We start from the raw sequence: 227937 nt of genomic DNA, 5'->3' as shown, positions 1-227937 counted from the left end.
CATTCTGAAGAGGAAGATAATGGTTGCAGTATTCATATCTGTGCCTCAGTTTTACCTGACACACATTGTTCCTTGAATAATGTGCATTTTGCACATGGATGTATATTGTTCTGCACATCACTGAACACTCAAGTTTAGCATCTGGCTCTGCTGTGACATCACTGATGACTTTATTCCTGCTCAATGTGTTTTTGAAGTCATCAAACAAATCGAACCGGCGACAGAGCAAATGTTCATCTTTGAAGCTGTATGGTTTATGTGGCTTGATGATGACTTAATATGAGATCACAGAACAGTGCCCGTCTGGATGCTAGACTCAATGAAGATGTCTACTCGGAAAGCTAGAAATGTATTTCATTTAAGTGCTTCAAGGGTGAAAACAATGTCTAATAGGCCATTATGCTAGTTACAGCTTCAACAAAAAGTGAATGCTCATGTTTGTTTCATATTATACAATGAAAAAAAACGTTTTGACTGCTGGGTAAACATATTAAAGAGTAAATATAGGCTACCAGAACACTAGTGTTGAACCGGCCTCTACAGGTTGAAACTTAAACTAGTTTGTGCTGCTGACCATGCCCTAATAATAGTGTCATAGTACCCGTTTATCCTCAGGTGTCAAAAGTTACACAGTTTCTATTACACCACCATTGGCATGTGGCCAGTTTTGGCCAGTATAGGGAACCTAATTGAAAGTTTCAACGTGTAGAGGCCAGTGCAGCAGCACTAAGTTAACTGCAGGGTGTAGTTACTCTTACTAAACAATTATGTTTGGGATCAGATAACTTGTGATGAACATTTACCGTCATTTTGCACTTTATTTTTACCATCATTTTGAATTAATCACTTAGATGAATTGATCAATCAAAAGATATTATGAAAATAATAGTTGCAGCCCAACTGCTTTCCACTTTGGGAAATACACACACACACACACACACACACACACACACACACACACACACACACACACGGTTATAAAACAGAGTGTAATAACAGTAGGTATTTCACTCTGAATCAGACTAAACTCTCTCAGTACCTACGTACTGCCAAGTTTTCTATTCTAGCAGTCCTAAGGACTCAGGACCACTGTTAGTTGCGTATTCAACCACAGCTTCTTCTCAACAGATTACAGCTAGTATTTCGTCACTTGCCAAAATAGGACAAAGCATAAATTGGACTTAAAAGAGCTCTTCACCCATTTTCACTTCAACCTTTCATTCATATAATTGGTCCTCACTAATGCTCATTATTAGAGCATTCACTCAGCATCTCATTGGTGGACTATGGATAGTTCAGAAATAGCATGCTGATATAACATTCTTGTTGTTCTTGCATTAATAATAATAAAAAAGAATGAAATCTTGTTTGACATTACCAAACCTGCCTACCGATGATTTAATCGGTAGGCAGGCCTCTGAACTCTCCACAGCCCTCCTCTGAAACACAGAGTGACAAGACAGAATTGGTACCATCTTATAATGAGCATCAGTGAGGAGGACCAATTAGATTAAGATACGTTTAAAAATGGACAAAGTGCTCCTTTAACTACAACTACTGTTCTATCACACCAGGTAGGTGATTGCACCCACCCGCTGTCCCAACTCTAAAAGTATTCTGTGTTTAGACAGCTACAGTAGGATGAGAACCAGCCATACCCCAGGTCCCCATGCAGGAGTGAGGCTGAGAACCACTGCTGTAAAAAAAACTGCTGCCTGCCTTCGTCTAATACGGAATCCTGTGAGGGAGAGAGTGGGTAAGAGCGTGAGTGAGTGGGTGACCACAGTGACTGGGTGGCCGTGGGTGATGTGCCAGGGTGTTTATGGACACCAGAGTGAAGGTTAGACTGACGCCAGATAGCAGAGGTCAGCGTCAGACCCCAAAAGACTCAGATGGATGTGTGTTTGGTCTGGAAGAGAGACAGGCCTTCATGCAACAGCCCCACCACCACCCTCTCTCTCTCGCTCCGACAGAGAGGCCCTCAGTGCAGCTCATACTCTCTCACACGCACAAACCCTCAATGGGCAAAATACAGAGAAACCACTTTCTCTCAATATCCTGGTCTGAATAGTTCTACGTAGTCTTAAAAATATGATATGTATGACTTGGACCACCCGTTCCCATAAATCTGAGTTGTAATTCACATGATATCTCTATGAGATACAGAAGTAGCTAAAAACCCTACCTACACCCATCTTGCTTATTACATTTATACAATTATCCATCATTAATGATCTTGGCACTGATTTTTGCCGAGGTGCATGACTATAGTCACTTTGTAAATAATTTTCCTGGCTTGTTTTTCTTAAGTGTCAGTTGGTTGGGGTTTACCAAACGAGACAAGTTACTGAATGCTACAGTAGAAAGTTTAGACCTTCACAGTGGTGATGACATTTAGTACATAATGTATACTTCTGTGATGAAATTATCTGGCAATGTGAATATGCTGATGTTCACCCTCCTAGTACTCAAATAAAACACAAAACTAGTTACCAGTGCCATTTCATGCAGGTTCTGCTCATAAGTGACACAAAAGAAGAAGTAGGCTAGGTAAATGCACTTATTAGTTTACTTTTTATGTTCCACCACTGTAGATCGCAGAACCAACCAAAACAGCTTTTAGCCTACAAACACTGACCTGGGTAGGACGGACTGCTGGTGATGAATGGACCAGAAGAATGGTCATCTTTGTTGAACAGCAGCAGCACACACATTGTGCAACGATTCTTCCATTATACATGCTGCTTGGATGCTTTAGGCCTCATATTGGTCTGTGCGTTGAAGATGTTGCAGTCTGAACATAAGGCTAAAGGGATGTGATTCAAATATGATTAGTAAAAAAAACAGTGTTCCATGCGGGGTTTTTTTGCTGTTCAGACAGCATAAAAACAATGTGAAACTGAGGCTCCTTGAAAAGAAAACGGTTGAGATTCATTGACCTTTCTCATGGCATGAGCAGTGTGAACACATGTGTTACCAATGATACTGATTAAGAATGTGTTCCAAATACCGTCAAACTGAGTCAGGGTGCTGTTATTGTGAATGTTTGCTCACTGGAAACACTCAGTCACTGTTTGACAGGAGGAAGCATTAGGCTGCATCATTGTAAGCCTGTGTCATACTGCCACCTAGTGGTAAAGTAGGCGATACTATTGAACAACTTACATGAATAAATAGGGCAACAGCAGCACACCTCTTCCTCTCAACTCCCTTCCAGTTGCACTTGAGCAAGGCACTTAACCTCCAGAGATCACAAGTACAATACACTACTGCTCAGTTGCCAACAGTATAGATTTTGGTTTAACTGGGCTGCGCCTAAGAAGAGCTACTGGATGAGTGTGAAGTAGAGCAAGGCAGTGCTGAAAACCAGGATTGATGCAGTCATCCTGCCCTGTGAAAAGGATGCTAAATCCACTTTATTATTTTATGGTCAGAAATAGATAGATTCAATAATAATGAAAATGCCTTTTGTCATGTTCTTTTCACAAACAGAAGAATAAGCTTTCCTTATACCAGCATTAACTCTAGTGTCCCCATTGTGGGCATGTCATAATAGGCAAACATTGATCTATGTAGATCTACTATTTTATTTTTTGGCAAAGAGATTTTGTGAGAGGGGAAAAAAGGAGGGGACCAATTATAGTATAAACACCTGGGGGACTCACTCTGGCATATGTATATATGGAATATATATAGGGTTTAAGTGGTTAAAAGACATTCAATAGTAGGGAGTACAAGCCGGTACCACAGCGCCTGACAACTGTACAAAGATCATGACATAAATTCTCCATTATCCATATAAAAGATAAGACATGTCAACAGATAAAGCACAACATGTACCGTAGCACAAAGGAGCAATCCAAGCAAAACTCAAAAATAGAAAGAAGCAAGAGAAAATGATAGGAGATATATTTATTGCACTTTTTGCAGGCGTTGCGAGCAACAGCATGGTCACGGCAATTCCATGACAATCTCTGTCTATGATGTCTTCCACTAGGAAGCTGAGAGCAGTTTACAGTACAAGAGACAAGTAAGCACAGAAACAGCATCATGTTCAAGGTAAGGAATTATTGTAGCACCAGCCATCAGCCAAAATGAAGAGCTGGCCAGTTTGAAGTGGAACTGCGATATTGGACATGTGATTGTGATATGTACAGTTTATGTCTATAATACTGTCCCACTCGTTATTTCTACTCCATTATGTTTTAAACCACTTAAACCCTACACTTTGTTGCATTTGGTCAAATAGCAGATCTACAAGCTTACAAAGCATCGCAACGCAGCACGTTGTGATGTGTTGTGAGTTTGTAGAGCTGCAATCATCACCGAATGTTTGCACATTTCCACTGAATAATCCAGAATAGGGACACTATGGTTCATGTGGTTAATGGTTGCTTTACTTGGAGAGTAAAACCATTCCAACTGTGATGTTTAGACATTCTAGCATTAAACTTCAGCCTGGGAACCACCGGTGTTTAGTAGCTGACTGAGAATATTGCAAAATGCAATAACTGCTTCTCGTGGTTCAGAGGCCAAAGGTTATGACTCGGTCATAGTTTTCAGCATAAAGTCCATGCATTTCGGTACCAACAATACTTTGGCTGGCGAGTTCAAATAAATGATAATTGCCCACTCTGTTTGTGTGATATTGTGTGATTATACAGCTAGGGATCAAGTGGATGCAGTTACTATGCAGACTTATGAGATGAGATGAGGTAGGCTAATAAATGTAAATTATTCTTCATAATTATCACCATACTGTATATGAAAGGATGATTGGCCTTCAATGGTTAATAATTTTACAGTACAGTTTTCCAGCCTTTTCATGACCATAAAAAGATATAATTAATTTATTTCCAAGCAGTTTATAAATATACAACAGTGCAGGAACCCTGTTTAATGAGAATAAACATTCATCCATCATTGGTGAAATAAAAAAAGAACAATGGTTAAAAGGCATAGCTGCAGGTATGATCCCTAAAGCCTTGCATTATCATGGATGGCTAGACAGACAGACAGACAGACAGACAGACGAGACGAGACGAGACGAGACGAGACGAGACGAGACGAGACGAGACGAGACGAGACGAGACAAGACAAGACACATACTACAAGAATTCTTGAGGCAATTTAACTATTTTACTACTACTTAAACTACTTAAACAAGGATGTCACCCATTTTCAACCTATCTTCATATAATTGATCCTCACTAATTCTCATGATTATAGGTACCATTTTTGTCTACTCCGTCTGTGTCTCAGAGGAGGGCTGTGGACACTTCAGAAACCTGACTAATTGGGAATCCAAGTTAGCATGCTATAATGGAAGCCATTATTCTCGCGTAAAAAATGTAATCTTGTTAGGTAGGCGGGTTTCTGAAGTGTCCACAGCCCTCCTATGTGACCAGACCGAGTAGAAAGAAATAGTACCATTTTATCATGAGCATTAGTGAGGACCAATTATATAAAGATTGAAAATGGGTGAAGAGTTCACTGAAGACGTCCTTTAAACATCTTTAAACAATAATCCAGATCTAAAGATTGTAGTGTCTCCATCTTAACAGCTTCATCTCTTACATGAGTATTATATGTTGTGAGATGGGTATACCAGTATTGTAGGTAAGCCTTTTAGCCACTCTACATGGGTACAGTACAACTTAAAATAATGAAACATTTCAGAACAATGGAAATCATGCTAAAACCTTGTATTACAGTCTGGAAATAGCTGAAGGTGAGTTGAAAGAGAAATCTAAATTCATAATCATGGAAACAAAACAAAAATCCTAAATGATACTTGTCTCATGAATGAACAGAACTATAGGAACTATAAACGCAACTATTTATCTGCAGAGGAACAGATTCTTTCCAGTTAAGGCCACGTTTCCTGGGGGAATCTTAGGGTGGGGTGTACACAACAAGACCTCCACAGGAGTTACTCATTCCACACAAACGTAACATTGGTGTGGTCCGACTCCAACTGCAGGACAATTCCAGCTTAATTAGTAAAGTTCAAACCCTCTACATAATACGCTTCTACAAGAGAAAGGAATCCTATATTGTGCATCTACCCTCAGTGAATACAAACCAGTGTTTGACTGATTTCAGTGATTCATCTGTATTCATTCAGCCATGATGCATGACCACACCAACCACCCGTTTTACATAAAATATTACCATAAAATAACAGCATCATTTATCTTAATGTCTATGTATTCTTACCCCTCACAATAAATGTAACCATCGTATTTTAGAAAGAATGTGTTTACTGCACATACCAGGAACAGAAGAATGTTTTTAGCACTGCACCAAAAAAAAAGTCAGACAGATGTAGTGCCAAAACTAAAATGATCCTCAAAGCAGCCCTGTGACATAAAATCACAGAGGGAACACTGGATTTACAACAGGAAAAACAATTCTTGAGGGATTGTGGGAAACCAAACCGCCGCCGAGCTCTATGCACGCAGTTAAAGCATACGGTACATCAGCATGGAAGCACCTGCTACACAATAACTTTCAGCTGCAACCATCAACAGCACACAATGTACCACGATGTACCTACAATCAGTTGTGATGTGACAATGTTAGTGCAACCAAAAGGTCCAACACTTGTCTTGTTTTGATAGTTTGTGCACGTGATGCACATGCCCTTGCTTTGCTTTTCTCAACTGCCTTTGAGGTGAGTTTCTCCAGTTGGCTCACATACAATATCTGATGTATTGATTGACTATCAGACTACAGATACACAGACACAGAAGCAGTCAAGAGTCTTGAATAAACAATATCAGTAGTGTTATGCACTTTGTTCTATCACGTCAACAATATTATGACAGCAAGTTCAGCAGACTTAGGTTACTGTAGTCAAAAGTACATTAATACTGTAGATCATGTTGGTTAATAAATTTGCATGCAATCCCCTCTCAACGAATAACAATTCAAAAGCTTACAGGAGTGATCTTTAGACCATCCACTTTTAGCCCAAACTAAAAATGGAAAAAAGATCAACCTCAAAATAGAATTAAAAAAAGAAAAACAGAAGACATTCAGTAACATTTACAGTTAATAAAACGATGGCTGGGGCCCAAAATAAATTGCGTAAAGTGCAACACTCTTCCCACTTTCCACTTTTCCACTTTTTGAAATTGCCATCATATGTACAAAATACAAACTTGTTATTCATTGATTATCAGTGGTCAATTTTACACTGCATTATAACTTTTTTCATTCACATTTGAATGCACATAATTAACAATTGTCAGTCATGGTTAAAGGGCATTAATTCTCCCTCCGTCCCCCTCCCTCTCTCATATTAATTAAGTGATTAATTGATGTTAATGGCTTTGGGTTAATACCAATAACTGCCTAATGGTATGCATAAAACAAAACTACACATTTAAAAAGGCATTTCTTTCTGTCTTTAATCAACTTCTCGTCGATCATAATACTGCATCTCAAAAAATAAAACTACCCTGAAGCAAATAGCTTCATACTTCCTGAGATTAAATGTGCTTCAATGTTAAATTCAAGGCTTTTTAAAAGGCTTACACACACTGTTGCTGAGTGCCGGGTTAGGAGAAATGACGCATCATTTTGAAACATTTTATGTTTGAATTTCCGACTTCCCGTAACAACTCTCAGATCTGAATTGAATCACATTTTGTAGGGCCTCTATCAACGTAGTGCCAAAAGCAATTTCACATAGACCCATAGGGGGTGCCACAAATGTCACTGTTTGTTACAAATATTCTTGGGAGTAATGTTGCATCAGCGTCAACAGGGTTTTGATATTCCATAGTGGCTTCCCAAATTAGCGGGAGGGGCCCATTTCTAACAAAGAAACAACTATAGAGCACACCTCCAAAAGCACTTCCACTTCCGCCCAACGGGAGCGCCACAAATGCGCTTAGTTGCTCCTTATGTCTAATGCTAATTCCCACTGCAACTTCCTCGGGTCCTGACAGCTGCAACCCAGCATGGCAAAGATGTGCACTCTGTGGAGTGCCCCTTTCTAGTTTTCCCTCTGTGCTTCAGAATCAGATTTGTGCCACAAAGACTTGACGAGACAGCCATGAGAACAATCAGTTCAGTACAAAGTATACTTTGCACATCCAAAGGGCTCTCAGTCAGGTGTTGGATGGAAGCCAACTTGAATTTATGTCTGCAATTTAACACTGTGCATTTCAACCAACAAGAACTTCATTAAGGTTAAGTACTGCCGTTACCATTGCAATAAAGTGTTGAAAGTTCGAACCCAGCACCACAAGCAGTTGAAAAGCATACCTCTTGTGCTCGTGTGAAGCCTCATCCTGTGCATGTAACGGCTTACACACAGAGTTAAAATTGTTGCTGGAAAAATAGTTGTATGGTCGCATTCCCGTGGTGAAGTTCAGAGGTTTTGTGGGGAGTTGCAACGAGTGTGGTATGCCTGGTAAGGCCAGAGGAATGATGGTCTAGGGATGACAAATAATGGTTGTTGGTGTGTGTATAAAAAAAGAAGAGCTTTTGGATGACAGATGATAGAAGATGGTGGTTGTATTAAAGTTTGGTATGGCGAGTAAATAAATTAACTAAACTAAGTAAATAGTTGTGGGGGAAAGAAGCATTGAGTGATGGGGTGGGACATTCATGGCAGAAAAATAGAAATGACAACACAAAAAATTAAAAACAAAGTACAGCACACTCAATTACTCAAGGATCCATTTATTCAACGTTTAATGTGCCACTTCTGTAAATATCCAGAATGTATTTTTTCATCATGAATACACAATAATTTAAAAAAAGTATCTTTTCTTTACATGTTTCCGGATTCAGATATCATTTTAAACTAAAACCAAATCAACTACCTGATCATTTACCGTTCCAGTTTAAAAAATATCAACATGATTAAATAAATAAATAACATGACTTTCATTATGTTTGCAAAAAAACAACAACTTCAGTAGTCTCAAGCTTGCATTGATCAGTGGCTGTATATAACCAGTATTTAAGGAATATTATATCATAAATAGACAATTTAGTCAAGTTATGAAGAGAATATACTGCAACGTCTTTCAAAATCTGGTCTGGTTTCAAACTTTCAGTCCCACCGGTATTTGGTGTCTTCAGATATACACAATAGATATACAGTATATATACTGTACTAGTACAGTGCATGATAATTCTGAGCTATGTTTAGGTCTCTACGAGACAGACTATACAAGTCCTGCACCATGATCTCCCTGATGAGCTGAGCTCCATTGCTGCTCAAAATGGACCAATCTTACACTCATCTCCTGTACCTTGTTGCTCTTCCCACACACACACAGCTGCACTTCCATGTACGCCCTCAATATGAATAATCTACAAAAAAGTTTAATCTCTAAGGCTATGACTGTACACATATTGTTCTGTCTTAAAAGGTTTTGAAGTATTTTTTCTTCAAGGTATATAATGAATTACACATTATTGCTTTACATATTAATTCCTCTGCAACGTACACAACTCTTCTCAACATCAGAGGACGGCTTGCATGGTAGCGCATAATGCACCTTTTTCAGTTCCTTGCCAACAAACAACTCCAAACAATAGGTACCCTGATTCCACACATTAAAGAAGCAACTCATCACAAATTATACTACAAAATATATAGTGCATTTTCGCTGTGATCACTGGTCATCCTTTGTGAAAACATTGAGGCGGTGAGATTTTTCAGGCTTTATTGTGTTGTGTTCCTTGCTGAGCTAGTTTTAAAAGCAATACCAGCAAAGAATTGCCTAACATAAGACCACTGTCAGAATGCCTGTCTACAAAACTACCCTTCTCCTTTTCCATCTTCCTCCTCAACATCAACAGAAGCAGATTAGCAGCAAGAAGAAAGTAACCCTGTTGCGAGCCGTCAGCTGTGACCTGTGTGTAACACTCTACAGTGTGACCAATGAAGCGGCTCTGATGCAACGCTTTCGAGGCCTGTTGTTTTGGGGTTTTGTAATGTTTTGTTAAATATATGATTATGTGTGCTGGAGCAGTGACTGTAGTCTCTTTCTTTTTGGAGCACATGCTTATGTGCATCATGCTGCCAATAAACACATACTAGGGTGTGTTTTACAGGACTAGGGCTTAGTATCAGAAAGCAATACTTGGGGCCAATTTATATATGGTCAGACGACTCTTCGACGTGTCACAACTCCAACACAAAAATTACCTATATCCAACTTAAAAGTGTTGTGACACTTTCTTGAAAATACATACATTTAGCCGTTATTGTTACCAAATGAGTATTATAATGGTATGAAATTGGCCTTTACCAGTGCCCAACTCCTTTCTGTAATCAATATTGAGAAACAAAAAAGTGTATCAAAACATCTCATCTCAAGTTGTGAGTATGGAATTACAATTGCCAAACATTTACTGGGAGTACTGATATATATTGCCAACAACACCCTGCCTTATCCTACCCTTGACCTTTGACCCTGTCATGTCCACAAGCATGTCCACTCTGCTGCCAATCTATTGCCCCCACCCACACCCCTCCTCCTCCCAGAACAAACCTGTCAGGTATCTGAAACGCACACACCACTTTCTCTCACTCACTACCATGGTGGAAACATTGTGTTTGTGTGTGAGAGAAAGACAGCGAGTGAAAGTTTGTGTGTGTGTGTGTGTGTGTGTGTGTGTGTGTGTGTGTGTGTGTGTGTGTGTGTGTACACGTGTGCGGGTGTGTGTGTGCCAAGGGGGAGAGAGGGGTTGTCGCGACGTTCATCTCCACACATAACGACATGTTTACACGGGGGCGATGATTAATGCGGCTGAGAACGGTGCCACGTACTGACAGAGAACTCCTAACCTAAACAGAGGCCTCCAGTGTGGCTGGCTGTGGCCCATGTATGGGCTGACTGTTTACCCTGCCGCCTATCACTATGACTGGGGCCAGGCCAAGCAGAGCCCCTTGGTCCTGTCAAAGGGAGAGAGAGCCGTGTCTGTCTGACCTGGGTACTGTTGCTGGTAGAGGACAGACAAGACTCCTTAATCATTTTAATAAATGACAGTGCATTCCAGAGCAACGAGTGAATAGAGGGTGTCCACTCCATGTTATCTGGAGTGCCACTTTGTCGTTGTGCATTTGCAGACATGCATATCCCCGGTTGACATGTGCATTTGACAGAGTCTGATAATCATTGCCGTCTAGCGCATTTCAATGGGGACAGTTCCTGAAAATCATTTTAACGAGTTACTGTGCATTCCAGGTAGACAGAGAACGGCAAGTGTCCACTCAACGTTATCTCAAGTACCACTTTATACAGGACAGAAATAAAAGGAAGATTCTGCAAAAAAAAAAAGGAAATGTCTAGGGTTTAACGAACTGCCACCCAGAGTCATACATTGACAATGTGTGTTTGAGCTCGTAATCCTTGTTTACACCAATTAACAACCCATCAACTTCCCCAATCAAAGTGCAAGGAGTCTCATAATACAAAACACATAATATAGCTACACTACATTTCTGCTAGTTTATTTTATGGATTGTATAATCCATGGTCAACACAAGGCCACTTTGCATAATACAGTCAGGGTTAGCAAGGTTACTGTACTCCTCATGTGCTCAACATATACAAACACAAATGGTCCAAAATCATTAGGGCAATAAGCTAGCTGTTTTGTCTATAGGCCACAGTCTCAAACAAATTCATCTGCAATTTTCACTATCCAACCAACCAAGAAGACTTATGGAATAGCAGTAGAAAAAACACTGGCAGTGGACCAACATACCACTCAAACCAATACATTCCCCATTGTTTGTCTTATGGTTGGTATTTCTCACCCTGCTAATGATCTTAATTACCGAAGAAAATCCTGTCAGTCATCATTGTTTTTTAACTGTAAATATTTTAAGTCCAAGTCTCCACATAACCAGATGTGCCACCATTAAACTTGTTTCAAGAGAGAACTGTGCTGATGGTATAAGGAATACATGGAGTATTGTTTCACAATGACAAATTTACCAATGAAAGTAACTTTCGGACTATACCTTGTATGTCTTAGAAACTTAAAGTAGTGATTCTTTCCTATATGAATATATAGGACTTTGGAAATAAATGGTTATGGGATTTTAATATTCAGTCTATGCCTAAATACGTCTTTGGTTAGAATGGTTACAACCAACACCTTACGCCTCCAGCAGCACACTTGCTAAGACCCTGTCTTACATTCAGATGTGAACAATAAATAGCACTTTCATTACATATGAATATGAGGAGCTCGTATAAAAACATGCAATATAAACCAAATCAAATCAAAAGCAGAAATGAATATTCATAAGGATAACAAACTGAGTGGAATGACGCTGGTAAAAGTGGATTATTTTGCGTGCAAAGTCATGGAACATTTCTTTCATGTGATGGCTGCATGAGTGAAATTAAAGGAGAGATGGGTCACCTCAAAAACTAAAATATCTGAGTTTTAAAAAAACTCAATTTTGAATAATTCCTTTTCGTTCTCTGGGAGCTCTAAACTTTCATATCATTGTGTCCCTCTATGTATTTATGTATTAATAAATAACTGAGCAAAATTATTTTACACACCAAATGGTATATATAATTCGTCCAAAAGAGTTAAATAAAGTGGCAATTGAAATTCCCTCCTTAAATTTGTGCGTATACATTTACTTCTAAACCTTGGAAAGGGATACCTTTGATAATCCAATTATCCTTTTTTTTCTTTGTCAAAATAAAATTGTTGGAGCCCAAATTATAATATAACAATATCTCAAGAAGGTAGCCGTTACCTCATGACATTACCTCGACTCCACGGTTTTGTTCAGTGTGGTCGGGTGTCCAGAGCTTTCGAGGATTCGGGTTACATCTCAAGAGTCTCACTTAAACGAGGGCCCACCTTTTATATTTGTGGAACTGAAATAGAAGTTAGATGTTAAATTTAGCTGCCTGCTCCTTCTCAGCCTTCTCTTTGGCTTTCTCCTTCTCCATCAGCTTCTCTTCCTTCTGCAGCATTGCCATGATATCAGCCACCTGGTTGGTAGAGATGTCTATATCTTCCTTGTCGATCAGTTCCACTACCTGGATAGGATGGAGGGAATATCAAATTAGCGATCAGTTATAGTCTAATGTCATCTCTTAGTGATCCATGCCACGGACCTAAAGCAGGAGCTTGGCAAAAAAGCCATTTCACCTGAAGCATTATCTAAATTTAAGTCCTAGTGCCACAGGCCAATGTCCTTATTGATAATGATCCTTAAGTATTAGTGTTGTACATCTCAAAGTCAATGTCTTTGTCACTGCCAGTTGGAAGGACTGCAGGGCTTAATTGAATGTGGAACTGGAGTGTGCGACTTTTCCTTCTTATTGTCATCTTGTTTTTCCTGAGTCTGCAACCTAGCAAAGATTTGTTGGTGTGCATTGCTTTTTTCTTTTCCTTAATTATCAGTCTGGCCGAGATGCTAGGGATTGCTTGAGGGTGGAACTGCATTACCATTTTCATTTTATGTTTATAATTTATTGATTGTAATGTCAATCAATGTAAAGTGATAAGAAACTAGAAAAATGTGCTCCGTGGAGCACAGGTCTCCGCCAAGGCAGGTAGCTTATTGTGGGCCAGCAATGTTTCACGGTGATCACCGACACTGTGTTCATGATTTGAGGCTTTTTGTTCCAAACGGTTTCACACCGATTGGTCCAACGGTGCTGGAGATTAACTGCTCACAGAAATCTGCCTGTTACAGATTTGATTTTTTCAATGGCCTAGTGGGAATTTACATGCAATGTTTCACGGCAATCGGACAGTGCGTTCATGATTTGAGGCATTTCGTTCAAAATGGGCCACTCCTGCAAACTTTGGAAGCCAATCAGGATGGATCTTAGCCAATCAGGATGGAATATGAAAAATCAAACAGATCCGTATTGATCATATGACTATAGAGATAATGTGTACCGATTTGCGCAATGTTTTGGACAAAATCGGTGGCGCTATAACAGGCCAATGTGATTCGGGCAGAGGTTCTGCTCTGGCCTTCAGGGAGTGTGTGTGCACAACGGTCCAACGGTGGGTGACAGGGGTGAAAACATAAGTCTCGGCCACACCTTCGGCCTGGCGGAGACAATGAACCCAAAAAACCCATTCGCAACATACTTTGATGACATCATCAATGTCGATCTTGCCATCTTTGTTGTCGTCCAATGCGTCGGCAAGGCTCTGCAGCTTATGTTCTGGAATGTTCTGAATCTGCCTCATGATGTTGATGAGCTCGTCAATGCTGACCAGGTTTTCCCTGAAGGTGTAGAAGAGACTGTATACAGGAAACGATTACTTTTAAACTGACATAAAATGGTGGCTGAGATCAGGGAGAGGGAGGCCAGAGGTCAGGAGGGTCTACCATTCATGTGGACACGGCAAGGGGCTTTCAACTGTGTGTTGGATTCAAGGTTCCCTGACTACACAATTAGCCATTTGCTCTATTTAGAGCAAAGGTGCTGAAATGTGATGTCCTACATCTAAAGGTTTGAATTGGATAGCCTTTTGCTTTTCGTACATTACCAATTCAATTAACAATTGCACCAGGGGAATTACATGCTCTAAAAAAAAAGTTGAAATGCAATTAAGTGTACCAATCTACTGTACAATTACTCATTTTAGATTATTACTAGTTTGAGATTAATATTTGTTAACAGGAGTTATTCTGACCAACTCTTGTTAACAAACCAATTTTTATCTGTTAGCTTTCAATCTTTGAAATCTTTCAAATTAAGATGTTTCAATCAAAATCATTTCATTGAACAGTAACTGTTACTTCATCCATGATGAAGGTTAAAAGACGGATGATGTAGTAAGTAACGTGAGTGTACAACAACCCAATGGAAAGCACCTCGATATAGGGAACAGAAATTAAAGCCAGCTAAAACCTTATTTCGCAATGGATGTATGACCGGTACAGTCCTACAATTAACATTGTAAAATAAAGTGGTACTGGGGGCTAAGCTACAGCAAAAGCAAAATGAATAGCTGTTCCTTTTTTCTGTGTAATTTTGGCGCATTGGTGGTTGATCCATGATGCAATGTTAGCATTTACCAAGCAAGGAAACTGGAGGCATGTTTTCCACATTTCAGCTTACCTTTTGGTGCCACTATATTTCTCAAAGAATAATCTGTGAAATTTTAAATGGGACATTTTTAAAATTTCTGGGAAACCTTTTGTCCCCCCTCTTTAATAATCTCTCCACCACCATTTTACTTAGTAATGATGCTGAGGATAGTCATGATGATGAATAGAGTTGTTCCGATACCAATATCAGAAAAGCTGCCGATACCACATAAAATGCTGGTATCGGTATGTATACCAGTCTATGCCAATCCGATACCACATCATTTATCACATAATGATCATATATCATTTACAGTAAATAATTATTTTGTATTTTGAATGATGTTGCACTATTGTTTTATGTACTATTACTGTACTATTTACATTGTTATTTTACTAACTTGTGGCTGCACTTTAACAATGATTAATGCAATTATTTAGCAATCAATTAGATTGCTAAATTAGATTTTTTTTATGTATTCGTATTGGATCGGTACTCAGTATCGACCGATGGTTGCGGGTATCGGAATCGGATCGGGAAGGAAAAAAATGGGAAATGAGAATCGGAACATCTCTAATGATGAAGATGAGGATGATATTAGGTACAGCATAAACTACTATACATAGACATGATCACAGAGGCATTGGACAACACACATTTACAATATGTAAATGTGTGAATTTCACAGCAAAGACAAAAACAACTGTTCTAGGGCAAAGTGGTCTAAATCTCAACATTCAACAGCAGCAGCTCACACAATTTCATTCAATTTTTAATCAGACAAAGGGGTATTCATGAAATGCTAATTTAATGAATTTGCAAATCTCAGGGTCCCCACACATTTTTAGCAATGAATTTCCAAAACTTTTCCAAAACTTTTCCAGAATATTTAGCCCAATTTCCAGGCCTATATAACAATCATTCAGCGCAATAATGTGTCTCTTACTCCTATGTACAATGCCCAAAGATAGGCAGTGTAGCAAAATAAATAAATAAAAAACAATAAAAAGTGTTTGGGGGTGGGGCACAGCCGCGAAACCTCGCTCAAATAGAGCCTGCGAGCGAAAATAGGAGGGGTGGACGACGTCGTTGCACGGTTCGTTGTCGCTCGCGGTAGGTCAGGACGGTCTCATTCAAAAACATGTATTTTAATGAGATTTCATCGCCCGCTCGCGTCGCCTCACGTCGCATCGCTGGCAGTGCGGATGGGGTGTTACACAGCCTGTTCGGCGAAAAACTACTTATGTTACATATTTCGTGTAATGTTATACATGTTTATGAAAAGGTTTTGTATTAAAAATAATCAATAGCCAAAAACAATGCATAGCCAAATATTTTTCCAGGACCCTTGATAAATTCCAGGACCTTTGATGAAGTTTGATCAATTCCAAACCTTTTCCAGTACTGGATTTTTTTATTTATTTTTTCAAAATATTTCCAGGAATTTCATGACCGTGGGGACCCTGAAATCTTCAATCTTCATCCATCTTCAAAAGTTGTCTTTACCCCACAGCAATTTAAAAGTTCCATGTCCCAAAGAGACCACACACACACACAAGTCTGTAAAATAGTGCAAAGCCAGTGCAGAGCTACGGTATAGTGATATAAGGGAGGACTACTTTACTTTGAACAATGATCAGACCTGAGGCAATGGTATTTCATGAACTCATTATCAAGTTATACTGTATACGGTATTGTGTCAAAAAATGGTTTAGCCTGCTTAAAAGTTCAATGAAATTTGAAATATTTAGATATACATTTCAGCTAATTCAACCGAAGTTTTACAGTACCACCGAAAAGGGTGACGTCCCCAACGTTCCTAAGACTTACCCGACAGGTGGACTGCTTCCACTGTCCATCTGTCCGTCCAGTACCACCTTGTCCTTCTCCAGCTCCCCGATGATCTTGCCGATGCGTCCAATCATGCGGTTGACCCTCTTGGACAGCAGCTGGCTTGCCTTAGACTCCTCTAGCGCCTTCTCCTGGCCTGTCTTAGACAGCTCCTTCTTTATCTCCTCCAGATCCTATGAACAGAGATGAAATATATTGTAGTATCTGCATCAATTATTGTCCACCTACAATAAGCACACACACACACACACACACACACACACACACACACACACACACACACACACACACACGCTGATCTAAAATCCTTCATGCTTACAGATAGTCAGACATACAACCAAACATGAACACAAAGACATACGAACACATGTGAACAACACACGTCCCAAACTACTTGTCCATCAAACCCTAACCAAACAAAAAATAAACATATTCTTGGCCTTGTTCTTGTCAGCCTCTACCTCAAATAAGTTACCTTGCAGTGTCACTCACACACCAAATAATGCACACAAACACTTTGGCTCATCATGGCTACATCCATTTTGAGACAAACAGGATAAGTGTTCAGTGTGAGTCAGGTCACCTCGCTATATTCTTGCACATCATCCTTCAAATCCTCCAGTTCCTCCTTCTCCAGAGTCAACAGCTTCCTCTGCTCCTTCAGTTTAGAACAGGCATCACCCAACGTATCAATCTCCTCCTTGGTAATCTCCTCTCCCTGGAAATGAAATACACAATCAATACAAAAGATTCCTTCCAAAAAGAGACATAATATGTTGTTTGGTACCCTCTTCTAAAATAGCCAATACACAGTATAATCCTCAGTGTTAAAGTAAAATTGCCGATTTTCCACCTGAATCCCATTGTTCTGATTTGAAGAGATCAGAGGTCAAAACATACAGTCTTCTGTGTATTTTCCCACTAAATGTTGACAAAAACCATGATGTCAAACGTGTCATTTAATATGAGGGGTATTAGCACACTATTGATCTCCTCACATCAGAAAATGGGATTCATGTTGAAAATCTGCATATTTTCCATTTCATTTATCAGAAGTTTTTTAAGAGTTCATAAATTGTGACACGAATGACACAAAATCACATACTGGGCAGTGGGTGTGTTACAAATGTGGAATCATGAGTTTTCATGAGCATTTTGAAAATGTATCCATCAATTACTTTGCAATACAATACGTTTAACCAGAGGATCACATACAGTATATACATCCTAAAAATACATAAATATAAATATATAAAAATGTCAAGTAACATACACAGATAAAATATGAACCCACAACCCCACGAAAAGGGTAGAAAAAGGAGTTTGAATAACCTAGCGGGTGTATACATAGCATATCAACAAACTTACTTATAGAACTAAAAGGTTGTTATTTAGGGAAGGAAAGGGTTTAATACAGTGTCTGACCCCAGGAGTGGCAAGGATAAAGGAGAGGTAGAAGGTCCATAAAAACCTGGTTCAAATAGCATTTTCAAATACCGTAATACAGCATATAGTATTTATTTTATCCAACTTGGAGCAACCGATGTGTGACATTTAGTAAATTAATACACTCAATCATTTGATGGCCCTAAATAGCTGGCTGTAAAACAGGGACATTGGCAGATGCTGTACATTTTGACAAAGTAGGAAAACTTGGATTCCCCATTTGTAACACTGTGTTAAATAATAAATATGTGGCAAACTCCACCCATCTAGCAGTCCAAGAAGTATAAAACAAACACTGTACAGCCTTTGAAAATACTCTCTGATCTAGGTGAGGGTCCCCGGGTATCTAGGGAGAAACCAGACACATGCAGGGCTAAACTGGATTGGATGAGAGGGACAGCTGTCAATCTAACCTGGAAACGCAGGAACTTCTGCCACTGTTCAAACTGTATGGCAGAGAGTGGCAGGGTGATTGGTAAAAACATTACATCAAACAAGTGACGGACAACAGGTACAACATGACAGATCAAGATGTAAGCACTTTTGGAGTTGACAAGAGAGTCCTCCGATATACCAGATCAATGTTCTGTACGGTCTCATAAATCATACATTTCATTACATTGTACCATGTACAGTATTAATGTGGAAGGTGTTCATTACAGTAGAAAGGAAAAAATACAACAATCCACCACAGTCAACAAAATCTATGAGGGGGGAATCCTGCCATCACATCTACATGTAATAAAGATCTTACAGTATGGGCCCAAAGTCCAGCTTCAACAAACTGGTGTACTGAGTGAGTGTTGACAGACATTACCTTCATTGTGTCCAAGACAGGTGCAGTGTCTCTGAGTATCTCAGAGTGTTTGGCCACATCAGCACTAGACAAGACTGGTTCTGTATCCACCAGGGCCCGCTTGGCTCTTTCTGCTTCCAGATCCTCCTCACCCTCCCATGGACGACACAGATGAAGAACAGTCAATAACAATTATCTACAAAAAACTAATAGTGGGCCTTCACAGTAGTAATACTGTAATATAGAAATTAGTAAAAAGTTAAAAAAAAGTGCTTAGGAAGCGAGATACAGCCTTTTTCAGTTAAGTTAAACAAGGAGTGGATGGAGCTGCAAATCTTCAGATAATGATATCTTGGGTTCTTTTTGAGTTTTTTTCAAAAACACGTGAAACACGTTAATGGCACGTTGCACCATAGCGGTAACACACGTGAAACACGTTAATGGCACTCAATGAGTTAATAGACAGACATCTACTAAGACTGTAATGTGTAACGTTCAGTCTATATAATATGAATCATAATGACCTAGGAGACAAAACTATTTTATCATCATTTATGTTTATTTCTTGCATGTCCTTATAAACTTCAATAAGAAAGATTACAGTATAAAAAGGTACTAATAGATAAGACAGCAGGTCGGCCTCTTACTTTGGCAGCTTTCTCTGCAGCGTCGGCCAACCTCTCCATCTCTCTGTCCTTATTGTCCTGGCGTATGGCTTTTTCCTCTTGCAGTGTGGCCTCCAACTTGGCCTTATTGTCCACCTTAGACAGCTCCATCTCAGCTACAATCACCTGGGCTTCCTTCGTCTGGGCAATGAGGGGTAAGGTAAGGTAAGGTAAGGTAAGGTAAACTTTATTGCCCCGAAGGAAATTTGGTATGGGCTTTAACCCCAGCTGCAGCCACACATAAAACAATGACAAGACAAATACAAATACAAAATACAAAATACATAACAGGGGGGGGGGGGGGGACAACATTACACAAGTGCACAGATAGTGATCGTCTACTCTTAACGGTCAATGCAGAGCCTCGTTTAGCATTTTAGTTGCCACAGGAACAAACGATTTTTTGAATCATACATATCATCATCGTACATAATTCCATTTAGGTTCGCTATACCTTCTCCCAGAGGGCAACATTACAAACTGTCCATGTAGAACATGGGTAGCATCACTGACTATTTTCTGAGCCTGTCTTAGCGTGGGGAGGAAAGGAGGGGAGGGGAGGATTGAGAAAATTATGATGATTGATCATATTGATAAAAAAAAGACCATTTAGTTTGGAAGAATACACTTTTCAATTATACCCACTCCTTATCAACCTAGGCAAGGCCCTACATACTTTGCTGATTGGGGTCCCCCAGTTGGCTGTACTTTTTTCCCCTCGACACCAAATCTCTTTGCCATAAATAGCAAATCTACAAACTCATGTGTCGCATTGCGAGCTTGTCGATCTTTTTTTTTTATGTAACCAAATGCAAAGCCTAAAAATGTTAGCATTCATGAACAAAAAAGGCTACTGTATGTTTTCTTCCTTAAACACACTTGAATAACTGGCCATCCCACCACCTCCCCGTAACAGATTCCTAATAACACTACATATAAAATAGAGACACAGCCACGCTAGCGTACCACAATCTCAGGCAGGGTCTGCAGAGTGCTCTTCAGCTGGTCAGCAGGGGACAGGGTGTCAGGGAGATACATGGCTCTGGACAGTAGCAGCAGGGACGTGGGGATGTGCTGGTTTAGATGGAGCTCCAACCACTACAGATGGAGAAACAAACAGAGGCCATGTTATGTCTGATGTCACAATTCTGTATATTAAATACATTTACCCCATCTATTAGAAAAGGAAGTTAGTAAAGCAGAAGGTCCTTTTTTTTTTTTTTTTTTTAAATTGGTCAAGTTTACCTCACTATTTACCCCACACATCCACCCACCCACACTTCTTTTTACCTGGCTGAGCTGCTCTCTCAGTCGGTCTTCTGTGACTCCCATAGACCTCATCCCTCTGACTCTGCACGCAGCCTGGACCTCATTCACATTCAGACTCTCCACTCCCTCCTCTGCTATCAGCTGGAAGAATGGACAGGAAATCGTTTAGATTAGAAGACAGCCCTCAGCTCATACTGAACTGGGATCGGAACGGGTCAATTTAGAAGATAGAAATCAGCTTGTACTAAACTGAGGTCAGAATCAGTCACTTTAGTGTGACAAAAATAGCAAAAGGGCAGATCTACAAGCTCATAACATGTCGCAACGTTTGTAGATCTATTTTTGCTATTTGTCGTACAACAAAGTATATAGAGCATAATTAACAAATGTTTTCCCCAGCATGGACTCTAGAGTTCATGATGTGGTTAAAGTGACATTCATTCTACAATGATGGTGGTTATCAATGTGGGGTCCAGGGATCCATTTGTACGCTTTCAGAGTTATGGGGGTCCTTGAAATTAAACAGTTTGAGGACCACTGCTCGGTGATATTGTCACCTTGTCGTCTGCGCGGATGGCTCTGAGCTTCATGATGAGCTGGAAGCGCAGGAAGTTGTTGGTGCCGATGGACTGCAGCTCCAGCAGGCGACACAGCGCCACCAGCTGGGGTCTGGTCAGGTTGTCCAGGGTCAACTCATCCTCAAACAGCTTGGCGAAGCGGATGATCTGCTCGTTGCTGGGACGCTCCCCAGAGTTTCGGATCTAGGAGGAAGAGGAATGCAGTAGGGCTGGGCAATTAACAAATAAATGTATATCGAAACCAACATTTAGAACCAGTAGCAGACTTAATCCTGCTCATAAGTTAATCAATTAATTAAGAAGCAATGCAATATATTTTTTTAATGTGCTATATATCAACAAAATCGACATGAATAGATTTTTTATAAATCGTCAAAATCAATTAGTCCGATTAACCACTTAAGCCATGTATTATATAGTACTTTGTTGTGCAATTGTGGCATGCAAACAATTGTGAAAACAGCCCATCCACAAGCTCACAATGCGTTCCGAGCTTGTAGATCTGCTATTTTTTAGATTACTACTAAAAAGGTAATCGTTTATTAATTGTAATCGAGGCAAAGGTTTGAAATAATCGTGATACTAATGTGAGGTCATATCGTCTAACCCTATAATGCAGTATTAATTGATGTGGCCGGCAGTGAAACGCTTGTGAGGAGAGCGGATGACAGTGATATGATGGACCCTCTCACAGGGTCCATTTCGTTACATTTGTACACTCCATCCTTTTCGTTACATTTGTAACACTCTCAACAAATTTTAAATTAATAAAACATGATTTTAACCAACCTATGTGTTGGTATATTAAATACAATATAATTGGCACATCTGCAGTGGTTAAAGGTGGCCTCCCTACTCCTCCAGTGTATTGGAGGAGTAGGAAAAACAGTCAGATTAAAAAAGGTGCGCTCGTTTTCACCAATGGAGGCGTGCTGTCTGAAGGTGACTTGAGCCACGAGAGGCACCTCCGAGCGAGCTTAGGCGAGCGAGTCGTCATGCTGAGCGTTGCAAAGTCACCTTCAGCCATCCGAGTTATGTCTCGATAGAGACAGAATCGTAAATTATCGATCCCCCTAGTCTCTACCTCTGGAGGTGAAATCGAAGAAAATGAGCACTCCTTTTTCAAACTGACTGTTTTTCAATCATACTGTAACATATATATACCCTGGTGTCAGGTAGGACACCTACTGGTTAACAAGCAATATCTCCCCTGGGAAAGTAGGCATGCCGACTTGACCAAGCGGGCCGGGGATCACCAAGACTCATGTCTTTCATGACCAATAGGATGTATACATTGTATTGGAGAACGTTTGGAGCAGATGTAGAGACCAACCTTCTGGAAGAAGGTGGAGAACTCCTCAGTGACATTGTCCTTGACAACCTTGTTCCTCAGAGCGATCTCCTCCACTGTGTCCTGAAGGAACTTAGCCATCTCCAGTTTGACCCGCAGCTCCTTCTTCAACCTCTCCTCCTGAAACGAGGACGCCCGTTAAACACTCACTGACAATGCTGACACACACACACACACACACATTAGAACAGCGATAAACATATTCATGTCAAGGACCCCTAAATTGACACGCATTAGGCCATGGACCCCCATAAGAGAAGATTCCTGTTGGATTACATTCCATTTAGTACATAATTCTACAATAGTCTACATTGTTTGTGGGGAGATAACAGTGGAGAGAGTGAAACCTATGATCTGGATAGTGAATCTTAAACATTCTCTCATTGAGCTGTTGAATAATAGTGAAATTACAATGTTTTTCATTTTGCTGAGGGCCCCCCTGGAATCCTCTCAAGGACCCCCTTGAGGTCTGCAGAGAATATAAAAGGGACAACAAAAGATCATAAACAACAGAATAGCCATGCAGCACTGCAGGACATTTTTGGAAGAACATAACTTTTACATAACTGTAAAAGTTGACCTGGGCTCAAGGTTGCAGGTTGAGGCCAAAAGGGTTAGGGATGGTAGGCAAGCTAGTGTATGGTTAAGGATTACAATTCAAATGGGATTAAGGCTAGACCACTTTACAGGTAAATTTAACCCTCATTAAGACCAGCTCATTAGAACTCTGTGGGAAAGTTAAAACTCTAGGTGAAAGGTCATAAGAGATGTGCTATACTGCCCAGTAAAATCCTCAGGTGCTGTAAGTGATATTTTTACAAAACGTTTTTCGTTAAAAAGTTGTCTATATTCAGATAATAATCATTGCTATATCGTATTTGTTCAGTAACAGGGTTCTCCTCATCTAAGTAAAGTAAATACATTTTCAGGTAGGTTACAAATGTCATCCCATCAGGAGAGAGAATGCCACAAAGATGATTTATGAGCTTGTCTGCTCATTTATTTGTGTCATCACTTCAAATTTAACTTGTTTATCCTGTATGAGTTTATCTCTCCTATTTCTCCTAATTGGTGGAAATTGGTATCCCAACCTTAAAATGGATTTTCTGTTTATTAAAGAGCTGGAGAGACTAGGACACCCCTGTTATTGAACAAAAGCTCTACAGTTATGATTGCTATGGGAATATACCGTAGAGCTATTTAACACTTTACAAAAAATAAAATAAAATAATTCCCAGAACCTTTAATTCAAGATATTTGTACAGTCTCTGAGTTATAAAGAGATAGATTAACTGCGCACTGGACACCAGATGTCAGTATTGAGTATATGAATACTACCTTCTTGGACTGAGTCTCGAAGGTGGACGGCAACATGTTGGGGAAGAGTTTCAATGCGACAGGAAGTAAGAACTCCATGAAGGGCACAATGATGAACACCAGGAAGGGGAGGAGCCTAAACACGTCGGCACACGTTCTCAGGAACTGAGGAGAAAAGGCTTGTTTAAAGTATTGGTCGACAGAGCGCATATATTATACACAGAATAATTTCAATTAGTCATTTCAAATTGTTTTTGATGACAAGCAGGAAAGAGAGAAGCCTTTAGACGTCTTCACGTTCTCATAACTGTGTAGGAAAACTTCAAAGGCTGGTATTTACAATTAGCTAAATGTCCCTTTGACAATAAACATATTCATAACAGAAAAAAGAGGGGGAGGAGACATTAAGACTTGACGGTGCACTTAACATGCTTTTTACCGTTAGGAATTTGTTAAGAATGGGGAAAGGGGAAGTGTCTAAATTATCAACTCATGTTCGTGAAATGAATAATAATACTAATCACTATTATGGAGCATTTCATACATATTATTTTTAATTATTTCTGGAAAGGTATTTCAAAGCCTCCCTCATGTAGTTGCATCCCTCAAGTCTTTGGAAGCTAAGGATGACATTGCGCACAATAGACCAGAGCCTAGCTATCTCAATAACATCCACATTGAAGTTCTACTGTATTCCACCAGGCTGTAGATTGCCCATGTGTCCAGCAGGGGACAGCGTTGAGCAGAGAGCAGCTACCAGAGAGAGCTGTGAATAATGTTCAGCTCATTTCCCTTTGTCTTCTCCTACAATCACCCCACTCAACCCTCTTAATAGCAGCTTTGACAGTCAGCACTTTTGACCCCATGACCTTACATCACTGTGGCAACAGAATCCTCCTAATTCAGTAGTTTGCCATTTGTACTGGAGCTGAAGACTAGTGAACATTCTGCCTTGTGAGGCTTCAAAAACTACAACTACAACTGTGCCAAAAACATAGGAGGAAATTGGTGAACATTAAAATTCTTGGCCTTTTTTAAATCGAGGGCAATGAGAGACTTGGCATATTAAGCATACACCACAGCAATCCTCAAAGAATGTCAGTCTATTGATTGTCCACTAACCGGTCCTGCGTTATTGATGAGACACTTATCCATGGACCATAATATGATTACAGCTGAATTGACAGACCCGATTCTTTTTGATACATATTGTTATCATGATTTTCATATTTATCAGCCTGAATGATACAGGAAATATAATTGAATACTGCACTATTTGCATCTCATGCTAACATATTAACTATTTTAAATTATAGCGTACTGTAAATTCTACATGAAATCAAATGTTTCTGTATGGTCAACACACCAGTATTGAATGACTGCTGACTGCCAAAAATATATTCCATGATAAGAAATCATTACACATTATCAACTTTCCAACTAATATACATAAAATCAAATCTATCAAGTCAAATGCAGGCATCCTGATGCCTGATTTATACGTGGATGTGTCGTGTCTCGCATCGAAAATAGTCGACACTACTTGTTGTGCTGTGACGTTTTGGGAGCTTGTAGATTGGCTATTTTCAGTTAAGGGGTGCCCAGAGGGGGGTATGGTCTCTAGGGAGTCCACTCTCTGTCCACCTGCATGTCAGAGAAGCAGGGAGAGTGAGGGATTTAGGCAGAGAGTGAAAAGGCCTTTGTCCTCAGCACCATTGACATGTATACCACCTCACGGAGCTTCACTTAAAAAAAGAGGGATGTGGGTGGATGGAGAAGGAGAGAAAGAGAAAAGGAGAAAGGAATACTTCTGTTCTACAGCTCAAATGTAATATGGATGAAAGGGGAGATGGAGTGACTGGATGGATGGGTGAATAGAGAAAAGGAAGTGAGAAATCCATAAGTTTGCAGTATTGTACATATGCCTAAGGAGGAGGGGGAGGTGGAAGAGAGAATGAGATGGAAGGAGGACATGTTTGAGGAAGGAAGAGAGGGCTGAGCTATACTGCTACAGAATAAAATAAAATAAAGACCCAGAGAGAGTGTTAGGAATGTGTTCTAATGAGCTGCAGCATCAGATAGACTTGGCAGGGTGGGATGGAGGGTCACAGGGAGGGAAGGAGAGCGGGGGCTACATGCATAGACAGCCATGGCAGGCTGGATGAATGAAGGGAAAGAAGGATTTCCATCCATCCATAGATTGCTTCTATGTATTTTCTATTGTACTACCCCCTCTACATCACATCTTTCCTCACCGCTGACCCAATTTCCAACAAAGTTCCATAATCTTATACATCACATATAAATTATATCTCTCATAAAGGCAGGGAAGGAGAGAACTGTGTGTGTGTGTGTGTGTGTGTGTGTGTGTGTGTGTGTGTGTGTGTGTGTGTGTGTGTGTGTGTGTGTGTGTGTGTGTGTGTGTGTGTGTGTGTGTGTGTGTGTGTGTGTGTGTGTGTGTGTGTGTGTGTGTGTGTGTGTGTGTGTGTGTGTGTGTGACAGATTAACACTGAAAGACCCTGCAGGCTGAGGCCTGTGTGAGTGAGTGAATATGAAAAGAGAAGAGAAGAGATTAACAAGCCAGAGTTGAATAGAAGTCTAAGGGTCAGGGAGTGCACCTCCCACGGAGTGAGCTGCATTTGAAAAGGTGTAGATGGGGTGTGATGAGGGCCCGATTGGGGGCAGGGGCACAAGACCCACGATTACCACAGTTTTTTTGTGGAGATCACCCACTACAGTAAACTGGGGAGTTTGTTTGGCATAGGTACTGCAATGGTAAGAGCATGATTCTAATACTAGCAGTTAGAGTAGACTCTCAATGTCCTCACTAGTTATACATTACCATACTACAGGACAATTTCATTGTTGAATGTTGAAAACTGGGACATTTTAGTATTTTAGAGATATTTGTCGGGACACCCAGCTTGAAATCGGGAAAGTCTCAGACAATTCGAGACGTCTGGCCACCGTAGTGTAGCAGGCTATGTATTGTGAAAATAAGTACATTTTATCATGTATAATGTGGGCATTTAGCAGCCATTACGCCTCTTGACTAGGTGACTTGACTAGGCCGGAACAAAGTGCAAGGTCGAATTAAGTGCCATAAACAAAATTTCACAATGATTCAAACAGTTAACACCAACTGCATAAGAAATGGATCAGCTATTTTTGTCAAATGTTCGCCCCAGAAGAGGGATGCCAGGGTTGATTTGGTTAAAGACAACATATTCGAATGTTAGAATTTTCAAGGATTTCCAGCACATCCCGTACCAACCCAGAGTACAAGGGCACGTTCTCCAACAAGGGTGTGAGTCCAGGGTGTAACCACAGGAGCACGCACTGTACTTCTCAATTTACCAACAATATTCACGCCTTGCCAGTGATGTCGGCTATGTCTGCATGACCAGTGAACTGCATGACCTGGGGTCAGCCTGCTCACCTTCCCTGTAAGGAAATAGAGACAGGGGTAACCCTTCCCAACACTGGCTTATTGCCTTGGGCCATAATCCAATCCTGACCTTCTATGAATATAATATGGCCTGTTGCCCCAGAGACAGTCATAATGTTATGACACAGGAAATGCAAGTGAGTGGACAGTGACATCACAGTGTGGTAACAGGACAATTACGCTCAATTATGTCACTCAAAGTCACATCAAAAATAAGGGCTGGACTGACTGGGAAATTATGGACCAATAATGCTAATGTTTAAAATATTAATTTGGTTCAATTTTGTTGTTATTCAAGAACAGATGAGCATTAGCCACTAGTCTGGCATCAGTGAATGTCAACTTATTTTCCTATCACCCGTGGCAGAGAACAAGGCGAGTATCGGCCGATACCAATGTTTGGGCGAGTATTCGCTGCATCCCTAGCTGAAATCTCCTCCTTGAGAGTTCTAATCCAGTATCACGGTCTACAACCATTTTCCTATAACTGATCCAATTAGATTTGGGATTAGCCATAAACGATGTGTAGACTTAAAGGGGAAATCCACCCATTTTCAATATTTAACTATGTCATTAATATAGCATAAAGGAGTTGTGTGGAAATAAGAAAAAAGTTCCCCCCTTTCTGTGTTGCCTTGAACTGGAGGATTGATTGTGGGTTTAACATTGCAAATTACAACATGATGAGTCATCACGTTGTAATTTGCAATGTTAAACCCACAATCAATCCTCCAGTTCAAGGCAACACAGAAAGGGGGGAACTTTTTTCTTATTTCCACACAACTCCTTTATGCTATATTAATGACATAGTTAAATATTGAAAATGGGTGGATTTCCCCTTTAACTGTCTAACCTGAATCACCACTCTGTCACCCACAATCTTTACAAGTACTGCTCTGCACTTGTCAGATGCCCTGCTAACACCAATTTAGGACAGGAAATGTAACTGTGATCAGCCACAGTCACTTGTTAAAGAAAGGCCGCTGAACAATAGATTAAGATAGTTGTACACCAAAATCTATTGTATATAAATGAACCATGTACAGTCCAAGTTTACCAGCAACTGGCTGGTGGTTTGTGTTAACTTCCCACATTGCCCAATTATGAATTTATTTGATAGTGTAAGTCATTGCTCACTATGTAATATATTTGTGATGTACATATGTGATGTGTAGAATTATCCCAAAAACCTTATATGCACCATTAAATGCTGGTTATATATTGAAAGTGAATAAGTGAAACTGCCACCAATTTACTTGCAGAATTAGCTTATTTTATAAACCAGGGCTACTGTAATTCCAAATATCTCAAGTACCTGCAGCTGTATGAGCTGACCCGCTTTAAAAAAAAAGGCCTTTCCGGAATTAAACATTTTTAAATTGTATGATTACTGTCTAGATTGGAGAAGTAAGTTTGTTACTGCAAGCTAGTTTGAATCCCTGGCTAAACAATTCAGGAAAGGAGAATGAATAACTAACACTCCCTCTCTCAACCAATACCATGAGAGTGCCTTTGAGTTAGTCATTTCACCCACAGTTGTTCCAGTGGAACAGTTGTGTGTCAACTAGCAGAACAGTGCAGTTGTTCTGGGGATCTGCCAGGTATGAATGCAACTGTATAAAAGTTAAAGGAAGGAGCTGGAAAAGGAGCATATACCATCAAAAACCTTCCCTAATCTAAAGGAAGAAGTTAAAAGACTGGAACCATCAATAAAAGTGATTTTGAAACTAGCAAACTTCTGATATTGTGGTACAGTAGGTTAAGACTTCATGTATGTACAGATGATTCTTTCATGTGCTGTGTATCAGTGGTTCTCACACTTTTTCATGTCAAGGACCCCCAAAATGATATGTATTTGGCCGCGGACCCCCATCTAAAAATATTTTGTTCCAGGGACCCCCAGAAGCAAAGATTTTAGTAACAAATGTTCGCTTTAAAAACATATATTCAAAGATTTAAGCAAATTTTCAAGATTTTTCAAAAATAGCAGATCTACAAGCTCATAGCGCGGCACTCGGTGCCGCGCTATGAGCTTGTATATCTACTATTTTTGAATAGCCAAAGTATAAAAGGTTAAAATTATTCTGATGCTATATTTACACATTTTGCTGGGTACCCCCTGGAACCCCCTCAAGTACCCCTGGGGGTCCCCGGACCCCACTTTGAGAACCAAGGCTGTATATCACTGAACTTGATGAATTTGATGAATTTATTATTATTATTTGATTATGAATTTTATTTGATTATTTAACCAAATAAAAAGAAAATTACAAAAAAAGGTAAGAGACTGCTCAATTTTAATTCTCCGTTTGTCCACCTGTGTCAACTCCCTCTTTGTAACTGGTCACCGGTTTCTGTAAATATAATTATTTCTTCCTCCCCTGTGGCTCCTGTTGACCTCTTACCTGTCTTCTCTCTCGTCGGGACAGCATGTGTCCATTCAGGACCTGCCAGAGCATGCGTCCTGCAATGGTAGTGTCTATCCAGAGCAGCCTGAAGCCATGGTAATAGTGTTTGATCTCGTCCACCACCCTTTGTCGTATCGTCCGCCTAACAGGCTCAGCATCCAGTGTGGGGCTATAGACGGGGCCCCCCTCCTCCAGCTTCTTGTTCCTGTCCTTCAGCGAGCGCAGTGACTTCTCCACCTTCGAGTCGTCCCACCTCCTCTGTGTCGTGTGTATCCACCGCATGCTCCCTCCGACGTCCTGGTGCCGCTGGCGTCGCCGGGTTATCGTCCCCTGGCTCACCCCCGTAAGGGGCGGGTATGAGGACGAGAAGGCCCCAACCGTGATACCACAGTAGAGGCTCTGGGAGTCCATGGTGTGTGGACCATACGGCAACATGTAGCCGTCTGGTAAGGGGAGAGAAGGGCCGAATGTGTAGGGCTGGGCCAGGCTGCCAAGATGAAGGCCATCCATTCTATGACAAGATATGCAGATTAAAGACTAATACAATAATTGTTTTACAGTAGGAGTTTAACATGCCAAGTAGTATTCAAGCATATTGGTCTGTTGGTCTACTTATCTGGACTCACAGACAGGTAGAGATATGAAGAGTTTATACTAAAAGTAGATATCCACTCAACACAATTTTATCAATTTAATGATGGTACGATGTTTGGAAAAATCTGAATTTAAGTTTATTGTGATCTATCTATTCCACAATTAATTTCTGGGTCAAATAGTCTCATTTTTCTTGTCATGAAATGAGTTCATAATTCAGTGTAATTGGCTTACTTCTGACTGGAGAGTCGGAGTGCTGTGCAGTTGAAACAGGCACCATCTTGTAGTTTCCCTAGAAAGAAGGCAAAAAACATGAACAGCTGGGTACTGATAACAAGCCATTAGGCATGTGAAGTACACCTGTTAGTTAGCAGATAAACAAAAGCAGCACACATGAACTAAATAGATAACCTACAGTAATGTTGGGGCAGCTTCATTTCTCAATCAAATTAGGCTGCAGGGCCATTAGCAGGGAAATCTGTTTTGTTAGGCCCCCCACCTGTTTACTAAACAATTACAGCAACTTTGATACATTTTTCACGCGCAAGGTACGGCACAGTACAGAGTGCGCACGCTAGAATGCAAAGCTGACACGGTTCCAGTAAACTCTGTGTCCTACTGGCTATAAGCCCTGGTCTGTCATGTTCCACCTTGGCTTTACTGGACGCAGCTTACTGGACTCTCCAGTAGGCCATGTGACAATGCAGGAAGAGGCGTGTCCACTCACCTTTAAGCTCTGCTCAGAGCAGGAAGAGGCGTGTCCACTCACCCCCCCCCCCCCCCCCCCTAGATTCACGAGCCAAGTACCCAAATGGCTACTTCGCATAACAGGTTTACAAGTGAGTGTGAAAATGTGTCCTCACTCCTCGAATTTATAGGCTACACGGTAAGCAACACAGCATCTTGGCTTCAGTAGCCGCTGCTGCCAGTATCCTATCTGCACGCTGCAATGCCTCAGCCACCGTCGAAGAAGAGAAAGATACTCGTTCAAAGCAAACTTTTAGTTTCAGCTCTATAATTCATGGCATTCCTTGAATTTTAATTAGTTAAAAAAAAACAAAGAGAAAAAAACTTTTCCTATACAAACATGTTAACTGCTTTAAAGTAAAATAAAATGCACGCACGTGCGTGACGTCATTAAAATACCGTTCGGCCGGGGAAAAAAATCACCAATACACCCCTGGTCAGCTGTGCTCTACAGATGCATTTTACATGGGACATCATTGTAAAGATAAATAGATAGGTTTTCTAATTATATCAGATACAATGCTACTAGTACCGTAACAACAGAGATATTGTTTACATTTACATTTATTTTTTGGAATTTATAAAGACTTAAATACTAGATTTTCAGGCTGCTACGAAGCCTGAAGATCTAGTCCTACAGCTACAGGTATATTATGCTGATCAAAGCAATGGTCTGTGTCACTGAGTTATGGCCATTTGAAGTGTGATTTGAAGAGCGCCATAAACCTGTGGTTTGGAACCGTTTAGATATGCGCTTACATTGTGTGTATATGTGTATATGTGTGTATATATATATATATATATATATATATATATATATATATATATATATATATATATATATATATATACACACACACACACATATTTGTATTCTTATCATTTTCACCCTCTGTGCATGGCTATATTATGGACCCAGGACATTCACATCCACGGGAGGCCCAGGGAGGGAGGCACCTGTCAGGGTAAACGTGGTACACACAGACTGAGGGAGGGGGCAGCCCTAAGATCTCTACAGACCAATCCAATCACCTCTGAGCAGAGCTCAGAGGTGAGTGGACACGCCTCTTCCTGCTCTGAGCAGAGCTGAGAGGTGAGTGGACACGCCTCTTCCTGCATTGTCACATGGCCTACTGGAGAGTCCAGTAAGCTGCGTCCAGTAAAGCCACGGTGGAACATGACAGGCCAGGGCTTATAGCCAGTAGGACACAGAGTTTACTGGAACCGTGTCAGCTTTGTGTAAATGTGTATTGAGCTACTGTAGCTAGCGGTTACACAATCTACAGAAAGAAAGGCCTGGAAGTACAGTATATTGCCTGCTCTGTGGAAAGTACCAAATAGCCTACAGTTTTTCCTACTATAATACTTTTGCTTGTAGGGTTCTGAGCTACTTAGTTTTGGTTCCATTCCATATTGCATACATTCCAAACATGCTTGCAAGATTGCAACAAAATGACTATGACACAATCCTAATGATGTTGCTTGATACTGTTCTTGTGACAGATTTGTTAAATTAGGCTCTTGAAAATTTGCATGCTACAGCTCTTTCTCCACTTCCTTTTTTTTCCCAAATGAAGCTACAGGAACAGAGAGGATCTTTGTGATGGTCAAACAGCTGCTTGTCTGGGCAAATGCCATGTTATTTTAACTGAATCAACAAGCAACATCAGTTATCTGGGGAGCACAAACAGTTTACAATATAATGTAGCACTTTCTCTTGTTTTTACAGTCAATCAACCACAATTCAACTTTCACACATTTCCCTTTCATTTAATCAGGCATTTCCCAGTTGTGCAAGTTGTTCATGCTACTTTCGTATAGTCAAAGGTGAGCTGTGTCTGTGGCATACATGCATACATAAATACAAACCCTTTTCTGGGGTGGTTTGACCACACCATAAAAATCACAGACCTGACATTTTAGTTTCCTACAAGTCAGAGACAGACAGCCTGAGGCGACATCCACAGCCTGCAGCATTCTGATCCTAAAACTGACACACCTAAATTGTCCGATAATGAATTTCAGTGTACAGTGGAAACAGTTTATCACCAAACACTGACCTGTGCGGCCATGTGGTATATCTGCCTCACAGAATAATTTTCAAAATGTCCACTATTTGAGAAGTGAAGCCTACCTCCTTTCTAAATGATTGAATGATCAGTTTAAGTAAAACTTAAAATCTGTCACAAATCTAAATGCATGTATACCATGTAGCTTACAGTATACAATCACAGCTAGCTAATTAAATCCTCGACCAATAGGATCTTAATCAATAATTAATATTATGAATGATGACATTCAGGAAATAATGTTTTTCCCCCCCATAATGTTATATTTTGTAAATCAACTACAATATCTTGTCTAACGCTGCTTTAAATATTTTCTGGACCTTTCCAATTACAACACTACTAATGGGAAATCTGTAACCATCCCCTATGTTATTCAGATTTGATTAGTGCCTATGTGCATGGCTCAGAGGTCATGGTGATAAGAGAGGAAAGTGGCAATGTAGGCTTTGAGGGTGGCCATAGCAGTGGGTAGAGGGGCTGTCACCGGTTCACATCCTGGCCCAATCAGTATACCTTAGGCTACGTGTCTAGGTGTCCTTTGAGCAAGACATTGAACCCCTAACAGCCGCCTCCCCAGCACCTCTGAGCAGCAATCAGCTGGGTGAAGCTTAAAATGAATTTCCCATGGGATTAATAAAAGGTCTACCTTATTCTTCTCCTTCTAATGAGGCAGCTGTGCTCTCACAGATGGTGTAGAAGTCACACACAGGCCCATATTTATGATGTTCTTTACAACAGCATGATCCCTTCTGCTAAGCTTTACGGCTTCAGACTAACGATACAGAATAGCTACAACATAGACTGTGCCAAGACATGACTGATGAAACACTGCACATTGGTCAATGGTCAGCAGTTGCACCAGTTGCTGTTGCTGGCTTTCTAACACAAGCCAAATGCCTTTAATCCAGTTATAGATTAACTTTATTTCCAAATCCCTGATGGGCCTGTGGTCATGTACTGCAATTTCTTACATTACATTACAGTCATTTAGCAGACTCTTTTATCCAAAGCGATTTACAATAAGTGCATTCAACATAGGTAGGGAACGAAACTACTAATCACAAGAAGTCTTAAGTGCATTCTCTTCTAAAACAAGTAACTAAGAGTATACCTAGCGCTAAGGTAAAAGTGCAATATATCAAGCTCACAATGCATTGCAGCACATTCTGAGCTTGTAGATCTGCTATTTTAACTAATTTAGTTGAAAAAGGTGATTTTATTATTTTTCTTCCGCCTATAATGACATGTCCGAAAGTGGTTATGTAGGCTATTACTTTTACAGGTTTGGAAATATAAATACTGTTAAGTGTGTAGTCTGTGTACTGACCTGAACTACCTAGGAAGCATTGTTGGGAATGGGAAGGATAGAAGCAGTGACAAAGACATGCAAACAAGAATAGGGAAGGCAAGATCCTTTTTAATACTAAAATAAATATGGAATTCAAAACTCCACTCCACAAAAAACATTTTGGAATCTTCAACTTAAGGAATCTTCAACTTAAATGTCAAATCAATCTTATTGCATGTTGGTTGGTGCCTTGATGCTTATGCACATCCTGGTAATCTACTGGCCAAACACAATAACCAACAAAGAGCTTTGGCAAACCACACAAGAACAAATTGAAACACAAATCAAATGAATGAAATGGGGCTGGATTGGGCACACCCTGAGGAAATCACCCTCCAACATGACTAGACAGGCCTTAACATGGAACCCACAGGGGGAAAGAAAGCCAGGAAGACCCAGGAAGAGTTGGAGAAGGTCTCTCGAGGCAGAACTCAAGCAAACAAGAACATCCTGGAAGGAAGCAGAGAAGATGGCCCGAAACACGAAACCAGCTGTGAATGAACGTCACTCACACAACAGCGCAACACGATGTGTTGTGAGCTTGTAGATCAGCCATTTTTGGTTAAGAGAATTGGTGTAGAGGGAAAAAAGTAGCAGGCTTTGGTCAATGAAGTGGTTAAGCCAGAACAGTTAAGAATGGTGCGAATAAGTACCTATGGCATTAAGGAGAAATGTAAATATGATCTTTATCAGCCTAGATACAAGACATGAACAACTCACGATTTACAGAGATGAGTTTCTGATGTATGTGATATTTTCTTTTTTTAGATTAAACAGTGTCACAGAGAAAACTGTGAACTGAATTAGATGGTATAAACCGATTATCTCAAGTAACACATTTATTTTATTTAACCTTTATTTACACATAACTGGATAAACTGAGGTGATGTACTATTTATCAATCTGATAAAGATATATTTCATGTGTATGTACGTTTTCATATTTGGTAGCTGGTTAAAAGTGCTTTTGCCTCTCAGGCGGTGCCTGTGTCTGATTATTATGTCTAGCTGGCCTCCTATATGTCAACAATATTAGATAGTAGGTTAACCTCGGAATTGTTTACAGTATTGAGTTTACAATGACTTGGGTTGCCAAGGAAACGAAGCAAGATGATGACCGTGATGTGATGACGAGGCAAAACTTTGTATCGCTGATAAAACTTCAGAAGAATATATCTGGAACCTAGCATTTCCGCCACTTGTAAGATCTCTTCTCTAATATTAAGGCATAAACCTTAATATGAATTATTAATAAGAAGTTTCATCTGTTTATTGATTTAATGAATGAATGTCTGACAGACAGACAATGGACCCGTAGTTAGGCTACTACAGAAAAGACCCCCCAACTACAATGCTTCTCACCAGTCAACAGTAAGTCTCTCTGGACTATCAGTTGAATGTCTGGAATATAGATGAAATCCAGAGCTGAATTCTGACCGATGAGTGATGCTGTACAGCAGCATCACTCATCGGAAAGCAGTGCACAGCATACAGCTAAGTGGCTGCTAGGACAATCTGGCAGAGATGTGGGTCATTTAAGGCTAAAATAGCCACTAACCTTCTTTGCGGAAGCCCCTGCTTTCTCTGAATGGGCCTTAAGCCAAGAGGCATGATCTCAGACTTCTAACACAGGCACACAAATCACCCCCCTATACCCCCTCCCATCTATTTATATCCCAGTCTCAATGCATAGAGCAGCATATTACTACGAGACCTATAAATCATTTCTTCTGCTGCATTCCTTGCATCACTAACTAGCTCACTGACAGTCATCATAGTAAAGTGTTTGACAACAGATGCCACGAGGCCAGCTATACAACTCTGCTGTGTAGAAACACATGCCGGTCATCAGTCTGAAGTAGACAGAACATTCTGCATTAGTCTGTGTTAAAGGCCAGTCCACACCAATGCAACTCCTTGCAACATGGATCCTGCACCTATAATCCTGTATGCTATGCACCTCCAAATGGATATAGTTTAAAAAAAGAAATTCAATAGCCTCTCAAACGCCATTTATTTTAGAACCCTGACAGTTGAAAAGAGCAAATCTTGTTCATTAAAAAAAAAGAAAAGAGCCTGACCCTGGGTAAGTAAGTTCAAAGTTTAGTTTAGCTGCTGCATCATCAAGAGGCATGACAGCTAGATAATGAAATCATGACCACCATGGTTAGCTTAGCAACCAGTCATGCTAGGTTGTTTAGAATCTAACATTATACTGGTGGAAATTTCCACCCAGGTCTTTGTGTTGCCATGGTAGCCAAAACAACCTACAAATGTGAGTTTACAATGTGAACATTCCTCTTAAGTCAGTCAGGAAGGAACAGATGGTCTAAATGGTGATTAGAGTCTATGTAAAACATGCAATTAGCTTGCGAACACCACCACTCCAAAAGGGAGGGGTAATGATGCAAAGAAATAAAGAATTAGGTTCCTGTCGTTAGTGTTTCCACACACTGTATGCAGGGAACTGGACCAGGGAGGATTACACATCAACATAACTATAACCACCATAATTTCGGTCACGATCAAATCAATCCGTTTCAGTTAACAAAATGTGCATCTAACTTTTACTGTACAATAGGCCATGGTTTGGGAGAAAACAAAAAATATTGCGTTCCTGTCCTATCTGCCTTGGCCAGAGAGCTCTGAGTCCAACAGTGCCATCCGCAGACTGCAGGAGGATGCTGCTGCTGGCACTGGGAATGAATCGAAAGCAACCGTGTCCTCACATAACCTGAATCACATTCACCCCTCCTTTTCTGTGAAGGTGCAGACGGAGACGGTACCTTAAACGACCCCCTTTCAGCACGTGATACATACATACACACACACAGGCCATACAAAACATAAGTATAAACACATCGGACACGCAAAGGGGACTCATGTTCCTAATGAAAATATTAAATAAATAAATAAATACTAGGTAATGGACAGTGTATTTCCAAATAGTTACAAAAGATGCGCATTTATGCCATCATCACAACAGCAGCATCATTCGTCATCCATCTTTCTGCACCATATCTGCCTTTAAAAATGACAGCTTTTTTTAAAAACACACGTTAACCACCTAATGATGGATGTTAGCCTTAATTAATGCATGCTTTAAGTTTGGGAAATATGAAAATAAAAGTATACCATCGGTCACTTACCTTTTCCTTTTCTGAATTCGTTCTTTAACGACCTGGATGTTTTGATCAGAGGTAGTCGGGACCTGCTGGTAAACAGGATTAACGCCATGTGTGTCACTTATAGCTAACGTTAACGTTACAGCGAAGACTAAACCCAGCTAACCAGTTAGCTCTGGTTAAACGTACAACGAAACGCCAGGGGGCCGTTTAACGGACGACTAAACAAGTTAACATGAGGTCCACCGACGTCCCTATTGAGTTTTAACAAGCTAAACACACACACATAGAGAACTAATAGAAGTATATATGTGAAGTTCCTCCGTCCCATGTCCTGCTGTGCTGCCCTTGTGGTCAGTGACGACGATGACAGCTGCTGTCCACCGGGTCGTAACCGTGGGTCGAACTCCTACAGCTAATGTGTCTGACGTCGAAAACTAGTGACTGGTCACTTTGTGCCAAGCTAGCAAAGATTGGCAACCCACATCCGGTGCTGATGTTTTGAAAATAAAAGCTTGTTGTTTCAGGTCGATTCACTTTTGAAAGTCAGCAATCTGAAAATAGGTTGCTAAAAATGTAAGGCAAGTTTTAGATTCATCACGCACAAACCTTACATTTCCCCACCAACATAGAAAGAATGCTATCAGTAATTTATCTACATAATGTATAAACATTTGGCTGGGGACTCCCCAGCAAAATGTTTATACATGGGGGACCCCCTGGATCTCTCATGACCGTCATGGATGAACTTCAACCTGGTGTTTCCACTTTCTCCATTTTTGACCCGTTCATTCATCTACATAAACGTTCGGATTTCAAATACAAAGCTTTTGACCCTGGCGAGGGTGAGAGTTGAAAGAATTATTTCTGCTTGTTCTATAGCTACTCTATTCATAGCTCAGTCGGTAGAGCTCTTGACTTCAGACCATAAGATCACAGGTTCTATTCCAACCTAATCTCTCAAGAACAGATTCTGCCCCACAGACAAAATCACAAACAGCAGAGGTCGCTGTTTTTCATTTTCTGTGGGGTCTGGCTACGCGAGACTAATTCCAACCATAGGAATCTTGGCATCTGAGCAATCGGGCTCCCATGGGTCTATTATCTTTTTTCGCCTTTATCATAAGGTTGCTGGACAATATATAGAGGATGAAATGCATAATTCATTAAATAATATAAAGGTAATATCAAATACATTGTAAAAAATGAGACATGACGCTTTATTAGCAAGACAGTCTTTTATTATATTATTTTTTTGCTGGTTTCCCCTGAAACCCCTTTACTGTTACAGAGTAGAAATCCCTTAAAATCTCTGTAGCTGATGATGTGGCCATAGCTGAATGGTTAGAGAGCCTGCCAGACAAGCCATTAAATCCAGGTTTGATCCCAGGCCTCAGCAATGAGTCAAAGTGTCCCTGAATAAGACACTTTAAAGAATAGTTCACACCAAAAATACTTCTTTTCTATCAATTACATGGACTTCCATAAGGGAGGCTGGCTGCTCCTTGCCTTACAAAGAACAAAAATAAAGATACTCCAGGACCAAGATTCAAACCCTAAATCTACAGATTGTGAAATCTCACCTAACTTTACTCCTGCGCCACCAGGCCTCACACACACTAATGTGTTTGAGGTCCTATTTCAGGTTGAAGGGTGAGGTGGCAGGTCAAAAGATGACAATCCACAGCGAACACCTCTCCTCCTTACAGTATGCCCGAGTCTACAGATAGACCCACTGATGATCATGGTTCATTATGACACAACTGATATTTAGGTTGTTTAAAACAATCTATTGGATTTTTTTTTTTTACCCAGATTTACACTTTCATTGACAGCAAACAGATGTTAAGTAATGTCATTACAATGTATATCCGTTAATGACATGCCATTCTTTGTGCAGGTGATGTTGAAGTAATCAGAGCTGCTTACTATATTATATTACCCTAGGCTAATAAAGATTCTTGCCACACCTGCATTCCCTACATCTACAATGCTCATCATCGTAAACAGCACGAGTTACATCAGATTCTGTTTAGTGATCAATGTAACCCATACATGATTGTAAAATCCTTATGGTGAAACAAAAATTAAGCAACAAGCTGCATGCAGCAGATGCATGTTTGAGCTCTTTATTGCATGATTTAACTCTGACAAGTAATCCTGCACAAAAGGGTATCAGCAATGGGTCAACAAAAACAAAAGAATCTTAGGAAAACTGTATATTTACAATAAAGGTATCACTATTCCCACTTATACATTATGTACACATTAGTCTCTGGTTTACTATGACAGTAGTTACAGAATGGAAAATTCTAAGCACACATGTATGCTTCAGCTCTACAGGGAATTACAGTGCTTACAAAATAACTGGCTGAACTACATTCACACTTCACAAATAATAATGTTAGGACGATACATGTGTACGAACTCTGATATAAAATAAAAGTAAAACCTGCACCAGCGGAATGGGGTGTGTGCATGTTATGCCCCATCCTAGTAAAACAAAACAAAGAAAAGGTGCCATTATAAAAATAAACCTGTCCTGTGCAGTCTACTCTTTAAACAAACTGAAATCGAGTTTAAAGTTTTTTAATTGAGATGTTTTTAGCAAATAACCCAAAATTGACCCAAGAGCTTAAGAAAAAAAGAAAGTCAAAATAAAACGGTCTTCTTGACCACAAGTCATGACAAGCTGAAAGTATTTGGACTCACGTTGTCAAAGGTATAATTCTTCTCATCATTCTATAATTTATTTTTCAGTGACAAGTTGTGGCTGTGGCTTGCAATGTTAAAACGTTTCTAGTGTCATTGTTGACTGCTTATCACTTACCTTCAGAGAAATAACTGGCTGTTTGGTATTACGTTTCTCAATACCAAACTCTTATGATGCCAAAGATTAAAATTATTGTTTAGATGACTGGGTAGAATATACAATAAAGTAGCATGTGCCAATTGGCATTGGAATGGTGGGTGATATTGGGACTATTACAGTATTGGAGTAAAATGTAAATATAACTAAACACATCACTCACTGGCAAGGTCCTCAAACTAACACAACCTAGTGTCTACAGAGCACTCACTCTGTGCTCAAGAAGAATTTTTCATCTTTTAGAGTCAACGATATTGTTTCCAATACAGACATACTAAGTATAAACCTTTGCTTTGAAAACTTACTGATTTCAGATACCAGATGACAACTTCAGCATAAAATTAAACCATTAACCATTAACCAATTTGAATATTTAAAAAAAAAAAGAAAGAAAAAGATACTTTATATATCTCCAAGATAACGTTTTATTCCTTCATAAACTTTTTATTTAGCACTGTGCAGACCACCAGCATGTTTCAGTCTGTCCCAGCTGAAATTACACTGCTGTTAAAGTACCTAAATAGTGTTATTACACTGGCTGGCCATATAAGAGCCTGCAAAGTGGAGAATAAGAAGGCCCTTTGAGTGTCCACTGGGAACCCCACATTACAAACTCGTTTTTGTACTGTCGTCAATGAATATGTCCGTTTTGAATTCTAAGCAGCATAGACCTTTCCCCATGGCATCTTTCAGCAAGCCACCGTGGGCATACAATGCCAAATTCAGTCATCGATGAACTGCAACGACGCATGTGCAAATGGCAGCACCATGGGCTTCGACATACGTATGTATGCTTATTAGGTACCAGAGGCTGGAACATCACAATATAAACATTTTGAACTTTCCTTTGTACGGATTATAAGGTTTCTAGTTAGTTTCCATGTTTAGAAACTGTAGCTTTATACCCAAACGGTAGCTTTATACATCAATATTGGGGGGAAAAGTGTCCTAGTGGACGCAGGGTCTTAAGGAATCTAGTAAGAGCCGACAGTATGGGTTCACTTTAATACTTTCATTAGTCCCTCATCCTCAGAACAGATGGTTAAGAATTACGTTGCACTGTCATTCAGCAAAATAAAAAAATAAAAAATATAGTTAGATGAAGAAATTTAACTCTGCTAAAAAAACAAAATAAAAATAAATAAAAGAAATAAGGTTGTAAAACAACAAAACATGTACTTGTCTACAATTAACGTAACCTAGGGCTACTTAACGGATAAAGTCAGGTTGTTTGAGGCCTACCCATAGTGTCTTGGCATTTGTTATCACATATATTTATATATATATAAAAAAAGATTCAATTTGGCTATCTGTTAAGTTATACAGACTTTTAAGTAATCATAATTTTGGTCTATGATATACATACATATATAGATATAGCACTAAAATCCTCTATTGTTCAAGATTATCCATGTTGTAGAAGTTTGAGGTTCAAGTTAGCAGACTATATAATGCCGTTTAGTCAGGGTGAGTTGTGCTTCTGCACTCTAAGAGGGCAAGAAATGAACACCACCCATCATGGGAGAATCTATTCTACCAACCACAGATTACCAGCTAGCACCATTTCGGATCTTCAAAGTAGTAGTTTTGTTGGTAAAATCAAATAGCAGGTGAGATTTGACCACTTGTTGACAACACATTTAGTCATAGTTACATTTTGTTTTTACCTGTTCTGTTTTCGGGTGCGTTGTGCTTTACCACAGGATGTTTGTCTCAGTGCAGACGAGTGTAAAGAGAGATGGGGGGGGGGGGGGGACAACCCCAAAGGAGTAAAATAAACAAAACAAAATGTGAGCTAGACCCGATTTCAGGGTCCCTTGGCACATGAGTTAAATGACTATCCCTGATGAGGAAGGAGAGAGATGCAGTGCGTTTTATATGATTTTTAAAGACAATTATGGGGGGGTGGGTGGATACACAATTGTTCCAGCTCTGTTTGGGTCCTCGAGGGCCCAAACGGCCCTAGAGGGCCGTTTGGGCTTTAATTTTCCCTTGTTTTCTCCTGGAGCCCTTGGCCAGACGCTTAGCTGGCTCAGAGGAAGCAGCTGCCTTGGCCCTAGAGTTCTTTTTGCCTTTAGAGGGACGTGGGATGGCTGCACTGGATACTGCAGCCTCAGAAGCCACCGCCTGTGTCTGAGGACCTGTGGGGTCCTCAGTCCCATTTGGCTCTTCGTGCTCCATGCAGCACAGCTGTCCAGTCAGTGGCCAGGGCCGCAGCGCCCCCTCCTGGTGGGCCTTGCAGAAGGAGTTGGGACAGAGCTGGCAGAAGGCCCCAGAGCTCTTCCCGCAGACGTCGCAGTGGTGCCAGGGACAGTCCCAACGTCCTACACACACACACACACACACACACACACACGTTTAAAGCAGATATATACATTTTTTATTCAACTGAAAGATATATAAAACAAAACATGAGTGAATAAAGACAAAGGGGTGAATATATATATACACATTTATTTTTGAACAGACTTTGTGCCTTTTTAGTGACAATAATTGCTGCTTATAGTGGTCTTACCGAAGGGTCTCTTGGTAAGGCCCAGACAGGACAGGTGGTAGGCCTTGGCGCAGGTCTTTTTACCACACAGAACCAGCTGCCCCCCATCACTACACCGGAAACACTCATCCTCCGACTTGATTCCCTCACTTTTCTTCTTTTTCAACTTCTTCTTTACCTTCTTCCCTTTTGGCTCAGCAGTGTGGCTGCTTGAGTTCTGTTGGATTAAAGACGTCAAAAAAGAAAATCAATATACACTATATAATAGCATTGCATCTGCAACAAGGACATCAGTCACAGGGGCGGCCATAGCTGAGTGGTTAGTGAGCCCGCCTAGGGAGCCAGAGGCCCTGGTTGCCCCAGGTTCGATTCCAGGCCACGCCAGCATATGTGTCGATGAAATGAAATTTGTCCCTGTGCAAGACTCTTAACCCCTAATTGCTCACAGTTTCTCATTGGAAACAAGACCGCAAGGACTTTCATAAACGACCTGTTAAAAGGAATTATCCTTATCCTTAGTGACACAATTTCCATCAGCTTGTTGCCCTCTGAGCAATAGAAAATAGGTCAAACATGCCAGGCTGTTAGTAATATATGACGCTGTGATACTGGTACTACTGTTAATAGCAGTGTGAAATAATTTGTATGATAAGCTTGGAATCCTGGAAGATGACAATCAAGCATGACTTGAACACCTCACTCAAATTCGTGAGAAAATGGACTGATCAGCCAGATGACTCAGGTACTTCACTTACTTTAGGCCGGTCACCAAGGAATCCGCTACAGTTGGGGGCGCCGCAGCGACAGACTGTTTTTTCGTTGCCGAGGCAGTCCAAGTTGTAGTTAAACGTCAGCTCTGTACCTGGAACAGAAAAAAACAAAATTTATTTAATAGTTATTAGTTATTAGTTAGAGTAGATTAGTAGATTTAGATTATTGTGTTTCAGGAATACAAACATAAAAATAAGTCACTGCACTTATGCACTGTATTATGGAAGTTTCCCAGACTTTAAACAGAGGGGCTGTACTGTATGTATGAACAGAACATTCCGGCTCAGTAGGATCGGACATGCAACAGACTTTATACTGGCAGGACCCTTGAGTCAAGTCCGGGTAATGTCTGATTGAGCCCAAAACGGCTCAATGTGTGAATGGATGCGGTGATTATCCGGTGAATTTACATTCAGCGAGTGGTCGTGTTGATGACGCTTCTATTGTCGACGAATGAAGCCTACCTTCCTCCCTAAGTGTTTGGAGAGAGAGCTACAGTAGTTTAATTCTGTTTTTTATTAGCGTTTGAGTTGGAAATATTCATTGATCGAACTTTGATGAAATGTCTTATAAGCGAAACAAAACATTAACAGTCTCTTTAGTAATTGTAGATAATGATCTACACCTGCGCACCCCGCAGTGTCTGTGCACTCATCTGTACAGAGACCAATATAATTTTTCCAGCTCGGACGGCGGCTCGTTTTGATGAAAAGTAGGTTGTAGCTTGTTGTCTCCTACTATGGTAGGACAGATGTTTCGTTTGTGTTTTGTATGGGTGCATCAATGGGAGACCGCATGTCAAGCAATTCAATGTATCTGTCATGTTCTGTGGAAGGCAGTAAGGAAGAAAATGCAAATATTAGTTCCATCTGTTGTTGGGCGTTGTGGCTTTGCTGTCAATTCTGACCTGCAGGGATGTCGCAGACAGCAAACAGGCCGACCCTGGTGTCCCCATTCACTGTCCATTTCTGAGTGTCACAGTTGGGTTGGCAGCTGTGGTTCATAAACCGAGAGTAGTTCCCCTTCGGACCAGCATCAATAATACGATCCTGGCAAGATAAAAAAATATATTGAGTTGAACTGGACCATGAAGTACATTCAAGTCCAAGAACCGGCTGGGCTCACACATTTCTGATGTACAGCATGCACAAGAAATATGATGCTTTTTGGCCTAGCAGTTTGCAAGATTAGCTGTGGAAAGACACACACACACTCTGGGGTGAATGCATTAAAAACATGTCAAATGACACAAGTTCTACATGTGGTATTGACTACTGTAATGTCACAGTTGACTAGAGTATAACATTCCCAATGCAATACCAGTTACTTGCTCTACCTCCAAGAGAGGATGACTCTGCTACTGAGGAACAGAGCAATAAGTCTCTGTGGAGCTTATCATTCATTAGCCACACTAACATTTCTCTGCTTTTAAAGCCTCCCCTCCAGTAAATTTTACTTCCCATTTTCCTCATCAACTCACTTACAGCTGTGATTTGGAAAAGTATGTCAACTAGACAATTGGCCAATCATATTTAACCAAACCAGTTTCAAGAGGAGCTTAAAAAGTTGAACTTGACACTGAAAATGCAATTCATTGTCAAAAGTAGTCTATAGTGGCTCTGGTTTCAGTGTATAGCACTACAGGTTGGCAAACTTGGCACTAGAATGTTGGCACAAACGTTACTGGAGGGGGCTTTAAATCTAATACTATTAAAACCGGGCATGATCCCTGGCTAAATAAAAAACGATTGGACAAATTTCTGCTGCTGCCAGTACTGACCTTGTCTATCGTGAGCATGTAGAAGTGTGTGATGTTATTCTCCTGAGCGTATTTGATTCTGGCATGGCACTCCTCCTCATCAATCAGCTCCCCGATGTATTCATTCACAAACTCCCCCTGAAAATAAATATTATACATCAGAACACTGTTCTGTTTTGCTCACAGGGTAGGACATGGATTTGTAACACTAAGAGAGGTTTGGGGTTTGATTTCCCACATTGAGCACCCTTCACTGATAAAGCATCCATATGTAAATGCCATAGGTTTGGTTCACCTCACCTTCTTGATGTCTCTGAGTGACACCAGCCCCCAGCCCTTGCCGGCTGCCTTGATGATCTTGGTCTCTGGGTAGAGGCGTTTGGTGAAGTCCTGGTTGCAACAACGCTCGCCATTGGGACACACCTCAGGGTGGCACTCATACAGCAGCATGCGGTTCAGACACTCTGATTCAAAGCCGCAGGGCCTCTCATCGGAGGGCTTGCAGTTACACTTTGGAATCTCAGAGATGTCGGCCGTGCAGACCTGCACTTTACCGCAAGGCTTGTTCACCTGCAGAATGTTATATGGGTAAAACATGAAATAAATAAAAATGAATGAATAAATAAAACAGAATCTATAGGAAAGACGTGGGTCCAATGTGGATCTCCGACTTTATGTGGCCAGTAATCAGTCATCTACAGTATGATGTCAGGTGTCTATGACATATATATCACGTATGACTACAAAGGTTTCAGCCTGACCACATCCCCATTGACTTCAATTATGAAATTAAAATATTTCAAAACAAATAAAACGTGGGGGAAACAAATTTGCAGATGTACTTCTATGGCCTACTGGCAGTGTACACAAGAGACAGACGCACAGACTGATCCTCTTACGGTATATACAGCTATACTCCTACAGAGCCACGCTGTAATGCAAACGGTCATCATTCAATACAACTTTACGTTCTATAACAAAAAGCAAAAAGTCATCATTAAATACCCAAGTTATCCAGTTTGTATACAGTAAGTACTAATTTATCAACCAAAAAGCCAACATTGTACAAAAAAAGCCACCAAGACTATTTTCATGAATAAAAGGTGCATCAGTGTGTGTATTACCAGAGTCAGACAAGGGTGGAGTACCCATTGTGCAGTTATGAGATGAGTTTAATTAGGCTGAATATAATATCAAGGTGATGATCAATTTGGTGATGGAAGCTTCTGAGCTGGTGATGGGTAGGTTAACTTCGGAGCATTACTTCCGTGTCCTACTTGAAATAAATCAGCTACTAATTTTTGTTCAGCATCGGATGCACTCTGAGAATCATTAAATGATACATAGCCAGCCAAACCATTAATTTTACACAATAAAATACCAACAATGTGGTAACTGATAAGTGTTGGTTGCCTTTCATTATGCAAACCTAATGATGTACAGTATTTAATTCAGGTCAGGCCAGTGCGTGCCTTATTCAAGGAATTTATGGTCATTTCCTAAGTGAAGGTTTACTCTAAGAGTTGCACTTAGAATTGAATGAGAGTCAAATTTAGAATCATGTTTAGTTTTTTCATGATATGCATTAGGCCTACTAATCTACTGCTCTACATACCATAATCATCAAGTTTCAAACATGTTAACAATAACAAACAGGGCAAAAATGGCTCCTCTACTTTCCCTGGCAGTAATGCAAACTATTGTGATTTATGATAATATAAACTTGTGCATACAATATCTTAGGAATAATAATAAATTCAGGTAAAACGTGAAATGTGCTAAGTAGTAGCAGCTTTGTATGATCATTTCATTTTGGCAATGTCCAAAATGTTTTTTGTCCTTTAAATATTGTTCTAGTACATAAGCATATCTTTCCCCTATGCTCAATGAGATGAGACATTAAGCACTGAAGCATCTTTCCTTGGCAGTTAGAGAGGTCAGTTAGAGAGGTAAACCAGCTGTTATCATGGCTGCTGCTTAAAACATAAGAGGCTCAAGTCATTTGGTTTCATACCTTGATAAATTTATACGGAGGTGGTTTTTTGTTGTTCTCCTGAGCCTCTTTGGCCTCTTGCTTCATCTTGATTTCTTTGAAACGAGTTTCAGCCTCCAGCAGAGCTGTGAAAACAAATGTAACAGTCAAAAGACAATGTTATTGATGTAAAAGCAACCATTTCATTCCTTCAGCTATACAAACTCAAAGCCTGTCTAAAATATAGCCAGCTGCCTTTGAGAAATGAAGTCAGGTCCAAGTCTGTGCTCCCTTGTGCTTTTAGTGTTGAGCGTAAACAAGCAAAATTAAATCAAATTACATGTGTTGGGGATAGTTATCTTTTATGTCCTGCAATCATAAGGTTTTACAGACCTCTTTCCTGTCCTGAATAGAGGGAGGACGTTTTTTCAGATTTTTAACATCTACTGTATAAACATGAGACCCAAATTGTTTATGTTGACTAGGTCTTCACCATTCTTGAAGACTTTCCCAATGCCAGTCCTCTGATACTTGCTGCCCCGGTCTCCCTCCATGTACGGGAACACGCGGCCCTGGTGGGTCCAGAAGTAGTCCTTGGAGCCAAAGAACTTGACGGGGAACTCTCCGATCTCGTGGCGCAGGTGCTGGATGTTGGTGGGGATGTTCCTTGGGTGCTGGATCTCTGCTGGCCACCATCTGAAGGAGGGCAGAGTAAAAGATCAGGATGACAAAAAGTTTCAAAATCAGTCACATTCTGCTGGAAACACGTTTAGGTAAGTGAACTCTCTGAAAGGATATTAACCTTCAACTCATGTATCTAAAGTGATAGAAGATGAAATTCCTCAATAGTAAGGACTTCAAGTATTCAAGCTGTCCTGCTCAGACCACATTCTTAGAGCCAAGAAGCAGCTGACCTGTATGTTCCCAGTTTAACCCAGATGATATCTTTGTATTTGGGTTTCTTCCCAGCCCGGCAGTCATTACAGAACCAGCTCCCATCAGGCATAGCGATGTTGAGACAGTCTGGGTGGAAGGCTGCGGGACACGACTCACAACACAACAACTGGCCTCCTGTAGAACACAACAGACAACTTAAGCCTAATGGAGTCAGGTGTGAGGTGAGGCCCAAACAAAAAATTAGTCTGATTTTCCAAAAGGATATCATGTGCATTTGATACACACCACCACTTACAAAACAAAGATTGAAAATCAATGACACTTCAGACCTCCATAATGTAAGCCTACAATTAAACAAATATGGCTATTTTAAAAGTCAACTAAAAAGGCTTTACTAATGCTTGGTTGACAAATACACATTTTAATACAATGGATCCTCTGCATTTCATATTGACAATTCTATAAATGAACAGGAATGATTACAGTATCTGTATGTCTGTATAATAAAGGCCAATTATGCCATAAGTCAAAATGACAAAAATGTGTCACGGAGGACGTTCACAGATGGTACCACTTTAAGAAAGAGTCAACACGTGTAAAGGAGTATGGCTGTGAGGCGTACCTTTGGAGCAGACGAAGCACCAGCTGACGTTGACGTGGCTGTGGTGACTGTAGCCCTTCTTGGCACTGAAGTGGTTGGTGCAGATGATGGCGTTGTTGGTGATCATCTCGCTGCCTGCAGCCATGCACTGATCGCCCATATGGTATGCCACAGGACAACGCATGCATCGCATCATTTTACCTGAAAACACAAAAAAAGAAACGATGAGTTGGACCACCCCCGCCAAATGCAATAGTTTTCTCTCCTGTCCCCCTCAGTAATTTGAAACGAAGTTGCAGATACAAGCGGCTGAAATGAGTTTTCTCAGACGGGTGGCTGACTTCTCCCTTAGGGATAGGGTGAGAAATTCAGTCACCCAGGCGAGACTGAGTAGAGCCGCTGTTCCTTCACTTGGAAAGGAGCCAGCTTAGGTGGTTTGGGCATCTAGTACAGCATCAGATCATCGCTTTAATCCTTGTTGGCCAGCCAGATGGGAATTTAGAATAGCAAAGGTAGTTTAATCTCTGTAAGAAAGATATACAGTACATGTTGGTGGAGACTGGACTCACCCTTGGAAGACTTGGGGTTGGACCTGCAGCTATAGTGGCAGCTGAGGCAGGTGTGGAGTGGGCAGCGGAAGCCCTTGTTGTCAAAGACAGTGAGGGGGCTGAGACGGACACATGCCTCGTGGTAGAACTTCCCACAGTGCTGGACATGACAGCGACGCACCTCACCCTCCGACTTCTTACAGGAGAAGCATGAGTGGACTCCTGGAAGGAAAAGGAGAGAAACCAAGAGTTACAGTTTGACTGGTTACAAATACATTTAATAATATCTGTAATTACAGTACTACCACCACCATCAACTAGAAGATGGACTTGTTCAATAAGGGACGGGGGGAGGTGTTTATTATCAGGGGTGCACATAACTTTTTAGGTCTGGTGCTAAGAAGAGCACCTGGAGATGTGACTTGGTGCGCATGGTCCCGTCCCGTTTTGTCAAGGGGGGGGGGGGATTGAGCACGGTGCCCACCGGACATTTTTATCGACGGGGGGGGTGCTGCGCGAGAAAAAAGGACGCTCTGCTTCTAAATTCCACCGATTTTCGCCGTTTTTTTTTTCTCACGCTGTTAGGTAAAGCCCCCAAGGTTGGTGCCCTGTGCTGCTGCGCTGATTTTATCCGCCAGATTGGGACGTTCACGGCATATTTTGCACCATTACGGTGCGTTCATCATCGTTGACGAGTGCCTCTAACAGCCGCTGCTGGCTGCGTGCACGCAGCGAGGCAATGCGAGGCGACGCGAGGCAACACTCATACAATCACGTGCAGCATGCGTCCTCTACCCCTGCGCCTAATGGCTGTACATGGGGCCGACGGGTGCTTTAGCGTGATTGTGTGAGTGTAGCTTCAGGAAGTAAATTCCTAGCCTCGATCTCCAGGCTTTTATTTTTTAGTTTTGCTAAAAAATAAAAGCTTGGAAATTCCTGTCCCAGCTGTTGGTGCGCAAAAGCGCCTCGCGTCGTCTGATGTGGTGCGCATTTTTTATTTTGGGTGCGCATAAGCACCTGCGCACCAGTTATGTGCACCCCTGTTTATTATGCCCGTTTTCTGCTGGGGCTACTAAGAGATGTTAACCCTAAAGCCCATTGCATACTTTAACCTTGTTGGTGGCGGTTAGTCCACATCCTCGCTGCATCATCAACGTTTTTAGCTTTTGTGTATCAACTAATCGACGTGATTGTTTTATCTTTATTGATTGAACAAAATAGCTTAGTATGATTAACCACTTAAGCCCCCTTTTATACTTTATCATACAACATTGTCACACAAAAATAGCCGATCTACAAGCGTACAATGCGTCACAAGGAGACGTGTTGTGAGCTTATATATTTGCTAATCCGCCGCCCAAAAAATACATATTTTTAAATTAAAATTGATGGTCAATTATTTTGTATAATTGATTAAATCAGTTTGATAAACTGTTGTACCCCTATTTCCATTTTAATGTAGGCATACTATGTACCCAAGTTATGGTTTTGTAAATGCAGACCACCTTCCATTCTTGACGGTCTGGAGTCGGTGACTTCCGCAAGGTCCAGCTATAATACACACACCTAAACCACAACCCCCAATGCACGGGATCACCCTCACAGTTGTCTTCTCACAGTTAGGCTAGGAGTGAATCTGGCCGTCAACATAAATTGCTACTACGTAAAATCTTAAGGCCCACCCCATCTCTCTCACCTGAGCTGCAATCCTTACAGAGAATCTTGTCTTCAGGTTTTATAATCATATCCAGGCCTAGGCAGTGCAGGTGGAACTTCCCAAAACACTGTCCCTCACAGGGCACCAGGTCTTCACCCACCTGCTCACACAGCTGGAGGACAACACACAGATTAAATGACCTAAAAGTCATGCATACTGTAGATCAGTAATTGGGACTGCAAAAAAAATCTTGAAAATGTGAGGACAAGTTCCTGTTGGTAACAACTACCACAATTCCTGTACCTTAGGAAAAAAAAGGAAAATAAGAACAATAGCACCCTTCCCAAGTTGTCTGTAGTTTGATCCAAATGTGAATGAAAACTGTCCCAAGTTATCACTGTGACAGACAGAAAAGATGCCGGTGATTACAAAAGGCCAACTGACCTGGCAGAAAAACTCTTTCTTTGCGACATTGTTTCGCTCTCCCTTCTTAATGCCATCTAAGCTGTCACTTGGAGAATCAGGACAACCTTCACTCCCCGACACCTGCGGAGATACACAGCGTTTGGATGAGCATCTTCTCTTAATAAAAAGCAAACATCTTTGAACAGTTTAGCTCTCTCAGGTTCACATAGTCACACCATTTGTCTTGTTTTTCTATGTCGTCTTTCTTACATTTGCAAATCATCTCATGTCGATATGTGATTTAAAAACATAAAATGCTGACATCAAGTGCTTAACTTAAGGACGACTGCACTGTTTTTCAATCTCATCTCCATGGCAGTAATACCAAGTCCATCAATGCTTTGTATTGAAGCAAGCAGAGGAAAATTGACAGTGGCAAATTAAAAAATGCTTGCTCTTGTTATTGCCGTAGTGTAAAATTAGGACAGCAGGTGAAATTATGTGAAATTCCCCTTGTAATCCTTCCTCTCCCACCTCAGGCTCAGGACAGGGAGAGGTCCGCCTCTTCTTGTTCTGGGTGGGCGTGGTCTGACCATCAATGGCCTGCTTCCTCTTCCGCTTTGGCTTCTCTGGTGCTTGGTCCTCTGCACCTGAGAGAAGTTTACATTTACGTCTTAACACATTTAGACCCGTTACACCTATACGTTGTTATACCTTTCAAGATGGGAACACCCGTGTCATTTTAGTTGTTGCTATATATCGCTGTTGATGTAGATATCTCTTATCTCCATATTCTGTGTTTCTATAAATGAACGCCCTATTTGATCATACATCGTCACAAAAAAGCATCAAAAGTAGCAGATCCACAGGCTTGAAACGTGGCGTGAAGAGACACGTTGAGCATGTAGATCTGCTACTTTTGCCATTTTAGAATTTGAATCCTGAAAAGTAACAGTTTTGGACCTATGAGCTTTCCATAGCAACATAATGGGTTAAAGGATGTAGCACTTATTCAAAGCATCTTAAATTTGGACTACATTTACCAAAACACTGCAGAGATGCTATGATTTTAAATGTATCTTGGGGATTCATACGCTATCCAACCATATGAATTAAACACGGTCTTGGTATTTTTGACTAGAGTTCATGCCATTTAATCTACTCTAACACTTGTAAGTCACTTTGGACAAGAGCATCTGCTAGACAACTAAATTGTCAATTTACCTGCGTAGGTTGCTTTTGACTTTTTCGTCAATTTCTTGACTTTTTCTACTTTCTTATTTTTTTTCTGCTTTTTCTCTGTGGTTCCTTCGGTTGATAGCACCTGGGAGGGGAAAACATTCTATAATTAACTGGTGAAGATTAATATTAAGAAATGAATGTACTCAACTAAGGACTCACAAGTCAGTTACAACCCAATATTCCCCTTTATAAGTAGTTCATGGTCCATAACCCTTTGAGATTCTCAAAACCAAACATATGGTTGCCCAGTTTTTGATAAACACTGTACTGGAGAATACAGCCAACTCACCTTTTGTTTCTCAGAGTCTTTGTTAATTTTACGTTTCTTTTTAGGTTGTTGGTCCTTCTCTGCCATACTTTCCGTTAATGGCCTTTTAGAAGACTTCTTAGGCACTTTCTTAGCTGATATGTTAAGATAGATATGTCAAGAAAATCAAATTTAGTTCATTGCACCAAAGTTATTGACATTAGCCTAAATTAAAAGCTCATCTTGAGATTTCTAATGTGGTTATTTTAATATTAGAATTTAAACTGTTCATGGGGACAAAACAATAATAAAAAAAATAACATAGTGATCATTTAAAAATCAGCCACACCATGTTGAAAATGGAACTCCATCTCACCTGTGGAATCAGTCTTCAGTTCCTCGTTACCTGGAGTCATCTTCTTTCTTCCTTTCTTTACTTTATCAACTACAAGAAAAAAACATTACAATGGAAATGTTCAAAGCAGTCCACCCCTTTTCTCCCAATTTAGTTGTTATGCCAATGCCCAGTTCCCCCCCTCATGTGTAGTCCCTGTCACTGCTAACCCCTACTGTTGGTTACGTGGGAGGGTGCAGACCATGCGTTTCCTCCGATACATATGAGGACCCCAAACGGTTCTTTTCATGCAATTGTGAGGACGTCATTTCAATGGGAGGGCATATCGCAGGTGGAGGAAATCCCCATCCCTACTAGTTCCGCACCACACTTAAAGGCGCTCTGACCAACCCGTAGGAGTTGGTCAGAGCACATGGATGCCCACTGCATTTTGATGGGTAAACACAGCTTAAGGGTATAACATAAATTGTGGATGCGTTTTATTTAGGTGTTACAGTCTGTTGTAGCGGCAGAGATCACTTGATGAACAAGCAGGGTTGCTCAGTTCAGTATTTGCATCAGGTACCACTCCAAGTAAATTGTACCTTAATGTCACAGAATACAGCTAAAATACTTTTCCATTAACTATCCCCACTGGTTTAGAAGCTAAAAAGAACAGGGGCTTCAGATGATGGCTGGCTACCTGCTAACTGATCCAGTATTTGGATGGAAGCCTGGACACAAACTGTCAACCAACCTGAAACAGCGGGTAGCATGGGTGCCAAAGAATCAGCCGAGGAAGAGACCGATTTTGATTTATTTTTCTTCCCCACCATCTTGCTTGCAGCTAGAGGCTGCTGTTTCAGTTTTCTGTTTTTATTCTGCTTATTCTGCTTAGGTGGCACTGTCTGTGTGTCTGTTGGAGGAGTGGTGGCATCCTACAAAACGAAAAAAAGAAAGGAATTTCCTTCATTAAACAGTAAAATTCCCCAAAACACCCCAAAAAACACAAGTATAAGTAACAATAAAGGTGAAACACAATCTTGATCTTGAAAAAAAGTCAGTATTCCCAATACCTGTGAGGCATGCTGTGGTTGAGGTGTATCTTTGGAAGAACTATGGGCTTTAGCCTTCTTTTTTGACAGCTTCACATTTGTCTCCCCTTTGCCCTTTTTTTGCCTTTCCCTCTTTTCAATTTTCCCCCTGGGTGCTCGTGTTTTTTTTCCTGTTGAAGTGCTGCTGTCTTTTGACTGAGGGAAAATGGGAGCAGGTTCAGCTGCAGGGCTAGTGCTGGTCACTGTGGGGAGTGTTGGGCTCAGTCTCAAGTCTGTTTCGTCTCCCAGGTCTTTGTCTTTACTCTGCTCTGGTCTCAGCTTCTCTATAACATGGGGGTTCAAGTGCGGGCCATCGTCGTCATAGACAAAGGCAAATTTGGCCATGCGGTCATCCAGAGACATGCTTGTGGCTTCTTTAGCCTGGACGATGCCCATGTTCCACTGGGTGCGCAGTTTACGGGGCACAGAGGCGACCGTCTAAAGGGATGTTTGAGAGAAAACACAAGATTAGCTTTTAGGCTTCAACAGAGAAAAGCAATAGCAGATTCACGTACAAAGAATAATAATGAATCAGACTGTGGAAACACTATAAACCCTATAAATGCGCTTTAGTAAGCCGAGCATATGCATACTTTGTGAATGAGGCCCAATGAAACTCCTAATTAACAGCTTCTTCAGATGACTGATCTTGACTGAAGTAAGGCATTTTTGTTTTTAATGTGGGCCGACCTACCTTCTTATGAAGAACACGGGAGGCAGATTGCTTAGTGCCCTGGGAACAGAGTTCCTGGTATTGATCCTCTCCACTGAATGTCACCATGCTCTTCTCAAAGATGTAGCCTCTCTCAGGAGCATCTCCAAAGTACTGCACATGGTACTGAAGACCTGAGCGATTGTTACCTACAGGGACAGATAAGAAGTTAAATAAATAGGTTCCTCTCTGTTCTGTTCTATGTGTTTTTACTTTAGTTCATCCAGTACTGGGAGTGATAATGGCAATGGTGGGATAGTGTACTTTATAACTGAATGTCTGGTTTTAATCGTGGTTTTCATGGTATTTATTATTTGCTTACATTTTTTAATTAAGCATACACAATTGCTTGAGCCACTGCAACCACAACTGAGACTAGAACGATATTATGGGGAACCAAATGTACAATTAGCCGCAAGCTATACTGTCTAGGAAACAGTCATTACGTGTGGAATGAATGATGCCAAATCATATGGACAGATGGTGATTACACTAGCATGAGGCAATATATCATACCACTTGAGAATTATAACTCAATTACTTGCAATAATGGCCGGTCTAATTTAGTTAAACATCTGTGATGCGAGGGGCCACTTGATAGCACCAACAATACTCTCATGCCCCTGGTTTCTTCAGCATCAAAATAGGTTTTTACACAAGCCCTGAGACTAGATTATAAATGCAAAGTATAGTAACATCAGATCCATGGTATAGGTAAAACCAGGTGGTTAGAGTCCCCATTTCTTGATACTGACTGATCTAGGAACTGAGGCTTGTTCCCAAGAATAATGACCCTGAAATTGAGCGTTACTTTCATGTTGAACAGTCAAACATTTCACCATTCATATTTTCAATCATGTGTTCAGCGAACCTTCTGAAAGGTGACCTCACGAAATTCAAAAAATGTCTCCAAATATTAAAACAAGTTCAGCTATCTTCCCCTTGGTTGTACAGCTGCAGTTGTTCCAAGACAAATGTCTGGATGATAGGACAAGCTACATGTCCTATCACATAGGATACACGTTCAATTCCTTGCTGTAGCCAAGTGTCCCGTCTAAATGCCCTACACCCTGAACTGCATCTGAATGGTCTGAATTGTATTCATGCGTTACATTGACAGTGGAGGCAGCCATGTGAGGAATCAACTTGCTTGTCAGTTGCAATTAGGGGCGCAATGTGTTCTTGCTCAAGGACACTTCAATGATGCCAGGAAGAGTGCAGATTGAACCGGAAACCTTCAAATTCTCAGTCAATCTCCTAAGCCATTGCCATCCTTATGGCGGTGGGTCGTTCTGGTCAGAATGTTAGCTAAATCACAAACAAATTTCAAAGCCTACCATGTAACATGTTAACCATACCTTTCTGTTTTGGTTTTATGTGCTGGTTGAGTTCAGGGTCAGTGGTGACCATGCAGGGCCACCAGGGGTAACCAGACACCTTGGTCCAAACCACATCTCCAACGAAGAAACGTACTGTTACTGAAGACTCCTCCTTCACCTCTGGTACAGGAAAAACCTGCTGAAGACGACATAGAGAGATTGAGGGATACATAACAAACATAAATGTGGAAAAAAAATAAGAATACATTTTTGATATTTACTGGTCCAGTGTAATGCAACTTTTTTTTGTTATCAATTGTTTTTATTCATCATATCAGCAATACAATTATGCCCAATGTAATGCAACTTTAATGCAACTCCCTAAGCCTAATGCATATATAACTTCACAATTAAGTGGTTAAGGTTTTTAAAAATGTGAAACATTATATAAAAGTTTAAATGACCAAAAACATGGTTAACCTCATCTGCTATTCCAGTATTCTCTTCGCTTTGAACTGGAACAGACGGCACAGCAGGGATTGTGTTGGTGGAGGAGCAGAAGTTTGGTTGAGGCTTGGGTTTGTGCGGCCTTCTCTTCCTCTTCTTTACTTCCTGCCTCTTCTCAGTGCTGTTCATAATACTCTCCTTGGCCGTGGCGGCCAACCCAGTCCCATCCGCACAGCAGGGCTCAAACTGTGGCTGCTTCACCATCTGTGTAATCTTCACATTGAACTCGGGGTCCGAATGCGGTGGACACTTCCGTTGGTGGTTGACAGTAGTTGCGGGGGCTTCGCCCCCCTTCAGAATGGGGGGTTCGGGTGCACAAAGCTTCGGGAGTTTGTCCTGGTCACCATTGAGCATACGAGAGGTGAGGTCTTTCAGCCTCTCATGGTTGTGGTTGTTGTGGCCGTGACCGGCCATCTTTTGCAGTACGCTGTCATGTAGTGTAGCGGCCAGCTGGGCGGCAGCTTTGTCCATGAGCATGGTAGCAGGGTCGCCGTTCATATCCCCTCGACCTTTCCGTACGCCGAGGACCTCTGGCAGCTGCTTCATGCTGATCGGGTTGGCTGGCTCAGGTATTGAAGGCAGGGAGCCACCTTTGCTGTCCATCCCATCAAACACCCCACAGGCTCACTGAGCTACAGGAGACAACATAGCTTTAGATTTTATTATGCTTTAGAATTTACTGTCCTCAGGCAAGTGAAAGGGTGTAAAGGCTTCTGGGAATGATAATGCACATCAATTGATATAAAACTATACTATAAAAAAATATGCATAATGCAATGGATTTTGCAATCAATAGAGTTGAATGGACCTTAATCTAAATAGCTGACAGACATAGGAGTTCCTTAAATTCGGACATGACAATAGTGGCCATTTGTTTTGCCTTAACAGGGAATATAGATAGTTACCAACATGTAAACAAGAAATTGAGATTGACACAAGTTACTGATTAAATAATCAGCTTAGTCTAAGAGTCATACAATAGTAAGTATGGCATTAATCAATCCATGGCATTAAGTTGACAAGAACAGTGCAACAAGGTGAACATAGAAATAAATAAGGAGTTGGGATAAAAAAAAATACACACTTATTTAAGTTACTCTAAAAAGCCATTTGAAAAAATAATAATGAATAATACATTTGCTGCAGGAATTTTCAAGACAATTCACTGGTGAATAGATTGCATACACTAGCCTACAGCTTTAACAAAATGGCACACTGGCTGAACCAGAGCATGAAAACCCAAGCTTGGAAGCAACAGACAAAATTGCACCTGTCATGGAATGTTCTAGCCACACAGAAGTCTATCTATTTTTCCCATAAAAATCCAGCTGACTCGATTATGTCAAACAAATATAAATGTTGCCTTGAAACAACAAACGCAGATCCAAAACGCCTCAGTGAGATCGCTAGCTTCATTGAGAGACCATAACTAACAGGTTGTGTCTTCAACAACCCGTTTCTAACGAGGTCAAGCATAAACCAATTCTCCATTACATCCATGCATGCTTCAGACAAATCCCTCCACCTTCCTCTTACCGCGGCAACTGTGAAGTTGGCTCTGTCTCCTATGGAAAATGCACTAAGCGAGCTACTAAACTGCAATCTATGGCATAAGTGGAAAAGGCAGGGAAGCTGTGATCATGCAGCGAATGTCCAATGAGAGGGTGAATGAGTGGGTGGCCGCCGGCTGTGCCGCGTAACCACAGCATCACCAGAGAGAAAAGCCGCGGAAATGGAAGCAGCTGACAACACACTGCACTGCTGCTGGCTGGGCTCCGAATAGTTGCTGGAATCAAATGGAGGCTGCTGCTCGTTCAACTGACATGAAGCACATCTGTATGCGTGGCTAAAGACATACACAGTGCAATCCCCAGTGTGCATGTGTGCATCTGTAACTGAGTGTGTACACATGTAGTAATCAATTGGGTCAATTTGGTTACACATCCCTGGGAGTTAAATTATGAACACTGGGGATTTTACACTGTAGCAAATCTGTAGGATATATGGACAGCTAAACTGATATAGTGTAAATATATAGTGGCCAAATCAGCTGAATCAAAAGCATAGTTCCTCTCAGTCATACCATTAATGGGGGGGGGGGGGGTATGGCTAATGTCCGGAGAGGAAGCCACGATGGTGGGATTGATTCAGCGTTACATTCATGGACCACAGTGGTGGAAAAACTTAAAGTACTCAATTGTTTTACTTAAGTAAAAGTACCAATACCGCAATAAAGAAATACTGTTACAAGTAAAAGTCTGGTATTCAAAATGTACTTGAGTAAAAGTACAAAGGTATTGGCATCAAAATGTACTTAAAGTACCAAAAGTACTCAGTGCCAGAATGTCACATTTCACAAGTTTAAAATTAATACAAATATTTTGAAAATTGCCAATCTACAAGCTCACAATGCGTGGCATCGCAACTCATTGTGAGCTTGTAGATCTGCCATTTTCAAATGGTCGAAATAGATATGTGGTTAATGTATGTTTTGTGATAATTAACTCTGGAAAGTAACTAAAGCTGTCAAATAATTGTAGTGGAGTTAAGAGTACAATATTTGCCTCTGAGATGTAGTGGAGTACAAATAAAAATACAAAACTGGAAATACTCCAGTAAAGTAAAATGTACTTCAGAATTGTACTTAAGTACAGGACTTAAATAAATGTACTTAGTACTTAGTTTCCACCACTGCATACAGACACAAGCTCCTTCTCCACAGCCCACCAGGTCACACTCTACCTCTGACTGTCACTGCTAAAGTTAGCCTTACCTTGCCGCGTTCCAGCAAATAGACAACACCACCTCCCATGAACTATGCGTCATTTACACAAAAACCAACGTACGGGAGTTGTGGCAAAACACACAAATAAACGCACTCTTCAATAAGCATTGTGCTTTGGTCATTTGGTTCAATTGTTTCTCGGATATTTCACTGATACGCTCAGATAACAGGCACCATGACAGCTCAAGCAAAAAAGAAAGCCAACTATAGCTAGCTAGCATCGAGCTTAGCCCTCAGTTGAAGCTACATGGGAGGTGTTAGCACTAGTTAGCATCAAGCTAACCCCTCAGTTGACGCTACATGGGAGGTGTTAGCATTAGGCTAACCCCTCAGTTGAAGCTATATGGGAGGTGTTAGCATTAAGCTAACCCCTCAGTTGAAGCTACATGGGAGGCGTTAGCACTAGTAGCTAGCGGCTTACTGGCATTTTTTCCCCTACTCGCTAAAATGGTTGACCGGCCCCAGACAAGTGTATTGACGCGTAATCATTCACTTATCTTGCGCTAGCTAAGATCATAATAAACGTCCGCTTGCCATAATTACCTGTTGAATTTTCTCCTCAGTGTGTTAAATGTAAAAAATAGTCCGTTTTCATTCTGTATAAAAGCGAACGGGTTTCATTCAACTCAAACTCTCCTCCCTACCAGCGCGAAAAATACTCACTTCCGATTGGTCGGGACTCCGCGATAAGTTCGAAATGGTCCTTTCAAAAGGACACCCCATCGGCTGAAGGGACAGGTCGTCGCGCTGTGATTGGTTAGTTGGTTGTCAGGGCAATCGCACATTTTTTTGTACAAATTCTAGTTTTTTATTTTTTTATTTTATTTATTTAAACAGCCTATTTTTTTCCTCATGTGTTTTTAAAAACTTGTTTTTTTTACCACGTATTATGACACAAATTGTGTTCATGCTATGCTGACTCAGTTATCTATACATTCTAAGAGTAGAATAGACGTTAATACGTTGTTAATGTTGGAATTGAGAGCTATCTCTTCAAACTTGTCACAGGGACTATTAGTAAATAAATTGCCTTAACAAACAGGCTTCTCTGCCATTGTAGTTCCTATCCTAGTTTCAACTTGATTTATTGGTAATCAATAACGTTCTGCTCATCAGGTAGTTACCCGTCCCGTATCTAAAATATCGCTGGTTACTTTTAAAGTAGCCTATTTCAAACAAACAACTGCATCAGACTTACATTAGAGCCTGAATCCTTACACCGGTTTACATTATTATAAAGGTACAGTTACAGTATATTATAATGTATTTATTGAGGCCATTATCAGCTGAGTGAGATCAGAGCACTGAGTGAGATTAGTTACAGAAACCTACCACGTTTCCGGTAAAAATGTACTTGTGGACTTCACAATAAAGGTTTATTATCAAAGAATAGTGTTATGAAAACATGTTGATCTTGAAATAGACATTTTCATCCACAGAAGTGTACCATCTCAACGAGACGACTAATAAAATAATATCTTGAAATAATAATAAAATTGTCTGGCTGGACATTCAATGTGTTGGCTGAAGTACAAACCATGGAATTGAAGTAGAATTTATTTACAATTAAATAGCATAAAGGACATTACTGACAAATTTGATCATTGGAAGTGTGACTGTGAGGGCAATTCAAAGGTAAATAGATATTTTCCAGCGTTCATTTTGTCGACTAAAACTATGACAAAACATATTCGTCGACTACCTTTTTTCACTGACGAAAACTAAATAAAAACTATGATGAATAAAACAAATACTAAAATGTTAGGGAGGGACTAGTGGAGAAGAGATCCAGTAGAACTACAAGACAAGTCATTTCATGTTTGGTTGCACTCGGGTGTTCCACTCTGAAAATAGCAGATCTAATAGCAGATTGTGAGCTTGTAGATCGGCTATTTTCAGCATGCAACCAAGCGTAAATTCAGCCATTACAACGCCATCAAGGCCTGCCAAAATGCATTAGTCGACTAAAATCTTTTTTATATTTAGTCGACTAAAACTAAAACTTTTCAGATGACTAAAATATGACTAAAACTACATGACATTTCCTTCAAAAGACTATAAATAAAGTAAATATGTCAATTGCTGTCAAAATTAACACGGAGGAAGGGGTGAAACAATAATTGGCAATTATGAATTCCACTTAATAAACTTACAATATCACTGGTGTTCACCGTTCACTTAGGCTACGGGGTACTGAGGTCTGACTTGGACGTAGTATGGACGGCGTATGCACGGCGTATGGGCGTTGTGGCCAGCGTTCGTTTCAACGTATTTTTTGCAAAACAGCTGCTGACTGAGGTCTCTGACTTGGACGTCGTATGGACGGCGTATGCACGGCGTATGGGCGTTGTATTGTGTGTGCCCAGTGGGTAAAGACATACCTGTTGTCTTTTACAACTAACGTGTTTTTTATACTTATTATATTATATTATATTATATTATTATAAATTACGACCTCATACAAACGTAAATGTATTATTAATTAACGGGAGCAGTTAGGGGTTGGGTGTCTTGCTCAGGGACACCTTTAGATTACAATAACCCTGTGTGTCTGCTTTAATTAGCTGATAAAGCTAATACTAATTAATTAGTAAAACCTTAGCTGGGAGGAGTTATTTCAGTTATAACCCCCCACCTTTAACAATCAGCAAACAGGGGAGGGACACAGTCCCCCCGATGGTCCTCCGTGTCCGTAGATGGCATGGGACTTGAACCTGCAAACTGTCTGTAGCAAAGGTAACAGGTCAAGCGCACCACACCACTGCGCCAACGCACCTTTGGGCCATCAGCAGGTGTCTTCTAGTGGGTTTGCTGTGCTTTTTTGTATTTTGGCCTTGAAAATTCCAAAGTGCTACAACATTGAAATATGGGACTACTGGGATTTGAACATGGAACCTCTGTGCGTCTGATCACTATCCCATTACACCATCTCTCACTGTCTTTCAGCAGATGTCTCTTAGTACTCTTGAAGTGTTTATATGTCAGCCTTCATTTAGTAAAGTTGAAAAGTAATGAACCAAAGAAGGACTGGGATTTGAACATGGAATCTCAATGCGGAGAGTCTGATCTTTAGACCACAACACCATCTCTCAGCCACTCACATTATGTCTCTCTTGAAGCGTTATTTTGTGTTAGCCTTCAGTTAGTTACGTTGAAATACTCCAGCATTTAAAGCTTCATTATGTAACTTTCCTGCTCGACCCTGCTTTTACCTTTGAATGCTCTTGAGTTGTTCTTTTGTAGTTTAGCTTCAAAACTTGACAATGGAAAGTATTAATACACCATTACTCAGTCAATGTAGTATTTTTGTTATGTTAACAAATTAACAGCAATTTCATAATCAACTACCGAAGGTCTGGGACTTGAACATGGAAAACTGGTGCTGAGAGTTTAAGCATTATTCCGCTACACCATCACACATGTTTAATGTATAGAAGTTGTCTTAGTGCTTTGAAGTGTTCTTTTGGACTGACCAGCAAAGCCCAGCTTATTTTTTTTACCATGTCTTTTAAAATACCTTTATTATATTCTTATTTAATAAATTATGCATTTCATCCTCTATACAGTATATTGTCCAGCAACCTTTATGATAAAGGCGAAAAAAGATAGTAGACCCATGGGATATATATCAGATATATACCAGACTAACAGCCAAGCTTACTTAATCCAGTGCCTTGTTCTTCAAGTTTTTCCACAGTTAATTCAACACATGCGTTTGTATGTGGATTCATTTTAATGACCCTGCATTCAAATAAAATGAAATAAATACAATAAGATATAATCAATTTAATTATATTACTGAAATAGTGCGACCAACCATGAATCATAATTGTTTCACAATGACTCATGTGATATGTCATTGTCACTCGGTTAACACTATAGTTCATATCATATCAGATGTTTGATAACATCTGATATGATGTCACTCTTTTCCAATGGGCCCGGGGCCAAACAGGAAACAGGTAGAGAACTCTCTGGCACAGTGACGTACAAACAAAAACCAACAGCCGTTGATGACATGGGACCATGACAAATCAATTCTCCAATCTAAACTCATCTCTCTTTGGCTTCTCTGCCTCCCTGGATAGGACATAATACTGTTATAAGAAACATAGGAAGGGAGATGAGAAAGAAGAATTAATTAAAAAAGATGTAGGAGAGAGTGAAAGAAAGGTTTAAAAATAAAGAGGAAAGAAAGAGGGAGAGTAGTTGGTGTTGATAGATTGAGTAAATGAAAGAAATTGACAGTTTAGTTCATTTGACGCTTCCATGCGTTCAATACTAAACCTAAAATGTTCTTTCCTATGATGATTTTTATTCATATGGTGTCCTAGAGCAACTTTAACTTGATTGCCCATGGCAACTTTGGGCAAATCTTGTAATTTGCATAAACTTTACTTTGACCGCTTGTCCTAGAATGTAGTGTAATACTTATTTTTTTAAGGCTTTTCATGTTGTTCTTCTTGTTGAGTAATACAAAGAAAGACATTGACAGATAGGGAGACAGAGTTGAGAGAGACATAGAGAAAAGATGGAAGAGAGAGAGAAAGGGAGCGTGAGAAAGAGGGGGGGGTGTTGAACCAGGTTTGATGAGGGCAATAGAGTGAGAAATGCGGGAGGAAAATATATTAAAAAAACAGGGAGCGGCAGAATGAAGGAAGAGTAAGAGACATGAGCCAAAACATTAATACATGAACCATATGGGCATGTCATTATAGCAAGAGAAAAATATCAAATGTGTGCCGCATGAGAAAGAATTTTATTCATCTTAAGACATGACAAAACAAAATTAATTTTGCATAACAGTAGTACAGCAGCGGCCCAAAAAGGTACAAAAAACGCTTTTTCAGTGTAAAAATAACTCTAGCTCAAACATCATACCTGTGCCTTCCTGTCTTAGTGCAAACTCTTGAAATAAAAGATAGGCACGTAATGGATACGATAATCGCATTTCAATTACACTTGAGTGCTTTTGACAGCAGACAAACGGTCATTCATTATTCCTTTTTGTAAAATCCCCCCATTTGTAATCCAGAGTAACAACGATAATCTAATGACCCTACATTTTTTTATGTAGACTGACAAAATAAAATTAATGAAAGCTGACATTCACAATTTAAGCTGTAGAGTTTATTCGTGTTATTCCTGTCTGAGATACCGTGATATTGGGTTCACAACGCAATGTTTCTTAACCTTTTTCTACTAAGTGCAACTGACTCACAGCAAGTGTAATAATACTATTTAAACAAAAGAAAAAAAAACAATGCAAGCTTATGGTCCCAAGCAATAATCACAACTGTCAATCACAAAATGAAGCTTTTAGCTAAGCAAGAATTAGGTGGCAACTTGACATCTTTCTATTCTACGAAAATAACCAATAAAAACTAGCCAAATAAAAACTAAAAGTAAAATATTTCCAAATTTGTATTTTACATTATGTTACAAATAAAAAATAAATATCAGCTCTGTTTAATCTAGGCATTTTAATGATTTTTCATCTTACGAGAAAAATAAAGAGTACAAAGGGAGAGACACACCATCTTTTTCCAATAAACAGTGCAGCTTATTTCAAGTGTTCTTAGAACTCTCAGAACATTACCTGCCGTTCTTATAAACCTCAGAACTTCTGCCAGAGTTACATCAGGACGCCAGCACGCCTGTCCGGATGATGTTGTTACCGTAGCGACGGGTGATTGACGGGTCCCCCCTCAGTTGGTGAGAGTGGCACCTCTTCAGGCAGTGCTCTACCTCCCCGTCACTCGGCTTGGCGTCGGAGGAAGGGGTGAAGGCTTCGTTCTCTGCCCCGGTGCGGAGCCTGGTTCTGGGGTACGAGGGCTCTGGTGTGTTTGTTAGTGGCCTGAGAAAGGGCTTGCGTTGCTGCTGTTGCAGAGATGCTGGCTCAATCGCCCCCTCTTCCTGCTTCTCCTTCGCCACACCAGGAGGTCTCTCGCTCCTCTTGGGGATCCTAAACTTCCCCCAGTTCTTGAGATGGCCGTTGGATGCCGAGTGGGATGAAGAGGTGTTTGCTTGAGTCTTCCTCAGCAACCCACTGGGTTTAGTACTGGACCCGCAGTGTTCCAGGATCACGTTAGCTTTGCCTGGTTTTGTGGTAATGATGGAGTCTGGGGCACTATGGTTTTTGTTGGCTTTTGTAGTGATGGTGGTAGAAGGGTCAGGGGTCATTAGGCTTTTGCTGGCTGTTCCTGTGTTTATAGAGTAGTCGTCAAAGTCAGAGGCTCTGATATCGACCAGTCGAATCGATACCGTTCGCTCCAGGGGCTTCAACCCCAGTCTTATTTTCGTTTGGATTGGAGTACTGTCTGTGGGTTCATTCTTCCTTTTCTTCCTTCTCCTTTTCTCCTCTTCATCCTCGTTGTCGCTCTCCTGCTTCTGTCTGGTCAGCGCCAGCTCCTCATCTCTACTCCTCATCTCTTGTTCCTCCTTGTGGTGTTCTGGCCCTGGGGCCTCCCTCCTTGGCTCTGCCCTGTTCTCAGATTTTTGTAGCTTGACATGGTTCGCATCGTCCCGAAATTCAGCCTTCTGACTTTTTGAGTAGTGAAACCCCTGATATCCCTGGCCGTCATCCATGTTCTGATCTCTGGTGTAGCCGGACACCTCAACAGTCACAGACTCCTTGAGTTTTGCTCCCTCGCTATCCTTTGTGTCCAGTGGTTTGGTGCTGCTGTCCTTCTGAGTGTGCGGGGAATAGGGAAGATGTTTTCTGTGGAGGCCTTTTCTCTTCTCGTGCTTTGAAGAGCCACTTTTTGTCTTCAGGCTGGAGTGGCCCCATGGAGAGCCAGACTGGGAGCCTTGGTTTGATAACCAGCCAAGGGAGAAGATTTTTTCCAAATCTTTGGCTGAGGCATCACCTACAACAACAGATTAGAATTGTGGACAGGAAACAGCAATCAGATAAGTTCAAGCTCTAGTATAAACTCAGAGAATGCTTCAAAGTGATTTTAGTTAATCAATTCTAGAAATAGCATACAGTAATGCATGTAAGCAACATCTAAGTGACATATTCTGTGTTAGAACAGCGAATAACAACAGTTATTTTTTGCTAATAACACCATGGCCTCAATGACCACTCTTTAGTTGTCAATAGTAATTTACAGTTTGTGAGCGAGCGTGAGTGAAACTGTACAAATCAGAATTTATTGTTCAGTGGTGAAGCCACACTATAATAGGCTGGAGGCTAGCCTGGTGATGGCCTATGTCCCCTTTGGCGAAAATAAAACAGAGTTCTTAAAATACTTCAACCATGTTGGTATAACTATTCACTGGGGAAATGGTCTGATTGGTCTACATTTGTAGGGACCTACATACAAACTAACCCTGTTCTAGACGGCCTTGCCTTTGGCCACACTGTAAAAGCATACAGTACTCGCAAAATAGAGTATTCTGATGGTTCTTGATTCTTGAATATATGGTATGAAAAAATATAATGAATGAGGAAGAAAATATATCCTAACCCAGATTCATCTGACAAGCCCAAAAGAAAATACAATCCAGTTCACTCACCAGTGAGCAGCTCATGGTCCAGCAGTCTGACTTGGTGATGAAAGATCTGTTCCTGAACCCTCCACAGAGAGCGCTTCATCTTCTCCCTCCGCGTCACCATGTAGGTCAGGTTACGCACCTGAGGACCACAACACAGCAAGTCAGGACAAAATAGAAGAGAAGAAACGATCCGATTTCAGATACCCTGGTGTTGCCTTTATGTTGATGGTGTCCGATGTCATATGTGAATGTCATTCATACATAGGTGAAGACAACCAAGTGAGTGAGCTGTCTGAACACCAGTGACACACTTCATTGGATCAAGAAATATTGTAGTGACCACCTGGTGCTTCTATACCTCACTGTCAACCACAATCCTAAAAAAAACGCAGGAACTAGAGTAAGAGTTCTACCTCAAGCTAATAGACAAATTCAAATCATCCTTAATTTGCGTAGAACGATGAGGAGGGGTCTGCTATGGTGTGTCTATAGTAATGGGTATTTATCTTAACCTTCTATGGAGAAGGCACAGTTTTTGTTTCATTGCACTGTCTATTTATAGAAAGATTCCTCCTCAGTGCACTCTTCCTTCTGTCTACGTTATCGAACCGCAGGTAGCAGCAAACGCCCTAGCCATGATCCTCAAACCGTTTCAATACCTGGTCCTGCTCTTAAAACGCTTGCCTTGCTCTATGTTGACCTTGCTCTTGAACCGTCTTTTTCCTCTAGCCTTGCATTATGGAAGGAGGGAGGAGGTGGAAACCTACCCTCTCCAGGTCCTGTCGGAGGTGGGTGAAGAGCTGGAGGCGACGGAGCAGCACCTCCTGCTCGCGGCGTGCCAGGCTCTCTTCCTCATCCTTCTTGGGTGTGAGGAGCGGTTGGTTGAAATTGGCCTTGCGTTTCAGCTTCCAGTACTGGTACATGAAGTCCACTGCCTCCTGGGACAGCTTAAGGCGCCGGGCCACTTCCTCCACGTCCACAAACTGGAAGAATTCCTCCTCCAGTGCCTGGAGCTTCAGCTTGCGGAGGCCCCCCCTCTTCTCTTCCTGCTGTCGGCTGCTCAGGGCCTCCGGCTCGCCAGTGGGACCTCTGGAAGAGGGGAGTTCTGGAGGAGCAAAGGAAGAGGAAGAGACGTCGTCCTCCTCCTCTCTCACCCTGCCTCTTCTTTTGCCTTTTTTATCTCCGTCTCCCACCTCCTTCTCCTCCTCCTCCTCTCCTCCGGAGTCTCTGGCCTCGCTCCCCTGCAGCCCAGAGTGTTTGGGGCAGTAGGATTTGAACTTGACCTCGTCATCCTCGGTGAGTATGGTGTTCATCTCCAGGGACGCACTGAGGCCGCAGGTCACATGGAAGGCAGTCCGGCAGTTATTCGCTGAGCACTGTGGGAGCACAAACACAGGAATTTTTCATCATTCGTGGTTGAGTGCCACATCAACTGATCCAAATCTCCCTAGAGCTAGATCAAAATTATCATCTGGGATTGGTTTATTGCAAACTGGGTTCAAAATGAATCAACACTTTGGGTCATATGCCCTCAAAAATATGTTAAGCCCCAAACTGTTACAGAAGTGTATATATGGCTAGAGGCATTAACATGTTTTCAAACATACATTAAAATTAATATTACAATTAATTTACCTGAAAACAAGTGAGAGATTAGCGATCGAGATGCGTAGTAACCTCGTATCATGAGAATGTAAATTAGTAAAAACTGCTCCAGAACAACAATTCTCACTGCAAACTACATGTAGTGTGGTCAGGCAACCACCGGGTGGCGTCTGATTTCCTCTAACATCATGGTGTGTGTGTGTGTGTGTGTGTGTGTGTGTGTGCGTGTGTGCGTGTGTGCGTGTGTGTGTGTGTGTGTGTGTGTCAGTCAACTTTGAACACACAACCAGACATTAAATTAACACTAAAATATACATTTATATTATTGTATTATATTATTTTAATGTTATTTTAATCAACTCAGTCTAGGATGTTTTATGTCTGTCAAGTTTCATTCCTTATAATGTATGACTGAAATAAACTATACATTTGTTTATTTAATCACTTCAAAGTATCTGCATTATATGTTGTCTGATATAGGGGTAAATCCAGTACTTTATGCAGAAAAAAAACACTTTTATAAACAGTGTAATCATTATTGTGTCCGGCTAAGTGTACTCCGGTTTCATTGTTTATAATACTCATCATCATACAACAGCTGAGGGAAGCATAATGATGTATCCCAATCCCACTACTGTTATGGGCAGTGTGGCCTGCCAAACTGGATTGTAAAGTTTTGGTAAAAAAACAGCCCATCTCTTCCATAATCTTCAAATGCTACATAGACAGTCATGGTGCAATTCCATTCAACCCGGTAAATGTTGAAAGTGGAAGCTGTCATCTGCTCATCAGACCAGAGGGGTAGTAAACCAATCGCAAAAAAATATTTTAATACATCTTCTTTAATGTATTTTGGAATTTCCATTTCTGCTAATCAGCTAGCTATCTAGGCCTTCACTAATTTGGTTTCCAGTAAGAGTTATTAAATGCCAGTGGTTCTCCTAAATGTTCATGTCAAGGACCCCCAAATTGATGATTAGGCCACAGACTCCCATTTGAGATGTTGTCCCAGGGACCCCCATAAGAGAAGATCTTTGTTGTTAAGGCCCTGACACATTAAAAGTGTCAGACGCCCGCAAATTCAAACACACCCACTGTTTACAATGGCTGAAGCCATGAGGTGCACTCGTCAAAACCTGTTCACGTCTCTCAGAGCTCTGTTCTATTTAGTAGCGTGGACGCATGTCACAGAGAACCAAAACACTGATTATCCAACAGGTCCAAGTTCAAGAGTGCTTTGATAGCGGTCGGAGTGCATGTGGAACAGGGGGAGAGAAAGAAAAGAGAGCAGTAGAGCCCTGCACTGATGTGCGCTCACTCACGCTGTCTGTTACATGCTAGTCTCGCGTTACCAGACTGTTGCCTCCCACAATTTTCAAATGTTTCCGGCATACAGTCTGGGACTCGGAAGCTCTGATCATGATTAGAATATAAACCGGATGTGGAGCCTCCTCTCCATTTCCGTTTCGTCTTTACAGTCGCGCAAATTTATCCTAGTATAAATACAAATCATCTAAGTATATATAGCTTGCTGCTTAGCAGAAATGGAAATTAAAAAGTAAAGTGTAAAGATATTTTAAAAGATATTTTCATGAACGGAAGTGCCAGTTTCCTCTCTCGGATTTTGGGAGTTGTAGTTCCAGACTCTATATAGCATTCAGAGATTGTGGAATAGTTGTCTGGCTACGCGAGACTAGTTACATGCAAACACAGAACACACATACACTAACATTTTGTAGTTTTATCAAACATAACTACAAGTGACAAGTGAAAAATGCTTGCTACCAAGTCCTCCTCACTGTCCATTATAGTGACAGATCAGCAGCATGGCAGGCAGTAGAGAATAAGCTAAAGGCAAGTTACTTGATCCAGCATCAAATAACAAATGCCAACAACATGCTAAATATTACTAGCCCACTGTCCGTTACAGAGAAGCATAACCTAAGCATGCAGTAAAGATCAAAGCCATGTTACATGATCCAGCAGGATAAAAAAGATATATAGGAAGATTTTTGGGCTACCTTTATTTGGTGTTAACAGTGAAGAACGATGTTTCAAACGTTATATCCCCCCCCAAATACTCAAGACATCAGATTTTGAGATTGTATTGAACTGCAACAGTTTTTAATTTTAGTAACTCGCCATTATTGATTGTGAGATTGTCTCCCTTAATGTGAGGTTAAAAATAAAGGCTAAATGACATGACCAGTTTTTAGACTTGGATATTGGATCATTTCAATAGGGTGAAGTGGTCATTCAGTAGCACCAATTGTTTGGACAAGATAGATACAAGGTTAAGGTGTGTGAGGTCCAGAGAGTTGAACTTGAACAGTTACAGTACTCTACCTGTATACATGCTCCTCTCTTCTCCTTACATACACAGCAGATTAGTGCCCATCTGTTGCTGGGAATGTGAGACACGTTGGTTATAGGTTCCATCTTCTCTGGATTCCCAATGCTCACCTACAAACACAGAATCACACACAGATATTTCTTATGATGTAGTGTTAGAACTCTATCGGAGCAAAGATTACACTGTAAAAAATATTTGAAGACTCCATGACAACCATTGGTGTACATGATGCCATAATACCCTCATACTTGCATAGGGTCAATGTTCTGCTCTATGTGATTCAGTGACATCATTATTTTACTTGTCTCATGCGTTACATAACTTCACATTGACAAACAACACTTGATTAAACAGGATTAAGCAGATTCACCTCTGGAATCCACAAGGCACAGCTAACATGGACCCATTTGGTTCCACTGCGGGTCGGCTTCATGGCACCACCTTTCTTCGGACACAGTTGGCACTTTGGCAAGATGCCCAGGGCACAGATCCGACACAGCCAGCTGCCCTTGGGGACTTTCTGAATGCCATAACATGCCTATCAAGGAGCAAACAAACACCATGTTCTATCCTTTGAGAAGTATGCGGGAAGAGGGTGTGTACATGCCATGCCAAATGCTACCATCAAGATGCACATTAGGCTACACTTATTGCATATTCGTAATTATTTTCCCCTTGTTTTTAATATCACATTTTTACTCAAGTTTAAGTTATTACTCTGTTTGAAGGGGAGCTTATGCTGTGATTTGGTTTCATTTGTACACTCTCAGAGTTATGGGGGTCCTTGACATTAAAAAGTTTGAGAACCACTGCTTTAGATGAAAATGACTCAATAAGAAGGGACATGTCAAACCAACCTGGTGCACACAGATGTTACACTTGTCGCAGAACACCATCTCATTGTTGTCCTCTCCATCAGGGGACTGACAGACGTCACAAACCACATCCTCGTCGTACTCGATCCCCAGCCCCTCCTCTGTCTCCGTGGCATGGGTCATGTTGTCATGGCAGCGGCACTCAAACTCCTCTATAACTCTCTCCATAGTGATCTCGTCAAGCACCGGAATTCCTAATAACAAAATGACTAAATGTGTTAGAATAATCCGATCCTTGATTTATTTTGCTATTATGTAACTCTGTATTTGTATTGATTTCACTACCAGCTTTTTATTTATCACAGAGCTATTGCTTGCACAGCATTTGGTCACACGGTCTGCCTTACATTTATTTTAACAGAAAAAAATTGAAAACACTTTTATCTAACATCTCTAAAACACCTCCCCGGTGTTTTAGCTGAGAAAGGAAAGCGGTCATCTGTTCGCCATTTCTGTTCACGAAAATATATTTTAAAATATATATTTTCATTTTCATTTCAGATAAGCAGCATGCTATACATAATTTGATTTACAGTAGGACAAATTTACGCGACTGCAAAGACCGGGGGAGGGGGACGGGTCGTTTTCAGTGCTTCCGTGGTCCAGTATTCGAATTGTGGGAGGCAACAGTCTGGCTCGTGAGACTAGACACTGGTGGACTGAAGCATGAAACATCCCAATGTAACCAAAGCCACAAGCTCAGCCCACCCCACTCACCCATCTCAGTGAACTCCTCGTTGATAATCTGTATCCAGGCCACATCTTCCTCATCCAGGTCATAGCGACACATCCCCTCGGCCAGTGTCCTGATGTCCACGTAGCCCAGAGACTCAGAGCGAGATATCCTGATCAGCTTCTTAGGCTTAGTGAACATCACCTCCTTCCCCTTCTCTGCCAGCACCCTGTGGAAAACAGAATGTTTAATTTAAAATCTGTATATTGCTCTTTTTTTACCCATTATTCATCCAATAAAAAAGGCTACAAGCTTAGACTTCCTATATAAACTACCGAATTAAAGTAATAAAATGCCATTAAAAGTTTATTTTAGAATGTCTTGCTCAAGCGCACAATAACAACAGATGACTGTTGTAGAAAGTGAATCCTTAAGTCATTTGGTTATGGGACAGCATTTCTAGCCTACCATACTCTGTACACAGCAGAATATGTTGTTTGTCTTACCGGGCTACTGGATGAGGGATGGACTGGGGACTGACAGGAACCTGAACTCCTTTCTCCCAGTCCTGTCTCCAGGGATCAGCCAGGATGTAGTACTCATCTGGGTTCAGCTGGTGTGAATCATGAACCTTCATGGCAGTGATCAAGTCTGTCCGGAAAACCTGACCCATAGAGATGTGAATATTTAACTTGTGTTATATTATGCTTTAGTTGGACTCTAAGTCTAAGAGAGGACACAGGGAGAAGGGCAGAGTGGGAACTAGAAAGGTCAATGTTTGGCCTTAGCTGGCCGGGGTCAGAATTATTTGCAGAAGGATAAAATGTAGTAACAAAATGATAAAGCCAAGCCGCAGTGATAAACAACATCTAAGATGATAAACTAATTTACCTTATGTGCATCAGATAAAACTCTCAAAGTGCTCATTAAAAACAATTAAAGCAAAAGCTAAAGGAAAGTAATCAAGATGACAGAAAACACCCTCAAACCTTAATAAGTTTCATATAGTTTCTCAAAAGACGTACCTCAGAAGGTTTCTTTCCCTTTCCTCTCCTGGGCTGTGATTTTGAGTGCTGGGACCAACATGTGGAGTTACCTGGTAGAGAACAAGATACATTATTACATAAGCCATAAGGATAATACACATTGTATTGCATTTTGTTGTAACTGCATTTTCATGCTACTGTAGACAGTTTCAATTTAGGCAACGCTGTAAAAATACATATTTTAAATAACAGACCAGAACCCAACCCCAAAAATGTCCACAAAACAAATGCCTAAAACCAAACATGTCTGTGCACATTGTGCTCATGTCTGGCAACAAGTGTTGTACAAGCTACTTAAGATTAGTGATTTGTTAGTTACTAGTTTGTGCTTTCAAAAGTAACTTTTGCATTCCTTTGCTTCAATACTTCTGTGTATTTATGATTACACATTAGTATGGTGAATTCATGTTGCGGTGGCACAGAGTGAGACAAGACTTTTAACTTTCATATATCATTGGGGGGGGGGGTGAATATATATTCAATATTCTGCTCTGCTGCCTTATCAGCCCTAGGGAAATTACAACAGCTGACCAATCAGCGCAAGCTGAAGTGCCAATGCATGCTGAACTGTGACCACGAGCCACATCATTGCTGAACGAAGTCACCATGTCTAAAGCCGAATTCCAAAACCCAAAATCTCGGCCATTCGCTCACTCACACTTGGTCACTCCAGCATGGCGGTGTTACGGTGAAATTGGTGACCTGCCGAAATATGTGACAATCGTGTACACATCACATATCGTCAGTGTCCAAACGTAAATCATTGTGGTTTGTTTATTAGCAGAGTTCAGTGAGAGTGTGAGAGAGCGAGTGGCCGAGATTTTGGTATTGGACATTTTCGTATTGGAATTTGGCTTAACATGGATGAAACTCTGCATGGCTGACACCTGACGAGCCACAGGAGTTTACGGTTTACAGTTTAGGCATTTAGCAGACACAGATTTACAGTAAGCAAGCAAATACATCATAATTTATTTGGGAGCAAAGGAACCAAAACAGAGTGGAAACTAGCTACCTTGGATGGTGTACAGAATGGGTGCGTAATGGCCATGTTTAACTCCCTCTCCCCAGGCCCCCTCTGCTGGTTAATCCTCATTCACTCATGTTAATCAAATTATGAAATTAATGTTGAAATGTTATTTTGTTAGTTTATCAGACACAAGTTTGTGGCCCCAATATATATATAGTGTGTGTGTGTGTGTGCAGTATATAGATATGTATATGTGTATATATATATATGTGTGTGTATATATATATATATATATATATATATATATATATATATATATATATATATATATATATATATATACATATATATATATATATACATACATATATATATATATATATATATATATACATACATACATATATATATACTGCGCACTCATATATATACCGTATATATATATATATATATATATGTGTGTGAGTGTGAGTGTGAGTGTGAGTGTGTGTGTGTGTGTGTGTGTGTGTGTGTGTGTGTGTGTGTGTGTGTGTGTGTGTATGTTCACACACCCACCCACCCACACACACACGATGAACTTATGTCTCAGTTCCATGTCTTTATTCTACTGAATCCCCTGGTGAAATAGAGAGGTTGTGCTGACCTTATTCTTCTGTCTATATTGGGTTTGGTATGAATGAGTCAGCAGCAGCCAGAAGAGGAAACTTACTTCCATTGTCGGAGTCTTCACTGCTGCTTGCATGCCTGCTTCTCTTCATGGTCGACTGTATTAGGTACAGTCCAGTTTGGTCACACACTTCACAAGACAGAAAAAATAAACAAATACATAGAAAATACAGCATTTTAAGTGTAACATAGACCTCAGAAATCTTTCATCTAGGGTGGTACAACGTTTGAAATTGTCCACTGAATAAATACAGATAGAGAACATTAACACCAGGTTTAACTGCAATTTCTCTTTTAAAATGAATAACATAATTTATTTACAGAAGACACACTGCTATATCAGATAAACAGATGTACAAAGTTGGGAAAGTGACAATTGGAATATTGCTATAACATCAGCAATATTAGAAGCATACACAGTTTTTTGTGTCAATCTGTCATGCTGTTGAGCTAGGTTGCTGACCTGGTATAATAGCACTACTACTGCACCTGGAGCAGTGGTGTAAAGTAACTAGTACATTTACTCAAGTACTGTACTTAAGTACAATTTTGAGGTATTGTTTTTACTTTTGAGTATTTCCAATTTTCAATACTTTCACTTCTACTCCACTACATCTCAGAGGCAAATATTATACTTTTACTCCACTACAATTATTTAAAAACTTGAGTTACTAGTTACTTTGTAGATTTTGATTATTATTACAAAACATTACCCAGTTCAGCCCTATATACATTTCGGCCACACATTGTGAGCTTGTAGATCTACTATTTTCAAAAGATTCTTATACATTTGAAAACTTGTGAAATGTGACATGAGTACTTTCTACTTTTGGTACTTTAAGTACATTTTGATACCAATACTTTTGTACTTTTACTTGAGTACATTTAGAATTCCGGACTTTTACCTTTAACAGACAATTTCTACATTGCAGATACTTTTACTTAAGTAAAAAATGTGAGTAATTTTTCCACCACTGACCTGGAGTCTGATGCGACCATAGACTAATATAACATTACAGTCAGGGTTGTTACTCTACACCCAATGTAGCTGGAAATGACAACAGCATTCAAGTCGCCACGTGCACAATAATGAGAAAACAACGCGTCATAGTGACACGGGCGCATAGGGTACTATTTTTTAAATTCTACGTAGTATGATTAAGGCAGCATTGACTTCACAATAATAATAATATTATTATTTACTTTTTAATCTTAATTTTAGAATAATTGTAGATCAATGAAGAATATAAAAGTGCAATAAAGGGCACATTGGCTGTGCATATCTAAACATTGCGGATTGCAGCATTGGAAGCGTTACATTTAGGGCAAAAGAAAGTACCCTATGCGAAGTTCAAAGTATGTATTATTGGTGTTATTATTGATATTAGTGTTTGCAATACGTACTCGAGAGCTGCGCTTCTGTCAGTAATGATTGGAACGCCTAACGAGTAACGACTCGTAATAACGAGGCTAACAACCCAGCCAAAAGGCGTAAACTATGGTTGACATGGCATCTTATGTTCGATGACGTTAAAATGCGTATAAATTATAACACAAGTAATCTAAGCATGTTGCCATCATAATTTGCACGTGCGAGTAGATAATGTTGCACTAGTTTTTAAACTGGTCAACAGTTACTGGACAGTATTAGCCAGATTGCTAACGCCACTTGCACGTTATGTAATCCATAGGCCCAGTCCAGTGTTGCCAGATGTTGTGTCATGTCTATGAAAACAAGCCCAAAAGAAGCCACATGAGCACTTAATTGGCTATTTGAAAATAGCCGATCTACAAGCTCACAACGCGTCGCGAATGAGCTTGCCATTTTCAAAAAGATATTGAAAAGAAAAAGTGAAATATTTGGAATATATTTTAAAGTTAAAAACTTTTATTCAGATGGGGGCTGTAGAGAAATACATTAATTGGGGCGTCCTTAACATGCAAATGTTTGAGAACTGGTTTAAACAATGATACAAAAAAATGTAGGCAAGCCCAAATAATTACACTTTAAAAACAAGTCCAAAAATCCGCAACCACCAATATTTCAAATCAACTGTACAGAAAAACAAGCCCAAAGTCGCTTACAATAAGCAGACATGGCAACACTGGTCCAGTCACACCAGTAATGACAACAAACGCACTACAAAGGTAGTAAACCAGTGCGTGGAGTTTAGCCGAACTACAGTGCTAGTTAGTTGGGTGTCTTCAGAAACCTGTCATCGTAGATTCACAAACTGTGTACAGTTTTACACACATGATGAACGTTAGCATTAGCCATCCATTCCAGCAAACAGACTGAATCTTCCTGCACAGTGTTACCAGGTTTTGCGAGAGAAACAAGCAAGGTCTATGACAACTAGCCCAAATGAAGCATGAACACTTTGAACCGTCAAATATTTGAAAATAGACGATCTACAAGCTCACAACGCGTGGCGCAAAAAAATCTTGAACAATACATGGGGGATCCTTGGCACAAAAAAAAACAGATCTATGGCCAAATACATGTTAATTTGGGGGGTTCTTGACATGAAAATGTTGGAGACGCTGATTTAGGAAAGAAGACCAAATAATCAATTAGCCCCCCCCCCCCAAAAAAACGCAACAACCAATATTTACAAGCGACTTTACAGAAAGATAAGCCAAGGGTCGCTTATAATAAGCGGACATGGCAACACTGTCCTGAACCAACTAGCGGCTCACGGTGGTAGTGGCTAGCATGTTAGCTTGGAGCTAAGCTAGTTATTAGCCCCAGGCTATAGCTACTGTACTGTAATGCCAAAATGACACGGTGCCGGTCATTAGGCGTCGCCAGCGTGAATGTAACGGGGCAACAATGTAGTTGATCTTGGATGAGTGGTATTATTTGTGATGGATTGATTGACACAGTGACACATCCACCAGTCATCCACTGGTTCATGTTAATCTTTGGCGCCATTTTAAATGACGATGTCGCGTTTTCCTAGCGGACTGACTGCTAGTTGCGACCATACTACTAGGACTGAAAAAAAACTCACTGAAATAAACTCATAATAAGGAAAATACATTGCAGATGGAAGAGAAAAAATCCGTGTAAGAGAGTTGTTAAAGAAAGTGGACGGTACATACAGAGCAAACGTCAGGCCGTTGCAAAGGTTGCAGTGTGAATTTGATGATGTGAAGCGCAGCAGTTTAGAGGATTGCCTTGGGTCCGTTCGACAAGCATTCCACATACACAAACACACTGACGTGACGTCACGAGTGTTGCCAGGTTATTGCGAGAAAACAAGCAATCAGGTTCCAGGGGCCAGTTGCACCACCTCACACTAAGTTCAAACTTAGCCTAGTTATAGCTTAAATGGCTTTTAAAAAAAGCCATTGAACCCATTTAGCTGGGAAAGTATCTGTGTCATTTTTAGATTTCTTTGGCTTTTCAAAAATAGCTTGTAGATCTGCAATTTTTTGTTTTTGTGTGAAAATGTGTGCAAATATTTAAATATGTATATATATTTTTAAAATATATATTCAAAGATTTGCACTAGTTTTCACGATTTTATTTTTCCAAAAATAGCAGATCTACAAGCTCATAGCGCGGCACTCGGTGCCGCGCTATGAGCTTGTATATCTTATATATCTTGTATATCTATCTCTAGCTCTGGTTCAGAGCGTTAGTGAGTTCCCTCTAACGCTCTGGAAGACCCCTCGCTCTGCGCATGTACAAGGAATTCCACTGTCCTGCCAGCGTTCAACTATAGTGAAAATAAACAAAACCATTTCGCTACTCACCGAAGCAAAGGCTGTTTTGTGTTGTTGAAAGTCTATTCTCGGAATGCGCAAGCCTCTCAGCACCCCACCTACTCTGTAAAATACACTTTTTGGGCAGAAAATAAAATATGTCAGCGAAACTGAAATTATTCGTATTTACTCCACAGTGCCCTCTACATTTTGGTTAATGGTAAGTTCAAATCCCCCAGATCGGTAGAGGCACTGTGGAGTAAATACAAATAATGTCCGTCTCGCTGACATATTTTATTTTCTGCCCAAAAAGTGTATTTTACAGAGTAGGTGGGGTGCTGAGAGGCTTGCGCATTCCGAGAATAGACTTTCAACAACACAAAACAGCCTTTGCTTCGGTGAGTAGCGAAATGGTTTTGTTTATTTTCACTATAGTTGAACGCTGGCAGGACAGTGGAATTCCTTGTACATGCGCAGAGCGAGGGGTCTTCCAGAGCGTTAGAGGGAACTCACTAACGCTCTGAACCAGAGCTAATCTATCTCTAACATAGCCTGGGATCAATACCACTTTCGGATTTCTGATCCGGTCAGAGCGGAAATAACCATCAGGCGGCCGAAACCAGTGACCGGAACCTCAAAAATGACTCCCCTAGTTTAACATTTGTTTAGTACTGTTTGTTTGGTTTAATGGTTTCGTTTCTTTTAGTATAATAACCGTTTGGTATATCCATCTTTTGTTCTAACTTGTAGCACGAATAGGCAGCGAAACTAAACGAGTTGATTCGCATTATACAAAATTCTTTCCCCCCCTTTTTTCTAAACCGGATCACACGGCTCAGTTTCGAACGAATACCAGGATTTTTCCTCCGTGGTGGACTGTGAAAAGTGTGGTATTTCGAGGAAAACAAGCCCAAAAGATGCCAGTGCCACTATGGTATGGGCCACATGAGCACTTTAAACATCGGCTGTGAGCTTGTCTGCTAATTTCAAAAAGAATCTTAGGAGAAATTTTGAAAAAATTAGGAATATTTTGGAAACATTTTAACAACGCAAAACAATATTTTCAGATGGGGGGTCTGGACCAAAACCTATTAATTTGGGGGTCCTTGACATGAAAATGTTTACCACTGGTTTAAAGAACATTAGGAAACAACCCTAACCCTAACCCTAACCCAAAAAAACGCAACCACCAATATTTACAAGCAACTTCACGGAAACATAAGCCCAAAGTCCCTTATAATATGCGGACATGGCAACACTGGACGTCACGTCACCCAGGTGGAGGCTACATCCCCTATGGCTACGTCCCATAGCCTGGAGGAACCATACGGTGGAACAGGAGGACGTTGTGATTGGCTAGCTGGTTGTCACAGTGCCATGTGGCGTGTACACACCCCAAAAGTGTGTGTGGTTAAAGGTAGGATAAGTGATATTTCGTTTGGTTAAAATAAGTGTTACTGATAGTACTCGTTGATATAGAATGTTTGTTTAGTAAAAAGGAGTCTCCCTGTCTCTCCAGCTCTTGTTCTGCTTACTAGAACATGCATTTCCAGGTCGGGATATCTAGTTTATCCAACCAGGAGAGAGAACTCGCACTAGCCTGGCTCCACCTCCTGAATCGCTTGCCTCGCATTCAGGATTGAATAATGGAGTGAAACGAAATGAAAATTCAGGCTGAGTGTCAGGCTAAACTCGCACATGATACGGATGAAATAAGTGAAATTGGAAGTGATGACAGAAAGACATGAACTGACAAAATCTGAGCTGCCTAGAACACTGGAACACACACAAATAAATGGGTTTGGCTCTTCAGATGATGATTGGTCACATACCTGAAAATGTATTTTCTATTTATTTATGTTATGAATTCATCAACATTACGTGGTATTTTGCTGCCTATTGTGTCAGTCGTCAGCCAATTAACTAGCCTGTCACAACCAATAATTTACCTGTAGTAAGGGCCTTTCGCCACTAGAGCGCACCCTAACATCTCGCATAGTCATAGCCATAAGACCACATTGCTTTATAATACAAAAAACAAAACAAACAAAAAAGCAATGGGAGAAAAAAACATACTGTTACAACTGCTAGCTTGCAACATGTGTTGTCTATTATGAGCAGAGCTGCACGAAACCGCAAAGAGATATTTCCAAAATGTGCATGATGCAACTGTCCTTCCATTTGACAATCCACTCCTTTTTTGGCATGTCCACATAACCTTAATATATTTAAAGGGACAGGGACAGAACACCAACAACGCCCTTTCTTTTCTCGTGGAGAAGTTGAGTGGTACCAAAATATAACACACTTAAACATTGCTCTAAAGTAATACAAGTGATACACCAGTCTTACAAGATGTTTTAATGAGATGAGAATTACTGTATTCAAGAGAAGTGTGCCCTAAATTGCATTATAATGTGACGGGATGCATGCTATTGGAATTTTTATGAAAGTTTTATGACAGATGACTTTATAAAACAATAATAATCACCTGTTTTGGGATTAGTCCGTCACCCATCTTGCATTCATACCTACCTTGCTAATTACACATGCAATTAGTCAAACAAGCCAATGTAGTGCTAAATTCTACTAACCCTTATACTTATCAGTAATTTCATTTTATGCAACTACATTTTTCACCATACAATGGGAAAACGGATAGAGGAAAAGAAATGCCTGACTATACCTACAGAAAACAACTACTATTAGAGATGTGTTTGTAGCAAGACTGTGAGATTTCCGGACCCTTATTTGTACAGTAAACGCATCAACAGTGTCCTGGGATTAAAATTAACCTGTGTAATTCATAAGGGTTTGGCTGCAAACAAAACCATATTCACATGGCGACCGTTCTTATATCACACCCAGGAGTTCCCATCGGTCCAAGTATGATGCAAGCGCAAAAAGGGATTCAGTCATGCAAACCACATGGTGTACATATAGGCTACAGGCATCACAACACACTGGCAGGAATTAAAACTCCAAACTAATCAAAGTGAATTTCACTCAATGTCCTCTACTCCCGAGCTCATTTGATGGCAAGAATGGCATCATAGGACTTCCCTGTTCTACAGACTTGTATGTTGTGGAAGCCCGACTGGGAGAGCATGCTGGAGTACTGGGAGGGTGGGTGTTCTCTGCCCTCAGTCTGAACCAGCATGTTGAGTGAGAAGGTCTGAGCCAAGACAGGACCTCGTCTGTTCTCAAACAACATGGCCTCTACCAGCAGAACCCCACCACCTGCCAGGGAGGGGAAATATACACAGGAGGATTTTTAATGATTATTATTTTTTAGTTTTAATGAACATGATCAGTATTAAGAACTATATAAGTACTATAAGTGCTCTCAAAATAATAATAATAATAACACCTGGTTGACAACTGTCATAAATCTTCTTCAGCAGTTTCAGACACTTCTCTTCATTCCAGTCATGAATGATTCTCGCTAAAATGTACAGGTCAGCAGATGGGATTTCCCCGTTGAAAAAATCACCTGCATAATAACAAAACAATGTAAATTATAGATTTCTCAAGTACCACAGATAAATCACGCATTAGATCTACTTCTATTGATGGCAATAGCATTAAAGATGTATTTATACAACATCTATAAATATATATCATTACTGTGTACATTTTGACACAAAAATTAAGCAAAATTAAGCAACACAGCAACAAGGCTTTCTTGTGTTATCCTTTGGATGAACAGGACTTGATGTTTGGCTTGCTCCCAGAATACTTTTAGGCATAAAGAATAGCAATCTGTATATTATCTTTGTGGATGGCAGAACAACAGACTATCTAAAAGTCTCCAAAAACATTTCAACTGTCTTTAAAATAGCCTCACCGGATTGAAATACTATTGCATCATCCTGTCCAGAGAAGTGTTTCTGGGCTGTTTCCACTACTTGGGGAAGGTCAAACACTATTACTGAGGAGGAGGGGTAGGCTTTAGCTAATTCACGAGCCAGAGCACCAGAGCAACCTGGAAAAGACAGAACCACAATCATGGTACAATCATGCACCTCTGTGCATGATTGTATGATGGAGAACATCAATAATAGGACAACAGTTTATGGCATAATGATGCTGTATCTGTATTTCTTTGTTGATGCTGCCTTATGGATGTTCCATAAAGTGACAATAAACATTGTATCTTATCTTAACAACAGATACAGCACCTGACATGATACTTAAATGTAAACGTGGTAAAAGTTGTGATAGACCAGGGATATTCAATTCTAGATAAAAAGAAAATTCACATTACTTGTCCTGATTTTATCTTGTGAATGAAATTATGTCAGTTTAGAGTTAGCTGCAGGCATAACTGGATGTAACTGGAGGGTCACCCATTTGATGATGCTGGATGGGCTGATAAAATATGTGTTCTGGTGATAGACTTTTCACTACTATCACTGCCCCCTTGAGCAAGGCACCTAAACCCTCAATTATTCTTGTGGAGCCTCTCAGTTGCCAACAGTATAATATTGTAGATGTACTGGGCAACGTTTAGCAGTAATTGTGAGTAACTGTAGGAATGTGAAGCATAATGCATTCTTAGCTAAACACTTTCCTGTATAAATGATACAAGTTCATAAATATAATGGATGAAGTCTAAAAGTCATTACCATACCTCCCAGATCTATCATTGTCTTGAAGCAGGAGAGGTTGAAAGCTGTCACTATATCATGTCCATCCAAAACCCACGATGAATTCATCAAACCCATAAATTTCAGCATCTCCTCTTCAGATCTAAAGCAGCAGTACAGTTCACAATCAAAATCACTTTACTAAGTACTCTACACTGACTACACGTAACTCGTAAATTGGTGAAGGGTTAAATGTATAATAATGACACAAAACAAATGAAACAGTAACCTGTAAATAGCTTGAAATATATCTTGAGCTGGAAGGCCAAACGTCTTCTCATTCTGTTTTTTTCCTTCCCTGTGTAATGTAATATGATACTCTAGTCAGCTTGAACTGAAGAACAGGAATCTTCTGTTGAATGATTTGAAGCCACTGACCTGACAGCATCCACCATGTTATTCCAGAGAGGGTAGATGGTTTGGGAGTAGTATATGATCATGTTATGGAGAGACTTATCGCTGCCTTTAGCCAAGTAGAGGTTGGCCACATCACTACTGCTGTAGAAGGCTGTTACAACAAAATGCAGTTACAGTTCTTGAGAGAGTAATATTACTGTAGTTTAGATTAGCACATGATCAGACCTTGTGTAAGACGTAGATTGCAGCCCATCACATACACAAGGTTTCTGGGACACAACTATCTAACACCTGTGTGTGTGTGTGTGTGTGTGTGTGTGTGTGTGTGTGTGTGTGTGTGTGTGTGTGTGTGTGTGTGTGTGTGTGTGTGTGTGTGTGTGTCTGTGTGTGTCTGTGAGTGTGAGAGAGACAGACAGACAGACAGACAGACAGAGCATTTCATGCCTGTACACACATGGATTGCACACATTATGCACTGGGCGTTGCCAGTTTCTCTCTCCCTCCCTAAAAAAATCTACTCATCACCTTATGAATGACTGTTTGGAGAAATATAATTGATACTGCAGTAGATTACCCTGGCATGAAGCCTGGCAGGGGTGGCAGGATGGCCTACATTCTAGTATCAGATTTCACCACAGGTGATGTGTACATTGGCAACCATGGGTCATCAAAATGTCCTTGAGACCTAAAAATGTGACCCGGGTTTTAATCTGATGTAATTACAAATGTGTGTCAGGAGGAACACTCTGGTGGTTCAGACAAATCTGTGCACAGAGCAGACTTGTCTGTCTGTCTGTCTGTCTGTCTGTGTGTGAGAGAGAGGGAGAGAGAGGGGGGGGGGGTGTACGTGTGGTGTGCAGCACCTTTCCCTTCTATTGTTTCCACCTCCAGGATCTCAATTCCCACCAGAACATCCAGAAGTCTCTCCATACCATCCACGCTGGTGTCCAGTTTCCCAGAGACATGCTCCGCACTCAGGGGCTTCTGGGATTGCAGCAGAAGATCAAACACTCCCAGCTCACAGGCGGTAAATATCACCTGAGAGGAAGTGATGAAGTTAAATTTTGAATTGTATTCATTATTTATGAAAGGCGGAGGGGTGTGGCTTTGACGCCAGGACATCAGTGTGCCCCTCTAACCAATCTACAATGAATCTGTCCAATTATGTAGGATTGTTTGGTCTATTACTATTATGAAGACTTACTGTACTGCATTTAAACATTTCTTGGCTGTTACAGTTTGATACTGCCTTCTGTATGATAACACAATTGGTGGTAATTTTAACAAAATACAAATATAAAAACCTTTGAAACCCTGAAGCCGTTGAAATACTCCAAAAGTTTGAAGGGATAGTCCAGTTCACTCTGGGATAGTTGCTCTGCCATTGCTGGAGGAAAAACAACAATCAAATCCAGATGAGGTGTGAATGACAAATTAGTGAAAGCGCATAGCCTGCCCTAGACTAGAGACTAGTACAGGAATGTGTCCAGAATGTATCATTAGCATAACTAAGTACATGTACTCAAGTACTGTACTTAAGTACAGTTTTGAGGTATTTTTTACTTTACTTTTTTCCAATTTTCAGTACTTTAACTTCTACTCCACTACATCTCAGAGGCAAATATTATACTTTTACTCCACTACAATTATTTGACAACTTTAGTTACTAGTTACTTTCAGGGCCGGATCTAGGCATAGGCAAGGGGGGGCAATGCCCCACCAAATTACCTGACTGCCCCACCAAATCAACGTTCAAAAATCCCTAATTTGAAACATTATTTACTATTCTGTCCCTATCGGTACATAACTCGAACGGCGCTGAGTCGACTAGCAGACCATCGGCCGGTCGACGCGGGCACTCGCGCCTGGAGGCACTCGGGCGCGTCTCCTCGGCCTCAAGGTCTGCTGAGTCGGCGCGCCTCCGTCATGGTCCAAAACTATACTTTATCGGCGAAAAAAAATAGTCCGCTTCCGCGTTGGCCACAGAAGGGGGCGTGTTTATAGCCCAACTGGTTTAGACTTTGTAATGTCGCCCCCAGAAGCGGAAGCGCGTCCACCATACACACGCTTCAGAGCCAGAGGAGGCGTCTACCTTTATATGTCTATGCTGTCAACATCGACGCGTCATCTTAGGTCACCAGGTCATTGAGTGAACTGTTTTTCATGATCATGTCTATCTCTTCTTGGCTATAGTGGAGTCTCATGTCTCATGTCATTTTCTGGCCCGAACCTTGCCCTGTACACATTCTTCAGTATGCCAGCATGAAAACAGAGATACGTAGTTATAAAAGGTAAAATACATTTAGCTTTTACTGTAAGCTCTGGGAATTCTGCCTGACAACTCATCCAGAACTTCACAAGGGACTGTGGAGTTAGAGTGTTTGTTCAGTAAAATCATTTGTCTCCACTCCAGCTCTTTATTAAACAGAAAATGCATTTTCAGGTTGGGGATACCAATTTGATCCAATCAGGACAGATAACTCAGTCAGGATACAGATTAAAGAAGTGAAATTGGAAGCGATGACACTAATAAATGAGCAGACAAAATTGGAACTAGAACACCGTAAAAATGAAGCTCCTGGTTGGCTGAAATTTAGTCACTTACCTGAAAATGTATGTTTTGTGTGTTAAAGAGCTGGAGAGACAGGGAGACTCCTGTTACTGAACAAACACTCTAAGCAATGATTATTATCAGAATATAAAGTTTTAACAACAAAACATTTTGTTCCAACCAACAACAAAAAAAATGCTGATGGAACCACAACCACACTTATATCCGGGTTGGACAAGAGATTCTGATTTTGATTATTATTACAAAACATACATTAACCACTTCAGCCCATACATTTTGGACATTTGAAAATAGCCGATCTACAAGCTCACAATGTTTGTGAGCATGTACATGTAGATCTGCTATTTTAAGATAATTCTAAGATTTTTAATTCATTTTAGACATTTGAAAACTTGTGAAACGGGACATTCTGCATAATGAGTAGGCTACTTTCTACTTTTGGTACTTTAAGTACATTTTGATACCAATACTTTTGTACTTTTACTCTCAAGTCAATTTTGAATTCTGGACTCTGGCAACAGAGTATTTCTACATTGCAGTATTGATACTTTTAATAAATTGTTGTACTTTTTCCACCACTGGCCATCAGCTAGCTCAGCGTATTGCATGCAGGATATAAAGCACATCTTGGATGCATTCATTCACTCACCCCCGCTGAGATTATCTTATTGGTCCAGAGGGGGGTTTGATAATTTGAGAGTCGAGTTATTATTATGGTATAAACAAAGAAAGATGTCGGTTCGGTTCTCTACAGTTGTTGTTGTTGTTGTTGTCGATCCGAAGCCAATGAAATTGTCTCTGCTGATCTGTAGGACGTGATGATACGCAAGCTGGACTGGAGTTATAGTTAATGCCGCTTTGTGAACCGTAAAGAAATAATGACGACTAGCTGGCACAGCGTTGCCGAGTTTTGCGAGAGAAACAAGCAACCAGGTCTAGGAAAACAAGCCCAGATCTAACAACTCAGTCACACCGAATGATCTACAAGCTCACACAACATGTCGCAATGCAACGCGTTGTGAGTGACCTTGTAGAACTGCCATTTTCAAAAACTCTTGCAATAAAATGTGGAATATTTGGAATATTCTTTTTAAACATTCTAACAACACACATGCTCCCTGCATGGCACAAAACATTTTCATGAAAATATTTGAGAACCACTGGTTTAAATCATAATACAAAAATTAGGAAGCAAGCCTAAATAAGCAACTACACTTTAGAAACAAGCTAAAAAAACGCGACACGCAACAACCAATATTAGAAAAGCTTACAAAAGCTTATAATAAAGGGACATGGCAACACTACTGGTAGTTTCAAAGCCATGTTTCAAAGGCACCACACAGACCGTCTTAAATGTGCAATTCTAGTTTCAACCTGCTCGACAGTAGGGGCACTGTGGAGCAGTGTCTGCCTCTAGCCTAAGCTTCTTGGGGCTGGACAGATGAGGATGGATTTCAGTGGAAAAATAACTCAAATGTTTTACTTAAGTAAAAGTATCAATACTGTAGTGTAGAAGTACTCTGTTACAAGTAAAAGTCCGGAATTAAACATTTTAAATTAAATTTACTTGAGTAAAAGTACAAATATATTGGTATCTAAATGTACTTAAAGTACCAGAAGTAGAAAGTATACATCATGCAGAGTGTCACGTTTCACAAGTTTTCAATTGTATAAATCTTTTGAAAATACCAGATCTACAAGCTCACCACAATGCATGTAAGCTTGCAAATCAGCTATTTTTCAAATGGGCTGAAGTGGTTACTGTATGTTTTGTAATAATAATCCAAATCCACAAAGTAACTAGTAACTAAAGTTTTCAAATAATAGTTTTGGAGTAAAAGTATACAATTGGTACAATTGGAAATACTCCAGTAAAGTTAAAAATACCTCAACATTGTACTTAAGTACAGTACTTGAGTAAATGTACTTCGTTACTTTACACCACTGTGTGGAGCAGTGTCTGCCTCTAGCCTGCAAGCTTCTTGGGGTTGTACAGATGAGGATGGATTTCATTCTATGACTGAACAGAAAAGGCATTACAGTGCAGATTGTTTTTAGCCTGCAACGCTGCCCAGTGGCTTCACCATCATTTCGGTATCTTATTTATTTATTTGGCCATATAGGAGCTTGTTAATCTGCCTGCAATATGTATGATATTCTTAAATCTCCCATGAACCAAAATGGTAACATTTGTGTGATACTCATCTATAAGGAAATTTGGATTTAAAGTAAACGGCATGTTTTTGTCACATAATTGCAACAGACTGAATGGTTTGCCACAAATTTTAATATGTGCATTATTTGATTTGCATACATTTTAATGGTAAATCTGTTGCACAGTATGACTAATTGTTGTGGGAGGGCAAGAAAATAGCAGTCAATTAATATCTTGACTTGCATCCAGTAGAACCGTTAACATTAAATATTTTGTGAATAAATAGTTTTGTCCAATCTGTATTGTATGTTAATACAATATAACGTATACAATGGGGGGTGGTTGTATTTGTATCTTCCTTGCTCTTCTATTTAGACATTTAGATCCTGTGTCGAGGTTGGACACGAGCCATGACACAATCCCGTTTCTGGTTTGACATGAATTTTAGGTCAAATTTTGACCTGAAGGGGAAAATTCAATTTCTCAAGCAAGCAAGCAAGCAAGCAGGCAGGCTCCATTAGCTCAGTGGAAAACATGTCAGAACTTGAGCAGGGGACCCAGTTTCAAATCCAGCGTGGAACAGGAAAGTTACATAGTGCAGCTTTAACCCATCTGTGAACTTGGCTGACACGGTTTTTGATTATTTAAATACCGGAAACAAATCCTTAATAATAACAATGATGTAAGATCCACAAAAAGTAAATACATTCAATTTGTTCAGGCATTTCTTTGCTGTCATTACTCGGGTTATGGTAATCAATTCCAAATTCATAGGTTTCCAACCATTGCGTTTAATTCTTCATTCCTGCCAGTTCTTAAACGCTCATTCCAGTCAAACAAACAAGTGTTACAGAAAAAATTGCTTTATAGTTTAATATTTAAAAATAAACACATTTTGTTCTGGACTGTGACAATAATACTTACAACAATGGTAATAAAACACGTAACTCTTTCAAATATTAACCAAATCAATTTATTATGCATGAACAAATCCCTTCATGTCTCTGTCGCGCAGACACACACCCAACATTTAAATACACAACGTGGTGGGACTTCGGCATAGCTCACATTTGTTGCACATGCTTTAATAAAATGATAGATAATATATTTACAAGATAAGCAACTTGTCTCCCGAAAAAAAAAATTGCAAAGAACAGATCCCTAAATCCCACCCCCACAGCACTTTCTCCACCGTTGCTTTATGAAAGTCACACCTACGTTTTTTGTTTTTTTTAAAGTAAAAAGGACAAAAAAGAAAATGAACCAAAAAAAAAGCTGAATCAACATAAACCATGGGGTATTTTGTTTGGCCAATACAACATAGCAATATTATATGGAGTTCATCAACTACATAAATATGGCAGTAACACTGAGTACGTCATACGGTCTATTTACAAAGTTGTGACGTCGGGAAACCTTTTAGAGTCTGAGAGTGCGTGGACTGATGGACCACATAGTGGACTGACCAAATACATGCCTTTTTAATTAATCGTCTGGAGGACCTAGTCTAGGAAACCACTGATGTCAACGGTTTGAGGACAAGGGTGTTACATCTTCTGCTATCTTTTTTTTTTGTTTTTGTTTTTTAGACTGGTCAGGACTATATAAAACAAACAAAATAAGGCACAATTAATACTTTGACCATTTTCTGGGGGATTCTACAGACTTATAGCTGGCTTGAGAGGCATGTAAACAATTGGAGTCGATTTGATTAGGACTGCCTTTTGCCCTTCCCTTTGTATTCCCAATCACCTATTCGTCACGTCTGTCTGAAGTGATTCAAAATATCGTTTATGGCAAGGACCTTTGAACAACCCCCCCGAACCCAACCCATCATATGACCCCTTCCCTCCCACTATGCTACTCAACAAATACAATCACATGGTGACAAACAAGGAGAACTAGTAGTGCATACACTACAGAACACAACAGGAAAATCAACAGCCCTCCCATTGGCTTTGGTTAGGCCACAACACTGCCCTTTTCAACAGAGAAGGAAGAAAATAAACTTAAAATCAAATGTCCAACAAAAAAAACAATATGATTGATTGATTGATAAGCTTTTGAAAGCTAAAGCAGTTCATTTGCAAGGTGACTAAACCAAAAAAGTAGAAATAATCTGGTTTCTCAGCCCGACAGTGACATCTTTTACCATACTGGATTTTCTAACCACTAAGACCAACCTCCGCTGGTTTCTCAGCCCAGCACTGACATCTTTTACTATACTGGGTTTTTGAACTGCCAAGAGCAACCTCCGCTGCCCAGCACACGGAGTTGCCGATCATTTTTCACATACAGGGACGCATTTATTATTTCTCCCCACACCCTATGTATTTTTTGTTTTTTCTCTGCTTCCCAACATACTCCTTACCATTGTTAAAAAATAACCTCCGTAAAGTTTCTCTATCTTGTTTCTGTTGGTGGTGGTCTTGGAGGATGAAGTTTTGGGAATGGGGAGAGGAGGGGCAAGACAGACACAAGCCCCACTCCTTTCAGCACAGCTACAGTACCAGTTAGATTCAGGAAGTCAGGGGTGGAGGGGAGTGGCACAATGACAGAAAAAAGGAAGAGGAAGGGAGAGAGAAAGAGAGAGTGAGAGATGGAGACAGAGAAGAAGGGGGTGAGGAGTCTGGGGCGGTCTGTTGCAGCTGTTTGGGTTCGTGGCTTTGGTCGCATTGGTTGGTGGAACAGCTTCAGTCGTGTTTTAGGTGGTCTTTAACGTCCTCCTCGTCTGTGTACTCTGACGGCTCGTCGCCGGGCTTCAGCAGCCTTCCGACATAATCGTATTTTTCTGGAAGAAAAGCGGTATTAAATGCATTTAATACAAAGGGTCAAAGCATCACTACAAAACCTATTTTTAAATATTTCATACATATAAAACATGAAGAAAACTGATATGAAAGTAAGTACATTATAGGATATTATGTTGCAACAATATAAAATAATTTTGAACCGAATAGAACATGTGTAGAGATGTTGCTTGGAACGGTTTCATTCCAAAATTAAGTTCAGTATTTGAAAATGCATTAAAGTAAAGCACATTGCAAATTAATATTAGGAATAATATGTAACTTCCAACGTGAAAAACAAAAGTCTTAAAAACAATAAACAATAATGACACACTTCTCATATGTAGGTACTGTAGTAAGCACAACTCTGGATATATTTAGAACAGGTCTTTGTCTTTAATACTCTCAATCTTTTCTTCTTTCTTTTTACCAACCTAACACTCTTAACACCTTCTGCACTGGTTGTGAGGTGCTGTTGTATTGAAATCTTTCACTTCATTAGACTTGGAGGGTTTCTGTGATTGTTTTTTACAGCAGTGGTGACTGGGTTCCAGCTCCACTTCCTACACCTCTGTGATCCTATTTCGGTTGCACCAATTATTTCAATCGTTTTGTTTTGTCCAAACATAGGGAGCAATCTACCCAGTCAAAGTAGTTGTACGTGTGAATATACACTGATTGCGAATTTATTTATTTATTATCCATCAATAGCACTTAATTTATAGTACTTCAATCAACTAAGAAATATTTCCAAAAACTGAGATGTGTTTACACTTTTCAAGAGAAAGAGTTCAATTATCATCCTATTCAATGATAGTTTTAGAGAGTATAAACACAGAGTAAGTTTCATGTGTAAAATCAAATTTGGATGAACTGATTAACCACTCGAGCCCTATTTCAAAAATAGCCGCTCTATAAGCTCATAACACCTCACATCTTTTAAAGTGTATGGGAACAAATTAAAATAAGAAACATTTTTGAAAAAACTAAACACTTATAATGACATGCCAGGTGGGAATGGATGTGTGTTCTTGCCATCATTAGCAGCTTAGAAAGTAACATTTGCCACATATTATGTTAAACTGAATCCTGGCCTGGGTGCTCTAGTTACAAAGATTTTTGTAGTGAAAGAAACAAAAAGGTCTAAAAAGAACAAGACATGTCCTTGACTCTCCTTGTTTTTTGCAGCTTGTCTGGTCATGGAAGGAATGAGAGTCTATAGCAGAGGCCAGTTAGAGAATCTCAGCTGGCTTATAAATATGGCAGATGGTGTCTGTGAAATGTGAGATGAATCAATATTGGGGAGACATTAAAACGGCCATGGAGGCAGAGCGTAACAATGGCTCAACGGTAGAATAAAAATGTTTCTAATACATGTTTGTGTGCTTTGTCAGATCAGACAGCGGCTGGAAAAAGGGGTATAACATGTGACACAGTACCGGACACAGATTTGAACCAAAAATGTTGTGATTATGTGGCACGCGTCCAACTGTATAAACAACCAATATTCATCTATGATTTGATGTTTATTATGTTATTTTCAAGGCAAATTGTAGAAAGTAGAGAGAGAGGTGATATGCAGCACAGTTTATGAGCTGGATTTAAACCCATGATGTCATGAGTGGGTTCCTATGTGGTATGTGTACAAACTGGGTCAGCGACCGGGGCAGCCCTAATCCATCATAGGGTTCAAAAGTGGTAAGAAACAATCATACCCATGAACTGCATCTCCCATTCTCTCACGCTCTCCATTTGTACAGCATTGAGGTCAGACAAGTCGTCATACTCGTCCCTCAGAGCGTCCTTTTCCAGGCAGAAAGTTGCCAGGCCTCTCGATGCATCCCGACCAGCAAATATCCCATATGGACCGTCTGCAGTAAAAGTAAAAGAAGACAAGTGGCAGTGGCAGAATAAAACACAATAGAAATGTGAGTGCACACACTTGAGAGTTTGCATTTAGCTTCACTATGGTAAAATTTGGAGCCAGCCAAACATTGCTCCAAAGGAGATAAATCACCATGCACCAGCCAGACGTCAGTCAAATCGTTACATTTTAATTTTGGCTTATAAGTATATTGTCTACGCTGCTATTTCATTCCACTTTGGTAAACAGCCAACTGCAGTGCGTGTTCTATTTCTATGTAGAAATAGTTAGTAGTCTACGAGATAGATAAGGTGCCACTTTGGCATATAACCAACCATCATTTTACATTCCAGTTCTATTCTAAAATTGATGTTAACTATTAAAATAACAACTCAGATCAAAGCTGCCCTCACCCTCTCCTCATTTAAAAACGCCCTCAAACCCCACCTCTTCAGACTTGCATTCCCCACTAAATTCAAATTCCCCTTCTAGTTCTACTTGTCATTTTTTACCATTTTGTTTTGTTTTGCTTTGCTTAGTTTACTCTTTTTAACTAGGACTTGACCGTATCTAATTGTTTTGTTTTTGTTTGTTCTGTTTGGTAAAGCGACTTTGGGCATCTTGAAAAGCGCTATTATTATTATCATTACAACAGAGAAGTGAGGATGAACCAGTCACTGTCTATCAGTGTAACCAGTCAGTATAACAGGTAACCAGCCACCTTTTTGAAATCTTATTGTATTCTAGAATAGGGTTGGGCAATATATCGATATTATCGCTATTATGATAAGAGACTATTATCGTCTCAATTTTGGATATCGTAATATCGCTTATGTGGGGTTATCCCAATGTTCCCTGCTTACCAAAGGGGTTATGGTTAGGGCTGTAAGCTGGGAACACAGAACCCGGCAAACATAAGATACAGTCCTGTATAGGCTAAGTGTTGTAGGTAAAGGCTGAATTACGGTAAAGTGATGTAATTTTGGGAATTTACCAAACTGTTCTTTTAATTGCCTTTACCAACTTAGTTATTATAGACATTACTTATGATTATTTTTTTTATCTCACTGTGTAAATATTGTTTTAAAGTACCAATATTCAGCCTCACATATATACATATATATATATATATATATATATATATATATATATATATATATATATATATATATATATATATATATATATATATATATATATATATATATTGATAGTGAATGAGGCTTTTTGATTTTGTCCATATCGCCCAGCCCTATTCCAGAACTCTAGCTGCTGACTAGTGAACATGTGTGGGAGCAAGCAGCCACTGTGGCCGGTGGACAGAAAACGTGGTTACTTTTCTAACCAGCTTGCTCTTAAGTTTGTTTCATGGAGTGACTTATCCGTCATATGCCACATCATCTGACTCACACATGGAACTGTGTGGACCCTCCAGGTTTGCCCCAGGGTATTTCACATGGTCTCAAAGAATCCATTAAGCAAAGCAGTCTTATCACATCGCTAAACCTTGCCAGATTAGATTTGCTCTTGGCTTGCACATTCCACTAAAAAGAGCAATCATTTAGAGATTTAAAAAACATTCAATGCTAGGTCTGTTTATTATCTTATTAATGCCCAAAAATGTGTTAATTCGATTTAGCTACATTCAGGACAGTCTGGCTTTCATGTCAGTAAGCTAGAAAAATGCAAACCAAAGTAATATATGATCATTATAGGCTGTCACAGAGTTGATGGGCGGGTCAGCCAACTTGCAAAACATTTTTGGGTGTTAACGGCAGTGGTGTGAAGTAACTGAGTGCATTTACTCAAGTACTATTTTGAGGTATTTCTTACTTTACTGGAGTATTTCCAATTTGCAGTACACCTTTAGTTACTACTTTACTTTGTAGATATTGATTATTATTACAAAACGTACATTAACCACTTCCGCTCTATATACACATTTCGGCCATTTGAAAATAGCAGATCTACAAGCTAGATCTACTATTTTCAAAGGATTTTTTTTGCATAAATGTGGGACCTTCTGCATAAATGTGAGTACTTTTTCCACCACTGGTTAACAGGGGTAGCCCTGCCGTTTCAGAAGACTAAATGACAGCACGCTTTCAAATAGCACAAGGTCTCACTTGGGTAACAGCTGGACTATAAAAGTAGCTCAGTGCTTTGCTGACTAACGTTATTCACTCCATGTCACGTCTTTCTTACTCGTTGTGGGAGATCTGTCCACCACCATGCATGCTTGCGTAATGCATTCATCTCACACACACGAACACAAACGTCGAAAATATCATTTTCTGCAAAGTGTTCTATTCAGACACGATGTAAACAACAGGCTGGTCTAGACAGGCACACAGAGCGTCAACACAGTGCTAGCTGGTAGTGTTGCCATGTCCACTTATTATAAGCGACTTTGGGCTTGTTTTTCTCTTTTTGAGCTTGTGTGTGGTTTAGAAACCAGTGGTTCTCAAACATTTTAATGTCAACGACTATTAAATTAATATGTATTTGTCCGCTCCCCCCCCCCCCCCCCCCCCCCCCATCTAAAAATATTTTGTGCCAGGGACCCCCATACAAGATTTGTGTTGGCTAATTGACCAACAAAGATTACAATTTTATATATTATATATTATTTTTTATATATTATTTTCAAATAGCCAATGTATACGTTTAAAGGGCTCGCTTCTTTTGGGCTTGTTTTCATAGACGTGGTTGCTTGTATATTTATCAATACCAGGCAACACTGCTAGCTGGTCTAGTTAGCTTTCGCATCCAGAATCAAGACGACTTTTAAGGCTCAACTCCACTTCTAAAGGTTCTCCTCGTGTTAAAGTGAACAACAAAGCACTGTTATAACAACGTTAGACAAGCAACGCAGTGGTGTCCGTTATTATACACAAGCTGTTATTAGCCACCATTCCATTCAAGTTCATCAAAACAGACAAAGCCACTAGTAGCTGAACACAGGCTAATGCTAAGCTAACATTAACGCTTTCGCTTTGCGCCCAAATCCAGTCCGGGACAGAAGCAGTGTTGCCAGATGTTGAGAGAGAAACAAGCAACCGGGTCTACGAAAACAAGCCCAAAAGAAGCGAGCCCTTCGCCCTTTAAACATAATACATTGGCTATTTGAAAATAGCCGATCTACAAGCTCACACACGCGTCGCAGATCTGCTATTAAAATCTTCAAAATCTTAAGAAGAAGAAATGTGGAATATTTGTGAGACATTTTAACTACAAACATCTTGTATGGGGGTCCCTGGCACAACATAGATGGTGGGGGGGAGGGGGGTCTTTTGGGGGTCCTTGACATGAACATTTTTAAGAAACACTGGTTTAAACATTAGGAAACAAGCCCCGAATAAGCAAAGAAACAAGCCCCCCTGTAAAGTTTACAAGCAACTTTACAGAAAAACAAGCCCAAAGCCGCTTATAACAAGCGGACATGGCAACACTGCACATAAGAGCTAACTTAACCCAACACTAGGTATGTTAGCTATAGCTAGCTCTTCACCTGCGATCTGTCACTTAGATCGCTCACTGGCTTTGCCACAAACTCACCTCGCCCGTAAAACTTTTTCCCTGAAGTAACGTCGAACACCTTCATGTTGACCGCCATTAGGATCCGGGGGTTTTGGAGTCCATCGTACTCGTCGAGCTGCTCCAGGGTGAAATCCCGTCTCCTCATCTTGGGCAGCAGTGTGGAGGCCTCGCTGCCCTGCGCCGCGTCCACACCGACCAGACCCAGCCGCTTCCCCAGCCGCCGGTACACCGCGTAGCACACCGCCGCCACACACACTACAATACTGAGATTAAGTAACATCCCGCCTATGCCGATCAGCCCGTCAGACTCATCTGTTATTGTCCCCTGCCCGCCGCTACTTGTGTCAACTGCTGGTCCACTGGAACTGTCTCCATCGTCCGCCATACTGCACGGTAGAGACAGAGAGCCTACCTACCCACAGTACCCACCCACCCCGGCCCAAAAAAAAACACAACAAAAAAACGCCTACTAGCTTTTGATTGACTTACACGGAAGTTGGTGACCTGTTGAATTCCGGGACGCAAGAGGGCGCTGTTTTTTGTTACAATTTCGTGCAATTGCGAAATGGATTGGACCCTCTCACTTGAACCCCATCGGTATTGTGGGGAAAGCTTTCGCTGAAAATAGCATATCGACAAGCTTAACGCGTTGCGTCGTGAGCTTGTCGATCGGCTATTTTCAGCGAAAGCTTTCCCCACAATAACAGAAACAGAAAATCCACGTGTATTGAGCCCTGAGGAACTACAGTAATCCATATGGGGTTTAAGTGGTTATTTAGTGCTATTATTTTAATGTTGTTTTATGCTTTTGCTTTTCTTTGCTTTATTATTAAATTAGTTGTACTTTTTTCTGTAATTGTATTCTTGCTCTGTAAAGCACGTTGAGCTGCATTTCATGTCATGAAAGGTGCTATACAAAGACAGTTTATTATTAAGTACTTAAATTAATAAATCATATCTTAACTACCCGTTGTTACAATTTACAACCCCAAAAATAACAAAGCAAAAGGTGGTAGTATATTAGTTTGTGCCATAATTGCACTTAAATTACAAAACAGCGTCTGCTGGGGTCACACAATTCGGTAGGCTACGGTTGGCCATGTAACACCCCATTCTGATAGGGCCGCGTCAATAACTTCTCATCCCATCGCCAGGGACCCGTAGTTCTGTTCTTTGCTTCAGTCGAACAGACTGTACACATTTTTTTTTGGCTGCAAGCCTGCAACTCTAGATTATACAACAGACATATTTATTTAGACCTGTGTCACTGTAGCCCGTTTCATCTTATCGTTTTATTATGTCTACACACCGTTTGTCCCAACTTGTATGGATTTATAGTGTTTTTCGAACTAGTAAAAACATTCACCTCATATGAGATGAGATCATATGAGGTTATAACGCCACATGTCATGCATGCATCATGAGTTTGATTTTTTTCCTAATAAAGTTGTTCTTGTTTTTTTTTCCTCCTCTCCCCCTGGCCCCCATAAACACGTTAAGCGACTTTGAGTACTTAGAAAAGTGCTATATAAATTCCAGGTATTATCATGTGTGCACCAAGTATGTTATTCTTATGAAATCCTCAATTGACGCTCCTCAAATAATTTTATATTTAGGCCAGGGTTTAGTTTAGATCAATGGTTCTCAAACCTTAACATTTCTAGGTCTCTCCTCAACTCTGACAGATACAAATGGAACCAAATGGACCCGTGTACTGTCAAGAGTTACAGACTTGTAAGGGTAAATTTAGACCCACCTAAAGGAACCCTTTGAGAACGACTGCTTTAGATTCCATTCTCATAGTATCTCAGCCACCCAGCTGTTTTCCTTTTGAACTCAACTCTTCACTCAACCTGCTGATCAGGCTGAGCAGTGCAAGAGGAGACTTGCTGATGGGAGTAAGAGAATGGGGAGAAACAAAGATGGGAATCTGCAATGAAAGAGTGCTTAATGGAACCAACTGGTTGATAAAGACAACAGATCACATAAGTCAAGTTTTACACAATCAATTGTTACTTTATATATTTATTTTTTTGCATTTTACAATTCAGGACATGAAACTCTGGCAATGACATGCATAGCTTCATTCTAAAGCACACTCAAAAACCACACTACCAAATAAAACACATCAAGTTTTTAAATTCAATGACAAATAAAAGATGAATAGCAAATATTTTTTTATAGTATGTACATTTATTTTTAAGTCCAAAGCTAAAATCTTTTTGTATATCCGGTCATGAAGGCAGGTCAATTAGCCAATTAAAGTGCTAAGAAGCACCAAATTGCAAACATAATGATATGAAGTAAACTTAAAGCTAAAAATATACTTGATTTTGCTAGCTCACACCCATTTCAGTTGAAATATTTCCTTTTTCATTTATGTTAAATCATAAAAAGCATAAAAACTCCAAAGATTACCTAAAACTATACCAATCAATCCAATAAACAAAAAACAAAACAACAATAAATTATACTACTTCCGGATTTAAAACTGGACGTTAAGTAAAGCTTCCCAGAAAGATGACCATTTAAAATTATGTTTGTCAATACTATCCCTCAACTCACTGGGGATTTAATCAAAAACAACTTCACACTACTTTTCAAGTTAATTATGATGCATTGACGATCACAATGAAAGATAACGCGTCTGTTATCTTTGAGGAGCAGCTAAGGGTCAAGTCTTTCAATTGCCTATGACTGCAGCTGTTTACTTGATTGTCATTGTGAAAACAAACAAAATAGAAAAAACAGCTCTGGAAAGGCACCTATGTGCCTCACTAATATAAGAGCAATGCTGCAAGCAGTGTCAGTTTCAATAACCTTCAAACTCCCAATAACAATTAAGACGGGAGAAACACTGTCAGAATGGAACAATTTTGTCAGCAACATCATCGTGTTCAAATCAAAAGGCACAAAAACAAGACTTATCCATTTCTTAATCTTGGCAAATCAGGACACTTTGAGCTCTTTCAAAACTGCAGAGCGCCATTTACAGATTGCGAAGGTCAACAAGGTCTTGACACTTGTTGAAATGTATGGCATCGAAGAGAATAAAATGTGAAATGCAGGGAATGCATTTTTTTAATATATTTTTTTGTAAACATTTTAAGAGCTGTCGAGCACAATGATAACTTCATTCAAGCCCGCCTGTGTCTATGCTTGCTTTAATAAAAGAAAACTCACTCAATGAAACCCAATGAGATTTAAGTTAAGAATCATCCTGAAGCAGTCTTTTCATAACTAGACTGCATGCCACTGAAAATACTGCTCTTGAAGCTCATAACTCTGCACTGAGTGCTTCTTTTTCACTCTATCTGTATTTCTCTACTTCTTCCAGAAGATTGGGAGGAGGTTCATTTATTTGGCGCACGACTTTCCTTTTTGGCATTACCAGTTCCGGCCTCAGCTTTTTTTCCCTGGGCGGGAGCAGCAGCTTTCTGAATGTTTTCTTTGGGTGTGTTCTGGGCTTGTGTAGTGGCACTGGAGAGTGGGGCAATAGAAGATTGACTGGTGGTACTAGTGGCGGAAGAGGATTTGTTGGTGGAAGCCTGTGTTGGTTTAGTGGTAAGGTTGGAGGGTTGTCGTCTACGCCTCCCTTCGTCCCCAGCTGAGTTGGAGTGATGTCTTCTCCTGCCACCCTCCTCACCCATGGGGGGCTGGAGACACAGAGATCCATCAGTAACAGTCTACAGAGCAGTCATCGCCAAGGAGGATCAAACACGTCATGCACTAACGCCACCTCTCCCTTTCACAGTTACTCACATCTTATTTTGGGTATATTATCCTCATGGTAGGCTGAATGGCTGAATAATCAGTTAAAGGGATATTTCACGTTCAAACCTGTTTGTTGTCATTTTAACGTCTACTCTGGCTTTTGTTTGCACCCGACAGTTTTTATGTTGCTTGATAGATATTTGATATCAATTTTATCAAAGCCCCCCTACTGTATATAAACCCATTATAACTTTTTTTCCCCCGAAAGTTTAAAGTAGCGAGACACTGAGGACAAATGTTCAAGCCCTGCAAATTGAGACATCAGGTAATGTGGGACAGTCAAGCTTTGTTGTGTTGATTTGTTGCTTCAGTGAATGCAAAGCAGGATTCATTATTGCTACGCTTTAGCAGTGAAGGCCTATGATCAAGATCACATGGTTTCATGAATGCACTCCCACAGAGGGGGACAGGGGAATTGTCAGAGCAGAGGCTGAAAAAGCAAAACATTTGTCCCAGATTTTCTGATTTCACCCTTTGTGGCTCACTTATCAGGTGTACCGTTTGACTTCCCTGGCCTTTAAATGTTAATCCTGTTCATGAACAAGTAGATGCTCTCTATAGGTTTTTTTATTAACCTGAAAACAAATTCTGACCACTTGCCTAGCATATGGCAAGTTGCTATGATACCCTGCCAGACCTAAATCACGGCAATAACATTTATCTCTAAAGTACATAACATTACTCACCTCCACCCTGAAGTCCTCTAGATTCTTAAACTTTCCAAGGTGTTCCTGCAGCTTTGGGTCTATGGGCTGGTTTTTTACCTTGGAGTACTTCAGGAAGGCCCAGAACTTTTCCAGACCATACAGCTGGCCTGGAAAAGTGTGAAAACAAAAAAACAGATCAATCAAAACTCTTAGACAAAAAAAAATACTTCTGCGTTGCAAAATGATTGCTGTTAATTGACCCTTCATGCTCAACAGCTTTGTACAATCCATTTCTTCTATTCCATTTGTGTCATACAACAGTATTGCATGACAAAGAATAAATTAGCCTTTAGGCACATTTTCAGTTACTATTTAAGATATGAGTCCATACCACCATGCATTTATGCATTCCATTTATGCATTCCACCATTCAGACCAATCTTTATTCATTATAAAAGGCTAGCCTTCTTCTCTAGCGCACCTTCAGGCCATTGACTTTTTTGCATTAAATAAAAGAGGATTTGAGGCATAGCATCGTTAGCTTCCATGTTTGCTCCCACGTTTGATTTCACTCAAACCAGCAGGCAGCTACTCTAATTTATCCAAACGGGCATGAAATCCTTCATTATGATGATTGATTTTCTTTCTTAACATATATAATTAATACAAGTGCAAGCCACATTGCTCAGAGGACACTTAAATACAGTACATTCACAGACACAGTTCATACTTTGAAACTGACAAATTGGCTTGGTGATAAACATGCTTCAAGGATGCCAATGTTTTACTGGTGAGACAGACCACCATTCCGGACTGGCATGATGTGAAAGAGCAAGGTTCTACTGAACACAAAAATCAACTCAGCTGGAATGTAATGGCAAAGACTTGACCGGCAATCCCTAAGTCAAGCATTCTGCTTCAGTGAGTCACCACAACTGAGGCTGAGAGCATTGGGAAACTGATTTTAATCCATTCCTTTATAGCAAGCGGCCATTCACTTACCAGGGATTAGCTTCTGGCAAGTGAGCCTTCTAGGTGGGTCAAATACTGAGAAGTACTACTAACGATACTGGTGCACTGTGGGACTTGGGAGCATAAAAATGGAGGTAGTACAAATATAGAAATAGCCAAAGATCCCTTGGTAGTCCCTGCATAGCAAAGTAGTGGTGAACATTTAACTGACCCAGAGGTTATGACACAGAAGAGGGGATAGAACCAGCTATGTTTCTTCCTTTTTAAGGCTGTATCTTTAAAAAATAAAGTTTAATTCCTCCACGGTGGCCAGGCACTCCAACAAATGCAATTGTAATAGGAGGAGACATGTAGTTGTCTACATCCTGTTACTATATGATTAGTGTTTGTCTATGCTTCCGAAGACTACTTTTTAGTAGAAATGTTAACAAATAAAGCTCTGACAGGGAGCCCTTTAAGCCACAGTATGCAGACGTTTAATTTTGAATTGTCTACATCCTCCCCAAGACCAACAGTAGAGGTTGTCACTTTGCAGTGACAGGGAATATACACCTGGGGGTAAATGGCAACAACTAAATATGGGAGAAAAGGAGAATAAAATGTAATTAATTAAGTCTTACCAGGCTAAAAACTAACAAGACAAATGACTACCTGAAATAGTGAAACTGGGTGACCACCTGGGTCTCAATTCTGTGAACAAAGTTCCCTGGTAAAATAGTTAACTGGTAAATTAGAATTAACTAATGTAGTGGGTAAATAAAATAAGTTAAGTTTCCTACGTCAAGTTCAACATGCATTTGGTACCATGCCATGTAGAACGATGGTTACGTAGGTAACCATGGTTAAGTGAGCGATTGGATCACTCCAATATTGATATGCCTCTGCTCTGCCGCGCAGAGGAATATCAATATTGGAGTGATTCAATATAGCACTACATAACTGGTTCACTCTAAGTAGTAGTTGTGACATTAGATTCTGGTTAGCCCATGTGCTACATGTGCATCCTGGTTCAAATCATAGTAGGCACAAATTAAACGTGGTTAGCGGAACATAACGTGTACGATATGGTTACCTCTCTCATAGTCTCTGAGGGTCTCTTCCTGAAAGTCCTTAAACAGATCTATCCTGAATCTCTTCTCCAAACCATAGCTGTAGAATCGGAACAGGCACTCCAGCCCGTACCTGCAGGGAAACGCAATGAAGGGAGAAGTTCAAGTTTATTGTCATACAACAATGCAATTCTTGTTTCAAAGTAGGCCTGCACATTTCTTCATTCTTGTGTAAATACATAACTGTCAAACTGCCAGAAAAAAACAAAATAAAAAATGGACAGAAAGCAAGATTTTGTGCTCATTATAAAAAATAAAAATAAAATAAAAACGTGCTTGGTGTGAAACGGCTTTAAGGTAGGGACGTGGTAGACCTATGATATCTAGTCTTTGGACAGAGATATCTTTTCAATGGGGGGGTCATGTGGAATCATTGCGTGTACAGTATGTGTTCCTTTTTGGTTGTTATGATTCCAAAACTGCTTGCCTCCATGCCTCAGAACAGTGTAATATTTGTTCTACGTTCACATAGACTGACTCTTTGATCCATGAGGAGAAACCGGACAGACTAGCTAACATGTTTTAGCTTGATTCAGAATGTTAGTTCCATAAACAGCTGTTGGGAATATTATGCAATCGGTTCACACAACCAGCCCTAGGATGACAAACAAGCACGCACACACAAAAAACACACATACAAACACACACACACACACACACACACACACACACACACACACACACACACACACACACACACACACACACACACACACACACGTACCGTGTCAAGCCACCTAAATATTTAGAGAAGAGTGTCAGCTAGTTGGCAGGTGTATACAAATTGCCCTGGGCAAAAATGCTGCAGTGAGGCACCCTAATGCCTGATTTATACTTGGTTGCGCATTGTGTTGTGTATTGAACATACAAGCTCGCAACTTTTCGCACTGCCAGAAATACAACTGAATGGTGTCTTTGATGCACTGAAGTACTTATCCAGAAGAACACACAAGTACAGCAGTTGGACAGAACAGACAATCATAGCATAGTTAACTTTAGAAACTTAGAAAGACCACCAACGCAGGTTTTTTTTCTTCTGGGCGCATTTGTTTTTAATTGTTTTCAATGGGAGTGCCGCGTATTTACGCAACTCTCGAAATGCCAGCTGCTTGATGAGGCACTGAGCGTCTATTCTGTGCTGAGCCATGCATTTTATTTGGTCGCCCAAAGTTGAATTTCTTTTCAAATTTGGATTTTTGGGTGAGTGTTTAGAAGCGTACCGTGTGTGCTCATCTAGGAAAAGACTCTTTGGTGGACAGCCTGAAGCCTGATTCATGCTTCTTGCTTTCTTGATGGTGAGGGCGTGCTCCGTAAATGTCATTTCATAGTTATTACAGAGCAGCTCAAAGAACATAGTGAACCTCTTCATCATCAATGGCAACAGACTTCTTCTGTAGTTGTCTTTTCTTTTGTATTCTACTAGCTAGCCAATCACGACGATGCACGACAACGTCTATGCACACAAAGTCTGCGTTTGCATCATATCGATGTGCATCCCAGATACCTAACACACCACAGGAAGCATGAATCAGGCTTAAGACAGTAGCATAATACATCTTAAAACCTAGCAAAACATTGCATACTACAGCATAGCTATCTCAAAAATTGCATCGAAGTTTTCCAGGCTGTGTGTGAATGTGTCATGGTGAGTATATATGTTCCGTACAATACCTGTAGTTTTCTTTGGCATCTTCCAGGGCATACTGTTTGAACTCCTCATACAGCTTCCTGTTGAAGTTGTCCCTCAGGAAGAAGGACCAGAACCTGAAGAGTGTGTTCATCTCCTGAGACTGGCCAACCCCCAACCTCTTCCTCTCTGCAACACAACATAGCAGTCAGTCACAGCCTCACTGTCACTCAGTGTGAGTGTGAGTGTGAGTGTGAGTGTGAGTGTGTGTGTGTGTGTGTGTGTGTGTGTGTGTGTGTGTGTGTGTGTGTGTGTCCGCCAGTATACTTTGCATTGCAGTAGCCACTTTCAATTTGGCATCCCTATTTTGGGCATACCATTATAAAAAACGAATATACGAAATAGCAGATGTACATGCTCACAACTGAGCTTGTAGATCAGCTGTTTTCATATAAGTATAAAACAGGGGTTAGGTGGTTTTTTGCACAATGTAGGTGTGGTTCATATATTGTTTGGCTTTATCCCACATTCCAAAATGGTCCACATCAAACACATGCTTCATCTCACATTCTGAAATGGTCCACATAAAATAAATACATGCATAACATCAGCTTTATGTTTATCCCATTGATTACGAAACCACTGAATAAACACACATTCAAATCATATTATTCTTTGAATTCATTGAGTGTTAATTAATTAATTACATCTACAAGAATATGTATTTGTGTGGGATCTCTGCATACCATTGAGACATCGTCTGCGGTACTTATGATATCCCTGCTGAGTGAATCCATTGTCGCGAAGCAGCTCGTGGGAGGGGTGCCAGAACTTAGGCAGAGACTGGGGGGTGCAGCCATAGCTGCCTGACAGAGGGGCTCCCTCTGACGGAGAAGCATTAGAGCTGCTGTGGAGGGGGAGAGATGGAGAAGATGAGGATTTGGGATAAGAGACGCAACAAGGGGAGTGGAAAGACTAAGATGAATCAAAGAATAGTCAAGGCGGAGGACAAAGTAGGGAATTGATATTCAAAGTGGATGTATTCCTAACTGACATTCACTAGTCAAATTCACAAACAAATGTAGAAGAGTTGTGAGTTGTATATTTTTATCTGCAAGAACTGTGATGGTGATGAGTGGGAAGAGGGATGATAGAATGGAAGGATGAGAGAAAGGAGAAGAAGGGATGAGTGGGAAGAGGGATGTGGGGATGAAGGGATGATGGGGCAAGGAGCATTGGAGGGATGAGAGGAGGAAGGGATGAGGGTGGAGGGGTGATGAAGGGATAAGGGACAAAGCACAAATGACAAGTATACGTCAATGATTGACGTGACAGGAGAAATAAAGGAGGGGTTGTTATCAGACTTGATTGCCATCAGGTTAGCAGGGGAGGAGTTGTTATCAGGTGAGATTGAAGGGAGACCTTTGTTAGCGGAAACTCAGTTTCACCCAGCTGATGGCTGCTCAGATGGTTATGATGAGCGCTCAGGGGGAGTAGTTAGGGATTGATCGTCTTGCTCAGGGACACGTCGACACATAGACCGGGGTTCAGCAGTGACCTTCTGATTACTAGTGCTGTGTCATCCAAACGAACGATTTGAAGGTACTACTGCGGTACTACTATGAAGGTAATATGTATACTTCAATGTCTTGACATTATTACACCACATAAATCCATCACTATAGCTTTATAAGACCTCTAGCAGCAGACCTGATGGAGGCAGAGCGAGGGCGGTGTTCACGGACGTCCATCACCCATCCAATGTGCTGCTCCTCGGGGGGGTTGGAGCTATGACGAGTCTTCTTTTTCCTGGGTGTCTGACACAGAAAAACACAAGGAGAAAATCATTATTAACCAAGCATTTTACATTTAATGCATTTTTGCTGATGCTCCTATCCTGAGCTGGGAGGAAGTCAAGACAAAGTTAAGGGAATTGGCCGCATGGCCACAACGTTGTCAGTTTGAATCCCAAGACTAGCTGTGAAAAATGTGTGATCAAAAACCCTGATGTCCCTAAATAATTACTGTCAAACTGCTAATTAGCAACATTTCTCTTTCCCAGTTGCTTGATTGATTGATTGAATATATTTAATACTTTGTCTAAAAGGTCCGTCCAAAAAAGTCCCTTGCGGTCTTGTTTCCATTGGGGTCCTCGGTATTCAATTCATAGACATATATAGTAGCAACCAAACAGTTCAAATATCAACACAAAATACAGAGAAAATACTCCAGTGTGACTACACCGGAACAGTAGAAGATTGTGGTTGCACTGGGTGGATTCTAGGTATCAAAGTGTGTAAGTAATGATTTGATAAATGAATAAATACCTTGAATGGTTTATTAATCCTACTTAGGTGTCATTTTGGTGGATTTTCCACATGGTTCCACACAACAGTGTGAACTATGCAACCATACAAAAAGTATGGGTAATCATAGAACATTACTTGAACATCAATTTATTATACTCATCAGCATTGCTTGCTTACTAGACATAATTTGGATTAACTTGAAGCAGCAAGCCCCAGATATGAAAAGCAGGGTAAACGTACAGGTCAGCAACATCAGGAAACATGCAAAGCACGTAGCAGTCTGTTCTTAACTCAACATCACACAGAAGCATCTATGCAAAACCCACATGGTAATGTACAACACACTAATACAATACAAGAGAAGGCACAGTGATGGAAAACTGTTTGCAACTGGGTGGAATGTAAACGCAAAGCATAAATAAGCGCTTCTGTCATTTGTAAAATTACACAGAATGGAACAAAACCTGACAGTATTCACCTTGCCGTCAATGTTCCCGCTGTCCTTCATGACAGGGTAGAAGCGGGGCGTCTTGTTGGGGTCCTGGCGTCCTGGGGTACGCGGGGTTCGGGGAGTCCTGGGCTGGTGGGCACTGGGGGATCCTGGGACAGAGGTGGGCAGAGAGTGGGCCACCTCCACCATTTCGACTGGTAAAGAAAACGGTGTTAGTGATTAAAGCTTATGGTATTTCTGCTCTAAACTACAGTATACAGGAAAGAGAGAGATGGAGATAAAGTGATATGTCTCATGTTTAATATACATATTCTAATATACATTATATTGATTTATTATACAGTACACAGTTGAGAGGAAAGGGAAGGAGAGAGAGAGAGACATGTGGGTCATGTTACATGTCATGTGAACACCTTGGCCAAGCTAAACCAACATGCTCATCATGTGCTGATCTTGAAATGTGAACATACAGATATCTTGCATGGCAAATTGCCTCGTGGGCATTCAGTTTTTCAGGTCAAAGTTGAATGTAATGTGTGAGGTACAGTGACGAAGGCTTAAATCACATGAATGTGATAAGAGTGTGCCCAGAATTCATAGAAACAGGCTTGTAACCACAATGTTGACAGTTTGAATCCTCAGACTGGCTGCAAAAATGGGTAAAACCAAGAATGAAAAAATATTTCTCCTGCTCATGATCATGGCACTTTAAGCCCAGTTTCTCCAGTGATAGGAACATGACAGTAGGGAGATTGCGGCTGTACTGGGTAGAGTCAATATGCAAAACTTGAAGCAAGGGTTTGCTGTTAAAAGGCATCAGTGCTCACTGCAAAGTCAATGTTTTCCTGACTAAATCACTTTTTTTTTTGCATGGAAAACTGCATTACTACGGGCATTTTGGATTACCAGGTAAAATCTGAACACTATGTATAAAGAACAGGACAGAAAGGTGTATTATGTGCAAAGTGACTTTAAAGTGAGGTTGTCAAGTAACCTGGCATTGGCGGGAGCGGGATTTCCTGGTTTGGGTCGACAGGCACTTTGGGTGTGAGAGTGTTGAACTCATCTTGACTGATCAGGTTCAGCTTCTTAAAGTTCTCCACTTCCTGCTACAGAACACAGAAATACACACCAAGTCAGCATGGGAAGACATCCCAGGGCACAGACTGAGATCACAGCAGTGTCGTTTTCTTGAAACTGAAAAAGAGATTTATGAGTGGTCTAAGACTAATCAAATACAGTCATTTCATCAACTAAATACTCCAGGGCTTTGAACTCATGAATAAATGTTTTGTACATTTCAGCGACCAGAGGCGAATCCTGGAAAATATCATTCCTGAAATAGAAAGGCTTTAGTTTCAAAGTTGCAAAGTCAAGACTGAAGTCACTGCATTTCATATATTAATTAGGTTTGGGCTTTTGTATTAAAAAGTACACAATGACTGCCATTCAGCATTTTATGAGCACCTTTCAACCTTGTACTATAGCAATTTGGAAGAACATTTTTTTTATTTAGTCATATAAACTAGTAAATAATTGTTGGGCTTTTGTAACCCAAAATACTGTTTTAACTGGTGGGGGACCAGTTCAAATTCAGTCTTATCATTCATCTTCCATTTATGTGGAGGCAGTGGCGTACCCACTGTAGAGGCAGGACAGGCGGTCGCCTGCCCAACTAGGATCTCGCCTCCCCTAGAAAACCAAAATAACCCGGTTATTGCATGCTTAATGTCCTCAAAGTCACGCATCCAACAGGCTTTGAACTGAGCAGATTGGACCTTCCAATCCAGAGATAATGGCCAAAACATCTTGAAAGCGGCCACTTTGTGGAGGACAGCAGAACATTGGAGTCACTCTGGATAACCACAAATCAACTAAATGCCATCTAATTTAAGTCAACATGCAGCTGCAGGATATGAATGTGACTGAATTGTGTAACTCATTTAAATGATAAAATGGTATCTAACCCTGCATCTACACCTGCACTTTCATCTGTTAACATAAAGTATGTCATGTTGTTCTTGCCTTATGGCGTACTGATCATGTATTTATTGGATTTTGCCTGCGGTTTGTTATTGTACAATCTGCCACACATTTGTACATGATGTTTTCTATTTTATTTCTGCAATACTGTTAACACAGATGAAGCTATGTGGAGGAAATCACATCAGAGGTCCCATAATCCTAGGCAAGACAGGCAGGCCTGTGTGACAAACAGCAGCTGTGATGATACGCAGCAGACTTTGAACTTTACACGTCCGTGTAACCGAGAGAAAAAACACATAGGTGACCTTGGTGTATGTGCTCAGGTGAAATGATTCTCACACACGGATGCACATTACTGACAACCTTTGACCAACAGATGAGCTGACAGTGCTAAAATCCATGGCCGCATACAGCTGATAAACGTGGTAATAGTATATAGTATAAATATCAGTAGTATTTTTATAGTGTAATGTTTTATTATAATACTCTTAACTAATTATTCCTGGTTGATATTATTATCCAAAGCCCCTATCACTACCATGAGTGGACTCATCGTAAGTAGGACTCTGACACTGATGTCATCAGTACATGCCCATATATTGGAATGCCCATATATGGGCATATTGGTTGGAATCGTGGTTCTGGACAACTGGATATCCGAACTACTCGTCAGCGGGCACCGCTTGAGTCCTTGCTGCTACGCGCATTAGTAGGAATAAACACAGAAGCACCCGGGAGGAAGTGGACTAAGAAAGGGGAGGAGTCAAATTGAGTTCCTGTTTCTACACAAAAAATTAGGTGGTGCCCCCAGAGGCAAAAACTTGTTCTACTTTTTCTGTTCTGCTTCAAGCCTCCAGCCTGGCTTACCAACGCCGTTAACCATGACAGCCGTTTCACAACTCAACACTGTAACCTATATTATTGTTCCTGAACAGGCAGAGTCTACCGACTGGCTGGCCTTAAAGAAAGGGGGTCAGCTCAAGAGGCAGCTGTATGACATACACACACACGTAGTTCCAAGGAGGGCCCGTACAGCAGAGAGGCGATAAATAGGGATGTATTTTTGGCAGTATCTATATGCTGTGGTGCCGAGTTGAACAGCTCCAGTCAGAAAGTCTATAGGTCAGCATGCTCTTTGGCCTCAACTCCAGCAGGGCCTGGTTTTAAGTGGCATTTTTATAACCCTCGACAGTGGATACATCCAGGGCTCAACCCACATTTCATCCTATCACGTTAAGTTTGCTAGGTTGTGTGCTAATTCATTTCCCTTCAACTTGAGCTGATAGTCATGCCAGTGGAGGACTACAGTAGACAGTGGTTGTCACGATTGAATCTGGCTATGGATGAGTGTTGGCTAAATGCCTAATCCGTAAATGTTATGCGTACCGTGGAAGGTTTCAGGATATGAATTTGTGTAACTGTGAACGTGAAGCAGGGCATTCACTTAAGAAGAAAAGAATAAGGGCAGGCCTTACCAGCCAAACATCCCTGAAAAAGAAATGTGCATCTAGAATTGATTAAAACAAGAAAAATAAAACTAGTATAGATGTTAACAAGGAAGTAGCCACATAAAGTGATGGAATTAAAGATAGAGAGAGGGGTCAAGGAAGTCATCAAATATTTTGGAATGGAACGGAGAAAAGGACTACCCCGGCAGAGGAGCTCTAGCTGAGCGACTGGAGGGCAGCTGGATGCTAACATTAGAACCTCAGTGTTTTCACAGTGCAGCTACAAACTGTAAGCATTAAGAACAGGTCACAAAGTTCAGAACAGGGACAGATAGCAGAAATCAAGTTGTATCTTATTTCTGGGTGGCATTGACCCTTGGACTTCTTATTGGTTACTTGTCATAGTTGCAAGCTAGAATACGAAGCAATTCTTCTTTGGCATGCCCATGAAAGTCATTCAGGATTAGTGAATCCAATAATTCAAAGCCTGATGCACAACTTGGTGTGATGACACTTTAGAAAGTCAGGAAGTAAGACTACAGTGTACAAACAAACAATCCTTGTATGGATCAATTATAAGAAGATTGCAAAGTATGAGAGATAATGCTCCAGCACCTGACGGAGAAAAGAGTAGTACATCTCACTCCCCGCAGCTGCCAAAGTCCCTCTGTAATAAATCTGACACACAAGGATTGTCGTGATGTTCCCTGATGGCCTTTAAGTGTAGAGCAGCTGAATGGAGCAACAAGCTGCTTTATGTTTGAAAGTGAATGTGCAAAGTACTTGTAATACTTGAGCTTTTAAACATATAGGATATCCTCAGCTTTATGCTTTATGAGCAGAAACTAAATGTGGAGAAGAAACATTCAGTTTCTATGCAACACATATCTGTTAAAAAATATTTTAAATCAAAGCTGAATACTTTTTTTCCCTTCTCTTTTACCGATTCTGGACTGAAATGTTATTCTCTTATAGATATATGTCAAATATGTATTGTAAATAATTTGCAGTTTGTTTTACATCGTAGCAGTGCCTGATGGGACGAGTTTACTTTTAAATAGTCCCCTGTGGCAAATCCCACCCAACTATACTAGAGAATGTTGTTTAGGCTTAAGTCTAGCCAGAGACAAGAACGCACAAAAGCCAATCTTGGATATGATCCTACAACCCTCACCTTGGTGAACTCAGCCTGGTCTTCAGTGGTCCACAGATCCTGCTCATAGTAGTACAGTCCGTCATTGATGGCCTTGGCCAGGTCGGTCGTGATTCTAGCGCGTGACTCGTGGTTCCCCGTGCGGTCGCCCCCAGGGTGCTTGCGGAGGTGTGGTGGAGTCTGTGTTACGATGAGAATCTTGTTGACGTCTTGATCATCCAGCTCGTAGTCAGAGTCTTCATCGTCGGACCAGTCGGTGAAGCGGTTCTTCCTGGGAGCCATCTGTTCCATTTCCTCATCAAACAGGAAGTCCAGCTCCTCCTGGTCTGCTACTGCCTGTGGGGCAGTGGGTGGACAAGCGGGCGCGTCGGGCTGGGGGACCTTGCCGTGCTCCTGTGTATGGGGTCACAGATAGTTAAAAGGATAGGAAATAGACATAGGAATATGACTTGTGTTATGACTGTGCATGTGCAATAGTGTCTACTGTCCTAATGTGTTCTATGTTAATGCCTACACACTGTACTGTGTGTAGGCTAGTGTCTTCCTTGTTATATCCGTGCTTTTTATTTTATGCTGTGTGTATGCTATGTCCAAAAAGTTATTTCAGGAATCTGATATAATGATTAAATGAAAGTTTAACATTGGCCTAATAGAGAATGAGGGATTTAGGATTCAAATTATGTTTTCTTACTATACTTAAAATTAAACTAGACCAGTGCCCTCTGAGCACCGGCCTACTCAGGGACCACGCAAGTCGGGAACGATGTAAATCGGGAACGAAGTTGGGAATGAATGCCACACCTGGTTATTCAATACCTGTTGTACATGTTGTACTTGTTGTCACCGATTGTACCCATTCTCTGAGTACCCAGTGCGGTACCCACTACCATATGACCGATCAACTAAATATGGAGATACGGGGATCCCCGATGTCGTCAGAAACTGCTGACACTGTATTACTGTTGACGTACATAGAAATATGCGAATAGAGTTCCATTGTAGACGCTACCACTTATATTGGTGCAGCAGCACAAATGTGACTCAATGCTCAAACAGCACATTATAGATCAAGTGTGCTCTTATTTTACATTCCACAGACCAGAAGACACTTACTTTGCCATAACTTGACAAAGTGCTCTTATATCTTAAGTCCTTCGACCGGAAGTCAAGGGTTTATGTTCGTCTGACTTAACAGGTGCTAAGCTTTGACCGTTGAACTGACAAACGTCAGTAGGTACTGGCACTGCTGTTTTGAATCTGACATAAGGAAGGCTTTATAAGCTGCTTGCTGCATTCTTGTATTTTCACACGTTGGTTTGAGGGACTAAGGAACCGCAGCACAGTGAGAGAAAAGAAAAGCAGAAGTGGTCGAGCAGTATAGCAGGGTGAGAAGAGGGGAGGTGACAGCAGGAGAAGAGTACTCAACTGCATGAAGGGGACAGTCAGGTTGGGACACTGGGAGAGGGGAAGTGCTGATAGCAGACACATCATCACTGATATGCTGCCAGCGACCAGAGGTGATGGGAAACAGAAAAGAAGACATGAGTAGAAATGACACATAAAAAACGACAAGAGGAAAACAAGATGTAGATAGACCACATGTTTCCAAGTGTGGTCCTAAAGCTCACCCATCTGGTAGTTCTAGCATGATAAAACAAACATAACAAATCTGATTGATTTAACTAGGCACTTTAAACGCCAGCTCAGTACCTTAGCCTTGCCAGAAGGCTGGCGGTGGCGTTTCTCCACTTGTATCCAATCATCTGGGTCAGGTTGGGGGTCAGAAGGGGGAGATTTGGAGACATCTTTAGGCGTTTCGGTTTCCTGGGGGGAAGTGCTCTCGACTGGGGCTTTAGGCTCAGTGGACTCTGATGAAGTCTCCTTCACTGGAGGCGAATTTACTGTCACAGGATGAAGAAGAGAGTAACATGGTGTTAATAACTGGTAACTTGTTATATCGAGTGTCATTAATTGCACAGAAATTACATTATATTACCAATCTACAGTTATCACTGTTACGGTATTAACCGTGACTGCCATTTACCACAAGTTACCAAATAACTATTTCATAACAATACAATCACTGGTGAAAGCTTATTTTTACTTGAATATTACTTAGTAATTACCAGTCTACCAATAATGGCCCCTTACATCTGTTTAAGATTACAGGGTCATTTCCAGTTATTAATGCATGGATTAGAGATTTACCTTAATATAGTTGACTGAGCACAGATGCCCTTTCAAACATCCTGCTTCACATTCCCAATTACCAACCCTTCCATTAGCATTGACAAATGGTGAATGCTAATTGATACTTTTACCCCAATAGGTAAACAGATTGGCAGGGGGTTCAGTTGGTGATTATGTCCATATTCAGCTGTTTGACTAACCGGTGGTCATTGAGGTGAAGGCTTGCCCAGGGATAAACTCTGGGCAGTTGATGAGCTGGGAGAAATCGGTGCGAGGGGAACCTACAGCGGGAAGAGCAGGGATGGGCCAGTGCTCTGGGTCCACCTTACACCTCACCTTGTCCTCCACCAGCTCCACCTCTGTGCTGCTCTTCAGAGCCTGGACAGAATGAAAGAACACCAATTCATTTCAACACATAAATACATTACGGTATCCTTTTGGAACGGCCATTCATTTATTTATTTTTTGTACATTTATGTGTGTGCATGTGAACTGAGCTCCCATTGAAGCCCACCCAATTTACTATATATGGGCATAGCATCATACAAGAGATAATAGGTTTCAGTTAAATGTTTAGAGCTTGAGACTGAGTGACATTTTATTTTATTAAGAAAATCTTGGAGGTCCAAGAACTACCAAATCGAACTTCAGCAAGGCAATGTGTTTGCTCTTTTGCTCTGCAATGACGCCATTTTGTTCTTATTGACCTGCCGAACTTCGTTCTCGAAAGGAGTACGCTGCAGCCTTAACCCACCGCTAGGCATGAAGGGATAGAATGTCTTACCGCCACGATGAGGCTGACGTCAGTGGTGAGAGCTTGGACTCTGTGGAAGCTGGCGATGAGAGAGATGGGGAGGAACCCCTGGGTGTCCATCTTCCTCCTCAGAAAGAAGTCTCTCTCCAGGTTGTGAAGGCTGAAGTAATACTCACTGGAAAAAAGGAAAAAAAGACACTGGAGTCACTCTGTGTTCCTTTACAGTCTAAATACAAAGGAATGCAATAATATTATTGTATCAGCCATTTATATCCTTTCCACTGGGTGTCCCTATTTTGGGCATGTCATTATAGGCAAAAATCTGAGGGGCTGGGAGGGGAGACCACAAATGCAAACATTATTTCTATTTTTGCTACTTTAAAAATTTAGTATAAAGTATAGTTCTAATAGTATGAAATACTAATACTGCTGTTGCTATTGATGATAATGATAAAAGGAATCGCACTTGAGTACCAGAGATATATAATTCTCAGTTAATCATTTCTAATAGGGCCTTGCAACCCCCAGGGCTTCTGCATATTTTTGGCAAAGCGCATTAATTTTTCACAGCTATTGCCAGCTCTGTAGCGAGGTTCCCATGACCCATTTTTGTCAGAGTCCATGCTGACGTGTTATATTTTTAATGGTTTGCCTTTTGGCAAAATTCCCAAAGGCACGTTCCATGCTCCTTGTCAAAGAAGAGTTGCTAAGGTACACACAAACACACAAAACACACACACAAACACTAGTGAGGCCAGCCCACCCTGAGCCTGGGGGTGTGAGGGAGCGTTTGTTAAGAGCTGAGGAGAGGAGCAGGGATAGAACAGCAAGATAATACTACATGAGACAAGAGAGGAAAAGACAAGATTGTCACCATCTCTCCTTCCTTCCCTCCAAGTGGTCACTCACTGTCCCATATCATCTCGCCCCCCCCCCTCAACGTGACCATCCTTCAATCCCTTTCTCCCCACAGTCCTTATATCCCTTGCTCTCTCTCTCTCTCTCTCTCTGAGTTCTTTTCACTGTCTTTATTCCGCCAGTCTGCAGAATAATTCACCCCCCTCTCTCCACCAAGGCAGTGGGGTCTATATTTAGGACATCACCACTATTCTGGGTCTGGGCCTGCAATGAGGCCAAGCCTGTCACTCAGCCACAATACAAACACTGCCCCCTGCAGGACAGACACTCAGGGAAAACAGCACACCAGAACTCTTCGTTGAGTCTGTGTTTCATCTTTTAACAAGTGATTTCTTTTCATTGAGTAAACCGTTTCCTTGCTACACTATTTTTACCTTTATTTACATGGGGAATGTTTGCTGAGCACACAAATAATTGTTCAGGTACACCTGGCTTCACATTCCTATTTACACCTATGACCACTGCGACTTCAACACAGTCTGCTACAACTGTCCTCTGAGCTGCTCCACAAATTGGGAGTTAAGTGCCTTGCTGGATGTCACATCAACAGTTGTGAAGCGTATGTTTTTTTCTTTCTTTTAGAAAAGGACTTGTACATCCTTGACAATAAATCTCTTGAATCTTGAATTGTGGGATCCACGCACACTCCAGGTAAACCTCCACCCCAAAAACCTCATGGTGGCACTATAACAGGCCGCTTCACATTAAAAAAAAAATCCTTGATTCTTTGGATCATGATGCAAATCCCCATATAGGCCACGCTCATTTCCACCTGACTAGATTAAGTGATAAGGTGAAATGTTCAGCTATTCTGTATCTAAGGTTCATACATGACAATGCAAACAAAAGGGTTCCTACATACTGTTATGTAATCAAAGTTCATGGCCATTATCTTCTACAAATTAATAAATGAGACGGTAAGAAGCACTTACATTTGGCGTTTGACGTACTCCTTGAGCAGTTTCTCATCTACTGTGTACATCTGAAGCTTGTTCCCATTATCATAGTAATAAACCATGTTGGAACCAAACTCAGCTGGGGCCTGACCACTGGAGCCATCAGATGACTGACCTTCCCTGTAGATCTGAGAGTACTCACAGCGACCTGGAGAAACAAGAGAAATGGATGGTGGAATCACTGACTGAAGAAATTCAAATAAACAAAAATATAGGAAAAGGAACAGGATCAACTAATTGTTAATCCTGTTCCGTTTTATAATAATAAAGGAACAAATACATTATCTTCAACTTAAGCTTCTGAAGTATGCAGAAATAAAACATGTACTGTGCAACAGTGTACAGTAGAAGGCACAATTTCAGACTAAACTCTCAACCTGCAGATAGTCTCTCAGCTTCCAAAATAAATACGATTGACAATACCTCCTGTGGGGGAATAATAAAGTTGGAAAGAGATGACCCATTTTATGTCAAAAAGATAATAGTCCAGAAGAGCCCAAGATTTTTTGCACAAATGCTGCACTAATGCAGAACCAGAGGAAATGAATAGTAATCATAGTTCAATGGTAGTCTGTGGCACTAACAGCAACAATGGCAGATGCCAGATAACCCATAATTTAAAAAAAAACTTTCATCTAGAAACAAATACGTATATTGCCAATCAGCTAGTAACCAGGTCTCTTTTCTACACATTTTATTTTGTATACAATAATTATTGCACCTGCTGAACTTTGGGACCCAGCAGCAACTTTGATCTCTGGATGAGAACATGCATTTATTTCCTCAAGTGACTGACACACCAACTTAAATAGCATCCCAACAAAAGGTATTTCGATTTTGAAAGCATTTTATTTATTTACATTTATTTATTTATTCACAAATTGACCATATTCACAAGGTAACACACACACACACACACAAAACATAATCAAAGAGATTTTGCTCTTACTTCATACTGGGGGTGGGGCTTCCGAGTATGATGTAAGTGTAAAATTGCCACGTGTGAATATGGTCAATGGTGTTTTATTTGACCATTACCTCGCCCGCGACCTCTTCCCCTGCCGCGGGGTTTCCCTCGACCCCGAAGACCTCCGCGAACACTGCCTCCATCGCTCCGCACACTGGCAGAGTCATCACCATAGTCCCTCGGCTCTCTCCTCCAACCTAGAAGAGGGGAGAAGAATGAAGCACAAAGTTACGATCTAATCTAATAATTCCCCTTATTTTCTCTACACTCTAGAGGGCAGTGTACTCCCCTTGTGTGTATATATTTTAGTTTAGACAGGCAGCAAACAAAAATAAAATAGAGTGAGACAGTTGAGGCACTGGTGGGATTTAACCCTATGGCAGTAAGAGTAGACAGAGGGACACGTCTAATAATTATATGAAAGTTAGAAACAGTGTCTCCAAACTTAGAGCGGAGGAACCCTGTGAGGGCCTCCTAGTCGGATATCAATGTGGGTAAAGGGTCACAGAATGAGAAAAATACTCAGTTTTCAGGACAGGAGGAGTAGTATAGCCAAGCAAACTGTTTTAAAGGTTACAAGTGGTCATACGTTCAGTAAATGGCTTATAATGCTGCTTTCAGAGAGTTTTGTTTGTTTAATACCCGCTGGTGGTGCTACTGCAGTATTACAGTGGAACTTTATCTCTGCAGTATTACAGTGGAACTTTATCTGTGGTGAGTTACAGGCAGGAGAGACCTGAAGGACAAAAAGGTTGGGAACTGGTTGTCTGATATACAGATGTAGTTATGTAAACAAATGCTGTTCCACTGCTGCAGCAGACAAAGCTGTTACACTGAAAATAATTTATTTGCAAGACAAAGCCTTGTCTTGGGTGCGTCCAAGACTTAATAAGTATACATACTAAAGCCAATGCAGCATATAGTTAGAAGTGAGCAACTATAAGCATGGCCATATAAGCTAGGGCTGCACAATTAATCAAATTTTAATCGGGATCACGATTTTGGCTTCCCACAATTAAATAAACACGATCGTCCAATTATTGATATCTAAAATGTGTGACGCATTGTGAGCTTGTAGATCAGCTATTTTCGGCACACAAAACTGTCATACGTCAAAGTATCAGTTAAAATGTATGTCAACGAGTGAGGTTCAGCAGTTTTATTCACATCCATCATGCAGGTACAATGAATGGAGTGAAAGACTTAATATTTTGCTCAGGGGAGATGCACTGGAGTAAATACAAACAGTATGTAAGTCTGCAAAGATGTGTTAATTAGCAGGAATATGTAAAAGTGAAAGCATTGCTCTGTTGATTTAATTTAGTTATAAGTTTTGGTATTTATTATGGAGGACCTGTTTTATTTTGATTTAAATCTACATTAGAAGGAATGTAAAGTAGCACAACATGAATGTGAAAACAGTGATATGCTTGTGTCAAAAACTAAATCAAATGTCACTAAACTCAGTGAATAATCGTGATGAATAATCCTGATCTCAATATTGGTCAAAATAATCGTGATTATCATTGGCCATAATCGTGCAGCCCTAATATATTAGTCAGATGATAAGAACACATTACTTATGCTTATCTTATAAGCGTGTACCCTTGTTGTTGTGCTTCAATATGGAAAATGAAATGAAATGATACATAATCAAAAGTGAGTTATAAAACAAACAACAAAAGTAAAATGACAGTAGCAGAGTAAGCAGACTGGAGTTAAGAGACTCCAATTGAGTAGACAGCAAGTACCAAAACATGTTGCATGCCTAAGGTTACATGTCAATGAAGCACAGCACCATTGCAGATGTAGGAAGCCAAAGATACAACAAAACAAGCTACTGCCAACTTACTCCTGGTGCTATCATGCGCCCTGTTACTATGGAGCGTGTGATTGGGTGACATGGGGTCAGGTGACTCGTGGTTGGAATCTGTCCCGCCCTCGCCGGACGTTTCCATGGCAGCGCCGCCATCCTTGGTCCCTTCCTCCAACGGCAGAGAGACCCACTTACGTTTGTTACCTAGCGATGACGCACACCGACAACACAGCAGCTTTTGAAGAGTTGCGGTCCAGAATGTTCCTCTTTAAAAATATATATACTGTATATATGTTTCTACTCTAAAAATGCTATGCACTCATTGTGTGTGTGTGTGTGTGGGGGGGGGGGGGGGGGGGGGATTACATTTAAGTCTTTCATTCAACCTCTGTAAAATAATATAGAGGAAGAAATACCATTGCCCCAAGTCCATTATCCACCATCTCCATAGGGTATATACGTACAGTATATGATGCCTGTGTTACTTTGTGTGCACGGTCAATGTCAGTGAATCGTGTGAGAGGTGCAACATGCGAGTTTACTGCAGCAGGTGCGGAAAAACACCATGCATCACATTGCAACATCCAGTGATTCCAAACCATGATCAGTAAGATTATTAGCATGCCCTTTGTATGCGTTACAGCAGGGGTTTTCAAAGTGTGAGGCATGTCAATCTGGTGAGGTGCAGAAGCATTGCAGGGTGGGCGTGTAGAGATGTGAGGCGCTAAGTCTGGTATGATCTATATTAGTTTTCCTAAAGCTAGCACACAAATAATGAAACGAGGATCACTTCTACCTTTCAGTTTATATTAATTTCCTCTCTCCTACTGTGCACTCTGGCACTCATTCATTTGTAATGGTGTGCGTGCGTAAGTTCTCCCTTTACATAATAGTAAGAGACTGTCATTACTAGCAGAAAATACTAGTAGCTTGGTGGTAGTGTCACGTCATGTGAAAGGGCGGGTACGGTTGTCTAGTCGTTCGTTCAAGGAAGGTCTCAGACTTTGAAAACCCCATGCATTACAGTAATTAAAGATAAGAATGTGTGATCGATCATCATACATAAAGTAGGTGGTAGCCATTACAAATGAAAGCATTTCACAAACAGTCCATCTATCACACTTTATTATCCACCATTTGATTTAAAAGGATGCAGTTCAACATGCTTCACTCAATGGCAGATCACTCTCACCTCCCCTCTTCTTCAGGTCAGCATTCTTAGCATCCTGTCCTGTTTCTGTGTCTCCGTCCTTAGGCAGGTCAGCCAGAGGGTCCTGCTGAGCCTCCTGGTTCTCCTTGCTGTCACTGCTGTCATGGCTGCCGTCATCGGGCCTCTTCTCAGCTCTGTCCCTCTTCCTCTCAACCTTCTCTTTACGTGGGGCTGGAGGCTTCTTTCCGTCAGAGTTTAGGACATTCTGCTGTTGCTTGGAACAAGGGAGATATTTTCTTGGTCACGGCTCCTGAAGCTGTACTCAATTTCTACAAACCAGAATCCAAGGTTTGTAGGTGTAGCTGTGGCCTGCTGGCTAACTAATAATAATTTCATCACACTTTTAACATTATATCTAAACTTAACCAACTGTAACAGAATGCCTAAACAAACCATCTAAATGGTAGCCCTGAACGTATGTCACCAAGCTCAGCACTGGCGTTTTGAGCATTGCATCGTGGGTATGATACCGTCGGTTCAGGAGCTGCTACACTATTTACTTATAGCATTAGCTATTGCTGACTGAATAGCTCTATTTTCCCACTCTATGATCTCATCACATCAGAACAATGGGACTTAGGTTCAAAGTCTTCAAAGTGATCCTTTAATTAGTTACTCAGTCTCTCTCTGAATGCACAGGTGCAAATTAGTGAAATCACCAGTTGGGTTGGAATGGAAATTTGCATTCACTCAGAGCTTCATAACCGAATGCCATTGTGCTAAAACATGTAGTGCTCCCTCTAGTGAACAAATGCAAAACATCACCTGTAGTCTAGAATAAGCACAAGATCATTTTTGGTTTTGGTGCACCTCCCTCCAACCGCCCATCTTAAACAAACATACATACACAGTTCGTACACACACGTAAATGCACACATTTTCAACCACACATACAGTATCATACCTCTTTGGCCAGCTCACCAGGTGTGGGCCAGTTTGTGATGTCACTGAAATCACTTGACTAAAAAACATAAAACAAACAAACACAAACAGAAAAAGATAGAATAAGCATAACATGAAATCAACAAAATCAGCAGTTGCCTGCTAGCAGTCCAATACTTCCTCCTTAGCAGTCGAAATGAATTATCCACTACACATGTCTCTCTATTAGGTTAAACTGCATTATTTTACTATAAAACCAACAGAAATGAAAGAGTGTTCTGAAAGCCAGTGTTCTTGTCTGTACAATGTAAACAACCAATGGCAGAGTGTGTGTGTGTGTGTGTGTGTCTGTGTGTGTGTCTGTGTCTGTGTCTGTGTCTGTGTGTGTGTGTGTGTGTGTGTGTGTGTGTGTGTGTGTGTGTGTGTGTGTGTGTGTGTGTGTGTGTGTGTGTGTGTGTGTGTGTGTGTGTGTGTGTGTGTGTGTGTGTGTGTGTGTGTTGAGTGTGAGTCCGCAGGGCCCAGAACTTGATAAACAGCCCTGGCCACAGCTGAGTAACTTTCTGCTGGTGTCAATATTGGACAGGCTGATAGCAGATCAAGGGTGTACACTAGAGGTAAGATTAGACTCAAGGAATGAACAGTTAATTGTCTAAAACAAAAAAGGAAACGCTGACTGTGGTTTCCAGACAGAGGAAAGTTTCAGATGTCTCATTAGGGTCCCTGAATAACTAAATGGCATAGGGGTTATATCACTGTGTGGAATGGTGAGAATTAAAATAGTATATTAGAAAAAGGTTTTGATGATATCCCAAAAAGTAAATCCTAAGCGCTGTCATCTCATTTCCTCTCAGATACACACACTCACTCTCCCTCCCTTCTTCAAACAAACACATCATTTATTTACAGAAAACAGGTTTGCAATTCAAATGACAATACCAAAATACAGCTAATTTGAAGTTATGATTTTACACACCTGATATCATGAAATTACATTTACTGTTATATAACAACACCATGTTACAGGTCTTATGTGACCACACACACACACACACACACACACACACACACACACACACACAGAGTGAGAGTTTACACTTTTATACCTCATCTTTTAATAGGTGATGTAATTTGGTCTGATATGACGTTACATTTTGCAGCTATCATTTGAACCAAAGCCAAATAGCTGGTCCAACCTGGCCACTAAAACTCCATAACTTTTTGCTGCACTGCTTTTAACGTCAACGTATTAAGTGGTGAACGTTTTAACCTTTTTAAAATACCTTCCACATTTACACAAACACACAAAAAACTCTTCTCTTACAATCCATCTGCTGAATGTGCAAAATATCAAAAGTGCAATTATCAATTTTTATCTCTCAAAGGCATTTTTAGGATATGTCCTTTTGCACACCTACAAACGGACAGGTGCGTCGGAGTATGAATGCTGAATATGGAAGAAAAAGGGAGAAGGGAAAGGGAGCTTGGACCTTCATCAGGCATTGCGGCCGAAACGTTGCATCCCAAATAAAAACCTCTTTATAAGTGAAGACAGTGTGCGGTACTCCCTCTCCCTTCTTCTTCCATATCTCTCAAAGCCAAACGCAATTTCTAAATGTGATTCAACAAATAAGGAAAAATAAGTAATTCAAAGTATCTCCTCTTCATCTCTCCATTTCGTAAAAAAGTAGAGAACCCATTGCTGGTCTCTCGCAGCCTGTTTGTAAATAACCTGTTCATTTTAGCCAATTAATTAATCTTGCGCTACTTCATACAGTCTTCGATAGAAGACACAAACATTGACACCGGTTGACAGGCTGTCACTAATAAAAGCTTCCCATTGGCTACTGTAAATGGTAATCAATATCATTCTGTGTCATGTCCCGCCCTAGCTTACTGTTTTTACAGGAATCATGTGATATGTAGAATCAAATATCATGATTTCTGGCCATTTCATGGGCTTTAATATATAGCATACATGGGTTCACTTAATGTGGCCTGCAGGTTAATATCAGAATACTGATATATTATTGATTTAAGCTGCTACAATTCCAAAAATGCAAACATGACCCGCTTTAATTACTTCAGTCTATATTAGTAGCTTAATGACTAGTATTAAAATATTATTGTCTTTTTTATGTCCAATGTATTTGTATTTAAGTTCATAAAGTTAACATAAGTATAACTAAATGCATTTGAAATTAAATACAAATTTTACTTTTCAGGATTCCAATAAAGAAATAGCAAAAAAAATACAGGATTCCAATTCAAAAATAGCAAAAATAGCAGATCTACAAGCTCAAATGCTATTTTTTCTACTTTTGTGTGACATAGAATGGCGAGGTACGCATTCATTTACGAAAAAAGTTAAAATACGGAGATAAGAGGTGTCTGCCCGACAGTATATGCAATGTGGCCCTCTGGAATCAGTGTGGAAATATAATGGCCCTCTCCATCATCAAAGTTGCCCCACCCCTGATATATAGCAATTTAGCATCAATTTTGCTCATGGGCTTAAATTGCTGACTAATGTTATACTTTTATATTTAATTTCACTCATAATACAACACCTGCCTTCAAGACCATGTCAATAACAGCATTACTGTCAAACTTTTCTACAGGCTGTACACAATGGCTATAATTGTTAAAGAAAAAAACAAACATTACCTTGCTAGACTTTCTTGTCCTGGGCTTGCCTGCACGCACCACCTTCAAAGAATTCAGTTGATCTGTGGACATGAGGTCAACAAATAACTGTGATGTCATTCACCAAAGAGAATAGCTCTCAATCTCAGGAATTACAACCTTTCAACAATTAGAAACCAATTCAAAATAAAACATACCAACGCGTATCGGCATGGCTGCTTTCATCAGGATACATATAATAGTAAGTTACAATGTACAAAATTCCTGGCCCAGAAACCCACTTGCTACTACAAAATGCTAATTTTAGCACTATGTCATTATTTCATTAAATAATATTCTCCCACCCTCATAACTACCACTAGTGTTTAGATCTTTTTTGAATCTTTTTTTCCCTTCTATTCCTCTTACAGCCTAGTGGCAACAGTGCCAAAATTTAAAAAGGCAGCTCTGAGGCTGTAGTCTGGGAGTAGCACATTGGGGCTTGACATGGTCCCTATCACAGCACAGAGGATGGTCGGCTTGATAAGAAACACTTTACATGAATGGGTGTAGGTCTTTAGTAGCCTAAAACATACACCATACACCCACAACATTGGTTGTACAGTAAAACCTGATTAGCCTACAAAATATAAAACACTGACACTTTCACTGGAGGTAGACTCACACAATACATTTGTTAAGCCTACATAAAAAATACATGCAGGTACAACATGCCAACCTAATAACCACTATCCATGGGCAATTGGCTGGCAACAAACACTATTATCACATTCAAATTATAAGTATATATAACAATATGTCAATGGGCATAGACCTTTCTATTTCATATTCATGAACTCACTAAACTATAAGCCATACCACACATGTCAGTTGTAAAGTAGCTCAGCAAAATGATGTATCTTACTAACTTTATAACACATAATAGTACCTTACATCATGTATGATGATAGGCCCTAATATTTTATAGGCATGTCCTCATTACATGAATGGACACAAGCACAGCAAGCATAGACATCTCAACCATACATTTAAATCCACTGGTTGTAGAGCAACACTGTAAAATGACGCCTTACTATCGTGTAGAAACACAGCCATACACCCACGTCACTGGTTGTACAGTAATGTTGTAAAACGATGCCCATGCATGTCACTGGAGCACATACTTCAAATACTGCAGTCCTCTTATTTCTCCACAAGTGTGCACACATAAGGAATCAACTAAAACTCTTCCTCTCATATAGTACTTAGATATAAGCCTTATTATGGCAATGCAATATAAGCATTTTGGTCATGTCACTGTCCACTGTCACTAGTAATTAATACTAATGATAGACAATTGTCAATAACCACATTATAAACCACCCTAACCCAGTATGAATGGCACACACGGTATATGTATAATATGCCAAGCAATAGTAAGTAGATTGTGGTCTCTGCTTAAAGATATAAACTTCCCCCCCTACCCAGCTCTACTGCAGTGGTTCTCAAAGTGGATTCCAGGGACTCTTGGGGTTCCTTTAGAAAGGTCTAAAATAAATTGACCCTTACAATTCTGAAACTCTGGCAGTATACAAATGGAACCAAATGGTTCTATTTGTATACTGTCAGTGTCAGAGTTAAGGGGAGACCTTGAAATGTAAAGGTTTGAGAACCATTGCTCTACTGGATATTAAAATTGCACTCTACCACTGTGTGTGACTGTGACATGGTTGGTGGGAGGACTTGCAAGGAGGCAGGCCATTGGATGTGAACAACGTGTTTGCGGAGCATTAAGGAGTTAACTAGTATAATTCACTTGTACAATGAGTAATTTCAACAGTAAACAACACACATAATGGATGTTGTGTTGTTTACCCCCCGGTGTGTTATATTCTTTGAGCCATGAAGCGTGGCACTCTGTTTCAGAAATGTCCGAGAAAGGGTATACAGTAATGCCGCTAGCGGCTACATGCTAAAGAAGTAGCAGTTGTCAGCAATCTCCACGTGTTTGAGTGCAATCCGAGCAGAGGGGGGATGGGGGGGGCAGATAGAATGTGCCCATATGCCACCATCAGCGCCGTTGTTGCTTATGCTTGGCATATGAGTTTCTGCATTTCATTAAGTGCAAACCGGCCCCGTCGCACTGTAACAAAGGTTATGGTTATCGATTTTGATACGACATTCTTAGTTGTGGCGTGCCTGTCAAAACTCAACACGCTGACACACGTTATTAAAATTACCCGTGTTATAAGGAAATCAGTGACGTATCGAATGCTGTTACTGAAGGGTTCACTGTTCGTTTCCTTGCTTGACTCTAATATACAACTGTTTTGCTTATTTCTATGAATAAGAAAAACAAATGTCTATCGAATGGATTGTTTAGCAAGGCACATATCAGCATGTTAAAATATATAGGCTACATTGGTATATATTTAGCCTACTTTAAGTCATTTGGATATAAGTATTGGTAGGAACAATTTTACATGTATGGGCGAAAAATCAAGGCCTTTCTAACTTCTTCCTTTCTTTCTTTTTTTTTTTTACACCTAACTGTCACCTCACTACAGATTAGCAGTAAACAACCTCAAACCCCGACATCTTTCACACAGCGAGCTTGCCGAAAGTGCAAAACAGCGACCTCTATGGATACATAATTACCTGGACACTAATTTCCACGTACCGTGAAAAACGCGTGCCGTGCCAAGTGATGGACACTCACTCTGTCCTGCCGTTGCACTGCAACCAATATGGCAATGTTTGTTTTCACAAGTGTGGCAACACAAAAGCACCCCCCTCACCTTTGTCCGGGGAGTTGGAGTTGATGTTTGATGAGTTGATGGTATTGTTCGTGTTGTTGGACACTCGTCCCGTTGTCCTCTTCGTCCAGGGGTTGACTCTCGGCGGCGGAGCCTCCACCAGCCCAGCTTTATGCTTCTCAGCCGCGGAGTCAACGCCACCGCCGCCGCTCTGATCAGCGGACTGCTCGTTCTCCTTGTCGTTCTCTTTGCATTTTTTGCTGTGCGACGGGTCCGCTGTGATCTTGTCCGACACCTCTGCGTTCTGTCCGTCCGGCGTGTCCTCCTCGGTCTTCTTCTGGTCGTGGTGCTTCGCGTCGGCTTTGTGCGGTGGGGTCACTTCGGGCTTGTTTTGGTTCTTCTCTCCGTCGGTGGTTGAGCTGCTCGCTGTCAGACCCGAGTCAACGTTACTACTACACTCAACCTCGGCGGACATGCTGCTAGTTTCCTAACTAACCACACATACAACGGGTTGAGATCCAGTGTGAATCCTTTGGTCCTTGTTCCTCAGATTCCAGGGGAAATACGTTTAAATCAGCGACCGTCAACTTGTGGTAAACAAGTCGCTTAGCCAGCCAGCCAGCCAGCTAGCCGAGCAGATAACGTTAGCTAGCTGCCAGCTATACCACCATGCAGGAGTCAACGAGACCCCACTGAGCTAAATGTTACTTTTACCCAGTCTATGCTTTTACCCCCCTGCTCGGTCAGCTGGATCATATGAACTGTACAACAAGTAGTAACACTCACTATTTTAACACGATCGGACACAAAAAGGAGTCCAATCACAACTCGCAAGTTTTGTTGGTTTGTAAAAGTGCCATATAAAACGACCTCCTCCCCTCAACCTCTCTGGTTCCAACTACTACTACACGCTAAAGCTAAGCTACTTCTTGACAGAAAGTAGAACTCAACTCGTGGAGTCTGGTGGCTCGCTGCGCTGTAAACACTGACTCTGGCGCCCCTGCAGGGCCACTAATGTCATGATTTAGCCAATATATTCGGATATAACTTGTTACTTACTAGTACTACTACTGGCATAAGCAGTGGTGGGAAAAGTACTCAAATGTTTCACTTTAGTAAAAGTATCAATACTGCAATGTAATGTCTGTTACAATTAAAAGTCCGGAATTCAAAATGTACTTGAGTAAAAGTACAAAAGTATATCAAAATGTACTTAAAGTACCAAAAGTAGAAAGTACTCATTCTGCAGACTGTCCCATTTCACAAGTTTTCAAATGTATAACATTTATACAAATATTTTGAAAATAGCAGATCTACAATCTCACTATGCATTGACATGTGGCCAAAATGTATATAGATGTAGTGGGGTAGAAGTAAAAGTACAGAACATTGGAAATACTCCAGTAAAGAACAGTGCTTGAGTACATGTACTTATAGTTACTTTACACCACTGCTTGTTACTACTGGGCTGACATAAGAAAAGGCATTTGATTATTTTCACAATAACTTCATATGACAACGTCATACCATATCTTAACTATGTGTCATACCAATTATTGTTGTCATAACAATTTGTATTGTCATATTACTATATTATTATTCATATTAATTATGTATTACAAGTATTGATAAGGTAGTTATAACTGTCCCCTTACTGTGGCATAGACCTCCCTATTAGAAGTGGCATAAGTTGGTTGCAGAATTATATTCCCTTTTCCACACGTTTAATTGAATCTAATAGTACACATTGTTCATATTTTTGCTTATTTTTCTTCTAGATTAGTCTATACGAGGAGAAAAAAATGTATAGGAAAGTTTCTGTTCTCTAGGAATAAAGCTACTAATATTAAAGCTATCCAAAGGTATTGGATGTGCTATGGTGACGTGTCAAAAGTAACTGCAAAGTTAGTATCAGTTGTGTGAACCAATATTTAGAAAATGTGCTTGCAAGAAATGGGTTTTGAATCAATGTACATTTAATTTTTCCTCTTACACCAATTAGATTGCTGAAGCTAACATACTTTCAGCATAATGTTGCAAATCATTTTATTACATTTCATTAAATTTACCTTCAGCATTTTTAAGAATACATATTTTTATCATTACAAACAAAAAAGTGCTCACAATCATGTCTATTCTATTTGTCAAAGATGTTGTGATCTGTAATTCTGTCAAAACAAATTCTTGAAACCTTTTTTTTTTTATCACAAAGCATACAATAAGCTAGTTATATACTGTAGGTCATATTATCATGTTCCTTACTATTGGTTACTTCTATCAAAAGATATCATGGACTTTCTGCTACTTTTGTCTTTACTCTCTAAGCATGAACAACTATGTGTATTTACTTTTAAAATGTCAGTTCCACAACATATAAACTGGGTTAAACAAATGGCCAGAGTTACTAGTAACCTGCTTTCAATATCAGCTGAAAGTCTACAATTTAAATGTAGTCATTAGCATTAATGAAAATAACCAGAGAGAGAAGTAGCAATAAGGTTAATATGGGCATAGAGTGACAGATCAGCGGTGGTCCAGCAGAAGTAGTAGTAGCAGCAGCAGTAGTAGTAGTAGTAGTAGCAGCAGCAGTAGTCGTAGTAGTAGCAGCAGCAGTAGTAGTAGTAGTAGTAGTAGTAGTAGTAGTAGTAGTAGTAGTGGTAGTGGTAGTAGTAGTACTACGTAGGGGTCTGGTATAGATATAAGGATGATCCTATGACAATATATAAGAAGATAAGATACGTCCAGTTAAGGTGAGTGCAATTCATTATGGAGGAATGTAGCTAAATACAGGTAAGTTTAATGCAATTCAATGCAAATCAGTCAAATTAAAGTGAATCATGTTAATTTTATGTCAGTTCCGTTCAGTTTAGTTTACTGAAAATCAACATTATTCATTTTCTTTCACTTAATTTCAGTCCATTATACAAAAGGTCTGAGTTATCAAAACAATATAATTAATTGATTTATTAAAGAGTTTCTGCTTGTATGTTTTTTCCTTACATGTAAAGTTGTTTTTTGTGTATATAAAAGTACTATACAGTGCAAGTTTCATGTATTGTAACAGATCATTAACATCGTACCTTTGGTGGGCAAATGAGTTTGGTGGGCTCTGTGAAATTCTCAATCATCTCCTTCTCTCCTGCTGGCTGGAACTAAGGAAATCATTTTTGATGAGTTATGGGTGTCAGAAAGACAACGATACATATTAGAGGATAGTCTGTAGCAATATGTGGTGTATGCTGTTGATTAAGAATTAATAAATAAAGCCCTTCCGTCAACAGTTTTCTGTGTATAGACGCTTGAGCATGAGCCATATTGAAACTCTTTAGTTGCATGTTCCATTCTCTGTGTATGCATCAGTAAATTAACAATCCCTGCTTTTTTTACACAAGATGGGGGGAAAAATATGAAAAAATCACCATGTTGTTCCAGAGTCCTTTAGCCAGTTCCTCATGTCCCTTTATAGTGAAGTGAAAGCAATCATCTGTGAAGAAGCTTAAGTCAATGCTTCCATTCTACAGATAGGAAGACAAGGAACAATCAGAATCACTTTAATAGCAAATAACAACAAATTCCCTGTAATGTTCTATCAGTGATATTTGTCAATGAAACAGAAACAAGTTTAACAGTATGTTCCTCTGTCGCAACATGGTACACTGTAATAACAACATTGGGCAAATGTATTTAGTAGAGATCAAAGGACACAGGGTGGATACATATAGATATAAGAACAGGAAACTACAAACAAACATTATTAAGACAGAGGTTGGTTTCATTGGAACAGTTGGTACTTAAGTGTGATCGTGCATGTATGTTGTATGTATGTACGTATGTACATATACATACATAAATACATACATGCATACATTTTTGCATGCATGTTTGTGTGCTAATGCATGTGTTCACAACATATCTTACAGCGTATCTGGCTGGTAGTGCGTGTGCTAAATAGGGCTGCAGGACCACAGCAAAGTCCTCTCTAAAGAAACGATCACTATGCAGAAGCATCTCCAGTCTTTTCTGTGAAAGAAAAGACAAAGAAAAGTTATGTCCAAGACAAGCGGATGCTCCATGCAAAGGAGTGTGAACACAGCAAAACATAAAAATAGACCTGTATAGGTAATTTTTTACATTCAGAGTTAAACTAACACACTGGATTTAGCTGTGTTCCTCAGTGCTGGTGAAAGGCAGGAGACAGCTGGTAGTCAGCAGCAGAGAAACTGCACACAAGGCGGTCTGAGATGTTCTTTAATTTATAATTAAAGAGAGCGATAGAGTCAGTGTTAGTCTCTCTGCTAATTTGTGTGAATATGTGTGCATTTTTCTGTGTTGCACATATGAATATTATAAATTAAAGTGTCCCTTTCTTGCTGAATAGGCTACTAAATACTTTGTGATGTTGTTGCTTACTGCAAGCTCTTCTATGTCAAACAATAAGATAAGAACACACACACCTGGAATATTACGTTCATCTCTATCAGCTCGTTCAGTTCTGGAGAGTCCTCGGGAGGTACAGTCAGACAGGAGCAGAAACTCCTACAAGTAGATTATCAAGTATTTATGTTCAGTATTTGGTTGTATTGTCAAATTGGGCATCAAAACCAACATGAGGCAATGATCCCTTCAGACACATGCATTGCAGAGTAACATCTTCCTGGAACCCACTTATTTAACAGACAACTAGGGATCGGTTTTTGCACTTCTCTCAGTGGCTTCATAGGAAGAATCTGCACCACATTTACAATCATTCTGGGGATCTGGAACACAAACAAAGGATTGGTTATCAAGATTAAGTTCCTTTGTTGATATTTGTGGTACCGAATATACTTTGGACAATAGAGTTTTAGAGTTACTCTACAAAGCTCTGCGCATTTATCTATGCTGGGGGAACAATGATGACCTCATGTTCAATAGTCAAAGGCTCAAGTTTGATAAGTTTCAGCATTTTGTAAATAAATAGTAATAGACAATTCGTAAAAATGGGTCCTAATCATGATTTTGGATAGGAGATAGCTCCTTTAAAATGGCCTTTGAGCGGACTTACAGAAAATGTAAATGTTACTTAAAATTTGAGCTGCGATTGATTAGATCTAACCTTGACCTGAGTTACGAAGATTTTACCAGGGTTAGATTTGACCTTGATTCAATTATGACAGGGAACAAGATTTTACCTCATTCATCATCATTTCCAGAGCTGTTGTCATGTAGTGGATGAAGTTGTCAGGGGAGAAAAGGTTCTGTGGAGCAAACAGGAGTGTTATTCTGTAAAAGGTTGGGCAATATTAACAGTGAACTACATTGAGTTAGTTAGATACATCAACTGAATTTGAAAATGAGAGAATTGGATACATTAATTTAATCAATTAAGTTTCATAGAACATGTCTCCTTACGTTGTCTTTACAATAATCACAAATGTCATTCATGCCAATAAGCATAGTCACCAGCTTCCAGTCCTCTGTGAAGCTTAGACCCTAGGAATGAACACAGCTTAGTTTGTCTTTAACACTACATGAATGTCTTAATTATAAAGAATATGAATGTATAATATCTCAAGGAACTATACGTACAGGATAGGATTTGAATGTGTCTATCATGTGCCTTATCTGATCTGTGACATTTCTGTGAAAACACAAAGACACAAAGACACAGATACGCACACCCGCAAAGAAGCAGAGAGTTAGGAAAACATGAGTCACCAATGAAAGGGGCATCAATAAATCATTATCATAACATTATCAAATATAACTATGATTATTTTGATCTTTGAACCTCAGACAAACTGTCCGATAATGCAATACATGTAGTTACAAAGTCAAACAGGTCAGTGGTATAGATCATGCACTTAGATAATATACCCCCTATTTCCTGAAGAAACATTGCTTTTACCTGGAAAACGTGGCTATAGTTTCAACTATACAGGGTGTATGCATTAAATATAGATTTATAGCTCCAGCATATCCTACTGTTTTACATCACCTCTCTATCAATAGCAGGATAGAATAGAACAGAACAAAATAGAGCTGGCCATGGTCAGAAAATTCTATAGTAAAAGTATAGTAAAAAGAAAAAGCAATAACATGAAAACATTACATACGCAGTAACAAAAAAGAGCATTCTCTCTTGTATCATTGCTATAATAGACATTAGCTGACACTGATTTTCAGTGATCTCCCCCTTAGTTACTTAGTAGAATTCTCTTATTGCCAAGTGCAATGAATAATTAGTAATTTCATTGATTAATGAGTCAAATGTGGTCAATTGAATTGCCAGACAGAGTCTTACAGGGTGTTGTGTCCAGTGACAGCGAAGTTGAAGCCTGTGTCATTGATCGTAGTTGGATAGCCACTGAGGAGCATCTTCGGAGCTGGACCCAATATTTTGGGATTGAACAGTTTGAAAATATCTGTGAACAAAGGGACAAATAATATATCTGTGAATACTAGATATATTGGCTAGGTGTTGGCTAGTCCATGCCTTCGCATCACATCGCACAGTTCAGTATAGTATAGTATAGTATAGTATAGTATAGTATAGTATAGTATAGTATAGTATAGTATAGTATAGTATAGCAGTGGTTCTCAACCTTTTCAGGTTGTGACCCCCAGAATATAATCATATTTGAACTGGGGACCCCCCCACCCTGACAAGCACCAGGAATGTAGGAGTTGAGGTATTACATTTAGTTTGACTCGGATCCACAGATAAATATTGTGAAAATAGACGACCTATGCGCTTGTAGATCGGCTATTTTCTCTTTCTTATATTATTTGACAATTTGGCCAATGTTTAAATAGTATAGTTTGTTGTTCACTTTTGATGCAGTAATGGTCTTTTTCTTTTCCTTTTTTGAGGTATTAAAAAGGTCTGAAAAGGCCTTAAATTGTCATTTCACTGTCACCTGGGGACCCCCCCAAAATCATGTGTAAATAAATGTAGTTACTTACTGGCCAGGGTAATGACATCTTGGTAAGTTCCATAACCTCCAATACTGCATTAAAGATAATAATAACATCAATGTTGTAATACAGTATAAAGGGTATGCTCACTCGCTCACATACACATAAGCGCATACACATGTGCAAAAGAAAATGCTGTTGGTTGATGTCAAATTAAAACATAACATTTTCAGTAACTGAAGGGATCTTAAAGGAGCAGGTCTGATACCTCCAGGACACTTGACGATATTCAAAAGGAACTGCCAAAATTGTAGTGCCATTGGCAGCAATAGCTGTCTGCAAAAAAAACACATGCATAGGACAGCATAATGAATAATCGGGGCTGTGGCATTGATCACAATGGGTGTATTTATATTGTTACTATAATATAATAGTATATAATATATTGTTATATGCAGGTAGCCTATATACATTTGACATAATTGCGTATGGTATACAGTATATGTATATTTGGCATTGATTATCTCCTCTGTCAAGAGGTGCTAACAGTTTGCTCATACAGTACATAAATACTTCCACAACTACAGTGGGGCTACTCTGGGTAAAGCATGGTTCGGTTACAGCACTGTAAACCTGCACTGTAAACAAACACTACTTCCCCAATTGAGAGAAATCATGTTATATAATATACATAATATAGAATAAGATAAACCCAATTTCACTCACAGTCAATGAGTCTCCCATGGCAGCTATGACTTTAATGTCTGCAGCTTTCACAAGCTCAACTAGAACAGAGGACATGGTGTCGTTATAGAGACCTGTGCACATACTTGTATTAATCATATTTTAGGTAAAAAGCTGAATCTGAAAAGCTAAAGAACTATTACAGCATCTGAAGTTACAGTTAAATAAGATATCAAACAATTGACTACACTATAGTCTAGAGACAACTCACCTGAGGTGGGGACAGTAGGGGAGGGAGTCATATCTGGGCAGTTGAAAGGAGGGTGCCAAACTCTCTGAGACCACTCTCTCTCAAAAACATCCTATAGGAAAGACACAGTTTATCACATTCAATAATTTAACTACTGTATTTGGTTCTCTTTATTATCCTACAAGGAGGTTATTTGTGTTCACACACAATGTCCTTACTATTCTAGATGCCAAATCAAGAACATGGACCATCAAGTGAGTCAAATTAAATACTTGGTTGGGTAGAAATTCAAGAGTACTATAGGTCTCTGCAGACCAGGTTTGGGAATCAATTATGATGCAAAACACCTTACAATTAGTACAAAGGTACATTATTGGCCCCCTTGATTGACAACAGTATAGGCATATTAGCAAATAATAAGAACGTCAACGGCGCTGCACCCAGACAATTTGATTGATTGATTGATTCAATACTTTATTAACAAGATTGTGAACAGTACATGTAGTACAGTCAAAAGAATAACACAAAAAGACCCAGGGGGCATGTTTCCATTTTGGTCCAGTGTACTCAATTCATCAGTATTAGATGCTACTCACGTGTTATTCACATGTGTGTAATGGATAGAAAATAAGTACTTTTTTGGGTGAACTACTCCTTTAAGGTTTTAGAGAATATACCTGGTCAATATTCCCTTCATTGAGTGCCGTAAAGGTATGACCTGAAAGACAGGAAAGTGATAGTATTCAGGTTGTTGTCATGGACAGGTTGTGACGGACAGTTACTCAAAGAATATTTGCCAAAATAGAATTGCTTTACTCGTCAAGTATACAGCATAATAATAGATGTTGTCATTGGTACAGAAATATAACAAACACCATGGAGAGTTTCACAACACACACTGCAACAGGGGAAAAGAAACACACTAGCTCATATAAATTGTACAGTGCAATAGGACACTGCAAAACATCCGAAAGAGTAGACCATACATATACCACTCTACATACCTCTCTCTCTCTCTCTCTCTCTCTCTCTGCAACACACACACACACACACACACACACACACACACACACACACACACACACACACACACACACACACACACACACACACACACACACACACACACACACACACACACACACACACACACACACACACACACACACACACACACACGTTTGTATTACTATACTTGTGAGGACAATTGATCATTTGCTTCCTTTTTAGTCATAGCCCCAACCCCAAAGCCGAAAATAGCTGATCTACAAGATCACAGCACGTCACGCTGCGATGCGTTGTGAGCTTGTAGATCTGCTGTGCCCTCACAATGTCTATTTCTCAAATTCTACAATACTTGTGACGGACAAAATGTCCTCACATGTATAGTAATATAAGTACAGACACACAACGCGCGCACACACACACACACACACACACACACACACACACACACACACACACACACACACACACACACACACACACACACACACACACACACACACACACACACACACACAAACATTCAGTGTCATTTCCACATATGTAACACAACACTTACCATACACTTGACATGTGGTCCAGACTGCAAATAGCAAATGGAGGAACATGGCTTGCGGTTTGAAATGAAATGTTCTCCAGCTGGGAGGAGAAGCTACTTTATTGAGAGCATTTTATGACCTTATTATTGAATATTAATGCACCTGACCTTATCTTTATAATTTTGTGACGCCAAGTCAGCAGAATATACAATGGGCGCAATGTATAAAGCAATACTAGAGTTAATTATTAATTATATTTTGATAGTTTTAATTTTAGTTCCTTTTCAGGAAGGTTTCTTGATTGATTGATTGATTGATTGATTGATTGATTGAATACTTTATTAACTGTTTGCAAAAAGTACAGTGGTACGATTATACAATTATACAGTGCTATAAACACACAAAAAAACACAAAAAGCCCTGAGGGCTTAGTTATTTCCATTGTGGTCCATTGTGGTCTCTCAATATTATAAAACAAATTAAATCATGGTGATGAAAACTTTCCAGGACAAGTCAGGGGAATATACAATGTGCCCAATGTAATTTAAAGCAGTAATTTAGTTAATTATTAATGTTTATGTGGAGATGGCTAAGTGTAAGCTTATTCCAAATAAGGTTTCTCGCAATAATTAAAAATATAAAGAAAAGGAAATAAAATCATAATGTGGATTTAGAACTATATTACCACAGGGCCAAGTGGCAGTGGTGGAAAAAGTACTCAAAAGTTTGACTTAAGTAAAAGTATCAATGCTGCAATGTAGAAATACTCTGTTACAAGTAAATGGAATTCAAAAAATGTGTTGTAATAAAAAAAATACAAAAGTGTTGGTATCAAAATGTACTCGAAGTAGCAAAAGTAGAAAGTACTCATTGCAGAATGTCCCATTTCACAAGTTTTCAAATGTAATGTATAAAAATCTTTAGAAAATGTTATTTTCATGTATATCTACAGTGATCACTGCATGTTTTGTAATAATAATCTACAAAGGAACTAGTAAGTAAAGTTGTCAAATGATTGTAGTGGAGTAAAAGTACAATATTTTTCTCTGAGATATAGTGGAGTAGAAGTAAAAGTACTGAAAATTGGAAATACTCCAGTAAAGTAAAAATAAATGCCTCAAAATATTACTTAAAGGACGACTTCACCGATTTTCAACCTATCTTCATATAATTGGTCCTCACTAATACTCATGATAAAATGGTACACTTTTTTTCTACTATGTCTGTGTCTCATAGAAGGGCTGTGGACAGTCCAGAAACCCGTTTTTTTCCAACAAAATTTCACATTTTTTATTTCGATTTTTATTAACACGAGAACAATGGCTTCTTTTATTGCATTGCAACTTTCCAGGAATAGAAAGCCTGCAGTTTCTATTAGCTTGGCTTCCCCATTGATGATGTCACTGGTAGATGGGACTTTGAACTGTCCACAGCCATCCTCTGAGACACAGACCGAGTAGAAAAAAATGGTACCATTTTATCATGAGTATTAGTGAGGACCAATTATATGAAGATAGGTTGAAAATCGGTCGTCCTTTAAGTACAGATATACAAGCTCATAGCGAGTGCCGCGCTATGAGCTTGTAGATCTGCTATTTTTTGTTTTTTATGTGAAAATGTGTGCAAATCTTTAAATATATATATATTTTTTGAATATATATATTCAAAGATTTGTACTCATTTTCACGATTTTTCAAAAAATAGCAGATCTACAAGTTCATAGCGCGGCACTCGGTGCCGCTATGAGCTTGTAGATCTGCTATTTTTGAATAGCCAAAGAAATCTAAAATGACAGAGATACTTTCCCGGATTGAATGTGTTTAAACTATAACTAGGCTAAGTTTGAACTTAGTGTGAGGTGGTGCAACTGGCCCCAGTTACATCACACCACTGTCAATTGGTTAGGGGTCACGGGGGCGTGACCCGGGGTGTGTGTTTGCTTCCAGTTCCAGCCATCATTCAGTTGACTTCCTGTAAAAGGTAAACAAATCATGGATCCCGACTTGATGGACTCCACGTCTTCTAGGCAGAAAAACAACAATGTAACGCTAAAACAAGTTCTACTTAAAGCATGGTTAGAGGGAAGCGAAGATACAACGTGCGTTTTGCACCTGTGAGTATAATAGGCCTACCTGCTTGGGTTTATGTGACGTTGGTTTGCGTTTGCCAGAGAGTGCAACCGCAACAGTGTCAGAGTGTGTGTGTGTGTGTGTGTGTGTGTGTGTGTGTGTGTGTGTGTGTGTGTGTGCGCGCGCGCGCGCGGGGGCGTGTGTGCAGTGGCGTAAAGCAGTGGTCCGGGGACCACCAGTGGTCCTTGAGGGGGTTCCAGGGGGTCCCCAGACAAATGAATAGTTAGTAACCAAATTGACCCCTTGTGTGTCTGTAACTCTGAGAGTGTACAAATGGAACCAAATGGACCCTTGGTTCCATTTGTACACTCTCAGAGTTAAATTAACACCGATGATGATACTACAGTGTTAGGGACCCCCAACCAATCAAAATGGTTGAGTCCCTGGCATATCTTTTCAAATGGGGGTCCCTGGGCTAATATGTGTCAATTTGGGGGTCCTTGACGCAAAAAAGGTTGAAAACCACTGGCGTACATGTACTCAAGTACTGAACTTAAGTACACGATTTTTTGTACTTTACTGGAGTATTTAAAATGTTCAGTACTTTTACTTCTACTCCACTACATCTCAGAGGCAAATATTGTACTTTTACTTCACTACAATTATTTTAAAACTTTTGTTACTTTGTATGTTTTTATTATTATTGCAAAACATACATTAACCACTCCAGCCCTATATGTACTTAGGCTGTTTGAAAATAGCTGATCTGCAAGCTCACAGCTTGTAGATCTGCTATTTTCAAAAGATTTGTATACATTTTGAAAACTTGAAATGGGACATTCTTTTGGTACTTTAAGTACATTTTGATGTACTTTGATGATTGTGTGTGTGTGTGATTTGCTTTGCTTTTGCTTTGCTTTGTGTGTGTACACAGAAACGCATCAAAAAGATCATGCAGAAAGACGCTGAAGTGGGCAGGGTTGCCCAGGCGGTTCCTGTGATGATCTGTATCTTTTTACTGTTGAGCCCAATATGAACCAGTGGTTTGGTTCATCATGGCCTGCTAAAAAGTGAATGTAACTCTAACTATGTGCAAATGTTGTAACCACAATGGACCCGCAAGTGTTTACATTTGTACATCCTCAAGAGTGTTACAAATGTGTAAATTATAATTAACAGTATTACTGTGTAAAAGACCAGGGGGTATTGAGTTTTTATGTCCTAAGCAAGTGAAAGCAGCCAAGGCTCTGGAGATGTTTATCAAATCCCTACTGACCAAGACCCGCATGATGATGACCCAGTCCAAGCGTAGCGCTGTTTTATCACTTGCTCTTATGTAAGTACTGAACTGTTTCACTTTATACCTTGCTTCTTAACTTCTCTGCTGTATCATAACTATAATAATAATGATGCAGATGGCGACTCAATTCTCCCTGGAGGACTAATCATACATCCATATATCTGTGTATCTCTGGTTTATCTTGTCTTACCCGTCTTTGCACCATCACTTTTGACCCACAACATCATATACATATATTTTACATGATACGTTTGGTTTGGTGCCATTATGCGTTATTTTTTCATTGTCTGCGTTAGTACTGAGTGAGTCTTGCAAACGTTTTTGTCTGGTTGTGTTGTTTCCTCTTGTTCTCACCTTCCCCCCATTATCTTCCTCATCCTTCCTCTGTAGAAAGCAGTGTATAGACTCTGAGGATCTGTTCCACTTCCTGGAGGAGCTGGCAGAGCACGCTTCATCTTTGACCCAAGAAGATGCTAGAACGATGAGCATGTGGTCCTTGTACAGGTAGAGATGGAATGAACTTTTAAAAAGAAATGCAATGTACAAACAATGTGTGCATAGTTGAGCCACGGGACCATCGCCGACCTTTTTTATATTTAAATTTCACCATACCGTATGTCAACTATTGAGCTAGAGATCTTTGAAGTTTAATGCTCTTGTATTGTGATTTGACGACACAGTATATTGAGTCATTGCGGACAGAGTGACATACATACATACAGTACATACACACAGACAGACCATCTCATTGCAATGGTTTCACAATCAGAGTGACTGAAGAAAGTGCAAGAAGATAAATGTTCTATGATATTAAATGACTAAACTATTATTCACTCATACTTTTCTAATTTTAAGTTAAAAGTTTAATTCCAGGGCCGCACTGGTCACTATGATAATCCAACAAAAATGTTAAAGCATCTTTTATACGTAGAATGTACTGTGCCCCTGTGCCCTTCCTTACATATGAATACAAAAGCTTTTAGATCCGCTATTTAGCTGAACGTTTGCCTATTTTTGCTGAATGTTTGCCTATTAAAACATGCCGAGAATAGGGATGTTAGTGTTTAAATAAGTGGTTAACGCTTTACAATCATATTTCTCCATAGGACAAAACGGCAGGAAGTTTGTGTCAAAAAGCAGATAGAAGTGGGAGAAAAGGCATCTAAACCAAGCCTCAGCTCACTGAACAACAATGCAAGCTCCAGTGTATGTGATCTGTTATCACTTCGATACTAACCATGTTATGATATCCTTTGAAAGGGAAGCACAACCATGTTTTACATAATCTGTATACCAATTTTAAATATTATGAAGATTAAATTAAGAGTATAGTTGTAGTATTGCCGTATTTCACCAACATAAATGTTTTTATGCTGATTTATGTTTCAGTTATTTCATGTAACGTTTTTGCAGGACATGGAGTCTGACTCTCTCTACATCTGCTTGTGACTGTGCTTCCAAAGCCACAGAAAACGGCTACTGTAACAACATCCGACATTATCTCATTCACTTATTCACATTCTTTATTTTTATTTATTTATTTTTTCAGGAGTTTAATTCCTGAATGAGATGTCATTTTGGGCACAAAAGTTCCTTCTCATGACTCTTCATTCCTGATGATGTGAAAGCAAAACCCGTTTTGGAGAAACATTTAACCACTTAAACCCTAGTTGACCGGGGTCCCCCAGGGGTCTGTGCTTGGTCCCCTCCATTTTTCCTTGTACACCAAATCTCTTCACCGAAAATAGTGAATTGCTATTTTCGCAGAATGTTCTTCCCCAAAATAGGGATGCAAGGGTTCATGTGGTTAAATGAATAACTAGTTTCCAGCCCAACTTTGTCCAGCAATTGTTAACATTGCTGAGCAACGTCTATTTGTGAGATATTAAATAATGCATTTCAAATGATACATTCTCAAAAGTGGATAGGTGTTATGAAATACACTAATTCTTTGTTTTTCATAAGTGATTCTATTGTATGCCAGGGTGAGATTGACAATGAATAGTTAATTAATTTAAATTGCTGGTGGTAACATCTATTATAGTGAAGCAAATTGTGTAACATAAAAAAGTATTGACTTTTTTTAAATGTCTGTTTGCTGTATTACACAAAATAATAGATACATTTGTTGTTGTTGTTTTGGAGTTGTATGGGGCAGTATTATTTGTTAACCATTTTTTTTTCTTTTCTTTTTTTTTGGAAGAACAGAACACTTATGGTCTTATTATCGAGTATTATTAGAAATATATTATTTTTTTCTAAATATCCACATTTTGACAAAGTAGATGTAGCTCACATACTGGATACATGTTTGCCTTTATATTGTGTGTAGATATCCATAGACATACATCCAGAAATACCACACGACCTGTTCGTTTACAAACATTCTAATTTGGTGTATAGCACACAGCAAATGTACAGCTGGTAAAATACAAATTTCAATGTTCCATTTTGTGCCTTATCTCAGGTTTTAGACACTCTCATCAGTAATATCGCTCATGCTGAATTCAGTAGTTTCAGCAATGGCCTCATAGTGGTGTACTTACATGTATAAACTGAAACAATGGCTTTATTTGTGTTATACCATACTAACCAAAAGACCTCCAAGTCAATTTACATCCTTTTGAATGCTTTCTAGGCCTGTATACAGTACACAGGGCGTACCTTTTCCTGTAAAAACCTAAAACTAAATGTTTGTTTTGTTAATAGTAGCCTTTGTAGTAAATGGTTTCCTGTATATAATTTTTAAAGCACTAACTAAATGGATGTTTTTAAGAAGAAACTTTGCATTTGAATTGTGCTGTAGATTGTATAAATACAACATTGTAGAAAAGAATAACCATGTTCCTTTCAAGTGTTGATTCTAAATAATGGAATTAATACACAAACAACTATGATGATGGATAATGTAAATATAGAAATTCTTAGTGTGATATTAGACCACAAAATAAACTTGAAACCCCATATTACACAAGTAAGGGCTAAGCTGGCAAGATCATAAAAAAAAAAAAGACTCCTAGATCACAAAGCATTGTACACTGTATCTTTTGTATTATTGTGTGGAGGTATGGGCTAACACTTACTTACTTACTACATACTACAAAAAAGAGCAATACGGATTGTTAACAGGAACACACCAACTCTGTTTTTAAAGTTGCATGCATTGAACTTAATGGAAATGATACAATTCATGTTCAAGTAAGAAATTACTACTGGGGAATATACAGAAAATGTTGAGGACGAGGAAGGGATGTGTTGAGTGTATTTTTATTTTTATTGTATTTTTTGGGCTGCACTTCCAAGCAGGGACTGTGTGCAATTTATGAGTATAGAATAGTGAATAATTAATATATCTATAGATAGGTGTATTATATATGGGAGTATAGCTTTATCAATAAGTATATAACTAATTGGTTATATATCTGTACTAACATAATAGTAAGCACATAAGCATAGTATACACTTTATAGGTGAATGGTGTGCAATGGGAGTGATGTTATATACTAATATATAATTAATATATACTGTAGTAAATATAGATATAAGGGTATGTATATTATAGATATGTAGGAGAATACATAGTTAGATGAGTATTGCATTTTGGAGTTATGCATGTATTATAAGTATATTAGTAGATGATAAGGGGTAGGTTATTGTGTATTTTTGTCTTTTCTATTATGGCATTTGTTTTGTTTTATCTGCATGATCGAAATAAAGATTTTCAAATAAAAATATTTGATACATACGAAAGGTAAAGTTGTGCTCCAATAAAAACAATCGAGTGAATACAGGAATTGGTTTATTACAGGAAACAAATCTGTACAATGCGCAGGAATGAAATAATGAATAAATAGATGAACCCTATTACAGAAAATTTATGAAAATTTACATTTTCTTTTTTCTCGAATTTACAATTCAAAGCCGATTAAAGCAAACCTTTTTAAGATGCTACGCAAGGTAACTGCATAATAAATTGAAAATATTTACATGTTCCAACATTTATGTTCAGCTATCCTGCTCAAAAACCCAATATGTTCAGATGTTTTCCTAACTCAGCTTAGGGCTGTCAAGTGCATGAGGAAATAAGAAAAAAAGAATGTACAAAATAAACTGCTGGCAATACAGTACAGCTTAGCTAAGGTGACAGAGTCCACTAGTATATTTCAATTCCAGTAGTCATTTCCCCCCACTGTACAGTTTTCAATGGAACATGCATTTCATGTTTTTTTTGTTTTTACTACAGCTCAACTCAGAAAGAATGAAACTCAAAAATAACATTCATTTTCAAAGCAACATAAATTATATTTTTGTTGCATTTTCAAAATAACAGAAAAAATAACTAACATTTAAAACTTTTATCTCATCCCTCTCGGAATCATTAAATACGTATAGAATGGTACCCAATTTCCATTAGTGGTTCCATAAAGTCCTTGTTTTAATCTAACTATTTCCTGTGTCTTGTGTCCCAAAGGCACACGGTCCATTCACGTTCCTATAAACAACAGACCAGAACACTGAGGGAGGTAATGGAAATCTGGTTCTAGAATGACTCAAATAAACATATCAGTTATGACATCAGTTATAGAATTTAAATAGGTCCTTTTTTCTTTCTTTTTTTACATACACACAGACAAGTGGACCGTTGCATTTGTTTTTCAGTTTCTGCCTATTTAAATGTATCTTTCTATACAGTTTTTTAAGCTTCAATTGGGAGAGATCTTGTGCCAGAGAAACCAAAACATGATTAAAAACTAAAACAAAAATACTACAATACATGATCTTCAGTAGAGTCGCGCTCCGAAGCCAAACGTCTGTTTGATGGCTTCGATGTAGTATCTCTGCCATCCCTGTTTCGTTCTCTCCTCTTCACTCTCAGGAACCCCTCGACATTCCACCTTCAGCTCCGTCTCATTGCCTCTGTCCGAGAAGGTCAGTGTGATTGTCGCATAATGTTCTGTAGGGGGCAGGGCAAATAAGTATCCATTAGTACATACAGTAAATGACATTGTTGTTCGTGTGATGTCTCATAAACTGTCCACCCTGCATGAGATTGCATGACACATACAGTACCATAAACATTTTCTATTTATTATTTCCAAATGAAAACATTTAAGCCTAAAAGAGGTACTGATCCCTGTGTATGTGTCCTCTGCGTTACATCCAACCTACATATTAGTGGTCAGACATTGAGCAGAGCCCGGGGACCAGCTCCAGCTCTAAGGCCAGTGCATTGGCAGAAGTATGTTTCAAACATGTATTCGAGAAACTTCTAACTCTATATTAAACATGAATTAAATTCAAACTTACCACAGGGCCAGGTGTTGTACCTCCACTTCATGACTATTTTCTGCTCATAAACCTAATCAGAAGACATGTGAAAACTATGTCAATCATAAGGTGTTAAGAGCGACAGCAGAATATCACAGCACAACACAGCCAAAAGCATGCCAAGATATGAACACAAATCCAATGCAAAATGCACACCTCTGGGCACTGAGTTATGCTATTGTTATGTTGTGTTATATTAAACTCTGGGAAACTAACTGATGTATTGTGTTCACATATCTGTAAGGCGAGAAGCTCTCACCAGCTCTGTGAATTCACCCAGCACATTTCCATCCAGCAGACGAAACTTTCCACCCTTCTCTGCTTCGACTGTTGCTTGCGCATGAGTGAATGCCTGGATCATCTACAACACAAGGAACATTTAAAAAAGAATGGACACTGCTCAATTGAAGTAAAGCCCTATTTATGGAATGTACCTTTAATAAAACAGGTGGATTACAAGGTGTTTACAGGGCAACACAAAATAAATGAAAAAACAAAACAAGAGGACAGAGAGAGAGGGAGGGAGGGAGGGGTACAAAAAAATTGCTTTAAAATTGCAGAACAAGCAGGCTGCACAGAAACAGAGTCCTTTCGACAAAATCATTGCTCTATGGACACAGGAATATTTGGTACATCCGTTGTCTGGGTACCATGGCTTTGATGCCTGCAAACCTCACTACTTGCTTCCAGGCAATCTAGGATTGAACCACTTACAGTGTAAGTGGTTCTGAAAACGAGCACCAACTTAATAATTGACATGTAAAAGAAAGGTGGAGTATGTCATGCTTCTCACCTCTTGGTTGATGAAGACCCTGAAGAGTTCACCTGGTGAGGTCAGGAAGGTGTCCTTAATGCTGAATTTACAAGTAGGAATCTTAACACCAGTGTTGGTTGGGGCTGAGCTGCCTGAGGAATTTATCTGTTAAAACAGAACAAAGCAATGCTTACTGTAAATGTGACCTTTCCCTGCACAACAATTTTTATAATAATCTTGGAGCTCAGATATGAATAATCTTGGAACCCACATTAATTTAATCAATGATACATGTGTGACTTGTACTAAAACACAGAAATACCATGGTACCAAATGTCATTTGGATATGTCTTTATAAATATTAAGGAACCAAAATGTGTTTCTCATCACTTATGCTATGAAAAGCACTTCATAACAGAAATAGAACAGAAATAAAACTTAATGATCCATTTCTGGAAATTGTCTGCAGCAGATCCAAGACCCAAAACAGACAGACAGAGCTGTCCTACTAGAAGCCTGTCACTCCATCTACTGGCATAATTGCAACCACAGATGAATTCATAAAAAAAAGATCAGGACCAACCTGCATTCTATCCACCTTGGCTTTGGACTGTGAAGATTGTGGCTTGGAAACTCCATTGGCGGTGGGCAGAATCATTCCCTGCGTGAACTCTGTGGAGACAACATTGTGTTGGTGTTTTGAAAAGTCATCACCCTCTCATATTGGCCATTACGCATTGGTTTATTGTTTTCTATTACAACAAACCTAGTCATCCTCATTTAATTAACACACTTTGTTAACCACTTAAATCAATCTGTAAAATTAAAGACTTCTTAGTGGAAAAAGCCGGAAAAACAGACCATTCATGTCACTGGTCCTCCTGTCTGTCTTGGAACTTGAGTTCGATTTGTCTCCATGTCCATAATGTTCAATCTCCAATGGCCACAAATGGTGTTGTAATCAGTCAGATTAAGTTCTGTGCATAACTGCAGTCCTCGGTTTCCAGAAGTGGGTATATCCATTTCTGGTTCAGGTTTGTTTTCCCACAGTTTTGATCTCAAAATCACCAGTGAATCACTAGTGACAAAATGACTTTGAGTAGGTCAGACCCCATGGTTTACAGTATTCTTTACACTTTACAGTAGGTCTGTCTCCTTGGCCAAATGGAAATAGCAATGTTTATAAATACTTAATCTACAAGTAAATACTGCTTCACAACAACAATGTTGATGTCATTAATTCACTGAAAAAGATTTTCATATGTGCAGAAAGTTTCACACTCTTCACTACTTTCACTTGTCATTTCCGGGTTGCTAGACGGTGGCTGCCTGACAATGGCATGGACATGAACACAATCCAACACAACTTTACACAGTGGTCAGTTGTTTTCTGGCTTTTTTTTCATGGACAAGGCTTTGATTTTACAGACCACATTTTTTTTCAAAGCTCAAACATGAAACTACTTTCCACTATGACTGCGTGATTGTTCCCCTTTAAGAGAAATACCAGCTAATCAGTGAAATGGTCTCACTCACCCGTTTTTAGGAAGCCTACGTAGCTTCCCAGGACTTCACGTACTTTCTCAGCTCCCTTTGTCTTCATTAGTGAGGTCAGCGGTGTCTCTGGCTCATCTTTGTTTAACGTAATATTAATCTGGACAAACATCACAATATTCCACCACCATAAATAATATGACTCATATCAATAATGTTATTACCTGTACTAATATTGCTGCTACCTCTGGTACTACTACAGATACTAGAAAATATAAGCGTAATAATCTATGATGTACGCTTAAGTGCCCCTCTTAACGGAATGGGAATGATCAGTGGGAATGGAATATAAGGCCAACCCTCAGCTGGTATCTTTTGGCTGTGGTTGGTAAGTTTATTTTCTAGTTTCACAGACAGATCACCTACCTTTCACCAGAGCTTCTATTCTATTTTTAAAAAAAACCTTTAATTGGCTTGATAGATAATTCTGTAAATGACTTGTCACTGAGAATACTGAATGGAAAGGTTAGTTTGCGAAGCTCAACTTACATCAAGATCTTCCATGTCATTCTCATCAGAGAGGTTTGGAACGTCAATACTTCCTTTGTATTTGATCCCTGCATTTGATGTCCCTGGTAAAACACACAAACACATAGAATAAAAATAATTGCATGGCCTATTTGTCCCTGTTTGTTAATATGGAAAGTGGTGAGTGCGTGAAAGTGGGAAATTATTAACTGTAATAGTCACATGCTAGTATGTCTTTGGCTGTGGCTCGTAGGTTTGATTACTTGCCCTTGCTATAGTGGCAGATATTGAGCCAGGCTGTTTTCTATTATAAGCCCCTTGGCTGGCCTTGTACAAACTCGAAAGTTTACTTTTAAGATTGTTTTTGCCTTTGACAGGACAGTAGGCTGACAGGCAATGGGGAGTGACATGCAGCAAAGGCTGTCGGAATCGGGACTCGAACCCACGACACACTGTCGGGCTGCACTGAGCCTGGACCACTACGCCAGCGGTCCAGGCCTTGAAGGTTTACTTCTGTAATAAACATGCTATTACAACCACTGGATGAATGGCTTCATTTCCTAAAGTACATCCTGTTTCCTCTATATTCATTCAGTGATGTAATGACACCACATGAAGACATTTTGCACCAGAGACAGGGTGTATTTAAGACAGATTCATTAAGCTTAATTTCTCACTAATAAAAAAAGACAAGTATAATCAAAACATAATACAATAATGCATTATAATGAGTTGTATTCCACAGAAACACCTTTTTAGTAGTGAAGCATAATGTAGCGCCCAGGATTCGAACCGGGGTCTCCCGCACGGGGAGGTACACTAAAGCCAAAAAATATCTATTAGCCTAAAAGGGTAATTCCTCCTCGGTCGAGGGAGATTTTAGGCTTTTGGTCTTCAGGCAGAGGTTCTGAGCCACTCTGCTACAATAACAGGGACAAAAACATGAGACAGACGCAACGCAAAAACTACAATTATAGCTATCTACCAGTATCTACAACAAAAATGACTCTGTGTACCTGTCCAAGTGGCTTTCAGGTTCCATTCGTAGAAGAAGATGAGCTTCCCTTTGCGGTTGTTGATGGAAGCCTCTCCTTCCACCTTGCTCACTTCGGTGACCTCGCACGTTCCTTCCTCATTCTCCACGCTCAGACCGAGGAGCAAAGCTTTTAGTTTGTCAGACGACCAGGTTGTCGCGTCGCGTTCAGTCCTGTGAAGACCCATAAAATAGATGAGTCAAACTAATTCATTTGTAAAGCCCTTTTACCAAAAAATTCAACAGGCGCTTTACAGAAAGCAAAGGGCACAATTAATAGGCCTGTCACAATTATTACATAATCGTCTAATTGCAATTATTTGAATTCATCACAATTATTTTTTGCATAATCGTCATCGCCTAGGCACAAATCATTCTATTGACATTGAATTAAGTTACCATGGAGATTAAACAGCATTTAGCCGTAAACCCTGCAATATCACTTGAACAATATGAAGTTATGTGATGTAATAGCTTGATATTTACTACTAACCAGCTTTCATAATATCTACCATTGTGTGCTTTCAGGTTATGTTTAATTACTACAGTAAGTGTAAAAAACTAGTATAACCTGAAACTGTGTCCATTCAAGAAGTATTCTGTCCAAAAAGAAATCATAATTACATATATATTTTTTCTATTATATTATTATAATTATTCATAATTAGATAGATTTCATGAACCAAAGTTTTAAATTACGTGCTATTTTTTAAAACACCTATGATTTCATTTTATGCTTCGCAAGGAACAATATCCTACCTAGTCACAGTCATATTTATTCATTCTGTTCTCTGAGACATGTGATACCAAGGTTTACTACACATCAACTAGCGTGCAATAGACAAAAGCCCCCCCCCCCCCCCCCCCCCCCCCCCACACACACACACACACACACACACACACACACACACACACACACACACACAATGATGTGACAACGTTGCCATCACAGAGGATATCTGTACTTGCTTATTTAATTATTTTTTTCTTTCTTTCTTTTATTTTTCTAGTATTGTAACTGCATTTTGTCCTGTTATTTGTAATTGTAGTGTTAATAATGGGGGGGGGGGCTGTACTTGCTAGCAACGAGCTAGCTAACTTGAGCTAACCCGTAGCCTATATTCCATCAAATACAACTTTATGAATCAACATATGATGCAATTCAATGTTTCACTTCACCAGTATATCCCATAATGGCGTTAGAAGACTGTAAAGATGACCCAAGCCCGACAGAAAAACAGCTTTCATTTATACAGCAAGCTCAGTTTTAGCTGAACCCATCATGTCTCTTCCTGTCCTCATCCTCTCTCAGTCTCACCAGTGCCAGTTGTTCACATTAGTGGCATCAGCTCTCTCCTCCACGATCCAGCGAGGGTCCCCTTCTCCCCATTTAGCCATCTGTGTAGTCTGATATGCCTTTACTTAGATCTGAAGAAGAGAGAAGAGAAAGAGAGAGAGACGATTCTGCCGGCGAGTGGCCGTCCACTTGCGGTGCACGTTTCTAGAAACCTCCTCGACTCCTCGTCGTTGCAGGGTGCTCTCCAGCGTTGCCAGATTGTGTGAGAGAAATAAGCAACGAGGTCAATGAAAACAAGCCCAAAAGAAGAACTGCATCGGAAGATAGTAGATCTACAAGCTCACAACGAGCATGTAAATCTGCTATTTAAAAAAAAAGACAGTATGACAATATGAAGACAATAAATTGAATATTTTTGAATTTAACAACACAAATCTTGTATGGTGGTTCCTGGCACAAAATATTTTCAGATGGGGGTCCTTGACATGAAAATGTTTGAGAACCACTGGTTTAAACAGCATATGAAAACAAGCCCAAATAAGCAACTGCACTTACCAAAACTGCACGACCAATATTTACAAGCAACTTTACAAAACAAACAAGCCCAAAGTCGCTTATAATAAGCGGACATGGCAACACTGCTCTCTAGCGGCGGTGTCCCTCCGTTTACTCACCGACCGGTAGAAATGGCTGGAAACGGAAGTGTCTGTACTGGGTTGAAATGTCCCCCTGAAGTATTCCCCTTTGATGGATTCCTTGAAGAATGGTTCCGCGTTGCGATATCTACTGTGACTGTGCAATGAGCATTTTGTATCTCTAGTTGTTGTTTGTAGGCTGCAATAATAATTACATCACCTGTGTTTGCTTGATAAGAGCGTTGATTTACAAACACTCCTGGTAGATGGCATTGGTTTCAACTTTCTTCACCTCAAAGTCCTGAGGCTATGTGCCCATCCCCTAATGATACAAACAAGCAGCCATGATTGTAGTAATATATTGCTTTAAATGTAGTAGTTTTCAAACATGTTGTGCCCATGGCAATCTGAAGATACACCTGTAGGCTATTCATAGAGTAAATAGCAGAATGTACAAGCTTACAACGTGTTGCAATACATAAAAAAATATATATATATTATACTGTCTTAGACTTAGACTGATAGGTTATTGGTTTACCTATGATACTAGATTACTATTTCTATGCATTCGATGTATTACCTTGTGTTTACATGCTTACTGTAAATCGCTCTGGATTAAGAGTGTCTGCTAAATGCCTAAATTGTAAATGGTAAATTGCAATGCGAAGCGTTGTGAGCTTGTAGATCTGCTAATTTGTGGAAGAAAAAAAAACAAATTGAAAATGTTCACCTATAATGACATGCCCAAAATAGGGACGCTAGGTTGAAAGTGGTTAATATATATATATATATATATATATATATATATATAAATATATATATATAAGGCAGGTCTAGAATTTTGTCATTTTAGGGGCAAGGCCACTTGGCCTTTGGTGTTGTCAATTATTTGAGGCCACAAAGGCCAAATGCCAGGGCAGGAAGGACATCAAATAAAACAATGATTTTTAAGTCAACGGAAATAATACATTTAACTTGAAGGTTAAGGATGATTTAATGTTTATGCCACAAGAATAATATAACTATCAGTGAAATACAACCCATTTATTTCACAAAATAACATTAGCAAATTACCAATATTTGTACAAGTGGCGCGGGAAGGGGGGGGGCTACGGGAGCTGCAGCCCCCCTGGTGTTGGGAAGCAAAAATAATAATAACTAGAAAAAGTGCTCCTCGGAGCACAAGTCTCCGCCAGCAGACTTGGGAATGTTGGGAATGATCTAATTCTTATGTTCTAATTCTTACAAAAAATAGAACATGTTACTGTGTCATAGTAACATGACACAATGTCTGTATAACTGTCCTATCCGTCCTGTCTGTATAAGTGTCCTATCCGTCCTGTCTGTATAAGTGTCCTATCCGTCCTGTCTGTATAAGTGTCCTATCCGTCCTGTCTGTATAAGTGTCCTATCCGTCCTAACTCCTACACAGTGATCGTGTAGGAAAAGCAGCCAAAATAGCCAGTCAGTACAAAATAGACTTTGCTGAAGCGGTACCCATACAAAGGCATACTGCACATTTCTACACCGGTACTAAAAACTCTGTAGAAGCAATACGAGTACAATTCCCACTTAATCTGGCATGGGCATGCACAATTCATAAAGTCCAAGGAAAAACATTGGACAAGATCGTAATTACCGTAGAGGAAAACGGCTTATTCAACTCAGGTCAGGTCTATGTTGCACTCAGCAGAGTAACATCACTACGAGGCATGTACCTCCTCAGCTTTCATGCCAAACATATCAATAATAAGAGTTAATTGCACTGTGTCATTAACTGTGATCTCAGTTTGTACTGGAATGTACTGTTCTTGATTAATCCTGTCTAAGCTATTTATAATACATATTGTGATGACACCAGTGTGTCTACATGATGTATTGCTCCGACATTTCTCAGCCATTTAGTGATTATTCCTGTCTTACCTCACTTTGAAAGAGGCAAAGACTCTTTCAAAGTGACACATGTATTTATAGCCCGTTATATGTCACTAGCCAATCAGATCACACTATTTCACCGTATTGTCAAGTGTCACGTGAGGCTCGACCAATGTTTGCTTGGCTGACGGAAAGTGAAAACAAACTCTCCTGGCGGAGACAATAATAATAATAATATTTTTTTGTAAATTAAAAAAATACTTATCATTTTTAAAGTCTATACACACATATATATTAAAACAATGGTGTATTTAACTTTGGAGAATAAAATATTTGCTGAAAAAGGTGAAAAAAAGGTGGAAAAGGTGGAAAAAAATCGAAAAAATGTTTTAAAAAATCTTATGCGCAAGTCCCCCGCCCAGCCCCAGCCCCCCTTGGAATAAATGACTTCCAGCGCGCCTGGTCATATTGGTCTCAATATTTGTCACATTCAGCCCTGGACTTCACTGAACGAAGTAGGGGTCTCATGAATCACATGAGCATTCACAGATTTCAGCTTTTGCGTATTTTCCCCACAAGTTATTTTCATTAAAATGAAATGTGATTGGACTTGTACTAATAATGACAGCTGCCGAGGCCCTTCACCACTGCCCCTGTGATCTCTAGTGGCTGGACCCCACTGACCTCCCACATCCAAACACAGGATGCACATACCAGCAACAAAGTGGTCTACTATTTAGACCAGTGTTTCTCAAACCTTTTAATTTCAAAGACCTCCCTTAACCCTGACAGTGTACAAATGGAACCAAATGGACCCGATAGGGTCCATTTGGTTCCATTTGTATACTGTCAGAGTTACAGACTTGTAAGGGTCAATTTAGAACCCCCTCAAGGCCTGGACCCCACATTGAAAACCACTGATTTAGACACTCCAATCCATACGTAAAAGGTCAGAGGTTTGACCCTACCAATAGTCATGTGCCTTTCAGCAAGACGCAGAACCCCTGTCTGTTCAGTATCATAGCAGTTCCTTGGTGGTGGCACAGTGGTAAGACGTATCTCTCACATTTCTCATATTCCTTTCCGATTGGCTATGATTGGCTTCCAAAGTTTGTGGGGGTGGTCGTTTTGCACAAAATGCCACACATCATGAATGCAGCACCCGATTGCTGGGAAACTTGGCACGCACGTTCCCACTAAGCCAAGGAAGAACCTCCATCCCAAATGTTTCAAATCTCCTCATGGTGGTGCTACAACAGCCCACTGTATTTGAACTGTACTTTCATGTGTTTTTTTCTGCAAACTAAATAAACTATTCAATCCATCAATCAATAAATCACTTCACGTTTTGGCCTATAACTCTTCAACCGTAAGTCATACAATCAACATCTTTTCCCCCTGGATTCCTTGGATCATGACGCAACATTTAGGCCCTGTTTGTGCCAGATTACATTTTCTGCCATAGTGTGTTTTCTTCAAAACACACTTTTTGCTACTATTCCTACAGATTATTTTCCAAAACTCACACAAATTGGTACACTTTATCTCTGGGGTCATGTGATCAGTTACATTTTTCAGATCACATTCCAAGTGACTATGACCAAAGTTTGCAGGCCCTGGGTAGTGGAGCACACTTTTCTAGTTGTGTATTACTATACACTATGTAATGTGACATGCAAAGGATTGCCAACACAAAGTATGTTGTTCTCTTATATGTTCACTGTGAACATTTCAGCAGATTTAATTAATTAATTAAATTAAATGATGTATGCATGCGTGTGTATGCATGTATGTATGCATTTATGTATGTATGTATACTGTATGTATACATACCGGTATGTATTTTGATTATGATGGTTGTAAGGTAGGCTATCGTTCATAAACGCAATTTCCTTCTTCCTCATGGTCTGACTATGATATGTATGCACACATGAATATTATTCTATTATAATGATCATTATTATTATTATCATTATGATATATCTTGACCTTGACCTTTATCTATTTGACCAGTACATGTACTGATTCACTCTCATCTACTGCGTATGGTCACTGCTTATCAGACACTGTATCATACAAGATGCAACTGTTTTCTTCGCCAGGCCAGAACGGCTGGGAGCGGGTATTATGTTTTCACCACTCTCCGTGCGTCTGTCTATCTGTCCGTGCATCTGTGAGACTGTGAGCAGCTAATTTCGGACACCGCTGCGCCGATCGGTGTGAAGCTTTGCACGTACACTCCCAGAAGGCCATGGAAGAACCTCCACCCCATTTAAAAAAAAACTAGTCCTATATTGGTCTGATCCGAGTAATGCTCATTGAAGTATGGCCATTTGAAGTGTTAAACACTGTTCTAACACTGCTGTATCGCTCAATGAGTGCAATTTTAGTTTTTTGTGTATGACTATTCTTATTGCAGACGCAGACCCCTGAACAGTGTTAGTGCCAAGTATGGTGCAAACTGGAGCAACGTTGCGCCTGTGGCCCCCGGGAGCCCTTGACAGGGCCATCGGTGTGACTGACAGACCCCTGAACAGTGTTTGTGCCATGTTTGGTGTGGATCGGAGCAGTGTTTGTGCCACGTTTGGTGGCAATAGGAGCAATGGTGCCCCTGTGGCCCCCTGGGGGCCCTCAGGCATACTGCCTGTCATAAAATTGTGGCCAGACCTATTTCTAACAAAAAACTCCCTATCATGAATGCAACATCCAATCATCCCCAAATTGGAATCGCATGTTGAGGGGCTTCTAGGGCACACCTCCATAAGCGCTTCACTTCTGCCCATAAGGAGCACCACAAACGAAAAAACTTGCAACCCAGTCTGGCAGAGATCTGCCCAAGGAGCGCACCTTTCTAGTTTTGTTGTGTACTTATTCATATCATACTCTTAATTTCCGTTCTTTTCTATATATGTTATGACTCATACCTCCATGTTGTAATGTGTCCAGTATAATAGGCCTATATATGATCTATTTGTTTAATAAACTTTGTAACTTGACCTATTTCTGCCTAGTGTAGTTATGTTCTCCAAACAGAAGATTACTAGTTAATTCAAACTGAATCATCATCACTCGCCACCCATAAGAATACTTTTGGGACAACATTATGGTCTACTAAATGTACAACTACTTTGGGCATAAAAAAAACAGCTCTGTTTGTATGAAGACAGTTTTACTTTTAGTTGTCTCTCTTTTGCTTCCATTAAAATGTTGTGAATAGTACAATGGTATACTGGTTATCCAAAAATGAGATGTGTATTTTGTTCTTGCCTCTTGGCCATTGATAACCCTCGTCGTTAAACTGTAGTAAGAAAAAAAATACTCTCGTTTCAGTGGTGTGTATGGAAAGAAATGTAAGGCATATTGAATAGTTTTTGTTGGCCACTTTTATCAGGCGAGGCTCCCCTCCCCCCATCCGCCTGCCACTGTGTCTGTGAGTGTGTGTGTGTATTCCCTCCTGCCTGCCTGCCGTCCTCCACAACAGCAGAGACGACGAGGTAGTTTTGAAGCCGTGGCATGAATGATCTCATCTCAACCTGATCTCCGCTTCAACACAGACGATCCTATGACCGAGACGGGAATCAAATAATTCGAACACAGGTAACGATGCCGAACGAATCAGTCGACAGTCACAGTGCTTATGAACGGGGGCAGACGCGACGTTGTGATTTTATAGAAAAGTAAAAGCAGCCACTGTGAAAACTCTTGTTTTTTTGCTAGGAGGAGGAAGGACCGCGGAGAGATGGGTGGGCGCTTAGCTAATTAGCTCATGCTTGGTAGCAGTCGTTTTGGGCTAATATATAGGCTCATGTAGGCTAAGCAGAGCCCTAAGCCGCTACTTTATGTCCCCACGGTGGTATCTTTACGTTTCAATGCACATCTAAGCCATTTAGTTTAGCCACCGCGCTGAAGTTAGCGCGTTTAGCCCACGGTTTAGCCTGGTGCTACCTAGCCTAGCTAGCGACTAGCGCAAAATGGCCTCATTGTCGCTCCAGCTTCCTTCTGAATTGATGCTCGCCAAGACAAAGCATGCGGCACTCCGAGTGAAGAGCAGCCCAGACCTTCCACATTCATCGCAGGCAGCTAAGATTAGAGTCAAAACAATGAATTTAATTATGTCGTTGGGTGCAGGACGCATGCCTGCTTATTACACCGCGTTGGGGACAGTTTATTCATTCAAATAAGATAGCTGTGAAAGTGCTGGTTTTCTGTGTGTGCAGTGGGGGATGGGTCATGTTAGGAGCCATTGACGTAGAGGAGGAAGGTTAGGCTACATTTTGTTTTGTTTTGGCTCCTTTTTGGCTGCTAGCACAGTTCTACTATCCGACACATTACGTTGCATTAGCGAATGGAATGTGACATATTATGAGTCAGATTTGTGTTGTTCAGTGGCAAATGCTTATATAACCGTAACTGTTATTATTTTATAATGTGAAAGGCTGTCTTGTTTGCTATGTAATTAACTCCGATTTGTAGACATATTAACCTGCTTAGTTTTCTATTCATACACATGCATTCTTTTCCTCTAGGCAGTTAGTGGTCTCTAGTGTCTCTCTTTACCAGGGGCCACTACATAAGGAAACTACTGATGTCTACTGCTGTTTCTCACCTTTTTATTAGCAATGTGAGATCATCAGGCCACTTTTTTTTTTACTGACTTTCCTCATTCTATCCACTGTTAAGGAGGTCTGTTATTGGATCCTAATATACAAGAAAGTGTTGAAAGATGCACATCCATGCAAGGGAGGGTTGACTTGAATTCAAAAAAATATTAAAGTAGGGAATTTTCGTAATTTCTCAGAATATGATCTGTATACTATGGAGTAATTTATTGTATATTTGATTGAAGACTATAGCTCTCTTCTGTGACATTTCTCCATTATAGGGCATTTGTTCCTAGGCTGTGTGAATGAAGCACATTACCCCCCTCTAGTGAAGGCAGTAGTTCAGTAGAGGTAACAATGAATAATTATGCAGTAATTCAAAATAAGTCACAATTTTCTGTGCACCACATACTCTTCATGTTAACATTTGTGCAGTATTCACAGTTGTGATTTTTTTCTTCTGATTTTTCAGGAGTTCAGGGATTTTTTTCAACACATCTCCCATTCACTTGTAATGTTTTCTTGCTTTTTGTGTACTGATTGTTAAAATCTATCTCCAACTGGATTGTTTGTGTACTAGGAACTCATTCTTGATTTGAACGATGACAAAAAAGCCTGTCAGATTGTGCGTTGTTGTTGAACAGAATTGTGTAACCTGGGGTTGGTGTCAATTAAACTAGCAATGATCCTGGCTATAGGGGGGTGGGAGGGTGGTCTACCTGTGTTGTTGTGAACTCAGTTGTTTTCTGTCAGTTTAATCTCAGAATTGTAATTTGTAAACCATAACATTATGCTTCTTCTACTTATTTTTTTGTTGTCCAAAACGGTATCAATGATTTTGATTTTATCCCTTTGATCATTTTGGGTGGATTTGTTTTCAAATTGTCCTAAAATGTTTACACAAATGCAGAAATGAGATGCAGTTGAAATCATTCCCCAGGTATTACAGTTGTAGAGCAAAGTAACCCAAATGCCCTGCCCACAGGTTGCATTCAAGGGAGACGCGCCTGGGCAATGCTTGTCTTTCAGTATGATGGAAAATGAAATGCCTAAAGCCACGTTGAGTGTTCAATCCCTTTCTTTACTCCAATATTGTGTGAGTCAGCACCCCTTTAAATTGACATGGGTGTTGTTTTTTCTCCTGCAAGACACTTCAGTGTTTAAAGGAATAAGGAAGTTCACTCTTGACTTTTCTCCCCCTCCATAGTGAAGAGAAAGTGAAATTCTTGCTGTTCTGGTTTTCAGAGCGCAGTGTGTAGACGTTGAAACATGATATCACTTGTAAACAGTAGCGGTGTTTAATGCATATCAGCCATGCAATATCATTTTTCAGATTCCCGTAACTTTTCCCTTTTAATAAGGAATTGAACCTCATTGATTAGGTTATTTTCTTGACCACAGGTGGCATTGGGGACGGTATTAAAACGCGCTGATTATGAAACCTAAGTGCTGTTGCTGTATTTGGTTTGTTCTCTTGACAAAGGGTCTCTTACCAGTGTGTACTAACTGTGATGCAGCAGCCGTGTTTTAGTTGGTAACCATGCTATTTTCGGTGGCTCAGTGGTCTGTTAAAAGTGTGGTTGTTCCGCCCAGCAGGAGTCTTGCCTCAGACTGGCCTAAAATGGGCAGAAATGGTGCTGAACAAAAAGCTGCTTGTCGCTCGTACAAAAGTACTGAGGCGCTGCAGCCGGGACCGCGCTGCTATGCTATTGCCTGTGCCTCGCTACAGGAAAGGTATAGCAAAAACTTTTTAGAAAAAAAAAAACAAGAACAGCTACAACATACCCATTTAGTGTTACTATACACTGTAGTCCACAACGATTTTTGTTAGTCTGTAGTTTATTTATAAGCTTCTGCTGGTACTTAGCTGGATTTGTAGTGCCTATTTCCCTCATTAGCATACACAGATATTACATCACATTGCTCCATTGCATCACATATATTACCTAATTAATTACACAGCATTTATTCCTCAATGTGATTTTTACTAGTGCACTAGCTGAACTGTAGGCCTCTTGTGTGTCTTTGTCAGTGAGATAAGTTTGTTGATTCCCGGTTAAGTTTTACTGCAGGGTTCTAACTCTATTTTTGTCTCCTCTCCATCGCTACTGCAGAGAGCCAACATGTTCCCGAAGGGCACGAAGCGCAAGTTCTCCGACTCTGGGGAGGAGGAGGAAGTGTCTGTGAGCAATGAGCAGGGCCAGCCAGTGTCCTCTTCGGCGCGAACGCTGTCCTGCTCCTCCTATGGCCTGCAGAGGCAGTCACTACTGGACATGTCATTGATCAAGCTGCAGCTGTGCCACATGTTGGTGGAGCCTAACTTGTGCCGCTCGGTGCTCATAGCCAACACAGTACGGCAGATTCAGGAGGAGATGACCAGAGATGGCACCTGGCAGATCATGACCCAGGCGCTGGCTGCTGCCCAGTGCCCCCCTGCTGACCGCCTGGTGGCCACTGAGGTGCTGTGCAGACAAACGGATCCCGCAGCAGCACAGGCCAGCCAGAGCCCCAAACCCTTTTCAGTGGTGGGGCTGGAGGAGGGCTATCACTCAGAGGAGGTGGTGATGGAGGGAGAAGGGGAGAGCGAAGTGACCATGTCCACTCTGTCGCCTGTCTCACCACAGATCTCCTCTTCTGCCTCCTATATGGTGGGGCCCTTCGGTGTGGGGCCCTGCTGGGACCAAGAGGAGGAGGATGAGGAGGATGGTGATTGTGAGGAGGATGAAGAGGACAGTGAGGAGTGTGCGTCGGAGGGAGAGGAGGGAGATGGGGAGAGCCTGGCGGGGGACTCCAGGACTACCGAGCAAGTGTTCGGGACATTCGAGATCAAGCACCCTGCAGCCCCGACCCCTGACCCCGCGCTTGAAGAACTGTTCTCGGACGTGGATGCGTCGTATTATGACCTTGACACGGTGCTCACAGGCATGCAGAGTGCACCTAAGATGGGGCCCTATGACCTCTTGGAGAGCCTTTCCTCTCATGGGCCCACACCTCTCAGCTCCAGCTCAAGTTGTAGGTCAGACCTTAATGAACTAGACCACATCATGGAGATCATAGTGGGCTCTTGAAACTCAGAACACATTCCCTTCTGGCCTGTTACTGAACTAAGACTCTTTGATCAGACTATGCACGTTTCACGTGTGCTTGTTCTGTATGCGGTGTTACTACGCATAGAGATTGTCCGAGTTTCGTGAACATGGTGGGAAATTAACACCAGCCAATAGCCAAAGGCTTGTAGCTCCTTGAATGTGGCCATGCAACAGGTAGCCAACCATTGTTTGGAAGTTATTTTCTATTCTAAAATGTCTCATTGGCTGGTCAAATAATTGAATTGGCAAGTTAATTTGAGGATTTACAAGCCACTGTGGCCAGTGGGCCACAGTTCTGGCCACAGTTAAGTTTCCCACACTGTTTATGAAATCCAAAACTCAAAAGTGACATCTGTGAGAAGGCAAAGATAATTACGTATATCATGATTCTTTTATTTACATACTTTCCATGTTTACTTCTGTCTTACATTCTGTCCTACATTCTCCCTCTTGTCATATTTCCACCTATTTTTCAACTTCTATTTATTGTTACATGAACTGAGAAACATCTTAGTACACTACATACACCAGAAACCAGAACAAATTGTAAATCCAAATCTATGAAGCAATGCATATTTTCCTAAAGATTTGAGCAATTATGAATGAAATATATGTATATGTACGTATGTGTATATAGAAATATATTTTTTTGCATTATACAGCTGGGGGATTTTTAGTATCATTTGATATCATTTTTTTCCTCCCCCCTCTGGAGCAGTTTTTAAGATTTTAAATGTAGCCAGCCTCAACACAATGTCTTCCCATGGTTTGGTATGTCAAGTAGATTGTAAGGGTGTCAGGACTGGCATTGTCACACTTTTACGGACACTTTCATTTTGTCAATAGCTTTATGCAGGGCAGGAAATTACCATTAGCCATTGGCCTAATGATGGTAAGTTTTGTTTGTGGCTGCATATTCTGTCTACTCTACCAGCCGTTTTATAGTAGGTAATTATGATTTGAAGGTCCTGTTCAATTACAAAAAATGTGGTCAAGCTGGTAAAGCGGCGAAACATGGTTGGTGAGTTTGTAGAAGAGTCAGCCACTGGACAAAAAAAGGTAGTCTCCTGCCCTGGCTTAATGTGTAGATCTCATACGATAATGAAACATTTGGAGAAACCCCCGGGCGATAAATGCATTGAGAAGCCATATGTCTTTTTTTCATTTGTTTTATTACAAACGAAGAAATATATATGTTGACCCATCTAATTTATTACTTTTTTTTATTTATTGTATTTATTATATATAGGTACAGACATGCCATCTTGACTTCTCAAATCAACCATAAGTCCCAATGAAATTATTTTACATCTATCAAACGTACCTGCCCACCCCCTCCTTTTTGAATGCAGTACCTATTTATTCCCTGCTTTTTTTGTTTGTTTTTTTTTTATTCCTAATAACCGGGTTACTATTCAAATCACTATGCAGCTCTATCCTACACGTTTCAAAATGATTGTATACGATTCAAAATGTCCTTTAATACAAACAGTTGCCTTTCTCCTAAAAGATGTGGAAGAAATTTAAATGCATTTTCGAAAATTGTTCCTTATCATGATAAAGAGGTTTACTCAGGCTAAAAAAAAGAAAGTGTATTGACAAAAAATATACAGTATTATGATGCGCTTAATACCTTACCAACAACAACAACACTCCTCTGAAGGATGTCATTCTGGTCTGAAACGGGAGCTAGAACGTCAAAGACTAAACACCATTGTAAAATGTATGCATTTTTTTATATTAAGGAAAAAAACGACATTGTAGCATCTTTGTAAATATTTTTTATAATAAAAGGTGCGACTATTCAGTGCAGTGTGATCTGTTATTTTCTTTCGATGCATATTGGACGTTACATTAAAATCATCCTTGCAGCCTACTTGCTGCTTGCTGATAGGTTTGAAGTTTGCCAATAGGACCTTTGTCCCCATTTACACTCACATGATGACAGTGGCCTGTGATAAATTGCATTAGATATGTATGCCATATTATGTACAGACATTGAACAGTGTTCTGGCTGTTAGCAGCTCACAAAGCCAACAGCTCGCATGTCTGAATTTTCGAAGTGTCCCTGTATCTGCAGGACTCCGAAAATGTAGGGGAAACCAACTAAATAATTAGCTAGTTTTCACTATATTTAATTTTAGACCATCCGGTGTATCATGCACCTATTTTTGCTTTTAGCAAACATTAATGGCTTCTCTAAGTGACTCATCAAAAATGTAGTAATAAAAACCACAGCAAGATGTCAGAGATAGAGAGAAATGTCATGACATAGGTGTGTGTGTGTGTGTGTGTGTGTGTGTGTGTGTGTGTGTGTGTGTAAAATAGCCTACCCCACCACACACGAGTAATAAAGGATGTAAATAAACAGAACTTAACCACATAAACCCCATATGGGTCACCGGAGTCCCTCAGGGCTCAATACTAGTATATTGTCTGTTTTCTTTCATTGTGGGGAAAGCATTCGCTCAAAATAGCCGATCGACAAGCTCGCGTCGCATTGTGAGCTTGTCGTTCTGCTATTCCCTACAATACCGATGCTGGGCTTTAAGTGGATAAACACCAAAGCGTGATCATTCATAGTCGCTACAAAAAAAGTCGTTTTGAGTCTACTGTCCCTTTAAAAGTTAATTCTTGAACAAAATGTTGCACATTCGCTGCCCCGTGAGGGGCGGAGGCGGAGACATGTCACGTGCTCCATAGTCTTTTTTACGACCAATCGCCTTTTCGATCAGTTCCCATGTCTCCGCCCCCTCACGCGCAGATCTTGGTCCCATCGCGCAGAGGGACACTCGCGCGGTGATAGGCTAGTTGGTTGTCCGTTGGCAACCCGCCGGTGATTGACTTGACAGCATAGTAAACAGCAAAAAAATGAATGAAAGGGTAATTTCATAATGATTTAAAATGACATTGACGAGGAGATAACGTTGCGTAATACTTACTGTCTTTAAAGAGGAGAGGTTATCTACGACACTATTGCTATAACACTATCCCTTGTCAGTGGTGGAAAGTACTGTACTTAAGTACAATTTTGAGGCATTTTTACTTTACTTGAGTATTTCCCATTTTCAATACTTTTACTTCTACTCCACTACATCTCAGAGGCAAATATTATACTTTTACTCGACTACAATTGTTTGAAAGCCTGAGTTACTTTGTAGATTTTGATTATGATTACAAAACATATATTAACCACTTCAGGCCTAAATACATTTGGGCCATTTGAAAATAGCCAATCTTCAAGCTCACAATGCGTAGTTTTTATACATTTGAAAACTTGTGAAATGGGATATTCATTCTGCATAATGTGAGTACTTTCTACTTTCGGTACTTCAAGTACATTTTGATACCAATGCTTTTGTACTTTTACTCAGATACATTTTGAATTCCGGGCTTTTACTTGTAACAGAGTACTAATACAATTTTGCAGTGTTGATACTTTTACTAAGTAAAACATGTGAGTACTTCTTCCATCACTGAATTCAAGTGGTTGGTTGACAACCCACTAGCCAATCACAGCGCGAACCCGTCCAGTCCGAACCGGAGTCCGTCCAGCGTATGGGATTGAGACTCTACCATCTTGTACTGTGTGTGTATGTCGGCAGACGTCCTCGATGTACAGACTGTACTGTAACTGTAACTGTTGTGCATTCTTTACATTTCAACAACTGAGAGCGAAGACACGCATCAAACAACCTGGAAAGAAAACGGACTGATTTCTCATGCCATTGTTCACGGGTATGTGGAATTTCATGCATGTGAATATTTTATATATAACTTCTTTTTTTTTTAATAACTCGCTCAATGGGAGCAAGAATGTGACTTTTCCCCATATAGCCTACATGTTTACAGGGGATGAGCTGCGTGGCATATAGCATATATTGAGGTTGGATCAGATGATAATATATCATGATGCTCACATTTTTTTATTACATTTTATATAACTTGCAGTTTGCAATTCTGGCGGTTTTGAAGGAGAGTAAGGAGTCGCACTTTTTGATGGTTGGCTGTTGGTAGGGCGTTCCACATTTGGGTGGCATAATAGTAGAAGCCTAGAATTAATTCATCCCCATGTCTGTGCCGAATCTGGGGGGAATGAGATCAGTGGAGCTTCCTTTGGTGTTGAGCCCGTGGGCGTTTCTCACTGTTTTGAAGTAGTTTGACAGACATGATTGGGCACTGGTGGTCCCTTGAGTATCTTGAAAACCAGGCCCATTGCAAGTTGCTGTACTGCCACTGGTACAGGTTGCTGGGAACCTGACAGTGTGTAGACAGAATGTTTCGGTGGGCTTTTGTGCTCATATTATCTTATTACATAGTAGATAGTAGTTCATTACTGTAATGTAGTGCGACCCTGAACTGGGATGTGTTATAAAGTCCCTTACAAACCACTACAGCCTCCCCAAAGTTTGATTCCTATTCATTGTCAATGAATGTCTTGTCTTCAGTGACATTACAGACTAGGCTGCATCTGTCAAGCTTTGAGAGAGCTTTATTCAAGTTGACATATCAGCCTAAGCTAACTTGGATTTTCCCAACTGCAGAATTATTAAAAATGTATCTGTTTAGACTGATGTATTATAGTCCTCTGTCTGCAGCATGTCTTGAACTGTACCTTTGCTCAGTATATGAGATACTGTTGTCCATCTTGTCCTTATATGTCCCTGCACCAATACACCTAGGCCAGTTCTTTTATATTGATTGCATTTGATAATTCAATGAAGTTATATGTCTTACAATAGAACAAGCATGAAGTTAGATGTCTTGCGAAAGAACAAGCATGTTATGTCCATATGTACATACTAACCATGTATGTCTTCTATGTCTGTCTGTCTGTCTGTCTAGGTCCATGTTGGGTCGTGGTGTGAAGCGGAAGCATAGCTGCTCTGAGGAGTTGGAAGCGGAGGCCAGAGAGGCCAACTCGACCAAGGAGGAAGAGGATGGAGTCAAATCTGACATGAGCCACTTGCAGCAGCGCCAGCTGGTGTTGAGTATGTGTCTGGACAAGCTCCAGCGGTACCAGGCGGGTATGGAACTGGGCCTACGGCGCTCTGTACTGCTCATCAACACCTTGAAGCAGATTCAAGGGGACATGAGGAGGGATGGGGCGGTAAGTGTCTCTGCTGGCGGCATGGACCTGTCTGCCCAGATAGTATCCTCGCGGCCCGGCACGCTCGTCCGTACCTCTGACGTGTCGGGGCCACCACCGGACGCGGCCCTCAGTGGTGTTGGTCCGGACCGGCTGCTTTTCAGGGAGGATGTACCGGTCACGTGTCCAGGGTGCGCCGGGGGAGAGATGCAAGGCCTCCTTCTGCTGTCCCCGCCCCTTTCCTCTCAGTCTGTATCTTCCTCACATGACAGCGGCTTCTCTGCATCCCCCAGATCACTTTCCTCTACTCCGTACCCTCCTTTTACAGACACAGTTAACAGCGCCTTGGGCTACCTCAGTGACCTCGCCCTTGATGACATCTTTGAGGACATTGACACTTCCATGTACGAGACCTCGGAGCTGCCCTCCGCCTGCTTGGCCGCAGGCTCTTTCTGGCCTATCACCCAGTCTTTCTGGGGGGATGAGGACCTGAAGATGTGCTCTGCTGGTCATGTCTCGGCTGCCGGCTCGACTCTACAGTCATGTCTGACGGACTTGAACGAGCTGGACCACATCATGGAGATACTGGTGAAGTCCTGATGAAAGGATACATGAGGTCTTTCTAAGCTTTTGACATGTCCAAAAATAGTTATTTGGCACTAGAAAATTATTGTTAGCATAATTTCTTTTCTGGGCTCCTTTATAAGAGTCACCTTAGGGTTTCTGATTGACTTTCGAGAAGCAGTTGTCTTTAAGAAGCATATATTGGGTTTTTGGCTTCTTAGGAAACCTTCAATATGATAAAGGTTATCGTTATGTAACCACAGACATTTTGTTTAAAAACTAGTTATAAGCCAGCTATACAATCATGCTTTACATCTGCATCAAACTCCACTTTATTTAATTTGACCCTGAGCAGTTTTTTAATGTAAGTTAAGACTACTAAATCAGACCTGGGTTGATTATTGATTGAAATCCAATCATTTACTTGGAGCACTTTAGTCTGCCTGGAGTACAAAGGTCAAGGTCTCTGTCTTTTGAGACAATCTGATTGGCCCCACTGTGCCAGGCAGGATCTGATCAGGATGGGAAATTTGCACTGTCAACCACTCAAAATGCTGGAAAATACTTGTGATTGGTAGGTTTACTGCCCCAGTGACTTTGGCGTATAACCAACTATCATTGAGGTCTCCCCCTACTCTCCCAACCAGTTTGGCTGGTATAAGAAATCCAGTTTCTTATCAACCCCCCCCCCTCACACACACACGCACGCACGCACGCACGCACGCACGCACACACACACACACACACACACACACACACACACACACACACACAAAATCAATAGATTTACTTTAAATATCGATGTAATCCCAATCTGTTCCTGATTGAGGAGTTGATTGCCTCTCATTTACATCAGGATGACTTTGCTGTGTCTCAGAATTGTAAACAACTGTGTATTTTTCATTTTTCATGGCATAATTGTCGGTATATATTTTAATTGCAGTGTTGGTAGCATGTTTGCTTTTTTTTGTCTTTTTTTATTTGACGGTTTTTAACGGTTTTCTATACATATATGTCTAACTTAAACATTCGTCAGTAGTCCAAGAAAACACAGAGCCATGGATGCACTGTTAAGACTTTCACTTCTGTTTTTTCTCTGTAACTGTTCTACCTCTTGACCCATGGTATGCCTGTTGTTGTTTACCTACACACTCCAGTAAACACACCTTGAGCCATAGACTGTTTATGACACATACACCATTCATGATAGTAATTCCATTGTCAGTTTCTAGGGTTTTAGTGTTCCTCACAATCACATGTACGGAATAACACCAACCACACAACCTGTGCCTTACTACTGAACCTACCTCACCTTTATAGTGTCGAGGTGTTTTTTGTGGTGGAATCTTCAGCCACATTTCTAAAAAATGAAATAAAGAAAAAGTAAGAAATAGGAGAAATACAGCCACATGGAGACGTACTGTAGCCTACAGTTTGGTGTTATGTAAAAACACTGTTAGACCCAGGATCACCGCCATTCGATGCCCCCCTTCTCTTCAGTCCATGAAAAGTACTGGTATATGAGCTTAATCGACTCTGACATGCTGACAGTGAACTAGCCAGGAAAGAGAAGAGGAATGGGGGAGAGAAAGCAGTGTTGCCATATTTTGTGAGAGAAATAAGCAACCAATTCTAGGAAAACAAGCTCAAACAAGCAACTTAGGTCACATGAGCACTTTAAACCTTGTATGCGTCGGCTATTTGAAAATAGCCGATCTACAAGCTCACAATGTGTTGTGATGCGACACGTAAAGTGAGCTTGTAGGTCTGCTATTTTCAAAAACTCTTGCAATAAAATATGGAATATTTGGATTTATGTTTTAAACATTCCAACAACACAAATGCTCCTGTCCTTGTGGCACAAAACATTTGAGATCCACTGGTTTAAATAACAATTAAAACATTTGGATGCATGCAAGCCTAAATAAGAAAGAACAATTTGGAAACAAGCCCAAAGAAACACAACCCGCAACTACCCATTTTTACAAGCATCTTTACAGAAAAATAAGCCCAAAGTCGCTTATAATAAGCTGACATGGCAACACTGAGAGAGAGGGAGAAAAATAGGAGGCAGTAAGGAGAGGGGGGAGGGAAGAGTCTGACAGCTTGCGTCACTTGTCATGTAGGCGGGGCTTGTAAAAAATAAAACGTGCCTTTTTTCCTCCTGGTCCCTATGGACCACCGACCAATCATAAGGTGTTAAAAGAAAGGACACCGTTCCTCCTCTCCTATGACCAGTGTTGGAAAAAGTAGGCTACTCACATTTTTTACTTAAGTAAAAGTATCAATACTGCAATGTAGAAATACTCTGTTACAAGTAAAAGTAAGGTATTCAAAATTTACTTGAGTAAAAGTACAAAAGGATTGGTATCAACATGTACTTAAAGTACCAACAGTAGAAAGTACTCATTGTGCTGAATGTCCCATTTCACAAGTTGAAAATGTATACAAATCTTTTGAAAATAGCAGATCTACAAGCTCACAATGGTCGCAAGGCATTTTGAGTTTGTAGATCGGCTATTTTCAAATGGCCAAAATATATATAGGGCTGAAGTGGTTAATGTATGTTTTGTGATAATAATCTGAATCTGCAAAGTAACTTGTAACTAAAGCTGTCAAATAATTGTAGTGGAGTAAAAGTACAATATTTGCCTCTGAGGTGGAGTAGAAGTAGAAGCAGAAGTATTGAAAATGGGAAATACTCCAGTAAAGTAAAACATCCTCAAAAGTACTGTACTTAAGTAATGTACTTAGTTACTTTACACCACTGCATACTACTGAGTTGGTTTGAACTGATGAAATAGACACTGGACATTTAATTTATTTTTCATAATCTATCGTATCGGACACGTGGATGGGGAGAAGAACCCGTAGTATTATTTATCAGTCTTTGAAAATATTTTATTGAGAGTGATCTGCAAAGCACAAGGTATGTTATTAATAGATATTATTACATACATTAAATTGAATTATGAGTTTACCCAGTAGTGACATGATTGGTGACTTGTATATTTTCTAGCGGATTTTGTACAATTGTATTCTTTGTGAATAAAGTGACATTATCGGTATTCAATCTGTTTCATTGTCTCATGATGTGGAAAGGCACAATAAATAGATATTTGATATTTCAAAGGAACATGTTAATTTATCTTGCATTCTATAAGCTTACAAACAACTATTTATACAAAATACTATAAAACCAGATTTAAGTTATGCAATTCTAATTTGAACGAATGTAAAGCTCACTTGGACCTGGTGCATTAACAGTAGCCTGGTTCCAAACCATAGACCCCGCTTACTCGGTTCCCCAGATAAATATTGTGAAAATAGCAGATCTTTCCTCTTTCTTATATTAATTGACAATGTTTGACCGGTTTTTATAGTAGGTATATACTTTGTTGATTACGTTTGATGCAGTAATGGTCTTTTTCTTTCTTTATGTATTAAAAAGGTCTTAAAAGTCCTTAAATTGTCATTTCACTGTCATCTGTACCCCCTCCTCCCAATCATGTGGGGAATCATGTGGAGACCCACAGGTTGAGAACCACTGTATTAAGTTATGCAATAATAGTCCATAGCATACAGGTTTGCCTGCATGTGCTTTGGGATTTTTACTGATTGTTCCACATGGGGTAAGACATCAAAGAGTGGCTCAGTCTGCCCTCTCGTGGTCAATTGTCAAAATAGCAGATAGCAAATTATCAAATTCAGAATGACAATGCTAATCAAGGAATGTTGTGTAGCCAGTATTGTCAGAACTGGGATAAAGTGTGCTATGTCATCAATAATGGTTGGACTTTGGCCCATTCCAGCATCACCTTGTGAAATGGCGCAATATCAAAAATACTTTTACATCATTCACTGCAGACCATGAGACAGTCTCAGGAGATACAGTTACAGTACTGTATGGCATCTCCTGCGACTGGACGAATAGAGATAATCACTGTGGCACTGTCCTAATCACACTCATCAGTTCATCAGATAGTCCGTCCATCCATCCATCCATAAGTCCAATCTTTCACCCAACCCCTGTCTCTTTCCCTCTCTATCTCTGTCAAACACGCTGATAGAGCACATTTTGTACAGTATATTAATCCCTCCAAAGATGTGGTCGACTCTGATGTCGAGTTTATTTTGTAACTTAAGGGTGTTTCCAGCCAAAAGTCAAATACAAAAAAAAAAAAAAAAGATCTGACAAGCACTCACTTAATTACAGTCTTTGATTTATTATTTTTTAGGCAGAAGTCCAGCAGACACACAAGGTTTCGGCCTTGCTCCTTCCTCAGCGTGTCGCCATAACCTCCCTCCACCCTGACCAACTGACTGCAGCTGTCTGTTGTCTGGGTCTAGTGTTACTGCTGGGGACAGGCTGGCTGTGTAAAGCTGGGCTTTGGCTTTGAAAGCCTCAGTCTGTGAGGCTGAGTCAGCAAGCAGACAAATCTGACAGGCCCACACAGTCCACTGCTGCTGCTGCTGCTGCTGCTGCTGCTGCTGCTGCTGCTGCTGCTGCTGCTGCTGCTGCTGCTGCCACTCGGCAGGAAAGAGCAGAACAAGGGAAACATGACCACAGACACCCAAAATAGATGTTAGGCTGAAAGAATGGATGGATGGATGGATGGATGAGGAGACAGACAGACAGACAGACAGACAGACAGACAGACAGACAGACAGACAGACAGACAGACAGACTGACTGACTGACTGACTGACTGAGAGATGCCAAATACATACATTATACACATTATTATTATAATACAAAATAGTTTTGTCTTCTTTTGCCATACTTTTTTTTTTATAGCAAAAGAAGTATAGGACAGCGGTTGTTTGGATCAGTGTCTGGATGTGTTAATGACATTATGTCTATAATCTCATGTGACATGTGGATAAAGGAAGGATTGAAGCTGTGTGACAACCCCTCTGGGAGTCAACAGAATTTCTTCTCTGAAGTAGACAGATGAGGAATGCACTTTATTCACTTATGATGTTGACAAAATGTCTTGATGTTGACAAAATGTCCCTACTATGTGTCTTAAGTAGAGGGTGAGGAACAAAATCATATCGGGCCGATTAAGAATGGCTGCTTTAAAAGGATGCGATACAACCTCTAACTACTGACTACGACAGTGTTTATCAAGGAATGAGGACGGAGTTGGAATGATCCTTTTCCAAGTAATCTGACAAATATTATTTTTTTCACAGCCAGGGAAACAAATTAGGGGTTGTTGTTGACCAAAATGAGTTGAGTGATATGCTTTAATCCGTAGGCCAAGCTTGACTGTACAAAGCACATTCTTTGGCAGGTCCTGAACCCAGCACAAAACCACGTGGACTCAATTATTGGAAGGGGTAATCAGGGGAAGTACTGTAACTGTCCAGGTCTGTGCTACACAGTAAAATCCTCAGTGTAAATTTAAGTCTGAGAGTACAAAGTCTACAAATGTAACAAAATGGACACGTGATGATGGACAGATAAATTAACATTGAGGATTTCACTGTGTAGATATCTCTGAAGGCTGGTTCCAGTCACAGGGTTGTAACTATGTTTCTGACTCTTTGAAATTGTGCTTGACAACCGGTTGGTGAATCATGTCAGTCCATCATGTTCACAGATTTAAAAAATAATAATACACAGTAAAATCCTCAGTGTTAATTTAACTCTGAGAGAGTATTGGGTCAATGTTTTGAGGATTTTCTTTTAGGTGTTTCTTTTAAAGATAATTTAGCCTTTTCTTTTTTTTAAGACGGGACAGTGTAGAGAAACTAGAAATTGACACAGGACAGAGAGGAGAAAATACATCTCAACACAGGTTGGAATTTAACCAGGGCCATTGTGATTAGCCTATAGGTTGACGCACTACCCAGTCATCTAGTGCGTTCCATCAATACGTTTTTGCAGATTTGTTTTGCATCACTCAAAATCAAGCAATATTTGTTTTCCTTAATTGTTTTAATCGGATAGTGGGCAGTTATATTAATGATAATTGAGAGATGGAGCCCACTGGATCCATGTTGGCTGTGATTTAAATTAGGGCTGGCTCAAGTCCTCCACTTTTCAAGGAGAACAAGAACTATACTATGTCACAGTATGCTAAAATCTAATTTGCTCAAAATTAATTATGAATGAGGGTAAACTAATTAAAGGCAGAGTATAAGTTATTAGAATAGTCTGCCGACGGTCTCACGTATGTTTGCTCCATACGTGCATTTAGCGGTGCATGGGGTGGTTCATCACGTGGCTATCATGTGACAGCAGCCTCTTTTTCTATAGCCTATGCAATGAATTAATTCTAGACCAACTAGACAAGGACCAACTATTTTTGGACCATTACATGGACCTAAACTTTGTTGAGGACAAATGGTGACAAATGTTCACAACACATTTTTAGATTGCTTAGTAATGTTTACTTAAACCAAAAAAAACACAATTCACAATACACAATTCATTCAATCAAGTGCACAGCCTGTTCAGACATGACTAAGTATTCCACATGACTGATTATCAGGTTATTGTCAATGGCATTAAAAGGTGTCATGCAAAATCCCTGCTTCACCCCTCCATTCACCTCCCTTCCCTGAGGCATAGCAGTGTGTAGACCATAACCTTCAAATGATTTGGGTAAAAACAACAAAGGCGTCCCTTTTGTTAGCCACCCTAACTGTAACCTGTGTGCTCTAGTAAAAAATAAATGAAACAATACCTTACTCACAAGGTGGAACAATGATCACACATAATGATCAGGAACAAGATAACAATAGAAAAGAACTATGAGAATCAGTCGATTTGAAATTATATGAAGACAACGCATATAGTAACTGAAAGATACAAGGATGTTTCTATAGCACACACTAGTTTTAAATTGCCATGTCTGTAAATGGACATGGAGGAAAGTATTATCAAACCATGTGCGTGCAAACAAAATGTATTTCTGGCACAACTTGGTGGACAGCATAGATGATCACAATCGCCAGTGAAAGACTTGACTCTAGTCATACTTGACACTTTTTGATTGATAATGATTAAATGTATGCGACATTAGTTGATAAGAGTCATGTGACCTTTATGAGCATAGACCACACTGACTGCATCTAACTTACATAAGGAATGCCTGCTCTTTCTGTGAAACACACTGACCAGGGAAGTCCAAACGAAAGCTATAATTGGTTATTGTTTTCCACTACTAAAATCTATTTTTAATTATGAAGGGCAGGTGTTGGGTAGTACTAACTCACTCATCTACAACCAAAAAAATGAATGAGCACCCTGTAGCCAGAATGTCACATGTCTGATCCCTGCATATGCCCATCCTTGCCATGACACTTACAGTAGACCATACAGTAGCTAAACCACAGACACCATAGTACATTTTGACCTTTTACTAAATATAGGCTATCTCTGAGAAGTATACATGGAGAAATATATCAAATTGTGTGTAATGTTACGATTAAAGTGCTTTACATTCCTGAAACTTGAATAAAACCACCATGAAACTAATTGAGTGTCACACAGCTCCACTCCTGACAAGCAGGTAATGTCTGTTTCAATACAAACAAGCAGCTGTATTCAAGGCACTGTGACGCCAGCAGAATATATACACATCTTGAAGTCTCATGTTGTTATCAGCCGCGTGGATTCCGACAGTGCAGCCAAGTTTGAAGGCCTGTCTAAGAATGTGCAGTATGAGGTCAAAGAAAGGAGCGTTCCTGCGTGTGTGTGTGTGTGTGTGTGCGTGTGCGTGCGTGCGTGCGTGCGTGCGTGCGTGCGCGCCCGTGTGTGTGTGTGTGTGTGTGTGTGTGTGTGTGTGTCTGTGTCTTCCAGATCTTCCAGGTTTCCAGGGCCATGTGATTCTGGGTTTCCTCTGGGAACATGGAACAGAGATTTTATGCTGAGTTTCATGGAATGAACGCCTCATTAACAAACATTGACAGCACTGAGCTCTCACATTCTTATCTCTACCAGGATCAAATTCTTCCCAAATCACCATTACAGTAGGTTAACTGCAGCTGATTGATTGACTTTGCTGTGCACAATGAGACCACATTGTATGTGGCCCTCTATTTTTTATTTTTAGCTGGTATAACTCAAAGGACAGGAACAGGACGGGTGTCCTGATGTGTAGGAGTACACTTGATGTAGACATTGTAAATGCTGAAAAGGTCCTGTGAAATGTTCTAGGTACGCATCTATGAGTTGGATGTTAAATTGAATTGAATGTCACTCAAATAGGTCTACGTATGCTTGTTTAACCACATGAACCCTAAAGTAGCAGATCTACAAGCTCACAATGCGTGGCAACGGAACACATTGTGAGCTTGTAGATTGGCTATTTTCGGCAAAGAGATTTGGTGTAGAGGGAAAGTAGGAGTGGACCAAGTATGGGTATTTGGAACCCCATTCAACAAAGTATATGTGGGAGTCAACAAAGCGCAACATGGACTCATAACTGCAGTTCTCATTACTGCACCAAGACTGACACTGAGGAATTGGAAGAGCTCAAATAAACCCGGACTCTGAGATTTTTCTCAACTCAACCCATCTTATGAATACTAGGAAGAACAATGTAAAAGGGAAGTTTCATTTAGTATGGGATTATTCATTTTTGTACATTAAGGGTTTGTTACATTAAGGGTACTGTGAAATCTATAGAGCATCATAATTGGAATGATCATGGTGGGTGTGTGGTATTGTCCTAATAGCTTTGACTGACTTTTCTTTTCTTTTGTTTTGTTTAGTTGTGTCTTTTTTTGCTTGTTTGTGATGTCTATGTATATGATTTGTTGGATAATCAATAAACACTTTAATGACACAAAAAAGTATATAGGGTTCCAATAGTGAACAGTACAGGGGTGATTACATCATATCACATTTACATGAGTGGGTCACAGAGACTAAGATGGAAGCACAGCTTGTATCTTATTATTATTATTATCTTATTTAGGATTGCTGAGAAAGATTTAGCTAACGAGAATATATAAGAAGAATATGTAGTAGTTTGAGTCTTCAAAAAGTCATCAAACCTATTAGAAAGTGATCTAAATAATTGCCTTATATACTGTAACTGGAGGACAAGACACACCTTTAAAGAGATACTCAGATTATCCCAATGCAAATGACAGTAGCCTGAATGTTGCACAAAAGCATTTAAAAGAATGTTTTTTATGCATTATTTAAAATTCTACATTATAGCTTAGACCAGCATCAGTAATATAAAAAAAAATCAGTAATAGTGAAAATAGCAGATCTATAAGCTCACGACGAGTCGCGATGTGATATGTTGTGAGGTTGTAGATAGACTATTTTGACTATATTTTAAATAGATCTTAAGAGGTTAATTCATAATGTACTCTTTCCTTTCCTATAAATATAGTGGAGTCGAACTGTCTACATAAAACCCTATCTATGATCAAATGACATCAAAACAGTTTTATCTTTTCCTCGACTATTGTGTCATTAATAAATGCTAATGAAAATATAATCTCCATCATGATGAAAATGTACAATGCAGTTGTTTACTGTGTGATTGAGCAGACAATTTCTCTTTTTCTCTGCTGCCAGGAATTGATTATTTCTGTTTTGAGATGTTTTTTGACTTTGTGCCAGAACTAAATGCTGTGTCATTTCACTGCTCATGGCCGAAAGGAAAGAACCAGACTTAAAGACAGACATTATCTCATATGTCTGTATCTGCCCTGAATCCACTAGAAGTAGAAAATGCTGTATTTATGGGAATCACAAATGTTAAATTGTAATAACGTACAAGATTACTTAGATCATTTACATTTACATAACTATATTTGCTATATACCCCAAACCCTATGAATTGTGCTTATGAAATAAAGCTTCTCCCATCTAGTACCCCATGTACTATAAAATGTAGATAGCCTACTTATTTTTAAACACTTGTCAGCCTAAAAGCTATTGATTGTAATATTGCGTCATGTTGTGAATTTAGAATCATTTTTCACACAAATGCAATGTCATGCTTAAAAGAACATAATGAAGGACATAAAACATTGTATCAAAGATAAACACTGGATTAGATAGCTACCCGATACGTGCTGGTGCAGGAGTCAGGGCTGTTTCCCACACCATAATGCTGCCTTGCATTTATGTGATATTGATCTACAGCACTTGGCCCAACATGGCTAATGCACTGCTAGTTTCACTCCAGGGTCCAAACATCACTTAGTGCTGACTATCACACACAACAACACACAACGATTGGAGAGATCTAGAAGGTGATTTGTTCAAATTGAACAGTAATGACAAGTAGTTCAGAATCAGAATCAGAATCAGAATCAGAATCAGAATCAACTGTTCAACTGTTGTATCCCCAATTATAATTTTCTCATATCATCTATAGTAATGAGATAAGGGATAAGCACCTATTGTGTGCCACAGTACACTCCCATGTCTCATTTTATGGCAGAAGTGGTTTTAATAGCCAAAATCGATTAAGCATCCAAGCTTGCAGCTGTAATGAGCATGGGTATGTTTAAGCAAAAGATAAGTCATTACTAATATCCAGTAAAGCACTACATGTTCTGCTGAGGTGCTAAAATATAAAGATGCTGTTGTAAGGGACTATGCAGGCCACCTGTCCTGTCTTTTAACATGGAACTTGTTTAATACTGTTGCATGGCCAGACACCTTCCACATTAGCAGCAGCACTAGCAGGCTCTGAGGATGGCGTATTGTCGTCCATCTGTCCATCAGTCATTTCGGTCCCAAATGAGATTTCTCAAAAACTACTGCCGGGATTGCCATGGAATTTGCTGTGTACATTCATGATCCCCATGGCCTTTGTAGATATCTCAAAATCTAGTGGGCGGATATCCATTAAACTTTCAGAGGAGGATGAACCCTAAGTATTTGAATGTCCCTATGATCTTCCCTCTAGCGCCACACTTTTAGATGTTTAGTCTTGTTATTGTTTTTACACGTGGTATACATAATTGTATTGCATAATCCCGGCCTCTGGCCTGTGTGAAATGGGTTATATTGTGCCTTGAGGCTGTCTTGGAATTGTGTCCCAAACAGGTGACCTGGTTGGCTCTCACTATAAGGTAATACTTTGTTAACACATACTCCTTGGGAAGTTCACTACTGTATCTACCACTGGTTGATCAGCCATACCTCCCTCACTAACAGGCGGTCACTTCTGAAATTTGGTTCCTCCTTATTCAAAGCCATCTATTACATTCCATGGCAAATTCAATTACACCTCCCATCTCAAAAAAGCTGCTTCACTCCTCCAATGCTGCAGCTGCTGCAGTAGCGACTGCTGTCCGAGCCAGAAGCTGACAACCTGAGTGTCCTTGTGCGATTAGCCAGATCGATGAGGCTGAGCAGAGAGGAGAAAAGAGGACGAGGGAGAGGAGGAGTGGGTAAAGGCAGGAAGTTTTGAAGGAGGGAGGGGGGAGCAGCCCCTCCCATAATTAGGTTAGGGTGCCGCACCAAAGGTCTGTGTTTACAGGACAGACGAGAGTTAGTCCCTCACTTCACTGTGGACTGCTCTGGGCGTGGATGGAACAGTAGCGGCAACGAAGCAAAGCAATCTTTTTCTTCAGCACCTCTCGTTCACTCACCCCCCTCTATTCTTCCTCGGTCTCTCTCCCTCCTCTCGGTCTTTCTCTTCCTCTAGTTGTTTTTGCGACTCATCCCTGCCTGAGCTGCTGCTACGACTGGCTAAAGAGGACTCACACACAGACACACACACACACACACGTACGCTCATCCAGGCTGCTAGGGAAGAGGCCTGAGCTTCCCAGCAGCCCCCCTCTCCTCCTCCCCAGGCTGGTCCAAGGACATCTTCATCACCACAACCACAACTACGACTGCAACCACAACTACCAACCAGGACTCCCCTGCCTGCCATCATGTGTGACTGCTTCCACCTGGCCTTCCCCAACTGGCATGCCTCTCAAGGCACGGGTTGGCATATACCTTTCTATTCTCCTTATTTTAAGTCTCTGTTTCTGTCTCCTTATTTTATATATTCAGTCTGTGTCTGTTCTCTCAGCTGTCTCCTTCTGTTTGGGTTGCTGTCTCTCTGTTATTCCTTCCTCTCACGCTGCCTCTGTTTCTGTTGTTTTGCTCAGCACAATTCACTGATTCAGCACCAGGGTTCAGTGGTGCGGTGTGAGAGATTGTGTGTGTATGTGCGAGGGTTAGAAAGGCAGACAGAGAGGGTGAGAGAGAGACAGAGAGAGAAAGAGAGAGAGAGAGAGAGAGAGAAAGAGAGAGAGAGAGAGAGAGAGAGAGAGAGAGAGAGAGAGAGAGAGAGAGAGAGAGGGGCTGGTGCTGATGCTGGGATGTGCTACTGACCTGCTGGCTGCAGTGCGTGCTGGGTGTGTCTGCAGTGAGAAGGGGAGGGTTTGGAGATGTCATCCTCCCCAGGCTGCTCTGCGCTTGTTTGTTTTTATTTTGCCAATGTCTGAAACAGGTGGATGAAGGATGTGACTAAAGGCGAACAGGCATAGATAGACACAACTTCTTGGCAAGATCAAACGTATACAAACAATATCATCCAAGTAATTGTAAAAGTGTAGAAAACATCGCAAACTAAACATTAAATTCAATCTTTGAAAATGTGTCTGAAAAACTGCACTGGTGTCATATCAGTGCTGAAATGTGTGATAAATTGGATGAATACAAACTGCCCCACAGTTTTTGTGACTATCAGTAAAACTACCAAGCTTGCCATAATAATGTCATTACCTACAGAAATAGGAAAGGTTCTGCAAATTAACAACTTTAAACATAAACTGATTCATATCTTAATATACAACTACACATTACGTCATGTTGCAGCATATCATAGCTTGCAGGGTTCTTCAAATATTCATGACACAGCAAATTATTTTATTATATTCTATGTTTTTACAGTAATCAGATGGAAAGGGATTAAATAGGCCTAAATCAACAATAATACAGTTTTCATATTATTTTTCTTTGATTCTTAAATATGTATATGTATGTAGAGTGAAATCCATAAATCCGGAGTACAGGTGAACATAAGTTGTACATAAGCTTTGGTTTACATTTTGGCATACAAATGAATTCAAAATATTTTACCATAATAAATAATTACTGTCATCCAACTTGTCTACATGTCACCTCCTCTTATTGTCAAATGACTATCTTATTACACGTCCAAGTATAAAATAAATTAAGCTTTCGTCTCACATTTCCTGCTCTGGGGTGTGGATACTGTATGCACTGATTATTACTGCTGTATTTTCTGGCACTTATTTTGTGTTTTCAGATTCAATGCTGGAGTCTGGATAGTATGTTTTGTTTTGATTTTCCCTGTTTCATTACATTCAGATTTGAAGTGTTTAGTCAATGGTCTAATCCAGTGTAATTTACACCAAGCACCACAGTGAAATGAGCATTAACTCTCCCATTGCTAACATGACATGCAGCCAATATATGCAGGGGAAGGAGAGGAGTGCCAGAAATGCTTAAATGACAAAAATGGTAAATCCATTAAACAAACTTAGCAAACCTGAGTCATTTCATAACCATTTCTTACTGATGGCATTTAAGAATAATATGTTAACTGGTGCTTAAGGAAGGTTTCAACTGGAAAATTGTCACCTACCGCTTTATGTCAACATCTGTCTGAAGCTCTCAAAAAAGCTGTGTTTATTGAGCATAATCTGCGTGAAGATGCAAATGCATGTTAATGGTGCTCAGCTGTTATAGGCAAGCAGCTCAAGGTCAGAAAGACAACGTTTTTCTGGTGTTAAGAATGACATATCAAATGTCAAGGTGGGGCAGAAAGCAGAGGGGAGGTGAGAGAGAGAGAGAGAGAGAGAGAGAGAGAGAGAGAGAGGTAGCCTATTTATTGCCAGAAACTGAGATTTATGTCAAGCTGAACAGTTCTGCAGTGGAACCTGTTCATGCGGATATCTTAACCATTATAATAATACATGAATAGCAAATGTTTGTATTTGATGAATCCTCCTTTTAAATCAATATTATTAGACATAGGGCATCGGTGGTGCAGGGGAAAAGTTCCTGCAGTGCCTCCGGCTTTCCCTGGGCACTCCAACAAACCCGTAGGGGAGGGTGTTCTTTATTATCACTGCACTCTATGACTGCACTACCAACTCCTTGGGACACCTGTTCAAGCAGGGAGTGGAACTGGGATGTAGCGCAAAACTCCTCACTGTCAGGTAAAAAGAAGCAGCTGGCGATATCATTTTTAGCAGAGGAAACATGTGGTTGTCAACAACCCAGACCAAAAGGCTCTATTCACAGCAGCCATATTATGAAGATATTCACAGGTGTTACCAATACTAATGAAGGCTCTGTTCCATTTAGTCTAGCACAGTGGTTTCCACGACCCCCATAACTCTGAGAGTGTACAAATGGAACCAAATGGACCCTTACGGGTCCATTTGGTTCCATTTGTACACTCTCAGAGTTACACACCTGTAAGGGGCCATTTGGAAGCCCATGAGGGTCCCTGGACCCCAACTGTAGACCCACTGGTGTAACAGAGTGACCAGAATGGAACAGAGCCTTCATTAGTATCATTGGTAACACCTGTGAATGTCTTCATAATATGGCTGCTGTGAATAGAGCCTATAGCGCAGAACGTTGATTAGTTCGTTGATTAAAAAACGTGATTATATAATCAAACACAAATTCTTATAAGCGGCACATTTAGCCATTTAGAGTTGTATGTTTTAGTATTTATTGCAATGGTTCTCAAAGTGGCGTTTGCAGACCCCCAAGGGTCCTTAAGGGGATTCCAGAGGGTCCGCAACAAAGTGAAGAACAGTTTAACTTCACTATTATTTCAGTGGCTAGAAGTTATCCAATGAGAGAATGAATGAGAATGACTATTCAGATCATACGGTTCACTCTCCACTTTTATGCCCCCACCTACAGAGAGTACTAATCCCACCAAGGTCTAATAATGGCAGAGCTTCCCTGTGAATCTCTCACGTCATGTTGATAATGTCACATTGACACTGTAATGCCGTTGTTACGTCAGATTGTCACAATCTCTATTGCCATAGTTATTTGACTCTCCATTTTTTTTACTTAATGAAAGTGAATAAAATAGAAAGTTGTAAAAGGTTAAGTAGTTAAAAGAGTATAAAACAACATGACAGATTTTCAAATTGCAATGAAAATCTGTCAGCATGATCGCTAGATAATTGGATTGAAGCTATAGGTTATATGATATATATATAGCAGGATATGTATACTGTAGGTCTATATAGCATGATATACAGTATAGCAGGAATCAAGCTGAAAAGGTGCTTAAAGGGGTGTGGCCAAGCCTAATTAGCTGTTATTCAGGCATTGAAACAAGCTTGCTCCCAGAGGTCAACAACACTATTCTTAAACCGAAAGAGGTTCCCAGATTGGCCGTGGATAGTTAGTCAGACAGACAGACAGACAGACAGACAGGCAGGCAGGCAGGCAGGCAGGCAGGCAGGCAGGCAGGCAGGCAGGCAGGCAGGCAGACAGGCAATAATCTTCTCTTGACACAAAAACTTTTCAATGGGGGTCCACTGCCTAATTCAATTTGGGGGTCACTGACGTTTGAGAGCCACTGTAGTAGGTGGCAATGAATGAATGGTAGGAAGGCAATCATGGATAAGCATTTAAAAGTCTATTAACATTTTTAATTAAAGGCATAGTACATTATGTAACTTTGCTGTATGTTTACATAACAACAGACTGCTGGTATAGAGGGAAATAATTGGTACAAAAAAATATATATGTTTTTATTTTGTAAACATTGGGCTAAATGACATACTATGCCTTTAAGTCTTTTCTACAATTTAAATTAACCTGTGATTTACTTGACACCCTATATGACTCATCCCTATGTTGTAAATCCCACTCGTCTGGTACTCCAAGCAAACAATCACTCCAAATTATTTGCATGACTCAGTATCATCACACAGTATTGGTTGTACATCGTCGCTGTCGGGCAGAAAACTTGTATCTCCATATTTGATTTATTTACGTTTTTCATAAATTAATTCCCTATTTTATACTTTGCCGTACAAGAGTTTTGTGTAAAAGTAGCAAAAGATCTACAAGCGATGCAACATTCCCAAAATAGGGATGCCAGGTTTAAAGTGGTTAAAAAAGATCTGTCGTTTGGTAAATATTTAGCTAATGAGAAGTATTAACAAGAGCTTGTGATTGAATAATAACTTCATTGGATCCATTGGAACACATCCATAGGTTTTTTTTTTTTTCAATTTCCTGATAAGTAACTGTTTTGGACATACAAGGTTTCCAACAATATTTTGTTGGTATGGAGTCATGTCATGGGAATAGGGGCAGATTCAAATCTGTAATTCCAAAGCAATGATGAAACTCCTTCCACATTAGTTCCAGATTACTAGATTGAAAGCATGCGCCATGGCAGTCCCATGTTCACATAATCTGTGCAGAAAATCTAATTCCGTTTTTACCCCTTCTTTTTTTCTTTTTGCCCGTGGCTCAAATCGTATTAAAATTGGGATACAAACAAACTGCCTCTAGTGAATGGAGCTTGTGTCTGTAATACGGGGAAAAATGGTCAGAATCCAAATCCTGGTTCCCTGTAAGCGAAGGACAAGTAATCAACTGTATTATATTAATTTAGCTAACTGACAAGCTTAAGGGAGCCTCCCTCGTACTGGGCAAATAGAACTACATACAGTACACACTGTAACAGCAAGCATGTTGGAGCTGGTTATGTCAGAGAACTGGCAGAAGGCTGGTTAGTTACAAATGTGTGGTACCAGATACAGTAGATAAATACTTTCAGGAAATCTTAAGTAACAAACAAATGGATATAAATCATTACAAAGGCAAGTGGCAACATAGTTTCATCCTAGTATATGAGAGCTTTGCAGTAATTTAAGGATTAAGGTATTTCAATCTCCTTGTCTGACTTGTGTAAAAGCACTGTCCCAAACTCAACAGCTGCAACCAATAGAATACAGACCGTATTCGTCAACACATTAGTACAGGAGGCATGCTTGGAGGGATATGCCACACCCAAATACACTGCTGCAGTTGCACCCAAATATGAACCTACAGGATTAGCATTGTAAAACACTTCAGGATCTACCCTGTTTTGAACTGTCATAGAAAAGATCAGTGAAAGCCCTGTACTTGATACAATTATCCACTTAAGACAGGTTCAAAAATACGTTTTAGCTTGTTGTTCTATATATTGTTTGTTGATTTGTATTTGTACAGTTAAAAAAATACTAAGGATTGCGTGATTACAATAGATTATTAATATAATGCCATTATTGTACTGCCTTTTATATAAATGGTAGACAATTAAATTGTTGCAGTTACAATGTTTTGTTAATTTTGTTAATCAATCAGATTTATGAAATGGAATGAACTACTCTTAATGGTCCAAAACAAATTTCTTTACTGAGACCAATAACTTTACCTACCCTAACCTAATTATTAGGACAAGAGATGACTGTAGAATCATGTATTGTACGTACATCTAATCCTTCACAGTCATACAATGACTAAACGATGTTTAAAATAAGTACATTGTTTTACAATGTGATTTCATTTCGACAATTTTGGTCAAGAGTGAGAGTCCTTATCAACCCTCTGCACTGCACCCATATGACAAATATTAGGTAAAGGAGTTTCTACATGTGCTTTGCCAGGCTTAGGTCAGGTACTGGACAGGCAAGCAAACTGACTGGTGTGACCTTATCAAGCCATGTCACAAGATAAAACGCCACATAGAGCACACTTTACATTGGTGAAACTGTCTGCACAGTCCTGTTTATATTGTCCAGTGCACTAGTGAATGTAGTGTGTAGTAGAATTTAGTAAATGTGTAGTATGTTGAAACTATATGTAGAGTGAAATGTATTTGTATGCTTCATGTCTTGCATATATACAATATGCAGAAAGCTATACAGTATACATTTGAAAATACTGAAAGTAAATTTGTGTCTCTGTTCTAATGCCACTAAGACAAATACTCAAACATTTTGTATACCTGGTAATGATCATGTATTCTGGCTCCAACAATCTCTGATTTCACATCTAACCACAGACATTCTACAGCAGGTTTCACTGGCTGACACTGCTACAGTATAATGCAGTGCAATGCAACAACTAATGGCCTGCAGCTACAGTATAGATTAGCAGACTCATAGAGGATGAAACGATGCTAATGTATAGCAGGAACAGAACTTCAGAATGGCTTTCAAGTTTCAAATGTTCAAACAAGGTAGCATGGTAACAGAAAGTAGTATTACCGTAAATGGACTACAGACTAAAAGTAGGACTGACTATGTTGTGTCCCGCCTTGTTTGTCCGTCAGAAGCAGACCATTGTCTGTACAAATCACATTAGCCACTTGGCAGTGCACTCAAGCCTGTAGAGATAGGACTAAGTGCCACTAAGATTTAGCCATTTTACCGAGGGACAGTAAGTACGTGCAGGTGAGTTGTTGTTTGTGCTAGAACTATTGAATAACCACTAAAACTATATTACTTTTATTTATTTAAACATGTATTTTTTTTTAAGTATGATAGTAGAGAGAAAGCTAGACACAGAGGACAGTGAGTGGAAGAAGGACATGCAACACAAGAGGTCTCCAGCCATAATCAAACTGGGGACTTTTCGATTATGCATTTTGATTTAGTTAATAGGCTATCCGCTCACCTACCGGTGCTGATACCCTCTTAAACCTTGTAGTTGAGGTTATTTTTGGACACTCTGTGCTGGGATAACATGGTGATGATTGCCACAACACTTGACTCCTGCATGTAGGTGGCTTAGATATTTCAATTTTCATTATTCAGTTTCACAACACTAGACTGTGGTGTGTCAGAGAGGAATAATGAGGGTTCAGTGTGAAAACTCCTCACAGTGGGGCCACTGTTCTGTAAAGGTACGGCATTACCTACACCTAATTGCAATTTGAACCATGTCAGCAGCTGGATGTGTTTTGCTTACAGTTTGTGTTCTGGAGAATTTATCGATGTCAGCGGTGAGAAAGCAGTAGTAGTGTGATTTGAGAATTTTGTGACCTGTTGGTAGCACTTTGTTTTGCCACTGATTTGGTAAAGGAATCTCTGTATTCAATTCATTCGACATGTTTGCACATAATCATTTGCCAGTTGTGATGCAATGCATATAAAACTGTGCATGGTTGATCAAAAGATTTACATTTATGTGAGATTATGTGACAGCCATACATTTAGTAGCTATCACATTGGCTGGTCGGATTCATTTGGAAAAATACATTCCCTCTCCACAGCCCTCAAGGCTGCAAAGTAGCTGTAAGTCAAATCTCAGGATCAATAGAGAGGATCACTTAACAGTCTGCTGCGGAAACAGGTTCCCTCTGGGAAATCTTGCCAGGAAGAACTCCAAATAGTCTCATCTTCAGCTCCAGTGTCTCAGAGGAGCCTCAAAACAACTTTAGCTGGATGGGGCAGATTTCTAGCTTACTTTGCAGAGAATATTTTGAGATAAATAACTATGAATAGTTCCCAGTTCACGTGCTTTGGACTGCATGAGCATTTTCTACATCGCATTCTTGCTTGAATCAAGTAAATTAAACTCAAACACATCATAATGAAAGATGTTTAGTAGTAGTCTTTACCTGCACTTTATTCATAATAAAATCATTTTATATTGTGTGGGATTGTGTAGAAACAGGCAAAATGACAATTATTTATGAGAGTATACTTATATCAACATCATTATTTGTTCCTTTGACCACTTCAGCCCTATATTATACTTTTGCTATTCAAAAATAGCTGATCTACAAGCTCATCAGCTCATTCAGCTGCGCTGAATTGTGAGCTTGTGGATCTGCAATTTAATGTTGGGACGTCAGGTTGAAAGTGGTTAAATGGAATTTGTCTGGCTCATCTAGCCTAGAGCTAATGCAATAACCCTGTACTATAAACTAAACTAAATTAATCAATGCAGCACCGTGTGACATATCAGGTAAATGATTACTAGGTTTCCTCTGCAAAGTAGGAAAACATTATGTTTAACCACTTCAGCCCTATACTTTGTCATATGGAATAGCGAAAAAAGCCCATCTTGTGCCATGAAGTGTTGTGAGCATGTAGATCTGCTATTTTTGAAAGTTTTAAATTGTTTTGAAATATTTGGGGAAGTTTGGGGAAAATTAGGGACACGAAGTTGCCAAAGTTAGGGACGCCAGATTGAAAGCTGTTAATACCATAATCACACAGATGGAAGACACAATAACTTAAGAGTATGTTTTTTCCTGTCTGTGTGTGAACAGGAGCCGGCCGGAGGCTGAGAGGGCCGGAGACTGGGGAAGAAGATGATTCGGTGAGTGACTTGATCCATCCTTGGTAGTCAAATGTCTCTGAATACCTTAGCCTGTAATTTTGCTTTAGCTTAGAAGGTACTGATAGGGAACAAGATTTTTTTCAAGGATAATTACGTAAAATAAATCTGCATCTTGTTGGGAATCCTCATTGGATGCACTGTGCATTGATTGATTGATTGATTGAATACTTTATTAGTCAGAAATAAAAGGCTAAAAGCAGGTGCGCAAATCCCGGGGGAGGCTTTGTCCTCCCCTAGCTTCAGATTGGACCCTAAGTCATTTAGAATAATAAAAATAAATGTTAAAATCATTGATTTTTTAATAATAAATCAGTAAAAGCAGGCAAAAATATGAATTAAATAACATAACCCTAACCCTAACCCTAACCCTAACCCTAAAACCGAAATAAAGTAACCAAAAACCGAAAGGAAACTAACAAAATCCGCAGTTTTTCAAGGCAGATCTTTGCCCCTGGCTAAAAGGATAACACAAAAAAGTCCTGGGGACTTGTTACCATTGTGGTCCTATGTATTCAATTCATCACATCAGCATAGTATAAAAAACAATAACACAATAATACATATCAAATACAAAACACTTTATACAAAGGAGAAAAAGAAAAATATCGGTAGTGAATGAACATTGCATTTACCTCCCCTTGTAGTCTCCTGATACTGTAGATTGTTTTTGAGGCCTGTTTTGAAAGAAGCCAGTGAGTGATACACATTTTCTAAAGGAGTAGTTCACCCAAAAAAAATCCTTATTTTCTATCAATTACACACCCCATGAAGCATTGAATTCATGGAGATTTATTTTTGTTTTTATTGCATTCCTAAGCCAATAATTTGATGACCGGACGAGTCTCTGGTAGGGGACTCAAAGAGTCTCCATTGAGTCTCCTACAGGAGAGATGGGATGGTGTCAGGGCATTCCACATTTTGGTGGCATTGTAGTAGAATGAAAATGTTCCTTCCCATGTTTGTTCTATATTTGGGTAGTACCAGATCGTTGTCGCTCCCTCTAGTATTGTGGCTGTGGGTGTCACTCACTTTGGAGAAGTAGTTAGTCAGGTATGAGGGTATTTGACTTAAACACCAATCCCATTTTTAATTGCTTGACCATGTATTCTACCCTGAGCCATCCCAGACTAGCAAAGTGTGTTGGAATTAGGTGGGACCCTATTGCTTACAAATTGTTTTATACTGTATGCACCTATATATATATATATAAAATATTTGATCCAGTTAAACAATATGGATTCAACGTTTTATATGATCTAATGTAAAAGGAGGGTGTGCTTTTATTCATGTGCAAAGTTCCACAGAATAAAAGTAAAATCCAAATGTCATTGAGTCCCTTTAAAGAAAATATCTGCATGCTAAAAATGTAAGTAACTATCGTTATGACGATGTGAGAGTGGAATTGTTCACTGACCATTGATCTACACTCCAGATATGTGACGAGCCGTCTCACATAGAGGGAGAGAGACCACGTCCTCAAGGATCGTCTCCAGTTGAAGACTACCCTGAAAAATACGCAGAAAGTGACAGGGAGGTACGGAGCACCACTTCACAAATAATCAGTTTTTGAGAGGCAGAAGGTCATTGTTTACAGAAATTAATGTAATCGGTTACAAGCTGGGTCCCTAAAGCAAGGCACTTAATCCCTGTTTATATATGGTAGCTAATGGTAGGAAATTGTAACCGTCTTATGTGCAACTCTAATGTGTAATTATCTGTCCTGTTGTTTTAAATCGAGAATATATTCTCAGTTGTTTAGTCATCTTTCTTTTTAAAATCAGGCTTAAAGGACCACTTCACCAATTTTCAACCTATCTTCAAATAATTGCTCCTCACTAATTCTCATTATAATATGGTGCCATTTTCGTCTACTCGGTCTCTCAGAGGAGTGCTGTGGGACAGTAGACCAAGCAAGTAGGCAAAATGGTACAAAATTATAATGAGCATTAGTGAGGAGCAATCATATGAATATAGCTTGAAAATGGGTGAAGTGGTCCTTTAAGCTTCACTTAATAACATGTATATTTTTGAATGAACTCATCTATGGTCAGGTATTTAAATGTTGTTTATTGTATTTCTTTTAGGGTGACGCAGAGCATGAGTCGCCTCACAAAAGAGGTAGTGGAAAGAAAAGCAAAAAGGCTGGGCTTGGGTCTCTGTTTGACAAGCGCTCCACTCCAAAGATGAGTAAACTGAAGGTCAGATATACCTATATCATTTTCTCTGAACACACGCACACACGCACGCATGTGTGTGTGTGTATGTGTCATAAGGTCAAATGTATAGGAACACTGTCTGGAGACGAATGTAATGTTGTTGGTCTGACTACAGTACCAAGTCATTGTTTGTCCCTGAAATGATATAGTGATTTGCCAAGAGTGATTTGTTAACACAAGTACGCACGCACGCACGCACGCACGCACGCACGCACGCACGCACGCACGCACGCACGCACGCACGCAAACAAACAAACAAACAAACAAACAAACAAACAAACAAACAAACAAACAAACAAACACACACATAGGTCCAGGTACTCCTGCAGGTGTGCTAGAGTGGGATCCTATGGGTTCCTATGGGGAGACAGGAGGTCCTGGTCTGTTCCCCTCTCCTGTTTTGGGGGAAATCATCAGAACTGGGGACCCCCCACCCTGATAAGCACTTGGAATTGTAGAAGTTGAGGCATTCAATTTAGTTTGATTCCGTTCCACAGATAAATATTGTGAAAATAGCAGATCAACAAGCTCACAACGCCTTGCGTTGCGAGGCGTTGTGAGCTTGTAGATTGGCTATTTTCACAATGTTTGCCTCTTTCTTTTGTTATTTGACAATTTGGCCAATGTTTGACAAGTTTTTATAGTGACAATTAAATTGTCACTTCACTGTCATCTGGGGACCCCCCAAAAAAATCATGTGGGGACCCCCCTGGGGGTCCCGACCCACAGGTTGAGAACCACTGCCTTAACTTAACTGGTTTCATTCCTTTGCAGGAGGTTCACAGCCCTGAGTCGGGGGTGATACTGAATACAGCAGAAGATGGATGTGCGGATGGTCTTGTTGTTGGCGGAGGGGGAAAGGATGGAATCTTCATTAAACAAGTGGTGCCTGAGTCACCTGCCTCAAAGAACCTGAGTGTGAAAGAAGGTAAGCCATAAGTAAAGCCTTAAAAAAGCCAACCTACAAGCTCACAACGCGTCGCAGACACGACACGCTGTGAGCTGGTAGGTCGGCTATTTTCGGCGACCGTCGTGTGAAAAAGCATAAATTAAGCTTAAGCTGATAAGTGATAGTGAAACGGTAATACTGTTACAATGTTTGCAATATAGCTTTTATTTTTTTTCTTATTTATAATAGTTTTACCACTTAAACCCTATATACTTTGTTGACCAGAGTCCATCAGGGGTCTAAACTAAGACCCATTTTCCCCTCTTCATCAAACATCAGAAAATATCTGATCTACAAACTGTGTGTTGTGAGCTTCTAGATCTGCTATTGTTGCAGAACGTTCATCCCTGAATAGGGACACTAGGGTTCATGTGATTAATGGGTTAACTGAATTGACTGCTCAAGCCATGCATTGCAATTAGTTGACTAGTCCCCTTTTGCACTTTATATGCTGCACAGGCTCATTACCAAACCATGTCCACTGGTTTGTGTACTTGATAGTTGCGAACGCGGAAGGAGGCCTCCGCCCAAGTGGAGCTTACTATGAAAGTCTGCTCGGCTTGTGTGTGTGTGTGTGTGTGTGTCTGTGTGCAGTGCACTGCCTGGGTGCGGCCAACAGAGTGCGCCAGAGTGCAGATACAGTCAAAACACAAACACACACACACACACACACAAAGTCTGTAAATATACAATATTTTCGAGCTGCGTTCGCTTCCAGCGTTCGCGCGTCTTACTTGTAGTTAGTATTAGGTTGCAGATAAATATGCAACCATGATAGGATTTACTTAGAAACTATATTGCAATGATTTCAGCAAAAGCTAAACATCTCAAAATGTAAAGAGACAAATATTCAAAGCACAGCATTTGTCAAGGTGTGTAATTAATTAATCTCAACTATAGTTTCATACAATATGTACAGTGTACAATTTACATAGTATGTTCAACATGGTTGAGCATGTGCTCGTGTATATTTTAAGCAAACATACACACAAGCACAGGACTAAACTCAACCAAACCTAAAACAAGAATAACTACAACTGGTTAAGAAATATTTTGCTGATGGATAGAAAGCATGCGGTGCATTTACTATTTCACGCTGAATACTGATTTCATTATGGAAATTAAATCAACTGACTGGGAGCTTTGTAGGGTATATGGCTTTGAATCATGTTCCTCTTGTTTACACAGGTGATCAGATTCTGAGTGCCACTGTGTATTTTGACAACGTGACATATGAGGATGCCCTCCAGATTTTGGAACACGCCCAGGCTTACAAAGTGAAGCTCTGTCTGAAACGGCAGCCGGAATTGTCTGAGAACGAACCAGTCATCCAACCTGATGTCATCAATGTAACTATACCTTTGTTCCATCCTCTGACTCTGTGTGATAAGTAGTCTTGGGGTTCAAAATTTACTTTAAAGTTTTTCGTTGTTTAACAGGAAGAAGAAGGTTCTCCAGTAATGAGGAGGCAAGGGAAGACAAAAAGACAGAGCAATGCTCGCATCTCATGGCCAAAGTTTTCCTCATTCGGCAAAGGGCAGAAGAAGCATTTCACGAGGTCTCACAGCTCCTCTGAGGCAGATGAGCAGAGAAAGCTTGAGCTGAGCCCCACTACAAGTGACACAGAGTCACCAATCAAAACTCAGGAGGCTCTCAAGGGCAAGAAGAAGCATAAAGTAAAGCTTTCATGTCTGAAAAAGAGGGGCAGTGTCAGCACACCTCCAGACCAGGATCAAGGTGTATCAGACATACATTCACCTGAGCACCTTGCGAGCACCTTAGTAGACACAACTCAAGTCTATAAAGCTGAAAATCTGGATGCTATAGAAACCTCTGACATGAAGGATAAAAAGTTGACTGGACCTGAAACAAAGCAACACAAAGGGGAACTCGTCAGTTTGGACAGCACTTTGAAAACAACTGATCTAATGGTGACTCTGGCAGACCAACAACTTTCCCCTGCTAAGGGATCTCCTGATGGGACAAAATCAAAGAAGAAAGAGAGGTCTGAATTAAAAGTAAGAATTATGGGGAAAGATAAATCTCATAAACAAGAGCAACAAGTAAAATCCTCACCGAAAAGGCTTAAGACATTGGGGGCAAGTATGGAAAGAACAGAGCCAACCGAAATCAAATTACTTACAGTAACTACCGATGACAGTTCAGCAGTGCCTTCAGCTAACACTGGGCCATCTGATATGGAAATAAGTATGCCTAAAGTGGACCTTTCTCTTGACATGTCTGATTTGGGGCTTCTAAAGAAATCTCCAAAGAGAAGCAAAGACAAGAAAGACACAAAGACATTCCAACTGCCTAGTGTAGGCCTCACTGCCATAGCTACTGAAGACACCATTCAGAAAATGGATGTGAATGTTAAGGATTGTGTTACAAAGGAAAGTATAGGAGCGATGGAGGATCCCTATGCTAACCTTTTAAAAACACAGCTTCCCAAACGAGAGGATATTGAGATACCAGGTATGGAAGATGCATCAACAAAGAAGACAAAATTCAGAGGAATTAAGGAGCCTAACCTCATGTATACTGGACAAGTTGAAGAACTTCAAGCGGAAACTGTCCAAATGGCAATTGATGTGGACAGTGTCAGAGAGGCAGTTTCAAAATTGCCTGGATTTAAGTTGCCTAAAGTTGACACCTCTGGAATGCCTATTCCCGAAGAAATTACAATGATAGATGCCAATGCACACAGAATAACAGTGAAAACCCCATCAGGAACCCCAACTAAAGTCTTAGATGCCAAAACAAAGCAGGACGCCCATTTTACATCTGACATAAAAGTATCTTCAGACATTTTAAGCTGTAAGTCAGTCAAACTGCCAAAGATCAGACATGAAGATTTTACTTCCCTAGAAGCCATTATTGAGACCAAAGTGGAAAAAAAGGAAGCTAAAGAAAAACAAAGTGACAGTGAAATCAAAATAGAACTCAATAAAATGGAATACATTGTTATACCAGGAAAGGAAGGAACTCATCAGGTACAACAAACCGAGAAAACAATGGAAATTGTGGGCTTCCAATCTATTGCAGAGCATGACCAAGCCGAGACATTGAATCTGACCAGTCCTGATGGAACAGACAAAAGATCCAAGAAGGCAAAGTTAACTATGCCAAGCTTTGGAATTGCAAAACCAGATATAAGATTCCCTGACATTGGAATAGACTTACCTAAACGAAATGTCTCTGAGCAAAAAGATTATGAAAAAAGCAATAAAATAAATCAGGATCTAAATAAGTCAAAAACTGAGATAGGATTCATTCAAGTCCCTGATATAGATAAAGACATCAAGATTCTTGGTGCTGACATGACAATTCCTACACACAGCATCACAGCAGACATTACAGCACCCTGTGTTGATACTGAAGGACCATGTATAGATATGAAAAGTGCAAAAGCAGAAGGTGGAGGAAAAGGAAGCAAATTTAAAATGCCAAATCTTGGCATCTCAATGCCAAAGGTCAAAGGACCGGAAATTGATCTAAGCTTGTCAAAGAAAGATTTAGAAGTCACCTTACCAGAAGCCAAAGCAGAAATCAAACCGCATGAGGCTGATGTTAAGGCATCTTCAGTTTCCATTTCAGTGCCAGAGGCTCCTGGACTAGACGTTGATGCCAAGTTAAAAAAGCCAAAGTTTTCAATGCCCAGATTTTCATTTGCAAAACCAAGCATGAAATCCCCTGAAGCTGATGTCAATCTTCCAGAGGCAGATGTGTCTCTTCCAGAGCGGAGAGTGGAGATGAAATCACCTGAAATGGAAATCAAATCGCCAGAAACTGAAGTTCAAGTGAAGAATGTCGAAGGTTCACCAGCTAAATTCAAAATGCCAACCTTCAAACTACCCAAATTTGGAGCAACTGCTTCAAATGTAACTGTAGAAGTACCAGAAATGGAAAAAATTACCAAAATTGATGGAGCTGATGTGAAATTTCCTACCGGGGGAGCTGAAATTTCAGCACCCAGCATTGACACTGAAGGTCCATCTATACATGTGAAAGCTTCTGACACTGAATTTGAAGGAAAAGGGAGAAAGTTTAAAATGCCAAGTGTTGGCGTTTCCATGCCAAAAGTAAAAGGACCCGCTATTGACCTCACCTTATCAAATAAAGATGCTGATGTCACGCTAGCAGAAGCTAAAACAGAATTAAAACATCCAGAACTTGAGGTCAAAGAACCTTTGGCTAAAGTAGATGCCAAAGCTCCAGAAGTTGCAGTCCATGTAAAAGATCTTGAAGGTTCACCATCAAAATTTAAAATGCCAACCTTCAAAATGCCTAAATTTGGAGTTGGTCATCCAAATGTCACTGTAGATGCACCTGTTATGGAAAAGGTCATAAAAATTGACGGAGCTGATTTGAAAATTCGTGAAGTGGAAGCTGAAGTTTCCACCTCAGCACCTTGCATTGATACTGAAGGTCAATATGGAGATGCAAAAATCACTGGCACTGAATTAGAAGGAAAGGGAGGCAAGTTTAAAATGCCAAGTCTGGGCATCTCAATGCCAAAAGTAAAAGGACCTGAAATTGATTTCAACTTGTCAAAGAAAGATATAGATGTAAAAAATCCAAAGGCAGATGTTTCTCTGCCAGAGGGAAAGCTGGAGGTGAAAGAACCTGGTGTGGAAATTAAATCACCAGACACTGAATTAGAAATTGATGGACACGGAAGCAAGTTCAAAATGCCCAAATTTGGTATCTCATTACCAAAGGTTAAGGGCCCTGAATTTGATTTCAGCTCATCAAAGAAAGATGTTGATATCACAATACCAAAAGCTACAACCGAAGTTAAGCCACCAGATGTTGAGGTCAAAGGCCCCTCTGCTAAAGTAGAAATTGAAGCTCCTGAGATCGATGTTCAAGTAAAGAATGTTGAAGGCTCACCATCAAAATTCAAAATGCCAACATTCAAACTACCTAAGTTTGGAGCAAATGTCACTGTAGAGGTACCTGAAGTAGAGAAGGAAATCAACATTGAAGGAACTGAACTAAATATTCCTAATGTGGGAGCAGCAGTTGATATCACACTACCAGAAATTAAAGCTGAGGCAAAACTCCCTGATGTTGAAGTCAAAGAACCTTCAGCCAGCATTTCCACAAAGGAACCTGCTGCAGAATTTGATGCCAAGTTGAAAAAGCCAAGGTTCTCATTACCAAGATTCTCCTTTTCAAAGCAAAGTATTCCAGTCCCTGAAGTTGACATCAATGTCCCAGATGCAGATGTTACACTACCAGAAGCCAAAGCGGACGTCAAACTTCCTGATGTTGATGTCAACATTGAATTCCCTCAAGTTGATGTCACAATACCAGAGGTCAGAACAGAAGTCCATCTTCCAGAGGTTGCAATGAAAGAACCTTCAGCTGGCATTTCCATAGAGGACTCACCTGCTGCAGAACTTGATGCCAAATTCAAAAAGTCAAGGTTCTCATTGCCCAGATTTTCATTTTCAAAGCAAAGCGTTCAAGGACCTGAAATTGATGTCAATGTTCCAAAGGTAGATATCCTTCTTCCAGAGGGAAATGTAGAGATGAAGGAACCTGGAATGGAAATTAAAGCACCAGAAAGTGAATTTGAAATTGAGGGACAAGGAAGCAAATTCAAAATGCCAAGTTTTGGCATATCTGTGCCAAAAATGAAAGGACCTGAAATTGATTTAAGCTTACAAAAGAAAGAGGTTGGGGTCACATTACCAGAAGTTAAAGGAGACGTCAAACTCCCTGATATTGAAGCCAAAGATGCCTCTGCAACAATTGTTCTACCAGATGCACCTACATTTGAAGATGATGATAAAGGGAGAAAGACCAGCTGGTCAATGCCACGGTTTTCATTTTCAAAACCAAATATTAAAGGTTCAGAAGTTGATGTCGACTTTGAAGCTCCTCAAATTGATGTCACAATACCAGAGGCCAAAGCAGAAATCGATATTCCAGAGGTTGAAGTGAAAGAAACTACAGCTGGAATTTCCATAGAGGACTCGCCTGTTGCAGAACTTGATGCCAAGTTTAAAAAGCCACGGTTTTCATTACCAAGATTTTCATTTTCAAAGCAAAGTGTTCAAGCACCTGAGGTTGATGTCGATGTTCCAAAGGTAGATATTAACCTTCCAGAAGGAAAGGTAGAGATGAAAGAGCCTGACATAGAAATAAAAGGACCAGAAAGTGAATTAGAAATTGAGGGACAAGGAAGCAAGTTCAAACTGCCAAGTCTGGGCATCTCAATGCCAAAAGTAAAAGGATCTGAAATTGATTCAAGCTTACAAAAGAAAGAGGTCACATTACCAGGCATAAAAGCAGAAGTTAAACTCCCTGACATTGAAGCCAAAGAACCCTCTGCAACAATTGCTGTACCAGATGCACCTACATTAGAAGAGGATGGCAAGGGGAGAAAGACCAGCTGGTCAATGCCACGATTTTCATTTTCAAAGCCAAATATTAAAAGTCCAGAAGTGGATGTCAAATTTGAAGCTCCTCAGGTTGATATCACAATACCAGAGGCCAAAATGGAAGTCGATATACCAGAGGTTGAAGTGAAAGAACCTTCAGCTGGCATTTCCATAGAGGACTCACCTGTTGCAGAACTTGACGCCAAGTTCAAAAAGCCAAGATTTTCATTACCCAGATTTTCATTTTCAAAACAAAGCGTTGATGTTAATCCTACAGAGGTAGATGTTTCTCTTTCAGAAGGAAGGGTGGAGGTAAAAGAACCTGGGGTGGAAATTAAGGCACCAGAAGCTGAAATAGAAATTGATGGACAAGGAGGCAAGTTCAAAATGCCAAGTCTGGGCATCTCAATGCCAAAAGTAAAAGGACCTGATATTGATTTAAGCTTGTCAAAGAAAGATGTGGATGTTACATTACCAGAGGTTAAAGCTGAGGTCAAACTCTCCGGTGTTGAAGTCAAAGGTCCCACTGCAACGATTTCAGTACCAGACACCTCAACATTACAGGTTGATGCCAAACTGAAAAAGTCAAGTTTCGCACTACCCAGATTTTCATTTTCAAAGCAAAATGTTCAAACCCCTGATGTTGATGTAAATATCCCAACGGTAGATGTTTCTCTTCCAGAGGGAAAGGTGGAGGTGGAGCAACCTAAGATGGATATTAAAGCACCAGTAACTGACTTAGAAATTGATGGACAAGGAAGCAAGTTCAAAATGCCAAAATTTGGCATCTCATTGCCAAAAGTTAAAGGCCCTGAAATTGACTTCAGTTTATCAAAGAAAGATGTTGATGTCTCAATACCAGAAGCTAAAACAGAAGTCAAACCACCAGATGTTGAAGTCAAAGGCCCCTCTGCTAAAGTAGAAGTTGAAGCTCCTGAGATTGATGTTCAAGTGAAAAATGTCGAAGGCTCACCTTCAAAATTCAAAATGCCAACATTCAAACTACCTAAATTTGGAACAACCCTTCCCAATGTTGCTGTAGAGGTACCCGAAGTGGAGAAAGAGATCAACATAGAAGGAACTCAGCTTAATATTCCTAATGTGGGAGCAGCAGTTGATGTTACATTACCGGAGGTTAAAGCTGATATCAAACTCCCTGATGTTGAAGTCAAAGGACCTTCAGCTAGCATTTCCATAGAGGAGCTACATGCTGCAGAACTTGATGCCAAGTTGAAAAAGCCAAGGTTCTCATTACCTAAATTCTCATTTTCAAAGCAAACTGTTCCAGTACCTGAAGTTGATGTCAGTGCTCCAGGGGCTGATGTTACACTTCCAGCAGCCAAAGCAGAAGTTGAACTTCCTGATGTTGATGTCAAACTTGAAGCCCCTCAAGTTGATGTCACGTTACCAGAGGTCAGAACGGAAGTCAGTCTTCCAGGGGTTGCAATTAAAGAACCTTCAGGTGGCATTTCCATAGAGGACTCACCTGTGGCAGAACTTGATGCCAAATTCAAAAAGCCAAGGTTTTCATTACCAAGATTTTCATTTTCAAAGCAAGGTAATCAAGCACCTGAAGTTGATGTCAATGCTCCAAAGGTAGATATTCATCTTCCAGAGGGAAAAGTAGAGGTGATGAAAACTGAAATGGAAATTAAAGCACCAGAAAGTGAATTAGAAATTGAGGGACAAGGAAGCAAGTTCAAAATGCCAAGTTTAGGCATCTCAATGCCAAAAGTGAAAGGACCTGAAATTGATTTAAGTTTACAAAAGAAAGAGGTTGGGGTCACATTACCGGAAGTTAAAGCAGAAGTCAAACTCACTGATTTTGAAGCCATTGATGCCTCTGCCTCAATTTCTCTACCAGATGCACCTACATTAGAAGATGATAACAAGGGGAGAAAGACCAGCTGGTCAATGCCACGATTTTCATTTTCAAAGCCAAATATGAAAGGTCCAGATGTTGATGTGAACTTTGAAGCCCCTCATATTGATGTCACAATACCAGAGGCCAAAGCAGAAGTCCATATTCCAGAGGTTGAAGTGAAAGAACCTTCAGCTGGCATTTCCATAGAGGACTCACCTGTTGCAGAATTTGATGCCAAGTTCAAAAAGCCAATGTTTTCATTACCAAGATTTTCATTTTCAAAACAAAGTGTTCAAGCCCCTGAAATTGATGTAAATCTTCCTACGGTAGATGTTTCTGTTCCAGAGGGGAAAGTAGAAGTGAAGGAACCTGGAAGGGAAATAAAAGCTCCAGAAACTGAAGTGGAAGTAGATGGGCAAGGAAGCACATTTAAAATGCCAAAGTTTGGCATCTCATTGCCTAAATTAAAAGCCCCAGAAATAGATTTCGGTTCATCCAAGGTGGAAGTAGATGTTACCTTACCAGAAGCTAAATCAGACGTCATACTCCCAAATGTTGAAACCAAAGACCCTTATGTTAAGGTAGAAGTTAAAACTCCAGAGATTGAAGTTCAGGCAAAGCAGGCTGCGGGATCCCCATCAAAATTCAAAATGCCAACATTCAAACTACCTAGATTTGGAGCTGCTATTCCAGATATTACTGCTGAGGTACCTGAAGTGGAGAAAGAAATTAATATTGATGGTGCAGAAGTAAAAATTCCCACTGTTGATATCAAATTACCAGAAGCTAAAGCACTTGAAGTCTCAGACGTTGAAATAAAAACACCTACTGTTGCCATTTCAGTACCAAAGGCAACTGTTGTAGAGCTTGATGTTAAAATGAAAAAGCCAACGTTTTCATTACCTAGATTTTCATTTTCTAAGTCAAGCATTCCATCCCCTGAAGTTGATGTTAACCCTCTAGAGCTTGACATGACTCTTCCAGAGGGAGAAGTGGTTGTGAAACAACCTGAAATTGAAATGAAACCACCAGAAACTAATGTTCAAGTGAAGAATGTTGAAGGATCACCATCAAAATTCAAAATGCCAACAATGCACCTGCCTAAATTTGGAGTAACTTCTTCAAATGTCACTGATGGGGCAGAGTTTAACATTCCTCAACAGGGAGGTAAAGTTGATGTTGCATTACCAGAAATAAAAGCAGATGTCTCACTTCCAGAGGCTGAAATGAAAGCACCTTCTGCAGCTATCTCGATACCAGAGGCACCTGTTGTAGAGATTGATGCTAAAATGAAAAAGCCAAGGTTTTCATTACCCAGATTTTCTTTTTCTAAGTCAAGCATTCAACCCCCTGAAGATGATGTCATCTCTCCAGAGCTTAACATTTCTATTCCAGAGGGAGAAGTGGTTGTGAAAAAACCTGAAATGGAAATCAAATCACCAGAGATAGATGTTCAAATGAAGAATGTTTTAGGATCACCATCGAAATTCAAAATGCCAACACTACACCTGCCTAAATTTGGAGTAGCTTCTTCAAATGTCACCAAAGAATCTGAAGTTGATGTCAAACTTCCAAAAGTAGATGTTTCTCTTCCAGAGGGAAAGGTAGAATCTGACTTGAAAATTAAAACACCTGAGACGGAAATTGAACAGAAAAATGTTGAAGAATCACCATCAAGATTTAAAATGCCGACACTGAAGCTATCTAAATTTGGAGGGGCATTTCCAAAGTTAAATGTGGAACTAAAAGGCACACCTGAGGGTGATTCTAATGTTGATGCTGAATGTGAAGACGGTCATTTGGAAGTTGAAGTTGAGCCACAAGGACCAGGGAAATCACCCAAATTAACTTTAACATCATTTGGAGAGATCCTCAAGTCCATTGATGTTGAATTTGATGTTCCAACAAAAGAGCAAGTGGATGAAAAATGCATACCTTCCCAGGAGGAAATATCTGATCCATCCACTGCTGAGATGCGGGCTGAAACACCAGAAATAAAAGGCAAAACCAAATTTAAATTTCCTAAGCTTACTTTTAGTCAATCGCCAGAGGAACTTGGTACAACTGAAGACAAGAAGCAGTCATTGACAAAGGAAAAGGAATCAAATATTGAGCAAGAACCAGGAAAAAGTCCTGTGAAGGGCGGCTGGTTACGTTTTTTGTCGTCCCCATCAGAACCTGAGAAGAAGATAACAGAAAAGGGTGAACTGGAGAGAGAACAGAGCCCTACAGGTGACACAGGTGATGAAGATATGAGTACAACTTACTCAATCCAGTCATCTGATGCCTTTGCTGACATCAGCTCCGCAGTGATGAGTGAACAAGTTGGCCTGTCTTTATCCTCACCCACCAAGGTAACAGTGAAATTCTCTGACCCAAATGTGATGCTGGGGCTCGGAGAGATGCTCAGTAACATCATTACTTCAACCACGACTGAGCTGGCCTCAGTGGAACCTAATTTACCGGAGAAAGTCACTATTCTGTCCTCTGAAGCGTCCTCTTCATCACTGGATACTCTCAAGCTGGAATCTGGAAAAATACATGTCGTAACATCAAATATACAAGCAACACCGGAAGCACAGCGCACCATGCCACTAACACATTTCCATGCCCAATCAACTGGCGGGATGTCCTTTCAACAAGAAACCAAGGATATGAGTGGCAAGACAACGGTTGTTGAAAGACACGTAATGAGGCAATCATCAAGTGAAAGTAGAGAAACAGTTGTTGTAACTAAACAAGTTACAAGTGTGTTTGGAGTAGACTCTACTGGGCCCATCTCAGGCCAAACAGCATCCTCTATCCCACGACTGAGACTGAGAGAAACAGTGCATGCAGAGAAAATGAAGTTTTTTGATGGAAGTAAGAAGTAAGGTTCATCATGTAATCAGCTTTTGATGGCAAATAAATTACTCATCAACCAGCCTGGTGGCTAGTACATTCTGAATTTTACCAGACATTGAAATGATAAAATGAAATGTGTTTTTAGGGTGGAAGAGAGTGATAAACACAAGTTGGCAACCTGCCAGTGCCAAGTATAACTGAAAGCCTTTTCCAGCCACAGGCTAAATTTACCAGTGTTTTGGATGTTGGTTAGTGTCAGTTAGTGTTTATGTCAAGCCTTGGTTGTATGTTGTAGACCTGTAAAGAGAATAAAAAGTAATACAAATCACATTACAAATGTAATCAAGTTGTAAATATTATATGTTGAGTGTTCATGCACATAGCATTCATGAAGGCCTCCTGATACCCTTGCTTATAATACAGTGCTGAAGTAGGGTGTGACTGTGGTTGATAACCAATTATGTCTGTAATTTTAGGGTGTTTACTGATCATTTAATTAACTGTATTCTTAACTCATGAGATCATGCAAATTGGCAAATCATTTAACTGTGAAGATTGAGATCAAATCTTCAATCACTGTTACTGAGGAATCAGACATTCCGGAAAATATGTTTACAACAATGTCCTTGTGAAAATTAGTATAGACTGAGCACGCCTATATTGTGCATTATATCACCATAAAATGCATATGTGTATGAATTACTCAAGATTATCTTGTTGCTATTGCTAAAATGTGGAAAGATAATGTAAATGCAATGCTCATATAGCTTGTAATGAAATAGAGGAAGTATATTGATGCAACTATATTTTGATTAAAACTTTGCTTAGAATTTAATTTGCTACAAGAAAACGTATCAATATTTTACTCTCTTCCAATATTACTGTAAAAAAGTGGGGGAAATCGACAAGTTCTGTAAATAGATTCCAACAATGACTTCTTTGGAGTTTCTTTGATTAATTGCTCCTATTTGTATTCTGACTCTGATGCAGCCTAAACTTGTGTTTGCAAAATTATAGTCAATAAATAAATCTTATGAAATCCATTTGTTTGTCAAATTTCTAAATTTTAAGAGTTGTATTAAAAGGCATGGTCCCTTAATAGTATTTGTTTTGCATTTAATCATTGCCATTGTAGTATGTGCATTTTGTCACTAGGGGTAGACATAGCTCCTCTCAAACTAAGTAAATCTGTTCATAGACAAACATTTCCATGCATACCACCAGGTTAGGTTATACTGTACATAATAATTGAATTCATGGCCTCCTTATGCAATGCAATCCATCGTTGACTGCCTGAACTGTCTGCAATTTCGAGTCTGAGCCCTTTGCTGTGGGCTAGTTGAACAATCATCTGCAATTTAAAGCATACAGGTTGTAGGCTATATGCTATAAGACTTGAGAAGTAAACAGATATAATCGCTTATAATCAAACACAAGGAATCAACATTATCCGTAGAAGACTGCTGTCGGGCAATTATGTGGCATCACTCTCACTGCCAGTGGTGGAAAGTAACTAAGTTTACTTAAGTGCTGTACTTAAGTAAAATGTTGAGGTATTTACTCTAGTGGTGTATTTCCAATTTTCAGTACTTTTACTTCTACTCCACTACAATTATTTGAAAACCTTAGTTACTTTGTAGATTTAGATTAGTATTACAAACATAGGCCTACATTACCCACTTCAGACCTATACATTTTGGCCTTTGAAAATAGAAATGTGACGCATTGCGAGCGTATGTCTGCTATTTTCAAAAGATATACATGTGAAAGCTTATGAAATAGGACATTCTGCATAATGAGTACTTTCTACTTTTGGTAGGCTACTTTACCATACCAACACTTTTGTACTTTTACTCAAGTAACATTTTGAATTCGGGACATTTAGCCTACTTGTAAAAGAGTATTTCTTTATACTTTATACTTTTAGTATCAATAAAAAGGGGGGGGGGGTGTTACTTTTTCCACCACTGTCACTCTCACTGCGCATACTCGCACATGCACTTGCTGCGAGCGGCAACTTCAGTCAGAGCCTCTACTGTGAAGCACTGACAGCATCTCTGTCATCAGTGTGATGAGTCTGGAGAGGAGAGCAACACTCCACTGAATCCGGAGAGGAGAGCAACACTCCACTGAAATACTGGATCTTCCTCCGAGATCTGATCTGCAAACAGGTATGTTATCGAAACGGACCGTTATATAATTGAAATAAGAAATAAAATGCCTGATATTTTTTATTTGACTTTTTTAAAAGCGACTTAAAGACAAAGCAGTCTGTAATATAGCCTACTGGTGTCTCTTAAAAAGCACACTTGGGTGAGCTTTCAAACATAGGTCTTTACTGGTAGACAGTAGACTTAACATGTAGAACTGACGCAGATAGCACACTTCGAAGGCTTTTAAAAGGTGCATTGGATATCGGTAATCAGCACAGGTGCAAATAATGTTCCTAAGCAGTATACTGTTCTTTCACATAAAGACACTACACAGTCAACTAAAATAATTAGTTACTCAACTAATAACAACTAATTAGTTTTCAAAGCGTGGCAACCCAGCGTTATTGGCTCTTCTTCAACTGGAAGCTAATTCGCCATGTAATTTTTTGAATAAGTGATTTAGAAGTTATATTTTATAGGTTATATTGTATTGATTGTAATATGTGGGCAGCACAACTCCGCAATAATCTGGCAGAAGATTAGATTCTTTGCCCATTACGTGCATTAATAATAGCCACTACGTTTGAGGGAGCATCAAAGCGGTGCAAAAACATGGCGTTATGTCGTCAGCATTCATAACCAGTGGTGGAAACTGGAAAGTAACTAAGTAGGCTACAATTACTCAAGTACTGTACTTAAGTTAAAATATATATATATATATATATACTTTACTGGAGTAGGGCCTATTTCCATTTTTCTATACTTTTACTTCTACTCCACTATTTCTCAGAGGCAAATGTTATACTTTTATTCCTCTACAATGATTTGAAAACTTTAGTTATACTAGTTACTTTGTAGATTTTGATTAGTATTACAAAACATAGCCTACATTAACCACTTCAACCCTATATACATTTCAACCATTTGAAAATAGCAAATCTACAAACTTTGTGACACATTGTGAGCTTGTATATATGCTTATGTATGTGAAAAATAAATACTAGTACTAATAATGAAGAGCAGTGCTAAAACTCAACTGTCTCTCAATAAAGATGGGTTATTATTACAATTCCTAAAACTAACAATATTTTTTTATTAGTTTGGGAAAATGTAATAATAATAACCCATCCAGGTATTGTTAGAGGACAGTTGAGTTTATATAGCTAAGTGAACATTCATCATTGCCTCCTTGTTTGACATAGGCTAAGACAGGCATGACTGCCCTTTAACCTAATATGTAATTTCACACTGAAATTGTGTAAAATCAGTTAAATCTTTGAAAATGCATGTTATGATATACTGAAATAGGGTTGATCGTTTTTTTTTTTTTACTTTTTCAATGTAACAGTTAATGTGGTAGAATAAGATTACCTGCTGTTAATATGACCACAGTGCCTGGATAACTTCTTCAGACAGCCAAGATAAAGTAAAAATGGCTCGAGTTTAGAAAAGTAATTGTTATTTATTAACCAGGACTTTGTATCCCCAAAAATACAGTGGGCTGTTACTGTAAGCAACAGGCTATTGTAGTGCTACCTTTTGAAACCATTTCCCTTGAAACAGGATAGGCCTACTGAATAAATGCTGACACCACACCAATGTGACCACATAAATTGCTTGCGAAGAACAATATGTGCCTTTGATGAGGAATAAAGGCCCTATTGTCTCACTGCATGGCATGCTGCAAATGAAGGACAGCAACAATTCCAGGTTTAGTTGGAAGTCTTACAACAGAAGCCAGTCCTATCATCAGTAATTGCCACGTATGCTACACATGAATACCCCCAAATCAACTCCTTCGCACACTGTGGCAAGTGCACTTGACTACTCAAACAATCAATGGCATCAAATCTAGATTGCTTTTCCCCATGGCAACAGCAACTGCCAGTTTGATTGTGTGGAAAGTGGGATCACTGCATCTGTCCTGAGTGTAGTTCTGTTCAGAAAGAGCCATCAATGGCTGGAGAGTTTTAAACAAGAAGTTTTCTTCCAATTAAAATGATGATATGATATGTCTTGCCTCAAGGCACCAGGGCTACCGGTTTGAGTTAGAAACATTCACATGGCTGGTCCTCGCAGGCAAACAAAACAAAAAGAATGAATTAAAATAAAAAATGTATACACCAATTTGTTAAAATAACATAAATGATTTTAATAATTAAAGTTTATAATTTCCTATTCAGTATAGTATTCACTTTCATGATATAGAATTTACCAATGAAAATGCAACAACGCAATAACGATCACTCAAAAAATAATTGGCTAGGAAAATAACTTTAAAAAAGCTACCAAGTGTTGCCTCAGTGTTCTCTTGCTGAGTACAAACGGAGGGACGTCGGTTTAACCACTTAACCACTTAAACCCCAGCTGTTTTCAGTGAAGATATTAAGTATAGAGCGAAAACAGAAAGGTGACTAGTATATAGAGCCCTGAGGGACTCCGTTCAACAACGTATGTAATTAAAGTGGGTAGAAAATAGCCGATTTATAAGCTCACAACGCCTCGTGTAGTGACGCATTGGGAGCTTATCGATGGGCTATTTTCGTTGAATGTTGGCCCCAGAATAGGGATGCCAATGTTCAAGTGGTTGAACAGAGTAGTCCCACAGCACTGATTGTTAATTGCTCAACTTTCACAAGCTTGATTCTCTCTCTAGGATGACTGATGTAATTAATTCACTGGAACCAGGAAAGGAGGACTTTGTTGGTGGAGCAGAAGGGGATCAGGATGCAGTTTCCTTTCAGGTATGTGCTTTATTTAAGCAATAAGACATGAGAGAAGAGTACTATTACATGGTTATTGGCAATAACCACGATACAGCACAACCTCAAGTGTTTTATTGCTTTTATACAACAGTTACCAGCCAAATATAGCATATCATCTAAATGTATTCATACTGTAATTGTGGGCATTGTTTGAGGATCCAATGGAGTTAGCTGGTTTTGTCTGGTTTGATACTTTTCATTGGTTCAATATTTTTTTTATCAACACACAGACGTAAAGGGTGTTCAATAGCACTGATTTATGGAAAAAAATGCAAAAGCAGAAAAATGGAGTTCTGCTGGTTTCTGCCGTACAGCAACGATTTTGCAAGTGCCATCTCTGTTCCCCTGGAAATGCCTGGGGTCTGACTTCAGATTTGAACAACGTCAACCCAAAGCCGCCCGCGTCGACATATGTGCTTTGGTTACCGTGGTAACGATTTTGGCGTCATGACGTCATGACTTTTATCTTTTTGTGTTCTTCAAATTCTTTATTTTCCTCTGACACTGCAGATAGGACCTTGTGAACCCATTTTCTGCCATGCCGTGAGATATGTCTTCATATGTTGCCTTGTTCCTGTACATTCCTACAAGGTTACTGCGTTCAGACTGAGACGCATCTTTAGAAATCAGATTTGAATCAGATTTGAAACCACCTCTGAATGTGGCTCAAGTCGGATTTGTACAAATCGGATTCCATGTGACCTGTCTCTGTTCAGACTTCATAAAACAAATCGGATTCCAATCTGGATATGGCATAGATCTGATTTGGGCTGGATTTGGCTGCCAGTCTAAACAGGGTCTTAGTAGACTCTGAGCTGGTTATTTTGACTGCACACCTGTTGTGCATCAAGCTAATCGATGCACACAGGATAAATTATCCCTCTCCTCACAAAGAGAGGCCCTCTGACATAACAGCATGATCCATCTGCCATGTCTTGTATCTCTGATTTGCGCAGTATAACTAACAAAGTAGAAACAAAACAAGCACAACCAATGATCCAATGATAGCTTAAAGGACAACTTTGTTTTTTTACAACCAATGTTTATGTTTTAGATTGTAATTAAAGTAAATAAAAGATGAGTGTTAAAATTTTTAAATTTACTGCTTTCTATAGTTTTAGCAATTTTCACAATCTTTTTTACAGTGTTTTCACAGTGGGCGGGGGCATTCTGTCCGGTGGCTAAATATGTATTTTTTTAACACATTAACCCGGCGTTTTATTTATTATTATTTACAGTAGCTCTTCTAGCCCCCAATAACTCACATCTGGCCATCTCAGACAGCCGGACCTTTTTTATTGTGTAAAAAAGGCATATTTAGCCACCGGACAGAATGCCCCTGCCCACTGTGAAAAATATCGCAAAAAATGCTAAAACTATAGAAAGCAGTAAATGAAAAAAAAATTACACTCATCATTTATTTACTTTAATTACAAGCTAAAATATAAACCTTGGTTGTAAAAAAACAAAGTTGTCCTTTAAGTAGTTTTGCAGGGTGCACGGCTCAACAACACGCAATGTAAAACAAGAAATGCCAGCACTTACGACTCGAGTCCTTCTGGCCGAAACGCATTTGTGTCTGCCCATGCCTTATACGTACTATATCTCATAGAAGTACCAGAAGGTGAGTGACTCGTGAGTGCTGGCATTTCTTGTTTTACAAACAGTATAACTAGGCTACTAAGACATGGTAAGCAGTGGAATGTGTGTTGCTTTGGTTTCCTTCAGATTATTGCAGGCAAATCCAATTTGTTTCTCAAAAAGTGCAGTCTTTAGGAGTGTTTTCCATGCTGTTATTAGCAGGTGATCATGCCTGATTTGTGTATTCAGACAGACATTGTTAACCTATCTGCATTGGTTGTTGTGGCAACAACGTGAAATCTATAGGCATGAGTAGGCCTACGTAACAGTTCAGACAACAACATCAGCAACTGACGGAAGAAAGGAGAGCTGTCACCTCGCCCTTCATGCCTTATCACTCTAGTCATGATGCACAACTCCTTGGGAGGAGGCTGATATAACAATGTTACATGCAGCCAGCAGTCATGGCAGACATTTCTCCATTTCTTCCACACTGCTAATGTTACTGTACCAAAACCCTGCGGTCATCTGTTCCTTACGAAGGCTGTCAAGATCATGACATTTTGGATGATTGTTATACAAATAATTGCGATTTGTGATTTAATTGTGTTTTCGTAGTACTAAACATTGGAACATATACATAGAAATTACACTTTTGTTGCCTTTAAGCTTTGTAAACAAAAAATGCACAGGGCAGATATGACAAATAAATGATAAATAATAATAATTAATATACAGGCCATATACAGGATTTAAAGGGGCTACACCATGAATTAAAAAAATATATATTATATATAAATATTGCCCCCTAATACGTTTTAAACAGGTTGTAAGCCTAAAAAACATCCAGATATTTTTTCTCACAATCTGATTGTCTGTCATTCCAAGCTTTTTCAGCTGCAATACCAAAACGTCCTATTGGGCAGGGGGGAGCTACTGAGCAATTCTGTCTGGCCATCGTCAATGCAAAATCTGTGCAAGTGACATCACTTGCACAGCCATTCTGAAATGGCCTGTTCAGACACGCCCATTCAGGAAATCCATGAAATGAGCATGAATGACTGAATGTTAAAAACAAATATTTTTTTGGGTACAAGAGACACTGGGGAGCCTAAAAAATACTAAAAACCTAAAAAAAAATGAAATTCATGGTGTAGCCCCTTTAATTATTGTACAAATACATTTTCATTGAATGTTGAATGTGACGTGTTGTGAGATTGCGTCTAGATCTGCTATCTTTGCTATCATTATTAATATATTAATTTGTATCTGAGTCATAATGTCGGGGGTTTTGTCAGAGTACCTGTTGTACTGTCTGTGTCCCTTTTGTGCCCATATATGGAGATATCTGTATCTGTTGGTCTACCTGTGTACCTTTTATGCCCATATGGAGATCTCTGTATCTGTCAGGCCGTGTCCCTTTTATGCCCATGTATGGAGATCCCTGATGTCATCATTATATGCCCATATATTGGCATGCCCATATATGGGCATATCGGTTGAAGATTGCATATCTGAACTACTCGACAGCGAGCACCGTTCTCCCTTGAGTCCTTTCCAATGCGTTGGTCAGTCCCATCTGCACATGACCATATATGGGCATAGCGGTCGGATCTGTGGCTCTGGACAACCCATCTTCATACCTGTATATGCCTATATATGGGCATATCAGGTTTGTTTATGGTTATGTCTGAGTCATTGTGAGTCCTTTTAGCTTAATGTCTGACTGTACCTCGTGCTGTTTACATTTCTGACTAATAAAGTATTCAATCAATCATTCAAAAAATGCTTATATATCGGCGTATGGTGGCATGCTTATGGTTATGTTTGAGTCAGAGTGACGTGGCTGTGGTCCTGTCTATATATTCCCCATAATGCTCAAAATAGGGATTCCAGGTTGAAAGTGGTTGAAAGACAAAGACAATGACGTGGAAGTAATAATATTCAGTTAATTTCATCCAGCTGCGTTTGTAGAGATGAATTCTAACAATTCTAACAATTATGCAAAATAATTGCAATCAGCTCAAATAATTGTGATTATGTAATAATTGTGACAGGCCTAATTGCCTACTGCTGAGTCCTGCCACATTTATATTATTTGATGCCATTTCTGTTTTCATCGAAAAGTATACACTGGAGAGTGACAAGAAAGATAGGCATACCGTATAACTAATGCAGCTAACAATGAATTGCTACTGAAACGACGGATTAGTCATTTCACAGCCTCAGCCGGTCTTGGTTTCTTTCAGCTAACATCCATTATTTGTAATGTAACCTCCCGGTTATTTTTCTCAAGGTTTTGTTCTGTTAATAAATGACAGCCCAAACATGAAACATAACCTTGTCCCTCTCAACAGATCTTCCCTGGTTCCCATGAAAGGCATCCAAAGCTGTCTAAAAGGCTTCCTTCCATTGTGGTGGAGCCCACCGATGGAGCTGAAGTGGAGAGCGGAGAGCTCCGGTGGCCCCCTGATGACCCTGGCTCTTCAGAGACCCAGACAGAAAAACGGATCTGCAAACACACTGCTCACAGCACACAGGACCAGACTGCAGGTGAGGTGGCATGTGTTAGTGATATTTATTTGTGTATGTGCCAGAGAGACAACACTGTATGCATGTGGATGAATTCTTTTCTTAGCCATTATTCTATCAAATACCTTTTTGATTAATTAAATGAATAATCAAGTGCAAGAAGTGCAACATGAGCTGTATTTTGCCAATAAGTGCAAATAGATAAATCTGCTCTTCCTACTATTTCTGAAAATGTATTTAAATCAATTATGTTCTAAAATCAATTAAATGGCTTTGTTTGATTCATTGTTGCATCCCTGAGGTATGTGGAAGTGAGCTGGCATATTGTGTGTGTGTGTGTGTGTGTGTGTGTGTGTGTGTGTGTGTGTGTGTGTGTGTGTGTGTGTGTGTGTGTGTGTGTGTGTGTGTGTGTGTGTGTGTGTGTGTGTGTGTGTGTGTGTGTGTGTGTGTGTGTGTGTGTGTGTGTGTGTGTGTGTGCAACCGCACAGTTGTATGGTTCTACCATCTACCTGTTATTCTTCCAGATGAAGGGGAGTTGGAGTTTGGGGTGGATGACTGTGATGAAGAGGCATCTGGAGAAGTGGAGGACTCAAAATGAACTACATTCCTATTCTAAACTCTACTGTAACTGTGAGTGGGCCCAGACTTGAATAGATAGAGACAGTCTAAGACACAGTGATTCTCAACCTTCTTGATTTCAAGGACCCCCAGTTTTATTTGGATAAGGCCACGGACACCCATTTGATACAACACATTTTTAATCTCTGGACCCTCTGGACCCTCAATCTACACTGTAAAATCCTCAGGGTGAATGTAACTCTCAGAGTGTAATGGAACCAAATGGGCCCCTATGGGTCCATTTGGTCTATTTGGTTGTAACAAACAAATACAGCAAACAAACTAACCCATATGCCTCCCTCTTGCTCCAAGCCCTCATTGTTCAGACAAACACTGATTAACATCTGCATATTGTGACCAGAGAGACGGATGTCCCTAAACGCTGTCTTAAGTATCTAGTTCACATGTGCCATAATGCTACTGGTAGCTACTGTAACTTTTCTTTTTACATTTAACATAAATGTAAATTGCATCACTCTGATAGTAGAGACGCTGAATGCTTCAGTGACGTTCTCAGTGATCCATAGTTATAGATCCTCTTGTTGTTGATGATGAATCTGTGTTTATTTTCTAACGATAGCCAAAATGTTTTGAGGAATATAATTTCAAAAATCTGTTTCTTCATTGTGTTACACAGTGTATACAGTTTCTATTGTAGATTTGGTGTGGAAGGGAATGTAATGCTTAATTTATCATAAGGACGGTGTTGCGCACCGGAAATAACAGAAGCATAGCAATCTGCAACAAGTCAGCTTACAGATCAGCTATTGTTGGCGTGCGACACTGTACGATGAGAAATAAATTGGGCTCAATGGTTGTGACTGTTTTTTTCCTTTCTCGTCTTGTAGATATTGGACCAAAATCTTGAAACAGTCTGTTAGAGTGACTTAATAATATACAATATAGAAATAAAAACAAATAATATTTTAGGTGTTAGTAGCATCACTAGTATTTTTTTTATAATGGAAGACAATTATTACACAATAAACCTTTTCAAAATTCCTTGACCATTGTCTATTTTGTTACCACCAAGTTATTTGTGTTGTTCTAATGCTGTGTTGTAGTTGGAACCAGAGGGGGTACCTGTACTTGTACCTGTACTACTAAAAATATATGTAGATCCTGTAGATCCATCGTGTGTGTGTGTGTGTGTGTGTGTGTGTGTGTGTGTGTGTGTGTGTGTGTGTGTGTGTGTGTGTGTGTGTGTGTGTGTGTGTGTGTGTGTGTGTGTGTGTGTGTGTGTGTGTGTGTGTGTGTGTGTAAAAAATAACAAAATAACTTCAGATGATTTCCTTTTGGATTGAAAAGGTCAAGGTCACAATGAAGGTCAAAATGTGCCTACATTATTGGAAAGACAGAACAAGCAATATTGGTAGGCCGGGTTTGCATCCGCAGGTGCATTTGTTCATTCCTACTGTATGTGGTATATTTTCTCAGACAAACACTGCTTTGCCACCAGACTGGAGGCTTTGGCATACTTCCACCCTCCCTGTCCCCATTTTAGTCTCTGATTTATGTGGCTTGTCTCCTAGTTATTCAAGGAGATAAAACATCTGTTTTAACTTGGTTTCTCCCAGGCCAACCTAAACTGAATGTGCAAAAAGCCCACTTGCTTTTTCACTAAGTGAAATAATTTGAGCTCCAGGTGAAAGCAATGACTCCACACTAATCTAAAAAATATATAAATCAGATGAAGACAGCAACACAGGTTGAAGAATACTTTTTGAACCTTTTGAATGCTTTTTGAACCTTTTGAATGCTTACCCTGTTTTGTACATTCAATGTTCTCCGCTCTCTGTATCCCTTAGTTCTATCTCCTCTCGTCCCATCTCCCCATCTCTCTCTCTCTCATGTGTGCAAACAGACAGGACACAAGCTTAGTGCTGCCAAAGATAGTTTGATAGCTTGTTGAGATTGCTATCGTCGGAAACCTTGTATGTCCAAAACCTTTACTTGTCAGGAAATGGAAACATAACCTGTGTTCCAATGGATACAATGTAGTTACTATTTAGTCACAAGCTATTAATACTTTCTAGTAGTTAAATATGTATAGACCCTAATACAGACTAAATCAATATACATTTTTAAAAAATATAGCAAAATAGCTGAGCATATAGATCAGTTATTTTATATATAGTGTACACGCACGCACGCACGCACGCACGCACGCACGCACGCACGCACGCACGCACGCACGCACGCACGCACGCACGCACGCACGCACGCACACACACACACACACACACACACACACACACACACACACACACACAGATTGAAATAGAAGGTTTCTGCCCGACAGTGATAATATGGTCTTAAAGGTCAGATTGGTCTCTTGATCCAGACTGCAGGATGGATGGGTGGCTGGGTTCTCCTTTTTAGTTTTTATATATCCCCATTTTCTTTCCTCTGGATGTGACCTTTCTGATGACAGCCCTGTGAAGAGCACTTCATCGGTGCAAACGGGGTCACCCCTGGGAAAATGAAGGGCTCTGGAAAGCAAAGCTGTGAGAAGGGAAAAATGCAACACCAATTAGCTGTCAAATGTCACAAGCTGTTTTCTCAGAAAGTGACGCTATAAAATAGCCAATATACAAGTTCACAACGCAATGTGTTGTTGTGCGTTGTGAAATAAATGAGCTTGTAGATTGTCTATTTCCAGCGAAGTGATTTGGTGTACTAACTATTTTTTTATTAAGTGTAGAGGGTTTAAGTGGTTAAAGATAGCTTATACAGCGTCTTGTTTGATGGTGGACAGTTATTTTTCTATTCATGGTTGCTGAAGCACCACCAAGAGCGGAGCATTTCCATGGATTTATTGTATACTATTGCATGACTTTTACATGCAGAACTTGTACTTGCATCTATCCGTCTGTATGTCTACTGGCCTCTTTGACTGAATGTCAGTGCCTCCTTAGCTATATTTGTATCTACAGTATGTGCCTCTCTATATCTGTCTACATCTATCTACTCTATTTGTGATATTATTTCCTCATCCAGTCCATTGGCCAGTCAGCTGTTCTCTTAATTTCTCTATTATGCTATTCCTTCATCTTCAATTTCGAACAAGGACACAGTAGACAATGGCGTGTGAGCTACAGTCCACTTGCAAGTCTCAAGTGTTTTTAGCGAGGAAGTGTCTGTTTTAATGATGTCAACGTGTTCCGTACCGTACCAGGACTCTCATCTCCCTCTCCTGCTGTCATCAAACGGGTCTTTCAAATGTGTTCGTGATAGGCCAAGGTAACCCACCCACTCACCCTTCATCTCCGGCTACCTGCAGTATATTGTGTTCTTTTTTTAATGGACAGCTGGCAGTCCACTTCCCGATGTATTCCTTTGTTTAAAAAGCAGACAGGGAAGGGAAGGACCAGGCACAGTAAAGCCTAATTTATACTTACAATTGAATTAATTTTCAACTGAATGTCATGACTAAAGATTAGCCCAAAGGGTAGTAAAGCATACATGTAAGTATAGGCATAGCTTCCAACATGCACATCAAACATCTTTTTCTACTTTTTACTTTGCTGTATTACTTTACTATTGGAGCAAGACAGGACATGTGTGTTAACATCTCCAGTAATGAAAACATGAAAAACAATGAAAGAAACAAGTTAAATGTTTTTGTCTATTAAAACACATTTTTAAATATTTATGTTACACATGCACACATACTTCCATTGTGTCATTACACGATTGTAATGACACAATTGTGTGGATAATACTGTCTGTACGCATGCACGCATGCACGCACGCAGTCGCACGCATGCACACACACACATACGGCACCTCCAGGTTACTCCAGTAACCTTTGCTATGAATAGTAAATGTCACCATAATCCATTTTAGATAGGGTTGCTCCGCAGGTGGAATCCCAAGTGGGTTGGTAGGTAGAGTAAGATGAAAGGTTGCCGTTAACAGCCCTGGATGCAACGTCCATGGATCCAGGTGTGCCACCACATGCCATAGCGGATACTCTTAAATGGGCATCATCTGGAAAAAAGACTCACATGGATACTCAAAAAGCCCAAATATCATCCCTGAAGGGTTTTGTTGGTGGACTGGGGGAAGAGATGGATTCCCTTTCGGCCCTACATGTAAGAAACTGAAGGTTATCCTGTATACATTTGTTTTATAAGCAAAATGGGCCCTTTTTATTTTTGTCATTGAAGCTACGAGGCACAGAGTTGGTTATGTTGGTTTCAGGTCAGGAAGGGGTAAATGTATACCCACAAAATAAAATCCTCAGTGTTAATTTAACTCTTGAGTGCACAAATGTGCGTCCAATTTGGTTACACTTGTATACAAATGGATGAACTGCTAAACACAAACTGTAACTGCTAAACAATCTCTGAGCACACATCAACATTTTTGACTAGCGGTTTGGAAAAAATACATGGAGAGTAATTATGATGATTTTGGTTATGAAGTGATCTGTAATGAAAGTGATATAGTATGTTGTTTTGAAATTTTGAAATTAGACTAAATGTATGAGATGGTTTGGAAGTTAAAGGCAGGGCAATCATTTTAAATGCTAGATATTCAAATAATGTGGAAAAACAAACTACTTTTAATTTGGCATTCACATATACAATACATTTATTTTATAAATGTTTGGAAAAGATGTTTGAACAGCTAAATCTCCCCCACTCCCAACATTCAATAATCATAGTCAAGTTGAGCACTTTTGTGATGTCAGGAGTGGAGAGGTCCTCTGTTACCTGTTTTTTTTTTCACATGCAGCCTACCTTGTGCTGTGATTAATTTAAGAATGGATTATTTGCACTGTATAATTGGCACTTTAGCTACTTGCACAGCATGATTTGCACCGTTATATTTTGCACAGTTAATAAATGCACAGAGTCAGAGCCATGATTTTAAATATTTATTGGACTTTTCACTTTTGCTGAATATTTTAAGCTTGTACTTTCCTGTCTAGCTGAATTGGCCACTCAGCCCTGATGAGTTCCACCACCTGTGGAAATGCAAACAAATGTTTGATTGTGAATCATGATGGGGAAGCGCAATACATCTTAGTGCAATATTTTTAAGAGCAAGTGCAATACTGAGTGCAATCTACAGAAGTGCAATATATAATGTTAAGTTGATTGATTGAATGCAACATTTACTTGTTGCTGTTCTGTGTATTCCAGTGTAATTGGGCTGTATGGTGGACCATAGTCAGGATGGGGTTGTGATGAGTTTGTGGAATTGCTAAGTAAATTGTTTTATGTTGTAGTATTGTGAAGAAGGAACCATTACTTACCTGTTGTTCATGGAGATTACTAATATGATTTTGTGTGGGTTAAATGTATCTGTATTTATCTGTATATATTCTAGATCTAGAATACACCCCTTGACATGGTGGAGTCCAAACTCATTGGCTCAGCTGTGTATAAAAGGCTGCCATTTAACAACAGATTGAGCAGTGGGTGGAGAGCCGGACACCACCGTGCGAAGGGTGCTGGAGAGTTTGCCATTTTTTGAAAAACAAAAACCTGCCTAACGATGATGTCACTGGTAGGCGGGTTTCTGAAGTGACCACAGCCCTCCTCTGAGATACAGACCAAGTAGACGAAAATGGTGAGGAAAATGGTGAGGACCAATTATATGAAGATAGATTGAAAATGGGTGAAGTCGTCCTTTAAGGGAATAATCTGGATAGTAGGCCTATGAACCATTCAGAGCCATGTAATGGGCTGAGTGGAGTCACAGAAAGTAATGGCTCTCAGGTGTCCCTGCCCTGGAAAACAGTTTCCATCTCTCCATCTCTTGACCCCAGTGAGTAGACAAATGGTGGAAGATGATGATGTTTCAGCATGCATTATTAAAAGTATAACCATCTCCTGTGTCACTAAAAACTCACCTTTCTGGAGGCCAAAAGAGGAGGTAGTACCAGTTTCCCGTTAGACAGACGACCCCCCCTTGTTTTTCATGTTTTTTTTTGTTCATATAGTGTTATTTTCTCTGTATTTTTGTGTTGATATTTGAACTGTTTGGTTGCTACTATATATGTCTATGAAATTAACACCAAGGACCTCAATGGAAACAAGACCGCAAGGACTTTTTTGGACGGACCTTTTATAAAAGTATTATAAATGTAATTGTGATGTTTACATTTTTTGCCTAATAAAACAAAAAAAGTTAAATCAATTGGACTTTCATACTGTAGATGTCCTCTTATGAGCCATTCTCCTGTGGTTTACATTACAAGTCCCAAACGTGGACCCCCTAATTGTTTTATTTAGTTCTGATGCAATGTTTTTTGAAGAGTGCAGTACAGCATAAAGTCATGATGATGATGAATTATATTATAATTGATGATGATAGCCCTGGGCTATATGCACAGATAAACAGGGAGGTGAGGCTAGCCTACAGAAATACATGCCTACTGTTATGTACTTTATAGATTTTAGATTTATGTTGTATGTATGTTACAATCCCATCTATATACCCTCTTCATGGTAAGTGTCAACCTTCAAGGAGAGGCTCTCCTCCTTTTATACACTAATAATCAAGGTCAAAGATGGCTGCAGCTGATGTGTCTGGTGTCTGAACCACGATAATAAACATCAAACTCTATCTTTATTTTAGTTATTTTAACTCCTCAGTCAGAATCACTCAGTCCAATTTATGGGGCATGGCTTAAAGCCATGGATGGATGGACGGACAGACAGGAAGCAGGAGGAAGTGAGGACTAGGTGTGTGTGTGTGTGTGTGTGTGTGTGTGTGTGTGTGTGTGTGTGTGTGTGTGTGTGTGTGTGTGTGTGTGTGTGTGTGTGTGTGTGTGTGTGTGTGTGTGTGTGTGTGTGTGTGTGTGTGTGTGTGTGTGTGTGTGTGTGTGTGTGTGTGTGTGTGTGTGTGTGTGTGTGTGTTGAAGGCAGTGGAGGAAGGTTGCTTCCTCCACTGTGGCAGACTGTCACACAGCTGGAATACCCAGCACTCTGGAGCAGGGTGAGTCCACAGGGCGCTGGGTTATTTTAGGAACAAAAACTGGAGGAGGGAGTACTGAGTACTTATCCTCCCATACCCCTATCAACACACACACACACACACACACACACACACACACACACACACACACACACACACACACACACACACACACACACACACACACACACACACACACACACACACACACACATACACACACACATACGCTACCTCCTCTGTCTGACAGTTCCCTATGTTAATTTGCACAACCTGAATTAGCCGCTGATCGGGCGGAAATAAAAGGAGATTGCTAGTCGAAAGGACCTATTCATCACACACACACACACACACACGCGCGCGCACGCGCTCACGCGCACGCACACGCACACGCACACGCACACGCACACACAACACACACACACACACACACACACACACACACACACACACACACACACACACACACACACACACACACACAGGGGGAGGTATTAATACATCTGAGACCTGGCTGTGTGTTTGATGTTTGTGCACTGGCGTTGAGATGGTTCCTGCTCTTAACCAAAAGTGTTAGAGCCCTGAGCCACGGCAAACGCTATGGGGTAATAATGGAGGATTACAACATCATGACCATTATTCACTTTCAAGTCATTTTTTTATTAAATAACTTTCATTTCCAAGGCATCTATTTATGCTTTGTTTGATTGTGTTTAATAATTTTTCGAGGTATTTCAGCTTTTTTAGTTAGCAGAGTGGAGAAACACAGCAGTATAGTTGTCCTGCCCAGCACCAGTGTTTAACAGAAGAGTATGGAGAGGAGACCCCCTCCAACCACTTCAGACGTAGTTATTCTCTACCTCTACCTCGCTACATTCTCTACCATGCAGATTGGTTAAATTGGTTAAACCTGCTAAAAAAGTTTGCACACATTACAAGGTGACGATACAATAGTGTCCACATACTGTACATACAAATTCAGTATGCACATGTATCATGTCCAGACTTACAAACAAGCCTCATGGATACATGATCTAAACCCAACAGGAAGTCAGCCATTTTGATTTTATTGTGATATTTTAGTGTATTGTTTGACATTTACAGGGGTCGTACTTTTAATGAAATCCTCTTAGGAGGAGTTTGTAAGTTAAAAGCGTGAGTTTTCTTCCAAACTGTGGCCGTGGCAAAGCGTTGAATGTCCATATTTCACCAACAAACAGTAAGTACTTTGTAACTCCACTGTGAAGCCCCACATTAAGATTTCATCTAGATGTACCAAATTTGGTACAGATATCTATCATGTCCAGACAGACAAGAAAGCCTCCTGGTGCCATGACCTAATCCCATCAAGAAGAGCCATGCCGTAAAAAGGAGAGGAGAGATAAAAATAGAGGGTAATGTTTTCTTTGGTTCACACAAGAAGCCATCGTTTGTGTGTGTGTGTGTGTGTGTGTGTGTGTGTGTGTGTGTGTGTGTGTGCGTGCGCGTGCGTGCGTGTGTGCGTGCGTGTGCGTGTGCGTATGCGTGTGTGTGTGTGTTTCCAGTCCAGGATGGAGATATGATCCCCCATTTGGTCTGCTGCATGGTCTCTTTCTAGCTGGAAAACCTCCATAGGGAGGCACTCAGGAGGATGCCCAAACCACCTCAACTGGCTTCTTTACATGTAAAGGAACAGCAGTTCTACTCCAAGTCTGTCCCTGTTCCTGATGACTGACCTTCTTACCCTATATCCCTAGGGAGACACCAGCAAAGGGGGACGGGTAGGGGGTTGTCCAAGGGAAGTAGCTATTTAGCAGCCTACTGCCAGTGGCTCTGTAGCTACGAAACCACTTGTCACTTGGTACAGTAGCATCTGGAACAGTCTATGGTCACGTCTGGCTGTTTGATCTGGTTCCATCTTGCTTTGAACTAGCCTGAACTCCGCTTTCCCAGTCAGCTGAAGCCTCTGCCTTGTTTTCCCAAGTCTGGTCCTTTTTTGCCTATTCCTTTTTGCTGTTAAAATTGTATTTAATGTTATTCTGCCTCTGTGTTTTGAGTCTGCACTTGGGTACAATTGTTCCATGACAGATTAATTGGGACAACTACTCAAGTAAAAGCAAAAAAAGCATCACTTTTGAGGAATACTCAATGTACATGGGAAAATCTAAAATGGAATGGGTTTTAAAAGAGTTTGTTGCCTTTTCAGGTAGCTGACAGTTGGATTGTGGAAAATGGTTAGTGTATCGCTCCACTTACCTCTCGCCCCTCTGCTTTGAGTGTATGATTGACAAGAGACTCTGGGTCACCTGTCAGCCAAAACGACTGACAGGCTCATTGTCATTTCTAGCCCCTAATGGGGGACTCTAGGGATGGTGCAGGCAAAGAAGTACTCAGCAATACCACTATATAAAATACTAGTAAAAGTAAAAAACCTGTATTCAAAATGTTACTTGACACAATTGCCATCCAAATATACTTTAAGTACCAATGCTACTGGATGTTTTGCAACGGACAAAAATATATGTTGCACACTTCATTATGGCATAAAATATATTTTGAGGTATATAAATATGATTTTGTATTATAACACAACACAACACAACACAACACAACACAGGACAGGACAGGACAGGACACAACACATCACATCACATCACATCACATCACATCACATCACATCACTTCACACACAAAGCTTCCTTTATATTCTTTGCCAGTCCAACCATTACAGTACATAACTGCCTCCATCCCAACCCCAACCATATGGTACAGTAGGACTTTCTCTATGTACCGGTGATGTCGTAGTGTAGTAGTTATTTATTTAACCTTTATTTCAAGTAAAGACCACACCTTCAAGCAATACATTGATTTTAAGAATTGTATTTAAGACAATGAATGGATCAAAACCTGTATGGATTGGAATAAAAGGAATGAAGCTGGGGAGATGAAAGGAACATGGGGTGAGGGGATGAATGGTTGAAGGAATTAAATGGTGAAGGGATTAAGGGGTGAGGTGAGAGATGTATGAGGAGAGGGGAAAATAGGCTCTATGCACAGCAGCCATATTGGAAAGAAATTGGGCCTCTTCCTTAATTCCTTCACAGGTGTTACCAATGACACTAATGAAGGCTCTGTTCCATTTAGTGTAGCACAGTGGTTCTCAAACGTTTTAATTTCAAGGAAACCCACAACTCTGCGAGTGTACAAATGGAACCAAATCCATTTGGTTCCATTTGTACACTCAAGTTACGCATCCGGAATGGGGCCATTTGGAACCCCCTCAAGGAACCATGAGGGTCATCCAGGGAGGCCCAATTTCTTTCCAATATGGCTGCTGTGCATAGAGCCTATTATGGGATTATGAGAGATGGGGGGGAAATGGAGGTGGGGTGATGGATAGAAGGAAAAAGGTAACAACTATCAAGGTGATTGGAATCAGGTGGGCATTGGAGAAGTTATTATCAGATGGATTGGTGGCAGGTGAACAAGGTAGGAGTTGCTATCAGATGTAAGATTGATTGGTAACAGAGCAAGGGGAGGAGTTATCAGATAAGAATGAATAGTATAGTGAGAAAGGACATTATTATTGAGTGATACAGATCAGGTGAGTAAGGGAATAGAATGCATTGATAGCATGGAGATGTTAATCGATTTTAGTGTTGAAAAGCGAGTAGGCTTTCCTCCTGAACATACTTTGTTCCAACTCCATTTAAAATTCCCATTGAGATTGACCACTTTAACCTTGGCGTCCCTATTTTGGGCATGTCATTATAGGGGCCATTTTTCAAACATTTGAATATACTTACATAGGTACAGACAGACAGACAGACAGACAGACAGACAGACAGACAGACAGACAGACAGACAGACCGACAGATGGTCAGACAGACCGAAAGACAGACACAGGCTAAAATGGTTATGAATGTCTTTTTCAAGGGAGATCTTGAAAGTATCAGAGAATCAACATTTGTTTGATTATATGACATCAGCTATGTGCCTCTTTAGCTCTGTACAATGCAACAGCATGCACAATGGCAACTAATCTCAATTATATATTCAGCAGCATGACATTATGTCATGCATGTGGTCAAACCCAGGCTTAGCCCATGACCTTATTACGATTGCACTATAGACGGATGTGCTGATCCCATGGACATCTGCATCGAGCAACTGCTAAATGCATAGCAGGAGAGTAGACGCTGTACTGTGCACATTCAAATGGATGCCTGCTCAAGAGCAAGCACACACGCACGCACGCACGCACGCACGCACGCACGCACGCACGCACACACACACACACACACACACACACACACACACAATATACATTATATATTCACCCCCAGCAACATCCCGTCATTATGCAATCCTAATCTGGGGTCTGTTGACACAAGCCTTTGTGTGGCAGGCAGTCTTTCTGAGTGCAGGCAGAGGAAATCACTGGATTACTGGTTCAACCATACATGCCATTATGAGTCAGATAACACTTTCACCATCTACCACCACTGCCTCTGTGTGTGTGTGTGTGTGTGTGTGTGTGTGTGTGTGTGTGTGTGTGTGTGTGTGTGTGTGTGTGTGTGTGTGTGTGTGTGTGTGTGTGTGTGTGTGTGTGTGTGTGTGGAGGGGGTGTGTGTGTGTGTGCGTGCGTGAGTGCGTGCTTGTGTTAACAAATCACTCTTGGCAAATCACTAAATAATTTCAGGGACAAACAATGACTTGGTACGGTAGTCAGACCAACAACATTACATTCGTCTCCAGACAGTGTTCCTATACATTTGACCTTATGACACATACACACACACACACACACACACACACACACACACACACACACACACACACACACACACACACACACACACACACACACACACACACACACACACAGTAGTTAGTTGTAATATTTTAATATTTTGCTAACGCTACCAATTTTTTGCAACTGTTACAAAGGTTTTGTGCTACGAACATTTAAGTAGCCTATAAAGCTCTGAGAGATTAAGTAGTTTATATGGAAATAAACAAGTCACTGATGACACTGACAGAGTGAAGCTACAGAATTTCCTTTGCATCCCTGTATAGCTGTGTAAACTGAGAGCGCCATCTACTGGTATTCAGGCGTTCTGACATAATATTATAAGGCACAATCCTACTATGCTATTATAAAACAATAATAAAATAAAATAAGGAAAATAAACTCTCATCCACTGTTCGCAGTGGGTTGACAAATCCATATCTGAACATGCACATGGGCATTGAACAATATGCAGGGACTCAGGAAGCAGCTTTTAAACTTGAACCAAAATTTTGTTATGAGATCTGTAGTCATGTTTGTTTGCAGTCCCAAGTCTGCATGCATGTGGTTAATTTGAGTGCCCCATACCATGCACACATCCCGCATCCCCGGGCAGGTATGGACTAGCCAACATCTGAAGTAGCCTCAAACATGCATCAGGGTTATGATAGGCTAGCATGGAAAAAAACAGTTTCTCAAATCGCTGTAGCTCCGGGGCTTGGTCATAGCGTTGCCACCTAGCTGGAATTGGGGGTATGATGAAGGTGTTTCTCTTTTTCTACCTATTTCCCAATATCGTTGCTATTCCCTGGTGCAAACATCAAACACCCACAAGATCAGACCCAGGCCAGGTCAAGATGAGCATGGAAGTTGTCCATTTGTCATGTACACAGTCTCACAGGTGGACAGTGCTGAGGAAGCTCAAAACAGTGGACCTCGAGGAGGTGGCTGTGCCAAGTGCACACCCGTCAGCTCCCTTGTAATGGCACTGCTTTTGAGCTCTGTATACTACTAATGCAGGAGTGTTATGTGCTAGCACATATTCACTCCTGAGTTTATAGTCTTTCTTTGTTTATGTGTTCACTAATGCTTATTTGTCCTGTGTGTACTGTAGTGTCTACCCTGCCTTGCTGGCTTTGCTGCACTGGACTGGCTAGACACCTGTCACTCACCTGGGAGTGCTCTGGCTGCCCCTCCCTTTTCCCAGCTGTGCTTCATATGTGATTAATGAGCTATTGCCAGCTCACATTATCTCCCCAGCAGAGCACACCTGTATATTTGATCTCTTGCATTTGTTTAGTTGTAGTTCTTAATTTCAGTTCCAATGGGCTGGTTGTAAGTATTGTTTGTTATGATTTTCGGTTTCTGGTTAGTTTAGCTTATTGTATGTTTTGGTAGTTTATGGGAGTCTGGTGAGATGACGGGCACATATTGCCTGGCTCACCAGACTCCCCACTTTTTAGTTTGGCCAGCCCATTACTACTTTTGTTTGGTTAGGACATTTATTTAGGTCTTTGTTTTGGTTAATGTTTTATACCTCTACCCTCCTGGTATATTTAGTGACCTGGTTGCTCACATGAACCCATTGCACATGTTTATTTCTGAATATAAAATAAATTTCATTGCAATTGAGACCTGATTTTTGTCCTATTATTATGTTAGGGTCACTGGTGTTCGAGCCAAGTGTAGTGGCCGTAACAAGGAGAATGAATGTGCAACAAGTGCATTTGATGTTGCAGAACCGTAGGCCCTACACCTCACTTGGAACAGCCATACTACAAAATATCTAAAGATGGACTTTATTGTCTTACTGGTGGTGACATAAAGCAATGGTTCTCATTTTCTTTACTAGTGTACCCCTGATATACTGTAATGATCTGTCAGCTGAGTATCCTTTTCAACAGCACAAAAAAATCTTTCTGATACTGACACATTTTTGGTGTTTCTGTCATAGCTTTTTCTTCTTTGTGTCCATTTATATATTTTATGATTTGTTTTTATTTTGCTTTAATATTAAAAGGTCATACAGGCTAGGTAAATAATAACTAGAAAATGTGCTCCTCGGAGCACAAGTCTCCGCCAGCAGACCTGTGCTATTTTAATATGTATTACCGTGGATTGCCTTTTGTCTGCCTCTTGGCAAGCCAACAACTTTCATGAAGGCAATACGTTGACTTACCAACCTTTCCTCTAACGGATGCAAATCCTGCAGTTCTCGGGGTATGGCATCCGGTAATAAGTTGTTAGCCCAAGCCTGTGTAGGGAGTTTCCCCATTTTAATGGAGCGATGACATGTGTGGCAGATCCAAGTGTTTTGCTTGATTGCAGTTGGGTCTTTGTCCAGGAGACTTACAGTATCTATTGTTGCTGTGTACTTTGCAGGTTTTAACTTTACCACTGTTTCTCTGTAGAGCATTCGTTCACAGGAGAAACAGACATAATTGGGTCCACTTTCTGACATCTTCTTTAAGAATGCGGCACCAGCTTCATCAACTTGAACGTCTTCTAGTTCTTTAAGTGATCTGTAGCGTCTCTTCTTACTGGTGTAATCTGCTCGTTGATGTTGTCTTTCATCTATTGAATACTGCGACCAGTGCCTTCTTTTCCTTTCGATGTTCTTTACAGACTCTTGTACTTTTTCTTCCAGAGAATGTAGCAATCTTTGCTGTGTCATGTTGTCAGCATTTGTGGCTCGTCTTCATCTTTTGTCATTTAGGGATTCAAGTGCTCTTTGTCTCTGTTTCTTAGCTTTGGCCTTCTGCTGTCGGCATTGCGCCTTTGCTTCTTCATGAGGTTTCAGACGATGTTTTCCTGCTTCTTCAGTTTGCGTAATGAGAGTTAGTTGCATTGTGTGATCACAGCTGTGATCTCTGTTTGTACTGGAAAGTACTGTTCCTGATTGATCCTGTCTAAGCTATTGATTACCTCACTTCGAAAAACATAAATGGTTTTTCGAAGTGACAAACATGTTCAATCAGCCAAGCTAACATGTCCAATGTTAGTTCACAAACATGTCCAATGTTAGCTTGGCTGATGGCACTGATATCACTTTGAAACATGTAAACAATGTTTCAAAGTGACATACCTATTTATAGGGATCTATTTCGTCATGCGTCTCGCTAGCCAATCAAAACACACCCTTTCAACATATTGTCACGTGTCACGTGAAGCTTGACCAATGTTAGCTTGGTGGAACCAAAGGAAATCAAACGAAAACATACTCTCCACCATGCCTTCGGCCTGGCGGAGACAATATAAGTAATAATAATAATGCACCGAGCTAGCTGGCAACTTTTTTTGTATTGGATAGAGGCTGAGGCTAGCAATTTGTTGTATTGAAAATATATGCCATAATAAACAAATTCAGACATGCATGATAGTTTCCATAAGAGAAAGTCTTAACAGCAAAGTACAAAGTAGGAACCCTAAATGTTTCAAACAGTACAGTAAGTCCATACAAATAACAGTCCAGTCAATTATTTTCACACAAAAAACAACTTTTTTACTGTCTGGTTTGTCTGAAAGAAAAACATGCTGTGTGTTTATACAACAACAGAAAAATTAAATAAAAGTTAAAATCAAATGTATATAAATACAATTTATACTTGTGTTAAGCTATTAACTTTGGCCATGAGTGCAACACACAGTCGGGCGGGGCCAGGAGCTACACAATGTCCATAATAACCCAGATGTTGCTGTCCAACACTGCATTGAATTCAGACCGGAAGTCTGGGAAGATATCATAGCAGTCAGCTCGCTCTAGAACTCACCACATGTGTGCCCAATAGGCCTTCTTGTAAATTTTGACATGTTTGAAAACAGAATCTCAATTCTGTCACATGTGATCAGATCACTTCCTGTGCTGACCTGTAGAAACTTCCCAAGCTTCTCTTCATCCAACTCCCTGAGGTATCTTTTAAGGTGGTTCTCTACCTCCCTTTGCTTTGGGGTCATCATCACAGGGAACTGAATGAGTCCCTGCACTTTCTTAGGTGTTGGTTTGAGGTTGCCATACATCTCGACAAGCTCATCGTGGTTAAGGGCGATATCCCTCCAGCAATCGATCACATACATTGGCTTTTGCACAAATTCTTTGTGTGCAATCTCCATCAGGATCTCTCTGAGTGTCTCAGCTGTGACTCTCCTTTGACATTCATAGTTGGCAAGGACCTCCAGGAGCTCATTGGTGTCAACAGAGGAAAAATCATCAAGAGCCATCTGGAGCATATGATGATCTTGGCAAATCACAAACTGCATGAAGGTTTCAAGTAGGTCACTGTACACTGTCCCATATAAGATCTCCTCCACAAGAGGGAGAGCCAGCTTAATTGGTAGGCGCGCGCGCACGCACGCACGCGCGCGCGCACGTGGTATACATGCTTATTGTACACCAGCTGGTTAGTTAAATAGTAATCTGATAACTGTGACCTGGCTGAACTATATGAGGTTATACAGAGGCCTGAACTATGATATAAAGAGGATAACAGACCGAGAGATGGCAGCTGTAAACAAACACAGATGCTGTAAAATTACACATACAGTGCAATTTTGGTCTCTGTGTCATGGGAACCTTTAAGTAAATAAATTAAAAATCGAATCAAATTAATGCCAGTAATTAACAAATAACTACCCAATAGACGGGAGTCAGGGCGGTGGGTGTGGGTCCCTCTCCACTCTACAGATTTGAAAACCTCTGGACTGAGCTGGGCCATTAAGTGTATGGGAAGATGCGCTCCTGAAATGAGAGAGATGGCCCGTTAAGGGTCTGGAGAAGTGTT

At 40.1% G+C, this 227937-nt stretch overlaps 12 protein-coding genes across 34 annotated transcripts; 5 read left to right on the top strand and 7 right to left on the bottom strand.

Annotated features, from left to right (window-relative positions):
• Nucleotides 1-8681: 8681 nt before the first annotated feature.
• letm1 (leucine zipper-EF-hand containing transmembrane protein 1) lies at nt 8682-38500 on the bottom strand. Of its 5 annotated transcripts, none has more exons than XM_084044001.1 (15): nt 38101-38500; nt 31023-31080; nt 30192-30705; nt 24360-24503; nt 23004-23141; nt 21650-21853; nt 21114-21233; nt 20790-20921; nt 19806-19964; nt 19180-19314; nt 18776-18808; nt 17500-17634; nt 16896-17089; nt 14116-14272; nt 8682-13046 (listed from the first exon to the last, which is right to left on the bottom strand). In XM_084044001.1, the coding sequence occupies exons 1-15, from the start codon at nt 38186-38188 to the stop codon at nt 12894-12896; spliced, it is 2364 nt and encodes a 787-aa protein (XP_083900127.1). In that variant the 5' UTR covers nt 38189-38500; the 3' UTR covers nt 8682-12893. The 5 variants fall into 5 exon arrangements, with proteins under 5 accessions (XP_083900127.1, XP_083900129.1, XP_083900128.1 ...); XM_084044003.1 differs by having other exon boundaries at nt 14116-14254; XM_084044002.1 differs by having other exon boundaries at nt 19180-19311.
• A 3309-nt stretch (nt 38501-41809) lies between these two features.
• nsd2 (nuclear receptor binding SET domain protein 2) lies at nt 41810-60948 on the bottom strand. Of its 5 annotated transcripts, none has more exons than XM_084043988.1 (23): nt 60833-60948; nt 57478-58136; nt 57037-57196; nt 55661-55827; nt 54949-55404; nt 54630-54810; nt 53915-53983; nt 53581-53693; nt 53274-53373; nt 52584-52699; nt 52089-52190; nt 51684-51816; nt 50009-50209; nt 49461-49640; nt 48856-49012; nt 48435-48637; nt 47984-48087; nt 46270-46539; nt 45991-46107; nt 45118-45259; nt 44195-44301; nt 43461-43656; nt 41810-43269 (listed from the first exon to the last, which is right to left on the bottom strand). In XM_084043988.1, the coding sequence occupies exons 2-23, from the start codon at nt 58105-58107 to the stop codon at nt 42908-42910; spliced, it is 4266 nt and encodes a 1421-aa protein (XP_083900114.1). In that variant the 5' UTR covers nt 58108-58136; nt 60833-60948; the 3' UTR covers nt 41810-42907. The 5 variants fall into 5 exon arrangements, with proteins under 5 accessions (XP_083900114.1, XP_083900118.1, XP_083900117.1 ...); XM_084043992.1 differs by having other exon boundaries at nt 57037-57193; XM_084043991.1 differs by having other exon boundaries at nt 57478-58131; nt 60833-60929.
• Nucleotides 60949-65029: 4081 nt separating this feature from the next.
• On the bottom strand, nt 65030-79182 carry jade1 (jade family PHD finger 1). Of its 2 annotated transcripts, none has more exons than XM_084043994.1 (11): nt 79083-79182; nt 76021-76107; nt 74321-74391; nt 73802-73959; nt 73340-73524; nt 72605-72816; nt 72118-72285; nt 71741-71857; nt 68557-69165; nt 67811-67928; nt 65030-67158 (listed from the first exon to the last, which is right to left on the bottom strand). In XM_084043994.1, the coding sequence occupies exons 2-11, from the start codon at nt 76067-76069 to the stop codon at nt 65930-65932; spliced, it is 2916 nt and encodes a 971-aa protein (XP_083900120.1). In that variant the 5' UTR covers nt 76070-76107; nt 79083-79182; the 3' UTR covers nt 65030-65929. The 2 variants fall into 2 exon arrangements, with proteins under 2 accessions (XP_083900120.1, XP_083900121.1); XM_084043995.1 differs by lacking the exon at nt 79083-79182 and adding an exon at nt 76957-76974.
• A 2895-nt stretch (nt 79183-82077) lies between these two features.
• Nucleotides 82078-88120, bottom strand: asmt2 (acetylserotonin O-methyltransferase 2). Of its 2 annotated transcripts, none has more exons than XM_084045204.1 (9): nt 87916-88120; nt 85999-86081; nt 85558-85732; nt 84716-84845; nt 84567-84635; nt 84322-84440; nt 83536-83715; nt 83059-83181; nt 82078-82928 (listed from the first exon to the last, which is right to left on the bottom strand). In XM_084045204.1, the coding sequence occupies exons 2-9, from the start codon at nt 86077-86079 to the stop codon at nt 82717-82719; spliced, it is 1089 nt and encodes a 362-aa protein (XP_083901330.1). In that variant the 5' UTR covers nt 86080-86081; nt 87916-88120; the 3' UTR covers nt 82078-82716. The 2 variants fall into 2 exon arrangements, with proteins under 2 accessions (XP_083901330.1, XP_083901331.1); XM_084045205.1 differs by having other exon boundaries at nt 83536-83673.
• A 2258-nt stretch (nt 88121-90378) lies between these two features.
• pgrmc2 (progesterone receptor membrane component 2) lies at nt 90379-98023 on the bottom strand. Its single transcript, XM_084045288.1, has 3 exons — nt 97633-98023; nt 93926-94081; nt 90379-92212 (listed from the first exon to the last, which is right to left on the bottom strand). The coding sequence occupies exons 1-3, from the start codon at nt 97997-97999 to the stop codon at nt 92115-92117; spliced, it is 621 nt and encodes a 206-aa protein (XP_083901414.1). The 5' UTR covers nt 98000-98023; the 3' UTR covers nt 90379-92114.
• A 1598-nt stretch (nt 98024-99621) lies between these two features.
• On the bottom strand, nt 99622-129126 carry larp1b (La ribonucleoprotein 1B). Of its 4 annotated transcripts, none has more exons than XM_084045391.1 (20): nt 128204-129126; nt 125448-125509; nt 122806-122862; nt 121884-122115; nt 120728-120895; nt 118947-119072; nt 117885-118056; nt 116065-116209; nt 115481-115658; nt 114801-114991; nt 114517-114591; nt 113112-113483; nt 109498-109612; nt 108531-108697; nt 107454-107560; nt 106490-106650; nt 105788-105932; nt 104080-104189; nt 102075-102202; nt 99622-101270 (listed from the first exon to the last, which is right to left on the bottom strand). In XM_084045391.1, exons 1-20 carry the CDS (start codon nt 128634-128636, stop codon nt 100968-100970), a joined length of 3447 nt encoding a protein of 1148 aa, XP_083901517.1. In that variant the 5' UTR covers nt 128637-129126; the 3' UTR covers nt 99622-100967. The 4 variants fall into 4 exon arrangements, with proteins under 4 accessions (XP_083901517.1, XP_083901518.1, XP_083901520.1 ...); XM_084045392.1 differs by having other exon boundaries at nt 121884-122109; nt 128204-129125; XM_084045394.1 differs by lacking the exon at nt 120728-120895 and having other exon boundaries at nt 128204-129125.
• A 10390-nt stretch (nt 129127-139516) lies between these two features.
• On the top strand, nt 139517-142170 carry LOC311035860 (dr1-associated corepressor). Of its 2 annotated transcripts, none has more exons than XM_084044326.1 (5): nt 139517-139649; nt 140540-140612; nt 140845-140941; nt 141296-141409; nt 142012-142170. In XM_084044326.1, the coding sequence occupies exons 1-5, from the start codon at nt 139608-139610 to the stop codon at nt 142139-142141; spliced, it is 456 nt and encodes a 151-aa protein (XP_083900452.1). In that variant the 5' UTR covers nt 139517-139607; the 3' UTR covers nt 142142-142170. The 2 variants fall into 2 exon arrangements, with proteins under 2 accessions (XP_083900452.1, XP_083900451.1); XM_084044325.1 differs by having other exon boundaries at nt 140842-140941.
• A 2517-nt stretch (nt 142171-144687) lies between these two features.
• On the bottom strand, nt 144688-151585 carry LOC311036287 (activator of 90 kDa heat shock protein ATPase homolog 1-like). Its single transcript, XM_084044887.1, has 9 exons — nt 151361-151585; nt 150026-150216; nt 149031-149113; nt 148524-148641; nt 147571-147659; nt 147027-147152; nt 146493-146594; nt 146213-146264; nt 144688-145859 (listed from the first exon to the last, which is right to left on the bottom strand). Exons 1-9 carry the CDS (start codon nt 151438-151440, stop codon nt 145687-145689), a joined length of 1014 nt encoding a protein of 337 aa, XP_083901013.1. The 5' UTR covers nt 151441-151585; the 3' UTR covers nt 144688-145686.
• A 5726-nt stretch (nt 151586-157311) lies between these two features.
• cdca4 (cell division cycle associated 4) lies at nt 157312-163344 on the top strand. 8 transcript variants are annotated; one of them, XM_084044050.1, is made up of 3 exons: nt 157312-157446; nt 158732-158801; nt 160565-163344. In XM_084044050.1, the coding sequence occupies exon 3, from the start codon at nt 160574-160576 to the stop codon at nt 161516-161518; it is 945 nt and encodes a 314-aa protein (XP_083900176.1). In that variant the 5' UTR covers nt 157312-157446; nt 158732-158801; nt 160565-160573; the 3' UTR covers nt 161519-163344. The 8 variants fall into 8 exon arrangements, with proteins under 8 accessions (XP_083900176.1, XP_083900173.1, XP_083900172.1 ...); XM_084044047.1 differs by having other exon boundaries at nt 160047-163344; XM_084044046.1 differs by having other exon boundaries at nt 158923-163344.
• Nucleotides 163345-165138: 1794 nt separating this feature from the next.
• LOC311036237 (cell division cycle-associated protein 4) lies at nt 165139-170251 on the top strand. Its single transcript, XM_084044804.1, has 2 exons — nt 165139-165277; nt 166385-170251. Exon 2 carries the CDS (start codon nt 166389-166391, stop codon nt 167226-167228), a length of 840 nt encoding a protein of 279 aa, XP_083900930.1. The 5' UTR covers nt 165139-165277; nt 166385-166388; the 3' UTR covers nt 167229-170251.
• An 8817-nt stretch (nt 170252-179068) lies between these two features.
• LOC311036015 (uncharacterized protein) lies at nt 179069-202729 on the top strand (the record flags this gene model as incomplete). The annotated part of the gene is made up of 7 exons (XM_084044540.1): nt 179069-179123; nt 187471-187520; nt 188974-189075; nt 189626-189739; nt 190532-190685; nt 191895-192055; nt 192146-202729. The coding sequence occupies 7 exons, from the start codon at nt 179069-179071 to the stop codon at nt 201833-201835; spliced, it is 10326 nt and encodes a 3441-aa protein (XP_083900666.1). The 3' UTR covers nt 201836-202729.
• Nucleotides 202730-203846: 1117 nt separating this feature from the next.
• LOC311036473 (protein LBH) lies at nt 203847-212299 on the top strand. Of its 2 annotated transcripts, none has more exons than XM_084045188.1 (4): nt 203847-203977; nt 206616-206703; nt 210663-210858; nt 211362-212299. In XM_084045188.1, the coding sequence occupies exons 2-4, from the start codon at nt 206617-206619 to the stop codon at nt 211433-211435; spliced, it is 357 nt and encodes a 118-aa protein (XP_083901314.1). In that variant the 5' UTR covers nt 203847-203977; nt 206616; the 3' UTR covers nt 211436-212299. The 2 variants fall into 2 exon arrangements, with proteins under 2 accessions (XP_083901314.1, XP_083901315.1); XM_084045189.1 differs by having other exon boundaries at nt 203925-203977; nt 206599-206703.
• The last annotated feature ends 15638 nt before the right edge of the window (nt 212300-227937 follow it).

This window comes from Gymnoscopelus microlampas (assembly GCF_963454915.1).
Source record: "Gymnoscopelus microlampas genome assembly, chromosome: 20".
Taxonomy (NCBI): Eukaryota; Metazoa; Chordata; class Actinopteri; order Myctophiformes; family Myctophidae; genus Gymnoscopelus; species Gymnoscopelus microlampas.
This window is presented reverse-complemented; position numbering and strand designations above follow the sequence as displayed.

Excerpts from the sequence above, each read along its gene's own strand:
- letm1 (XM_084044001.1), bottom strand. The coding sequence starts at position 38,188 with ATGGCGTTAATCCTGTTTACCAGCAGGTCCCGACTACCTCTGATCAAA. Across the intron at positions 23,142-24,359 it reads TCGAGACTCAGTCCAAGAAG|GAGGAGAGGTTGAAGAAGGA; the intron begins GTAGTATTCATA and ends TCCTCGTTTCAG. Across the intron at positions 13,047-14,115 it reads ACATTGATGATGTCATCAAA|GTAGTGGAACTGATCGACAA; the intron begins GTATGTTGCGAA and ends CATCCTATCCAG.
- nsd2 (XM_084043988.1), bottom strand. The coding sequence starts at position 58,107 with ATGGACAGCAAAGGTGGCTCCCTGCCTTCAATACCTGAGCCAGCCAAC. Across the intron at positions 52,700-53,273 it reads GTCAAAAGCAACCTACGCAG|GTGCAGAGGACCAAGCACCA; the intron begins GTAAATTGACAA and ends AACTTCTCTCAG. Across the intron at positions 44,302-45,117 it reads TGTCTGCGACATCCCTGCAG|GTACAGAGCTGACGTTTAAC; the intron begins GTCAGAATTGAC and ends TTTCTGTTCCAG.
- jade1 (XM_084043994.1), bottom strand. The coding sequence starts at position 76,069 with ATGAAGAGAAGCAGGCATGCAAGCAGCAGTGAAGACTCCGACAATGGA. Across the intron at positions 71,858-72,117 it reads GTGCCTTGTGGATTCCAGAG|GTGAGCATTGGGAATCCAGA; the intron begins GTGAATCTGCTT and ends CTGTGTTTGTAG. Across the intron at positions 67,929-68,556 it reads TCCGACAGGACCTGGAGAGG|GTGCGTAACCTGACCTACAT; the intron begins GTAGGTTTCCAC and ends TGTGGTCCTCAG.
- asmt2 (XM_084045204.1), bottom strand. The coding sequence starts at position 86,079 with ATGGCAGAGCAACTATCCCAGAGTGAACTGGACTATCCCTTCAAACTT. Across the intron at positions 85,733-85,998 it reads ACGGCTTCAGGGTTTCAAAG|GTGATATTTACCGCCTGTGA; the intron begins GTTTTTATATTT and ends ACTTCCTCTCAG. Across the intron at positions 82,929-83,058 it reads TTATGACAGTTGTCAACCAG|GTGGTGGGGTTCTGCTGGTA; the intron begins GTGTTATTATTA and ends CCTCCCTGGCAG.
- pgrmc2 (XM_084045288.1), bottom strand. The coding sequence starts at position 97,999 with ATGGCGGACGATGGAGACAGTTCCAGTGGACCAGCAGTTGACACAAGT. Across the intron at positions 94,082-97,632 it reads GAAAAAGTTTTACGGGCGAG|ACGGTCCATATGGGATATTT; the intron begins GTGAGTTTGTGG and ends CTTTTACTGCAG. Across the intron at positions 92,213-93,925 it reads ATGGGAGATGCAGTTCATGG|AAAAATACGATTATGTCGGA; the intron begins GTATGATTGTTT and ends CTTTTCTTCCAG.
- larp1b (XM_084045391.1), bottom strand. The coding sequence starts at position 128,636 with ATGTCCGCCGAGGTTGAGTGTAGTAGTAACGTTGACTCGGGTCTGACA. Across the intron at positions 108,698-109,497 it reads CCCGCTCCCGCCAATGCCAG|TCGAAATGGTGGAGGTGGCC; the intron begins GTTACTTGACAA and ends TTTCTTTACCAG. Across the intron at positions 102,203-104,079 it reads CCTCAGAGACTATGAGAGAG|GCCAGCTGTATGGTCTGGAA; the intron begins GTAACCATATCG and ends ACACTTTTCCAG.
- LOC311035860 (XM_084044325.1), top strand. The coding sequence starts at position 139,608 with ATGGTTAGAGGGAAGCGAAGATACAACGTGCGTTTTGCACCT. Across the intron at positions 139,650-140,539 it reads ACAACGTGCGTTTTGCACCT|AAACGCATCAAAAAGATCAT; the intron begins GTGAGTATAATA and ends GTGTGTACACAG. Across the intron at positions 141,410-142,011 it reads AGCATGTGGTCCTTGTACAG|GACAAAACGGCAGGAAGTTT; the intron begins GTAGAGATGGAA and ends ATTTCTCCATAG.
- LOC311036287 (XM_084044887.1), bottom strand. The coding sequence starts at position 151,440 with ATGGCTAAATGGGGAGAAGGGGACCCTCGCTGGATCGTGGAGGAGAGA. Across the intron at positions 148,642-149,030 it reads ATGACATGGAAGATCTTGAT|ATTAATATTACGTTAAACAA; the intron begins GTAAGTTGAGCT and ends ATGTTTGTCCAG. Across the intron at positions 146,265-146,492 it reads TGGGTGAATTCACAGAGCTG|GTTTATGAGCAGAAAATAGT; the intron begins GTGAGAGCTTCT and ends TCTTCTGATTAG.
- cdca4 (XM_084044049.1), top strand. The coding sequence starts at position 160,574 with ATGTTCCCGAAGGGCACGAAGCGCAAGTTCTCCGACTCTGGGGAGGAG.
- LOC311036237 (XM_084044804.1), top strand. The coding sequence starts at position 166,389 with ATGTTGGGTCGTGGTGTGAAGCGGAAGCATAGCTGCTCTGAGGAGTTG.
- LOC311036473 (XM_084045188.1), top strand. The coding sequence starts at position 206,617 with ATGACTGATGTAATTAATTCACTGGAACCAGGAAAGGAGGACTTTGTT. Across the intron at positions 206,704-210,662 it reads AGGATGCAGTTTCCTTTCAG|ATCTTCCCTGGTTCCCATGA; the intron begins GTATGTGCTTTA and ends CCCTCTCAACAG. Across the intron at positions 210,859-211,361 it reads CACACAGGACCAGACTGCAG|ATGAAGGGGAGTTGGAGTTT; the intron begins GTGAGGTGGCAT and ends TTATTCTTCCAG.